Genomic DNA, 288,358 nt, shown 5'->3' with positions numbered 1-288,358 from the left:
TTCCTTGCATTTCCTTCCTAGCTCCATGCTTATCCCGAGAGTAAATAATCTTTGTCTTGCAGTCAACTAACAGCCAGTGCTTTTCTAACCAGTCCATACCAATCAGAATGTCATATGGACCAAGAGGAAGCACATTTAGATCAGCCATCACTAGCTGTCCTGCTATTGTGAAGGAGCAGTCACTGATTTTTGCCATTACTCGCCTCTTGGCCCCTGTAGCTAGTTGTACTAGCCATGGATTTTTGAATTTAACATGCTGCAATTTACAATGTTCCAATATCCTTCGACTAATATAACTTAGCGTGGCCCCAGGGTCAATTAAAACAGCTATGGTAAGGTCTGAGATTTTACCTTCAAATTCGACCATGGTTGGCTGATATTCCGCCTGACGATTGTCCAGAGCTGCATTAATCCTTGGCACGCTACATCCTACCTCGTCGATTGTCGATGCTTCATGGATTTGGGATAACTTTTCAGTTCCCTTACGCTGTGGACAATTTTTGACATAGTGAGGCCCTCCACAGCCCCAGCATTGTACTGGGGGCCTTAATGCCCATTCGCTGTCCAATCTTGCAGGCTGCTCGCTGACCCTGGATTCACTAGCTGTCTTGAATTTGGATGAAGTTCTTGGAGCAGTTTTGTTGTTTTGTCCTTTTCCGTTCCCGTTGCCTCCGCGACTGCGATTTCCTTTTTTGCTTCTGACTGACTTATAACCTCTTTTTTCATTCAACTTTCTGCGAGAAGTTTCCCCTTTTTTATTGCTCTATTGATAACAGATTCTGGGTTTACGAATTGCCTCATCCATTGACTTTAGATTGTCGAACTCAATCCTCTCCCACATATACAGTGGCAAACTGCTAACAAATCTTTGCACCTTAGCCTTTTCCTCTCTAATATATGGCACATAACGAAGCAAGGAAGTAAAACAGGTGATAAATTCATCCATGGTCTGCTTTCCCAATCACAAGTCATGGAATTCTCTTGCCTTTTCATCATAGAAGCGCTCGGTCAGATATCTCTCCGTGAAGTACCTTTGGAAATTTTCCCATGTAATGGTCTGCTCGGTCACTCCTTTTACAATCTTAACTTCCTCCCACCACAGGGTAGCTTTTCCCTGCAGCTAAAAAATAGCCAGCCATGCTTTAAGGTTATGATCATACTCTTACAACTAAAAATATTTGTTCATATTAATTAACTACGCTTCAACTGCTTCTTCCTGTTCCCCGTCAAAGTGCGGTGGTTTAATCTTACGAAATTCTCCTTGCAACTCCACCCTTTGCCTTTTTGAGGTATGCTATTCAAATGCATTGTGAGAACGTTCCTCTCTTTCTTCCGATCTTTCAGGTGGTATATGATGGTTCTGTTCTTCCGACACGCTCTGCTGTTCCGTACTAGGATTAACTTGCGACTGGTTCTGCCTATTAGATAGAATTTTTAAAATTCTTTCTTGCTCCATTGTTAGTCGTGCATTGTCTTCACATAACCAAGCCATTTCATTTTTTAGCTCCTACACAATGTCCAGAATTGCCTGGTTTGTATTTCGGGCTTCCTCCCTGAGCTGTACCCATAGCTCAGGGTTATTTTCGGGGCCAGGTACTCCCTGTCCCATCGCATATCTACGGGATGTACTGTCCGTTCTCCTCATGCTGCCAATCTTTTGGTTCCTAGTCCTTTCCTTGAACATAAGATAAATGACAACAGAAGGAAGAGAATTAGCATACTAACTGGTAATTGCACTAGTAAAATGTAGTCTTATTATATATGTTATTTCTGTATGCCACTTCGAATTTTCCAAAGGCCTCAGTTTTGTAACTGGGCTCTGATACCATATGTCATACCTCCCCAAAACCAAGGTGAAAATAGTAAAAAAAATTAAGTTTATCTTACGAATTTCCCAAGGTAACTATTTATTGTTTTCGACCCATTCTCTATTAGCTATACAAATCACTCCAACTCATCCACATACGGGTCTGTTTACACTGTATTGATCTGGGCGTTGATGGGTACGGTGACAGAACTTCCCCATTCTGCATCTATTGGTAACTCACCGGAGAGCGTGACAGCTAAGGCCCACCTCGAATTCAACCACATACAATCTTAGTTGGTAACTCTCGGCAGTGCTGTGGAATTAAGGTTTGCAGCAGTGGTACCTCGTTCTCGAGATTCCTGATTGAATCGACAAAGGGAACCCTCTCCCTTCCATCAAACGACTAGAATTACTTCGGGTGACTTTTCAATCTGGCGCTTACGGGTTTTGGCTCTCATTTGATGCAATTTGGAACTCGCTTCCAAAGGGTTCCTTCTGTTCATGGGTTTGTAGGCCAGAGGTTCTTCATGTTCCATGTTATAGGGGTGAGCTTATTGCCTTCCATCTCATGGATCTCAGGAGCCTTTTCCTAGCAGGTCAGGTATTTTTCTATTTGGTTTACCAGCTACACATGGTTCTGCCCTTTTTTTTGTTTAATGACGAACTCTAATTCCATTTTCCTTGTGACAGGCTGAGGAGTACCTTGAATATCAAGCGTCAAAGGTTATGAGGGTGGAACATCTTCTGCTCTAGGCATGGTGCTTGATTTATCCAAGTAATTCCATCTTTCGAACCCTTTATTGATAGCAGGGTTGCGATAGTTAATGGTTTTGTCGATTTCAGCGACTTTATACACATTTTCCCTCTTGCGAGGTTAATTGTTTGCTCCCTTCTGGAAGGTATTTCGACTGAGTTCTTTTTCTGTTATGGAGGTGCTCCCCAGTTTGCTGCCCAGTGAGGGCTTTTGTCTGCATGTATTCTGTTATTGTATTTTCTTGTAGTCGGTTTTGTTTGAAGATTCGGCGGCTCCTCTGCCCAGATAGAGGTTTCTGTAATAGCAGCACTCCCGATTTAGCTTCGGCTTATGGTTATGTTTTATATACATTCTTTGGTTCCCTGTACTTGTGTATTAAGGATTTAACGACTCTTAAGTTGGGATAGCTCTGCTGCTCTTTCCTCTGGCTTGCTATGTTAAAGGATATAAGAATCTTCTTTTAAAACTCTATTACAAGTCTCTTGGCTCTCTGAGATTATGCTATGGCCAGCTACCCCTTGCTCTGGCCGGTCTATGTGTGTTAAATTTGCTAAGTAAAGTATACACTTGTATCTGTACTCATCTAATTTTCTTTGCGCTACATTTGGTTCCACCCCAGAATGAATGGTAGACTCTTATACTCGTTATACCTGTGTTCCGGTACGTTCACTATTTCTTCCTCTTGCTCCTTCATAGCTTTGAAAACACTGATTTTCTGCTTGTCTTCCTCCCGTCTGCGAGATTCGTCTGCAAGACCGAATCTCCCCCAAGCTTGTTTGTGAGACCACAACCTTCAGCAAACCTGTTGCACGTTCGTGCCCATGCTATCTGGTCATCACCAAACTTAGCATAATTTTTCCATCAGTCCTTTGTCTCTCCCTCAATAGCCCATTCTTTTCCTTTTTCCCCACCTTTTACCGCGAGGTAAGGCAGTTAGGGTTTTCCCCTTCCGCTCGCAACTATTTTTTTTTTTTAAATAAAGAAAAGAAAAAAACTTCCAAATGAGAAGTTACAATATTTGATATTACTCGATTAATGCTCAAATGTGTTATTAATTAAAATGGAAAATAACAATCCTTGTCCAATGTTTTCACCTATGGTGGTAATAAAATATTTGCAAATTTTTCGGGGCCATTACAAATTTATTATTCTTTGTTATAGAGATTTATTATCTTTAACAACTATAAACTTCTTATTTTATACTGTATTTTAATATGGAATTTATTATTTTTCACAACTATAATTTTTTAATATGAAATTTATTATTTACTATACTTTTTTATATATAATTTTTTATTTTTATTTATTTAAATATTACTTTTTATACTCACAAAAATCCTTACTAGATGATCATTATAATTTTTTAACATAGAAATTTATACTTTTTTAATATTTTAAATATTAAAAGGTTTTTTGTGTGATTTTTACAGAAAGATCTCTCAACATTCATAATATGGATGACAGAAGCCTGAATCCACATATTAAACTTTTTATTAATTAAAGATTTTACCAATTTTCATCATAATTGTTTTAATGTGCCCTTTACAATTCAGTTTTCCCTTTGACTGCAGTTTGCTTTTGACCAAAAAATTATGATGTATATTTATAGTTTAACATTAAGAATTCAATTTTTGTTATGTATTATCATTATTTACATTTTTTTATTTGTAAGGTGATTGGTTGAGGTCTTATTATACGTTATTTAGTAACTTTCCATTTTTTTATTTTTTTTCTAGGCAATTCTAACTACTTTGTATTAATATTTACAGTAAAACATTTACATCAAACAGACAAATAACTTTCCATTTTTTTATTTTTTTTCTAGGCAATTCTAACTACTTTGTATTAATATTTACAGTAAAACATTTACATCAAACAGACAAGCTGCCCAGGGCCACCTATGGCTCCTTGGGTGGTGATATCAAACTTGAATTTTTGCCTCGCAGGGCATCTGTTCCAGAGAGCTTGACAAAACATGACTATGTGATTTTCTACCATGACTACAAAACGGCCCGCGCAGGGGCAAACCAGAAGAGACGCGGAGTACAGACAAACTGAAAAAACTGGTGACATTACCGTAAACTGACACGATACAGGTAAAGACATATAGCTAAGACCCGACATTAGACTCCGGACCCAGTTCAACTGAGGTAGCCGCGAGCCGGACTTACAGATATAAAGAGAATAGACTAAGATGCACATTGAAAACTTGAAATTAGCCAGTATCCAAACCCCAACCTGAGAGAAGGAAGCAAAAACGAAGGGGAGCCGCTGAGGACTACTCTTCTGGTTCTTCTTCCACGATTCTGCTCCAACCCTGCCCATCTGGAACTCCTTCCCACATGGCCATGGGGTTCTGCGTAGTAGATGACATTTCGGGCTGTTGAAGTTGGGCGGGGGGATGAGGCAGCTCTCCTTCAGAATGGCTCGTTGCGTTGGAAGACTCCCCCATTGGGCGTTTACCTTTTTCCTTTGCTGAATTGTCCTCCACGAGAACCAGTGACGAGCTATCCTCATCTTCCTCAGGGATTTTTGTAAAAAGCACAGAGATGTGGGCATTAACACCTGCAGTGTCTCTGGAGCTGCCCAGCGTGAAGGTGACTGAGCCAAATGCTGGGAGAATTGGCTGCCCCTCGATGGAGCTTCCCACTTCCATGAATTGACCAGCTGGGATTTGGGTGACTCCCTCCCTCCAATAACAATAGCAACAGCAGCAATGATGATGAACATCAGCTGCAGGAGGACGAGAGGATTCCCCCCTTCCTGGGCCTCTTCGGCTAAGCATCCTCTCTCTCGGCCGCACCATGGAATCCTCCAATTCCGCTTCCTGAGCCCGAGCAGCGAAGGGCCGACAGTGGCTATGCCCCCTTCCCTTATATTGCAGCACCCAAATTGGGTATGTACCAGCGTAGACTGAACGAATACAGAGCCCAAACAACACCAGAATGGCGCGGATCTTACCCGAACCTCCAAATACCAAGACGAGATATTGACTCTCAGGATTCTGAGAATTATGCCAATCACTCTGAGCTCCCTTACCCACCGAATCGGCATATTTAAGCTCCTGCACATTCCCTCTGAAAAGACCTCCATTAACTGCGTCTGGCTGGACTGCCATCACCTCCTGCAACGCCATTAAAACCTCCTTTATGCCTCTCGCTTGCTGAAGGATCGGTGGCTTGAGGCAATAAAGGCTCGCTTTCCTCATGTGTCGGCCCATGCCCGCCATGTGGCCTCCCATGGATTAGCTCGAAGACACCCGCATCCGGGGAGTAACTTTCCATTTTTGTTAGTTACTAATTTTTCATTTTTATTTTATTTGTTTTTTATTTAACTTTCTTATTTTTATTATTTTTCTTTCTATTATTTCAATTTTTATGATTTATAATTTTTTTTCTATATTTTCAATTTAAAGTGAATTATTATTATATTAAAACATATTTTAATAAGTTTAATTATAAAAAAATTATATGTATTGATAAAGATAAAACAGATATAATAAACATATATATGTAATGTACATAAGTTAATATAAATAATTTTAATTAATAATATTTCTTAATTTTTTATGATGGCATTCAACAATATAACAATTTTTTATTATTTTTGTATTTATTATTTGTTAATTTAATTAAATTATATGTGACTGAAACAACGGATACTAACTACTATGTAATACTTAATATAATTCACTTTTAATATAAAAAATTATATTTTTTATTTTTTAAATATTAAATTCTATATATACACAGCTCATAAAAAAATTCAAATCAACAAATTTTCGGAGAATTTTTTATGGCCAATATTGCCAAAATTAGTAACTATGGTTAAAAGGCTTCAGATATCCGTGTTATTCCCTCCTAATGAATTTTAGTTTAGTAGACGACAAAACAATGCGAGAGCGACGGCTGTAGAATGTGAATTGCTATGCAATGAGATGATCGCACATTATCGACATTATTATTATAACATGTATTGTTTACTAAATAAGTCACATTCAAAAGGATTCTTATAGACCCAAGCGATTCGTGCACAGACCTTCACGTGCAATTGGCAGAGATTTGGACACATCCCTTTCATACAAAGACGTTACTTAAAACCAGTGCACAGGCCAGGCACTGCCCTAAACGTATGTACTAGAAATTTCTTTACCAATTAAACAATGTCAAATTGATAGTGGAACATGGTTTTAAATATCGACATTATAGATGGGATTTGTTTTTATATTACTTATATTTTTTAATTTTTTACACTATGAGTATATGGTTGAAGTTTCTAGAGATTTGAACCCAATAAAATTATTTGCAAATTAATTTCAAACACAAAAATTTTATGTCAGAGTTGGTGATAGGACTTTCATATTTCTTGTATCTTCCTGCACGACATACCCATGAGTGAAGCCAGATATTTGACTATTAGCCAATCAATTCCAAACACCAAAATTCTAGAAACCAAAATTAACCATAAATCTTAATTTCATATTGAGTTTATCCTTCTACATTAAATCCTTCTCAGTCCTTTTCACATAGATTTTGAAATCTTCCGGATAATATACTGCAGTTGTTAACATCTTTTCTGCTTTTGGTGGAGATAGGGCGCATCTTAGGATAATAGTAGTAAGCACGTGAGGTTAACATTCAAATTTAATACCCTTGATGAGTAATGCACCCTGGTAAAGAGTTTGATTCTTAATGTCGCAAGTGGCTATTGATTCTTAACTGGTCTTCAATATCACAATATTCTACCTGAATTAAAGACATATGTCTAACAGTTTATGAAGATTTCGCTGTACTACAAAAGAGATGAACTTCTTGAGATTATATAGATTGCAGATTTGTTGAATCTAATGGTACAACTACAATGCCAAATTAAGAGTTTATAAAGAATTTTCTATATTCGAAAAGAGATATACCCAAGATTATCTCAATTATGAATTAGCCGAATTGGAGCTTCCATGAATTGGACTGTGTCCCAGCTATAATTCAAAAGACAGAGACATATGAAATTATTTTGCATGGTAGATTCTAAATATGAAGGCCCAACTACAAAATCGATATTAATATTATCTTTGTAGTTAGACTTTCAGGATAGAAGAATTTTCCATCCAGCTAAAGATGACCCACATAAACACCAGTAAATAAATCTATTCCACAAAAGTTAACGTTTTGCAACAAAATTATTCACGCAAGGATTAGACATTAACCTCAATGATATCATTAATAGTTAATATATATATATATATGAATCAATAAAGTTAATTACATATAAAAATATATCTACAAAATTACAGCTCAAAAAAATGTTACCACATATACAATCGATGTGTATATAAGACTTTAATATGTTTCACATCTATAGATAAATTGTATTTACTATTCCCATAGGTTAACTTTGAAAAAGGAGTAAATCTATAAGTTAAGCATATCAATAATTACATAGGTTAACTCTGAAAAAGGAGTAAATCTATGAGTTAAGCATATCAATAATTACAGAATTAAAAATAGGATGTCTGTGCAAGCATGAGCTCGAAATAATGTTATGAGAATCAGGCATTTCGTTGAGGCCGCTGAGATTGCTGCAAAATTTTTGAGCGACCACCCTAGCCCTTTAGACGTTGAAATTTCTATCCTTCCATGTCCTCATTATAGCGGTTCATTAAGTCGGACAATTTAATAGCTAAATGGTTGAGGCAAAAGGAATGGGAAGGTTTTAATAAAGGGTTGATTAATTTAATATATTTGTAATAAGAGGTTTTATTTATTTTTTTGTTAAAACCAAGGAAGATAGGGTTTTTATTTTCTAAATGTTGAACAAGTGTGTTGCTATTGATATCAAGGAAGTTGTAAGTTCAAGTTAAAAGAAAAAGTTTGAAACCAGAAAAAAGGAACACATGAAGCCAGGTCGAGGAAAAAAGCAATATGGTGGTATGAGCTCGAGTCTAGCCATATATTTTTTTAAGATAAAAAAAAAAGGTAGATGGAGCATATTTTAAATTTTTTACTACATGGAACAATTCAAAAATCTAATGTTTTATGGCTTACCATTAGTAAACAAACTAACAAACTCGTAAACTAATTCTTTTATTGTCCACCTGTAGTCAACAAATGAACAAACGACAGTCAAGTGTTAATCCATCTATGAATTGCTTGGCATATAATAATTTGTCAATGAAAAAGCTCGTAGGATTACTCAATATCTCGGTATACCTCAAAACTAGTAATAGGTCTTGCTCATAACATCTTACCATGAAACACTTGAATGTTCACGTCAACAAAAACATTTATGTATGAGTTGTTTTGGAAAGGAAAGTAGTCACATATTCTTCCAATATCTTATATTGTATGGGCCCGAGTTGGAGCAACTAGTCACAAGGAGTTTGAGTATTTACACGTAGTGGCTAAGCCCTCTCTGCATACTTGACATATTTCCATTTTTCCAAAGTCAAGAATCTTCAGAAAACCTTCAATACTCTCATATCGACATACAAAATATATATTAGCTATATAAATGAAAAAGGAGACATGATAGTGCGAGGTGGAGGAAATCCATGTGTATTTTGTGTTTTTGGCTTGTGAGCTATGTAAAGGTGATTGAAAAATGGCATATGTTAATGGTTCTATGTGTTAGAGGATATATGAACATTTGTAACATGTCAAACTATCATTAGGTAACAGAAGAATGAGGTGGCATGCTTGAGGTCCCTAGACTTGAGGTCCTCTTGAAGCCTCAAAAATCACTGCGACAACATGGGGAAAACCAGCGGCTCTAGACCTTGAAAGCAACTCCTTTTCCATTTGGTATAGTGGCTCTGACTCTCGATAATGGTACTAGTTTGCAAGAAAGGGTTGATTTAATAATGTTGATGGAATGATATAGGATGTAACAGGAAATGACTAAGCTAAGTGTAATCTAGTATAACTACTAAACACATGCATATCTCTTTAATCTAACATTATCTAACTATAATAAACCCCAGAATAAAATATGATATGTGATCTACAATGACGTCTTGCAAAAATTGGTAATAAAAATCACTCAACCTCCAAAAGAAATTAAATCATTTAACAATTATCGTTTTGGATAAATAGTTGGACAAAACAATTGAGAAAAATATATCGAATATAAAAGTTGTTCATGTATTAAAAATGGAATCAGAGCTAACATCATATAGAGGTGCAATAATGAAAAACTATAATTCTGACTTTTATACATAAAACAATTGAGAAAACAATTATTGCTTAATACATAAATAAAACATAATCGTACGATAAAAGTACCATATATGATAAGTCCTGTTCATGTGCTTCAACAATATTTACACAATATCATTCAATCTGACACATTCTAAGAGTACAAAAGTGCATTTCAGTAGAGCATGTTATATATTTAAAGAAAAATAAATCATGTTCCATTCATTTCATCAAACCCTTCTGAAAATTACGGAAGTGTAATGTCTTGAAAAGTGTTGTTGATAAAATTTATTGAACCCTCCCTAAATGTATGAGAGTGGTTTAAATACTAAAATATATGTCTCAAAGTATATTACTACAAGAATAGCTGAGGAGGTTCCAAACAACCTTCCTCGGAATGAGCAAAAATAAAACTAAAAATAAAAATAAATTGATGACTAGCTCCTTTGAACTTTATCTCTAAGGTCGCAAATATGAGTCATTGGCTTTATCTGAAGCGGCTGGCTGATTGTATATTTTAACTTCCGAGCAAATATGATATCTGTCAATGCTAGCACCATTTTTTGTGTAGAGGTTGTTAAACACTGTAGAGACATCTACTCGTTCTGTGGTTTTACTAAAAACTGCTAGTATGCGTCCCAATTCAGGCTAGGTAGATGTTTAATAGCCTCTTCCTTTTCATGTGCTGCATGTTTCCATTGCTTCTCTAGTTGTTTGACATTTGGAAGAAACCTTGGAAAACATTCTCTAACAATATTAGCACCATGAAGGTTTTCATTTACGGCCTCTATTATGCTACTTGCTACCCTTGCTGCTATCGATGTTTCCCTTTCTACTTGTTTCAATTGAGAATCTCAATTTGTAAAAAAAATATCTTTGTGAGACTCTTCAATCTTCGGTAGGTCAGAGTTCCTTCCATCCTATGATTCTTGCGAGGTGATAAATTCAAAAATTCTCTGTTAGACTCTTCCAACTTTGGTAGTTCAGCCTTTCTTCAATCCTTTGATTCTTGGCAGGTGATAAATTCTGAAGCCCTTTTGTAGATTTCGTCATACTTAAACCTCATATCAATAACTTGGTTTGTTAATTTATCACCAGTCTCGCAACAAAGATTTATTTGCAAGATTTTTTGGCAAAATACTTCCTTTTGCTACATTAGTATGGAATTGAGGCTGAGTGTTTCTTTCATGAATTCATCAATTCGTGCATTATCTTTAAATTTATCTATCATGGTTTGTATTTGTGAATCCTTTTATGTTAAATTGTCTTTGTGTTGTATCCTCATATGTTCAAATTCTCTTCAGAGCTAGGCTACTTGTAATTTTGCTTACTGATTGGATTTTTCTTGGGCTAATTGTTGTTCTAGGAACAACATTTTATGTTCTTTTTCCTTCAACAACATTTTATGTTCTTTTTCCTTCAACAACATTCATACTTTTGTTGCCTTGTCGATGGTGGCTGTGGCATACGCTCCTGTGAACTGTGACAACTTTGTGAGATTGTCTGATGGGTCAGTAGGTGTGTCCTCCCACACAATATCCATCGGTTCATTTTCTGGAGTCGTAACTAAAGTGGTGTCCAGTTTCATTTTCTTCCTTTGTGTTTTCACTAATCCTTGCTAGTAAGACTGTAGAATATATCTAATGGGGGTGTTTATTGAATTCTTAATACAATTTCAGAAGTAGAAGTAGCAGGAATAATGTCAACTTCTTCGGTACCTGTAGCTCTCTCCCCTGTTGTGTCTAGATTTTCTTTATGTTCGGTTTGCTTGCAAGTTTGTAGCTCACATGTTTGCTCAGTATTTGTTTATGTACAAAGAATTTTATTGAAATTCTCCCATTCTTGTTCCAGGTCAATGATTGGAGCTTTTCTTGACTCAGTTGAACTAGAAGAAACCTCTTCCCATTTCTTTGCCAAGGCCTGCTTAGCTATCTCCTCTACACTTTTAGCTCTCTTTTTCAGACTCTTTATTTGTGTTTCCTCCCCCATTTTTAGATTGTCACTTTGAGTGCCCTGACTCATGGGTCGAACTCTCTTGGGTTTATTCTTTAGAGTTTTCTTTGGAGCTTCTCTCCAATCTTACACTGGGAGTTGGCTCCCTTATTGATTCAATCTGTAGTAGGTCCAATGACACCTTTAATAATCTCCTTTTCCTATACACATGGAAAGCATTAATATCTTTTGGGGTCAAAAGTAGTGATGCCATATGCAAGACTTGTGAAAATTTTTCTTCCTATAGGAAGAGGTCATCAAAGGCGTCCTCTTCATGGGTGAACTCATTAACTTTTACCATAGTAGTAAATTCCTTAACAATGTTATTTGGGTCGTATTTCCTTCCCTGAACTGCAGCTAATTTCGGAGACATAATAATGTATGCTTATTTTAATGCATGTTTGTAATAATGTAGTGCAAAAGAACTACATTGTAATGGGACTGTAGTCCAAATGGCCTTCTTCCTCTCCTTCAATACTCTGGTCAACTAACCTTCCCCTTCAGTTTGGTAGGTTATTTCTCTAGCCATTAGTTTTTCAGGGACTTAATATGAGAGGACATGCTGTGAAACAATTCTCCCAAAAACTATAATGTAGGTGAATGTCTCTTCACCAAACCATCCGGCTACTCACAAGATATCTACTTCAGCCTCTTGAGAAAACCTAGTGGTTGTTTTATCAAAAATTGCTTTATGAATAGGCAACATAACACCTTGAGTACATATTTTATAATGGGGGTGGAATTTGGATTCCCACAAAATTTTATGGTATATATGGATGGGAAGTGGGCTATGTACAGTCCATTTCCATTGCATATTCAGAAAATGAGAACTAAAACAAATTGCATCCATAACAAAAACACTCATAAAGAAAAAGGGGAAAATCCTTAAAGAGTGACTTGTTTTCCTTCCATATTCTACAATGGTCTTTACCAAATTACCTGATAAAATTTAAGACGAGTTCATAATCATTCCATTAGTTTTTGCATCTATTAATAGGAGCCATTCCATGGAAAACTTGGTGCTATTGCATCTTCAGAATAACCTACATATCATTGTTGATGCTAAATTATGACGAAGATAAATGGATGCCATTGAGTACTTACTAGTTTTATCCCTATTGAGTTTGGCTCCGCTTGATCTCTAGGTCTGCGTGACATTTGATGAGTCCTCATTTTCTTTGGCAAAAAGCTCAAAGAACTATTTGTTGTAGAGATTTTGAGACTCTGGTATCTAGTACATTAGTGGGAGGGCGTTTGCTGAGAAAAACCCCATAGCCTCTTTCCTTTCATTCTTGAAGGTTCTGTCTGAGATGTCTACCTTGTCAACAACCCATTTGACCATATCCATGTATGGAATTATTTTTTGTCTCAAAGCTATTCGGTGCAGGAATGAACATGATGTTTCAAAATAGGAGGCATTAAATGACTCCTAAGAATCAATTGTGGCCTAGGTTTCTCTTCTTCTAACAAATTATACATGGCCTCACATGTCGTGGTTCCTACGTCCTTGCTACATGTGGTATTAGAGAAAAGCAGTGCCATGTCTGATTTCTCAGATGTCGTCACCTTTCCCTTCTTCGTCATTTTCTCTAACGATGCTTTCTGCGAAGATTTGCTGAAATAGAGAAAAATTGAAGTTATGAGATAAACACAGTTGAAAATCAAAGTGAGATGTAAATGCTATTGTTAACCTCAAAAATGTGACAAGAAAGGAGATTTTATTTAGAACGCAGATGAAAATATATCGTATCATGTTGAGCTGCTCTTTAACATAAATACCATTAAACTTATTAAATATCCACTAAGGTCTCTTATTGTTGTGTTTATTACTCATTAAACTACTGCATCACAAACTGGAAGGAAAGACTTTAAGGTGGAAAGCTTAAACTGTGAGAACTTTGATTTTGCAATTGCAATAAGATTATTGCAATATCACAAATCGCACTATCACATTTTCTAGTTCTGCATTTTCCTAGTATTTTTTAATATTCTGCAGGATGAGAGATGAGTGACATATTCTTTATCGTCTAGAGCGTAGATCTCTTAAATGAGTAATTATTTCATAAAGTTTTTTTCAATAAGTGCTCAAATTAACGTACAATTTATAAAATTTAGTTTTATCGGGTTTGGGTCCTATCGCACTTCACAAACTCTCATAGTTCATAAGATTTACTTTTAAGTAAGTGTCACAATAGGTATTGACTAGCTCTACCGCAATATCATGTCTCACATGTTACGACATGCTTTATGAGTTGCGTCCTTTGTGAAAGCCGATATGTGATTGCAATAAGCACTTCATTTTATAGGAAATGCGTTATGTCTTAGCTTTGAATGAAAAATTTAATGATATCTAAGTTAAATGCGGTGATCCCTTCGATTGTAATTTGCGTATTTTGTTCATTAATAATCATTTAATACACTTTTCATCCAGCGATATGCAAAAAGGCGAGGATTGTTAGTCTTAAAGGGTTTTGACTTAATATCTTTATTTATTTCTAAACAATTAAAAGAATGCACCTAAGTGCTAAGTTTTTCTTAGAGGGTTTTTTAATAAAGGGTCCCTATTTAATAATAGAACATTAACTATTAGATCAATAAATGTTGTGGGGGGGGGGTTGTTGAATAGCACAATAATTGGCTATTCGCTGGAAGAACACGTTATCTCTGATAGTTTTTGAAATTTCTAAAACTTATAAAATAAAAATAGTTCAGAAACTAGGAAATACATGAAATATAAGATAAGTAACATTTGTCTTAATAAGGAAAAAAAATCCGCCTAATTATCATCCATTTGGTTATCCTCTTCAAAATGAAAATTCATTTGTTTACATCAATCTTTACATGGGCTTTTAAAGTTAAAGCAGGGAGCTCTCGCAAATTAGCTTTTAGATGTACTCATTTGTCACAAGTAGAGGCTCTACTACTAGTAGGCATCCATAGCCTCGACATGGTTTCCTTTTAACCAACAATGATTCAGTATCCCATCTAGATAAGAGTGAAAATTTTAGAGATAAATTCAGATTCATATACTTACGCTTTTTCTTTTTTTTTTCTAAATAGTTCATTCTTTTAAAAAAAAATCATTTTTCTACTGAAAGGTCATTTTCTTGGTTTGGTGGCAAAAATTGACAATGCCATTCATCGGTTGTAACTCAACTAAACAAGCTGGCTTGTAACGAGACCCCTTGTCTCTTAATGATAATAATCTCAATCCATTACCCTATTTTGATATGTAGTATAGGTAATGTTAGTTTGTTACTTCCCTATGAACATGGTAAGCCGACTCTTGATGAGACCTCTTATCCTTTAAGTTTACGTATATTTTATAATGACACTCTAAAAAGAGAAAGGTTTACCAGATGGGGAGAACCATTGACTCCTTAAGACTTTCTGGATGACAAGTATAGAGTTGAAGATGCTTATCTGCAGAGAGTCTTTGATTTGTTAAAGATACTTTTCTTGATTGATGGTGGAACAAAGGTTTCTTTATAGAGTTCAGGTTTTGCAAAGGACAAATGATTTTGGTGGAAAACGAGTAGGTTTAAATGAAATAAAACTTAGCTTATATCTAAAATGTGAAAATTATCTCCTCAACAATCTCTACTTATACAAGGGAAAAGTCAAAATATAAAAGAGATTATCATTGAAAGGCCAAAAGTAAATGCTATCTAACCTTTTTTTTTCCTAGAAAGAGTAAAGGAAATAGTGTACAAGGGATAGACAAGGTTATCTTCTATGAAAAAATTTTCTTCAAAATTTGTCCATTAACAGGTAAATAATCTCTCTTACCTGATAAATCTTGCAATAAAAAGGTGGATGGGACAATTTGTTCCGTAATCTGAAATGGGCCAAGCTACATTATTTGGAATTTGGTATGCTTACCTTTCTCTTTGTGTGATTTATCCCACTTCAATACAAGGTTTCTGAGCTAAAAGCATTTGGGACTTATATAATTTTCATCAAATGAAGATTTGACTAAATGTTGATGATGTGCATGTATGATTTTGGCTTTTTCTCTTTCTTCTTCGATTTTGGGAACTTGCGAATTTCTTAACTGCATAAAAGAAGGAGTTTCTTCAATAAACTCAACCAGGGCTAGATAGGGAATTGCTCAATTTGTAGGGATAACAACCTCTTTCCCATAGACCAAATTAAAAGGAGAAGTGCCTATTGAGGCCTTTTGCATTATTCGATCTGTCGATAGAGAAAATGTTAAAGATTTGTGCCAATTTTTTTTACTTTCTTGAACAGTTTGCTTGATGACTCTTATGAAATTTTTCTTTGTAGATATGGCCAAACAATTTCCCTCAGGATAATAGTTAGCAGAATATTTAAGTTTAAAACCTCTTTTAAGAGAAAATTTTGTCATAGCGTTGTGTGTGAAATAAGTTGCATTGTCCAACATGAGGGCAGTTGGTAGATCAAATATGGTAATAATAAACTCGTTAATAAATTCAATGATGTTTTCATAATTCTAACTTTTATACATAAAACAACTAAAAGAAGAAATATTGCTTAGTACATAAACAAAACATAATCATATGATAAAAGTAGAATATATGATAAGTCCTGATCATGTTCTTGAGTAATATTGACCCAATCTCATTCAATCCAACAAATTCTAGGAGTAAAAAAGTGCATTTCAGTAGATCATGCTAGATATTTGAAGAAAAATAGATCCCGGCCCATTCATTTCATCAAAACCTCCCCAAAAGTACATAAGTGTAATTTCTTGAGAAGTGCTTTTCTAAAAAATTTTGGACCCCTCTCTAAATGCATGAGAGGGATTCAAATACTAAAGTATATATATCAAAATATATTATTACAAAAATATCTAAGGAGGTTTCAAACAAAATTCCTCGGAATGAGCAAAAATAAAACCAAAAGTAAAAATAAATTGATGAATATCTCCTTAGAACTTGATCTCTAAGGTCGCAAATATTAGTCATTGGCTTGAGCTAAGGCGAATGGCTAATTGTAGATTTTAAATGCTGAACAAATATGGAATTTGTCAATATTGGCACCCTTTTTTTTGTAGAGGTTGTTAAACACCTTAGAGTCATCCACTGGCTATGTGGGTTTACTAGAAACTGCCATTATGCCTCCCAATTGAGGCTGGTTAGTTGTTTAATAGCCTCTTCCTTTTCCTGCGCTACCTGTTTCCATTGCTACTCTAGTTGTTTGACATTCGAAAGAAACCCTGGTACACATTCTATGACAAGATTGGAGCCATGAAAGTTTTCATTTGCAGCCTCTATTATGCTGCATGCTCCCCTACTGCTATCATTGTTTCCCTTACCCCTTGTTTCAATCGAGAATCCCAATCCGTAAACATAATATCTTTGTGAGACTCTTCTAGGTTTGGTGGGTCAGTCTTTATTCCATCCCCTAATTCATTCTAGGTGATCAATTGAGAAAACCTTTTATGGGTTCTTTGTACTCAAACCTCATATAAATAACTTGGTTTGTTAATTTATCGTTGGTCTCGCACTAAGGATTTATTTGCAAGATATTCTGGTTAAATACCTCTTTTTGCTGCATTAGTGGGGAATTGAGGCTGAGTGCTTCTTTGATGAATTCGTTGATTTGTGGATTATCTTTAAATTTATCTATCATGGTTTGTATTTGCGAATCCTTTTCTGCTAAGCTTACTTGGTGTCGTATCCTCATCTGTCAGAATTCCCTTTGGAGATGGGCTACTTGTAATTCTACTTGCTGATTAGCTTTTTCCTAGGATAATTATTGTTCTAACAGCATAATTTTCTATTCCTTTACCTTCAACATCATTCGTAATTCCATTTCCTTGCCGATGTTGGCTGTGGCATAAGCTCTTGCAAATTGCGATAGCTTTTCAAGATTGTCTGATGGGTCAATATGCATGTCCTCCCACATAATATTGATCGGTTCATTTTCCGGAGTCGTAACAGAAGTGGTATCCAGTTTCCTTTTCTTCCTTTGTCTTTTTACTACAGCCTTGTGGGTAGAACTATAGAATATATATAAGGGGGGTATTTCTTCAATTCTTAATACAATTTTAGAAGTAGGAGCAGCAGGAATAATCTCAACATCTTGGGTACCTGTAGCTTCCTCCTCTGTTGTGTCTGGATTTTCTTTATGTTGGGTTGGCTTGGGAGTTTGTAGTTCAGATGTTTGCTCAGTATTTGTTTCTGTAAAGAGCTTTTTATTGAACTGCTCCCTTTCGTGTTCTAGATCAATGATTGGAGCTTTTCTTAACTGAGTTGAAGTAGAAGCAAACTTTACCCTTTTCTTTACAAATGCCTCCTCAGTCATCTCCTCTGTGCTTTCAACCGTGTCTTTTTCAGACTCATTATTTATTTTTCCTCCCCAATTTTGAGACTACCGCTCTGAGTGCCCTAACTTATGGGTGAACCTCTCTTGCGCTTCTTCTTCAAATGCTTCTTTGGAGCTTCCCTCCAAGCTTATGCTGGGATTTGGATCCTTTGTTGGTTCAATCTGTAGTAGGTTCAATGCAACCTTTAATAATCCCTTTTTCCTGTACACATGGAAAGAATTAATATCTTCCGGGATCACAAGTAGTGATGCCATATGCAGAACTTATGAAAATGTTTCTGCCTATAGGAAGAGGTCATCAAAGGCGCCATCTTCGTGGGTGAATTGTTTAACTTTTACCATAGTAGTAAATTCCTTATTAGTGCCATTTGGGTCATATTTCCTTCACATAAATGTATCTAATTCCAAGGACATAATAGTCTCTACTTCGTTTAATGCATGTCCATAATGATGTAGTGCAAAAGCACCACATTGTAATGGGAATGTATGCCAAATGGCCTTCTTGTGCTCTTTCAGTCCTTTGGTCATTCCACCTTCGCCTGGTGTTTGGTAGGCTATTTCTCTAGCAATTGGTTTGTCGGGGACATAATATGGGAGGACATGCAGTGAAAAAATGCTCCCAAAAACTCTAATGCAAGTGAATGTCTCTTCCCCAAACCTACTAGCTACTAGCAAGATATCTACTTCGGCCTCTTGAGAAAAACTAGGGGTTGTTTTATCAAAAACTACTTTATGAATATGTATCATAACACCATGACATATTTTATAAAAGAGGTGGTGGAATTGGGATTCCCACAAAATTTTATGGTATATGTGGATGTGAATAGGGTTCTATACCATTCCATCTCCATCCCATATTTGAAACTGAGAACTAAAATTGCATCCATAACAAAAGCACACATAAAGAAAGGGGGAAAAATCCTTAAAGCGTGACTTCTTTTCCTTCCATATTCCACAATTGTAGTTATAAAAGTGTCTCATAAAATTTCGGCCCAGTTAATAATTGTTTCATTAACTACTACATGTATTAACGGTAGCCATTCCAAGCAAAACTTGGTGCTATCGATTCTTCCGAATAACCTACATATCATTGTTGATGCGAAACTATGAGGGGGAGAAATTGATGCCATTGTACCAATTTTATCTCAGTTTAGTTTGCCTCCACTTGATCTCTAGGTCTGTGTGACGTCTAACAGGTCCTCATTTTCTTTCAATCTTCTGCGTGAGATCTCTACCTTGTCAACTACCCATTTTACCATATTCGTGTATGGCATTATCTCTTAGGTCCCTATAATACTAGTGATTACCTCATTACTATTGTATTTGTTTCCCTTATTAATATCGTTGTGCCCCTATTGTCCCCATATTGTTACTACTGTGCCCCATAGAATCCCTCTATTGTTATTTTTGTGCCTTTATGTTATTATTGTTAGGTCAGCTAGGTTATACTGTGACTCCTTAGACTCCTATATATTGAAAGGAGGTTTTTTCATTTGAATCATCCAAGAATTGTTCATTTATGTAATGTAAAGTAGGTTGCCCCCTCGAAGATGCTGAATTCTAAGGTGTTGATTTATCCATTCTATCTTTTTTCGAGTTGGTTTCATAACATTTGGTATCAGAGCTTTGGATTCTAGGGTTTCGCTGCTCCAAATAGGTGATCGTAGAATTTTCGCTAGAACTTTGGTTCTATGATGTTTCAGAAGCTAAACAAAAAACCCATTTGAGAAGAAATCGCATTGAACCTTGGATCCAAATTTCAGAGCTTTTCGCGCTATATTTGCGGAGATATGATCTGAGGAAGTTGTGATTTTTGCCGACTCTTGAATTACATTCCAAACAGGTGATCTGGGGAAAATCATCATAACTTTCTCTTTGAGCATCGGATTGAAATTTCGTAAGAAGGTAAAAAAAGAGGATATATTGTAGTTTCATGTATATATTTTCAATGAAAAATGTCTGAACAGTGACTCGTGGAATGTCGTACAAGTTTGCTCTACTGAAATAGTCTATAATCAGGTCACTGTGGGAGATTTGGCAGAACTCTTCCTTGCAGAATCCAATTTGGATCAGATTGGTGACATTTTAAAGAGGACACAAAGGACTACTACAAGTCGCAATTTTAGGACTGGATGATCCAAAATTACACAGATACGTCAGAGGCAATATCGAGCTCCTACAAAGTGAAAAACGGTGTGTAGATTTTAAATTTTTTCTTAAGCTTGGTTTGAAAAATTATTTTGAAGAATTCAAAGGGCATAGTAGAGCATTATTATCGGTAATTGATGCCCCAAGGAAAGAAAATGCAAACACCTAGTAAGAAACCTAAAAGGCCTAGCATGACTCATGAAGAAGAAGAAGAAATGCTACATGATATATCAAAATTACAAGACCAAGTGCAACAAATGTCACTCTCACAAAATCTAACATTAGCTAAGATAAATGGCGTGGAATCTAAGATAAATGGTTTTGAATATAAGATTAAGGGCGTGGAAGCTAAGATCAATGGCATGGGAGCTAAGATGGAGGATTTGAAGATAGATTTGAAGATAGGAATGTAAGATTTGAAGACATATTTTTAAGACAGATTTGACAAAGATTCTACAAGAAATACTTACTAATGGTGAAAGGGTAGTAAAGGGAACTCATGGTGAGAACAACAGAAATGTTAATCATGATTTCATGGAATCTGATGTTGGAGCAAAGACCCACCATATTCGAAAAATTGTTATGAGGAAGTTTGATGGCAGGGATCCCACAACATGGATATTACAAATGGAGCAATTTTTCAATCTTAATAATGTGCATAACACACAAAAGGTACGTATTGCAACTTTATATTTGGAACCAGATCAATTTGTATGGTATCAATGGATTTTCTCTCGTAAAAAAATTATCACTAGGGCAATTTTTACGGAGGAATTGACAACACATTATGATGATACAAAAACAAACACTTTTTTAGCCAATTGATAAGTCTCAAACAAAAGGGTTCAATAATGGAGCACATTGAGGAGTTCCAAAAATTGAACATAAGGGTAAAAAGTATTCCAGAGGATCATAGGATTGATGTGTTCATACGGACTTTAAAGGATAATATCCAACATGATTTTCTCCTTTGGAAACCTGATTCATTAGAGAAGGCATTCAGGTTAGCAAGAAAAATGGAAAGAAAAATTATGGCAACTAGGAAGTATACCACTCACAACTATCAAGATGGAAGTGTTGTTGCCCCTAGTCTTCCACAACCTATAAGGTTGACACCACAAATATTGGAAGAAAAAAGAGAAAAAGGGCTTTGTTATAGTTGCGATAGTAAATACACTAAAGGTCGTAAATGTGCTGAGAAGAAATTACTCTACATCGATTGTGAAGAGGAAGAAGAAAAGGAGCAAGAAAGGTCAAAGAAGAGGATATACTACAGGAACAAATCCTAGACAAAGAAGAAATGAATCTGACCATATCTTGTAATGCATTGGCTAGAATTACCACTCCTCAAACCATCAAGATAGAAGGACAAATCATGAAGGAAAAGGTAATGGTGTTGATTGATTCAGGAAGTACCCACAATTTTATTCATTGTAAGATAGAAAAAGAATTGAATTGCTTCCTATATCCAGCACCAGAGTGTCAAGTGATGGTTGCAAATGGAGGAACGATAAATTTCTCTAGAAAGTGCCATAATATCAAGTTATCCATGGGAGAATATGTATTGAATAGCTCAATGCTTTCCATTCCAATGGGACGTGTTGATGTTGTACTAGGAGTCCAATGGCTACAATCCTTGTGTACAATAGATTTTAGTTTTCAAGAACTTTTCATGAAATTTTTTGTGGAGTGAAAGAAAGTTGAATTAATGGGTATTGCAGGGAAACTGGGAAAGATAATCAGCTCTAACGCTATGACAAACCTTCTTAAAAAGGAACAAAGAGCTGTAATTGCACAATTATGTTCGCTAGATGCTTCCACATTGGAATCATCTATTTCTCCAGATCTCCAAAAAAATTTGGACAATCATTCCAAGGTATTTGAGACTTCCAAAGGTCTCCCACCTATTCATGATCATGATCATGCTATTCATCTTGTTCCAGGAAGCTTTCCTCCAAACATCAGGCCGTATAGATATCTCTATGCCCAAAAGAGTGAAATTGAACGTATGGTTGCAGAAATGCTATAGGTGGGTATAATTCAACCTAGTCAAAGTTCTTTCTCTACTCCAGTAGTATTGGTGCACAAGAAGGATGGATCATGGCACATGTGTCCAAATTATAGGGAACTCAACAAGCCTACTATTAAAGACAAGTTTCCCATTCCTACCAATGATGAATTACTAGATGAATTGCATGGATCAATTTACTTCACCAATTTGGATCTTCATTCAGGATATAATCAAATCAGAATGAACACTGAAGACATTCTGAAAACAACATTTAGACTTCATGAGGGTCATTATGAATTTTTGGTCATGCCTTTTGGCCTTACCAACGTACCTTCTACATTTCAAGGTTTGACGAATTCCATTTTTAAACACTTCCTTAGAAAATTTGTGTTAGTACTTTTGATGATATACTAATCTACAGTAAGTCTTGGAAGGATCATGTTGAACATGTTGACAGAGTGCTACAACTATTCGAGGAGAAACAATTATATGCAACAAGATACAAATTCTTCTTTGGAGAACAAGAGGTGGAATATCTGGGTCATATTGTATCTCATGAAGGAGTTAAGGTAGACCCTAAAAAAACTAAACCCATTAAGGAATGGAAAATCCCCACATCCATAAAGTATATGCAAGGATTTCTCGGGTTGATAGGGTATTATCAGAAGTTTGTTAAGAATTATGGGAGAATAGTAGCACCTCTAACAAAATTATTCAATAAAGATGTATTTTCATTGACTCTAGAAGCAACAAAGACCTTCGAACATATTAAAGAGGCAATATGCCGAGCACCGGTCTTAGATACACCAAACTTCACTAAAACCTTTATTGTGTAATGTGATGCTTCAGGAAATGGAATTGATGTTGTTTTAATGCGAGATGAAAGACCCATTGCTTTTGAAAGTCATCCAATCAAGGGAAAGTTTTTACACAAAGCTATTTATGAGAAGGAAATGTTGGCAACACTCCATGCACTTAAGAAATGGCGACCCTACCTAATTGGAAGATACTTCAAGGTACAAATAGATCATGATAGCCTTAAACACTTTTTAGAACAATGATTATCCTCTGAAGAGCAACAAAAGTGGGTCACAAAGATGTTGGGTTATGACTTTGAAATCATCTGCAAAAAAGGGAAGCAAAATGTGGTGGTAGATGCATTCTCAAGAAAGGATGAGGATGTGGAAGAATTGTTGTGCGCCATTTCTATTATCCAACCAAATTGGATAAATGAAGCAAGGGAGGAATGGAAGAATGATGAAGAAGTGTGGGCACTTACTCGAAAGTTACAACAAGATTCCAGTACATCCGATACATTTAGCTGGAAAAATGATTCGTTCTGGTACAAATATCACTTATACCTCTGTAAGAATTCCCAACTAAAACAAAAGATTCTTATGGAATTGCACACTTCTCCCTTAGGAGGGCACTCAAGATTTTTAAAAACTTACCACAGCGTTAAGAAGGAATTTTTTTGGGATGGCCTTAAATCAGATATTCAAAAGTTTGTGGTGGAATGTTTGGTTTTCCAGCAAAATAAAGTTGAAACAATTAAGACACCGAGTCTATTACAACCTTTATCCATTCCAAGCCAACGTTGGGACGAGGTTTCAATGGATTTTATCACAGGTTTACCCAAGTATGAGGGAAAGAGTGTCATCATGGTGGTAGTTGACAAAATTACCATGTATGCACACTTTTGTGCATTATCACATCCATTTAAATCCAATACAGTTTCTACTGCATTTATGGAAGCAATTCAAAAGCTACATGGAAACCCAAAGATTATTATAAGTGACAGAGATCCCATTTTCACTGGAAATTTTTGGATAGAATTATTTTCTTATCTTGGTACTCAGTTAGCTCATAGCTCATCTTATCATCCTCAATCTAATGGGAAAACTGATATAGTAAACAAATGTTTGGAAGGATATCTTCATTGCTTTGCATCTGATAAACAAACACAATGGGTCAAATGGTTGCCTCTAGCTAAATGGTCGTATAACACTTCCTTCCATACAACAAAAAAAATGATGCCATTTATGGCACTTTATTGATATCAACCACCATCCATCACATTATATTTAAGAGAAAAGTCTAAGGTTAAAGCAGTGGAACATCACATCAAACATCAACAACAAGTCCTCCAACTCTTAAAGGATAACCACGTGTTGGCATAGAATAGAATGAAACAATGGCAGATCAACATCACAGCGAAAGAAGTTTTGATGTAGGTGATTGGGTATTCCTACAGCTACAACCATATAAGAAAATGTCCCTTAAGCAAGCTAAGAAGGATAATAAATTATCACCAAAGTATTATGGTCTGTAAAAGGTGTTGCAAAAGATTGTTACTATGGCTTACAAAATGGAGCTTCCTGCAACTTCTCGACTGCACCCAGTTTTCCATGTTTCATGTTTAAAGAAGGTTATAGGCGACAAGCTCCCAATTCAAACAATATTGCCAGAACTTGATGAGGAAGAAAAAATTATATTGGAACCGGAAGCAGTCATAGAAACAAGAACTCGACAGCTACGAAATCGATCAAATTTTGAGTATCTTATCAAGTGGAAGAACTTATCCGCTGAAGATTCCACATGGGAGGATGAAAATCTTATACAAAAGCATCCTAAACTACTCAAGCATTGAGGACAACACTTTTTTGAAGGGGAGGGGTATGTTAGGTCCCTATAATACTAGTGATTACCCCATTACTATTGTATTTGTATTCCTTATTAATATTGTTGTGCCACTATTATCCCCATATTGTTATTATTGTGCCCCATAGAATCCCTCTATTGTTATTTTTGTGGCTTTATATTATTATTGTTAGGTCGACTGGGTTATATTGTAACTCCTTAGACTCCTATATATAGAAAGGAGGTTTTGTCATTTGAATCATCCAAGAATTGTTCATTTATTTAATCTAAAGGAGGTTTCCTCCTTGAAGATGTTGAATTCTAAGGCATTGGTCTATCCATTCTATCTTTTTTTTGCGCTGGTTTCATAACATTATCTTTAGTCTCGCAACTATTCGGTGAAGGAATGAACATATTGCTTTGAAATAGGAGGTGTGAGATAACTCCTGAGCATTAGCCATGGCCTTTGTTAGCAGTGGACTGGGTTGCTCTTCTCCTAACAAGTTATACATGGCCTCCCATGTCGTGGTTCCTCCATCATTGCTACATGTGGTATTAGATAAAAGTGGTGCCATGTCTAATTTGTCAGATGCACTCACCTTTCCCGTATTCACCATTTTCTCTAAGTATGTTTTTTGCAGAGGTTTCATGAAATAGAGAAAAATGGAATTTATCAGATAAACACAAGTGAGAATGAAAGTGAGAATTAAATGATACAGTTAATTTCAAAAAGGTGACAAGAAAGGAGTTTTTATTCAAAACACAAATGAAAACATATCATATCACATTGAGCCACTTTTTAACATAAATGCCATAACATATTAAAGAGCCACGAAGGTATATTATCATTGCCTTTATTATTCATTAAACTACCACATCAGAAAGATGAAGGAAAAAATTTAAGGTGGCAAGTTTAGACTGCGAGAATGCCGATTTTGCGGTTGCGATAAGATTATCACAAATCGCACTACCACATTTCTTTGTGAGTTTTCCTAGAGTTTTTTAATATTCCGCGGGATGCAAGATGAGCGACATATTCTTTATTGTTTAGAGCGTAGTTCTCCTAAATGAGTAATTATTTCATAAAGTCCTTTTCACTAAGTGCCGGACATAACTTAAAATTTATAGCATTTTCTTTTATCAGGTCCAGGTTCTATCTCACTTTGCGAACTCTCATAGTTCATAAGATTGGATTTTAAGTAAAGTGTCGTGATAAGTATTGGCTTGCTCTACTGTAATATTGCATTTATCATGTTACGACATGCTATGTGAGTTGTGTCCTTTGTAAAAGTCTATATGTAATTGCAATAAGTGCTTCATTTTATAGCAAATTCCTTAAGTCTTATCTTTGTACCAAAAGTCTAAATATATTTGAGTTAAATGCGGTGATCCCTTCCATTGAAATCCATGGATTTTGTTCATTAATTAATCCTTTAATATACTTATGGTCTAGTGGTATCCAAAAAGGTAAGTATTTGTAGTCTTAAGGGGTTTTAACAATATATTTTCATTTAATTCTAAAAGTTTAAAAGAAAGTGCCTAAGTGCTAAACTTTTCTTCGAGGGTATTTTAATAAAGGGTCCCCGTTTGCTGATAGAACATTAACTATTAAATCAGTAAATGGGGTGGTTTTTGAATAGCACAACAGGTCCTTAGACTTGTCACCATATTGCTGATTTCTAAAAGCATGTAGAAGTTAAATTGTTTTGATATGAGGTGAGATCTCATATTCCAATTTCAGTTAAGACCCTAGCCTTTCAGGTTGCCAACTGACGAGAATAAGCTCCATGGAGGAAAGTCCTATCAAGTGTTGTTTGTTCTATTACTATATTTCCATATTACGTAATGTGAAAATGTAACAAACTTATATTTTTCTCTTTTGGGCATTTCCTGTTGTTAGACTTTTAAACTACCGGTTGATTTAACAGCTATGTAAGTGAGAAATAGAAACTATATGATGATGTAATGATCCAGGTGGATATTAGTGGCCACCTGCCGAGTGCACTTGGACACCCACCATTGTTTCTCTCAAATTTTCAGTTTCCTTAATTGTAGCACAATTTACTATTTTTAGCAGTTTTTTAGGTCCTGAACTTTCGGAGCCGTTTTGACACCCTAAATGACGTTTTTTGAGAAAATTGGGAGCAGCACCCGTCCATTGACCAATGCTGCTCTTGCCAAAGTTTTAGTTCTCGGATAGATTTTTCTAACGAGATATTATGTGTGTCAAACGAAGATCTTATGCCAATGTTACGACCTCGGGAAGTTGATGTACCAATTTACCGAAACGGGGCCCACAATTTGACGTTTCATCTTCTACGGTTAGGTTTTTGGATGTTTAGGGTTTTCCATTACTTCTCAACAATAAATAGGCCTTCAAGCCTCATTGTAACATAGTTCAGAGGCATGTAGCTGCCACATCTCTTCTCATAGATAAGCTACCATTGTCCTACCTGGTTTATTTCCATTTCTATTTGTAAGAATATTTCAGTATTTGACATTAATGAAATGAAGTATTTTTTCTTCTACATCTGTGTGTTCATTGTTACCTCTGTAATTTGTTGCATTCCTATTTAAATCTGGATCAGTGGTATCAGAGCAGTCTACCTTCTTTCTCTATTTTTCTTTTCATGTGCCCAACGAGGTCGGGATATAAGGAGTTAGGGCTTGAACTGGTCAAACCTTTGCTAGACCAACCTCGAAAATCTGGACAGCTTCCCATGGCGGATGAAAGGAAAGATGAGGGGGAAGGAGATCCTATCAAAATCTTGCTCGAAGAAGCCCTAGAGTGACAAAGGAACGCGATGATGGAAAAATTTGCCTAGATCCTTCAATAGCTACCCAGAGGCGATGCTTCAACTTCCAGCAGCTACTCTGCAAACGCCACACCCTTTAAGGTACAAGTTAATTTGGAAATCCCCATCTTCAAGGGTCAAATAGATGCAGATGTTGTAGATAAATGGTTAATTCTACTAGAGGGTTATCTTTCTATTCATGATTTTTCTAGTTGGGAAAAGATTATTTTTTCTCTTCTCAAAGCATCCGCCCATGTCAAGGACTGGTGCGAAACCTACTTTGCACTGAATGATGAAAGTAGAGGCTCACTATTTTTAGCTGCATCCACTTGGGATTCATTCCAAGATGCCATCAAGGAGCAGTACTACCTTATCAGAAGCTATGAGGATCAATACATAAAGTGGACCATGCTGCGGTAGGGAAGGGACCAAGACATGTAGGAGTTTACCAATATTTTCCATACCCTTCGCACAAAGATGGGTGTCAAAGATTCGACGTAGCATTTGGTACTAAAATACCACGACTACCTGCACAAGTACATCTAGGAAGAAATAGAATTCTTGAACATCGCCTCGTTCGGCATGGCATACTGATATGTCGTCAAGGCCGAGCAAAAGTTTAAACAAAAGAAGCGAGAATTTGGATCTGCGAATTCGAAGCAAGGGAAAGGTGCCTCCAAGCCATAGAACAAAGGACAAAGCCAAGGTGGGATGGCCCAAGACAACCCGCCAAAGCTATAAGCAAAGAACAGTGCCGTGAAGTCGAAAAAGGACACTATAAAAGTGGTGTGAGTTCCATAAGAGCTCCACTCATAACACATGTGAGTGTTGGCCCAAGCAGTCACTAGTGGTTGAGCTAAAGGTTTCAGAATCAAATGTATGTTCCAACTCTAAGTCAAAACTCAACAAGGGGTTGGACAAAGGGAAGTAGATTATCGATACAGAGCCCAATGCCACCGTTGCCACCACAAAGCTACGGAAGGAGGAACCTGAAGATCCAGACGAGGAGGAGCGTCTCTTCCACTCCCAGATGTAGGTAAAGGGCTCCCCACTACAGTTCATTGTCAACCGTAGGAGCCAAAAGAACCTCATTTCAGCAGAGCTCAGGAAGTGGTTGGGCTTACTTACCACAGCACATCCACAACCGTACACCATCGGGTGGCTTCACCAAGGACGGGATATTTGCGTGAGCCAACAGTGTCACCTTCCATATAACATCAAGCCCTTTGCAGATGAGGTATTGTGTGACATTGCTCTCTTTGAAGTTTGTGGTGTATTATTAGGACAACCATACTTGTGGAAGCGACATGCTGTCTACGAATCAAGGCCCCGTGTTGTTATTGTTAGATTGGGAAATAGGTTGTACAGGATACTAGAGGTAGCGCTGCCTACCACCATCTCTTTGGTTACCGCAAAATAATGCAGTAAGCTCATTTCCAAAATTGGGAAATTTGTTTTCCTGATGATACGCCCTTAAGGAAAGAAGAAGACGGTGGCCATGACCTCTAGATAGGGCCCCTCCGCATGAGAACTACAGATGGACAAGGTCATGGAGGAGTATGAGGACATATTCACCTCCCCCAGAGGGGTTCCTCTACACTGTCAGGTCAAGCACTCCATCGATCTGAAACCAGGTGCGCCACTGCCCAATGGACCAATCCATCAACACTCTATTTTGGAGAATGATGAAATCAAGAGATAGATTTAGGAGCTATTGCAGAAAGGTCACATATGTTCGAATTCGTCGCCCTGTGGGAGCCTGATCGTGTTGTTATAGAAGAATGATGGGACTTGGAGACTGTATATTGATTGTCAGGCGCTGAACAAGATCACTGTCTATAATAGGTACCTGATCGCATGGATTGATGACCTCCTAGACCAACTAAAGGGGGAAAAATATTTCAACAAGATCAATCTAAAGTCAGGATATCACCAGGTACCAATCGAACCCTCTGATGTGTGGAAGACTACCTTCAAAGCCAAGAAGGGCCTTTTCGAATGGTTGGTTATGCCTTTCAGGTTTACAAATGATCTTGCAACCTTCATGAGGCTAATGGATGACATCTTGCAACCATTCACCAACTCATTTTTAGTCGTATACTTGGATGACATCTTGATCTTCAACTAAAGTCGGGAAGAACACCTCCGCCACATCCGACAGGTTCTCAAAAGACTGTGACAACACCAGCTATGTGCCAATTTGGAGAAATGCACTTTTGGCATGACACAGGTTCAGTATATAGGATACATTATTGATGAACAGGGGGTGTATGTGGATCTAGCCAATATCCAAGTCATTCAGGATTGGCCATCTCTAGCCACTCTGACGGAGCTTCGTAGCTTTCTAGGTCTTGCCAACTTCTACCACAGGATCATGTTGGGTTTTTCTCATATCACTTGGCCCTTGAGTTAAGTCACCAAGGGAGGAGTGAAAGCAAAATTTTTTTGGTCTGTATCTCAACAGAAGGCATTCATAGAGTTGAAAGATCGCCTTTTCACAGCACCAGGGCTTGCATTACCAGATTTGCAACAACCATTTGAAGTCGAGACAGATGCCTCTAACTATGCTATTGGGGTAGTCATTACTCAACACGGTCATCCAATGGCATATCCTAATGAGACACATTCAAACACAGTTTGGAAGTATCCCACTTATGACAAAGAGATGTATACCATTGTGCAGGCCTACCGACAATGGAAGCATTACATTTTGGGGGAGGAAATAGTCATCCACACGGACCACTGACCCCTGCAGTTCATACAGACCCAAGGGAAATTATGGACTGATCACCATCAGAAGTGGTCCACATACCTGCAACAGTTCCATTTGAATATCAAGTATAAGAAGGGAAGCACCAATAATGTTGCAGATTGCCTCAGTAGACCATTGATCATGGCGTTAACCACTGGGCTCATTTGTTGTTGGAATGAGACTTATGATTGACCACTTCTCTACAAAAGTGACCCAGAATTTGGCCACACATACCAGACACTCTTGGAGTGTGAACATGTTCCAGATTTTCACCTCGAGGATGCCCTATTATGCCACCTGGGGCACCTTTGTGTTCCTTCAAGCGAGCGTGCCAAGATGATTTGGGAATCACACTACAGTCGGGCTATTGGGAATTTCGCGGTCGAGAAAATGGTGGCAATACTGCAAAAGTATTTCTATTGGCAAAATCTTCGATAGAATGTTGGGAAGTACATCAGATCATTCACTACCTGCTCCAATGCCAAGCCAACCATCAAGAGCCAAGGCCTCTATACCCTGCTGCCTACCCCTAGTTGACCTTTGGAATCCATCTCCATGGATTACATGCGAGGCCTTACTTCCACTAACCATGGAAACAATTTATTTTTTATGGTCGTCGACAGGTTCTCGAAGATGGACATTATGGTGGCCTGCAAGAAGAATATCGCAGCAGAAGCCACTGCTAAACTCTTCTTTGAATGAGTGTGGGTGCACTTTGGGATCCCACAATCTATCATCTCAGTCAGGACAGTCAGTTCCTTAGTATATTTTGGTCTTGTCTCTGGTCGATGGTGGAGACCAAACTCACTAAGTCCACAACCTTCCATCCTCAAACTGATGGCCAGACAGAGGTTGTCAACAGGATGATTGTACACATTTTGCATATGTGCAACTCAAAGCATTCACGGACAAGGGACGAGAGCCTCCCCTATGTTTAGCACAGCTACAATCGAGCTATTCACAACTTGACTAGCCACAACCCTTTTCAGGTGGGATTGGGATTCTGGCCACTATGTCCCATTGATGTGGCCATGCCATTTGCAGCTACTCACCCAGATTTGGCTCATGTCTAGTCCAAAACAGATAAGGTAATCGGCTTCATTGAGCACATCCAACATATTTTCTAGCAGGTCCATGACATTCTAGAGAAATCGAATGCAATGTACAATCAACGACATGATCAACATTAGGTACCACACTAGTTTCAGGTGGGCGACAAAGTCTGGCTGCATTTGCAAAAGGAACACCTTATCGGACGCTATCAAAAACTGAGACCACTCCGATATGGTCCTTACACCATTGCCAAGGCTATGGGGGACAATGCATTTGAGCTCAGCATTCCCCCATTCCTTGGCTTACACCCAATGTTCAATGTGGACCGCTTTCGGCCATACTTTCCACCATTACTAGACACATCTGACATTGCAGAGTAGCTCACACCAACAAAATTAAATCCAGATTGCATGGAAAAAGCTGCAACTGATTGGATCATGGACACACAGATCAGGCACACTCGCCAATATAATATCCAACTGTATCGAGTTGTCAAAGTAGGCCAACTCCTTCACCAGGGCAAGTGGCTCACTAGCGACCAAGTTCAGTAAAAGTTTCCTCATCTCATGGAGGAACTCAATGCAATGGGGACCATTGCTTCCAGGGGAGGGGGGGAATGATCCGGGTGGATATTCGTGGACACCTGCCAATTCCACTTGGACCCCCACCATTGTTTTTCTCAGCTTTTCAATTTCCTTAATTGTAGCACAATTTACTATTTTTAGCAGTTTTTCGGGTCTTGAACTTCCGGAGACATTTTGAGGCCCTAAATGACATTTTTTGGGAAAACTGGGAGCGACATGGGCCCATGGGCCGATGTTTCTCTTCCAAAAGTTGTAGTTCTCGGATAGATCTTTCTAACGAGATATTGTGTATGTCAAACGAAGATCATATGCCAAATTTACGACCCTAGGAAGTTGATGTACCAATTTACCCAAACGGGGCCCACAGCTTGGTGTTTCATCTTCTAGGGTTAGGTTTTTTGATGTTTAGGGTTTTCCATTGTTTCTCAACAATAAATAGGCCTTCAAGCCTCATTGTAACATAGTTCAGAAGCATGTAGCCATCACATCCCTTCTAAGAGATAAGCTACCATCGCCCTAGATGGTTTATTTCCATTTCTGTTTGTAAGCATATTTCAGTATTTCACATTAATGAAATCAAGTATTATTTCAGCTACATCTCTATGTTTATGGTTACCTCTGTAATTTGTTGTATTCATGTTTAAATCGGGATCAGGTTATGATGTTTTATTTATTGAACAATAAACACATTGTTTATACATATTGAGGAAATAACACTAGAGTATAAGAGACTTCTTTTCAACTTATGAAAAGTTGTTAATGGTTAAAGTCAACATGGTGGAATTTTCTAAAAAACCTCCTAAAAATCCCTAGGATAAAGTTGTAATTTTTTTAACATGATGGGAGAGGAAGATTATGTTAATCACTTAGCTAGAGAAAAATGCTAAATTAGGTGAAAAGTGAAAAAAAAAACACCATAGGAGAGAAAGATGTGATTTAAATTAAATTAAAACAAAAGGCCTAGGAAAAAGACGAAAATACCTTAGCTAATTTTTTTTTGGGAAGAACATATAAGAAAATCTCATAGGAACGTAAGAAGGTTGTTGACGATTCCTGATGGAAAGAAGATCTTAACTCGGGAGAACTGTTGGAGAGGGTTCATGACTGGGTGGAACATGCTCTGTTCCTGAATATTATTGAATCATTATTTATATTTACATGAATTTTCAATTATTTTTTATATGTTGATAGTGAAATTGATTAAATATGTTACAGTTAGAATGCATAATGAGAATTGAAATCATAGAGTTTTATATATAAGTTTCTAGTTATGCATGTTTATATATCAAATTCGCTCTATGCAATTAAATTAAGGAGTTTATGATTGCACTAATGTTTATATATATATATATATATATATATATATATATATATATATGTTATGATATTTGTTTATAATTGAAATGAGTAAATGAACATGGAGGAAGGAGTTAGTTGTATAAGAAATAAAGTATGCATGCATAAATTGGATTTCTACAATTATATTGTGATTTATAGTCTAGAATGGATGATATATATATATATATATATATATATATATATATATATATATATATATATATATATATATATATATATATATATATATATATATATATATAGATAGATAGATATAGATATATGTATATATATATATATTACATGCATAGTTAAACTACCTTATTAGATAAATATGGATTAATAAGTAGAAGAATAAACCCAATACTATTGGAAGCATTAATTATATAGATATAGGAACAAAAGCATATGAAAAAATAGAAAAAGAATGGTTGAGTTATGTAATTGTTGAATTATATATATATATATATATATATATATATATATATATATATATATATATATATATATATATATATAATGTTTTGTTCGTTTTAAACTATTCTTGTGACTTATGTTGAATAGAATAAAATGACTTAGTTAACTAGTGGGTTATGTTCCCGAGTACATGCATGAGTAAATTACATTGAGAATCATCTCCAACCATATACGAAACTGGTTAAAACATTTATAATCCTTTGGAGGAACTATGAGTTCTGATGTTAGGAAGAAGATGTTCTACATAAAGAAAGTTTTATTCTTCATATAAGGAAACATGGGATATTTTTTTTTCTATAAACTATTAAATTACTCATTATGTTTCTGATTCTGGAAGAATAGATCAATTGGCTAAGAGAGGGACTGTACATTTATACTATGGCTTAAATAACGTTAGTTATTAAATTCTTTTATTGAACTAGAAATAGTTCAAATATTTCCTATGATCAGTAAACTAATAGAATAATTATAGACGAACGGTCAGAATTTTATTAATTAATTGAAAATTTATTTAATTTTTAAATACATGTTGGGAACAGGTTCCCTCAAGGACAATTTTGGGCCTAGAAGCCCATTTTTGGGACAAATTTTGTAATACAGTTGTAAAGTCTCCACATTATGTGTTCATGGAGCATGAAGGTGTTAAGAGTCATAAAGGGTTGTCCACCCTTATTTTGTAAAATGTAAAGTCAGTTGTAAAGATCCACGCATGATCCGCGGACCATGGGATTGTATAAAAATGAGCAAAGTAAGTAAGCTCTAATTTAGTCTAAAGACAAGTTCTGGAGTCTTGATAGAAGAAGTCTAAGTGTTTTAGGTCTTAGCGTAGGTAGAGGCTCTTCAGTTGAGTGTGTAGAGGCCTAGGATGGAAGTGCACAGCTGAGTTCACAAACCATTGCAACTGTGTGCGCAGGGCAGATAGAGTTTGTATTAATCTGACGTTACCAATAAAGAGAGTTATTCTGAAAATTATGTGTATTTATTTCTTGTAATACATCTGGTTATATTATGTTTTGTGTTTAATTTACAATGTTCATGTGATGCAGAAATGTATGTGACTATATGGGTTAATTGAACGCAAGTAAGAATATCAGTTTACGCGGCGCTAATTGTGGTTGATTAGTAAGATAAGTAAAACACTTAAGATAACTTGGAAACCTATAAAATACACTATCATAGCAGCGGGAAAGTACTTGGACTGCAGGTTGAGGCTGCATGAAGGTCAATCGTACACCTTCGCAGAGGTACCGAAGAGAAGAATAAAGGGTAGACTAATAGAGTTGTAATGCTTAGCGACCTATGCGAAAGTGGGAACAGAGGGTATAAATCAACATCACGACCATCTCAGGGTGTAGAAACTTGGTTCTAGCATCCCCCCATACTGCTTCAGGTGAGACTTTGGTCTACGCTCCATTCGCTGATGCCGAAAGGGCAAATAGTGTATGGATTTGTTTGGCTATCTAATGCTGAACCTGGGTTAGGCCCCACTAAGCAAAAAAATGGTTCCATTGCCGGGACCAAAATATGCATGAGAGATGTGTGATGTTGCATCACTGGAATCCAACTAAGGAAGAAGTAGAAGATTGGTTGGATAGAAAGATCCATGAATTTGCTGCGCGGGAGAATAGAAATCCACGGCTAACAAAGGATGAGTGGCTAGATAGGTACGTATATATAGAAATCCATGAGATATTTTTATGTTCCTTTCCAGTCGAGTTATATGAGTGGATTGTGAGGCTGGTGAATAGCCAAGGATGGTGGAAACTTGACGGTCCTATTGTCTGGACCCCAAATTTGGTACAAGACTGGAAGCCTCTGAGGATAAGATCACTTGTGTTGTCGATCATTGGCTCGATCACATCATAGGAGAATTTGTGATTGAATTCGTGGTCGATACCTCAGTTAGTTACATCAAGGTGGAGTGACACTTTTTCAAAGGTCCGCGAGGTAAGTACTTGAAGTCTTTAAGTACTTGGACTAAGATGTTATTGTGCGAAAAATGGGTTATGCAACTACCTTGATGTTTGGAGCTACGTGAAGTGGAAAGGCTTACAGAAATGAAGGAATAAAGGGTCATGAATATAGCCCACGAATTTCACCTCCATTGGGTGACAAAGAGGGAGTAGCACAGGCTTCTCCGTGAAGTGCAATCCAGTTCATAAAATAGGGATTCTCGTGATTTCCACCCCCACCTACACCACCTCCAACTTCACCACCATCACCCGTGACTTCGCCCATACCACCACCACGTCCACCATAGTTCAAAATGGCAAATTTAGTAAAGCTTTCTTTGTTTAAGGGCTTGGGAAATGAGAACCCGAACCAATTTTTGTTCGTCATGAAAGCTATATGGGAAGCTCAGGGTGTCACAGATGACCACATGAAGAAGGAAACATTGGTTAGCACTTTGCAATATCGCATGCTAACTTGGTACATCAAGTACTCTAATGATAACCCAAATGTTGGGTTGGCAAAGATCCACACTGTGTTGAATAAAAAGTTTAGTGGGCCTAAATTCGAGGCACAATCGATTGTGGGGTTCAAGGAAATTGCGATGAAACCAGGTGAGACACCTTGGGAATTGGATCAGAGGTTGGAATGTAAAATACACGAAGCTAATATGAACTTAAAAGATGGACAACATCGCGAATGGTTCATGGCTTCGGTCCTGCCTCACCTAAGGGTTGCATTGTCACAACAAAAGATTACAACTTAAGCAGAGGCCCTGGAGATTGCCATAAGGCTACATGAAACACCAATGCAAGACCCGAATCTGGGGGTTCAACAAATCGATGCACAGTTGCAAAATATTTGTCTTGAAATACAAAGTTTAAAGCAGGACAGAACAGTTCAACAGGAGGTGCGCGAAGAGATATGGTGCTTGAAATGTAAGGGTCAGGGGCATGACAAATACCAATGCCTGGCCTTTGTGAACTATATTGCAGGAGGAGGACCGATGCCTTTGAGACTAGAACCTCAAGAAGGGCCAAGTGTGGTGCCTACATTGTGGTGCGCTATATGTCAGGTAGCAGGAAAACATACGAAAGATAATCGTCATTTGCTGCAGAAGTTTGTACAAACATCGCAACAACTATTCTCCAACTTATGCAAGTCGGTAGGGAATAATGAGCACAACAACGAAAGTTATGAATTGATGATGGGTAGAACACCTAGCTATAGGGTTTATGCAGAAATGAGGCCCCTTGACCAAAGCATTGGGATGGTATGAACAGGCTTTCAGCGGCGCAGACAAGGCCGAGGTAGAGGAGAACCTGGAAGAGGTCAGGGATAGCTAATCTGCTACAACTTTGGAGGACCAGGACACCATGCCAATCAATGCACTAACCCAACATGTCCATTGTGTAAATATTGTATTTAGTTTGATTGTGAGGCAAAGGACCGTCCTATGATGATAGTGAGGATACATGACAAGGGGATTCTACCACCTTAGCTAACACAGAACCTGCAAATGATGAGATCTGAACCTTGTGAAGAGGATCTAAATATGAATGTAGTGCTCCAAAGTGGAATTGTGATGGGCGATGATAAGGGGAAATAGCCCAAAGACAATGCACGGGTTCGTAAAGCTCCAGTGAAGGAGGCTGATTTTGATTTGGAGTGCGCACATGAAATGTTCATGGAAGCAAAGAGGAGCCTCGTTGAGGCCTCTACCTCAAGGTGCAGGGATAAGCCTAATCAGGAAATGGACCCTTTTATGCTTACCACCTTTCTCGAGAGCTCCATGAAGCTGTTGCGCAATAGAAAAGTTGTGAAAGGGTTACATGAACTTATAAATAGATGCGCCAGAAACACTCCGGGTGAACCGCACGTGGTAGGGAAGATTGGTAAGCATAAATCAAGGACAAGACGTTAAATGTGACTAACTGCATAGATAGGAGAATATGAAATGGATTAGGTTATTTTCGATTTGGGGTGAGATGTGAACGTTCTACCAAAGAAGACTTAAGATTAGATGGGGAGACCCGTGCTATAATGGTATTCGATCCAATTAAGGATGGAAAATCAACAAAATATCATCCCCATGGGATGACTGCAAGGAGTAACTGTAGATATTCAACGTCCAAGCACATTGGATGATTTTGAAGTCATAGAAATTATGGATAACTACAACCCCTACCCTACTCTCCTTAGCATTGAATAAGCTACTAACATGAATGGGGTCATCAACCTAAAGAAGTGAAATATGATATTTGAAAAGAAATCGCTCCATGTAATAGTATCCCTAGATCTTGCTGAAGGATCACACTATACTGAAATAGTTTGCAATTACAAAACTGATGATGATTTGGAGTGCATATATTAGATAATAGTGTGAGACCAAGATTGGGTGAATCCGATAACGGATGGATGAATTACATGGGATGGTGATAGTTCCTGCACCTCAGACTCTACTGAAGAATTATAGCACTAGGAGAATCAACTACATGAAGTAACCACGTTGAGTTGTAACATGATGACCTGGTCGTTGTACTGTGCATCATCAGAGGTAAGAAATCTGCCCACTTACGATGGCCTGAATGGTGTAGATGTATTTTAGGATGCATTTGAGAGGGATGTACCAGAAAATTAGCTCTTCCAGGCTTTGGACTAGGCACTATGCACTACGCCTACAAGATGGTGGGGTATGCACAAGGATGGCTTTGACAATTAGCGCGAGAATACGAGGATGACAGGAACACGCTTTGGGAAGCCAAAGGTACCAATGACAGAAAAAAATGATGGGAAGGATGATATGCACACACACTTGGCCAAATGGACTAAGGCTTATGGATCGAAGGCCCAGCTTGAATGGGTGCACTTGTTCTGTCACACCTTGGATGTCATCCCGATGAACTGGTACTTAGAGATAGATCTTTGCCATGGAACAAGTGAATCGGATACTATGCGTGAAGGATTCATAATGATATCTAGCTTCGAATATGGGTTTGAATGTATTGGCAAAGCGCTACAAGAAGATAAAAAAACAATCTTGTGGATACCACAGGATCCTTTGGATTGGATTCAACCCGATTGGACTACTCAGCTAAGCCACAAACTGAAATGATATAACGTGACTACCGAAGAAGAATACGAGGATCCATGAAAGATTAATATCCCTGAAACCGAGGGTCACCACGAGGTTGAGGGACTTCATTTTGGGAATCTTGATATAACACCACCACTGAAAATGAAACAAGTAAATATTGGTATGGAGGCAAAGCCAAAATTCACGAAGATCAGAGATTACTCAGATGATGCGATGGTATGTATGATTGGAAAATTGCTCTACAAATACCAGGATTTGTTCCCTACCAAGTTTACAAAGCTAAAGTGGATAATAGAAGACTTGGGCATTATGAATATCACGTTAAAACCTGACACGAAGCGGGTTAAGAAAAGAGCTTACCATCTCAATCTGAAGTATAAGGAGAAGGTCCACTTAGATCTAGACAAGACGCTCATCGAAGGAATCATTAAACCTGTAGAAGAATATGATTGGGTAAGCCCAATGATGTTACAGGAAAAGAAGAAGAAGGATGAAATAAGGATATGCATAGATCTCAGGAAGTTGAATGATGCTTGCGTACATGATCCTTTCTCGAATCCATTCATTGATGAGGTATTGGATAATGTAGGTGGCCAGGAAGCATACTCCTTCACTGATGGGTTCTCTGGGTACCACCAAGTCAAAACCATGCCTGAGGATAGAAGCAAGACAACCTTCGGGACTGAGTTGGGATGTTTTTAGTACACTGTAATGCCTTTTATATTGAAGAATGACCCTGCGATTTTTTCACGCATAGTCATTGCTACATTCAACGAATTCATTCATAAGTTTCTGGAGGTGTACTTTGATGACTGGACTCTGTTTGGGTTGATAAAACGCCATGTGGCAAGTTTGTGCCTGATGTTAGATACTTGTCGAAGGTACCATATTGCACTCAGTTTGAAGAAATGTGTGTTTTGTGTGCCTTTTGGGAGTCTGCTGGGTCATGTGGTTTGTATATAAGGACTGATGGTACATCCCACGGAAGATTGCACTGATACTTAACTTGGAGGTGCTAAGGAGTATAAAACAGTTGCACACAACCTTACAACATACCGAGTATTATAGGAAGTTTATCAAGGGTTATGATCCGGATTTAAACAGGAACGCAAAAAATTACAGAGATACCCATATACACAAAGATGCAGCGGAAATAATACTTCATTTCATTAATGGAAAATATTGCAATATGCTTACAACTAGAAATAGAAATAAACCAGCTAGGGCGATGGTAGCTTATCTCTGAGAAGAGATGTGATGGCTACATGCCTCTGAACTATCTTACAATGAGGCTCGAAGGCCTATTTATTGTTGAGAAACAGTGGAAAAACCCTTAACATTCCAAAACCTAACCCTAGAAGATGAAACGCCAAACTATGGGCCCCGTTTGGGGTAAGTTGGTACATCAACTTCCCGGGGTCGTAACTTTGGCATACGATCTCCGTTTGACGCATACAATAGCTCGTTAGAAAGATCTATCCGAGCACTATCATTGTTGGAACGAGCAACATCGGTCCATTCCATGGACCCATGTTGCCCTCGGATTCCCCAAAAAACGTCGTTTAGGGCCTCAAAACGACTCTGGAAGTTCAGGACCCGAAAAACTGCTAAAAATAGTAAGTTGTGCTACAATTAAGGAAACTGAAAATGCTGAGAAGAACAATGGTGGGGGTCCAGGTGGACTTGGCAGGTGGCCACCAATATTCACCTAGATCAGGTTATGCCAAGATCACCGCGCCTATGGAGAATTTGTTGAAAAAGGATGTCATGTTTCATTGGAACGAGGACTGTAAGAAAATCTTGGATGTATTTGATTTGAAAATGGAATGTACTTGTCTAAGGGTGCAATGTATCCGTTTCCCATAATTTCAAATGTAATCGATACACTCCAAGTGACCTCTGAAAATGTTAAAACTTCTTATTTCTTATACAAAGATAGAGTCTAGGGGCATTCAACGGACATGTCACCTCTAAAGAGAGGATGAGTTCGAGAGGCTACCTGGCCCTCTACAGGCTCTAACTAAAGAAATAACGAAGTAAACACTTAGAAGTCTTTCACATACACATACTTGAAGTTTGATGTCTTACGGAATCAGACAAATAACTTTCTGCAGCTGAATAGGTGATTATGTGTGTATGCAAGTTATGTATATTTGGTGTTTAACACTTTATATCAGTTTTGTTTAGCATATCATCTTCAGCAAATAAAGACATCAAAATGATAAAGCAATTCACCTCCTCTGGGCTACATCTGCTGGACCAAACCTCTCAAACTAGGCTTGTCTTCTTATATTAAAAATGCTACAAAGGCTAATACAAGAATATGAGTGTCTCGAAAGACAGATCTGATTGGAAATACAAAATCAAAGGATAGGAATTAGTTAAACATGCTCTTTCCCAAACACTAAACAGTGAAATTGTACCTCATACAGTACTTTCCCCAACTGGCCCTTGTGGCCCTTTAAACTTGCATGGAGAATTTCGAGGTGAAGATGACATCAATTGGTTCTAAAACCTCTACCATTAGACTCAAAAGGTCGAAAATAGCAGACATAGGCTTTTTAATCACCAAAAATGGATGAACATATCCCCCAAACAGCATAAGAACTGAAATGGCCCTCGTGGCCCTGAAAACCTTCAGGGAAGCTTTCAGTAATGACCTTCGTTCCACATTCACAAGCTGCACAATTCCCAATGTAGCTCCCAAACTGATTTGGCCCTGGTGGCTCGTGGAACTTCCAGGAAGCAAAATCACCTGAAAATGACCTTTGATGGCTGTGAAACCTGTTCCAATGGCTTCAGAAGGTCGAAGAGACCCAAAATCAAAAACAAATTCGTCCAAAAAGGACTTCCCTAGCCAAAGTTATGGCCCATTAAAGTTTCTTCAGTCTGCCCTAGAAAAACTCCACAAAAAACTGGCTAACTGCCAGATAACCTCACTAAGTTTGGAAATTCCGCCATTTTTGGAGTGCTCCACAAGAAATCCACCAACTTGACTATCAGTTAACAGCCAGCAAATCCCACATGTGACTGAAAAAATCAGGCTGGTGGTTTGCATTGGATTTGGCGTCGGCGGTTAAGGGTTTAGGCCCATAATTTTGGGTGCGTAGCCATACGTATGGGGGCTCGCCGTTAGGGGCTGGTCCCCTTAGGGCCCCGCCCAATGGAACCTTAAAACTCAACTGAATTTTGTTCCACTTCCATCACAAGAGCTAGCTGTGTAGCGCGTTGGTAAGGCGTAGCATTAGTATGTGGGAGGTCATGTGTTCAATCCTCCATGCATCCACCTTTTAAACCGCACCCAAATATACACTGATGTCACCCTGGGCCACGTGGCAGCCTCTGGGACTACCATGTGGCAACCTGTGATTGGTTGGCCAGATGGAATATTCTAAAGAATATTCTACAAAATATTCTTTTTTAATATTTTTTTTTAAATATTCAAGAATTAAGGGTTATTGGGCGATCTTGTTTTTGGCATAACTTTCTAATACAGAGACTATTTTTCGAACCGTTCATGGGGCCGAAATCGAGATAATGAGCTCTATCCATTCGTTCAAGTTCACGCCAGTTCTGAGCATTTTCATTTCTGACCATTTTACGACACTTGGTCCTGAGCTCCTAATCACACCTCCCAAATGAGAAGGCTTTTGGTCCCCAAAATCTTACTGAATCTCTGAACTGAACTGTACAACACTTGACGAATAGAAATATCGTTTTTCGTTCAGCCAAGAGAGAATATTGATGCCCAAAATGTCCTGCCTTTCCAGCTGTTGTCATGGGGACTTTTTGCTGCATAAGCCAAGTACTTGTCGAATCCCGACCAAGTTCTTTCGCCAGACAAATTTGAAATTGCAGGAACCTGTAATGAAACTTGCTGATATATGAGCTGAAATATTCCTCTGAACATGTGGGCTTGCCAGCTGTCACGATGCCCATCCATGGAACCTCCGCTCTAGAAGGAGAGCTGCCTCCCAAATGAGAAGGCTTTTGCTGGCTGTAGCAGGCTGAAGGTACTGCAAATGCTCATCCCAAACTCTTGGGAAACTTGCTGCAAAAACTTCTCAAAAGAAGTAGAGACCCATGCTGAAATTTGAGCCCTCTTTGCTTCCATGCTTTTCTAGCTGATAGAATTGTGAACTACTTTGCACCAAATTCTTTCCCTGCACCAAATGACACCAAAGATACTTGTGCAACAAGACAATCATCAATAACAATTTGTCCTGAAATATGCTGAACAATGGACTCAACCATCAACATAACAAGTGTGTACAAAACTGACACAAGTCGACAAAACATGTGCACCATAATCATCACAAGTCCATAATCAATGTGTGACACAATTGACAATGTAAAAGTGTGCTCACAAGCGACACTAGTCAACTGTCAACAAGATACATTTACAAACACCTATGCATGTATCATGTACAATGAACTATATACAGTTTGACAAATACACCTACAACATCTATGTAAAGGTGTAACTTCAACTCTTCTTCTGCAAAGACCAGCAGGTACATCAACCCAATAAAACACATATGGGTGACAAGACTTGAAATGAGAAGCATTGCTGCAAAACTAGTGAGTATCATACTCATCTTTTCAATCCTGCAACTTGCATTCCCTTAACAAAGAAATGCATTCAATCAAAAGACATGCAACTTTAATTGGGTAAGAATTCTAACCATTTCTAACCAATCCATTTCAAAGGCGCTTCCTTTAACTGCACATCGATATCAACATGTGTATAATCCTGACACATATCAATGATGGAAACTTCCTTCCCATTCTTGCCATGCTCTTTCTCCAATTTCTTCAACTTTCATGGAAGCATTGTTGGATTCAGAGTCCAACACCTTTCAGTAGTATGTCCATGCTTATGGAAAAAAGTGCAACACATGTTCATCTTCTTGACAGCATGATTTTCATTACTCAATGGAACTTTGGCTTCTTCCCTCCTTTCCTTCAAAAGTTTCCTGTAGGTTGCCATTCTTTTCCAACATATAGAAACACTATGGTTAACCAAACCACAAAAAGAACATGCAATTCTTTTCCAATGCTTATGTGGAAAATTTCCATGCTTTACATGATCAAAGGAAGTGTGATGGAAATCAGACCTTTCTCTTTCACCATCAATACCTTCATAATGTGGCGAATCTAAAGAAGAAGAAGCTCCCTTTGTAACAATATCAGTCCCTTCAATGGTTTTATAACTTTCACCACTTTCTTGTTCAAGTGCATGCTTATGCACACCTTCTTCCTTCATAGCTGCTTTGGAACTTTCTTCATAAGATTGTCCATAGCCAAGACCCAAATTCTTTGGCCTTACCTCAACCATTATTGGCTCAACTATACCCTGTGCATGTTTGCCCAATCCTTTTCCTTCATATCCCATTTTGGACATCAACGTGGACCCTATGCCTCTAGTATGTTTCTCAAAAGAACAAACATAAACATTCTTATAAGAATTTGGAGACAAACTAGAATTGTTTACCTCTTCTTCAAGCTGATACTTGGCTAAGGCTTCTTTGGAAATAAGGAGTTCTCTCTCCAACTCATGCATCCTTTCCAGATTCATGTTTGCAATATGAAGTTGGCCTTCCATTTCCTGTAATTGGTCAGAAAGCAACTGCTTCTCTTCCCACATGGAATTCAACTGCTCTTGAAGTCTAGAGCTCTTTCTTTCATCCTCATATACATTTCTCGCACCATCTTCATTGTGATAAAAAATTCTTGCTTCAACCCTTCATAAAAAAATCTTGTGAAGGAGGATGATTTTGAGAACTCACTTATGGAAGTTTTCATTATAAAAATGAACAAAAGAGCTTCAACAAACTCAAGCAACAAGTAGTTTGCAGAATAATAAAGCAATCAATATTCAAAACTACTTAAGACACCTTTCAAGCTACACAATCAAGCTAGTGATGTCAGTCAAGCAAACCTAGTGCTTTGATACCATCTGCTCTAAAAATGGAATGTACTTGTTTAAGGGTGCAAGGTATCCATTTCCCATAATTTCAAATGTGAGCTTTACACTCCAAGTGACCTCTGAAAATGTGAAAACTTCTTATTTCTTATACAGAGATAGACTGTAGGGGCATTCACAAGACATGCCACCTCTAAAGAGAGGATGAGTTCCAGACGCTACCTGGCCCTCTACAGGCTCTGCCTAAAGAAATAATGAAGTAAACACTTAGAAGTCTTCGAAATACACATACTTGAAGTTTGATGTCTTACAGAATAAGACAAATAACTTTCTGTAGCTGAATAGGTGATTATGTGTGTATGCAAGTTATGTATATTTGGTGTTTAACACTTTATATCAGTTTTGTTTAGAATATCATCTTCAGCAAATAAAGACATCAAAATGATAAAGCAGTTCACCCCCTCTGGGCTACATCTGCTGGAACAAACCTCTCAAACTAGGCTTGTCCTCTTGTATTAAAAATGCTACAAAGGCTAATACAAGAATATGAGTGTCTTGAAAGGCAGATCTGATTGTAAATACAGAATCAGAAGATAGGAATTAGCTAAACATGCTCTTTCCCAAACACTAAACAGTGAAATTGTACCTCATACAGTACTTTCCCGAATTGGCCCTTGTGGCCCTTTAAACTTGCATGGAGAATTTCAAGGTGAAGATGACCTCAATTGGTTCTGAAACCTCTGAAATTAGACTCAGAAGGTCGAAAATAGTAGACATAGGCTTTTGAATCACAACAAATGGATGAACATAGCCCCCAAACAGCTCAAGCACTGAAATGGCCCTAGTGGCCCTGAAAGCTTCCCTGAAGCTAAACAGTGAGAAGAATGCTTCAACAGGAAAAATGAGCTGTAGAGATGGATTCAAAATGCTGAAAATTTTTAGGAATGACCTTCGTTCCTTATTCAATGGCTGCACAATTCCCAATGGAGCTCCCAAACTGACTTAGCCCTCGTGGCTCCTGGAACTTCCACGAAGAAAAATCACCTGCAAATGACATCAAATGGCTGTGAAACCTATGCCAATGGCTTCAAAAGGTGCGAGAGACCCAAAATAAATAAAAAGATCATCCAAAAAGGACTTTCCTAGCCAAAGTTATGGCTCATTAAAGTTTCTCCAGTTTGCCCTAGAAAAACTCCAGATAAAACTGGCTAACTCCCAGATAACCCCGCTAAGTTTGGAAATTGTACCATTTTTTGAGTGCTCCGCAAAAAATCCGCCAAATTGACTATTAGTTAACAGCCAGTAAATCCCGCATGTCATCAGAAAAATTGGGCTGGTGGTTTGCATTGGATTTGGCGTCGGCAGTTAAGGGTTTAGGCCCACGGTTTTGGGCGCGTAGTCATATGTATGGGGGCTGGCCATTAGGGGCTGGCCCCCTTAGGGCCCTGCCCAACAGAACCTTAAAACTCAACTGAATTTTGTTCCAATTCCACCACAAGAGCTAGTTGTGTAGTGCGTTAGTAAGGCGTAGCATTAGTATGTGGGAGGTCGTGTGTTCAATCCTCAATACACCCACCTTTTAAACCGCACCCAAATATACAATGATGTCACCCTGGGCCACGTGGCAGCCTCCGGGCCTGCAACGTGGAAACCTATGATTGGTCGCCCAGATGGAATATTCTAAAGAATGTTCTACAGAATATTCTTTTTTTAATATTTTTTTGAAAAATATTCAAAAATTGAGGGTTATTGGGCGATTTTGTTTTTGGCATAACTTTCTCATACGGAGACAGTTTTTTGAACCGTTCACAGTGCCGGAATTAGGAGGATGAGCTCTATTCGGTCGTTTAGGTTTAGACCAATTCTGATCACTTTCATTTTTCACCATTTTACGACACTTGGTCCTGAGCTCCTGATCAGTATTGAAACAAAAAAATGGTCACCGCTCCAACTTTAGTCTTCCAAAATTGGAAGAAACAGTTTCATGTACATGTAGATGTGTCATGTATAGCGCTAGGAGTAGTATTGACACAAGCTCATAGAGGAGAATTGGACCATCCTATAGCATTCACAAGTAGGAGGTTATCCAAGGTTGAGAACACCTATTCCACCATTGCGCGTGAAGGGTTAGCCATGGTATATGTGCTCCAGAAGTTTAGAAACTATTTGCTGGGTGGACATTTTATGATGTATACAGATCATTCCATGTTAAAATAACTGGTCAATAAGCCTGTGTTGGGGGCGAGAATTTGTAGGTGGTTGTTATTATTCCAGGAGTATGATTGCGAAGTTATTATGAAGCCCAGATGACTGAACGTGGGACTAGACCATCTGTCACACATTGAAACAGGGGAAGATCACACTAATTTGGAATAAGGATTTCCTGACATGTAACTATTTGCAATGCGCATTGTAGATGGTCACTTTGAAGACATCATATACTTCCTAATGACATGAACTGCCCTGGAAGGTTACAATGTCTAGCAGAAAAGGACTTAGTGGTGCATGCGATAGAATTTTCTATCATTGTCGAGCATCTATAAAAAATGGGGTCTAATGAAGTATTACGATGATATGTCTCGAAGTTTGGAAGGAGCAGTATCCTTGCAGATGCTCATGGGGGTGCCGCGGGAGGCCATTATGAGGGGAGAGCGACTCTGCAGAAGATTCTACCCGTAGGGTTGTGGTGGCTAAACCTTCATCAGGATTCAAAAGCTTACTGCAAGGCATGTGATGTTTTCCGAAGGACTACAAAGCCATTGCGGAGAGATGACCTACCTCTGAACCGACAAATGACGTTAAAATATTTTGAGAAATGGGCGATAGATTTTGTGGGACCCATTCTGCCCCAATTGAAGAACACAGGAGCGTGGTACATTTTCACCACGACTGAGTATTTGACTCAATGGGAGGAGGCATAGCATGTGCATGATTGCATAGGTGTGACTGCTATGAAGTTCCTATTTGAGTATGTATTGACGCGATTTCGGTGTCCAAATATTTTGATGTCTGATTGTGGTACGCACTTTATGAACGAAATGATCAGCACACTGACGGAGGAATTTCAAGTATATCACTGGAAAAGCACACCTTATCACCCACAGGCTAATGGGATGGTGGAAGCATCCAATAAGGTGTTAGAGAATGCATTGACTAAGGTTTTCAATGCTCAGTGAAGTGATTGGGACCTATGCATACCTGCAATTCTATGGGCCTATCTAATGACATGCAAAATGTTAACTAGACAGACACCCTATAGGCTGGTATATCATGCTGAAGCAGTGACTCCCATGGAATAAATTTTTCCTAGTCTACGCATAGTGACCCTCACGAGTATGATAGATCATGAAGCCCTTGAAGAGAGGTTCTTGGAGCTTACTGAGCTTGAGGAAGAGAGATTTCTAGCTGGATTTCACCAACATGTCCAAAAGCAATGGGAAAAATCATGGCATGATCGACACATTAGTTTGCGCACCTTTAAGGTAAATTATATGGTTTTGTTATATGACAACGAGTTTGATAAATATCGAGGGAAATTCAGAATGCACTGGTTAGGGTCCTATGTCATTAAGGAGGTTACTAATGGTGGAGTAGTTCAGTTGGTTAAATTGGATGCATATCTCTTCCCAAGAAAGGTGAATGGCGACCAATTGAAGCCATACACCGGTGATTCGGCCAGGTGACTATATAAGGTAGGATAGTCTTAGTACTATAGGCAACTAAAAGGAGGCGCAGGACTATAAACTACACTGCCAAGGTTGGGGATGCGTGATTAGAGGATTGTGCAAGATGAGGAAATGTCACAAGGTTCGCAACAATGCACAGGGAGCTGCACTACCAAGCGAGAAATCACGTAGGTCAATTAAAAAGTGACCACTAAAGTCACTGTTCATGATTTGACAGTAGAAATGTGGCCAAATGGAGTGGGAGGCTAGCATTTAAGGTGAACTTTATGGGTAATTTCCTCAGCAATCTGTTGCCATTTCGGCATTAATGAAACAAATGTTGGGAGAATAGTTGGATTTGAATTCAAGATTCCCTATAGATTATAGGCGGATGCCCATTGAAAAAAACTTAGCATTTTGAGAATTGAGTTGTTGAGCTATCACACGCACATGAACCGTCAATTCTTTGAAGCTTTGATAGCAAGTTCAGCATTTGAGCAATTACCAAACGAGACATAATAACTATTGAATGGAATCAGGTCAACACCGGTAGAAACCGTAGATATTGGGGAAGCAATGATAGCCAAGGGGGCTATGCCGAAAGTTGTTAGGGAGGCAGAGAGTGCTTCTCTAGAGGTTGCAGAGGTATTAGATGAAGTTCCCAAATCACCGCGAACATCTAGACTGAAGTCGACCCCAACCAAGGTGAGTGTGGAGGATAAAAAGGGCAAGCAAGCTGCAATACTGGTGTGCTCATCGTTGGGAAGAAACCCATGGAAGGACAAGACCACCACACAGCAAAAAGGGAAAATCCATTAAACTAGATCCAGAGGAGGAAGAAATTGAGGACATCCTGATGGATGATGAGGACTTGTGGGTAGAAGTGGAGGAAGTTGAAGTCCAGGGTGCTGACCCTATCACTAAGTTGTCAGAGTACATCCCTCTGTGCAAGGGAAAGATGAAGGTGCCAAGGGACATTGATGAAAGCAAGGTCCCCTTGCAAACCCCTCTGTTGCCAGATGAGACTCCCTTTGAAGGACCATGCTTGGGGCGGTTTCCCCTATTAAAACTGGAAGGTTGGGACTTAGTTGACCATGAGAAGTTCTCACACCTAGTGATAGAGCAGCTAATGTGCCACATTATTGACACAACCACTGGGATGATTGCATTAGAACCATGTAAGTGGCTTAGGGGAGTAGACAAGGTAAGTTTGCTCAACCTACTATAGGTGACACACTATTGCACCCCCATTACAATATTAGTCATCAAATCACTGCTATGCTTGGTGCATGATGGTGTCTATGGCCTCAGGAGATAATACCCATCACCGAAATATTGATCCATAAGATCTCACGGTTTCCCTACACAGGGGAAAATCCGGCCATGATGTTTGGAAAAAAAGGTGGCAAGCAAGCCCTTGCAGAGGCCATGAATGAGAGATTCAAGCTCGTGAAAAAGATTCAATGCTATGCCATCTTGTGTATCTATGACCCTGCGGTCAAGGTGGCCACCATGATTTTGGCAGGAAAGGTTATGTGGAAGTGTCGAGCAGATGAATTCCGACACCATTCGTCACTCTTGTAGCTCAATGCGCCGAAGGATTCCAGTTTAATTGGGCACACTATCTCTATGGTGAATTCCTTACAAAGTACCATGAGGCACATGAGCTCAGCAAGCCCTTCCACTATGCATGGCTATTATTGTCTATTGTGCTAGTAGCCTGGAAGCTACTAGAAGACAATCAATTCCCCTTAGTTGTGTAGAACCTGCTAGAAGCAACAAAGTATGCTTCACTGTGGGTGACCAAGGATGCTCAACACATCAACGATAGCAAAATCTTCTGGATATTGAGGGAAATGAACATCCACATGGATATTAATTGCAATTTGAGTTTGTCGCATACTGTGTTTGCCAACCTGTAGGGGTACGCGGAGTTCAAGGGAGACTTTCACCATGTGTCGATCAGGGCACGGAAGGACCCTGCGCAGACATCGTATGAATTACTTTACTTGGCAATGGATGATGCAATTGATACGCTACTTGATCATTGGCCGGCAAAGTGGCACACTACCTCAGACATGGCAATGGGGGCGAGCAAGTCTGCCGCGTAACGCAAAAGGAGGATGCCCAACTAAAGATGGTGCAACTAGCTGAGAAAAGGAAGAAGGAGGCCACTGACAAGACCTAGGTGAAGCACAATACTGCCTCGTAGACAGAAAAACAGACAGGTGGAACTGAGCGCGGCTTTGATAGAAGTCTGAGGTTGCATTCGCTTGAAACATAGGAATAAATGAATGAGAAAATAGAGGAGCATTGCGCGGACCTACAGGGAACATCAGACTACATCAAACGTCCAAGGGAATAATAGAAATTCAGGTCAGGGAAGAAATCCAAGGCCACTAAAGCGTCGTTGGACCTAATCACCCTCACAAAGGGCGATTTTCATGACATTGGAGACACAGTGCGAGATGCCACCGTGGAGGCACTACAGCAGTTCGAGCCGCATCAGCAGCTACCATTGGGGGCCATCCAAATGGGTCTATAGTAGCTACAGACCCATGCATCATACATTGGCACGGTGTCCACTCGTCTCGTTATCGGCACTTCCAGAGTTACTAAGATGATGTGAGCAACAATCCCCCGAGTGATAGTCTTGCCAGATGGAGCACTGACCATAGAGAATGAAGTTGATAGGCCCACTGTTAGCACCATTAAGGGAGTGGGGTTCAACTTGGTAGTGCTCTGTGGCAAGGTGATCCTCCTATTGCAAGATGGAGTGATCGTGGAGCTAAGGGCCCATGAACTTTGCGCTTTGTAGGTGATCAATGAACAAAGGATTAATAATGAACAGATGGCCCTACAACGAGACTCTTCCATCGCTGTTGTGACTGACGTAATTGACCAAAACAAGCATATAGTTCAGGTCATGGAGGAGGCATGCCAAATGGTCTCGGAGTTAGCCATTCCTAAGGAAGAACCAGTCGAGGTGTGCATCTGTAAGCTTGGTACAGGGGTGCACGGCGCTTGCACAGAGATGGCTAGGGTTTAGTTGGAGTTGAACCTACAGATCGTAGATCTACAGTTGAAGGCACAAAATTCAACTCCACCAGAAGTAAAGGAGAAGCATGCAATGGCTATCATAGAGGCGATAATGACAGTAGATAGTGCAGTAGGAGACTGCACACAAATTTTTGTATAATCGTTCGAGGTCTTGACGAGCCTGCGGGAGGACCCTAATGTATAATGGCTAGAGATAGAGGTGTAAGACCTACAAGAGCGCTATAATGAAGTAAAAGGTAAAACGTGAACCATCGCTCTCATGCACAAACTGGTGAAGTTGCAGGAAGCCAAGTAATTGAAAGAATAGGTAGATGTAGCGCAAAACAAAGAGGAAGTGCTAAAGGGAGACTTATAGCCCTGGCTGGATGAGGCTTATTTGGTTATGGCCTCTATTGAAGGCAAGCTCAGGAATATTTAAGAAAATCAGCAAAAGCTCGAGGTATATAGTTCAGGACGAGTGACCGAGGAGTTGGTTGAAGAAGCAAAGCAGGTGGCCGCACAGTGCACTGCTGAGATTGCCGTCATACAGGTCGAGATGGGAGGTCTTTATGACAGGATCTCTGCACCTACAGAGTGACTCAAGGACAAGTCACCATGTCTATATTGGTGGCCTGTTCGGAACGGGTTCCCCCAAGGATAGTTTCGGGGCTAAAAGCTCATGTTTTGAGAGAAATTTTGTAATAAAGTTGTAAAGTCTTTGCATTTTGTTGTTGCAGAGCGCAAATATGTCAAGAGTCGTAAAGGGTTGTCCACCCTTATTTTGTAAAATATAAAGTTGGCTATAAATACGCACCCATTTTCTTCGGGCCATGGGATTGTATAAAAAGGAGCTAAGTATGTAAGCTCTAAGTTAGTTCAGAGACAAGTTGTGGAGTCTTGGTAGAAGAAGTCTAAGTGATTCGGGTCTTAGCATACGTAGAGGCTCTGCAGCTGAGTGAGCAGAGGCCTAGGGTGGAGGTCCACAACTAATTGTGCAGACCCTACAACTATGTGCACAGGGCGGATAGAGTCTGTATTAATCTAAAGTTATCAATAAAGAGAAGTATTCTACAACTTTTTTGTATTTACTTCTTGTAATGCATCTGGTTATATTGAGTTTTGGGTTTAATTTACAGTGTTCATGTGATGCGTGAATGTATGTGACTATATGCGTTAATTGAACACGAGTTAGAATATCAGTTCACGTGTTGCTAACTATGGTTGATTAGTAATATAAGTAAATAACTTGGATAACTTGGAAACCTCTACAATACACTGTCATAGCAGCGCGAAAGTACTTGGACCACAAGTTAACGTTGCACAAAGCTCAATCGTACACCTTCGTGGAGGTACCGAAGGGTAGAATAAAGGGTAGATTGACAGAGCCGTAAGGCTTAGCAACCTAAACAAAAGTAAGAACATAGGGTATAAGCCAACATCATGACGATCTCAGGGTACAGAAACACGGTTCCAGCATCCCCCATACTACTTCAGGCGAAAATTTGGTCTACTCTCCATAGGGTGATGTTGAAAGTGCTAGTAGTGTAGCGATCTTTTTGGTTATCTAACGTTGAACCTGGGTCAGGCCCCAGTAAGCCAACAATACACTAATAAGGAGAGGACAGTAGAAATTCTAGCATAAGTCATCTATGTACACTTTATATAAGAATTATTAACCCAACAGTATCAAATACAATAGTGTAATAGTGTAATAGTTCTAGGATGAGCACAAAACTATCATGCATAGGGAAAAATATAACAATGGTGAAATAAGAGAAACAAATACTAAATGTCAATTTCTTTTGTAAATTGTTTTAGTATAGCATGGAATTGCTTAAAAATTTCTAATAAAATAAATAGTATGATATTATATAGCAATATTGTGTAGGTATGTGATGCATATAAGTAACGAGAGCAACTGGAAATTCCCATAAAAATATATAGTCCATTTGAATTACAAAAGATAAATCTTGTATTCAAATGAAAAGTGAAGCAATAATTATCACAAATGAAACTTATATATCCATGTAAGGGAAGGAACAAAGACTGAATAAGAATAAGTATATGTGTAATGTTATTGACCATGTTAGGGTTGAAAGAAATTAAGTAGAATCGATTTCCAACCAAAAATGCAAATTAGAAACCCTTTAGGGTTCGAAGGAAACAAAATATAAAAGGAAACCCTGAATTGGATTTAAATTTCACATCCAGGTATAGTTCTATGCTATAAGCCTTCAGGTTGAGGATGATTAAATCTAGAGAGCCAACCTATAGGTCAATGCAAACTTAAGCCAACCATTGGTATAAGAAATAACCCATGGACATAAGTGAACCATCTACAATTCATACCTAATAACCCCAACAAGAGCATACAAAAATTAGGATTATGAAGTATAGAACGAGAAATTCTAAATGCTTATTAATACATGAAAAACAAACATGGAATCCACACTATTAAAACCATACTTGTGAATAAATGAAGCACATCCTCTACAGAGATATTAGTTCCAACATTAATATATAAGTTAAAGACGGAAAGATGATAAATCTTAAAGAACAGAGAAACATTACGATGAATATTTATGAAAGAAATTTGTCTCGGTGCCATGGCCATAGAACATAATGATGATGAAAACAAAGTGGAAACCCTTAGGGTCATGGAGATTGGAAACCCTTATAACACTGAATTAACTCATATAGTCACACTGACATGTGTGTGAGAACCGAATAGGGTAACAAAAATTGAAATACATTATCTGAATCTAGAATGGAAGGGTCTCATCTCAAGAATATAACCTATGATAGAATATTGAATAAGGATCTTATGAAACTAATCATGATGCAGAAAATAAAATCTAATTACTTGGATATTTCTAGACAACATGGAAGGCACATAACAAACTTTATCATTGTCGCTCCTTCTCTGTAACCAAGGAAAAACGGTTAGTTAAGGTACGTTAAACAAATTAAAGTGATTGCAATGGAATTTTAGTGCAATAGGATAGTTAACTTAGAATTCATCGTCATTGAGGAAATACCTAAATTAAATAGGAGAAAAATGCATAAAATATTTTCTCCAGACTTTGTATAAGAACTTGTGTGCAGGACAAATGTAAACTGAATAAGAGGAATTATGAATGGGAAAGAAAATGCAATTTAAAGTAATATTCGTTTAACCCCAATATGAAAGTGAAAAAAAATTAGATACCTCTACTCAGGGAGCGATGTCTAAAACCTTTGTTGATAACCACGTTAATAGCAATATCACCAAGTGGATTCAAATGATATGGCTCGAAGGAGTTGAGACACATTACAGAGTTCTAGAGTATATCACCACGTGAACCAAGTGAATGAGTGAAAATGAGGTGATGAATTAGAGGATAGGCATTTCAAACAACCATAACAAACTTTCACCATTAGATTGAAAACTTTAAATATTAGTCATCAAAATTGTGCGTACCCTCAAGCCATGTGAAGATCACATGGAGTGAGTAACATGGCATTTGACCATAGTTCCAACTGTGGTCTAAGGATAAGACTTCATTCAGTTCATATCCCACATATCCCAGTGGATCCAAAGTCGGTGCGTTTATAAGCTATAAACCAAATTTAATGGGATATATGAGAATTATGGCATGGTAAGGTTCACGTTGGTAAAGGCTCAAACTTATGTGTATGGTTGTATTATTTGCAGTCGTTGTTAAAATTATATCACATAAGTAATATTTTAATCAAATGAATTAAAACGTACATGGAGTTCATAATGAATTGTATCATAGTCACGTGAGATTTAAAAAAAACTAATGTCCTCTGCAACAACCTCTTTTAGTTGGGAGTGATATTCCTTCAAACAATAATCGGGTGTAGTCAAACCTGAAGCAACCAGCCAAAAGTCTTCAACAATCCAATATTGATGCAATATTGACTTATTACAGAAAAATTAAAATCATTGGCCTATATTGATAGTATAGTATATAATAAGGATGCATATGAATAAGTAAACAAGATAGTATTTTTCTAAGTATGTACGCATACAGTAACGTTAAAGGAAAAAAAAAATTGGGGGTAAAATTGAGGTGTGTTACATATGGTACGAGAGCTATAAGCTCAAAAACTATGCCTAAGGGGCAAACCACAGTGAAACATTGAACTAAAAAAAATATTATGTTTTACTTAAAACTAGTGTGATTTTGTCTCCATGAAATAAGGTAGAATATAGAGTACAAAAGAAGTGAAACATGGTAGAAGCCTCTAACCAACCTCAGGGTGAAGGAAAAGAGGTTTGCGTTCAGACGAGAGGGCAAAATACACCCCCAATAGTTTTTGTTTGGATATTTTAAGATATTTAACGTTAGGGTCCCACCCTAACCCCATTATTTATGTAATGGGATTTAGTCATAGCCAAGAGTCAATAAAGCCCATATTAATAATTGTAAGTGGTTAACCCACAAGTAATGAAGGGACCACAATTACTTGCAAATGGGCCGTAGTATTAGATAGATGGTACTAATAAAACCCATGGTATTGATCCTTGGTATTGCATGTATGAGTCATATATAAAGGATAGAGACTCCCTGCGAGGAGTATTGTGTCTTATTTTTGTATTGAGCTCTGCTCTATTGGAGGTTGCCCCCTCGAAGAGGCCAGTGAAATTGCTTTCTGAATAATAAAATATTTGTTGTTGTCTCTCACTATTCTATGTTATGGGTATCTTTCTTCGCATATTCTGTATTTGGGTATCTTTTTCACATTAAGAGCATAACAAGTGGTATCAGAGCACTTTCTAGGGCTAGTGGGATCTCCATTTCTTAGAAATTTTTTTTTTGGATAGAGAGGTGTTCCGACGTCTTTAAACCATGGGATCTGTCGTTGAGCGCATAAACCTGCGGATTTGGGGAGGCATGCATGCAGGAAATACAAGAGGTGGTCATGCTTGTTGGACTCCCTTGTAACCCTTGTGGGTACCCCTTCGAGTAGAAGTGCATTAGACATAACCGCGTACGGACTATCTTCCAAGTACCTTCTGGGTATATCGGAAGCCCATTAGCTCCTCTACAACCTCGCCATAGATAAACCGTCGGTCGTCTTGCTGCTACAGTACACCGAGAACAAAACTCGGAGAGATTACTTGCCCATACGATAAGGTAGTCGGATCGTACGACTAAGGGTATGGTTGATCCTCCTTAGTTAGAGCCCTGAAACATTGGGTCGAGTACTACTGTTAGACCCTTATGTATATTGCAATCTATAGCACCTGACACTCCAAAAGACCATAGTTCCCTTTTCTATCTGGGGATCATGCATCATCTCTGCCAGATCAGCGTGCAAAGAGGTGCAACAGTAGCAGACATTAGTCCCACAGTTTTGAGTTAGCAGACCAGCCATTCCGATCTATTAGATCCATCAGATCCATAGCAGCAGTCTGTTCTACCACCTAGAGCTATCTGATCCGCCATTCAGATCTCTCAGATCCACCAGATCTGAGTAGTTGTGTGGGGTTCCTATACCGGGGTATAATTTTCACAGGACTTTTGGCCGCATTGACATTTTGAGGATTTGGCGACTGCAGTATTCATAAGGAAGGAGTAAAACTCCGTTAGGAGTTTCCAGAAGAAAAAAAAAAGTCTGAGATCTCCCGGGGCGCTTATTGGTGATCTAGCCCATCAGAATCAGGACAACGTGCCGAGCACGGTGGTACCATTCAATTCTTAGTGAATTTTTTTTTTTAGGTGGTCCCAATTTTCAAGAACATTGGGTTGGTGCATGGTAGAAACTAGAGCTCAAGCTATGGCCAATGAAAGGATGGAAAAACTTGAATAATCCTTCCAATCACTCCACATTCAGCTTGACCGACTAAATAGCATAATCCCGACAGGCAAGGAGGAAGCCCATGAGGAGGCGTATATTGGCAATAGACACAGTGAGGGTGAGTCTAGACACTCTCTTCACCTCGGGGGCCCCCACCAACAATCCCGTCTGCAACCTCCCAAGTTGGATATTCATAAATTTGATTGTTCTCATCCGGCAGCATGGATAGCACAAATGGAGTAGTATTTCAATCTGAATAACATCTTAAATAATGAGACTGAGCTTATGGTGGGGAGCATGTACTTGTACAATGAAAGGTGGAAATTGTGGGAATGGCATCAACGTTGCAATGGACCTTTTAGGACTTGGAACTCCTTCAAAAAAGCTCTTATAGAATGCTTTGACCAGGAATCTTCTCTTTTGGGTCGTCTTACTAAGCTCTGACACACTGGCATAGTGGATGAATATATTACAGCCTTTGAAGCCTTAGCCTTCTGCACTAGGGGTCTCTCACCTGTGTTCTACACGGAATGTTTTATCAGCAGTCTTAAAGAGGCCATAAAAGCCCACCACCCTCCCACATGGACGGATTCTTGTAAGGTAGCTCGTAACGTGGAACGTGTGTTAGAAGCCCAGTACAATCGCCCAAATTTCACCGCTAAGGGTCGCCCCCCACAGGCTCACAGCACGACCCAAACACTTAAGGTTCAAAAGGTGTCACCTGCAGAAATGGCCGAAAGAAGAAAGCAAGGATTATGTTACTACTGTGATGAAAAATACTCCCCAGGTCATAAATGCAACGAGCCCAAATTTTTTCAAATTGATGCCACTGATTACAGTTCATCGTAGGAAGATCCACCATTGGAGGAACATGACACGGTGGAAGAGGACAACTAAAAGGACAATGTCCGTGAAGAACCAGTTATTTTGTTGCATGCTTTGGCGGGGATTTCTTCACCTAAGACTCTCAAAATTAGAGGTTTTATTAAACATCACACAATATTAGTCTTGATTGATAGTGGAAGTACACATAATTTCATCCATCAAAAAGTCGCGGAAGCAGTGCATTGTTTGGTATGAGCAGTTTCTAACTTCCAAATCCAAATTGCGGATGGGGGCACAATGAAATGTGAAGGCCGCTGTTAAAATGTCAAACTTAAAATGGGGGATTATCACTTGAAGACCCACATGTTTTCCATACACATGGGAGGGTGTGACATTGTCCTCAGTGCTGAATGGCTTCGCACTCTTGGGCCAATTACAATGGATTTCCAAGAGTTATATATGAGTTTAAGCAAAACAAGTCCACACATACTCTCTGTGGTCTCCAAGCGGGATCTCCCTCTATCATGAGCTCGCATACGATAGAAAAATTGCTAAAAAAGGGCCATCATGGAGCTATAGCTCAATTTAATGCCATCCAGGCGATTCATCCTGAGATGCAACAGATTTTAAATAACCATCTTCCGGTCTTTGACAAGCCTCATGAGCTTCGACCCTCGAGAGGGGAAAAAGATCATAGCATCACCTTGGTTCCAGGTGCCCAACCCCCAAATGTGCGCCCATACAGATATCCGTTCACCCAAAAGAATGAAATAGAAAAAATAATCAAGGAACTTTTGGAAGCAGGTGTCATTCATCCCAGCATTAGTCCTTATTCAGATTCACCGGTGGTCACAGTGCTCAAGAATGATGGGGAGTGGCGGATGTGTCCAGACATCAAGGCCCTCAATAAGTTGACAGTCAAAAGATAAATTTACCATCCCAGTGGTTGAAGATTTTCTAGATGAACTCAATGGGGCTCAATTCTTCACTAAGCTGGATCTTCGATCGGGTTACCACCAAATTCGCATGAAGGAAGTCGACATTCCAAAGACCGCTTTCAGAACTCATGAAGGCCATTATGAGTTCCTGATCATGCCATTTGGTATTTGTAATGCCCCCTCTACATTTCAGAGCCTTATGAACCACATTCTCAAACCATATCTCAAGAAATTTGTCCTTGTCTTCTTCGATGACATCCTCATCTATAGTTGCACTTAGGCTGCACATCTTCAACATGTAGATCTACTCTTGGAACTACTCCACAAGCAAAAATTATTTGTCAAGATGTCCAAATGTTCATTTGGCATGGAAGAAGTTGAGTGTTTGGGCCACATTGTGGGGCATGAAGGTGTCAAGATGGACCCCAAAAAGATCCAGGCAATGCAGGATTGACCTCAACCTAATATCTTGATGAGCTTGAGAGGATTTTTGGTTATCACAGGCTATTATCGTAAATTTGTCCACAACTATTGTCGCATAATGAAGCCCCTCACACAACTCTTGAAGAAAAATTCATTGTTCTGGAATGAGGACACACAACAGGCATTTGCAGCTCTAAAAAATGCCATGTGTTTCATGCCAGTCTTAGCACTACCTAACTTCACCAAATATTTTGTCATTGAATGTGATGCTTCAGGTACATGTATTGCGGCAGTCTTAATGTAGGAAGGGCGACCTTTGGCCTTCGCAAGCCAACAACTAAGTGGGAAGAATCTGGGCCAATCTACCTACGAGAAGGAAATGATGGCCATCTTACATGCATTAGAGACCTGGCAACCTTACTTATTGGGGTGATGTTTCCAAATCCGCATAGACCATCACAGTATTAATATTTTTTGGAGCAACGCCTATCCTCCCCACAACAAAATAAATGGCGCACCAAAATGCTGGGATATGATTATGAGATCATTTACAAGAGAGGGCAAGACAATAGTGTAGCAGATGCATTATGTTGCCAATTTGAGGAGGAAAGTACTATGCTAGCAATTTCCCTGCCCATTCCAGAATGGATTGAAGAGGCTCGCAGGGAATGGTTTTCACATCCCGGGCTCTCCCAAATCATTTCTCAATTGCAGGTAGATCCAAATTCCACCAAGGGCTACTTGTGGTAGGATGAGATTCTTCGCTATAGGGACAGAGTCGTAATATCACCAACATCCACCCTCAAAAGTCGCATTTTGGCATAATTGCACTCATCCCCCACTGCAGGACATTTTGGCTTTCAGAAGATGTATGCTCACACCAGAAGATCATTTTTTTGGACAGGCATGAAAAAGTACATCCTTACTTTCATAGAAGAATGCGATGTCTATCAATGCCACAAAGGGGAGACCATCAACACAACAGGCACATTACAACTGTTGCCCATCCCAACATCAATTTGGATGGAGGTTTCTATGGATTTCATTATAGGTCTTCCAAAGTCAGGAAGCAAGTCAGTCATCATGGTGGTCGTGGATAGACTTTCGAAGTATCCTCATTTATGCAGCCTACACCACCCGTTTACACTGACTTTGGTCGCTCAATCCTTCATGGATCAGATATTCAAATTACATGGCATGCCCAGCTCTATTGTGTCTCATCGCGACCCGATCTTCACTAGTAATTTTTGGCAGGAACTCTTCAGGATACAAGGCCCTCAACTAAAACTTAGTACTTCCTATCATTCCCAAACGGATGGTCAAACTGAAGCCGTCAACAAATGTCTGGAAACCTATCGTAGGTGTTTCACTTTAGAAAAGCAACATCTTTGGGTACAATGGTTACCTTTGGCTGAATGGTGGTATAACACCAACTATCATGCCACCACCAAAATGAATCCCTATGAAGCAGTATATGGTCAACTCCCTCCTTCCCCTACTTCTTATATCAAGGGGTGCTCAAAGGTACAAGCAGTGGATCAACGCCTACAACACCGCACAACCATGCTTGCCCATCTTAGAGAGAATATTCATCAAGCTCAAAACCACATGAAGGAACAGGTAGACCAACATCGCTCAGAGCACCAATTTCAAGAAGGGGATCAGGTCTTTTTGAGGCTGCAACCATATAAGGAAACATCACTCAAAGACAAGGGTTGTCAGAAACTATCTCCAAAATTCTACGGACCATATCAAGTACTTCAGCGCATTGGAGAAGTGGCTTACAAGTTGGCTTTTCCACCTACTGCAAAAATCCATCCAGTTTTCCATGTCTCATTCCTCAAGAAAGTGATTGGGAACAATTGCAAAATTCAAACCAGTCTACCTGAATTGGATGAAGAAGGGTCAATCTGGCCAACCTGAGCAGGTCCTAGACACACGAGACAGGCACCTATCGGACTGCATGATTAGGGAAGTCCTCGTCAAGTGGAAAGACACCTCTCCGGAAGATGCAACTTGGGAACCAACCACTATTCTTTAGCAGTTTCCGCAGCTTCAGCCTTGAGGACAAGGCTAGTCTTGATGCGGGAGCATTCAGCCCAAAGGGAAATTATTGTAAATAATAGACATAGGGGTCATGAAATCGTGGAATTAGTTTCCTAAATTCCAAGTCACTTTAATATTTAGGCTTTTAATTAGACATTCTCAAAATAAATAAATAAAACTGGGAGAGCTTTTAGGCATAAAGGAATGGATGTGGATCATAAGGAAGCTTTTCTATTTTAGAACAGGGAAAAAGACGGAATAAAGCTGAAAAGATGATTTTGCCATATGTATGCATTTCATGTAGAGTCTTAGAGCTTTAGTTGAGTGATTTTAGGATTTTTAGATCATGCTAAGTTTAATAAATTATGGAGCTCAAAGGCATTGAGGAGGAAGTGTGTGTGAGGAGTGAGCAAGGGTTCTCCTTGGGAGCCTTCGGGCAGTTTGTAAAAGGGCCACAGATTTGCATATCTGGCCATGAATAGAAAGCTCTGTGTGAATACTTGTATTATGTGAATATGAATATGTTGAATTCGATTTGTATGGACATGGTTGCGTTTAACAATTTCTGAGATGTGATTCTGCACATGGTTGTAGAAATCAATGTTATATAATGTTGGAATTGCACGGTGCTGATGGTTCTAGTTTTGTTTCCATATGAATTGCTGTGTGTTAATCCGGTTGCTTGTCGTTTTTCCAAAGCGCAATTGAGTGTGTGTTAACTGTTGACCGCTTGGCTTCGTATGATATAGATCGCCTTGAATCTACTGTTATGCAGGTGGTTTCCTTTGAAGATATACCGCCGAGAGCGAATCCTGTCCGCTCTAAGTTCTTGAGTCCCTATCACAGTTATGCGTGAAGCTGTCCGTCGTTTGCCATATGGTCATCGATTTCGAAGTGACTGGTAAGAGTAAACAGCGATCACAGGTTGAATGCATGTAGGTTGAACGCATTGCATGTACAATGATAAATTCCTGTTAAATGTTAAATGATAACCAGTTTCAAGGGGGATATATACAGCAGTTAGTCCCTTCTTGAATCTCCCTCTCTGTTTATACTTGAATTATACCTGGAAGTTTATTATTCCTGTTGAAACTACAGCTGGCGTCGAAGACCTCTGGAGCTCTAACTTTGAGCGATAAGAGGTTTGAACAAATATATGTAAAGTGTGAATTTAACTGTTAATTGATAACAGGTTCAACAGTTAATTAATGCGAGTATATGTGGCAAGCAGTCCTTGAAAAGCTGCGCCATATCAAGGTAACCACGAGGACAGACTGCGGGTGCTTGAAAGGCGAGTTCTGGAAATTGGGAACGATTTGATTTAAATTGTAATATATATGGATCGTCGATCCGTCATTCGGAGGTGGAGCTATGGCTAGTTAAATCAATCGCCGAATAGCGGGACCACAGAAATATTAACCAGTGCATATGGGAGTATCAGTTCCGGAGGAGCGAAAGTCAAGGTTTCAGCATCGTCGAACAGCGGGACTGGCGACACATTAGAAGGCTACGTGTAATTGTATAGGGCCGTTGGTTGTTTGAGCAATTCCAATTATACATACATCGACCGGAAGCAACATAGAAGTAGAGATATATAGCTTTGCCATGATAAAACTCCGCCTATAGCCAGAGCCAGTGAAACATATATATAAACAAGCCTTGTCTATGGTAAGCCGTGCCATATATACATACGAGCCTTTGTTTAGAATAAAGGCTAGCCTATAACCAACGCCGATACCAAAGAAAGGGGAGGACTTGCTGCGGGGGTGTGTAAGTGAATACATATATATATTTTGTATGCGCATGACCATTCTTAGTATGTTTCTTTTAAGAATTAAGGAAGAGCACTGTGTGTTAACAAATATGGGTTTTATAGCATTGTGTGATAGACAAGCTCGGTTCTTTTTATAAATCATGAGATTCAACATCAGGAAATAAGCTTTTATATGCATGGTGGACGGAGGATCCTGGTAGGAGCGGCCTGGGCTGCATCAGGTGGTATCAGAGCGGGAATACCTTGTTGACGAAGTTTGTTTTATTGAATGAGTACAGTGGAGAACTGAAGTGTGTTTCTTTTAATGTGTGATGAATCATTTTTTTTGATATGCAAACTACATGAGTGAACAGGATTGCAGAAACAAAGGGAGGATGAGATCATGCAAGATCTTAAAGGTAAGATGATTTCCTGATTTGAAATTTTTGAATTGAAGTTTATGGTTGCAGAGAAGTGGCAATGAACCTGAAGATTCCAATAAGGAATTGGATAAAGAAGACAAGTGATGTGTTCTCAGGAGAGAGAAGGAGATTGCAGAAGCCTAGAGGGAGATAAGGTGTTGCTCAGGAGAAGGTTCCAGACAAAGGACCGTGCTTCCCAAAAGACTAAGTAAGGAGAGCTTAGTGAGGTAGGATTGCAGCCAGGAGGACTAGCTGTTGTAGAGGCTTCTTGCAAAGGAGAATCAACAGAGGTTGAAGAAAGTTGTAGATAAGAGAAGCCTAAAAGAGCAGTTGAGAACGCTTGAAAGGTTCCAACAGAGGACCAATGATTACCAAAAGACCAGATCTGGAGGGAAGGATTGGTGAGGTAAGTGGTAGCAAGAGAGTTTGTTGTGGTAGAGGCTTCATGCAACTCATAGGTGAGGAACTCATGGCGAAGGAGATGAATACTGAAGGTCATAAAGGAGAGAGCAGAGGTTCAGAAAAAGGCCACAGTAAAAAAGAGAAGAAATATGCCAAGGCGAATGGCATAAGATAGCAGTTGACTCAGGAAGAGTATGAGAAAGAGAAAGTTGAGATAGCAGTTCATCTTGAGCTGTTGATGGAGTTGTTACGGGAAAATGTGAAATACCAGATACATGGATTATTGATGAGGAAGAGAGTGAAGTGGCAGAGGCTACAACAGAAAAGAGATTTACAGATAAGCATGCAGTTAACAGAGGAGAAGATCATTGATGATTTCTTGAGTTATTGGGCAAATCCAGATTAAATGGATAATGTAAAACCATGTATTTTTGTAGCTGAAAATTGTGGTGTGATTACAGGTTTTACTAAGGAGGATGTGCAACCTTGTGCAACTGTTACAGCACAAGTGGAAGTTCGTATGGATGCAGAAGAAGTGGATCAGTCGGTAGCACGGATAAGTGAAGCAACAGTTGAGTCTGTTAAACTTGGTGATTTTCAAACTGGAAGTTTATGTATGAATGCAGGTGATGATGATATGCTTCAGCAATGCTACAAAGAAATTGCATTATTAGAATACTTGTTGAAGAATCCAGAGTATGACAGGGAGATTGCAACAGATGAAAGAGTTCAGTATAGTGGATGAGAGGAGAAAGACATCATGAGAGAAAGACTGGTTGATAGTCTTGAGAGTTCTTTAGAGAATTCTTTGGGCAGAGAGAATCAGCATGATGTGTTGATTGGGATGGAACAACATACTGAGATGCTGGCAGAGGGAAGTAAGGCACTGATGTCTTGTGATTTTAATTTTAACATGTGTTCTGTGAATGCAGGTATGGTCGTCGGTGCTGAGAAACATTTGACTCAGCTCAACAGTCAAATGAAGGAAAAAGAAGTTCTCTGTTGCAGAAGGCAAGAAGGGGTGGATGATTGGGTGGCAGTTAGAACAAAGACCAGCATAGAAGCAAGAAATCAGCAGCTTGAAGATTTATTGGACATGGAAATTGAATTAATCAGAAGAATCATGCTGAAAGTGTCTCAGAAAAAGATATCAGCAAAGAAGAGAAGTAGCAGAAGAAGCAAGAGGAAGACAACAGAAGATTGCAAGAGTACAACTAGTGGAGCAAAGCAGCATAAAGTGTGGAGACCTGGAGAAGAACAACAGACAAAAGCAATGGCAAATGCAAAGTTACAGTACAAGATAGGGGATCCAAGCAAACATAGATCTGAACACATGATGAGGAGATCATGAAATTTTTCTACCTTGGGAGTATGATGCAGGAGCATTCAGCCCAAAGGGAAATTATTGTAAATAATAGACATAGGGGTCATGAAATTGTGGAATTAGTTTCCTAAATTCCAAGTCACTTTAATATTTAGGCTTTTAATTAGACATTCTGAAAATAAATAAATAAAACTAGGAGAGCTTTTAGGCATAAAGGAATGGATGTGGATCATAAGGAAGCTTTTCTATTTTAGAACAGGGAAAAAGATGGAATAAAGTTGAAAAGATGCTTTTTCCATATGTATGCATTGCATGTAGAGTCTTAGAGCTTTAGTTGAGTGATTTTAGGATTTTTAGATCATGCTAAGTTTAATAAATTATGGAGCTCAAAGGCATTGAGGAGGGAGTGTGTGTGAGGAGTGAGTGTGAGGAGTGAGCAAGGGTTCTCCTTGGGAGCCTTCGGGCAGTTTGTAAAAGGGCCATAGATTTGCATATCTGGCCATGAATAGAAAGCTCTGTGTGAATACTTGTTTTATGTGAATATGAATATGTTGAATTCGATTTGTATGGACATGGTTGCGTTTAACAATTTTTGAGATGTGATTCTGCACATGGTTGCAGAAATCAATGTTATATAATGTTGGAATTGCACGGTGCTGATGGTTCTAGTTTTGTTTCCATACGAATTGCTGTGTGTTAATCTGGTTGCTTGTCGTTTTTACAATGCGCAATTGAGTGTGTGTTAACTGTTGACCGCTTGGCTTCGTATGATATAGATCGCCTTGAATCTACTGTTATGCAGGTGGTTTCCTTTGAATATATACCGCCGAGAGCGAATCCTGTCCACTCTAAGTTCTTGAGTCCCTATCGCAGTTATGCGTGAAGCTGTCCATCGTGTGCCATATGGTCATCGATTTCGAAGTGACTGGTAAGAGTAAACAGCGATCACAGGTTGAATGCATGTAGGTTGAACGCATTGCATGTACAATGATAAATTCCTATTAAATGTTAAATGATAACCAGTTTCAAGCGGGATATATACAGTAGTTAGTCCTTAAGGGCTGCGCCTTTGTATATGGTAGCGCCGGTTTATAACTGTCGGCCATATCAAATTAAAGAAGAGAACAACCTGGTGGGATGGCATAAGTGGATATCTCTATTGTCTATGTATTATATGTGTATGTTAATAACCATTGAAGATTCGTTAATTATATACCTGCTGTATGGTTAATTACCGAGGAGGCGGTATTGGGGAAAAAGGTTCTATAAACCTGTTATACATGTGCTTAACTTACAAAACGTAACTTTTATAGATATGCAACTACGGTTGCGTAAGAGGGTTTTCGAAGATCCTGGTATTTGCGGCCTGGGAGCAGGCTGAGCTGCATCAAGTCTTAAGGGGGAGGGCATGTTAGGGTCCCACCCTAACCCCCTTATTTATGTAATGGGATCGAGTCATAGTCAAGAGTCAATAAAGCCCATATTAATAATTGTAAGTGGTTAACCCACAACTAATGACGGGACCACATTTAGTTGCAAATGGGCAGTTGTATTAGATAGATGGTATTAATAAAACCCATGGTATTGATCCTTGGTATTGCATGTATAGTCATATATAAAGGATAGAGACTCCCTGCAAGGAGCATTGTGTCTTATTTTTGTATCGAGCTCTTCTCTATTGGAGGTTTCCCCCTCGAAGAGGCCAGTGAAATTGCTTTCTGAATAATAAAATATTTGTTGTTGTCTCTCACTATTCTATGTTCTTCGTATCTTTCTTTGCATATTCTATATTTGGGTATCTTTTTGCAGGTTAAGAGCATAACATTTAAGATGAGGGTTGACCAACATTAGAGCTGGCCATGAACACTTGTTGAAAGCAAGGGAGGAGCAACAAAAACTAATAGAAGGTCTAACTAAGAAGTTAAGCCACAAAACTCTTGATCTGGACGTAGAAGGGGACAAGGAAGACCCCTTAAAGAGGAAGAGTGTTGATCATGAAACTGATAAATCTAAAAGTGGAGAAGATTCTGACAAAACATCTAAAAAATCCAACATATTTAGAAAGAATGAGAAAATGGAACTCCAGGGAGAGTTAGAAAGGAAAATACCACCAACCTTTGATGGATAGAAAGAAAAAGATGCAGGAGGCTAACTATTAAATATTACTAAGTATATTCAAGTATATGAATATGATAGTAATTTAAATTCCATATTAGTAGTTTATCAACTATAGGGTAAGGATGCATTATTGTGGGAACAAGCAAGAACAATGCAAAATCTTGATGAAAACATAGTCTCTTGAGAAGAATTTCAGTAACAATTCAAAGAAAAATATTTAGATGAATGATGTTGAGATGATCATGCTAAGTAATTTCATGATTTAATACTGGGACAACTCAGTGTGGGAAAGTTTGTGGCACCACTAGTATAAAATGACTAATTAATTAGTAAAAGAATGACCAAAACTTTCATATAAACGACTATTTTTAGGTCAGTGACCAATAGTAGCTAATTTACGGTCTCTTATAACGCGACCAACTTTTAGTCATTTTTAGCTTATTCATTAATTGGTTATCTCAATTTAATTTTCTAGTAGTATATTTAGTCATTACTTTAGTTATTTATTTGGTCATTAATTTATTCATTGATTTGGTCATTAATTTCCACAATTAATGACCAAATATACAACAAAATATATTACTAAAATATCATTGAGAAAACTAATTAAGGACCAAAGAAATATGACCAAAATGTTGGTCGTGTTATAAGATACTGTAAATTAGCTACTAATAGTCATATATATGCAAATTTTAGTTACCGTTTGAAACCAATTAATGACCAAAGAAATATGACTAAATTTTAGTTGTGTTATAAGATACTGTAAATTAGCTACTAATAGTCCTATATATGCAAAATTTAGCCGTCATTTGTAACAAAAAATTTATCACTTGCACTAGTCATTTATATTTTTTGGTAGTATCATATTCATTTTATAAATTACTACTTTATTAGTTTATATTCATTTCATTTATTTTCATTAACAATCGTTATAAGCAACTAATTTAGTCATATATTCATTTTATGTGTTCATCATTGATAAACATAAACTACTAATTTAGTAGTTTTAGATTGATTTTATGTTTTCATTATTAAACAACATAAATTAATTAGTATGATTTTTCAACTAAATTAAAAAAAATGACATACAATGTACATGTTCATATAATATGAAAACAAAAAATTACATATGTTAATTACAATACTAAGTAATATCAAGTGAAAATATAAATAATTCCAACCACATAAATTATATTATATAAAATGTCAAGTATTACAATATGAGTTTCGAACTTAATATTGGTTGGAGTATAATTTTCACTCGAAATGGTGTTTCATCACTTCAAAAAATTATCATTGTGTTGCCAAGGCATTACAGGTGAATTCACAAACACTGAACACTTGACCATTAGGCTTTATGTGTGTGTCTTATGCGTGATATTGGCTCTATGTGTACCACTAGACCATGGCTCTTCTCTTTTTCTTTAATTTTCATTTTGTTGCTCTAGTGTTATTGCTCTCCTCTTTCTTCAATTCCTACTTCTTACCATCAGTATTGAGTTCCTTTCGTAAAAAAATAGATACAATGCAAAGTATAAGACTTGAAAGTCGATGAATACTCGAATAAACTAAAGTAAACTATAAAATATTTATATGATATATACCTCAACATCAACAATATTGTTAATGCCATTTTCCCCCATAAATACAAGAAACTTCTACAATTTTTCTTTAGCTGGGCAATGGTGGCCACTATGTGGCTAGGTAACCTATATAAAATAAGCAAATAAAGAATCATCATAGAATAAATTGTGTACCTACTATGTTCTCAGTGTACAACATTTGTTCATGAAATGTTATCTTCAACTAAAGTAATAAATGAGATGCACACATTTCTATCCCAATTTTTTGAATTGCCATGCTTATGATACATTGAAATTTTGATTTTATCCAACATAATAAAACACATCAGAGCTAGCAATTTATATTAAGAATGTATCATGCTCCAATTTTATAGTTGTATTGTTTCCTCTAGTTAGCTTTAAGAAGCAGTGACACTTGAACAATAAAATTGATCAGTAGAAACATAATGGATGGAGCAAAGTATTGATGATACAAGATTACAACAGGAAACTGAAAAAAAAGAAGAAGACTTTTTAAATTGTGATACTAACCGTGAATATAGCTTCAACATAGTAATCTTCAACTATCAACGTACTATTCTGGGGGAAAAGGAATCCGTTTCCCAGAAGCCAACAAATTATGTATGCCCCTTCTTTTTCCTGTAATTAATTGAGAAATATTAGCACATGAAATTTCCATTTAGAGTCTTTGAAACGATTCTATAAATATTCAACGAAAACTTAATGTTACTCATCGATTTTCCACTAATGCAAACAAAATTGCATATGTTAACTTGTTTTTGAGATGGAGAGTTATGTAATTCATTGTGTCCATTGATTGCCTATTGCCATGACTGTTTCTTTTAATGATCAGGAAATGGGGCTATATTTGATGAGAAAACATATTTTTCCTAGTATATTCCACTTTTCTAATTCAAATCTAAATTTCCTTCTAGTTTATGGTGTTCAGACAAACCGAAATATTTTTCCTTTAAGAAGTCAGTATTGTAATACATTACTAAATGAGAAGCTACATAATGAAGTTATTAGTGGTGGAATACTAATAAATCACAAATACGTGAAAGAAATAACACCACTATGTCCTAGTCATGCCAAGTCTTTATCCTTTTGGTTGGAAATATTACTTCATGAAAACAACATATTTGACAGAGAACTTTTCTGAAACTAACCAATGCTAATGAATCCAAAAACAATTCCATTTCTATTGGCATGCCCTCCAAATGTGTGGAAGTATCAAACACGCGTACTACACTTCCCTATACACACTCCTCCTTCTTCATGTGTCTTGATAGGAAGCCCTCAAGTTCGATAGTCTTGCAAGTACTGCTACAAGTTCTAGCTCTAAAGGCACTCAGATTTCAAAAATATGAATGTATTGTATCTTTGTTCTAAATGATAGACTCAGTGATAAAAACATCCACTAATCCTAAGCTCGATTATATGTCTCTATGAAATATATTAAGGAAATTTTTTCTATAAAGCCTTAGGTCCAACTGAACATGGACAAAGAATCAAGGTTTGACTTAAAATTGGGCAAGACTTAAGAGTTAATTTAAGAAATTTCGTCAAAACAAAATAACTTGGACAAAACATTTATTTTCGAACTGTCAACTTTTACCTGATTCTTGCCTAAGTCGAAGTAATATCATTAGATAGTTACGCTCGAGTCTAAGTTAGACCTTGAATTATGTCCAAGTTAAGCTTTGACTCCATCTGGTCTACTTAGATTATATCCCAGCTGAGTCAGAGTAGCTAGGTAAGGTTAGTTTAATCTGTTAACTACGGCTACAAGTATCTTTAGCATTTAACGCCCAAACGTGATATGAAAAATAAATACAATGTGATGAATCACTTCTTATGATTTAGGATTGATGTGTTCTAGATAATGGAAATGTTATGTTGTCACGTATGGATAGGGTTGATAAGGATATGGTGAAATTTTAAAACGTTGTAGGTTGTCACAAATAATGGTATGGTAATTCAAGACCAGTTGGTTTCCTATGATCATTTTGACTATACTTATAACACCATTTATTGCATAAGTGTTGGAAAAGGTATCAAAATGTTTGTGTTAGGTCATTTTTCCATTCAGATATCAACCGCAATGAACAATGTACTTTTAGGTATATAACAACATGAGTTTCGAAAATTACTATACAAAATTTAAGTGGCTTGATGCTCACTATGTTGAGATCTTATTGTCGACATAAAATGACAAAGTATAAATGTGTACTAGACAAAGTGATAATCTCATATGATGGTTCCTATAAGTGTTGTTAACTGTCATTTGAATTATCTTATGATTGATTTGATTTTTTCTTTGGATGTAATGGTTTTCCAGCTTGAATGAACTCCTTTTTTATCAAATTTTACATGTGCATTATAGCTGCGTAAAAGGTAGATTATTCTCAGGAGTAAATCACAACATAAAGTACTGAAATAGAATTAATAAATTTTTAGTTCAAATGATGCTACACCTTGAATTATTAAACTGACTCATATATTCAATCAATGTCTAGCTTATCTTGATTTTGTAATGAGGATTATAACCAGATTCTATAAACATATATATTATGATTTTTTTTGGTAACTTCCAGATCTATAGAACAAATGCAAGAGGAATTTAAGTATGTTTTCTGTATGACTTTAAGATGGTATCTTTCCCTTTTATGGTCCTTGCGAAAATGGAGTTTAATAAAGTCTTGAAAAGTTGTTGTATTCAATATATGAGGATTAATGAGGTTGCAAAATACAAGCCTAATTGTCCCTATCCTTATTCAAAATTTATAGAAATCTATCAAGTGGGCTTTCTATCATAGACAAAATCTAAGATTATGAAGTGTAGGTCTATCAAGAATTGATAATATTCGTGTACTACCATGCATAGAGAGACACATAAACAAATATGATGAATCCCAAATAAATACAATGTGGTCATATGTATCCACTTCAGAATTATACCTTGTAAAGTTGTGGTCACAAAGAAGAATGATAAGGAAAGAAATATGCTTGCTAGCAGAGATGAAAATGATTTCAAAATGACAAGAATATTTTCAGTTGAACTTGGAGGTAAAATAACAAGTTATTGGTCTCAATATTGAAATGACAAACCCAATTTTGTTCCATATTTGGCTATCCACAACAAAAATTCACTACTACGCTTTGAATCTCTAACCCAACAAACAAATAAAAATCTCCAAGTATAGATATTCAAGAAAGGACCCTCTAAAGCTGTTGGAGTTGTCCATACTTTTCGACATAGTTTAGGCATTGAATCGGTAAATGATTTAGTTTTTATGTAGTTGGCTTAAAATGACATCAAATCAATGTTGACACCTTAAAACAACCCATGGACAAGGAATATTTAGACATTCCTGCATAAGAAGTGACATCTGAGAGTGTTTCCTGTCTAAGAAGGGAATCTCCCAGATGTCCCCTAATTGGAAGAGATGCCTTAAGAGATGGAGGGCATCACGAACATCCTCCAGGGTGCCCAATCATATCTGACACCATAAAACATGGGTGATGAGTCCTTCAGGGGTGTTAGCATATCTACATACATCATATTTTGTAACTCATTTGTAATCGTGTACCCTCATCAATAAAATGTAACAAGAAAGAACAATTTTCAGCCCACTTCCCTTTAACTCATGCAATATAGACAAAAATCCATAAACAAGCATAAAAATTAAGAGATTGTGCAAAGTTGGCTGGTGTTATAATCTAAACTTGATATGAGAAAATGACAAGAGATTACCAATCAAATATCCATGCATCCACATGATCTCACAAATTCCAAGTATAATTACACATAGCTACTCTACAACACTTCTCTATGCATTCAAATTTTTTACAGTCATAGGATGAGCCATATGAATTCTAGGTGCTTTTCCATTGTCTCTCTTCAATGGTGTCCACTCTTGAATCGAATTTGGGCCTGCATAAATTGAAGGATATGCCATAAATCATATCAGGTATTCTTCCATTATTAAATCAATGATTTCCACTTTAAAAAGAACTCATAAAGAGAATTGTAAAATATAGAAAGATGCAAGATACTAGGTTTGATGATTTATATGACCTTCATTTAAAAGTACTTCATCATAATGGACAAAATCTTTCCCATCCTTCAATCTTAGTACATTGGCTGAAAACAAGACACCCTGAAGACCCTCTTCATCAGAGATAGCCTAGAAAGATTTTGATGATTCAACATGATCTTGAGAACCAAACAAGGCATTTACGTCGTTACTAAAAATTTAATTCCAAATGAGTGTTTTCTCTTAGAAATGGTAGAGGAAATGCTTAAGGATATTGCAATGCTAATGAAAAGCCCAGAGAAGTGAAAAAATCCTTGCTAGATCACCAACCTCCACAAGAAAACCATTCTTGTTGTTGTTAGCCTTTGAAGCAAATGGCTCCCTATCATTTTTAGAACATGCTTCAGTTTCAAGAGCTACTGTTTCCCCCTTTGCGACTATCTCTGTAACAGAAACATGTAGGAGAAGTTGGGTTGTACCAAGAGTTTGATTATCCTTACAAACTTCGACATCCTTTTCTATTGGGATATCATATTGTGAACAATCTAGTATCTATGTCACATCCTTCTCCACATGCTTAACAATTATGATGAAGGACCCTTCATGCAGTCTTTTGATTTCCTTGAGGTTTTATTCTTGAACACATCTCTCTTATCCGTTGACTTGTAATATTTAACAATATTTTCATTTTTAATAACAATTCGTTTAGTTGGTGTTTCAATATGAATGTTATCATAATTTTTAATATTTGCTTCTTGGTTCATTAGCTTCCAATAAGCCTCTGGACCAACTTGTAGTAAAACATTCAACGGTAATTGAACAAGATCACCCATGGCCACAACAAACTTTTGTTTGAGATACAGCTTGTGCAGATAGTTCAACTACCCTCATAACTGCATCCAAATTCTGTGCCCTCTTTGTAGAAGTAGAAGAAGCTTCAACCCTATTTTTGTCATCTTCCCTGGGAGTTAGAACGATTAAATGGGAATGACCCCAACTTCCTTCAAGAAATCCAACATCACGAGGGAAAATAACATCATGTTTACCATTAGAACTCAGAGCCTCCATTGCAATGTGCTTTGGTTGTAAGTTGTAAGGTAGCATCATATGCAATATTCATTACTGCTCCTATAGCCTTAGCAACCGATGTAGCAGCAGTTATTGCCACAACTGCAGGAGCAAGCCTATCCTCATAGTTCAAAACTAATTGAAAATTATTTTGAGATGGTAATTGACTCCAAATTCCCCTGTTGTTCCTAACCATGAAAGCAGTAATGGAAGCAACATGTTCAACATTTATTTTTGCCTATTCTATTCGATTTCTTATTTCATTTGAAAGTATAATTCTCTCTCCAGTTTCTCCTCTACTTATTACCAAAAAATGAGAAAAATAATGTGTACCTGGGATGTCAAAACCTTGTGTAATTACATCATTTGAAGTAGTTGAGACAATTATTAACGGCACAAGCTTAGATACAGGTGTGGTTATATTAGGATGTTTGGGAACAATGCATGTCACTTCCAAGCAATAAGTTTGAACAATTTCTTCTGAAGCACTTTTATTTTTCCTCTTTCTATGTTTTTTCTCCTAATTGGATTGCCTACCAACTACCAAACTTGTTTTTGGAACATCTGTACCACCATTGGTACCAGTTTGAACTAGAGTATCCCTGCCATATTTTGGAAATGATGAATGATGAGTGTAATTAGTGTATATTATACAAAAGGTGATACCAAATTTCTCTAGTTATTAAGTGTATCCTGAGCTCCTTTTCAAACTACAAAACTAGAAAACTGTAAGCCAGAGTTTGTTGGTGGTCCTTGAGGAGGAGCCACCCATGGCCTAGGGAAAGGTAAGGGAAGCATATAAGGAGCAGAACTTCCTTGTGTAGGGTAGTTTCCAAGTCGTACATATTCATAAGGTTACATTATTGCAGTCAATTGATGGGGCTCAAAATGCAGACTACTCTGAATGGTGGACCACTGGACCCCTTCATTCACTGGATTACTCCACACTCGTGGTGACAAGGTGAGTGGGCGAGTTGGAGTCATAATTTCTTGTGGGGTATTCTTGCTCCCACCCCTCCATAATTTATAAGCCCAAGTCATTCTGTTGAGCAATAAATGGCTCCTTTACATTACCAAGTCTGCTAACCTCATTCCTAAAACAATATTCCATCCATTAGTGGCATTAACAGATGCAAAAGGAGTTGTAATATTCATGACTTCAAAATTTTTTCTAGATATTATTATTTTTTTGCTTGAGAAAGGGGTGTGAACATGTATGTATGAGGTATTAGAGAACCCCTTCCCATGAATATGATCTGCAACAATATGCCAAGCATTCTCCCACATACTCTTGCCTCCATTTGTTGCAAAGCAACCATTTTGAGATGTTGATAAACAATCAGAATATTCATCTTAGAGATATTGGACAGACAAAAAATAAATAGAAATGATATATTATATAAACAATGATCATCCCACATAAATAATGAACTCAAAATAGAATGTGTGTGTGATCATTCCACGTAACTCTTGCACTCTCTTTGTAACACAAACTCTCACGAAAGAGGATAACTCCTAACTTTAGTGGCAGAGCTAAGAGGTAACTCTTACACAAGTCACCCACTGTTACCTTGTTGGTTTTGCCTCTAACTATAAGGCTACGAAAAAAGTTCCTAGACAAAGGGTGTTCCTAGTAGTCGAAGTTGTATGACTTGGTTTGACAAAGGCAACTTGATACTACCTACTTGCAGGCGTAAATAAGAGATTAAATAGCCAATTATGCACAAGCGTTAAGATATTCAATTAAGACAAGAATTCATCTTCAAATAATGTCCTTTTAATATTAAAAATAAATCTTGTTCAAACTCTCATAGATTTGAATAAATACAATCTGTTCATCTCCCTCAACTTCGAAATTATACCCTGCAAAGGTGTGATCACAAAGTAGAATGTTAAGGAAAGAAAAATGCTTGCTACTATAAATGAAAATTATTTCAAAGATGACAAAAATATTTTCAATTCAAACTGGAGGAAAAGCAATAAGTTATTGGTCTGAATATTGAAACTAAAAACCCAATTTTGTTCAATATTTTGGTTGCCCACCACAAAAATTCATTCATACCCTTTGAATCTCTAACCTGATAGACAAATAACAATCCCCAATCATATAACATCAATAAAGGACCTCCTATATCTATCTCAGTTGTCCACATTTTTGGACATAGGCTAGGCTTTAAATTGGTGAATGACTTAGTTTTTATGTAGTTGGCTTAAAATGGCATGAAATCAATGTTGACACCATAAAATATCCCATGGAGAAGGAATTCTTAGACATTACTGTGTAAGAAGAGAAATCCCATAGTTTTTCCTCTCTAAGGACATCTCCTAGATGTACCCTATTTGGAAGAGATTCCCTAAGATATGGAGGGAATCATCAACATCCTCCATGTTGTCCGCTCATCTCCAACACTAAAAAACACTAGTGATGAGTCCTTCAGGGGTGGTAGCATATCTACATACTTCATATTTTGTAACTCATTCCTAATCATGTACCCTGATATATAAAATGTAATAAGGAAGAGTAATTTTCAAGCCACATCCCTTTAACTCATACAATATAGGAAAAACGCCATAGACAAGCATAAAAATTAAGAGATTGTGCAAAAGTTGTCTGGTGTTCTAAACTATGTTTGATTTGATAAAATGAAAAGAGATTACCTATCAAATATCCATACATCCATATGAACTCACACATTCCAAATATAATTGCCCATAGTTTGTCTACAGAACTTTTGTGTGCCTTCAAATTTTATTACAGTCATAGGATGATCCATTTGAATTCTAGGTGATTTTCAATTATCTCTCTGCAGCGGTATCCACTCTTGAAGCTAACCTAGACGTGCATAAATTGAAGGACATGCCATAAATCATATCATGTATGCTTCCATTATTAAATCAATGATTTCCACATTAAAATAACTCATAAAGAGAACTATAAAATAAAGAAAGATGCCAGATACTAAGTTTTATGACTTAGATGACCTTCATTTAAAAATAGCTCATCATAATAGACAAAAGATTTCTCATCCTTCAATCTCAGTACTTTGGGTGAAAACCAACCACCCCGAAGACCCTCCTCATTAGAGACAAGCTAGAATGATTCAACATGATTTTGAGAACCAAACAAGGCATTTTGGTTATTAATAAAACTTTAATTCCCAATTAGTGTTTTCCCTTATCAATGACAGAGGAAATGATTAAGGATATTACAATGCTAAAGAAAAGATCAGATAAGTGAAAAGATCCTTGCTAGATCACTAACCTCCACAAAGAAAGCCCTCCTTGATGACATTACTTTTTGAAGCAAATGGCTCCTTGTGATTTTTAAAACTAGGTTCAGTTTCAAGAGCTACATTTTCCCATTTGCAACTATCTCTATAACATAAACATGTACAACAAGTTGGGTTGTACCAAGAGTTTGATTCTCCTTATGAAATTCGACATCCTTTTCCATTGAGATATCATATTGTGAATGATCTAACATCTTTGTGACATCCTTCTCCACATTCTTAACAATTCTATTGTAGGACCCTTCCATGCCTTCTTTTGTATTCCTTGAGATTTCATTCTTGAACACATCTCTCTTATCCTTTGGCTTGTAATATTTAACAATATTTTCATTTTAAATAACAATTTGTTAAGTTGGTGTTTGACTGTGAATAGTATCATATTTTTGAATATTTTCTTCTTGCTTCATTAGCTTCCAATAAGCCTCTAGATCACCTTCTAGTAAAAAATTCAATGGTAATTGAACAGGATAACCCATGGCCACAACTTCATATTCTTACGATATAGCTTGTACATATAGTTCAACTACCCTCACAACTACATCCAAACCCTCTGCCTTATTTGTAGAAGCAGAATAACTGTCAACCTTCTTTTTGGCATCTTCCTTGGTAGTTGCAATAATTGAATGGGAATGGCCTTGGCTTCCTTCAATAAATCCACTTCACTAGAGAAAATAACATCATGTTTAAAATTAGAACTCAGAGCCTCCATTGCCATGTGGTTTGTTTGTAAGTTGTAAAGCAGCATCAGATGCAATCGTCATTGCTACTGCTACAGCCTTAGCAACTGATGTAGCAGCAGTTGTTGACACACCTATAGAAGAAAGCTTACATTCAAAGTTTTAAGCTAACTGAGAGTTATTTTGAGATGCTAACTGACTCCAAATGCCTAGACTATGCCTAACCATAGTACCACAACACCCCTTCATTAACTAGAGTATTCCACACTTGTGGTGACAATGTGAGTGGGCAAGGTGGACTCATAATTTCCTGGGGGGGTATTCTTGCTCCCACCCCTCCCTAAGTTAGAATCCCAATTCACTCCAGTCGGCAATAAATGTCCCCTTGACATTTCCAAGTCTAATGAGATCATTCTTGAAACAAGATTCCTTTCATTGGTGGAATTAACTGATGGAAAAGGAGTTGTAATATTCATCACATCAACAATTTTTCTAGATATTGTTGTCATAGTGCTTGAGAAAGGGGTATGAACAAGTATGTATGAGATATTCATGAACCCCTTCCCATGAACATGATCTGCAACAATATTCCAAGCATTCTCTCACATACTCCTACGTCCATCTGATGCAGAGGAACCATTTTGATATGATGACAAACAATATTAGCACACAATAAGACTATTCATCTTAGAGATATTAGAGAGAGAAAATAAATAAAAATCAAATATTAAATAAAAAATCATCATTTCACATAAATAACAAGCTTAACATAGAAATTTGCGTGTGATCATCACACGTAACTCTTGAACTCTTTCTGTAATTCAGGCTCTAATCAAAGAGGATAAGTCATAACTTTAGGGGAGAGCTAAGACAAAACTCTTAGGCAAGCCACCCATTGTTACCCTATTGGAATTGCCTCTCACTATCAGGTTAAGAACAAAAGGTTCCTAAACTAGGCGTGTTCCTAGGGGTTGAAGTTGTATCACTTGGTTTGACTGAGGAAATTTAATACTACCCACTCGCAGGTGTAAATAGGAGATGCAATTTCCAATTATGCACAAGCGTTAAGATATTCAATTTAGACAACAATGCTTATTCACGTAATGTTCTTGGAATATTAAAAGCAAATCTTGTTCAAATTCTCATACATTTCGATAAATACAATGTGGTTATCTCCCTCCACTTCAAAATTATACCTTGCAAAGTTGTGTTCGCAAAGAAGAATGTTACGAAAATAAAAATTCTTGCTACGAGAAACGAAAATGATTTCCAAATGAAAAAAATATTTTTATTTGAACCTGGAGGTAAAATAATAACTTATTGGTCTGAATATTGAAACTACAAACCCAATTTTGTTCAATATTTTTCTCCCCACAACAAAAGGTCATTTCTAGCCTTTGAATCTCTAACCTGACAGACAAATAACAATCTGCAAGCATATAACTTCAAAAAAGGACACTCTAAAGATATCCCAGTTGCCCAAATTTTCGAACAGAGGTTCGGCTTCAAATTGTTGAATGATTTATTTTTTATGTAGTTGGCTTAAAATGGCATCAAATAAATTTTGAAACCATAAAATAGCCCATGGACAACGAATGTTTAGACATTCTTACATAAGAAGAGACATTGCAGAGTGTTTCCTCTTTAAGGAGATCTCCCAGTTGTCCCCTATTTGGAAGAGATGCCCCAAGAGATGGAGGGCATCACCAACATACTTTCTAAACTACAACCTTCACACTACCACCATCAATCTCTCATTCATAAGCTTTCCCAAAACCACCAACACCAAGAATCGTGACTCATCATAGTTTATGATAGACTCTTGTATCTTTGTAAAGGTAAAATGTTTGCAAAAACTAGAAGGTGTAGCTGACACATAGCTCCCATATTGTAATATTGTACTCTTCATATTCCCGTGTAGTCCCTACTATTGAAAATGATTTTTTATCGAGTGGTAAGAAATTGTCATCTTCAGTTACGAGTAAGAGTAAATACGATTAAATTACACACATAGTGTAAGATTCTGTACTCAGAATCATAATTTCGACGCAAAAAGGAAGCCAAAAAATATGTGATTCATGTTTTCCATTCAAATAGAGGAAAAGTGGGATGTTCTTAAAATAATTTCTATAGAAATATTTCTAATTTCCAATTAGTGATTTGAGAGCTAATTCTATCCTAAAGAAGAGTTGGTGCACTGTGAAGAACTTTTCTATTACTGACAAACTTCATTCTATTTGTTGAATTTTCCAGCAAGAAATATTTTAAACTTTGGAACAAATACTTAAATCTAGATATTTAAGAAAAGGGCAGATATGAAGGGGCCTATTGTACCTCAAAAAATGACTTGGTGAAATTTTTGTCGATCAATTACTTGGCAGTTTCTAGCCAGGAAAACTGACCATATGATCATGTCTCAATATAGATATGTGATTCAAGGGTTAAAGAAAGATACATGTAGAGATAAGGAAATGGTGAGTGTTAGAAGTAACAAAGACATGTTTGAAACATTGGAATGTTTTAATATGAGGAGTAAAAGCCACCTATGAGTTCTCTTATCATTTTAAATTGGAAAAATGTTTAAATCGGCCCCACTGGAATTACATAAAAGTGTCTTGTTAACAAGAATGGAATATTACATCAAAGTCCATCAACATTATTTAAGCATGAAAGTGCTTCTATTTAGCTAAGGAAAACCAACAACTAGGCCACATGCATATATAATCTATCATAAGCATGTGCAACTCTTAGAATGATGTTTATCCAAGGAGTTTGTACCTTCTAGAGAAAAGCTTCGAGAAAATTTGTATTCCTCCAAATAAATCAGCTAAGATAATTTTATTGAATCCTAAAAGTAACCCCAAAGTTAGGTCCATGGGACTAAAATAGGACATATAGTATAGCTACAAAGTGGGAGTGTGAAATCAGCTTTTGGAGCAAAGATCATGTTGACATTTCAGCCTATAGGCCAATTCATCCACATCCCTCTAGGTTGAATGGTCATCCTACAAAGATGTCAGCTGACATGACAACTTAGAGGCCTGTACATTGAGATGTGATCCTACAACCATGTAGAATGACATTTAGCCTACAAGTTTGTAGGTTGAGGCTATCATCCTACTGGTCTTTCCTTTAAAGAATTAAAAAAAAACCTGATTTACCAAACTAAAATTTGAATGTGTAACTTACTAATTACAGAAATAAGTCCTAATGAGTCAAATAGTGCATAACTGTGTATATCTTCTATCGCTATGTTTAGGTTGTTAAGAGGCCCTAGATTCAAGTCAAATAAGTGTGTTGAGTGGCGAGTCTACTAGAATAACATGAAAACACTACTTCAAACTTCCCGTTTTGGGAAAAATCTTGAGATTACTAATGCATAACTTCAAGTGGCCATAACATTTTTATCTATCATTTAAAATTTTCCTTTTGACATGATTTTGGGGTCTTGCAAAAATTATCTACTCACTTGTACAAAGAAAAATGGGTTTAGTATCTCTATAAAAGATACAACAATTTAGCACTTTTAACCTTTTGGAGGAAATTTTATCAAAGCCACACTACAAGAGAGAGAAGGTGTGCCAATACTAAGAAATTGCACTGATGCAATCCTTCCTATTATACTTATAATATACATACAACATCTTTTGTACAAATTCATCAACTATTCCCCTTTAAGAAAATATATTTTTCATAAATGCATTATTACAAGACTTAGTTGAAGCCTTAGATTGAAAACAAATATACAAGTTGATATGAATTGGATCCATGAAAATTATCAAAGTTTTATGATTGTATCAAATCAGGACAGACTTCAAAAACTTGTGAAAAAGAGCTATCAGGAAGACCTTTAGGCAGTGGCAGTTTGTAGCCAGCAAGGAATGATGAGGACCTCAGTCAAAGCACATTGACTGAGGCCCATGGAGACCGCACAGGATGCAAACTAGCATATTGGAAGTTTGTATCAGAAAACAGAGGTCGTTTCTGATCGCTGGGAAAAACCCCTTGAGAAGGAAAAGCCCCGAGCGCTTGGTCACATGGGAAGCTAGGAAACTGTAGGGAAAAGAACTAAAGCGAAAGGCTGGTCCCGCACTCTAAAGCTGGCCAAATATTAGAGGCATTTTGGGTGGTAAGTGGATTTGGCAGGAGAACGAGCGATTGCACACATTGCATGACATGTGTCAGGTGGATGAGAGAGAAAACTGCCTCTCATCACGGGCTAACATTTGAGCAAGTCAACCACACGATAAGAGTGAACACTGTAGGATTTTGGAGCTCCAGATCTAATGGTGGAGATTGCGCTTGATCAATGATCAGATCTGGAGGGAGAAATAAGCTACAAAATATAAAAGTCTGAAGTCTGATTTGACCATTGAGTTGGCGAATGAATCATTACATAGTGTAGCTGAAATACCGAACTATTTGAGGAAGAGCTGACGCATTTCGTGAGAGGAAAAGTGGCCACTTCCATGTGAGACGTTACAGAGTGGCGATGACACAGAGGCAGGGAATTCCAAGCGAACAACAGTAGGTAATCCGAAGGGGCGGAAGAGGAAGTGAACAGTCATGAGACAGATTGGCTTTAGGCCATGAACAAAGATATAATAGATACAGATAGAGACAAAGAGAAGAAGCAAGAGTGAAGCAAAGACAGTGAGAAAGGAAGAAGGAGACAGAGAAGCAAGAAGCAGAAAAAGGAGAGCCAAGCTGACCTGCAGAATTAAGACAACATCGAGGAGATAGAACTAGGCTTGAGAGGTCCAAGCGGTCCCTATGAGGATATCTGTTGGGAACTGAGTACTAGATTGGACTCATCCCATTAAGACCTGTGAGGTCGAGACTTGTTAAGGAAGAGTCTATGCACTAAGCATTATCTATTTCAGGAGACTCAAATTGAGCTCCTCACTGTAAAAAATCTACTTTAAAGGCACAATAAAAGAAGGCCACCACTGAAAGCTGGACTGGAAACATAAACCTGGAGGATTGGGTGAACTCCTTATTAATTTGTTGTGTTCTTGTCTTTTCTTACTGTGTTTTTCTTACTATTTTACATTGTCTAGTGTCTGTGTATTTCGTAATCTGATCTATCCGTTGCCTAAGATAACATAGACACACACCCACACAAGAGTCTGTAATACCTTCATTCATTAATTATTTAACTGAGACCACTCATGAGTGATTTTCAGATCAAGTGGTATCAGAGCTCAAGGCTGTTAAGGTTAGACAAGCTTGTGTTGGATTTAGTTGTTGAATTCTAACTAGATCAAAGCTCAAATTAGGAGAAGGAGAGTTGGTCGAAACTAATCCTTAAATTGGGAGAGTCTATCCTCGGAAGACAATGTCAGAGGAAGGTTCTATGTGGCTAGACCATCAATTCATAGATGGTTTCCTAGCCATAAAGTCCATGGTAGAGGAAATGTATAGGGACTTTAGAAAACACAAGGATGAAGATTCATCAGGCTCCAAACAAGACAAAGGAAAAGATGAGGCTCACTTCCATGACCACTCAAAAGGCAAAGGGAAATAAGAAAGCTTTCTCACACCTCCTAATAGTCCTAAACATAAAAAGAAGGCATCCTTGATTAAACTAGATGTTATGCTCGATTTACCTATATATGATGGAGAGTTGAATGCAGAAAAGATAGACAATTGGATTAGACAAATTGATGTTTATTGAAAAGTGCAGAGTATCAATTCAGTCAAGAGCAAGATTTCGCTGGTAAGCCTACGCCTTGGAGGCACTACCTTGGTTTGGTGGGAAGGCAGGACCCAAGCTGACATGAAAAGACATGGTAAGACTATCTTTGTTTGGAGTGAATTTGTTTCTGCAATCAGAAAGAAGTTCTATCCATTGGCCTACATGCAGCAAGCCATGATGAGCTAGCAAACTCTTCGATAGTTGAAAGGGAAAAGTGTACAAGGATACACTCAAGAATTTAGAAAGAGAGCATTGATTCTAGGAATCTCATTAGACTCACCTGAGACTCTATTGAAGTACATCGGTGGTCTACACAGCTACATGAGGCACACTATCCTCATGTTTAATCCCACTAGTATAGATGAGGTATTTATACAAGCTACTCATCTAGAAGATAGAGGAAAGAATGGAAGTCTAGAAGTTGGGGGATCATCCCAACCCACTGCAAGCAAGAATAAGGAGAAAAGAAAGTAGAAATGGAAAGCAAGGAAGGATAACACTGCACAAAAGAGCAAGTCTTCATGCACTCACTGTAAGAAGGATGGGCATGATGATGAAAATTATTTGATTCTACATCTAGAGCTGAGACCTAATGAGTTTGAGGGCAAGAAGAAGAAGACTGTTGCAACTATTCAGAAAGATTTGGGGTTAGACTCAGGAGATGAAACAACTATTACAGCCATAGGTATAAGAGGTTGTCCACTTTAGAGAATGTAGAAATCGAGAAGCAGGTGCAGGAGTTGTGTAAGAAGGGGTTCATCAGATCTAGCACATCACCATGTGGGTTACCAATCGTTTTGGTGAGAAAGAAAGATGGCTTGTGGAGAATGTGCATTGATTACTGAGCACTGAACAAGATAAAAATAAAAAATCATTATCCCCTTCCTCGTATAGATGATTTTTTAGATCAATCAAAAGAACATGTTTTTCCAAGTTAGACATGCATAGTGGATACTGTCAGGTCAAAGTTGCAGAACAAGATGCATGGAAGACTGCTTTCAAAACAAAGCAGGGATTGTATGAGTGGCTAGTTATGCGTTTTGGCTTAACTAATGCTCCTACTACTTTCATTAGATTAATGAATGATGTACTTCGACATTTTCTTGATGATTTTTTTATTGTATATCTGGATGACATTCTTTTATTTAGAAAAATGTGGGAAGAACACTTAAAGCATGTTAAGCAGACACTAGATGTTTTGAAAAGAGAAAAACTTTATGTTAAACTCTCAAAATGTGAATTTGGAAAAAAATCTTTGAATTATTTGGGTCATACAGTAGGGGGTGGTGAATTGAAGATATATCCCTCTAAGGTGGCAGTCACTGTAAACTGGACTAAACCCAAATCTGCTACAGAAGTTAGAAGCTTCTTAGGAGCAGCACAATATTGGAGAAAGTTCATTTCTAACTTTTCCTTAATTGTAACTCCCTTACGTGCTTTGACGGGATTGAACAAGGTGTTTCAGTGAGGAGGCAAACAACAGAAAGCCTTAGACACCTTGAAAGAAAAGATTAGTACAACACCTGAACTAGCACTACCTGATCTTCAAAGACCATTCGAGATCCAAACAGATGCCAGTGACTATGCCATGGGAGCAGTGTTGACACAGCACGGTAAACCCATATGTTTTCATTCTAAGACATTTAATTATGTAGTAGTTAACTATCCTACATATGATAAAGAATTGTATGCATTAGTACAATGTGAAAAAGTGGAAACATTACTTAATGGGCAAAGAGACAGTAATACATACTGATCATCAACCACTTCAATATCTACACTCCCAAACTAAGTTCCAGCAATCAAGACACTATAGATGGATGGGTTTTCTACAAAAATTTCATTTGGTCATCAAATATAAAAAGGGAACACACAATAAAGTTGAAGATATGTTATCTAGACCCATTATAAATGCATCTACTATACTTAAGAATAATTCTGTGTTACATGAGAGTTACATTGAACAATATGCTCAAGATATAGACCTTAAAGATATATATGCAACTTTAAGTGAAGGGAAATGAGTAGAAGAATTGGATTACCATGTAAAGGACTGAATCTTATACCATTGTGGGAAGTTATGCATTCCACAAACTAAAAGAGTAAAGATAATTCAAGAAGCACACACTTCCCTAATATCAGTTCACTTTGGGGTAAGTAAAATAGTTGCACAACTGCAAAGATTTTCTTATTGGCCAAAAATGAATGAGATAGTTTCTAAATATGTAAGAGTGTGTACTATGTGTGCAAAAAGCAAGCCCAACAATAGAAAACTAGGTTTGTACACTCCATTACCAGTACCTTCTCACCCTTCGGAAAGTGTTTCCATGGATTTTGTTGGAGGACTGCCTAAATCTAGGAAAGGTCATGACTGTCTGTATGTTGTTGTGGATAGATTCAACAAAATGTGCATTTTGATACCTTGTAATAAGCATATTACAGCTGAACAAACTGCAAGACTGTTCTTTCAACATGTATGGGTTCATTTTGGATTACCCACTTCCATTGTATCTGATCAAGACACCCGATTTGTGGGGATGTATTGGTCAAGTCTATGGGAACTCATGGACACTAAACTGAAGAAAAACACAACTTTTCATCCACAAACTGCTGGCCAGATAGAAGTAGTTAACAGGATAGTGATCCAGTTACTCAGGGGATATTGCAGCAAGCATCCTAAGCTTTGGGATGAACATTTATGTTATGTACAACATGCTTACAACATAACAAAACATTCTTCTACATAGAGATCCCCTTTTGAGACCTGTTTTGGTTTCACACCAAGGTCTCCTTTGGATTTTGTCTTTGGTAAAGACACCACAGTTGAGGGACATAGTGATGTGGAAAGGGAAACTAGGTTCATTGAACAAATCCAAGAGATCCGCCAGGCAATATAGGAGCAACTCGAAAAGAGCCAAGCGAAATACAAGGTAAGGCATGATAAGCATCGGATGGAGCATAGTTTCCAAGTTGGTGACCAAGTCTAGTTGTATATCAGCAACCACAGGATGCAAGGTGAAGGTAAAATGCTAAATCCTATCAGGTATAGACCCTTCAAGATACTTGAGAAGATTGGTGAGAATGCTTTTCACCTTGATCTACCAGCTTACATGCACATCTACTCAGTCGTAAATGCAGATTGCTTGAGATTGTTTGAACCTTCACTAATTGATGATCTCGAAGAGCAGAGTCAATTGCCTTCTATTGATGATCTCCTGCCTGAATATCTTAATGAGTTGTAGGAAGAAACAGTTCTGGACAGGAAGGTGAGGATGACGTGCAAGGGAGATGTTGAGTACCTAATAGTTAGGCTCAAGTGTTCAAAGCCAAGTAGTGTAAAGTGGATAGAGATTGGAAAAATGAGACAATTGTACCCTCACTTAGTCGATGCTTGAAAACAAACTTTTGGTGGTCCAAAATCTTTTGAGTGGGAAGGCCATGATCTGAATTAGATCCATGAAAATTATTAAATTTTTGTGAATGTATCAAATCAGGACAGACTTCAAAAACTTGTGAATAAGAGCTATCAGGAAGACATCTGGATAGTGGTAGTTGGTAGCCAGCAAGGAAAAACAGGGACCTCTATCAAATCATGCTGACCGAGGCCTATGGAGACCATGCAGGATGCAAACTAGCAATTAGGAAGTCCGAATCGGAAAATGGAGGTTGTTTCTGAAGTGCGATTAGTGCTAAGCACTAATCATGCATCACTGGGAAAAACCCCTCGGGAAGGAAAATCCCTGAGCGCTCGGTCGCATGGGAAGCTAGGAAACCATAGGGAAAAGTGCTAAAGAAAAAGGTGGGTCCTGCACTCCAAAACTGGTGGAATATAATAGGCATTTTGGGAGGTAAGTGGATTTGGCAGGAGAATGAGTGATTCCACACATTGGACGACGTTGTTAACACCCAGGTTGTTCCCTATGACTCCCAAGGGAATACGGCCGGGGTAACCACTAACCAAGCTTTGGGTTACAGTTTCTAGCCAAAATGTAATCAGAGAGGGCTCTCTCTTTATGATTTGTCTCTGTTCTGATAGTATTTTAGGCTAGCTATGATGTTCAAGGTTTTGTTTTTTGGAATGTGTTTGGTGATGATTCCAGTCAATATATATAGGTGCTTACTAGCATGTCTTAGTCCATTGGGCATGGAGTCAGTGGTCCTTTAGTTTGTTTGATGTGCTGTGTGGTAATGAAGTGATGCTGCAGAGCCAGATTAGTGTCTGAGAAACAATTTTTTGAAATGGTGATTGAATTTGGTGTATCCGGTTTATGCAAGGCAATTAAGAATCTTACAATAAACTGCTAAAGAAAAACAGTGAGAATATTATTCTGGAAGCAATGGAGAATTTCTAGATAACATTCATACTTATAGAATTAATAGAAACATGAGCAATTAAGAATTCATGACCATGGTTAATTCTGAGGACAAACATTTACAGCAGTAAAAATTCGGCGCAAGGTGTAATAAAACAAATCCTGCACTATTCTTTTTCTTTACTGCTAGTTTAGTGTAACATGAGTATGATTTAATAAACATAAGAAGACAAGAACAGAGATTGAGGAAAACTTGTTATTTCACCAGGCAGCACAGGAATTCTACATCAACACACATAGCATCATCCAGACATCAAATATTTCAGGAAATCACTGAGTTGGTCCAGCCCTTTGTATTAGATAAACTGAAAGTATACAATAAATTTGCCTTAGAGTCAAAATCACCAACCCCTAATGCGTTGCCAAGGGGGGTATTTATACAAAATTTACATAAGAAAAATATCAGAGAATGAGTTAATGGCTCATTTATGTTATACCAACTCCTGGAGCATTGTAGCTGAGAGAGTTAATGCTGAAATAACTCTTTAGTGCCTTAGCTGTCAAAAACAGTCAGAAGCGGTTGGTTTGGCAGCTGTTGGAGTCGGCTGAGGATATGCTGTAACAATTTTCGTATTGTCTTATCCCTTAGGCCAGCTGTCATTGTCCATGTGCTGAGTCACCTTTCAGCTGCCTTTAATGCTGACTTTGTCATGCTGTTTGTTTTGTAGTGACCTGGAGCTGGCAGTGGCCGAACAACTGAGGCTACCGTGGCAAAATCTGAAGCATTGCTTGCCACCAATCCTCCTTAGGCATTTGATGTCTCCGAATCTTTATCAAGGTCTCATCGGCTTCTGTATATCTATAAAAGTTAGGAGGAGTTTCAAAAAGATGATTTACCTCATTTTCAATAAAGAACAGGCCTTCAAGTTTGTCATATAAGCTCTGTCCTGTAGGAGGCCCTGTTTGCTCAGATGTACTGCCAGATGCAGTGATCTGATTTTCAAAGAAAGTTGCCATTCTGTTGGCAAATTGATCTCGGGAGATCAATCTTCCTGCACCGCTTAGGAGGCTGGGCAGGCCCTTTGCTTGCAGTACTGCCATCTTGAGTTTATATTCCTCCACATCACCCTGTATCTCATAGCACTTCCTCTCCACTGTTTGTACATAATTCCTGAGAGTTAGTACCTTCTTGGCAGTGAGGACAGCCTCTGTTCTGTTGGCAATGCCTATGGATGCCAGTTCCTCCTTTTCTTGCCTGTTTAGGAAGTCTATCATTCTGTTGGCATGTTCAGGTCTGTCTCCCAGTAATGTTTTGGCCTTATGGATTTCTGCTTGTGCTTGGCCCATTAAGTCCATCTGCTCGTGTATTGTTTTGATTGACCTCCATTGTTGACTGATGGATTGGCCAATTTTGGCCCATAGAATCCTTTTTATGTCGGCCATGGCAGTCTCTAGATTCAGCTCCTTCTCTAAGGCCTTTATCTTGTCTTTTAGGGCCTTTATTTCTCTACCCTGCTCTGCTACAGTTACTTTTGATTTGTCATACTTGGCATCCAGTTCTGCCAATTTTTCCTTGGCCTTCTTTATCTCATTTTCCTGGAGCTCCATTTCCTTCATGGCCTTAGTCAATTCTTCTACACTTGTGCTGGCATCTGGAGCTATTTTTGTTGCTGCTGCTTCTGTTGTGGGGGCCACTTCTGCCTCTGTAGTTGTTGCTGTTGTTGAAGTAGTTGGAGGAGCTTGGGATGTGGACTCTCCCTGTTTATCTTGTAATGCTCCTTCCAGCTCTTTCTCCAAATCCAGGACCCTCTGGTTTAGCTGCATTATGAGGTCCAGTTGGTCATCAACCTGTTTTTCCTTTTGTAGCTCTGCTGTTTGAGGGTGCTCTGTGGGCAGCAGCTTTAACCTCTTCTTTAATGCATTTAGGTCATCTTCTTTCTTCTTCAGAAGGGCCTTTACACCCTTTGGATCACTAGGATCATGTCCTAGATCAATAATGATGTCCTCAAGTGACTTTATTCTATTGTCTTTGGCCAGGGAGGACATTCTCTCAAAATCCAACTGTGTGTTGGTATTTTTCAGGGACTCCTTTAGCTCATGGGCCATGGTTGCCCTCTCCACTAAGGTTTCATAAACCATCTCTCCAGCTTTCTTGTGGAGTTCAATTTGTTCCATGGGATGGATGTCTTTGGCCATGACCTCCACCCTTGTCTTCACAAAATCTGCAGCTGACTTAGGCTGCGGTATTGTAGGCTTAAAGTGACTGAGGATGATTTTTTCCTCTTTAATGTCATACATAGACATTAGCCTTTCTTGCTGCGCTGGTCTTGCATCTAAAAATTGTTTGTAGACCTCTGCCCTCAGGAGATCATTCTGAGCCTTTATTTGTTTGAAGGAAGCCTTAGTGCTCTTGGGCTTCTTGCTCTACTGGGAGGAGGAAGAGACCTCCAAACCAAGTTGTAATCCTTGCTCCTACTGAAAGGAGCTTGTACCTGTCTGTTGGCTGCCCTCCCTGTCTTTCCTTGCACTGTCCAGGACATCTTCAGTGATGTCTTCTACCTCTGGGGAGTCTACCCTTTGCCTTTTGGCTCCTGGTTGTTGGGAGGATCCACTAATAGGAGTGGACTCTTCTCTATCTCTTTTCATACCCCTCTCGTCATGTGCTGGGGTCTGCAAAATTGGAGTAGTCAATGGCTCAGTTTGTGGAGGTGGAGTTTGCATTGTTGGAGCTACCGGTAGCTCCATTTGTGGAGGGGCAGTCTGCTCCTGTTGCTGTTCTGTTTGCTGCCCTTGTTGGGGCTCTTGCTCCTGCTCCTTTGAAGGGGCAGAATTTTCTTTCACTGTTTCTTCTTCTGCACCCATTATCCATTTGCCTTTGTCTGTAGCTGGTGCTGCTGTGGAAGGTGCCTGTGTGACTGGTGCAGTCCTTGAGGCCGAGGTCCCTTCTCCTGCTGAATAAGGCCGTTTGAAAGGTACCTGCTGCACAGAGTCTAGGTCAATAGTTTTTTCAAGCTCCTTAACATTCTTTAGCATTGTCTCTTCTTCAATTAGTTTTTCAACTAGAGTACCCTGCTGCCATTCTTGCTGGTTGGCATATCTTTCAATGTGTGGGTATTGACAATGCCTATAACCTAGAAGCATGTACTTGGTTCTTCTAGCAGTAATGAAGCCTTGAGGGTCATAAGGGACCCACCGAAAACTATATGACAGCTTGTATTTATCTTTGAGGATTAGGTCGGTATCTTCCCATCCTTTTTTCTTGTTCATGATGAAGGGGCCCAACTGGTGTTTGAACTTGAGGTGGGCCTTCTTTTTGGAGCTGTGGAAGTGGGTGAGGTCGGACTGAATCAACTGCCTGTAATACTCCAAGGCAAATAACCTCATAGGGACATATTTTGGGAGCCTGTATGGACAGAGCTCACAGCCATAGACTCTGATGACTGTATGATTCTCATATAGGTACCAATCACCTATTTTGTATTTTTTGGAAAGCTGCAGAGCTTTCTGTATCTCAGTTGATATTCTGGGAGGAGGGGACCTCATCAATAGGCAAGAGACTGGGTATACAAATTGGTCAACAAATTCACAATAGGAATAGGGTGAATTTGAGACTTTGTGATAGACAGAGGTCCAGAAGATAACAGATCTTCTTTCCCCTCTATAATCCAGCTTTTTGATGTAGCATGGAAAAGCCTCAGACTGATAGTACATGAAAAGGTGATAGATATAGGCCGAGTACTTGAAGACACCCTGTCTGTTCACTTTGCTCAACTGATCATGGATCTTGTTAGCTATGAACTTAGCAAAGTTGTACTTGCGGGCAGGGGGCTGGCCTGGGCTGTAAGCAGCTAACAATACCAGCATTGTTGCATCCACATGCTCACTGGTTCTGTACCCCAACACATAGGCAATCATGTCCAACAAAAGCTTGCCTATATCAGTGAAAAAGACATCCAGGTAGGGAGGTGGCCCTGTGGGCTGGCACTCAGGCCTCATAAATGTCTTGGTGATTCTTTGGATCTCTTCACTGGTCATGTTGGCACCATTGTCTAGCAGATAATTCACGGAAAATGGGAACAGCAACTCTGTCTGATCAAAGTGGAGCATCTTATTGATGGTTTCAGGATTGATGTGAAAGAGGATGCTCCCAGATGGAGACTTAATAGCTCTTTGCTGCACATCATAGTTCTCGGAACATAGGCGAATAATCTCCGGAAAAATATTGATAGAGGGGAGACAGTAGTATGGAAGATTTGATTCCCATATCCCATATGTGTCCTTGCCATTCAGATAGTCATCTCTTAACTGCCTGAAGGTCTGCAAGAAGTCCCTGTTACCCACAAAGTCTTCAATGAGGTAGTCCTTGTCAGCAAGAGGTAAGGACTCCAGGTCTTTATTTGGTGGATTTAATGGAGCAACACTGAGGGCTGATGGTGCAGGAGCAGCCATTATGCAGTTTGAATTTAACAGAGGTGATTACAATGGTTTGCAAGGTTGCTCAAAGATTTGAGTGACATGCTTATTGCAGACAATGTTTGAAATGTTTTTCTCAGTAGAAAAGGTAGGCTTGTTTCTGCAGTTTTTGGTAAATTCACAGGGATTGTGAATTGCTAGGGGTAAATTGCAGAGGGTATGTGAGATTTACTCTGGTAAGAAGCTGCAGCTGGTCTACAACCGGAAAAAGAGAACAATGCTGGGCACCTGGAGGACAAATTTACAATTTTGGTCCGCGAATTGACTGTTTCAATGTCGAATTATAGTGCTGGTTCCATGCAGGTTCCTTTAGCTCTCATTTAAGTAGCACATAATGCTTAATTGTGGAACTTGACAGGTGTTATAATGGTGAATTTGCAGAGAAATGGTATGCATGGGCGAAATGGGAGAATTCTGGTGAATACCTGTATAAAATCGCTTAGAAAGCTTGCGGGCTGAACTGTGAAGGCTGAATGCAGCTAAGTTGATGATTTGGCACGGTCGCAAGTTTGAATTTGGAGGTCCGGAGGCGATTTGGCAGTGAACCAGCGGCAACGGCTATGTCTTTTTCACTCGAAAATGACATAAAACGGCCCAAACCGTGACTTTTAACGACGAATTCGGAAAAAATTTGTAATTGGCGCCTTTCCGCCGATGACATCAGCATGACGTCATGGCGGGCCCGGGTATGGAGGGCGACGTGGCTGCTGAGGTGTAGGCCAGCGTGGTCGGACACGGTGGCGGGTGGATAAGGTGACAGGGCTACGTGGAGGGCCACGCGGCGCGGGGGCGGGAGATGGTGCTACGTCATGATGATGCATGGATGACATAAGGGGGAGGTGGTAACGGGGATGGTGGTAAGCGGTTTCCCCGCACCACCTTTGGGCAAAGGCGGTATCGGGGAGGGGGGCTCCGAACAACCCCGCCACCTGCCACGCGTCCCATGTACGAGGCGGAAAACCACCGTTCCCCGGACGCTAAAGATCGGCAGATAAAAATCTGAAAATACCCGCCCACCGTTGGATCGGGGGTGGCAGATGATGGACGGCTGGCGGGCCTCCCGACGAATCGTGCATGTTGGGGGGGTCCTACCGGCATATTAAAATATTCAAATTAATATTTTGGGCGGAGAAATTTAGGTTTAAGGGTTTTTTGTGGGTTTTTCGGGGCAAGGGTTAATTTGAGGGGGGAAGAAGGGTTAAAAAGTGGATTTTAAGCAGAGGGAAGGGGTTTTTGTGGAATTCTTGAGCAGAGGTGAGGTGAGTGCTTAGGGGGAGGTTATTACTCCAACCAGAGGCTAGAGCAATGCCATGACAGGGTTGACCCTGGTCCCTGGTGGACCAATGTCTCCCTCAACAAACTTATTTAGCTATAGTGCTAAGAGGGAGAATATTTATACAATGCTGGGGATTTATACACCATGGTGTTATAGTAGTAGGGGGAAGGGAAACATAAGGGATTTAGATAATAAGAAGTTAGGGGTTAATATGAGTGAGAAAAGTGAATGAGGAGTGGTATCACTAAGTTTATATGAAAAAACTTAGATTAGGGAGTAGATCAAAATGAAAAGAATTTTAGACAAGAAATGTGGCTTTTACAGGGGCAAGAACCAACATAAAACCTTAAATTCTTCCATGAATCTGTACTGATGAAGGGATGTTAGTAAATGAATGTGAAAGGGGAAAATGGGAAGTTAGACATGCTCCTTTGTTTTGCTGCAACATGATGGAGAAGAGAACCTTCTCAATCCACTGATATTCCTTTGCAAACATGTTATCAAACACTCACTTGAAAGGAATGAGATTTCTGCAACCCCATTTACTTACCCATCTATTTCCTAGCATTTTTTGTTACTTCCTGGAGGGTGCACTTAGACTTGCAGACCCTTATGTGCCTTTTCTTTTCTTTGGCTTTTTCTTTTGATTTTCTATCTAGAACTACCCTTATTGCTTCCAAGGTCCGAGATTAAGAAGTTGGGAACCTTACTTCTCTACCTAAGCTACTTGTCTGCCAAGGTTAAACAGTTTGGACAGACTTCTTTCTCGATTTTACAACAGAAAATTGGAATATGGTATGATCCAGATTAGGCTGTTGGACCACCCATCAAAATTTAGTCAACCTCAAGCTATGTATACACATTGTTTTCTCTTGGAAATATGGGATCTTTGTATCACCAAAGCAGAGCATATTTGGACCTTTCTTTGCAAATCATGAAATATGAAACCTATTGGTATAGGTAGCTAACAGACGTGTCTCCAGCGGATGAGAGAGAAAACCACTTCTCATCATGGGCTAATATTCGAGCAAGTCAACCGTATGATAAGAGTGATGTTGTAGGATCTGGGGGCTCGAGATCTAATGGTGGAGATTGCGCCCAATGAATGACTAGATCTGGAGGGAGAAATAAGCTGCGGCATATAAAAGTCTAAAGTTCGATTTGACCGTTGAGTTGGTGGATGAATCATTACATAGAATAACTGAAATACTGAACCGTTTGAGGATGAGCTAGTCTAGTTCGTGAGAGGAAAAGTGGCCACTTCCCTGTGAGATGTTACACAGTGGCGATGATGCAAATGCAGGGAATTCCAAGTGAACAATAGTATGCCATCCGAAGGGGCAGAAGAGGAAGTGAACAGCCATGAGATGGATTGGCTTTAAGCCATGAACAAACAGAGAACAGACGAAGGCAGAGACACGGAGAAGAAGTGAGAGCGAAGCGAAGATCGTGAGAAAGGGAGAAAGAGACAGTGAAGCAAGAAGCAGAAAACCGAGAGTCGAGCTGACCTGTAGAGTTAAGGCATCATCGAGCAGACAGAACTAGGCTTGAGAGGTTCAAGTTGTCCCTATGAGGATATCTGTCGGGCACTGAGTACCAGATTGGATTCATCCCATTAAGACCAGTGAGGTCGAGGCTCGGTAAGGAAGAGTCTGTGCACTCTAATGGCTTGGGGAATCCAAGAACCACCCTACTAAGAATTATCTATTTTAGGAGACTCAAATTGAGCTCCTCACTGTAAAAAATCTGCTTTAAAGACATAATAAAATAAGGCCACCATTGAAAGCTGGACCAGAGACGTAGCCCAGGAGGATTAGGTGAACTCCTTATTAATTTTTTGTGTTATTGTATTTGCTTACTGTGTTTTTCATACTTTTTTCCATTTTCCAGTGTCTATGTATTCTATAATCTGATCAATATGTTGCCTAAGATAACATAGACACACACCAACACATGAGTCTATAATACCTTCATTCATTAATTACTTAACTGAGATCACTCATCAGTGATTTTCAGATCACAAGTGCAACTTGGTTTTGTTGCACCACATGGCCAAAGTAGAGCATCATTTTCAGCACTAGGCTTCTCCATAGAGGAGAAAGTGTCAACTGCAACATTTGCATTCACAAGAAAATTAAGAACTTCCTCTGCCATAAGAACAACACGTCATTGGACAACATCAAGTTTAGTTATTTCCATATTGGGAACTCCATACATCATCAAACCTCCAATTTGATCAACACATTCATAAACAGTGATAGAGTGCCCAGATTTATTAAGTTGATCAGCAACAGCCAAACCAGCTAGCCCACTGCCCACTATAGCAACTTTCTTCCTGCACCCAATGACCAATCCATATCAAGATCTAGTTCACAATATCCTAGACAACAAACAATTTATTTTCAAAATGATAATTGTGATAAGAATGGAATTAAGAATTATAAATGAGAGACACATACCCTATCCTCTTCTCAGGTGGATGTGGAACCATCCAACCTTCTTCAAAAGCTTTAACAATGATGGCACATTCAATATGGCTTTAACAATGATGGCCATGAATATGATATTAAATTAGATATTTGATAAAGCACTGAAATTTTCAATTACCTGACTATTGATGCCATGTTTTGTGCAATTCGCCAACTGCATGTACTACAACCAATCTAGAAACATGAAAGTACTACATGCCAATTCAATTACCTCCCTTGTGGATTCACCAGTTGGGAAAAAGCAGCACTTGTGGTTACATCATCCAAATCCTCACTTGCCAAACTATGGCCTTCAGTGCTTGTCACAGTGTTGGGCCCATCAACAACATAAGTTTCTATGTGGTTTGAGTTGTAGTCAGAGAAGATTTCCACAAATTTATTTGTGCTGTCATCAACCAGTTTATTCTCTATTGTAGTTTCTTGGAGTTGCAAAGAAATTTCTAGGTTCCAAATCACATTCCCATAACCAACCATTCAACCCCTTGCTCCGTAAAACACTTTTCCATACTTCTCAAGGGACTCGAGATTTATTTTACCTTTCAAATAAGGATCTATAATTTGTTCCAGAATTCCCTTTCTCTGGTAATGCAGTGCCCATTCAGCAATGCTTACTTGTTCTCTAGGAAGAGAAGGATTAATAGCAGGTCGAGCACACAACACCTCAAACAACACAACACCAAATGAATAAACATTTGACTTTTCAGTGAGATGCTACCTATGATAATATTCTCGGTCCAGGTATCCAAAGCTACCTTTGATGAAAGTGATAACATGAGTATGGTTAAGAGTTGGGCCCATTTTTGATAATCGAAAATCTAAAAATTTTACAACTAAGTTTTCAACAAGAAGTATATTTGTGCTCTTGACATCAAAACGTATGATGGTTTGAGCAACCCCTGTGTGAATATAATGAAGACCTAGGGAAGCCCCAATACATATTTCTAATCTTTTCTTCCATGAAAATTTTCTCTTACCATACAAGTGCCCTCGCAGTGGTCCCTTAGCCATGTAATCATAAAATAAAATCAATATGCAATTTTATTCATAGTAACCAATAAGAGACACCAAATGGTGATGCCTCAGCTTAAAAGGAATCTCTATTTCTGATTGGATTTCATTGATACGATGTTCTTCTAGTGGGATTCCTCTTTTAACTGCAACCTTCACACCACCATTGTCAATCTCTCCTTCATAAGCTTTCCCAAAACCACCAACACCAAGAATCTGTGACTCATCATAGTTTTTGGTAGCCTCTTGTATCTCTGCAAAGGTAAAATGTTTGCAAAAAATGGAAGGTGCAGATGACACATAGCTCATGGTACCACTACTTCCATAAGTAGTTGAAATGTTTCTCCCAATGGTGTGTGATTTAACACCATAAAGTGGTAGGGGAAACCATCCAAGGTGCTTGTCACAAGCTTACCCACTACGATGTTGACAAACAAAGCAGCAGAGAACGTGAATAACTTCTAGTGGATGAATCCCTCCAAGTACCAAGTCAATTAAGGTATTTGTAGTCAAAAGTATCTAATTTGAAAATTATTAAATTTAACAATTCCAAAGTGCATGTCAAAACAACATGGCCTTTAATTGAAATCAAATATAGAAGTGTACCTTAGTTTTGTTGCACCACATGCCCAAAGCAGAGCATCATTTTTGGCGCCAATCTTCTACACAGAGAAAAGAGAGTCAACCGCAACATTTTCATTCAGAACAAAATTAACACCATCTACCATGAAAACAACATGTCATTAGGCAGCATCATCATACCTGCAATTTGATCAGCACATTCAAAAACAATGATAGAGTGCCCAAATTTTTCAAGTTGATCAACAACAACCAAACAAGCTGGCCCATTACCCACTACAACAACTTTCTTCCTGTGCCCAATGACCAATCCATATCAATATCTAGTTCACCACATAATAGACAACCGACAATTTATTTTCAAAATGAAAAGAATCATAATAATGGAATTAAGAACTGTAAATGGGAGAAACATACCCCGTCCTCTTCTCAGGTGGATGTGGAACCATCCAACCTTCTTCAAAATCTTTAACAATGATGGCACATTCGATACTTTCTACTACATTTTCAATGATTCCTAGCACACATGCACCTTCACAAGGGGTAGGGCATACATGTCCAGTGAATGGAAGAAAATTATTTCTTTCCAATAGGTGGTCAAATGCTTCTTGCCAATGCCCTTGGTGCACCAATTCATTCGACTCAGGTATTTTGTTCCCAAGAGGACATCTATTGATCTTGCATGGAGGAAAAGTCCCAAGGAACACAAATTCCTACATTTCCCATCTCACAATGATTGACATCCCCATCAAACATAAGATAGTCAATACCAATCAAAAGGGATAGTGTTATTGAAATTTAAAAATAATATCATGCATAACATGGAGAAACCATGTTCTAAATTATTTTCATTATGTACCTATATGGATTCTGCATTGCCTTTCTACACAACCACTTCCTAAACTGCACTGTTTGCATATGGGCTTCGATTCTTACCCCATAATCCAGCATGAGCTGAACACTTTTCATAATAATTTTCTCTATATCAAATCACCACCACCTTCCAATTGAACTGAATGTATTCAGGCAATCGAAAATGTTTTTCATAGATGTGGAAGTAGTCTAATACCTCAGAGTGAGAGGGTAATTGAATAGTTACATGTCTTTGAAATTCAAAATCAGTGAATTCAAAGGAAATGTAAGGGGTCTGTAGCTTTGTTGAAGAAAATATTTCTCTCAAGGCACCTCATATTCCTGGTTTTGCTTCATATACTATGTTATTCATATTTAGACTTCTCATCCCTACTCCTATGATACAAACCCTTCTCTTCCCAAATCCGTTCTCATTCTCAGTCTCACCTTCACTAAACAAAGTATCATTCCAGGTAGCCATGACCAATGGCTGACTAATGTTAGCACTTCACAAAGCTACAATTCCATAATGCCAGATAGCCTGTGGCATATCTAATTACAATTACCCAACCTGCCCTTGGCATACATCTCACAGTGACATTGTTTTATATGTAGATATGTTTTTGTATCTAGATGAGCTCACAACAACCACATTTTTCATATTCTCTTATATCTCATTAAATTATACAATCAAAGAAATAACTTATTTACTTGAGTACTTTAAAACTAATTTTTCTTGGAGCAACATAGTCTGTCATTGTTTGGGAAACAAAATCTTCTAAGTATTTTTTTTCATTACAGAGAAAAATTCTTGTAGTTTAAACCAAGTACTAGATAATATATTCACACTTCAAAAGAAAACTATGAATATTTACGTCATCAAAAGGACATGCGAGGATTGAAAACGTATTGTCTTAGCATCCATTTTGAACATATCTTTTAAAGAAATGATAAAATATCAAGAATGACAACTTGTTTAAAGGAAAAGTACAACCATAGGTAGCTCAATCATGTTAATTTTCAATGATTTTTTTTACTAAAAGCATAAATAAAATGTCTATGTTATAAAGGAAAATTACATCAAGTTAATATATATCAAGCACTACAATATATAAAAAGGCAGGTACTAAAATATATAATTCTATTTGCAACTGATTATTCACAAATTCATAAAAACGATCATTGATCTAGTACTATTTCATGACAACAATCCGACACTAACCAATACTCTTAAAAACAACAATAGCAACATCTAAAAAAGGTTTATGAAAAGAACAAGAAGACCATATAGATCAATGACTTTTCCATATACTTCCTCAGCCACTAAGTGAAACTCTTTTCTTGCTCCTTCAAACGAACACATCCATCTATTTTATCTTCATATAGAAGGGGGATGTTACTTGTGACATTAATGGCATTTACATTTTCATCTTCAAGACCAACTGGCACTCCATGGGTGATAGAAAGTGACTGAATTTGTCCAACGCAAACAATAGCACCGTCATATGTATTTAATATGCTCACTGTATCACCTAGCTAAAGTAGGTCATTCCCTACTGGAGTTAATGGGCACAATAAAAACAAAAAATTATACATAGATATTAGGACAAAAATAACTACAAATAAATTGCAAAAACCCACATACTAATTGAAGTAATATAATAGTGTACATCACTTTGTTAATATCTGAAATACCAACAATATTTGGAACATATTGGGAATGTTCAAGTGCATCAATTTTGTCATATTTTAGAAGTTTCGAGGTAACAATTGTTCCTTTAACATCCTATATATGATTTCATTATGCACAAATCAAATATTACATTAGAACACAATAACAAAGTAGAAAACATTAAATATAATATTAAAACATTAAAATATGAATAACAGTAAAATAGAAGCATATAGGTTTTGTAGATATCTACACAAAATTTTATTGAATTAGTAGATACCTTCAAATGTTCATGGCCCTTGTTTGAGTCATTTAGCATTCTTGCACCGCCGAGATTTACATTTTATTTCTGTGATTGATAGACATTGCCAATAAAAGAAGGCTTCATGAGAGAAGGGAAGTGTAACCAACACATAAACATATTACAAATTCAAGTGAACCACTAGTTTTAAGGGAATTATAATTAGTTTACCTCATCTAAATAAATGTTAAATTCCTTTTTTTTCCATGCAAAAACAAGAGGTTTAGTGGAGGAGGCTATGGTTGACATTGTCTTTGCCAAATCATTTATACATTTCGTTGTATGAATATAATCGTCACTATGGTTTTCAACAGTAGATGAAGCTCCTCTATGTCTACTCTTACATGGAAAAGAACATTCTATTGATTTTTTTGACATAGAATTATGTTTTGAATTTTCTAAGTCTGCCATATACTGAGCCATTTTACTCACCACTAGTTCTCTATTAGTTCCTCCAACCTACAAATCATTTTCAACGCACAATTAGTTGGATATTGATAAAAATCAAAATACATAACACAATGTACAATATTTAACAAAAAAATTGTATACTTACAAGTAGGTGTTGTTTTTCTTGCAACACACCTCGACCCAAAAAATATCATTCACATGCTCTCTTGCTTTATTCACTCTTATAATCTTTGCGAAATACTCTTCAGCACACATACTTTCCTTCAAATCTTCCCATTTCTTGGGAGTCCAACTACTCTCCCTATCATTTCCATCCAAGATTAATTTTCTGCATTTATGCCTAAAGTAATTCATCAAGATTCTCATTATGTGCTTGTAATATTTAAAGGAAATCCTTCCCGAAATAATCTCAAAAACATTTTCTATTTGTTGGATCACTTGATCAACATTTCTTGGATCTTGATCTAGAAAGTTAGATTTGGTAACATCCAAATGAAACATTATTCTTGTGCCCAACTCTGTGGCCCACCTAGACGCATTTGGTCCAATAAGATCACCATTTTTTGCCTCAATTAAGTACATCTAATTCCCTTCTAAATTTATTTCTTTGGCTTCCCTTTCTATGGACTTATACAGACTTTGACCAATTCTTTTCCTTTTGACAAAAGTTGATACATCTTAAAAACCAAGAGTATGTGATGAAAACCCACTCATGTTGGTGGATAAAGAATTTGCAATTGTTCCTAGCACCTTGATTGGAGGATATGTAATTGGTGTGCTTTTTGTGGTAGAAGGATGAACTAGTTGGTCCTTTTCCATAATAGGTGTGGCACTAGGTAGCACACAAATCTCCTTAAATGCGCCTTCAAATCTTTTCTTTAAGTTTATATAATGTTCTTGCAACTTTGCTTCTCTAGAATATGCCATTTTTTCACAAACAGCTTGGACATGATAATTTAATATATCAAGAAGTTGATCATTAGTTTCGTCAGATTCATATCCATGTATTGAACTACCAAGGTGTTTGCTTCTATGAGTTTGCAGTGATATTTCTTTGGTTTCTTTTTGTTTCTTCTCATTTTCTGTGGAATCCAAGTTTCCCCTATAAAAAAAAAATCTTATCAACTTATAATTTAAAAAATATATGGTCTACATCATAAAATATATTATATACAACTTTCATTAAATATGCATAGAAGTGAAAAGCGGTAAGGAGTAACTACTTACTTATTCGCGAAACCAAGAGATAAAAAATATTTTTCATTTTTTGTTTTGCATTATTTAAGAACACACTCATATTCTATTAGATTTTCATCATTGCTGAGATAATTTTTATGTTTCAACCCCTTCTTCATAGTATTAATGTCCTACATTTCACATTTAAAGAAAAAATATTAGTGCATGGACAAACAACAACTATAAAATATATTTATTCTACAATCATGTATTATGATCAATTAAAATGAATTAACCTTATATTGATAATGAGAATGAATCAACATCATGGTAACTTCAAAAAATAACCAAAATGAGAGTTGTTCCTATTATATGATCATAAAATTAGTGCAGACCTGTTATAATGAATTCGAGTAATTCTAGCACCTCATATCTATGGTGAACCCTCTGAAACTGTGGAAGTTAGTATTTCCACTTAAATAACCTTGAATTTGAATATTTATAAATTAAATGTTAATCCCAAATTGGATTGTAATCCCTCATAAAAAACTATTAATCTATGGTAGTTGAAATAGAAATAAAAATGAGACATGAACTAGAGGATATTCTGCTAATTCTTATTCTGGTTATTTCCTTTGAACTATGTTGCTAATATGTTGGTAGAAGGGACACTCTATCAATATCAACACCCTATCTAGAAGTAATGGATATTCAATTAAAATATAGGAAAATTTTAAAATCATGCATAGTTTTTATTTTTTTAAATGTCATTTTTTTGCAACATTTGCATAAATTTATCACATAATAGAAACATAGCATATTGCAATTCGGAATGCAGATTGGTTGTCCTAACCATTGTAACATTATTGAATCTATTATATGTGTACTAGTTCCAGTACCATATAGCTTAGGTGAAGAGCTCCCGAACCATATTAAGACTTTGATCCCTTAGTAAACAGAGTCTTACATTGAGCTTTGAGGCTTGCAAGCTAAAAATAAAATATCCCTCAATAAATAGATACGCATTCCCCAATTTGACAAATAAAATAACATTACAAGCTTCTAGGTTTACAAGTTGACCTTCATAATCCAACCCTTAAAATAAAAAATTATAAGATTTTCCTAAGGAAAAAAAACAACAATAAAAGTTAGAATAAATATTGAAGTTAGCATAACTTCATGTAAGAAATTTCATTCATGGATCTAGTAACCCTCTTTAAGATAAATTTAATCACTTCATGTGACAATAGAATTACTATAAGGAGTCAAAATTCACACAAAGAGAAAAGTGACTAATAAAATTCACACAGAGTTTAGTACAACAATTTGGCTATCCCATGGCTAAAACAATAAAATGCATTTGCATAGTGAAAAATTATGTCATAGAGTCAAGGTGATAAATCATCATTGTGATCATTTGCATGGTCATCAAGATCACAATCCTGATCACTTGTGTATACATCTGCTTGATTTTCTTCATTGTCGTCATACATTATATTTTCTTAACCATGCATTATGTTTTCTATCTCAGTATCTTCATTGGGAATCAAAGTTTCATCTTCAAATACTTTATCGCCATGTTCAGTTTATTCGTCCAATGTTTCTTGTAAACTATTACATTGTCCATCAACCATTATATCAACATATTCCATGAATTTCCTTTTTGAATGAGGCTCTATTTGAACGACATATGACCATCACGAGCTTGTTACATTGTTAATTAAAAATGACTGGTTAATTTGAATTGGGGAAACATATGGTTCATTGGTGTTCAGTAAAATTTGGTGTGTATTTGAACATTCAAATCCATACTCATCACATTGTATTGCATATGGCTTGATCCATTTACATTTTAATAATATACAACTAGTTTCACCATAATCAACTTGAATAATTTCTTGTATTAATCCAACATACAAGTTATTTTCAGTGTTGTGATGAAGTTTAACACTAATAATACAATCACAACTTTCCTTTCCTGTGTCCCTTCCTTCCACTTTTATCTGAGTACCATAGGCCCACATCCCACTGAAAGAAGAATCCCATATACTTGGAGGTAGTGAAAGGTCAATTTCCTCCTTCATCATATCCTGGCCCTCTTGTTGTGCATCATTAATTGCATCAACAATCCCATCATCAAATTTTGGGAAAGAATGATCTCCAATATTTAAATCTTGAAGTTTACACTTTTGAGATGGATGCATCCATGTTTGAATCTCTTCTTTGTCTTTTCTTAATAGAATATGAACAATAATACTAATAATAATTTAACTATTAAATTATATTAAATAAATAAATTATCAAGTAAATAATATCTTACCTATGCCACTTATCGAATGATGATGTGTTTTTAAGAACATAGGCATGTATGGAAATTCTTCCCTCATTTGATATCTAGAAGCGACATCCATTTCCTTCTAATACTTCACCTTGAATTCTCTAGTCGTTGTCATCATCTCATACATGCCGATTGACATTGATAAAATCCTTCATATATTGTGTGCAAAATCCTATGGCCTCTTGCATTAAATATCCCTCACAAATGCTACCTTATGGTTTTTCCTCATTACGAACAAACTTTTTTCAGAACTTTCATTTATCGTTCTATAGGATACATCCATCGTGTTCTTATTGGGTCACAATGCTCTAGTTCATGTTATATATGTATAAGAAGATGCATAGAAATATTAAATATTGCTGGTGGAAATTCTAGTTCCAATAAGAAGAGGACTTCAACAACCTCTCCTCTCAAATTATCAAAGTTTGAAGGATCTAGCACATGCAAACTCATTCTTTTTAATATTAGGCCCAACCATATAATTGCCAATAATGGTCCCTTTTCCAAACTTGATTTCACTACAATAGGTAAACTATCCTTAGTTATGACATGATAGTCATGGGTCTTTAGGCTTATTAAGCTATTATTGTTGATTTGTTTTCTAATATTACCACTTACATATCAAGTAGGAAATCGAGTCTGAGACATCAACTTTAAGAATTGTGCATGTTTATCCTTTGTCCACACATAATCATCAATAAGTTTTATGTACTTTCCATTACCATATTTTTCAACCAAAAGATTTTGACGAATCTTTAGTTCTTGGAGGTGTAGGTGTGATGACACTATATGATATGCACCAAAAAGAGTTTCTATAATAGAAAAAGCTATGTTTTCCTTAGTATGCATTTAGTCAACAGTATGCCTAATGGTTATATGCTTAAAGTATGGCAATTTATAGAATATGCACACTCTTTTTACACCACTATCACTAAGTGGATCATTTTTAATACCAAAAATGCCACCATTTTAAATAAATTTCATTCCTTTTTCTCCATTCTAAATAATGTAATCACTTGTTATTTCTAGTGGTTCTTCACGATTCTCTTCCTTACCATTGAAACGTGACTTTTGTCGATGATATAGAGGCTCCATTTTGAGGTAAGCATGATGTAAACAGTAAATACACTAGTGAAAACTACTCGAGTGCCTCACAAAACCCTTAAAGATGCAAGACAGACATCCATGGTATCCATGAACATTGAGATCAGTCAAAGTGCCATATGCAGGAAGATCTTGGACTGTAAACAATAAAGAAGCTCTTAAAGTGAATTGAATTGAATTGCCATCCCCTAAAATTTGAATTGCTTCAATTCCGTTCAACAATTCCACTAGCTTGTCAAATAATGGCCCTAAATAAATATTAATTGTATCTGAAGTCACACTTTTTTCCCCTGTTATAATCAATGACAATATCAAGAAAAATGTCATGGTTGATAACCATGGAGGAAAGTTATAATTTACTAAGAATAGAGGCCAAATTTACCATTTGCTTCTTTGATCTGAGAAAGGGTTCACCCCATCTAGAGCTAAACCTAAGCTTATATTGCGAGGATCCTGGGAAAAATCAGGCGATTTGTTGTCAAATTCCTTTCAAATGTTAGATGATAAACAGATCATTGTTTTCCACCAGTACTCTTATTTTGGGCATGCCATTGCATTAGATAGGTAATGTATCGACATTTGTACATTCGAAGTAACCATGGATTAATGGAAAGCGGTGAACAACCCTTATTGGAGGTGAATTTGATTTCAACGCTAGTCTATACCTCCCTTCTTTACATTTTAGAAATTCAATCTCACTTCCAAGATTTTTGCGAAATAATACACAACCATTCACACATGTGTCGATGTTTTCATACCCTAAGCCTATCTTAGTGATTTTCACTTTACATGTTCTTCGTCTTGTTGGAAATGTGGAGTCAGGTGGTAAGACCCGTTGTAAAAATGCCAATAACTCTTCAACACTCTCATTTGTCCAACCATGAACCACTGGCAAGTTAATAATTAAAAGGACTATTGTTAAATGAATTAAATTACAGGTACCTGTTGAAGCCCCGAAAATCAGGTCTACAATGATGGGGATACCCGTCCGGTCCGGACCTTGGTTGTCAGCTCCTTTTCCATTTGGTATAGTGGATTCGACTGGGGATATGGGACCAGTTTCCCAATTTGTGTGTGTGTGTGAGAAAGATCTAATATTTCTATTTCTAACAATTTCTAAATGGAATACTTCTACTCTAATTCTAATCTAATAATAAAGAAACTATATTCTAATGATAGAAATATGTAAATCTACAATAACCCGGGGTGTGAATTTTCTTCTATGCGATCTAAAATGATTTCAAATAACAACTGGTAATAAACATCATTCAACTATTATGAGAAAAAAATTCAATGAAGATGAACCACTTCGTATAAGATGTTAGACGAAACAGTCGTGAAAAACATATCGCATAATGAGCTACTCATACACTAAGCATAAATAAATATCTATCGCCGTACAAAAGTGCCAAATGATATCTCACGAATTCATACATTAATATATAAATAATTGAACTGGACATCACTTTAACACAAGGCAGAAATAGTTAAGAGATAGAAATACCGTTTATAACTAGTCCTACTCATTAGCTTCAAGTGATCGCGATTTATTTCTCCTTGATCAAATATCCATTAAGAGTACAAAAGTGCAACATCAGTAGCAGATATCAAATGCAAACATTAATAAATCTTGTTCCATTCATTCATCAAAACCTCCTCAGAGGGTACAGAAGTGCATGTTTTGGGGATAAGTTTTTGATAAATTTCAGGACCCTTCTCTAAATGCATGAGAAGGGTTTAAATACTACTAAACTAATTCTAAAAATAAATTATTACAAAAATGTACGATGCAGTGTAAATGATCGTCCTCTTTTCAGGAAAATAAAACAAAATTGAAGCTAAAATTAAATATAACATTAAACTACTTCTGTATTTTGTCCTTGAAATCGCACGCATGTAGCATCTGTTTAAGTAGAGTCAGCTGGCTGACTTCTGCTTTTAGCTGAGCTAAGTAAATAGAGTCCACAAGCGCTGGCACCATCTTTCCGACCGAATTGATGATACACTTAACAGTCATCCATTGGCTATGTGTCTTAACCAAGTAAGCCCTGTAATAATCCCAGTTCAACCTGGTTAACCCTTGGATTGATTGTGCCTTTTCTTGAGCTCTCTGTTTCCAATCTGCCTGTAGTTTTACATTCTTGCTATTTTTGGGACTTGCATGTGGTTGGGCAACTAGCAGATTTCCTTTTATAGAAATTTTTCTCAGCTAGGTGCTAATCGCGCATCGGAAACTGCCTCTGTTTCTCGATCCGGGTTTCCTTGATGCGTTTTTCGCCTTTTGCGCTTTTTGCGCTTTTTCCTTCAAATAGATATCAAGTTTAATATTTGTAAACATAATACTTCTGTAAACTCTTGACATTGAGTCTTAAACTATTTGTTTCTAATTTCTGCACTGTCCAGTATCCACTTCACCATGTCTGTATATGGGAGGATTTTTGGCCTTGCTGCTATCCGATGTAAGAATGAGTAGGCTAGCTCTGAAAGGGACGCTTCTGAAGAACCATTTGAGCCCGCGCTAACAAATACTTCCATTACCCTGGGATTTTCCTCTTCGAGCAGATTATACATGCCTTCCCACGTAGCTATTCACGCGTCTCTATTATAGGCCATCTCTGTATATAAGGGCGCCATTTCCTTTTCTTCTGAGCTCGGGGCTTTGCCTTTCTTTCCCATTTCAACCTGCGTAATGCTTTGTATTGGGCTCTATCCTTCGTTCCTGCAATTCATGAGTGAAGCGAAAATGAATGACAAGAAGGGTGATGGGAAAAGTTTTAAATACTACAGATGTATCAAGCATACCACCTTACGTGAAATGATTCTTTCAATAAGCATGCACCCATAATCCATTATAACTGGAAACTACATCATTTATTAGCATTAAAGCGCATAACTATGTGTCAGCTTTAGGGAAAATACTTTTCTTGAATAACGCAGCCGAAAGATCTATGATGAAGCTATTTTGCAACTTGTTTCGGAACATCGCAGATCGCGACATCGCAAAATCGCAATATCGTAACATCACAATATCGTAATATCGCAAAATCAAAATATCATAACATCGCAAAATTGATTACTCGTGACATCGCATCATCGCTATATCATTGTATCACGAAATCACAATATCGCAATATCGCAAATCGCAGAAATGTTGTGCATGACAATCTTCGTTAACCTGTTTCCTGCGAGATGTGACCTTGCGATCAGCGTTATCGCATATTGGCAAAAATAAGTGTTTTTAATGTAATTTATGCTGAATGCGATGCGATATTTGTTCATTATCGCATATCGTGATCTCGCAAATGTTGGAATTGTGCTTGTAAGGTGGTATCCCGCTATCTTATGCGATGATATATTTCCTTAGGAAAGATTTTATTTTACCTTATCATAAAACTTAGCTTTTTTGGATTTTCCAAGGGGGTTTCCTCAGTTTATGATGGTAAATTTTATTCAAAAAGGAAATTTAAACAATACTTTGATTTTTTAGATTTTTAACAAAGGGTCCCCATTTATTTAGTATTAGGGATAACACTAAATAAGAAGGGGGGTTGTTGCTGGCCACAATAGTATCATATACTGGTTTTAAAGCATCCTCCATCAACTTCTGCCATTCGTCATTGAAACCCTCATTCAACATTCTATCAACTTCAATCCCTTCGTCAAAGGTTCCTACCTTTTCATTTGTCTTTGTTGCCTCCTCATCTATGTAAATTTCCTCTATATCTCTCATGTTATTCCATTATATCCTATCTGGATAAAAATGTTAAGGGAAAGGGCTTATAGAAGTATGCCCATATTTTAGCATATGTTGAAAAATCACACTTCTCTTTCTCATCCTCTGACCACGACAATCATTACATGGACATGCATATTTTAAGCAAGGTCTTCTCATCAGCTATTCTCTCATAGTGTGCATGGCATTCATCCATTGTCAAAATTGGGCATTGACTCATCTTCAATTTTCTGCATTCAAAGATGAAACTGATATGTCAACTCTTTACTTTCAACTGTTTTCATGACTTTGATTGTAAAAGAGAAGTTTCTGCTCCCGTTTGAGCACAAATTTCAATTGTGCAAACATTTTAGAAACAACATATAGGAAGAGAACACTACACATTTTTTACCAATGTAAATAGAGCCATACACAAAAATCACATAGTCAAACAACAAAAGAAATTCACAGTTGAGAGAAAGCCTATGTATCAACACTTGTCTGAGGATATATATATATATACATATATATATATATATATATATATATATATATATATATATATATATATATATATATATATATATATATATATATATTTTTTTATTTACACCTTTTGAATGAATATCTATCAACATGATAACGAAAATTTGTGGTTAATGTATTAGCATTCTTAAGGGAACACCACTTGCGGCCATATTTAAACACTCATTACAACATGAATGAGGGTAAGAACACACCAATGGGGTTTTCCTTAGTAGTAAATAGGATGCATCACTCAGGTACAAGGGAAGCACTGATGTAGTGGAAGTTACTAGTTGTGCACTCTCTCCCTTAAAACCTATTCCTGACATGTTCCAAGTGTTCATTCCTAGAAAATGAGGACACTCCACTTGAGGGAGTCATTTAGTTATTGATGGCAGCATGACGAGTTACAAATTATCAGCTTTTTGGCACATGAAGCGAATACATTATTGTTACACAAAAATATAGTAATCATGATTATTTGCAGTCAGTATGGGTCTATCATTACTTGTACTATCCTCCTAAGCAAGTCTCAGACCTCAGCGCTTCAAATCAAGCTTTAGAAATTAGAGAATGACATTAAAAATCAATGTAACTCTAGTTCCACACTTTCTCTCATGGTAACCTACGGTCCTGCACCTTCTCTGTACAAAAACTGTGGACCTGACTGCTCTATCCCTAATGGTGTAGGTGCGGACCCCTGTGAAAGTCAAAAGGCGCAAGTTTTATCTTAAAAAACTCACTTTGGGTTAATTCTAGAGGTTTCTAGAAGGAATTTTGACATGGATTGTTCGCTCTGAGGTGGTTCATGCATCCCAAAAGAGAAGGAGCTAATCCCTCGATGAGAGGAGCTATCCCTTTGAAGGAGGGATTTATCCCTTTGAAGGAGGACCTAGTAACTTCCCTCCATTGCACTATAAATACAGGCATTCGACTGGTTGCTAGGGAGGTTATAAGCTGAACATTTTTGAGGGTAAATGCTGGTGAAATCAAGACTTCCTAGTTAAACCTAAAGAGGAGAGATCACATACCTTTTTGGTTTCATTGGGGAGTGAGTGAAACTTGTCAAAGTAGAGGAGACTTCTTGCTGGACCCTGGGAGGAGGTTGTATAGCGTCAAGGAAAAGGTTGTAAGGTTCTTCTTCTTTTGAATTAATACAATCAAACTCATTTTTCTCAACAAGTATCTTATGTTATTTGTTTCATGGACTCCTTGACATTCATGTTAAATATGTTTTATGCAATTGGCTTTTCAGGTGCTATTTAATTTGTTTGCCTTGTTTGTGTTTGCAGATACGCGAAAAGGAGCTCATTTGGATCGAAGGAGCGAGGGCATCCACAAGCTAGCGTTGGACTTAAGGTAGGCCCTAAAAACACTTGTTTGCTATTGTTTACTAAAACATTTTTAGAGAAAGATAGTGTCTGGTTGGTTTGCTTGTAATTAGGTCTTCTTTAGATTCTAGGAAGGTCTATCTTGTCCGCAAGATCGACTTATTCCATGTGACAAAATGACGACTCCATTGGGGACAAAATTGCGGACGAATCCTTGTTTCTATTCAGCACTTTAGGTCTGTGGTATGGGAATATCATCGTTTATCTCCAGACCCAATCCTTTCGGTCGGAAATTTTAAGTTCAGAACGTCGGAAAATTCGATTCCAGTCCCAACAATTCATAATTATTGGAGATACTCTTTATCGCCATGGGGCGGACTCTGTTTTTCGACGTTTCTTAACTCACAAGGAAGATGAAAGGGTTCTAAATGACTTTCACTCTGGAGCGTGTGGCGGTCATATGTCTGGCTATGCCACAGCCCAAAAGATATTGCGCACTGGCTACTTCTGGTTGTCCTTATTTAAAGATTGTATTACGGCGGTCCGAAAATGCCACAACTACCAGATTTTTTATCGTAAGATGCACGCTCTACCTACTCCTCTCCAGCCTATAATTCCCATTGGTCCTTTTGCCAAATGGGGTATCGATTTTATTACATGTAACCCTCACTCGGCCGGGGGGCATGCGTATATCATCCTTGTGATAGATTATTTTACTAAGTGGGCCAAGGTGATGCCTACATTCAAGGCAGACGGCAAAACAACTGCAATTTTCGTGTTGAATCATATAATTGCTAGGTTTGGTGTCCTGCAAGTGATAATCACTGATCATGGGCGTCATTTTCGAAACGTTATGATGACCAAACTTACAAGCCATCTTGGTTTACGTCACGATAGTTCAACCCCTTATTATCCACAAGCGAATGGCCTGGTTGAGTCCATCAACAAAGTTTTAGTGATCATGATCTGACGAATCATTGGGATTCATCGGTCGAATTGGCACAACATGCTATTTTCAGCGCTTTGGGCGTACCGAACTTCAGTAAAAACATCAACAGGGTTCACTCCTTTCCAACTAGTCTATGGTTTGGAAGCTTTGTTACCCATTGAATGCGAAATCCCATCACTACAAATGGCCATCGAGTTACTTCCAGCCACTTCCGAAGAGGAAAAGTGTTTGTTATACTTGGCTCAATTAGATGAGAATCGATGTGATGCTGCATTGGCGATCGAGACTCACGGAAAACGGATAAAAGCTCAGTATGGTCGAAATGTGACCCCTCGAAATTTTTCAGAAGGAGATCTAGTCTTAGTTTATGATCAAGCTAATGATAAATTAGGCGCTGGAAAATTCGTTCCTATGTGGCATGGTCCCTATGTTGTCAAGCGAAAGTTAGCCAAAGGGGCTTATGAATTGGTAGACTTTGATGGGGACTCTTTTGGTAAACCCGGAAATGGCCTTTACTTGAAGAGGTATTATTCTTAAAAGAATGGGCATGGAGATTTTTTTAGTTAGGATATTTTTTTCTTTCTAGCTGGTGTGTTTTAGTTTAAATAGTGTGCTTATCTTGGTTTTACTCTTGATATTGCAGATGTCGATGCCTCTCCAAACATACATTGGTTTCGCTGATGGCGCTTGTCGTAATACATGGAACATCTCTTCCACAGCTTGGGTTATCTATTCGCCCTCTGACGAGTTAGTATCTATTCATGGGGTAAGCCTCGGTCAAACAACAAACAACATTGCCGAGTACAGTGCAGTTATTGAGTTATTGTCTCAATCTATTTCATTTGGGATTCAGAGTTTGATAGTGAGGTTAGATTCTGAACTCCTTGTATTACAGCTTAATAGAGTGTATGCCATTAGAAATCCAGTGTTATTAAGATTATTTTTGAGAGTGTGTCTCTTGGAATGTGAGTTTGATTACATTGAATATCAGCATATTCCAAGGTCTTTAAATACATTAGCAGATGCAATTGCTTCTCGAATGTTAAATAGACATTTGAAATAATCATACATGTGAATTTAAAATCATTCCATAACATGATTTACAAGATAAGCCGGTAATAGTGATATATATATAGGAGTGTGTCAAAAAATACATCGTCCTCGATCATAGGTTGAAAAACACCTTATGATCAACAAAAATGATAAGTACAAAAAACAAAAATGTCAAATGTGCCCACAATAGGCGATCATCCTATCACTAGTGATGATCTCTATAAGAAACTACTGTACGGACCACCTTGCAAAGGAACCTCCTAAAAAGTCCCGGGACTCCAATCACATAGCACTGAAGTCGACGAGGAATGTCTTCTATAGTGGTCTCAGGAATATCTCCTGTCAAGTGCTCGAGATGACCCTCCAACTCGGCCAAAACCTCTGCTGATTCGTCCTGTGGGTCTTGCGCGGGTGCAACTGGTTGCCTCCTCTCGAAAGGCCAGAGAGCGGCTGGTCGTTGTGGACCCACATCTGCATTTTAAAATTTTTAATATCAGTTTTGAGACGATGGAAAAATAAAAAAAAATTAAAATAGGAAAAATGTTGGAAAGGATTTTACCTGACTCGTCCCATTGCTCTCCTGGGGGAAGGACCATGTCTGGGTCACCACGAAAATCTATCCCAGCGTAAGGGCGGTCCTGAATGGAAAAGACATGGTTTTCCAGCCATTGGAAATACTCAGGTTTGAATCAAGCAACCTTTGTCCTCTCGTCCGGGTGACGGGCCATGACTGCGACCCATCGCATCAGTTTGGGCTCTCGAGGAAGCCCAGCTCCAACAGTAAGGTGTTGTGGGATCAGCATAGGAACCCTCTCCAGGAAAAAACTCATGACCAAAGCCCCATAACCAATGGTCTTTAGTCGTCTTTTCTTGGCCCTAGTCAGTTGGCCTTTGACATTGGCCAACACGGCATCGCACCAATTGAAGATGGTGCCTCGAAAGCAATCAAATGCCATACACATCTGGGGTCCAGTGGCAATATGTAATTCTGCAGCTCCGCAAAGTCTGGTGACAGTAAACGCAATCACCATGAGTTCAAGACGAGATATGGTCTTTATGTCTATCCCTTTGTCTCTAGCCTGGCTATTGCAGTACTCTAGCTAGAGGCTATTGACAGACTGGGGACCTGACCTAGTCCCGTGTAGAGTCAAGTCTTCGCCTCTCTTAGGCAAACCAGTCAAGAAATATATGTCCGCCGGCTCGATTTCAAGCTGGTGGCCGCCGATGAAGAAGCACTGGTCCTGTATGCTCCATCTGTCAACTAGCCACTATAAGAAATCCACCTGAGCCCTCATGCCAGGAATGGCCTAGAATTCGTACAGTTCGCATGCCCTCAAAGCATCAAGTGAAGGTTGATGATTCTATGCGACATCATCCACGTCCTCATGCCCTCATTCACGCCAATCTAGCATGATGTACTCTCTGCATCAAGTATAAAGATTAATTAAATTGCTAGAAAATATTTTGATTGGTCCTTTTTTGAGAATTTTTTGGTTCAAAACCCTTGCGGCGGGGTACGCACCCTCCGGGTTAGACACAGTGCATGGGACTGCACTTTGTCTATACGGAAGGTGCGGACCCCGATCTTTTTAATAATTGAGAAAAAGTCGGGGTCCGCGGGTCCGCAATGGTAAACCTGCGGGCCCCCGCGCGCGAGTTTTGCCCCTAAAAACCCTCCCAAAAATGAATTAAAGGACTAAAACAAAAAATTAAACAGTTAAAAATGAAGAGTAGGATGATGTGGATTACCTGGAGAAGACGACGCTCGATTCCGACAGTTGGATTTTCCGCAATCTTCACGGGAAGTTTTCTAAGCAAAAGCACTATTTTCTCACCCAAACTCAAACGGTAAAAATGATTTGACAAAGGCCCTTTTTATAAGTTTTTTGAGTAAATAAATCACAAATTTGTTTATGTTTCACTTTGAAAAGGTATTTTGCGACGTTTTTATTCATTTCAAACAGGTATGAGTAATGTTTGTGTTTTTGTGCAGAATAAAGGATTATTCAGGCAAAATCTACCATTTTCGACAGAAAAACATGTAGAGTCATCTTTAAGCTCTTTTCTGACTCCTAAAACATGAAAAGATTGCCGAGTGTTTCTTTTAAACTCGTTAAAACAAAATTAAAAGACGGTCCGCTTACAACTCTTTTCCAACCGTAAAAACATGAAAAGATTGTCAGATTTTTGTCGTTTCAAATTTGATACTGGTTATAAAATGATGTGTCATTGATCGTTTTTTTTTACTTTTTCGGGTCAAGGGCACTAATGACGAAAAGTACTCCTTGGTTGTAAAAGATCAAGCGGTTCTCTCAAGCATTATTTTATACTTTTTCGGGCTTGAGAGACACAAATTTACGAAAAAGGTCAACCCTGGAGTCTTCTTAAGTTTCTTCAGACTCTCTAAAATTGAAAAACATCGAGTTTCTCCTATACTGAACTCGTTAAAATTTCACAGTAAAGGACCTGTTCAATTACAAACAAGAGCGAACCGCTCCTTCTTAGGGTTCGAATTTAAACTAAGTTGGACTCATTCGAAGGATGAGCTTATAATCAAGCAAATGTTATCCTCCTCAAGCTTGTCAAAAATAAAGAGGTATTTGCTAGAAATGGTGGGGGAAAAGAGAGAAAAATGAGCCTGTTTGTCATACTTTGTAACCACTCTTGAACATGACGCTTTTATTCACCTTGGTTGGGAAATCCTTTGCCTAACAGTTGATCAAACCACATTGAAAGTCTTCAGCCGGTTTCTGGGTATTAACTTTGGGTCAATTGTCACCAAACCATCTGTCGTGTCGTTATGTGTTCAAGAGGTCACTGCCAATAAGCCATTCATCTGCAAAATATCTGTCATCCATCTTGACCATCCCTCAGTTAGTTCTTGCAACTAAATTTCTTCAACTTGATCTATGATTTCATGTTCGACATCAACTCATTATCTAGAAAGTTGATCTAGGAATCGTCAGTACCCTGAGATTTGCATGCATCAATGGCAGGTTTCTCACCTTTGATGACAATTTATATCATTGAATTTTGATCAAAATATTCTGTGACATGGTCGACATTATCACATTTATTCGCATCTCATGGATTGTACTGGGTACTTTGAGAGCCATTGACATCACTGGTGGTTTCTCTCACACTTGTTAAAAATTTACATCATTGACTGGTAATCAAGTGGTTTCTACCATGTTCGACATCAACACATTCATTCGCATGGATATAATCGTACTATTTCGCGAAGTAGAAATGAAGAACCTGGATCTAGTTTCCACAATCCAGGCTGCGAGGAATTTTGTATTCATTATATAATGGACTATTCATAAACAGATGGCTGTGTCCATACTATATCCACATGAGTCTATACTTGTGATGTTTTACAAGATCATTCCTGTATCAGAGCAGTAGTTAGTTTTTCTAGTTAGTTTTGATCTGAGCATGGGAATGCCTACCTCATCGATGATATGATCTCATATATATATATATATATATATATATTGCATTGAATGTTTTTACAGGTTCCAACCGGGTTCTCCACAAGATGATACTCGAAATGATGAAGTACTTTACTCTTCCGAAATGATAAGAAATCCTCATCTACTACAGACTTCGCACTTTAGGGGGAAATCTGTTACACAAAAATATCATCATCATGATTATTTGCAGTCAGTATGGGTCTATCATTACTTGTACTGTCCTCCTAAGCAAGTCTCAGACCTCAGCTCTTCAAATCAAGCTTTGGAAATGAGAGAAAGACATTAAAAATCAATGTAACTCTGGTTTCGCACTTTCTCTCATGGTAACCTACGGTCCTGCACCTTCTATGTACAAGAACTGCGGACCTGACCGCTCTGTCCCTAACGGTGTAGGTACGGACCCCTGTGAAAGTCAAAAGGCGCAAGTTTTATCTTAAAAAACTCACTTCGGGTTAATTCTAGAGGTTTCTAGAAGGAATTTTGACATGGATTGTTCGCTCTGAGGTGGTTCATGCATCCCAAAAGAGAAGGAGCTAATCCCTTGATGAGAGGAGCTATCCCTTTGAAGGAGGGCTTTATCCCTTTGAAGGAGGACCTAGTAACTTCCCTCCATTGCACTATAAATACAGGCAATGGGCTGGTTGCTGGGGAGGTTAGAAGCTGAACATTTTTTAGGGTAAATGCTGGTGAAATCAAGACTTCCTAGTTAAGCCTAAAGAGGAGAGATCACATACCTTTTTGGTTTCATTGGGGAGTGAGTTAAACTTGTCAAAGTAGAGGAGACGTCTTGCTTGACCCTGGGAGGAGCTTGTACAGTGTCAAGGTAAAGGTTGTAAGGTTCTTCCTCTTTTGAATTAATACAATCAAACTCATTTTTCTCAAAAAGTATCTTATGTTATTTGTTTCATGGACTCCTTGACTTTCATGTTAAATATGTTTTATGCAATTGGCTTTTCAGGTGCTATTTAATTTGTTTTCCTTGTTTGTGTTTGTAGATCCGCGAAAAGGAGGTCATTTGGATCGAAGGAGCGAGGGCATCCACAAGCTAGCGTTGGACTTAAGGTAGGCCCTAAAAATACTTGTTTGTTATTGTTTATTAAAGCATATTTAGAGAAAGATAATGTCTGGTTGGTTTGCTTGTCATTAGGTCTTCTTTAGATTCTAGGAAGGTCTATCTTGTCCGCAAGATTGACTTATTCCGTGTGACAATTATGTTTTTAGCCATTTGCATGGAGGGAACATTAATGAAGGATTTACACCACATTCTCTCCTTATTCCTAGCATGCAAGAGGGTACATCATTTTGAGATTTACATTATTTTTCTAAGATTTAAGAATTTCACCCTAGTAGAAAATATGCATTTGGAGTCATATTTTCTCTTGCTATCTCCATCTATAATTATGAGACTGGTCTTTGATACTCATTCAAGACCTTGAAAAGTTGCAATAATATTACCTAGGATAAAATGCCTCTTAATAAACTCCAGATGATCAAGTAAAATGGTTGAGGCTGCCATATTCTTGATTATAAGACACATTAAAAAGTGTGGTAGGTTGACAATTGCTCAATCTGATTATCTTGTTCTGTATATTGAAACTTTTGTATTTTATCTTCTTGTTGAAGTGAGACACGTTGTATGTGTCTCAAAAAATTGATTTTTCTACAATATAATCAAAATTATCCCACATTTCCTTCAATGGATGTGTGGATATTCAGCAATTTTTTTTTTCTCCTATTACCATTATGGCAGAATCATATAGGAACAAACAAACATATGATGTAAATGCACAAACAATCCCAAACCTTCATCTCAAATAAGAAACTTGGTTTTGTGGATACAAGATAGATGAGATTGGAAAGCATCCAATATTTTCAAATCCCATGCTTTTCATAAAATAATTTGATAAGCAAGAAGCCACAAAAAAATAATGTTGATGCTAGTTGGCCCCCAATAGCTTGGACTATACTTGTAACATCTATAGATGAGTCACATATACATTTAGCAAAATCCAGGCATAACTCAAGTCAATGTAACATGATACAAATATTTATTTTTATAGACAACACTCATTTATCTCATCCAAAATATTTGAAGTGGATTGTTGAACATGTAACAAGGATAGATTTGATGTTTCACTTGTTTTAGTCATTTTTGTCTACTAATAATTTTTCTCAAGTCAACGAGCTGGCTGGAAAAGGGTCCTCATATTATGGCAACAGAAGAGAAAATATTGTTCCTAGTTCAAATACAAATATGGAACTTATTTTGAACTCTTCCCACACACCTCTTTCTTCACATGAACTCATATCGAAACCCTCTAAATTTATTGAAGACAAAACACATTGCACTCTCGTAACTTGGAAGATGAAAATAGAATTAAGATTTAAGTTAATTCAAATCTGTATTATCTTTTCAATTTTGAGGAGGCTATTATTTATGACTCCAGTGGTTCTAACAAAGAGAGATACAATTCCCCATGCAGATTTTTCCATCACCCATTGTAGCAAGAATGATGAATGTATGAGCATCTTAAGACAGAAACTACTCAAGGCACGGATGGTCATATGTGAAGAATATCTTGAACAATTGGAAGAATATTTTTCTTTAGTAGTCCTACAAACATAGGATTTGTTGAAACTACTTAAAATTGATAAAGCGGGTGCTAGGAATGCTCAAATTTCAGACCTACAACAACAATCACCATTCAATAACAAGGAAATACACAAATTATTGAGTTTGAAATTAAACCTCATAAGCCTTATTTTGTGGATTTTGAAGTTGATCATATTTATAATTCAGATGATTCAAATGAAGAGCAAGCTACAATCACATACCTTAGACAACTATAAGAAGAGAATATACATCTAGAAAATAAAGGTAAGAAGATTTCTAGAATTTGACCATATACATTTCCTTTCATAGAGAAATCAATATTCTTCCAAAAAACCCAAAGCTAAAGAATCAAGAAGTAGTGATGGATGCCTTGTAGAAAATGATATTTTAAGCTAGCACAAGGAATTCTATATTAAAATTTTCCATGATAGATATCACCATGTCATTACAATAGTCAAAGAATATGTTGAAGCTTCAAATGAAGATTATATTTTCTCTCATGCATGCTTTTTGTGATCCTATACCAAAGTATATGTACTATCTGAGTAGCATGGAGATACAACCAATTTATTTTTCTAGTTATGTATCGAATCCTGTTAATCAATTTCATTTTTCAATTTTTAAAAAAACCTCCAACTAGAAAACCATGGGGAGGAGAAAAAGGAAAATATTTTTTGGAAGTAGAGGAAGAACTTGGACATGGCCTTCAAGCTTGTTAGCACATGATAGGGAAGCTCTATCTAGATTGTCATTTATATTCTTAGGCTCTGGCTGATATTTTGACACTAGCTTCATCTCCAACATCGTCACACGAGAAATAAATGTCCAATGTACTAACAGTTTCTATTCCTACAAAGATATAGTCTTATGATTAAACAATTATCATTTCGAAGATGGAAGTCAAGATTTTTATAGATAGGTTGTGCTAGAAGTTTCTATTCTTGAATCCGTGGGCACCCTACAGAGTCAAATTTTCCTCATGCATTTACCTACAACTGAAACATCTTTTGTTGGTTACAGAATTTTAAACTACTACCATCTCTCGCTTTCATTTTTTGCTGCAACCTTCCTGCTTACTTGATCTTTCCAGTTTTTAACAATAATGTTTTGATTCTTTTACTAAATGGGTTTAGGTTTCTCATGAGGCTTGGTTTCCAGTGTTAACCTTGTCTTACAATTTGAGTCCCTTGAACATGTATCATGAAAATATTTATCAATAAAATCATAGCCTGAAATAAATAAAATCTCAGTGGTACTCTGATGTGGTAGTTCAACTTCAACTACTTATAGTGCATTTTCATTTTCTTCCAAACTCTTCTTGTATGTATGTATATAAAGAAGATGATAAACTTGAAGCATCAGATATGAAATGACATAATGCCATATCCGGGCTACATTACAATTCCAGATACTGAACTGAGGGTTTTTCATTATGGAATTTCATTTGGTGTTGGCAATTGGAACTTTGACAAAACCGATTAGAGAGACATAGATATGAAAAATGTGTGTTGGAATTTGTTTCCAGAACCACCTAGTATTTCCACACTGGCATCAATAGAGGGTAGATCCAAGAAAGGTGCAGATGTGGGATTCATAGATTAGGGACCTATTCATAAGGTTGTACAAAAAGCACCAAATTGAAATGTAATCTATGACAATGGATATTTCTGTGTTGTGGTTGAATTGATATGGGAAGTGGTATGCGCCCATGATGTAGTTACTATTGATGCATGAGATATTCTATCAGTTATAGCCTCACGGACAAGGCAATATTTGATCTTGCCTATATGGCTAGCGGAATGTGAAGTCCAAGAATTGTTGAAAATGTTCCTACATATACTACATAGTGAGAGATATGTAGTTAACCTAAGGTAGTTACTTGTGTGGTTACTATGATAATTTGAAAATACATTATATAGACCCTTACACCATGTCTACTTGAGGGACAAAATAAGCATCAAGTGTGTTAGGACATTAAATGAGGCTCTGCATTGACATGATCTTTTAGGACATCAACAGAGGGTGGAGCCAAGACTGGTGCAGATGTGGGATTCATAGCTTAGGGACCTATTCATAGGGCTCTACAAAAAGCACCAAATTGAAATGTAGTCTAGGACAATGGATATTTGTGTGTTGTGGTTGAATTGACATGGGAAGTGGTATGCACCAATGATTCAATTATTATGGATGCATCAGATACTCTATCAATTATAGCTTGACCAACAAGGAAGTGTTTGATCATGCCTATATGGCTAGTGGAAGATGAGGTCTAGGAATTGTTGAGAGTGTTCTTGGAGATACTAGATAGTGAGAGATATGAAGTTAACCTAAGGGGTTTACTTGTGTGGTTACTAGGATGACTTGAAAATACATTATATAGACCCTTACACCATGTCTACTTAAGGGACAAAATAAGCATCAAGTGTGTTAGGACATTAAATGAGGCTCTATGTTTACATCACGTAAGAAGGTATTTCCCCGATTTGAATTCTGAATAGATATTTGACAAAAATATTGTACATGTCCAAACTCCACCATCTTTGTTTGATCAAGACCAAATTCAAAAACTTTTTTTTGAAGATTTGAAATAAATCCCGTAGGAGAAAACAAAGTCTTATGACAATGTAAGTCATGATAAAAGTGATGAAATTATTAAGATAAGAAAGGAAAAGCATCAGAACTTTATTGTTAAAAACTCGAAAGAATGGCCAAAAAAAAATATTTGGAAAGATAAAATAAGTAGGAATGTTGCAGCAAAAAATGAAAGCATGAGATGGCAGCAATTTAAAATTTTGCATCCAGCAAAAGATGTTTCAGTTGTAGGTATGTGCATGAGGAAAATTTGACTCTCTATGGTGCCCATGGATTCAAAGCTATTTTTGTTTAGGATATTGAGTTTTGAAGGTCCAATGTTCAAACATATTAGGTCCCTATACTACTAGTGTAACCCCTTATTGTTATTAGTACAACCCCCTTATTATTGTTGTACCCATGTAATCCCCATATCGTTACTATTGTGCCCCATAGAAGCCCACTATTGTTATTATTATGCCCTTATATTATTATTGTTATGTCGGCTCTGATTATATTATGACCCCTTAAACTCCTATATATAGAAAGGAGGTATTTTCATTTGTATCATCCAAGAATTGTTCATTTGTGTAATGTAAAGGAGGTTTCCCCCTTGAAGAGGCTGAATTCTAAGGCGTTCAACTATATTTTCTATATTTTTGTGAGCTGGTTTCATAACATTTGGTATCAGAGCTATGGATTCTAGGGTTCTGATGCTCCAAATAGGTCATTGTGGAATTTTCACTATAATGTTTCTTATACGACATTGTAGAAGTGAAAAAAAGAACCCATTTGAGACAAAATCATGTTGAACATCGGGTCCAAATTTGAGAGCTTTTTGCGCAATATTCATGGAGATATGATCTAAGGAAGTTATACTTTCTGCAGACTCCTGAATTACATTCCAACCAGGTGACCTTGGTAAAATAGTCATAACTTTTGTTTTGAGAATCAGATTGAGATTTCGTCAGAATTTACAGAATGAGGACAGACTGTAGTTTTTTGTGTACGGTTTCAGAGCCAAAGGTCGAAACAGTGACTTGTGGCACGTCGTACAAGTTCACTCTACTGAACTAGTCTATAATCAGGTCACCATGGGAGATTTGGCAGAACACTTCCTTGGAGAATCCAATTTGGATCAGACTGGTGGAATTAGAAAGAGGACACAGAGGTCTACTTTAGATCATTATTTTAGAACTTAAAGATTCAAAAGTACAGAGTTACAGTGATTTCAATATCGAGCTCTTAAAATCAAGAAAAGGAGATATGAAGAAGTTTGATGGCAAGGATCCGGTAAATTGGATACTACAGATGGAGAAATATTTGGATCTACATGGTGTACCACTATTACAAAATGTATGTATTGCATCTAATTATTTAGAATCGAATCAATTTTTATGGTATAAGGGGATTTGTTCTGGTAAACCACTTGCCACTTGGTCAATTTTCGTGGAGGAAATGATAGCACATTATGAGGATACAAAGAGAAACTCCGTCTTTAGCCAAGTGATAAATCTCAAACAAAAGGGTTCAAAGGATGAGCACATTGAAGACTTTCAAAAATTGAATAGAAGGGTATATTATATTCCAGAGAAGCAAAGGATCAATGTCTTCATAGAGACTTTAAAGAATCACTTTCAACATGAGGTTTGTTTTGGGGAACTTGATTCATTGGAGGAGGCATTCGAGTTGGGAAGAATAATTGAATGTGAAATTATGAAAACAAGGAATCCAAACACTCATGAATATAATTATGGAAGTGTTTCTTCTCCTACCCTTCCACAACCTACAAGGCTTACACCACAAAAATTGGAAGAGAAAAGAGAAAAAGGGTTTTGTTACAATTCTGATAGAAAATGCACTAAAGGTCACAAGTGTTCTGCGAAGAAATTATTTTACATAGAGTATGAAGAGGAGGAAGAAAAGGATCGATAAACATAAAAAAGAGAGGATATATGCCAGGATGCAACCCCAGATAAAGAAGAAATGAATATGACCATATCTTATAAAGCATTGGCAAGAATTACCACTCAAACTCTCAAGATAGAAGGACATATCAAGAAGAAAACGTTTCAAGAAGTGAAAGATCACATCGAGAAAGAAGAAATGAATCCAACCATATCTTGTAATGCATTGGCCAGAGTTACTACTCCTCAAACTATCAAGATAGAAGGACATATCAAGAAGAAAAATGTTCAAGAAGTGAAAGATCACATCGAGCATCAAGAAATGAATCTGACAATATCTTGTAAGGCATTGGAAGAAATTACCACTCCTCAAACTCTCAAGATAGAAGGAAATATTTAGAAGAGAAAGGTTCAAGTAGTGAAAGATCACATCGAGCATCAACAACAAGCTCTCCAACTTTTAAAGGATAATGCAACTTTGGTGTAGAATCGAATGAAAAAATAGGTAGATGAACATCGTAGTGAAAAAATGTTTTGATGTAATTGGGTATTTTTACAGTTACATCTGAAGCGAGCTATTTATCAGAAGGAAATGTTGCCAATACTACATGCACTTAAGAATGGCGACCTTACCCAATGGGAAGACACTTCAAGGTAAAAATGGATCATGATAGTCTTAAATACATTTTAGAACAAATATTATCACTAGAAGAACATAAAAAATGGGTCACAAATATGTTGGGTTATGACTTTGACATCATCTATAGAAAAGGGAAGAAATTTTTTGTTGCTGATGCACTCTCGAGAAAGGATGAGGATGTGGAAGCATTGTTTTTTGCTATTTCTATCATCCAACCAAATTGGATAAATGAAGCAAGGGATGAATGGAAGAAGGACAAAGAAGTGTGGCCACGCATTCAAAAGTTGCAGAATATCCCAATTCAAACAATATTGCCAAAACTTGAAGAGGAAGGAAAAGTCATATTGGAACCTGGAGTAGTCACATGAACAAGAACCTGACAGCTAGGAAATCGATCAATGTCAGAGTATCTCATCAAGTGGAAGAACTTACCCACTGAAGATTTCACATGGGAGGAGAAAAGTTTTATACAGAAGCATCAAAAACTACTCAAGTGTTGAGGACAACACTTTTTGAAGGAGAGGGGCATGTTAGGCCTTATACTACTAGTGTAACCCCTTATTGTTATTAGTACAACCCACTTATTATATTGTTGTACCCATGTAGTCCCCATATTGTTACTATTGTGCCCCATAGAAGCCCACTATTATTATTATTATGCCCTTACATTATTATTGTTATGTCGGCTCTGATTATATTATGACCCGTTAGACTCCTATATATAGAAAGGAGGTATTTTCGTTTGTATCATCCAAGAATCTTTCATTTGTGTAATGTAAAGGAGGTTGCCCCTTCGAAGAGGCTTAATTCAGGTGTTTAACTATCTCTTCTATATTTTTGTGAATTGGTTTCATCAGAAAACAACACCTATGTGCAAAAATATGAATTTAGTTGATATCTGATATAGCATTAATGAATAGACATTTTGTTAGGATATTTGAACACTTAATTGTTGGTTAAGATCAACCTGATCTAATATGTTTTTAGATAAAGTGTGCTTCTCAAAAAATTATCACATAAGCCTGGTGAGAAAAGTAACACATCATGAGTAAGCCTAACAGTTGAGAACAATGCTTCCATCCTGGAAATCAAAGGGCATACATCATAAAAAGGGATAAGCCCTTCTGCTTAATCACTGAAAAAACACTCTCAGGTGTCTCTAAAACAAGTTTAAATTTACTTCTGCATAAATTCAATTATAATTCTAACTTTAAATTTTAGATATAGGATTAGGAACATATAATTGTTTACAGGTAACATTTTCATAAATTTTTGTTATTAAAAAACTTACTCAAAACATTTAGAATTAGTTCTTCAGGGCTGGTAATAACGCAGTTAAAACCCTAAATAGTGTGGGACTTCTAAAACGATCTATATGTTTATGGTCGCATCATTGGATCAATTCACGTCGATTCTAATACAATCATGAATGCTTTTCTTGTGAAGAGATCCACTCTCGAGGGAATTCATGAAGTCCCCATAATCCAAAGCTGGACTTCACACTGGTCATTTTAATCCCAGTCATGTGCTAATGCATGTTAGTCACCAGTTATGATGGTGGGTCTTATGAACTGCGCTAGTGGTTGTTAGGTGTGGAGCCTAATTATATTATTTATTGAGAGGTATCATCGCATTGGACCCTAGTTCGTAAATGTGCATTGCCAAGGGGGTCAAGGGGGGGCGAAGGCAACCCCTCACTATATATGAGGGAATTGTATTGTTTCTATGTAGATGTGTAACCTGAGCAAGAAAGAGACAGGAGATTGTGTGCGAGCGAAGAGGGAATTAGAGAAGATATGTTGTAGGTTGTGTCTCTTCATTTTGCTGGATAATATAAAAGGAAGTATTGGCTATTTCTTCGTGGATGTAGCCCAAATTGGGTGAACCATGTATATCTGTGTCTCTCTTATTTTATGTGTTTTCTATGTTTACGTTTCTGCAATATATTTTATGTGTTCCATTTCTCTGTAATATATAATTTTCTAGCAATGTTGTGATGGTGAAACCAAATATACCTGATGTCGGTTGAGTGCTCGATTTGGAAATCGAGCATAAATAACTTGTCTTGATCAGTCAAACATAAATGTCATTGACCCATTAAAAATGGATGGATTTCTCTCTCGTTGACCTGGGATTCATGCGGGTCATTCTTATTACTGAAATTAGAGAATTTCTATTAAATGGTATAGATATGGACTACTAGTTGGACCACTGGGTACAAAATGCATGGTGGTACTTCCCTACCCCACTGGTAACCCAATGCCTATGAGAATAGGAATGGACTACTAGGCAGTCCAATTGAGAAACAAATCACCATAGATTGAGCAGAAAAAAATCACTCCATGGACTGAGCAAAAAAAAATCAAAAAGTCTGTCCCTTAGCAAAAGAAAATCAGAAGTCATACATCGAACACAATCTTTCCATTTGCAATAACAAATTTAGTAAAAATACATGTAAATCCTTAAATCAAACTAACCTGTGATTCCAAGGACTTAAATTGTGAATTAGCTCGCCTCTCCAAAAGCCTCCAAGTCCTTTCCAATTTTCTTCTATCTATGATAGAAGCTTTAATTATATAGAAAATTTCACAAGCCCTAAAAATCTCTAATGATATCATGGATTTCTCTCAAAGTATATCAAAAACCTCCCACCAATGGCAAAAATTTGTCGCCAAATAAGCCATCTTCATGCACATATTATCCTATTTTAATGGAGTTTAGAACTAGGGTAAACCTAAATTAAACGTCTTCATCATAAGAATAACCAGTTTTCATGGAACATGGTTCTTAGCAATTTTTCACGGGTAATAATAACAAGATTTTGAACCGTAAGAATGGTTGGTTTTCATTCCTGGGGTTTCATACCATGCTTTTGGCTTTCATACAATTTTTTTGCAAAAGCCGGGGTTTCATAGCTAATTTTCCACTAGGATTAGTACCTAATCTTCTCCATTATTGTAGTCAAAGTTTCTTTTTAGTTGTAAACTTTCCTTTTAGTTGGGAGTGAAATTTTGGTTATTTTGTTTTTATTTTATTTCGAGATTATTATAGTTTTTGATATTTTTATTTTAAATTTAATTAATATTAATTATCATTTTTAAAGGCTTTTGTGAATCTATTCTATCACTTATTTTATTTATCAATTGTTCACTATTAAAAATAATTAAATTATTACGGAAGGTTCATATACCACTAAAACGATTAACAAAAATAAATCATTAACAAAGGTTTGTATACTAATAAATAACAAAGGTTCATATACGATTAAAAAAATAACAATTTGATTTTCTTGAAATGAGCTTCATTTCATCACTTATTTTACCTATCAACTATTAAAAAATATTAGATCATTTTTTTCTGTCAAAAACATTCATTATTATCATAGCAGAAGTGTCAACAAAATACATTACTACTACAACAAAATATAGTGTCGTGGGCTAAAGGGTTGGCAGAAGCCTCACTCTAAACAGTAAGAAGCCTGAAGAGAATCCAGGACAGTCAGTGTATTTGGTTATTTTTGGCATAAAAAGAGAAAAACTACATGTCCCATATTTACATATTAAGGAGGGGGATTGGGATGAAACGTGGGAGGTGAAAACAATAAGGCAGCACGTTCATGCATATGATAATCAATATGTTCCATCTGAGTCTCTAGGGCATAGATATGGTCGTTTCTGCATCGGTGCCCACGTCAAAGACCTTCCACTAAATCCAAGGTCTTATTCTGCATATGCAAGAGATCATTGATATAAGCAACCAATTTATTCTGGTCATCATACATATGTCCCCTTAGTGTATCGATGTTGAGTTGTAGGTTATTCAACTTGGTCGCAATGGACACGAAGGTGACTTGAGCTTCCATGTACGTGGCCAAAGGAGCAGGGTGGGGACAAGGCCATGTCGACAGTGAAGTGGAATCTCTTAGTTGAATCAGATTCTGAGCTAGGCTCCCATGCTGCTAACATTCATCCATAGGTGGGTTGAGACCCACCCCCTTCTAGCAAGCCCTTGAAGGAATACAACTGGTACCACCATCATCAGTCACACTGCCACAAGAAGCATACTAGCTAACTAGAGAAACACACCATGAAATTCTGAATTGACAATACTAAAAAAAAAATCAACTTACTATACCTGATTCATTGAACATTAATAATATTATCCTGCTAGTAAAGTGCTCGATGCCGAGAACACCAACACCATAACCGCAACCAATAACGAAGAAGGAAGGCATGCCATAGGTCTCGGGGTCAATAGAACTCAAACAACCCCGTAGGTGACACCTGAAGTCCCTCTCCACAAGAAAACTATTATCCAATGGAGCTTCCTTGAACGAGAGATAGCGCCAAACTAAGGAAAACCCTATGTCTACTTCGGAGCCATGCATTCTAGTCTCGGAACTAGATAATTTGTTTTGCCAGATACAAAAATCTTCTCCCATATCCCATGGCCATGCTTTATGCATGTGCCAATTCCCCTCCCAACTAAATTTGATTGTCTTGCCTTGTTTGGCTACCCCACAACATTGCCCGAGCCAGGATGCAAAAAAACCACATGCCTCATCCTCTACTGGCACTCGCCCATCATTGGCCAACATCGCCTAGGAATGACCTCCTCTGTGCATGAAATCCCTGCGTAGTATTAAACACTGCTTTCGAGGAGCGGGGTACATGTTCTGAAGACTCTTAATTTCATTGGTGTGGCACATGGAGGCCCCTTTGGCTCCTCGATCAAATAATATTGCACCGCCAAATGGCCTCCAAAAAGATCATCCCCATCAGGGAACAATTAAGTAATCATTAACAAAAGTTCATATACCATTAAATAATAACTAAGGATGAGATATTTTTGTAATCAAATATATATATATATATATATATATATATATATATATATATATATATATATATATATATATATATATTTTCATTGTAGATGGATTCAAAGGCCCTTGTAGAGAAATGTAACACTTTGGTATCAAAATTGCAATTTTCCATCTCTGGAGTGACACAATTAAAATTACTAACATAAATGTATAATTCATATAGTTTTTGTACTTTTTATTTGGTTATAATTATATTCTTTGACTGTAATAGCCACTTATGTTAATAATTATTAATTTTGTCACTTATTATCTAGTTATATATTTTAATCATAAACTAAAATAGTCATTTAAGTTAGTCATTTTTAGTTTAGTCATTTATGATCTAGTCGTATATTTTATCCCTAAACTAAATTAGTCATTTAAGTTAGTCAGTTTTAGTTTTTTCACTTAAAATTTCTCACTTTTAGTAGTAATTCACTTGAAATAATTACGATGAATAACATTTTTAGTCACCTATTCATTAATTTCATCATTTTCTACTAGTGCAAAGTTTACAAATTTATTATGATGTGTTCCCTACGTCAAGGAGGAAAAAGAAAAAGTATAAAAAAAAATTAATTCTCTTCCACTCTATTATAGAGAAAGTATTGAATTTTTCAATCCTAAGACCATGGATGAAGTTGTAAGAAAAGATGGGCTCTATTATCAGTAGTTTAAAAACAAGAATGAAGGTTCAAAATCATAGTCTAATAAAGAAAAAAATAAATTTTGAAGTGGAGTGAAGAAAACAAAATCCTAGATCATGAAGAACATTGGGAGAGATCACTAGAGGAAAAGATTCAATCAGAGTAACTAGCCACAACCTACACTATCTCAAACTTGTTGTAAACAAATTGACATAAACAATAAGGGGATGAATGGTGGAAGAGAAAGAGAACTATGTTCAAAATTTACAAGTTGTACATGAGGCAACTAGACTTAATGACATTGCCAAAAACATATCGAAGATAAATGTTGCACTAGACGATACATAAGTGAAGCATCAATCAAGCGTGATAGAAATTGAAGGCACTATACTAGACCAACCTATATCTAGATAATCGTGGATCTAGGAGCTAGAATTTGCTATGTTATTCCACAAGTGGTGGAAAAATGCAAGTTAAATGTTGATTTTAAAATTCCATGGTTAGTCCAGTTAAATACACGCACAAAGAGAAAAGTAACTAGTTGGATAAAATAGTATCATGTAGAATTAAATGGTTGTAAAACTGAATTGAGTTTAAATACACTCACTCCAGGTTCTTATGATCTATTGATAGGCATGAATTGTTTGGAGAAAAATAGAGCTATGATAAAAAATGTTTAGAAAATATTGTCACTTATGTAGATGATAAAGAAAAGGTAGAATTAATTAAAGGAATATGTAAGTCTATCTCCACCAGAAAGAAATTATCCTCATAGCTAAAAAGAACAACCTAATAAGGGCGTAAATTATTTTTTTTCGAGATTGAAGAAAACCCTTAGCTATTATAAAATCAAGATATGAATGAGCTAGTTGTAATTAGCGAACTGAAAGATGCTTTTCTTAGAAAAAAATTTAGTAGTACCACCAAAACGATATATAGAATTTTCAATTGATTTGGTACCAGGAACTACAGTACTATCAAAGGCACCATATGCAATGAGTACTCCTGAGCTAATGGATCTAAAAATATAACTACATGTCTTATTAGATAAAGGTTATATCAGACCTGGTGTTTCCCCCATTAGAACCCGAGTGTTGTTTGTTAAAAAGAAGGATGGAACTTTTAGATGTACAATGATTACTAAGAGTTGAAAATTCTAACTATTAAGAACAAATATCCTTCACTCCACACAGATGAACTATTTGATCAAGTTAGAGCGGAGAAAATGTTTTCAAATATTAACCTTAGATCAGGTTATCATCAACTAAAGGTGGACAAGGTAAATCAAGAACAAGGCATGGGAAATACAAATTTGTAGTATTAACTTTTGGTCTTACTAATGCACTTGCTACCTTTATGATTTTAATGAACAACGTGTTTAGTAAGTAACTAGAGAATTTTATCTTGTTACTCATAAATTATATTTTGATATATTTGAAAAATCAAGAGGATTGTGAAGAACACTTAACAATCAAATACTTCTAGAGAATACTAGCTGGATTCAAATTTCAACAAGTGTGGTTTTTATAAGGACACAATTTAGTATTTGGGGCATGTTTTCTCAAAATAAGTCATATCTATTGATCCTAAAATGTTAAGGCCATTATAAATTAGACACTACGTAAGGATGTATCAGATATCAAGTCCTTCATGGGCATTATTGGGTATTATACAATTTTCATTTTAGGATTTTCCAAATTAGCCTACTCCATCACATCATTATAAAAGAAAGGAGTCAAATTTAACTGGACAACCAAGTCTCAAGCTAGTTTTGATAAGTTATAACATTTATTAATAGTAGCACCAATTCAAGAAATTCCAGATGTAGAAAATGACTTTGTGCTCTGTACTAATGCATGTCTTAAGGGTTTGGTTGTTGTGTTAACGCAAAAATATTATGTACTTGCTTATGAATCAAGAAAATTGAAAACTCATCAAAATAAATATTTTTTTTTATGAGATGGGATTAAGTGCTATTATACATGATTTGAAGATGTGGAGGCACTATATATTCAGGACAAATTTTACACTTGTCATTGACCATAAAGGCTTAGAATATTTGTTGACTTATTTTGATTTCAATGCTAGATATACTAGCTGGATGGAATTTTAAGTGACTTTAAATTGGAAATCAAGCGCATCAAAGGTAAATAGAATAAACTTGTAGATTTCCAAAGTAGAACTGCATATCAACTAACTGAAATTTATATTAGTATTTCCAAGATAGATTTTTTAGAATAAAGAAGGATTTTAATGCAAAAAGATGAAGTCTATGATGAGCACTAGTATTGCAACAAGAATGTTGTAACTCCTGGGCTACTAGCTTTGCTTTGCTAACCCAGGGTTAGTACAAACTTCGAGGTGTCAGTGTTGTATACACAAGTAAAAGTGATGGTTCTGCCTTTTGTCACATATCGGCTGGCGAGAGGCCACTAGGGTTTTCAAGCCAAACTTATATGGAGTCAGAAGAAGCTTGGTTTCTTGATGGAAGAAAGGGAAATATGCTCTAAGGGAGATCTACTCTACTGCAATAATGGAAAAGACCAAAATACAATGCTAAATCACACCATTTCCTAATTAGCTGCCAAAAAACTATGCTTTGCAATAATGCTAAATTAACACAAACAAAATGCTACTATCTAAGAATGGAAGTAATAAGAATCAAACATCACTAATGTGCAAGTAAAGGGACTGAAATAAATCTATTTTTGTCATTTTGTCTTTTCATGCAAAATCAAGTACGAAAACTAATTTCGTTTGGTGATGTGGCAGGTGAATTAAGGATGTTGGAGAATGGCTGGAAGCGTTAGGAGATGGTTAGATTGTTTGGGAGATGCTTGGAAGGATTTTGGTGAGTTCCTAGAGGTTTTCCCTCAATCTAGCCTCAAACATGTCATTTCAAGAAAACCTACAGGATGTAGTAGAAACCTACAGGATTACCTGTAAACCTACAGGATACAGCCGAGAGAAAAATGGAAGGTGTTGGAGGTGATTGAAGGCTTAGGGAAGGTGGTAGATGGGTGGAATGAAGTGAGGAAGGGTCTAGGATCACTTAGAAGTCAACAACAAAGATAGAGGATGGTTGGATGCGCTCAATGTGCTTAGAAGAATTTCTATGAAAAATGATGAAAACTAGAAAAGGCAATGGTGAAAACAAGGAATGACTATGCTGGATGGATTGGAAGGTGGTTGCTAGATATGAAGTCATTGTCTCATCCTAAAGCACCTACTTTGCATAAAACATGCATAATTCCCAAATATCTATGTAAATAAGAAGCATTCTCATAAGCTTGAAAAGAATAATTAATGAACTAACTTCTAGGATCACTTAGAAGTCAACAACAAAGATAGAGGATGGTTGGATGCGCTCAATGTGCTTAGAAGAATTTCTATGAAAAATGATGAAAACTAGAAAAAGGCAATGGTGAAAACAAGGAATGACTATGCTGGATGGATTGGAAGGTGGTTGCTAGATATGAAGTCATTGTCTCATCCTAAAGCACCTACATTGCATAAAACATGCATAATTCAAAAATATCTATGTAAATAAGAAGCATTCTCATAAGCTTGAAAAGAAGAATTAATGAACTAACTTCCTACATGATGCATGAGGAAAGTTGCTGAAAGGAATGAAAACATGGATAAAATATACTGAAAGAGTGAATATAGAAGAGATGGCAATGAAATCCTACTTTGCAAAACTAATCAAATGCTAAATTAAATACAGTAAACTCTAAAGCTTATGCAAGAAAATAGAAATTTGTGTTTTTGGGGCTGCATAATTGTCCCTTCCTCAAACCATGATCTTGAAGGGAGGAAATGAGGCCAAGGCACACTCTGAAAACCTTGTGGTATTCCTTTTATCCCTGCTAACAAGCCACAAAAATAAGGCACAAATGGAAGCAAACTGATAAACAACCAATCCAATCTACATTACTTGCAATGAAAACACATCTAAAAGAAAATTAACAATGAAGCTATGTGACTAATATAAACATACAGATACAAGAAATAGGAGCCTTGGATACTAGGGATGGGCCCTAACCCAAGAGCTTTAGCCCTCTGAGTTAACTTAGTGCTGGCTCAAAACAAAACTCATTCTTATTACCAAAACAGAAAATAACATCAATAAAACTTTCACAAGTCTGAAGCTCGCAAATAGCTTAGAGTTTTACAACAAAAATTCAAATCTTAATGAGGCTCTAGGGCTCTCTATTTGTACAAATGAAGTCCCCAATGACTTCCTTAAAATTACAGAGGCTTGGCTCCCAAACTCGAGATAAGATAGCTCTTTGTCTCTCACTTGCTCGGTAACCTTCTAATCAACATGGCTTGGCTGCTTGCACTCTGATCTGGTGTGACGAATGGAGGAATATTTGAATGGGGGAGAAGTCAATGAGGAGGATTTACCTCCTACAATCTCTCTCCCTTGTACCATTAAAATTTTAACCTTAGTATTTTCCAAAATTCCTTGATTTTCTCCTTCAATCCTGCATTCAATGCGTATTAGTCCACTAGGCATAATATCCAATTCTAACTCATCTCATAAACAAAATATAATAAAAAACATGTAAAAAGTTGTGATAAAAGTTGGTTTGAATAAGCTAGGAGGTGAATTAAGGCCCATATAATTTCCCAATTATGAGGCTCATCATCATCCCCTACTCAAGGTGTCGCTCATCCTCTAAGCAAGTCAATCAATATCCATATCCTTCATAGCTCTAGTGGCCTCCCTCACATCCTATGCCTCTCCTGTGGTTTCCTCTTCTTGTTGATAGAAGCCTTCTTTCCTTTCTACCTCCTCCCATTACCTCTTTTCTTCTTCTTCCTTCCTTCCTTCTAGCATTCCTAAGAGTAGTGGCGGATAGGCTTTCAGGCCAATCCAATTGACTTTCAGCCTTTGCATAGATTGCTTGTACATGGGTGTCTTGTTTAGTGCTTCTCTCAATATTTGAGGAGAGTGGTACTCTCATTTGTTTAAGTTGTATGGCAATGTATTCCATCTCCTCAGGCAAGCATGTATGGTATAATCCCCAAATAGCCTGAACATGTCCTCAAAATGTGAAATTACTTGCTCTTGGGTAGCAAGATAGCTAGGTGAAAGCTGAGTATCATTTCCAATCAAATTACGGGTAGTATTGAGGGACATGGGGTCTTACTATTCAGCTCCGATCATAAGAAATTCAGTTTTCTCTCTTGTCAATATCTTCTTCATCTTCTCAGCCCTTGATTCCTCATGGTTCATCCATGACACCAAAGACATCAACTGTAAATCTCCTAGCTTGACATTAGGGTCCCATACATTCATGTATGTTAAGGCTATGTTGTGAAAATAAAACTCAGACATCTTGGCCCTATGTTCTAGTGTGCTCTGATCACAAAGATCAATGAACTGCATGTAGGCATGAAATGGCATGGTGCCCCTCTTTGCTAGGGTCTGGATCTAGAACTACAGCCACTATTCCTTTAGGTATAGGGAATAAGATTTAGCTAGAATCCTACACTGGATTTCTTCCAAAGAGAGACTAGCCATAGATGCCAATTGATTCTCTCTTTCTTGTAGTTGTCCTCTCAACAATGCATTTTCCATTTCTAGTTCATTTTTATTATGGCCTCTCTATCTCTCAAGCTAATAAGCTCTCTACCCATCTCCTTGAGCTTCTCATCCATGAGCGCAATGTCTTCCAGCCCCTTGGATTTGTCGATCTGCATCCATTTGTGAGTTCTGTCTCTCTCCTTCTCAAGCTCGAAGAACTGTGGGATAACAAATTTTTGCGGAATGACCCTTCCTCCTTCAATAAACCTGTAGTAGGAGTCAAGGTTAGGCTTGGGGATAGGTTATTTTGACTCTGGGTCCTCTTCATTACTTTCTTGCTATTGGCCTACATCGTTTTCCAATTTCGGTGTCTCCTGTAGGTTCAACAGAGTATCATGTAGGTCTGCTTCCGCTTCCTATAGATTTTGATGTGTATGTTGTAGGATTGATTTTCCCTTGGAGGAGGTGGATCTAGTCGTAGGCCTTCTCACATAGGTGATATGAAGCTTACGGGAAGGCATCTTATCCTTCTATTTAGGTGAGCCTTCAATCACAATGGGAATTTTGGTTGGTGTTTGGGGTTTCCCCTGCCTTACTCTTGTGCTTTTCCTTGTCCTACAATATAACAGGTTCTTCCTCTATCTTTTGCCTCTTCTCATGATGGGGGTGCTAAGAGAAGTGAGGGCATCTACTGCCTCTCTCTCAGTGGGTTATGGAGACACCCTAGGTGACTCCTGCTTGTCTTCTTCCAACTCTTTCCCATTGCTTTCTTCACCTATGTCTTTCCTTTATTCTTCCTCTAGTAGATCCTCATCATCTTTATCAGTTTCCTCCTTCACATCTTCCTCTGTTTCTTCATCATCCTCCTTCTCTTTATCCTCTTCTTATTCATATTCCTTATTTTCTTGTATTTCATATTCTTCTTCATCCATCTCACCTTCATATCCTTCTGTTTCTTCTTCTTCCTTCTCTACTTCTTCTTCCTCTACTTCAATCTCTTCCTCTTCCTCTTCACTGATAGTAGGACTAACATCATATGTGAGGGCTTCGATGTCTTCCTCTGCCTGCATGTCTTTGAAAACTAACCATTGTATAGGAATTCTAAGGTTTCAGAGGGCATATTCTATAAGTATTCTAATTAACCCATGGTGAGCTATCACTTGGGAATTTCCCTCTTGCACCTCAATGCTTGGGTCTATCAATGATTGCAACAGGAAGTATGGTATGTTGAGCTTGTGGTGAGGGGGTGTTTCTGCTCCAAATCTCAATTCTTGAAGAATCCTAGAATGATAGCCATAGACCACACTATAACTACCCTCACATGAAATGTATTTGATAAGTTGGTAGCTCACCTCATTCCATGTAGATGGTAGACTTGCTCTCCTTACTCCACCTTTGTCCTGAATGGGTTCCTCACCTTCTAAAATGAATTTCCTTTTAGCAACCTGGCTATCTCCTTTGTCTTCCTTCCTCCATGGTACTCCTAGGGGAAGTGTGGTAACTCTGCTAATGAGTTCAGGGGTGATTTCTACAGAGAGGCCTCTTACCACAATAGTGGCATTGACTCTAGTAAGTGGAATGAGGGAGAGAGAAAAATATCGGGCCACCTCATCATCATACCCCCTTAATTTTTCGAAAGACCCCATCCAATTATGCCTTGTGAAAATTTCTACTATGTGAGGGTCTTGTTGGATACTCATAGTGTTAGTCGGCTCCCTCTTATTAAACCCTCCTATCATCTTGGTTTGCGAGGTTTTGAGGAGATGAGATGGTCGATACAATTTTCAAATGTAGAAGTAAAAAACTGAGATGATTGTGTGGACAATTCTCTTGCAAAACTGCCAAATTCACTCAAACTAGAGTATTTTTGTTCAATTTACTTCGAAAGAGGGATGTAATTATCGGTCCTACCTTTGTAGGTTTTAACCCTGTATAGAAATTACCTACATACGAATTCTAACAACAGAAAATAAACAATGCGAGAGAATAACACATAAAACACATACACAGAGATTTTCTCGTGGATCTCAAAACTGGGACTACCAGCTTGACTTTTCATTATGTTCCTTTCAGTGTTATAATACATATTTATACATGCCGAAGCATCCAATACCATGGACGGAAAGCCATTGTGTCCAAAAACATGGACCGAAAACCATCTCATCCAAAACCCAACATATAACATAATATATGTTATAACACAACCCAACATTCTCCCACTTGTTGTTTTCTTTCCACAGGGGGCCAAAGGAGAGCTTTGTAGTTTATCCAACCCTGTAACACCCATTGTTTCTTTATACCAAGAGAACTTCTCAAAGCTCACAAATTTTGTCAATGCATCTATATTATTCTTCAAAGTGTCTACCTTTACCAGCAACACCTTTTTGTCTTCTATCATATCCCTCACAAAGTGATACTAAACATCAATGTGCTTTGCCTCTCAATGATAAGCAGGGTTCTTTGCCAAGAAAATTTCACTTTGGCTATCACAATCTATCGTTATAGCTCCCTGTACTAACCCCACACTTGAACATAGTCTCTGCAACCAAATTTCTTCCTTGCTTGCATGAGTGGCTACCATGTATTCTACCTTTGTAGTTAATAGTGCCACTACATATTGTTTCTTACTCATCCAACTGCGTTCACCTGCAAATAGGTTAAACACATACCCACTTGTATATCTTCTTTGATCCATATCTCCAGCCTAGTTTGCATCAACAAGGCCATGAATATTCAACACTCTGTTCAATCCTGGTCTTCCTTTGTAACAAAAGCCATAATCACTAGTGCCACGCAAATACTTGAAAACCCACTTAACTGTTGTCTAGCACTCCTTCCTCGGTTTTGACATAAACCTACTCAATACTCCCACTGCATGTGCAATTTCTAGTCTAGTACAGACCATCACATACATCAGGCTACCAACTGCACTTTCATATAGAACACCGCACATGTCCTCTTCCTATTCTTGTGCCTTGGGACACTGTTCAGCATATAACTTTACACCTACATGAATAGGAACCTTCAACGGTTTAATATGCTTCATATTAAACCTATACAATATTGTCTTGACATACATCCTCTAGTTTAACCAAAGCTTCCTCTTTTCCCTATCTCTTTTAATTTCCATGCCCAAAATATAGCTTGCAGCACCAATATCTTTCATGTCGAATTTGGAGGACAATTGGGTCTTCAAATATTGGATAATTTCTTGTTCATTTCCAACCAACAACATATCATCCACATTCAAGACCAGATAAATAACACAGTCGCCAATTAATTTAAAAAACACACAGTGATCTTCTTTTCTTCTCGTGAAGCTAATTCCATGTATAAATGTATCAAATTTCTAATACCACATCCTTGGTGACTGTTTTAACCCATACAAAGACTTCTTTAACTTGCATACCAGTTCTTTCTTAACCTTCACCATAAAGCCTTCAGGTTGCTTCATGTAGATCACCTCTTCCACATCCCTGTGAAGAAATGTTGTCTTCACATCCATATATTATACCTCAAAATCAAAATCAGCAGCAATAGATGAAAGTAATCTAAAAGAAGCTATCTTGGCAACAAGAGAAAACATATCACCAAAATCAATTCCCGACACATGGGAATAACCTTTTTCTACCAATTGAGCTTTGTATTTCTCCACCTTTCCTTCTGCATTTGTCTTCCTCTTGAACACCATTTTTTGCAATGGGTTTCCTTCTAGTTGGCAACTCCACTAGATCCCATGCCTCATTTTTCTGCCAAGATGGAATTTCATAAACCGTGGCCTCTTTCCAGAGTTTTTCATCCTCCTAATCTACTACTTCCTTCACAATTCTGGGATCATCATCAGTAATAGCTAAAGCAAAATTTGAACAGAAAGTAGAAGGACTATACCTTTCTAGTTGCCTTCTTTCTCGAATTGATCTTCTCACAACTAGACTTTGTGGCTCTTCATCTTTTGATTCCTCTTCTCTTGTAGAGTTTGGTTCTTCCTCCTTTAGATCAAACTTTATCTTCTCAGGATCCTTCAATGTGACTCCATGTTTAATAACATCTTTCACCTCTCTTCCAGAAATAAGGTTTCTAGTCAATGTAGGAATATGTAGAACAGCTGAAAGTATTCTAACCCTTACACCTTGCAACTTTAACTTTACTTTTCCATGACTAATGATTCTAGCCTTCCTATCATCCCCTAAGAAGACGTCACCATCATTTTATTTCTCATACTCGAAAAGGAACTATCTATGGGAGTGAAGTCAAAGGATGCACCAAAGTCAATCAACCGTGCCTCATGATCTATATGTGTACTTGAAGAAGCCAAGTACACATCCCCACATTCATATGAGGTGGTCTTTTCTTCTGCAGAAGGAGCATCATCAGATCCCTTTCCTTTTCTAGGAACTTTAGATTTATAATCCCTTTTGTAGTGCCCTTCCTTTTCGCATTTCTAGCACAACACCTTTACAAGTTTTCCTGGAGATTTTAATCTCCCTCTAGATTTAGATCTCCCACTCGATGACTTATTTTAGTTTTTGCTCTAGGATCATCCTGTACAGACAAGGCATCACCATTTTGGCTGTCCATATTTTTCCATCTCATCTCCTCCACTAGCAAGGATGAGACTATTTCATCAAACTGTAAGGCAATTTCATTGCTGCCTATTGCACTAACCAAACTATCCCACGAATCTAGTAGAGAACAAACAAAATGATGCACTTATCTTCATCTGAAATTATAATATCAACATATAATAACTGACTTACCACAATATTAAATGCGTCAAGATGCTCTATCACTGAGTCTCCATATTTCATCCTCAATCTATACATCTTTTTCCATAGGAACAGTTTATTCACCAAAGACTTAGATTGGTACAGGGTCCCTAACTTGTCCCACAAAGCCTTAGCTGTAGCTTCCCCTGATACATTCAACAATACTAAATCTGAGACACACAATCATATTGTTCTATTTTCCTTTCTATCCAACTTCTTCCATTATTCATCGGACACTCCTATTGGTTTAGTAACCGGATCTACCACTATCCACTGAGCTTTATCCAAAAATAGATCCTCCACCTTGAGTTTCCACAACTCAAAACTTTGACCATTAAATTTCTCAATCTCTATATTTCCACTGCTTGCCATCTTCTTTCACCACCAGAATCGATCCTGCAGTTCTCCCATTGAACAGGGTCTACCACAAGCCCGAGCGAAATCCCTTAGCAACAAAGGCATCCCGTTGAAGCCAAAAAAACTCTGATACCAAATGTAGGTTTTAACCCCATACAAAAATTATATGCATATGAATTCTAAAAAAAAAAATGCGAGACAGAACATATAAAACACATATACACAGAGATTTTCCCCTGGATCCCAAAAACACGACTACTAGATTGATTTTTGATTATGTTCCTTTCAATGTTACAATACATATTTATACATGTCGAAGCATCCAATACCATGGACCAAAATCCATTGTGTCCAAAACCATGGACTAAAAACCATTGCATCCAAAACCATGTGGGAAAACCATGTAGAAAACCATAGGTAGGTCCGTCCAACCTAATATAGGGTCAAAAATTTTCTTCCCGAGGGTGCGGCCTCAAACCCCATAGAATTGGGGCCTAACTGCCCCCCTCAAACCCCCCATACAAGTAGGGCTACCGCCCCCCTTGTGACCCCCCACTACGCAATTGGTGCAACAAAGGGGGGGGGCTCCAACCTCCCTCTAACCCCCTGATTAACTACATAGGCTAGTCACAGAAAGAATATAACAAAACCCAACAACCTATTCATAATGTTTGCTATGGTCAACTTCCATGTTTTCGCCTCTAAAACTCATCTTGGCCTATCATGTATACTGTCTTTGTGTATCTTGTAGGAATCCTATGTGAAATCATGTAGGATTTCATGTTCAATCCTGTAGGTATTCTTGTGTAGGAAAACCATGGTGTCTTCCTTGCTATAGGTTTCCTGGGTATGAGAGTCACTTGTGAGAGCGAGCCTCAAGGAAGTGAATGCATGAATGCATGGGGACAACGATTATTTCCTCTTATGGTCATTTGGGGTGAGGTGGTGTGCTGGCAACTAAGGTACGGTTTCCATTTCTGGACCATTAGTCTCCACTACCACCTCATAATTCCCCAATTCCTTGTAATAAACTTCCACTTCATGCTTTCATAGCCTTAACTTCTTTTGTCCTTATCCTTGATGTTTTTGAGTTGACTTTTGCCACGTGTCAGAGGACAAATTGTTGTCTTTGTTGACTGATTGAAGGTGGCCAAGTTAACTTGCCACCTTTGGATTATAAACAAACTTACTCATAGCCTTTACATATTTTGGGTACATTATGCACATGAGAGAGTGAGTGGGATACTTACCTATGGTGCTTAATACCTTGCTACAGTGGTTGAAGACCAAAGGCTCTTGTTGTGTGTATCGGTTACATGTTATTCTTCTTCCCTTTTCTGTTATTCTCTGATGATGTTTTTGTGGTTGAGTTGCTCGGTGTTGAAGATGATGGTGATGTTGTTGCTTTGGAATCCCTTCTGCTCTTGGATCATCATGCTGGAAACTTGATTTTTTTATGATTTGTATTTTGTGGGATAGGTTGCTACAGGATTTCCTACAAGATGTCCTCTAACTTCTCCCCCCTTAGAACTCTTAGTCATACCTTCTGTTGGGAGTTTGAGGATGGTTACATAGATGGAGAGGAAGACCAAGAGTGTGGAGAATGAGGAATACTTAGGTGATGCTCTCTATTGCTCTCCATTTCCTTCTTTTTCGAATACTGTCAAAATATTTTTGAAACTGATATATTTTTTTTTAATGGTGAATGCAAGGGTGATGAAGGTGGACATAGGTACGGTCATGGAATGATGATGTAGGGGTCATATTTCATTGAAATAGCAGGTCATGTTTTCCTTTAGTGTTGATTACTATAGGATTTTTGGGTCACTGTGACTCCTATAGGATCATCCTGTAGGTTTTTAGGGGATCCTGTAGGTTTACAGGGGATCTTGTAGAAAACACAGTTCCCTTGTAAACTGAAGGAAAGCAATGGAGAAAATGAAAGAAATAGTAGAGTGATGAATGAAAACGAGTGGAAAAATAAAATGTGAGTGAAAAAGGTATCTTTTTGTGATCCTCCTTTGCTCTCTAGTCATCCTTCTTTTTAACCTGTAAAAATATAAATTTTCATGATCTTTCACTTTTCTCTTTTTTTTTTGAAAACAGCTAAGCTGCCTTTGAGAGGTTTTCATCCTAGCTATTTGCCCTAGGTGCCTCAAGAGAGGTTTTGACCCAAAGATATTTTTATTCTCATTTTTTTTTATTGAGACCATTGGGCCACCCCAAAAGGTTTTCAACCCGATAGTGGGACTCAAGTGCCTCATGGAGGTTTTCACCTTAGTCCTTATTCGTTTTTATTTTTTATTTTTCCCTCAGTGATTTGATGAGGTAGGAGCCGAAACTTGCTCCACTACCATCACTGTTTTATTGATATCATCAATGAAGTCTTGTTTTGACAACAGTCTCATGTAAATTTTCATTCAGTGTCCATTAACAAGCAAAGGAATGGCCTCTTCATCTATGGTTCTAATCTATATTGAACCATTATCTTGGCATCTTTATACAACATAAGGCCTAGCCATATTGTCCTTAACTTGCTCTTGAAGTATTTATACCTAGAATCATATAACAAAGCCCAATCACCTTCTTGAAATTGCTTTTCCTTGATGTTCCTATCATGTCAGGTCTTCCTCTAAAGTTGAATTACCTCTGTATGTAGGAGGGTCTGCATTCTGAACTCATCCAACCCATTCAACTAGAGAAATCTCCCTTTTTGTGCACTGCTGAGATCTAGATCTAGTTGGGTTGCCATCCCTAATGTGTTATACTCAAACTCAATGGATAGCAAGGCCTTTTTCCCATAGACCAGCTCATAGGGTGTGTATCTAGTGGTGGTCTTCCGGGTAGTATTATAGGCCAGGGTGGCCTCAACTAGTCTCTCTGCCATATCCTTCCTATTGCTTCTTACCACTTTAGTCAAGATGCCCTCCAACACTCTAATGATCACCTCTACTTGTCTATTAGCTTGTTGATGATAGGGAATGTAATTTATATGGTTGATCTTGTGCTAGCTATGAAAATCTTCAATGATATTGGAGGTAAACTGGGTGCCTTGGTTTGTGACTAGCTCTTTAAGGCACCCAAATTTGTAAAATACATTCTCCCTTAGGAACTCAACCACCTTCTATTTTGTTGTTGCCTTAATTTCCTTGCTTTCAGCCCACTTAGCCATATATTTAGTGCACACAATGATGTATTTCTTTTGTTTGGAAGGACAGTCAATAAGTCCAGTGAATTCCATGCCCCACTTGTCAAATGGCTCGAAAGTCACCTGAGGCTATAGAGTCATTTCGTCTCTTGGAGTAGGCTTTCCCATCCATTGGCACCGATCACAATAACTAGTATATATTTTCACATTCTGATGAAGGGTGGGCCAATAATAGCCTACTTCTAACACATTGAATGTTTTCCTCTTCGCTGCAAAGTGACATTCACAAGGCCCATCATGACAGGTGAGAAGGATGTCAAAGACTTCCTCCTCCCTGACACACCTTCTCAAGATTTGATCTAGGCCAAGTTTGAAGATATTGCCCCCAATCCAAGTGAAGCGTGCAGTCTCCCTTACTATCTTTCTTTTCTCTTTGGAGGACAAGTTCGGTGGGAACTGTATAGATACAAAATAGTTTGCTATATCAGCAAACCATGGAGAGAAATGAAATGTAAAATAAGAGCTCATCCAGTAACTGGTCATCAACCATTCCTTCTTCACCTGCACACAAATTTAATCTAGACAAAAAGTCTGCAACAATAGTTTCCTTACCAAGCTTATCAACAACTAGATCAAACTGTCGTAATAAATGTAACCATTTTATCATCCGAGCATTCACATCTATTTTATTCATTAAATATTTGATTGCAGCATGGTCAGTATGCATGTAAATGTTTGATATCCTGTAATATAATGCCTAAATTTGTTCAATGAATGCACAATAGCTAGTAGTTCCTTTTTAGCCAATGTGTAATTTAGTTTAACCTTTGACATATTCTTATTAATAATGTAGATAGCATAAGGAAATTTTTCATCTATCTGACCTAAGGCTACTCCTATTGCTTTGAGTGAGGCATCAACATGAATATGAAAAGGAAGGGCCCAATTTGGGCCTCGAAGAATTGGTGCAATGGTTAGCTTGTTCTTTAGGGTGTCTAAGGCCTCTTGACAGCTTTTTGACCACATAAGCTCAAAGTCGTTGGCCAACAACCCAAATAAAGGAAAGGCCAACTTGTTGAAGTCCTTTATGAACCTTCGGTAGTGTCCAGCTAAACCTAGGAAACTTATGACATCTCTTTGCCTTTGAGGAGGTGGGACCCTTCGGATGATAGCTATTTTGTTTTGGTCCACCTACCGTCCTTGTTGAGATATTGAATGACCTAACACGGTCCAATTCGCACTTTTCAGGACTGAGAGATAGGTTCATTTCAATTCATTTATGCAATACTTTGCCTGGGTTGGATAGAGCCTCTTGAAAATCACAACCATAAGGTGTAAAATCATCCATACATGTTTCTATCGCATCATGGACTAACTCGGAAAAAATACTCAAGATTTCTCTCTGGAAAGTGGTAGGAGCATTGCATAGGCTGAAAAGAAGAACATTATAGGCAAAAGTACCCCAAGGACAAGTGAAGGTGGGTTTATCCTGGTCTTCCAGGCTGATCTGGATTTGCTTATACCCATTGGATCCATCTAGGAAAGAGAAAAACGTTTTCCCTATCAGGCCATCTAGCACTTGGTCAATGAAAGGTAGTGGAAAATGGTCCTTCTTTGTGGCTTTGTTCAACTCCCTATAATCAGCACAAATCCTCCACTTACGATTTTTATTTGGAACTAACAACAAAGGAGATACCCCCTCACTATTGGAGATAGGGTAAATGAATCCTGCATCTAGCAGTTTTTGCAGTTCTTCTTTGACTATATTCTTAAGAGGTGGATTCATCCTCCTTTGGGGTTATTAGAATGGATTGTAACCTTATTTTATGTATATGTGGCCAGTACACACTAAGTGGTGTACTTCCTTCATTTCTTTCTAACTCCAAGCAAAGGAATCTAGATGTTCCTTTAGCATGTTGCATAACTTCTCTTCTTGGGGAGAAGAAAGAGATGGATAGATTTTCAAGGTTATCTCAAGGTCAAGTTCTATGGTTTTGACATGGAGGGGGTTGGAATCGGCCAAGCATAGGCCAATTGGATGATTTTTTTGGGTTTCCTTTACTACATCTTCTAAGGGCAATGTATTGGGAGTTGCACTTTGGAGTAGGTGTTCAATCGAATCATCTTCACCCTACTGTCCTCCTCCCATTGTTGTTTCTAAAGTATAAAGTTGGGCAGAATAAACTTTATCTTCTTCCTCCTCCTCCAAGGATAAAGAAATCATGTTGTAGAGATGGCTCAGCAGGAGGGTATAGGACCAACTGCATGGACATATGCGCATTCTTGATGATCCAAAATGGATCTTGTATCAAACCTCTAAGTCTAAGTCTTCATATTATTAAATATCAGAAAACACTATCATAGAAGAAAAACACTAAGAATGGCAGAAAACAGAGCTAAGCAGAATGTAAAATCTCGTTGCATAGGATCCATTGGATCGGATAGATCAATGGCCGAGATTAAATCGGGATATCACATTGGGAGAGGCCAGTGGAGTTATCGAAAGCTGCCCTAAGGGAAATGCAAATGTAATCAGTGACTTAACGTGGATTGTTGATGAAGCACATAGATCAACGGCAGAGATTATAGATATCGCATCATAGATTTGTAAAGCGAGGACTTAACACAGGTGGACCCGAAGGAATTATGAATTAAACAACGAAGGATTTGAGTTCCATGGTAGATGCTATTTCAGGCGGGCTTCAGGCAGTAAGTGGTATTGGAAAGGCGTCACCTGATTCCATACACTGGCCAACAAGTAGCACGTTGCAAGCAAGAGAAAATCACTTTTTTCGGGCAGGTAATCTCCATGCAAGTAGGCCACCCAAAATGGCTGTCAACCGTTGGATTAGAGATCATGGATCAATGGTGGAGATTGAGAAGACTACTTGATGTTTCGGGTTGGATGCGAGTTGTAGAATTGAAGGCAGATCAACAGTGTGGAACACAAAGGGCTTGTGACATCAATAAAGGGTGGACCCGAGAGGATTACAATGTAGACTTTATATCATTTGGAGTCGAGCTTTAATGTTGTGGTTAGGTTTTTCATTGGTTTTCTGTGTATTCTGTGCATTCCTCTGTGTAAACAAAAAGTGTATTTTCGGGGATTTTAACCCGCACCCAAAGAACCTTTCATTTGTAAACAACTGCCATGTCCCTTAAGCGTTTTTCAATGACTATTTAAACACTCAATAGGGAGATGAAGGGACAGTGGTTGGGAGCCAGAGAGCCCAAAAGGGAGGCGAACAGACAGTGCCGAAAGGCTTAAAAGTCACACAATGGTAGAAGAGAAAGGAGGAGAAATCAGTTGAAGACAATCACAGAAAGAAAGTCAGTTAGTTAGATTGAGGTAGATTGAATAGAGGAATAGGATAGAGGGAGAGTCTGTGCACTCTTTTAGACTCAAGGTTTTCGAGAAGATCCCTCTTTAATGTCACTATTGGTTGAGACTCTATTTTTGAGCTCACTCTTCCAATAATCTGTTCTAAAAGGCTTAATATAGAGGTTGACACTGAAAGCTGGACCAAGGGACGTAGCCAAGAAGTCTGGTGAACTCCTTGATTATTTTCTATGTTGATATGTGTGTCTATTATGTTTTCTGACTATTAACTATCTATATTATTTGCAATCTTTTCGATCTGTTGCACTAATTAATATAGGCATTTTCCTGCACATGAGTCGGTAATACCTTTTCTTCTTGATTTACTATCCATTGGGATCAAGTGGTATCAGAGAATTTGGTTTTATTAAGGTTAGACAAGATTGTGCTAGATTTTGAATGCTAACTAGGTTAAAGCTCAGACTAGGAGAAGGAGAACATGTTGAGGCTAATATAGAAACTAGAAGAGCCTATTCTCAGAGGAGAATGATAGGAGAAGCTCCATTGGGATCAGAATCCCAATTTATAGAAAGTCTTAAGACACCCTGAGCCATGGTGGAAGAGATGTATCTAGAATTTAAGAAGGGTCAGACGTGAAAGCACTTCAACACCTAAACCAGACAAAGGAGCAGAGGAGCCCTTTCTAGTTTCCCCTACAGAAGGCAAAGGGAAAGGGGAAATGCCTCCTCCACTATCTCCTCCATCATCACCTTCGTCATCCTCATCATCTTCTTCGCATAACACTAGCTCTTCTAAGAAGAAGAAGAAAAATTCCTTAATCAAATTAGATGTGAAGTTTGATTTGCCAATTTATGATGGAGAACTCAATGCAGAAAAGCTAGATAATTGGATAAGACAAGTTGATGTATATTTTAGGGTACAAAATGTTGATTTAGAAAGGAAGAAGATTTAGATGGCTCGCCTTCGACTTGGAGGAACTGCACTAGTATGGTGGGAAGGCAAGACACAAGCTAATCTGCAAAAACATGGTAAAATGATTTCTACCTGCAATGAATTTGTTTTTGCTATCAAAAGGAAATTCTATACTTTATCTTACATGCAGCAGGCAATGATGATTTGGAAAACTCTTCGTCAATTGAAGGGTCAAAGTGTACAGAGTTATACTCACGAATTCAGAAAGAGAGCTTTAACTCTAGGTATGTCATTAGACTCACCTGGAACTTCATTGAAGTATATAGGTGGTCTTCATAGCTATTTAAAGCATACTCTTCTCATGTTTAATCCCACAAGCTTAGATGATATATCAGTTCAAGCCACACATCTAGAATCTAGAGGTAAGAATGTAAACCCAGAGGTTGGGGGATCATATAAATATTCTCTAAGCAAGAGCAAGGAAAAGAAGAAACTGAAATGGAAGGAGAGGAAAGCAAACACTATAAAGAAGGATAAACCTTCATGCGCTCATTGTAAGAAATAAGGGCATGATGAGGCACACTACTGGTTTTTGCATCTAGAACGAAAACTTATGAAGTTCGGGGGTAAGAAGAAAAAGAATGTTGTTGTTATTCAGTAGGACTTGGGATCAGATTCATGTGATGAAACAATACTTACAAGCATAGGTATTAAAGGTAAATATTCTGAAGCATCCACAAGTAATTCTACACAATATGTTGATAATGAAAATAATGAGAGGGAAAGAAATGAGATTTTTCGTATTAGGGTAATTTCCAAGCATAATAAGACTGATACTTTATTTGATAGTGGATCACAAGTAAATTTGATTCCTGAAACAATTGTAAACAAGTTCAGATTACAAACAAAACCACATGAGAAGCCATATCCATTAGGTTGGGTGTGTGATAAAACAAAGCTACAAGGAACGAGCCAATGTAAACATAGCCTTGCTATTGGCTCAACATTTGTATATGAGGTTGAGTTAGATATAATTCCATTGGATATATGTGGTATTTTTTTGGGAAGTCCAAGCTTGTATGATAGGAAAGCTATTTTCTATAGAGCTGAGAATAAGTATCAACTCACTAAAAATGGAATAGAATACATTGTAAGAGCTCATAAACTGAAACGTAACTATTCTCTTATAAACTTAGGGTAGATGAAAAGAATTGTGAATTCAAGTAAGCAATTTTTACTAATGGTTGTAAAGGCAAAGGATCCTTAAAAATCCAATGCATTTGAAGGCTGTGATTCTAAACAGAGAGCTAAATTTTTTAAAATGGTTTCAGAGTATGATGTTCTATTTCAAGAATCAAAAGGTCTACCACCCAAGTGAGAAATGATACATGATATTTTTTTACAGCAACATGCTCCATTACCTAAGATTGGAATGTACATGTTGTCATCTTTAGAGAATGCAGATATAAAGAAGTAGGTATAGGAGTTGTTGAATAAAGTGTTTATATGACCAAGCACATCACCATGTGGATCTCCAATTGTGTTGGTGAGAAAGAAAGATGGTTTGTGGAGAATGTGAATTGATTATAGAGCACTAAATAAAATAACGATCAAGAATTTTTATCCTCTTCCTCATGTTTATGATTTATTAGATCAATTGAAAGAAGCAATTTAATTTTCTAAGTTAGACTTGAGAAGTGGTTATAATCAAGTGACAGTTGCAAAATAGGATGCATGGAAGACTACTTTCAAGACAAAGCAATGACTATATGAATGGTTTGTTATGCCTTTTGGCTTAACTAATGCTCCTGCTACATTTATGATAGTCATGAATGATGTACTCAGACCATTTATTGATCATTTTGTAATTGTTTATTTAGATGACATTCTTGTTTTTAGTAAGACATGGGAAGACCATGTAAAGGATGTAAGAAAAACTTTAGATGTTTTAAAAAGAGAAAATCTCTATGTAAAACTGTCAAAATGTGAATTTGGTAGAACATATTTAAATTATTTGGGTTATATTGTAGGGGGTGGTGAATTGAAGATAGATCCCTCTAAGGTTAAAGTCATTGTGAACTGGCCTAAACCCAAATCTGCTACAGAGGTTAGGAGTTTCCTAGGGGCAACACAATACTAGAGAAAGTTTATTGCTAACCTTTCTTTGATTGCAGCTCCATTATATGCTTTAACATGACTGAAACAGGTGTTTAAGTGGGGATGCAAACAACAAAAAGCCTCGGACACCTTAAAAGAGAAAATCAGTACAGCACCAGTACTAGCACTGCCAGATCTGCAACATCCATTTGAGATTGAGATAGATGCCAGTGACTATGCCATGGGAGTAGTGTTGATGCAACACGAAAAACCCATATGCTATCATTCTGAGGCATTTTCTTCTGTAGTAGTTAATTATCCCACATATGATAAAGAATTCTATGCATTAGTACAAAGTCTTAAAAAGTGGAAACATTACCTAATGGGTAAAGAAACAATCATACATACAGATCATCAACCACTTCAATATTTCCACTCACAAACTAAATTGCAGCAATCAAGATATTATAAGTGGATGGGTTTTCTAAAGCAATTTCATCTTGTCATCGGATATAATAACGACATACACAATAAGGATGCAGACATGTTATCAACACCAATCATAAATGCATCTACTCTAATTAAGCATAACTCAGTAATACATGAAAGTTACATTGAAAAATATGCTCAATATGTAGATTTTAAATATGTATATACAACTTTAAGTCATGGCAAGCAAGTAGACGAATTGGATTATTATGTAAAGGACCAACTCTTATATCATGTGGGAAATTTATTCATTCCACAAACTGAAAGAGTTAACATAATTCGAGAAGAACATAATTCTCCCATATTAGGTCATTTTGGTTTAAGTAAAACAGTTGCACAATTGCAAAGGTTTTGTTATTGGCTAAGAATGCATGAGACAGTTTCTAGACATATCAAAGGGTGTACCATGTGTGCTAGAAGCAAGCCCAATAATCAGAAATTAGGCTTGTACACTCCACTTCCAATTCCTTCTCATCCTTGGGAAAGTGTTTCCATGGATTTTGTTGGGGAATTGCCAAAATATAGGAAAGGTCATTATTATTTGTATGTTTTTGTGGATAGGTTCAGTAAAATGTGTTTTTGATACCATGTAACAAGTAGGTTATACCTGCACAGACAACAAAGTTGTTCTTTCAGAATGTATGGTTTCATTTTGGGTTATGCACTTCTATTATATCTGATCGAGATTCTTGATTTGTTGGGAAGTTTTGGTCAAGTTTATGGGAGTTGATGGACACCAGGTTGAAGAAGAGAACATAATTTCATCCACAAATAGATGGTTAGACAAAGGTGGTCAACAAGACAGTGATCCAGTTGCTCAGAGGCTATTGCAGCAAGCATCCCACGCATTGGGATGAGCATTTTTTTTTATGTGAAACATGCTTACAATTGTGCCAAGAACACTTCTACTAAGAGATCTCCTTTTGAGACTTGTTTTGGTTTTATATCAAAGTATCCCTTGGATTTTGTCTTTGGTAAAGACATAACAGTTGATGGACATAGTGATGTGAACAAAGAAACCAAGTTCATTGAACAAATCTAGGAGATTCACTAGGTGGTACAGGAACAACTGGAAAGAAATCAATCCAAGTACAAGGAAAGACATGACAAACATTAAGCTAAACACAATTTTCAAGTTGGTGATCAAGTCTGGCTATACATTAGCAAAGACAGAATGCAAGGTGAAGGTAAGAAGCTAAAACCAATAAGGTATGGACCTTTCAAGATACTTGATCAAATTGGTGAAAATGCCTTTCCACTTGATTTTCCTGCTTATATGCAGATCTATTCAGTCGTTAGTGCAGAATACTTCAGATTGTATGGACCTTCATTGATTGAAGATCCTGAAGAGCAAAGTTAGTTGCCTTTTATTGAGGATTTGTTGCCTAAGTGTCTCAATGAGTTATAGGAGGACATGGTTCTAGAAAGGAAGGTAAGAACTATGCGCCAAGGGGATGTTGAGTACCTGATACTGGGAATCAAAGGTTCAAATCAAAGCAAGGCACGATGGATAGAAATTGGACAACCGAGGGAACTATATTCGCACTTGATTGATGCCTAAAACAAACTTTTGGTTGTCCAAAAGATTTTCAATCGGAAGGCATGATCCAAAATGGATCTCGTATCAAACTTCTATGTCTAAGTCTTCATATATATTAACTATCAAAAAACACTACCGCGGAAGAAAAATGCTAAGAATGGCGGAAAACAGAGCTAAGTGGAACATAAAGTCTCATTGCAGAGGAGCTGTCGGATCAGACAGATCAACGACCCAGATTATATTGGGATATTGCATCAAGAGAAGCCAAAAGATTATATCAGAGGCAACCCTAAGGGAAAGTTGACTGCGATCAGTGACTTAATGTCGACTGTTGATCGAGAATGTAGATCAACTATAGAGATTACCGTATTGCATCATTGATTCTCAAAGGGAGGACTTAACATAGGCAGACCTGAAGGAGTTATGAATTAAATAGCAAAGGATTTGAGTTCCATGGTAGATGGTATTTCGAGCGTACTTCGTGTGGTAAGTGGTATTTGAAGTGCTTCACCCGATTCCATACACTGGCCGACACGTAGCACGCCGCAGGAGAGAGAAAATTGCTTTTTTTGGGAGGGTAATCTCCATGGAAGTAGGCCACCCAAAATGGCTATCAGCCATTACATTGGATATCATGGACCAATGGTGGATATTGAGTGGACTACTTGATGTTTCGGGTTGGATGTGAACCTTCGGATTGAAGGCAAAGCAGCAGTCTAGAATATAAAGGTCTTGTGACAGCAATAAAAGGCGAACTGAGAGGATTATAGGGCGGACTTCATATCATTTGAATTTTGTCTTTAATGTTGTAGTCATGTTTTTCATTGGTTTTCAGTGTATTCCATGTATCCTTCTATGTAAACAAAAAGTGTATTTTCGGGGATTTTCACCCACGCCCAAAGAACCTTCCATTTATAAACAGCTATCCTGTGCCTTAAGCATTTTGACATGATTGTTTAAATGCTCAGCGCGGAGATGAAGGGATAGTGGCCAGGAGGCTGAGACGATGAAAGCGAGGTGAACAAACAACATCGAAAGGCTTAAAATCCATCCAATGGTAGAACAAAAAAGACGAGAAATCAGTTGAAGGCAGTCACAGAAAGACAGCCAGTCAGTCAGATTAAGGTAGATTGAATAGAGGAACAGGACAGAGGGAGAGTTTGTGCACTCTTTTAGACTCGAGGTTTTCGAGTAGATCCCTCTATCACTATTGGTTGAGACTCTATTTTTGTGAACTCCTTGATTATTTGTTGTGTTGATGTGAGTATCTGTTATGTTTTCTGACTGTTAATTGTCGATATTATTTGAAATATTTTCGATCCATTGCACTAAGTAATATATGCATTTTCCTACACATGAGTATGTAATACCTTTTCTACTTGATTTAATATCCATTTTGCATCGCTTAATGGTCATATTCCTAGCTCTACGGCTAATGTAAGCATTGTTTTTGGCCAACTAGGGTCTCCCAAGGATGAGAGAGTAACCAGTAAGCTTAGCATTAGGCTAGAGAACTAGGAAATCTACAGGCTACCTCGAAGAGTCAATGGATACCATCAAATCAATCCCCTCAGGGGTCACTATGGAGTGGTCTGAAAGTTACAAAATTGTTGTGGTCTTCCTAAATAAACCTTGGAGTTTTAGATTGAGCATGGTGTCCTTGGTTATCACATTAATGGTAGCGCCAAGATCGATCAAAGTGTGCGGGACAATGGAGAAGTGGAATCTTTACACATAGATTTTTCAATTTTATGATAAGTTCAATTTCTTCTGAGGTAGGCTAGAGTGGCTGGGTTAATCTCCGAGGAAAGCGTGGATTCACTTTAAGAATGGTTTCCTCTCTTTCTTCCTCCACCTCCCTAGGTCGAGGTGGAGGTTGGTTATCTGGGAGAAATCTCCCAGATCTTATGTTAATCTCATGGATTTCCACAGCATAAGCTAGATATGATGTCCCCCTAGTATATACTTATTGAGCCTGTCAATTGTTCGGTTTTGGATTTGGCTCAGAAAACATCTGGGGTTGCTTGGGTGGAGTAGAGTGTAATAGCTATGGTTGGGCAAGTGGTGGAGGTGATAAATCTAGATCATTATTCCATTGGTGCCTCCACCCCTGTGGCGGTGCATTAAACTTAGGTTGTGGCAAGCATATGGTTGAAATGATTGACTAGATGGTTGGGAGTGATACTAACAGGCAAAGGACCAAGGAGGGGGTTTAGACCAGGAAGAATGAGTAGGGAGTCCCCAAGAAGGTATGGTTGAGGTTTGGTTGGGGTTGTAATGTGCATGGGATGACCCTTGCATGCCCTACTAGTATGGTCTAGGCCCATGAGGTCTCCTTTGGTTTATATAGCAGAGATGTTCATTAACCCCTTCAACTCCTTGATATATAGCCTTGAGTCCAGGTAAAGAAGGGAACTTGTTTGTGGAATGGTTTTCTTCACAGGCTCAGCAAATTTCAATAGAAGTCAACGGACATTCATTTCTAGGATGCCTCCTGGTGCAACTAGGATAAAAAAAAGGCCACAGCTTTCTTTTCTTCCTCCTGCTTTCTCTTAATGTTCATAATGTCCATTTTCAAGGAAATGGTTTGCAGCATCTCACTTTTGAAATCTTCCAGCATGTTTCCAATTTCACCCTTGATGGATGAGTTGGAAGAGGATGTACTCACCATAGGTTAACTACCCCTATCCTTTTTCCTAGCTACCCTAGAATGGTTTCTAAAGACAATCTTGATATCCCCATAGGGTAATTGGTAGATATCTCCTCCTTCTAACAAGTGTAGGTATCCAGAAGATCTTCCCTTACTCCCTGAGAACGAGTAGATTTAGTGACTCAGGGTCAAGTGTGCACCTGGCCCTTTTGCAACTAAGTTGGAATATTTATTCATAATCCTCTAGGGATTTATCATTTTGTATGGTAACCCTAAAAATTTCCTCTTTAGTATCCTTTGACCGACAGTAGTCTCGATACTGGTTGTTACAGTCTTGCTGCATCTGAGCCCAAGCTGTGATGTTATCCCCAGGTAAGCCCATGAACCAGTGCAATGCTGCATCCCTGAGGGTAGATGGAAATAGTTTTAACTTCTTCTCATCGTTTGTATAGTCATAGTTTAGGCATATAACAACAAACTCAAATAGGTAATTGTTGGGGTCTTCTGTGGTCAAGCCATGGAAATGAGGTAGGGCAGAGGGGCTTATATTTTTCATCTTAATGTCCCCATTAGTTTCCTTGATGGGGAAGGAACCCTTAAATCTCTCTCTATTCCCTCTATCATTTTTGTTGTCAGCCATTGGTTTAGTAGGAATGGGTTCTTCTTCTTCTTCTTTCCCTGTGGGTTCTTCAAATATTTCAGGTTTCTCACCTAAGGGTTTCTCCAGTTCATAGCCACCGAAGAAGAGGAAAGGTTGTTTGTTTGATGCAATGGGGGTATTTGGAAAAAAATTCCCTAAGTTATCCCTATTCCTACGAGGCATGAAAATAAATGTTTTTGTGTTGGTTTTGTGTTTCTTTTCAAACTTGTAAAGTAATTGGCAGAATTGAAATTACTGATTAAATGAAAACTACTGTGTTATGAAACCAGCTCAAGAAAAGATAGAAAAGATAGATCAACGCCTTAGAATTCAGCCTCTTCGAGGGGGCAACCTCCTTTACATTACATAAATGAACAATTCTTGGATGATTCAAATGAAAAAACCTCCTTTCTATATATAAGAGTCTAAGGACTCACAATATAATCCAGCTGACCTAACAATAATAATATAAATCCACAAAAATAACAATAGAGGGATTCTAAGGGGCACAGAAATAACAATATGGGGGTAATAGGGGCACAACAATATAAATAAGGGGTATAAATATAATAGTAATGGGCTAATCACTAGTATTATAGGGACCCAACATGCCCCTCTCCTTAAAAAAGGTGTTGTCCTCAACGCTTGAGTAGTTCTGGATACTTTTGCATAAAATTCTCATCCTCCCATGTGGAATCTTCAGTGGATAAGTTCTTCCACTTGATAAGATACTCTGAAATTGATCGATTTCGTAGCTGTCGAGTTCTTGTTTCTGTGAATGCTTCCGGTTCCAATATAATTTTTCCTTCCTCGTCAAGTTCTGGCAATTTTGTTTGAATTGGGAGCTTGTCGCCTATAACCTTCTTTAAACATGAAACATGGAAAACTGGGTGCAATCGAGAAGCTGCAGGAAGCTCCAATTTGTATGCCATAGTACCAATCTTTTGCAACACCTTGTACGGACCATAATACTTTGGTGATAATTTATTATCCTTCTTAGCTTACTTTAGGGACATTTTTTTATATGGTTGTAGCCGTAGGAATACCCAATCACCTACATCAAAACTTCTTTCACTGCGATGTTGATCTGCTTGTTGTTTCATTCTATTTTGTGCCAACACGAGGTTATCCTTTAAGAGTTGGAGGACTTGTTGTTGATGTTCGATGTGATGTTCCACTGCCTGAACCTTAGAATTTTCTCTTAAATATGATGTGATGGATGGTGGTTGATACCCATAAAGTGCCGTAAATGGGGACATTTTTGTTGCTGTATGGAAGGAAGTGTTATACCACCATTCAGCCAGAGGCAACCATTTGACCCATTGTGTCTATTTATCAGATACAAAGAAACGAAGATATCCTTCCAAACATTTGTTTACTATCTCAGTTTGCCCATTAGATTGAGGATGATAAGATGAGCTATGAGCTAACTAAGTAGCAAGACAAGAAAATAATTCTGTCCAAAAATTTCCAGTGAAACTGGGATCTCTGTCACTTACAATAATCATTGGGTTTCCATGTAGTTTTTGAATTATTTCCATAAATGCAGTAGAAACTGTAATGGCTTTAATTGGATGTGATAATGCACAAAAGTGTGCATACTTGGTAAGTCTGTCAACTACCACCATGATTACACTCTTTCCCTCAGACTTGGGTAAACCTGTGATAAAATCCATTGAAACCTCCTCCCAACGTTGGCTTGGAATGGATAAAGCTTGTAATAGACCTGGTGTCTTAATTGATTCAGCTTTATTTTGTTGGAAAACCAAACATTCTGCCACAAGCTTTTGAATATCTGATTTAAGGCCATCCCAAAAAAATTCTTTCTCAACCGTGTGGTAAGTTTTTAAAAATCCTGAGTGCCCTCTTAAGGGAGAAGTGTGCAATTCCCTAAGAATATTTTGTTTTAGCTGGGAATTCTTACAGAGATATAAGCGTTCTTTGTACCATAAGGGATCATTTTGCCTGCTAAATGTATCAGAAGTACTGGAGTCTTGTTGTAGCTTTTGAATAAGTGCCCACACTTCTTCGTCATTCTTCCATTCCTCCCTTGCTTCGTTTATCCAATCTGGTTGGATAATAGAAATGGCACACAAAAATGCTTCCACATCCTCATCCTTTCTTGAGAGTGCATCTGCCACCACATTTTGCTTCCCTTTTTTGTAGATGATTTCAAAGTCATAACCCAAAATCTTTGTGACCCACTTTTTTTGCTCTTCAGAGGATAATATTCTTTTGTTCTAAAAAGTATTTAAGGCTATCATGATCCGTTTTTACCTTGAAGTGCCTTCCCATTAGGCAGGGTCGCCATTTCTTAAGTGCATGGAGTATTGCCAACATTTCCTTCTCATAAATAGCTTTTCTTAAAAACTTTCCCTTGATTGGACGACTTTCAAAAGCAATGGGTCTTTCATCTTGCATTAGAACACCACCAATTCCATTTCCTGAAGCATCACATTCCACAATAAAGGTTTTTGTGAAGTCTGGTGTAGCTAAGACCGGTGCTTGGCACATTGCCTCTTTATGATGTTGAAAGGCCTTTGTTGCTTCTGGAGTCCATGAAAATGAATCTTTCTTCAATAATGTTGTTAGAGGTGCTGCTATTCTCCCATAATTCTTAACAAACTTGCAATAATACCCTGTCAACCAAAGAATTCCTCGCAGATGCTTTATGGATGTGGGGATTTTCCATTCCTTAATGGATTTAATTTTGCTAGGGTCTACCTTAACTCCTTCATGAGATACAATATGACCCAAATATTCCACCTCCTGGACTCCAAAGAAACATTTGTATATTTTTGCATATAATTGTTTCTCCTCCAATAGTTGTAGCACGCTGTCAACATGTTCAACATGATCCTTCCAAGACTTGTTGTAGATTAGTATATCGTCAAAAAATACTAACACAAATTTTCTAAGGAATGTTTTGAAAATTGAATTCATCAAACCTTGAAATGTTGAAGGTGCATTGGTAAGGCCAAAAGGCATGACCAAAAATTTATAATGACCCTCATGAGTTCTAAATGCCGTTTTCGGAATGTCTTCAATCTTCATTCTGATTTGATGATATCCCGAACGAAGATCCAACTTGGTGAAGTAAATTGATCCATGAAATTCATCCAGTAATTCATCAATGACAGGAATGGGGAACTTATCTTTAATAGTGAGCTTGTTGAGCTCCCTATAATCCAGACACATGCGCCATGATCCATCCTTCTTGTGCACCAAAACTACTGGAGATGAGAAATAACTTTGACTTGGTTGAATTATACCAGCCTCTAGCATTTCTGCAACCATACGTTCAATTTCACTTTTTTGGACATAGGGATATCTGTACAGCCTGATGTTTGGAGGCACACTTCCTTGAATCAGATGAATAGCATGATCATGATCACGCATAGGTGTGAGACCTTTGGGAGTCTCAAATACCTTGGAATGATTGTCCAGTACCTTTTGGAGATCTGGAGAAATAGATGATTCCAATGTGGAAACATCTAGCGAACATAATTGTGCAATTACACCTCTTTGCTCCTTTTTTAGAAGCTTAGTCATGCCATTAGAGCTTATTATCTTTCCTGGTTTCCCCACAATACCCCTTAATTCAACTTCCTTTCCTTCCATAGAAAATCTGATGAAAAGTTCTTGAAAATTAAAAGCTATTGTACCCAAGGATTGTAGCCATTGGACTCCTAGTACAACATCAGCAGCTCCCATTGGAATGGAAAGCATTGGGCTAGTCAATACATATTCTCCCATGCAGAGCTTGATATTATGGCACTTTCCAGAGCAATTTATTGTTCCTCCATTTGCAATCATCACTTCACACTCTGGTGCTGGATATAGGAAGCAATTCAATTCTTTTGCTACCCTATAATGAATAAAATTGTGGGTGCTTCCTGAATCAATCAACACTATTACCTTTTTCTTCTTGATTTGTCCTTCTATCTTGATGGTTTGAGGAGTGGTAATTCCTGCCAATGCATTACAAGATATGGTCAGATTTATTTGTTCTTCTTCTAGGCTTTGTTCTTGGAGTATATCCTCTTCTTTTGACCTTTCTTTCTCCTTTTCTTCTTCCTCTTCACAATCTATGTAGAATAATTTCTTCTCAGCACACTTATGACCTTTTGTGTATTTGCTATCACAACTGTAACAAAGCCCTTTTGCTCTTTTCTCTTCCAGTTGTTGTGGTGTAAACCTTGTAGGTTGTGGAAGACTAGGGCCAACAACACTTCCGTCTTTATAGTTGTGAGTGGTATGCTTCCTAGTTGCCATAATTTTGCTTTCCATTTTTCTTGCTAACCTAAATGTCTTCTCTAATGAATCAGGTTCCCAAAGGCGAACATCATGTTGGATATTATCCTTTAGAGACCCTATGAACACATCAATCCTATGCTCCTCTGGAATATCTTTTACCCTTATATTAAATTTTTGGAACTCGTCAATGTGCTCCATTATTGAACCCTTTTGTTTGATACTTATCAATTGGCTAAAAAAAGTGTTTCTTTTTGTATCCTCATAATGTGCTATCAATTCTTCCGTAAAAATTGCCCAAGTGATAAATTGTTTACAAGAACAAAGCCATTGATACCATACAAACTGACTTGGTTCCAAATATACACTTGCCATACGTACCTTTTGTGTGTTTTGCACATTATTGAGTTCGAAGAATTTCTCCATCTGTAATATCCATGTGGCGGGATCCTTGCCATCAAACTTTCGCATATCGTTTTTTGGAACATGGTGAGCCTTCGATCCAAAATTAGAGTCTATGGAATCATGACTAACATTTATTTTGTTCTCATCATGAGTTTCCTTTAGCACCCTTTCACCCTTAGTGACCATTTCTTGTAGCAACTTATTCATATTTATCTTCAATTCTTCCATCTTATCATCCATGCCATCAATTTTAGTGTCCATGCCATTCACCTTAACTTCCATGCCATCCATCTTAGCTTCTACACCTTTCTTTAAAACATCCATCTTAGATTCTACATCTTTCCTTAAACCATCCATTTTAGATTCTGTTGCTTTTTGTGCAAGTGACACTCGTTGCACTTGTTCTTGTAATTTTGATATATCATATAGCATTTATTCTTCTTCTTCATGAGTCATGCTAGAGATTTCAGGTTCCTTACTAGGTGTTTGCATTTTATTTCCTCGGGGCATCAGTTACCGATAATAATTCTCTATTATTCCCTTTAAATTCCTTCAAAATAAATTTTCAAACCAAGCTTAAGCAAAAATTTAAGAAAATCTACTCACCTTTTTTCACCTTGTAGGAGCTCGATATTTCCTCTGATGTATCTCTGTTATTTTCGATCATCTAGTTCTGAATTTCTGACCTGCAGTAGCCCTCTGTGTCCTCTTTCCAATGCCACAAGTCTGACCCAAATTGGATTCTCCAAGGAAGAGTTATGCGAAATCTCCCACAGTGACTTGATTATAGACTAGTTCAGTAGAGCCAACTTGTACGACGTGCCACGAGTCATTGTTTCGATCTTTGGATCTAAAATATTCATACAAGAAACTACAGTTAGTCCTATTTCTGTAACTTCTTACAAAATTTCAATCCGATCCTCAGAGAGAAAGTTATGATGATTTTCCCCAGGTCACCTGTTTTGAAGGTAATTTAGGAGTCTGCAAAAAGACCAACTTCCTCAGATCATATCTCCGCAAATATCGCGCAAAACGTTCTGAAATTCAGACCCAAGGTTCAGCGCGATTTATTCTCAAATGGGTTTTTTTTGCAGCTTCTGAAACGCCACAGAAAAGAATTATAGTGAAAATGCCACGATGACCTGTTTGGAGCAGCGAAACCTTAGAATCCAAAGCTCTGATACCAAATGTTATGAAACCAGCTCAAGAAAAGATAGAAAAGATAGATCAACGCCTTAGAATTCAGCCTCTTCGAGGGGGCAACCTCCTTTACATTACATAAATGAACAATTCTTGGATGATTCAAATGACAAAACCTCCTTTCTATATATAGGAGTCTAAGGAGTCACAATATAATCCAGCTGACCTAACAATAATAATATAAAGCCACAAAAATAACAATAGAGGGATTCTAAGGGGCACAGAAATAACAGTATGGGGGTAATAGGGGCACAACAATATAAATAAGGGGTATAACTACAATAGTAATGGGTTAATCACTAGTATTATAGGGACCCAACATACTGACTAAGTGAAAAGCTACTTGCTGAATTGAAATCTTTCTTGAAAAATGGAAATGAAAGCAGAAAATGTAGAACGAAAAAAAGGAAGAAAATAAATTACTTTTGCAGAAATAAACTAATGGAAGAATATTTGAGACAAGAAAATAGAGGAAAGATGTAGTATTCACATATTACTCAGACACCTCCCCTGCGACCATGCCAAAAAGTGATGAGTGCCAATATTGCAGCAAGAATGCTACAACTCTTAGGCTAGCAGCTTTACTTTGTCAATCCAGGGTTCCTACAAACTTGGAGATGTGAGTGGTATATACATAGGTAAAAGTGATGGTTATTCGTTTTGTCACAGATCAGCTGGCGCGGGACCACTGGAGTTTTCAAGCTAGACCACTATGGAGTCAGAAGAAGCTTAGTTTCTCGATGGAAGAGAGGGAAATCTGCTCCAAGGTAGAGCTACTCTACTGAAATAATGGAAAAGACCGAAATTCAATGCTAAATCACACCATTTCCTAATTAACTGCCAAAAAACTATGCTTTGCAATAATGCTAAATTAACATGAACCAAATGCTACTATCTAAGAATGGAAGTAAGAAGCATCAAACATTACTAATGTGCAAGTAAAGGGAATGAAATAATTTTGTTTTTGTCTTTTTGTCTTTTCATGCAGAATCAAGTATGAAAACTAATTTCTTTTGCTGATGTGGGAGGTGAATTAGGGATGTTGGATGATGGATGGAAGGGTTAGGATATGGTTAGATGATGTGGGAGACCCTTGGGAGGATTTTGGTGACTTCCTATAGGTTTTCCCTCAATTCGGCCTCAAAACAGGCCCTTTCAGGAAAACCTGCAGGAGGTACTAGAAACCTACAGGAGTCCATGTAAACCTAGAGGATACAACCGAGAGAAAATGGAAGGTGTTGGAGGTGATGGAAGGCTTATGGAAGGTGGTATATGGGTGGAATGAAGTGAGGGAAGGTCTAGGATCACTCAGAAGTCAACAAAAAAGATAGAGGATGGTTGGATTCACTCAATGTGCATGGAAGAATTTCTATGAAAAATGATGTAAACTAGTGAAGGAAATGGTGAAAAAAAGGAATGACTATGGTGGATGGAGTGGAAGGTGGTTGTTCGCTATGAAGTCTTTGTCTCCTCTTGAAGCACCTGCTCTGCATAGAACATGTATAATTCCCCAAAAACTATGTAATCAAGAAGCACTCTCATAATCTAGAAAAGCAGAATTAATGAACTAATTGTCTAGATGATGCGTAAGGAAAGTTGTTGAAATGAATGAAAGAATGGATGAGATTTACTGCAAGAGTGAAGATAGAAGAGATGGAAATGAAATCCTACTTTGTAAAATTTATCAAATGCTAACTTAAATACAGTAAACTCTAAAGCTAATGGAAAAAATAGAAATTTGTGTTTTTCACACTGCATAAGGGTCCCTTTCTCAAATCATGATCCCAAAGGGAAGATATGAGGCCAATAAACCCACTAACAAACTTGTGGTATTCCTTTTATCCCTGCTAACCTACTACTGAAATAAGGCACAAATGGAAGCAAACTAATAAACAACCAATCCAATCTACACTACTTGCAATTAAAACACATCTAAAAGAAAATTAACAATGAAGCTATGGGACTAATATAAACATACATATACAAGAAAGAGGAGCCTTGGCTGCTAGGGTTGGGCCCTAACCCAATATCTTTAGCCCTATGAGTTAACTTAGTGCTGGCCCAAAACAAAACTCATTCTTATGACCAAAACAAAAAATAACATCAATAAAACTTTCACAAGTCTGGAGCTCGAAAATAGCTTAGAGTTTTACAACAAAAAATTGAATCCTAATGAGGCTTTACGCCTCTCTACTTATACAACTGAATTCCACAATGACTTCATTAAAATTAGGGAGGCTCGGCTCCCAAACTCGACATAAACTACCTCTTTGTCTTTCACTTGCTCGATTGCCTTCTAATCAACATGGCTTGGTTGCTTGCACTCCGAGCTAGTGTGATGGATGACGAATCTTCAAACGGGGGAGAAGGAAATGAGGAGGATTTACCTCCTACAATCCCTCTCCCTTGTCCCATTTGAGTTTTAACCTTAGTATTTGCCAAAACTCCTTAATTTTCTCCTCCAATCCTACATTCAATGCATATTAGTCCACTGGGAATAAAATCCAACTCTAACTCATCTCATAAACAAAATATAATAAAAAACATGTAATAAGTTGTGATAAAAGTCGGTTTGACTAAGCTAAGAGGTGAATTAAGGTCCATATAATTACCCAATCATGAGGCACATCAATCTAGTTGTAATTACAACAAAAATTATAACATGCAAAATTACCTGTATATGTAGAACTTTAAGAAAAATGGTTAACTTTATGAGAGATTCTTCGGCGAAAATCACATGATATTTCTTTACATATCCCAATTAGAAATTGAAGAAAATTTTATTTTTTTGTTAGTGTTCTTTTTTTTGTAGACTACAGACGGAGCCTGAAGTTAGCTAGGTAGCCTTCGAAATGGTCTTGCTTTGCATTAGCAAAAGTAGATACAAGCTGCTTCAGTCAATCTCCGGTTTAGTCTTATGAACTGAACATCTGACTTGCACATTGCCCCAATACAATTTTATAATCAAGTTTATATCTGATTGCTGATGGTAGCCGAGAATTCTCAATAGGGAGGATGGCTGCAAGATAAGTAGTTGTTGGGTCCTAGCACTCTCCTCCTAGTCGTTGTCTTCCTGTCTTCCCCTCCTCTTGTTTAGCTGTTTGTAGATTTCCCATGGTTTATTATTTCTTGCGGCCTTTGGTGACATTTTTTATGTTAATAAAGATAATAGTCTGGTAATGAATCTATGATAATCTTAACCCTTAAATTAACTTTTATGTTAAATATTAAAATATCTTTTCTTCCCTTAAATTACTTTAATATTTATATATTAACTTTTGTAAATATTAATTTGGAAATTTATTTATTTTAAATATGTTTATAAGTGTTTAAAACGGTCCCTTTTCAATATAAATATAACTAATTATTCTTATTTATAACTTTTATAACTAATGACTCTAATATTCAGATTTAATAACTTGGATCACTTACCACTAATTTGAATTATTTTATTTTGTATATATTTATAATATCATTATTATAATACCCTTAAATTACTCTATATTTATTTAACTTTATAAATTAATTATTATTCTAAAATTAAATTGGTTTATAATTGATTTATTTTAATGTTTATTTATAAATAAGTGTATGAAACAACCCTTTGACTTATATTTTTTAATATGTTTAATTACTTTTATAACTAATACTCTATTTTTAGATATAAAATCTTTCTTAACTAAGTATCAAATTGAGTTAATTTATTTTATTTTTAATACATATTTATAAGGGGTCCATTTTATAACTAACTGGGGTAACATGGATCACTGACCATTAATTTGAATTATTTTATTTTTTATATATTTTATAATATCATTATTATAATACCCTTAAATTACTCTATAAATTAATTATTATTCTAGAATTAAACTAGTTTATAATTGATTTATTTTAATATTTATTTATAAACAAGGGTTTGAAACGACCCTTTGGCTTATATTTTTTATATATTTAATCACTTTTATAACTAATACTATAATTTTTAGATATAAAATCTTTATTAACTAGCTATTAAATTAAGTTAATTTATTTTAATACATATTTAAAATGGTAAAAATAAAAAATAAAGAAAAACTGCATAGAAATGGTCAAAACTGGACCATCTCACCTGCTCCATGGTCAAAGTGCGCTGCATCCCACCTCAATACACACAGGAGGTGTGATGCATCTTGAAAAGCCCTTTGATGGGGAGCGATGGGCGAGAGTGGACAAATGGTAGGGTGATCCAGGTGGATATTGGTGGCCACCTGCCAAGTCCACCTAGACCCCCACCATTGTTTCTCTCAACATTTTTAGTTTCCTTAATTGTAACACAACTTACTATTCTTAGCAGTTTTTCGGATCCTAAACTTCTGGAGCCGTTTTGAGGCCCTAAACAACGTTTTTTTGGGAAATCTAGGGGCAACATGGGTCCATGGACCGATGTTGCGCTTCCCAAAATGGTAGTGCTTGGATAGATCTTTCTAACGAGCTATTGTACGCGTCAAACGGAGATCGTATGCCAAAGTTACGACCCCGGGAAGTTGATGTGCTAATTTACCCAAACGGGGCCCACACTTTGGCGTTTCATCTCCTAGGGTTAGGTTTTGGAATGTTAAGGGTTTTCCATTGCTTCTCAAAAATAAATAGGCCTTCGAGCCTCATTGTAACAGAGTTCAGAGGCATGTAGCCACCACATCTCTTCTCAGAGATAAGCTACCATCGCCCTAATTGGTTTATTTCCATTTCTGGTTGTAAGCATATTTCAGTATTTTCCATTAATGAAATGAAGTATTATTTCTGCTGCATCTTTGTGTATATGGTTACCTCTATAATTTGTTGCATTCCTGTTTAAATCTGGATCAGTGGTATCAGAGCGGTCTTCTTTTTCTCTGTTTTTCTTTGCATGTCCCCAACAAGGTCGCGATATAAGGAATTAGGGCTTGAACTGGTTGAACCTTTGCAAGACCAGCCTCGCAAATCCCGACGGCCTCCCATAGCTGATGAGAAGAAAGACGAGGGGGCACGAGATCCCATCAAAATCTTGCTCGAAGAAGCCCTCGAGCGACAACGAAACGCGGTGTTGGATAGCTTTGCCCAGATCCTTCAGCGGCTACCCAGAAGTGACGCATCGGCTTCCAGCAGCTACTCTGGAAACGCCACGCCCTTTAAGGTACAAGTTAATTTTCAAATCCCCATATTCGAGGGTCAGATAGACGTAGATGCTATAGATAAATGGTTAAATCTTCTAGAGGGTTATTTTTCTATTCATGAATTTTCGAGTCGGGAAAATATTGATTTCGCTCTTCTCAAAGCAGCCCCCCACGTCAAGGACTGGTGGGAAACCTACTGCGAGCAGAAGGATGAAAGTACTGGCTCACTATTTTCAGCCACACCCACCTGGAATTCATTTCGGGATGCCATAAAGGAGCAATAATACCCTATCGGAAGCTATGAGGATGAATACATAAAGAGGACCACGGTGCGGCAGGGAAGGGACCAAGATGTGCCGGAGTTCACCAATCTTTTCCATACCCCTCGCACAAAGTTGGGTATCAAGGATTCAAAGCAGCATTTGATACTCAAATACTGTGGCTGCCTTCACAAGTACATCCAGGAAGAAATACAATTCCTGAACATCTCCTCGCTCGGCGCAGCATACCGATATGAAGTCAAGATCGAGCAGATGTTTAAACGAAAGAAGCGAGACTTTGGATCTGCGAATCCAAAGTAGGGGTAAGGTGCCCCTAAACCACAGGAAAAAGGAAAAAGCCAAGGCGGGATAGCCCAAGGAAACTCGCCAAATCTGCAAGCAAACAACAACACCGCGAAGCCAAAAAAGGACATTGGAAAATGGTGTGAGTTCCATAAGAGCTCCACTCACAACACAAGTGAGTGTCGGGCCAAGCAGTCACTGGTGGCTGAGCTAAAGGTTTCAGAGTCAGATGCATGTTCCGACTCTGAGTCAGAACCCGATAAGGGGAATGAAAAATGGAAGTAGATCATTGATGCAGATCCCAATGCAACTGTTGCTATCACCAAGATCCAGAAAGATGAACCCGAAGATCCAGAGGAGGAGGAGTGTCTCTTCCACTCCTAGATGTGGGTAAAGGGCTCCCCGATCCACTTCATTGTTGATAGCGGGAGTCAAAAGAACCTCATTTCGGCAGAGGTCGTGAAGCTGTTGGGATTACCGACCACAGCACATCCACAACCATACACCATTGGGTCGCTTCACCAAGGACGAGATCTTCGCGTGAGCCAGCAGTGTCGCCTTTCATACAACATCAAGCCCTTCACAGATGAGGTATTGTGTGACATTGCTCCCCTTGAAGTTTGTGATGTATTATTAGGACAGCCATACTTGTGGAAGCGACATGCTGTGTATGAATCAAGGCCCCGTGCTGTTATTATTACATTGGGAAATAATTTGTACAGGATACCAGAGGTAGCACCACCTACCACCATCTCCTTGATTACTGCAAAACAATGCAGTAAGATCATTTCCAAAACTAGGATATTTGTTTTCCTAACGATACGCCCTCAAGGAAAGAAGAATAAGGTGGTCGCGGCCTCTAGACGGGGTCCCTCTGCACAATAACTACAGATGGACAAGGTTCTGGAGGAGTACGAGGACATCTTCACCTCCCCTGCAGGGGTTCCTTTGCACTGTCAGGTCAAGCACTCCATCGATCTGACCCCAGGTGCACCACTATCCAATGGACCAATTTATAGGCGCTCCGTTCTGGAGAACAATGAAATCAAGAGGCAGATTCAGGAGCTCCTACAGAAAGGTCACATCCATCCGAGTTCATCGCCTTGTGGGAGCCCAATCGTGTTGGTACAGAAGAAGGATGGGACGTGGAGACTCTGTATTGACTATCGGGCGCTGGACAAGATCACTGTCCGTAATAGGTACCCGATCCCACGGATTGATGACCTCCTAGACCAACTAAAGGGGGCGAAATATTTCAGCAAGATCGATCTGAAGTCAGGATATCTCCAGGTACCCATCAAACCCTCTGATGTGTGGAATACTGCCTTCAAATCTAAGGAGGGTCTTTTCGAATGGTTGGTTATGCCTTTCGGATTGACGAATGCTCCTGCAACCTTCATGAGGGTAATGGATGACATCTTGCGACCATTCACCAACTCCTTTGTAGTAGTATACTTGGATGACATTCTAATCTTCAGCCAGAGTTGGGAAGAGCACCTCCACCACATCCGACAGGTTCTCCAAACACTGCGGCAACACAAGCTATGTGCCAATTTGGAAAAAATGCACTTTTGGCATGACCCAGGTTCAGTATCTGGGATACATCATTGATGAACAGGGGGTGCATGTCGATCCAGCCAAGATCCAAGTCATTCGGGATTGGCCATCTCCAACCACTCTAACAGAGCTGCGCAGCTTTCTAGGTCTTGCCAACTTCTACTGTAAGTTTGTGTTGGGGTTTTCTCATATTACTTGGCCCTTGAGTCAAGTCACCAAGGGAGGGGCGAAAGAAAAATTCTTTTGGTCTGAATCTCAACAGAAGGCATTCATGGAGTTGAAGGATCACCTCTGCACAACACTAGTGCTCGCGTTACCAGATTTACATCAACCATTTGAGGTTGAGACAGATGCCTCTGACTATGTTATTGGGGCAGTCCTTACTCAACATGGACATCCAGTGGCATATGACAGTGAAACACTTTCAGACACAGTCTGGAAGTACCCCACTTATGATAAAGAGATGTATTCCATTGTACAGGCCTGCCGACAATGGAAGCATTACATTTTGGGGAAGGAAACGGTCATCCACATAGACCACCGACCCCTGTAGTTCATACAGACCCAAGGGAAATTGCAGAATGATCGCCATCAGAAGTGTTCTACATACCTGCAACAGTTCCACTTGAATATCAAGTATAAGAAGGGCAGCACCAATAATGTTGCAGATTGCCTTAGTCGACCACCGATCATGGCGTTAACCACCGTGCTCAACTCTTGTGGTCACGAGACTTCTGATTGGCCACTTCTCTACAAAAGCAACCCATAATTCGGCCACAGATACCAGACACTCTTGGAGGGTCGGCATGTTCTAGATTTCCACCTCCAAGATGCCCTGTTATGCCACCTGGGTCGCCTTTGTGTTCCTTCAAGCGAGAGTGCCAAGATGATTTGCGAAGCACACTACAGTTGGGCTACTGGGCCTTTCGGGGTCAAGAAAACAGTGGCAATACTGCAAAATTATTTCTATTGGCCGAATCTTCGACATGATGTTGGGAAGTACATCAGATCATGTACGGCCTGTGCCATTGCTAAACCGACCATTAAGAAGCACGGCCTATATACCCCGTTGCCTACCCCTAGTCGACCTTGGGAATCCATCTCCATGGATTACATGTTAGGCCTTCCTTCCACTAAGCATGGAAATGACTGTTTTTTTGTGGTCGTCGACAGGTTCTCGAAGATGCCCATTGTGGCGGCCTACAAGAAGAATATCAGAGCAGAAGCCACTGCTAAAATCTTCTTTGAATGAGTGTGGGTGCACCTTGGGATCCCATAGTCTATCATCTTAGATCGGGACAGTCAGTTTCTCAGCACATTTTGGTCCAGTCACTGGTAAATGTTGGACACCAAACTTAGGAAATCCAAAGCCTTCCATCCTCAAACTGATGGCCAAATAGAGGTTGTCAATAGGATGATTGTTCACATTCTGCGCATGTATAACTCAAAGCATCCACGCACATGGGACGAGAGCCTCCCCTATGTTCAACACAGCTACAACTGAGCTCTTCACAGCTCCACTAGCCATAGCACATTTCAGGTGGGTTTGGGATTCTAGCCACTGTGCCCCATTGATGTGGCAATGCCACTTGCAGCTACTCACATAAATTCAGCTCATGACTAGTCCGAAACAGATAATGCCACCAACTTCATTGAGCGCATCCAACATATCTGTCAGCAGGTCCATGACATTCTTGAGAAATCAAATGCCAAGTACAAGCAACGACATGATCAACATCGGGTGCCACACAAGTTTTAGGTGGGCGACAAAGTCTGGTTGCATTTGCAAAAGGAACGCCTTACTCGAGCCTATCGGAAAGTGAGACCACTTCGATATGGTCCTTACACCATTACTAAGGCTATGGGAGACAATGCATTTGAGCTCAGCATTCCCCCATTCCTTTTCCTGCACCTAGTGTTCAATGTTGACCACCTTCGTCCTTACTTTCCACCATTGCTAGACACATCCGACATTGCAGAACAGCTCAAACCCACAAAATTAAATCCATATTGCATGGAACAAGCTTCAAATGACCAGATCATGGACACACAGATCAAGAACACTCACCAACAGAATATCCAACTGTATCGAGTTGTCAAAGCAGGCCAACTCCTTCAGTAGGGCAAGTGGCTCACCAGGGAACAAATTCAGCAAAAGTTTCCTCATCTCATGGAGGAACTCAACGCAATGGGGACCATTGCTTCCTAAGGGGGGAGGAATGATCCAAGTGGATATTGGTGGCCACCTGCCAATTCCACCTGGACCCCCGCCATTGTTTCTCTCAGTATTTTCAGTTTCCTTAATTGTAGCACAACTTACTATTTTTAGCAATTTTTCAGGTCCTGAACTTATGGAGCCGTTTTGAGGCCCTAAACGACGATTTTTGGGAAATCAAGGGGCAACATGGGTCCATGGTCCCATGTTGCCCTTCCGAAAGTGGTAGTGCTCGGATAGATCTTTCTAACGAGCTATTGTACACGTTAAACCGAGATCGTATGCCAAAGTTACGACCCCGGGAAGTTGAAGTACCAATTTACCCAAACGGGGCCCACACTTTGGCGTTTCATCTCCTAGGGTTAGGTTTTGGAATGTTAAGGGTTTTCCATTGTTTCTCAACAATAAATAGGCCTTCGAGCCTCATTGTAACAGAGTTCAGAGGCATGTAGCCACCACATCTCTTCTCAGAGATAAGCTACCATCGCCCTAGCTGGTTTATCTCCATTTCTGGTTGTAAGCATATTTCAGTATTTTCCATTAATGAAATGAAGTATTATTTCCGCTAAATCTTTGTGTATATGGTTATCTCTGTAATTTGTTGCGTTCCTGTTTAAATCCGGATCATAGGGTCAATCTGCAAGGTGGAGGAACATGGAATCTTCTAGAAACTTCTCCTGTGACACTTGCATCTCTGCATTCACCCAGGGATGAGTAAGAGATCATCAATCTCCAAGTGGAATCAAGAACTATCAGAGAGAGGACACTAATCAAATCTCAAAAGCTGACTCACCCCCCTTGCAAACATCTATATATGGATTGCTCATCCCAAAGATCCAGAGGCTGGAATTTTGTATCTTGGAAGGAAGTGTTGCTGGTTTCTTGGTGCAATATCATAGTGTCATGTGATCTAAGCTTTTCATGAGGTGAAGAAGGGCTTTCTTGGTGAGAGGATGATGTTGGGTCAGAACAATTGGTTGTAATCCTCTTTGCTCTTTCTTGATTATCAATAAAGCTATTCAAGTTTTCCTCCACATTCTTGTATGATTGATGTTATATGCATTTGTGTGGTCAATATATATCTCGTCATATATTTTTTATGATAATAGATCTATGTTCTTGGATAGTGTTATGTTGCTTTGATTCTACAGGTGCTCTTTGAAGCTGGGTAGACGACAAAGCGAGTGGCAAAGATCTATCAGAAGGGAGAGGAATCGAGCGAGGACCGAAGCGCAAGACAGAGGTTGCTCTCCTTATTCCTCTCTTATCTATTTCTCATAAAGGAAAACGAAAGTAGTTTTAGTTTGTTTGTTTCTAAGGTAGCTACCAGCCTTAGTGGGAATAGCAGCTCTGCATAGACACTAGTTTTCCCGATAACAGACCCCCACAACTGTCTCTTTTAGTTTCTCAGTTTCTATAATTGTAGCATAATTTACTATTTTTAGCAGTTTTTCGGGCCATGAACTTTCAGAGCCGTTTTGAGGCCCTAAACGACTTTTTTTGGAAAATATGGGAGCAACATGGGTTCATGGACCCATGTTGCTCTTCCCAAAGTTATAGTGTTCAAATAGATCTTTCTAACAAGCTATTGTAAGCGTCAAACGATGATTAGGTGCCAAAGTTATGACCCAAGGAAGTTGATGTACAAACTTACCCAAAACTAGGCCCACAATTTGGTGTTTCATCCTCTAGGGTTAGGTTTCGGGACGTTACGAGTTTTCCATTATTTCTCAACAATAAATAGGCATTCGAGCCTCATTGTAACACAGTTTAGAGGCATGTAGCCGCTACATCTCTTCGCGGAGATAAGCTACCATCGCCCTAGCTCGTTTATTTGCATTTCTGTTTGTAAGCACATTTTAGTATCTTACATTAATGAAATAGAGTATTATTTCCCTTGCATATTTGTATTTATGGTTATCTCTGTAATTTTTTGCGTTCTTGTTTAAATCTGGATCAAGAATTTAATGTCAACCCTCAATGAATAATGAATTATAATCATATGCTTAATTTCATCTACCATTCACAAGTGTTTTGCATCTAATTGGGTAGAGCACTAACAATATAATGGGGATGAATAGAGTCCATAGAACCTTGTGGTATAGATAGTTATGTCAATATGCAAGACGTCTGCAAGGTGAACCTTCTTTAATGGTGAGTTATAATTCAGGAAGCAAAAATTCTACCTATTTAGGAACACAAACGTTTTAGATAGATATTTTTATAAATTTAAAGTGTATATAAATTTCTTTTAATTTTAGCTCACTTGCAGTAGAGTGCTAGAGTAGATTGCTACATGGTGTTCTATTAAGGCGCTCTATGGTGTAAAGGTTATGGGTTCTAATGGGAAAAAAACTCTCCATAATAAGGATTGATGTGCCCCATGTCAAGTGTGATCTCTAAGTGATTTTAATGGCTTAGATGCCCCTAAGTCACTGATACTCAAGTCACATGTTAATCTTGTGAGTGATTTTAGGACTGCCATAAACTAGCATGACTAACCAGTCGATTGGTGTATTGAGATAGAGAGAAGGCATCGGGTAGTTGGTATGTTTAAGGAATGATGACCCATACATGGAATGGGGTGGAAAAGGACGATGTGGTTTATGATATAGATCCCAATATATATATATATATATATATATATATATATATATATATATATATATATATATATATATATATATATATTGGATTTGATTTATTTCTCTTGGGTATATTGTTTGGTAAATTTTATTTGTTAAAATCGTAGATAGATTTGAATTGTGTAATTTACATAATTTTAATTTTAGAAAATATAACTTAAGTGACATCCTTATATTTGTATCTTATAGATTGTGAAATGATAGGCAAGGAGACTAACTTGGCAAAGACGTCTCCAAAAATATCAGAGAGAAATTTGTTCTCATATTCAAAATGAAAGATGGACATAATTTTAATTTCTTTGAAAACATTTTCAAATTTTTAGTCATTTCTATATGAAATCAATGCAATTCCACACTTTTTGATATTAATGTTTACATATTTTAGTTGAATTTCCCTAGAATGTTTGTCATTTTGACATTGATGTTCTTATTTTTTTTAGAAGTCATTTTCTGGGATTTCAATGGTCGCATATCATGAATGGGCTATCAGTTGCAATCTTTTTTTGATGCAAGAGCATCTAGCTGAAGGGGATCATCATGACAGAGGGTCATTTGGTCTCTATGAGGACCGAGGAGAAAATGTCAAGTGAACATTTTAATTTCGTTTTTATTTTAATTTCTTAGTGATGTAGCATTTAGGAAGGTAAAGGTCGAGTTAGAAGAACTGTTGTAGTTAACTGTTTTTTTATTATTATGTTATATTTTACAAATTACAGTGTAGGAAAAACAAACAGTTTTAGAAACTAAAAAAACCATCAAATGTAAGAAACAACAGTTAAGAGGAAAATGTTTTTCAAAATCATTCAAAGGACAATAGAATGTATTGTAACGGGTTCGAGTAATAGAAATATCTGAACACACAGAAGTTTACGTTTGAATTCCCTTAGCAGTCCATTCATAGTCCTTCAATTTGAGTTACCTAATACAGTGAAAGAAATTCCATTTTTTTAATTCTACAGAGCATGTATATTTTTGAATCTGCATATATTTAATAGGTCTAATAGACATCCAAACCAAAGTAGGAGAACCTACAGAAGTCGGGCAAACATTGGAGCTCCAAATAAAACAAAAAAAATTGAGCGAAAGGAAGCATTTACAACACAGAGTTCCAGATAGCGAAATAGAACGAAACAACACAGGTAATTCCTGAGCAACGAAACCCTTTTCTTTTATTCATAAAAAGAAACAAATACAGTCTCTGTCAATATAAATTACAGTCCATACAGAATTTGAACGTTGTCCAAGCTCAAACTAGAGGCCTACAGTAACACTACGCAGAAGTAAAGGCATAGATCTCTAAGCCTACAACCTAACCGACCAATATTAAGCCAACGACCATAGAAACAACTAAATAGACAAAGTTATCAAGGAGCAACCCTATGAGGCCTTGCAAGCACACATAAGATTGGAAGCCATGGTCTCCAAAGTCGTGTTTACCTGCAAGCATTCACCAAAAACTAGGTGTGAGAGACATAATAAAGCAAGTTGTAGGAATGAAAAGACAGAGAGTGCCAAGGTTCGAAACTTACCAGAGAGGAGACAGAGTTTCGAGGTCGCGGCCACTGGAGGGTTCTCTGCTCACAAGGAGTAGTTGTGTCAGTTAACGGAGGGAAAAGCAGAAGTTAATGATAGCTTAGAGCAACGACTTACCTTGTTGACGTGGACAGAGCCGAAGCCGCAAACCCCTGAGACCACAATTCGAAAACACAATAGAGCAACATAAACTGATAAATTTCGAGAGAAACTGAGTGGAAGAAACAAAGAAAAGGCAACCATTAACAGTTAGGAAAAACAACCAGTAGAGAATGTATATAGAGGAGTTGAAAGCCTCCACGACAAGCACACTTTCCACAGAGTGACAGAGCTCATCAAGCACGGGGACAGAGGAACAAAATAAGCACAGAAAGGTTAACATACTTATGAACTAGCCGAGCAGAGAGCATAACCAGACCAAGGCTAAACAATAACATCGGTAGCAGCACATTCATACAAAGAAACTAGCACCAGAGAACAAATAATAAAAACCCTCAAGCCACCACAAAATGATGAACAAATGACAAAGTGAATAGGGTTTGAGAACATTAACGAAGGCGGGAGGGTGTTTTACGAGGTAGGGACACATGTCCATCTTCCAGTGGTGCAGGTACAAACAATAAAGGCCAAAACCAAAATATCTATGTGAAACATTGTAATCACCAGTTGATTAAACTAATCACACAATTAATCACCATCAAAATCATTACATTAATCATCATCCATTTTATATAGTTTGTTAAGGGTAAAGAGGGGGCTGGACCTATCAAGTTGTATAAGAGTAGGAAATTCAAATTTCCAGGATAGACATGGATGTTGGAAGACGAGTTTGTGGGAGAGGTGTGCGCAGAGCAGCAAATGAAGGACTGAGGAAGGAAATAAGGATCCTTACTGCCCGTTTGGATGCAGTTGAAGCAAGAAGGAGAAGGGATCCAGAGGTAGGAAACGACAGTGAAGAAGAAGCCATAGTTACAATAGATGGATGAAATGAATAAGGGATGGAGATGAGATTGGTGAGGTTGGTCCTATTGGCTAGCAGCAAGCCTAAGCCAGTGATTCCAAATTACGATGGTAGCTTGTCCACAAAAGTTATGTTGCACTGGATCAAAGAATTGGACAAATATTTCTAATGTTTAGAGGTCAGTGAGGATCGAGGAGTTAAGTTAATTGCAACAAAGCTGAAAGGGCACGCAAACCTATAGCGGGACATTGTCCAAGCAGAAAGAAGAAGGAAGAACAAGTTTCCAATAAAGAAATGGCCAAGAATGTTGGCTAAGCTGAAGGGCAGATTTTTTCCCAAATATTACCAGATTGCACTACATCAACAAGTGCAAAATCTGAGGCAAAAAGGGATGACAATGAGAGAGTGTACTGAAAAATTCTACCAAGTAAATTTAAGAGCTGGTTACATAGAGGACACCCAGAAAAAACATCAAGGTATGTAAATGGTATGAGATTGGAAGTATTGCATGAAATCAACATTCTTTCGCTGAAAAATATAGAGGGAGCCTACCAGACTGTCATGAAGGCAGAGGAGAAGATCACCAAAAAACAAAATGCTAGGAGAGGATGGGGAACCAACATATTAAGAGGATACTCCTATGGCAGAGGACGAACTGCCAATAATAGTGAAGAGGGCAGTAGTTCCAAGACTCTAGGAAAAACGGAAAAAGGAGACAACACTAGAGGTGGCAGGCCATATCAACGAGGAAGAGGGAATGGCCGTGGCAGAGGAGCTAACTATCCATGCTACAAGTGCCACAAATGGGGCCATAGATCTTTTGAATATCCTGAAGTAGAACAAGCTGGCTAGAGAGGAATGTTTGTTGCACATCTAGAGGAAGTAGAGGCACTGCCCCAGGAAGAAGAAAATGTGCTGGAAGTAGGGGAAGCCTTAGTTCTGAATAAAGTGTTGTTGAAACTAGCCAAAGAAACAACTGAACAAACTCAAAGGAAAGCATTACTCCAGATAGTTTTTAAGTCACACGAAAAATGTTGCAAGTTGATTATCAATAGTGGGAGCAGAGATAATCTGGTTTCAACCGAGAGGGTAGAGAAGTTGGTTTTGAAGTGGCTAAAGCATCCCACTCGTTACAAGTTTTCGTGGCTATAAAAAGGCCATTAGTTGTTGGTTGACGAACAATGTGAAGTTGAGTTCCACATTGGCAGGTACAAAGACAAGGTTATTTGTGATATTATGCAAGTGGACGTATATCATATACTGCTAGGAAGGCCATGGCAGTATGACTAGAAGGTAGTCCATGATGGGAAGAAAAATTGTTATGAGTTTGTCAAAGATGGGATTAAGCACACACTTGTGCCCATCAAGGAGTAGGAAATAGCAGAAACAAGCGGGACGAAAGTGTTACTAATGGGTGGAAAGCAGTTTTTGAACCAGATTGAAGATAGTGAAGTGAACTATGCTGTTGTGAGGAGGGAAAAAACAATGTTGTTGCACACATAAATGTTTGATTTACTTACAGAAATTTAGAAACTGCTATAGGAATTCAGCAATATTGTAGTGGATGATTTACCAGACAAGTTTCCTCCTAAGAGAAGTATCAGTCATCATATTGAATTAATACCTGGAGAAAGTCTACCGAACAAGGCAGCATAACGGATGAGCCCCAAAGATAACGGGGAAATCAGAAAATAGGTGCAGGAATTGCTAGATAAAGGGTTGATAAGGGAGAGTTTGAGCCCCTACGCAGTACCAACAGTTCTCGCTCCCAAGAAAGGAGGAGAATGGTGAATGTGCACGGATTCGAGGGCCATCAATAAGATCAAGATCAGGTACAAATTTCCACTACCACAGATGGACAATATGATGGACTGCCTAAGTGGGGCAACATACTTCTCAAAGATTGATCTATAGAGTGGCTATCATTAGATTCGAATCAGGGAAGGAGATGAGTGGAAGACGGCCTGCAAGAACAACGAAGAGTTGTACGAGCGGATAGTAATGTCATTTGATTTAAGTAGCACTGCTAGTAACTTTATGCGACTGATGAATGAAATTGTTGTAGATCTAATACCACTTGTTATAGCTCTGATATCAATTGTTGTAGCTCTAACCCAAGAATATAAGAGAATACAAATAAACCCAAAAATAAGATAGAAATATATAGAAATGCTTCTTTATTATCAAAACCCATAACTTAGGCCAACACCATACATTCACTCCTTAAGGAAGGAGAACACTCCACAAGCCATATGCATGTTCATACAATAATCCTTCACTCTCTTCCACGTGGAGTCTCTAGCCTCTATATAGGCCTCATACATACAATACCATGGGTCATTACCATGGTTTCCTCATACCATCAACTAATACCATGGGCCCATTACATTATTACTAACTGCTTGTGGTCCCTTACATGATGTGGGCTAACCACCTTATTTATTACTATGGCCCATCCCATTATTACATTATTACCATGGGTACCTCCCTTGGTACCCCATATTATCCCCCCTAGGTATATAACATTCCACCCCCCTAAGCATGTTTCGTCCCCGAAACATGGGAAGAACACAAATAATAAGATCTACTCAAAAGAGTAGTCCACTGGTACCATGCACGTGCATCTAGCCATCCAAGAGAAAGGTGAACCCTCGATCTCGCTGGTTCCTCGCTCGCTTGAGATGAAAGTTGACCGTGGTAGCTCTTCTATGTGGATGTGTAGTAGGTGGATCTTCGCCTCTCGCGATCTGTCATGCGGGGGTTGTTGTCCATGTGCCTAATTGGTTGCCATCTTGATGGTTGTCTTGCGGGGTGATTGGGTGATGATATGTTGAAGTTTTAACCCACGATGGCTTTTTCTTTACTTCACCCTGCTGTGGTGGCTGTTGTGGTGTCTTATTTTTCAAAATGGCTTCAACCACTGAGCCCTCCTCCGATGTATCATCACCTGTAACCTTTTCTGCTTCAGCCTCTGTTTGTGTTTGATTGTTGATCATCAAAGGATCATCATCTGATATGTCAGCCCCTGGAACATCTTCTGCTTCAACCTCCATGTGCTAAACCTATTTATGGATGGAAATATCCTGTAATGTAATTTTCTTCTTTTTATACCACAGCTTCAGGAATTTCTTCTGCACATTAATATTGATAGTACCCGCAGATTCCATCCAAGGATATCCCAAAACAACATCCATATCATCCATCTCTGACGTATCAAAATCACCATGCAACACATACTTATCCATATAAATCTTCAAATCCTTGTACAATAAAACATCCTCATCATCCACCTGTGTGTTTGCAATGTGTGTTCCTGGAACTTGCAATTTTTTTACCAAATTAACATTGATAAAATTATGCTTGCAACTAGGATTTATAGAAACAATGATCTTCTCTTTCTGAATCAATCCATGAACCTGCAATACATATATACCAGTAGGAAATAACCCCACATGTTTCCCCTTATCTTGTTTTCTAGTTTGAGACCATTTGTCCATAAGGAGTTTTTCCATTTCTTCATTCGAGAATTTGGACAGGGCTATAATGCCCAGTGAGTTCCACCATATGGCGGCCTCTTCTTTCAAAAAAAGTGGTACCATAAACTTCCATCCCTCCTCAAATATTTTCTTTCTGTTTTTTATGAATTCTTCAATAGTAGGGCTATCATTTTTTCCAGTAAAATATTCCATGAAGAGGGTTTGAAAAAATTTCACTTACTTGGCAAAAATTTGAAATTGTCACAGTTTCGTCAATATTGCTCAGAATCTCTATTATAACCTGTTTTTAGAAATGGAACAATCATTCTGCATCTGTCCATGTGGTAGAAATCTTGATCCAGACGCTTGAAATTTCAGATATGTGCTACTACTCTCCCGCCGTCACCAAAATTTCTGCAAAAAGAGCTGACTTTAAATCAGCGATATCTCCTTCATCCGGACTCCGATACGACTGATTTGTTTTTTAAAATTGGGTAATTTTTCTCAAACAATTCAGATCTAAAATTATATTTTGTAGATCTTGCACCAGGACGTCTAGATCTACGCCGCAAACTCGCTGCCCTGAAAATTGTCTGCAACCCCACTGATTTTTAAATCAGTGATATCTCCTTCATCTGGACTCCGATTCAACTGATTTTTTTTTTGAAATCAGCTATTTTTTCGCAAAGAATACAGATCTACAATTATATTTTTCAGATCTTGCACCAAGACTTTCAGATCTGTGCCGCAAACTGGCTGGCCTGAAAATTGTCTGCAACCCCACTGATTTTTAAATCAGCGATATCTCCTTCATCCGGACTCCGATTCAACTGATTTTTTTTTTTTGAATTTGACTACTTTTGAACAAATAATATAGATCTATAACTATATTTTATAGAACTTGCACCAAAATGTACAGATCATATCTGCAAAGTCACAGCCCCCGAAACCCTGCAAAAATAAAAAAAAATTCTCCACTTTTGTGCCCAAGAAAGAGCTCTGATACCAATTGTTGTATTTCTAACCCAAGAATATAAGAGAATACAAATAAACCTAGAAATAAGATAGAAAAATATAGAAATTCTTCTTTATTATCAAAACCCTTAAGGTAGGGCAACACCATACATTCACTCCTTAAGGAAGGAGAACACTCCACAAGCCATATGCCTATTCATACAATAATCCTTCACTCCCTTCCAAGTGGAGTCTCTAGCCTCTATATAGGCCTCATACATACAATACCATGGGTCATTACCATGGTTCGCTCATACCATCAACTAATACCATGGGCCCATTACATTATTACTAACTACTTGTGGTCCCTTACATGATGTGGGTTAACCACCTTATTTATTACTATGGCCCATCCCATTATTACATTATTACCTTGGGTACCTCCCTTGGTACCCCATATTATCCCCCCTAGGTATATAACAGAAATGCTGAAAGAGTTGATCAGAAAGTTTGTAATAGTGTATCTTGATGACATATTAATTTTCAGCAAGACTAAGGAGGAACAATTTTGACATGTTCGAAGTGTGCTGGAAAAATTGCAGTAAAATAAGTTATTGATAAATCTGAAAAAATGTGCTTTTCTTCAAAGAGAACTGGTTTATTTGGGCTTGATGATTGCAAAAAATGAGTTGAATATGGACCCAGAGAAGATTCCAGCGATCATTAACTAGCCATTCCCAAAAATCCTGTTTGAGGTACATAATTTTCATGCGATGGCAAGTTTTTATCGTACATTTATAAGAAATTTCAGTGAAATCTGTACACCTATGTTGGACACTATAAAAAAGGGAAGTCAGCCCTTTCATTGGACCAAGGCAACAGAGAAAAGCTTTCAGCTACTGAAGAAGAAGATTACAGAAAGACCAATTATGAGATTCCCAAATTTTAATAAGCTTTTCTAGGTTCGTTTTGATGCAAGCGGTACAGCCATTGGAGCTGTACTTAGCCAAGAAGATAACCCTGTTTCATTTTTCAGCGAGAAGTTGAATGAGAGCAAGAAGAAGTATTCATATTATGACAAAGAATTCTATGTTGTCGTCCAAGCACTAAAGCATTGGAAGCACTATTTTTTGGGGAGTGAATTTCTTTTATTTTCTGATAATTCTACGCTGCAATACGTAATGCAACAACATAAGCTAAATCACAAGCATGCTAAGTGGGTCGAATATTTGCAGAGTTTCTCCTTTGTGTTGAAACACATTAGCGGGTAGGCCAACAAGGTGGCATATGCGTTGAGAAGAAGAGCCTTACTCTTGGAGGAAATTACGATACAAGTACTGGGCTTTGAGCATTTGAAATACTTGTATCAGACCGATGCCGATTTCAAAGAGGCTTATGAAGCCTGTCAGAATCCCTTGCTGAGAAACAATAGTCCATGGTTGGACTATAATTTACAGGAGAGGCTATTGTTGAAAGGGGGATAGTTATGCATTCCTGATTGTTCAATGAGAGAGAGTATCATTTGGGAGAAGCACAGTGGAGGTCTAGCCAAACATTTCGGCATAGAAAAAATTTTAGATCAGCTCAGACACTTTTAATACTGGCCAAGAATGCTAAGGGATTTGTAGTGATATGTGAGTAGGTGTAAAATCTACCAATTGGCGAAAGGACACAGTCAAAACACAGGACTTTACACACCACTACTCGTTCGAAGTAGACCATGGAACTCCGTCAGCATTGACTTTGTCTTGGGTTTGCCAAGAACACAATGAGGTTTTGACTCGGTGATGGTGGTTGTAGACTGTGTTAGAGTCGGTCTTTACATCCCTCCATCAAGATCATTTTTCTTATTACATTTCATTTTTAGATGTCTCGCTTGATTCACTCCGTTGCATTCCGCTAGGGGCATGCCACTATCTGACGGAAGGGCCTTGTTACTCATTCCCCTCATGCCTTATACCTGCTAGCTCAGTTCTTTTAATCAAGCTTTTAAAGTCACTTACAGTCCTGTTTTAGTCTTTTGATCAATAGAGTCATTTCAGTCACTGGGTCTAGGGTTTCACAAATTGTGTCTTCAAAGCGTCCAATAATTCCAGCAGGCTAGAGGGAGGTTTTATTTCACAAAATTTTATCGTCATACGGATGGATTATGACTTTTCATCAAAACTCCGTTTTGAAGAAAATTCGTCATTCCGTTTTGTAATAAATTGCCATGTAATTTTCAAAAAAAATTCAGTTGTTGAAATCTCGAGGCGCAGCCTTGGTCTTCCTTTGTCAAGACATGCCACTATCCCTGCAAAAATAGCCAAAAGATTCATTTTTCAAGTCAGATAATCAAAGAAGAAACAACAGAACAGGGTTTGTATTGAAGTGAAAAAGTAAGAAAAGCTAAAACATTACGAAGATGGGTTTTTGAGAACCAAAAATTAAAACCATGTCTTTATAAAGATATTTCTGTGTGTATAATGTCATTTTCATCCAAGAAGATCAAGGAAAGTCGAATTTAGTGGTGAGAAGGAAATTTTCAAAGCCAAGACTATGTTTATTGGTTGCGCGATGCGTTGGGTTAGAGCGTGAAGCACATAGGCTACGCGCCGCATTGGGCACAAATTCTCAGTGTAAAATTCCACTGTCATGGCACATCTAGGAGGCATGGCGCACTGGGTTTCTGTGCAGCATACAGAGCCTACAGGCCAGTTTTATGTCGCTTCTGTCATCAAAACTCACAAAAACGCCATTTTTTCTGCTCCAAGTAAGTTCAAGAATGCTTCTATTGAAATTAGCTTGTGCTGGGTGTTGTTTGGAGGGAGAATTCAAAGGTTTTAAAGTTTGAAAATATAAACCCTATGTGTATATCAAAAGCTGATCCTTTGGGGTTTTAAATTTGGTGTTTTGAAATTATGATGGTGGTGCCAACTCTCCTTTCCCACCTGTGATCTTTTCCCATGCCCTAACTGCCCAAACCACTCATATCAGTCCCTATCATCATTCTTCCTCTCCTATATCATTTATCACTATATCATTCCCACATCATTCCCCAAATCCCTACATCCCTAAAAGTGATTGTTTGTACATTTATTCACTTGACAAACTCCATCATTTGCTTTTCCCACTATCCCATATTCTTCACAGTCCCATTTCCATTTGGCACATTCAGAATTGAAAACACATCACCTATTTCTCTTTGTCAAACCAATCAAACATACACATTGCAGCACCATGACAGAGCCAAATTGATCATATGAATAAGACAATTATTCTGCCACTGAACTGCATGCACCAGGAGAACACTGAAACATCGCAAAATGCATGATCGACTCCAAATCTTGGCCAAAGCTTCTTTGGCTGAGCATGATACTCAATGATAGACCTTCAGTCCAAATTTCAGCATATTTGGAGAAAATTTTGTCAATTTTGAATTTTTTTGGCTTCAAAATAGGTTTTTCTGCCCAACATGTAGCGCCACTTGGTGCGCGCTTATAATTGGGAGATCTCCAGGAGGAAAACTTTAAAGTTTTGGATTTTTCATCAAAATTTATGTATTCTCATGGATAACCTAAGGATTTCATCAAGTTCTGGGTTTCCTAAAGGGTCAAACACACCCTAAAAATGACCTTTCTGCCACCTTTTTGCACCCACATGGAGCAGTCTTGGGAGATTGAAGATTTGGATGGGAACATGACATCCAAATTCCAAAATTCTACTTGGGTTGGAAATTGGACAGGCAGGGCTTTCCAACGAACTATCTTGGGCTTAATTTGGACTTTGGGAAGTGCCTCAAACTCAGCTCCAAAATTGTGCTATGCATACAGGTTTTAGGCGCGGCGCATAGAGGATTTTTGTCTGTTTTTCACTCAGCAGCTCAGAAATTCACCCAGTTTTGACTAGTTATACTTTTTGATGTAATTATTGATCTATCTTGATGTAATTTGATGACTATGATGTAATTTTGGCACATATTTACTTTTTCTAGAAGATTCATTCACGAAAAAGTGAAAATTTAATGAATGAATCAGTTTCCTATCATATAGAGGCAAGTTGCTTGATTCCCTAGGTTTGAGTGCTTTGTTTAGAATTGGTTGAAACAACTCCTAAAATGATGAGCTTGACCCCAAGAGGCAAGGGAATGGGTTGGGCTAGTCTATATCATGTATTTTCTAAGTCATTTTCAAGGTTGGACACTTCGGATTACTTGCCACATCATTGTACATTCTATCTCTGCACTTTTGGCTAAGGAAATACTAGGGTTTTGTAGCACATGTTGGGATCCATGTGGCTCTGTGTTTTGATGGTGTTTTTCCCTATGTACTTGTAAGTTCATTGATTTTTGTGTGTATCATTCTCCCTTCTCTTTGCTTCTTAAATTAAACAAATGAGTGATTAAGGTAGAATTCATTGGACTGTTGTGCTCTGCCTTGAAATTTTGTTTAATTTTCAATGTTTTCATCTATTTAAGGAGGACTATTGAGACGCTCTTACCCTCCTTGGCTCCTCACAGGTCTTATCCTTTCATACATTCAATATAAAGCATCAAAACGATTGCCTTCCTTGCCCCAATTAGAACTGTGCAAAAATCTGGCCTCATCGCGGACCCAAAATTGCCTATCCCTTTTTCCAACAAAAAATCTCCCAAAAACTCAAATGAATCCTTGCAATTCATACCTAGCCTAAGATTAGTTCTTAAATTGGTCATCTCAAGCCCCATATGATTATCCTTTGTTGAGATTGGCCCAGAGAGAGCCCTCTCCTGTCCTCGTAGGGCCAACTACGAGGCTGAGCATGGTTTTATGTGGACCTAGAATGTTACCTTTTTCAGCCTGAGGTAAATCTAGGCTCTAACAGACTAGTTTTCGAAAATCGCACATTTCATCCCTCGTAGGAAAATGAGTGATGCCACTCACGTAGTTCACCTGCTTTTCACTGAGATTTTTAGATTGCACGGCCTACCGAGATCTATTGTTCCTGACAGGGACGTGAAATTCACAGGACACTTTTGGCGTACCCTATGGAAGAAGTTGGATACACAGTTGAATTTCATCTCCACATATCACCCAAAGACTGACAAGAAAATAGAAGTGGTGAACAGGAGTTTGGGGAACCTGCTACAAAGACTGACTGGAGAAAATTCACGGTTGTGGGATCATGTGTTTCCTCATGCGGAATTCGCTTATAACGATTCACCAAACCGCAGCACAAGGCACAATCCATTATAGATCTTGTATGGCATGCACCCTTGCAGAGTACATGAGTTACGAGATCTGGGAAAGTTGGAAAAAAGAAGTGCTGATGGGGAAGATTTCGTCAAAGCAATGAATGATCTACACGAGTAGGTGAAATGAAAGTTGCAGGACAATAGACAGAGATATAAATAGTAGGTAGCTTTAAAGCAGCGGGAAGTGTAGTTTAATGTGGGGGATGAAGTCCTTACACACTTATGCAAAGAACGGTTTCCTAAGGGCACATATAATAAGCTGAAATTTAAGAAGATTGGACCCTATAAAATTCTGGTTAAATTCTCAGCCAATTCTTATGAAATACAGCTACCACCGGATATAGGCATATCGCCTATTTTCAACATGGTAGATCTGTTCCCATATACTACCAACCGTGAAGATGACAGTGTGGTATGGCCAGAACGGGACACCCAAGTTGAAGGCGGTTCTTGGATGAGGCTTGCCTTCGGCTCAACCCCATGAGATTGAGAAGATTCTCAACACATAGGTGGCCAAGCGAACTTGCAAAAAGGAGTATCTACAGTAACTTGTCAAGTGGAAAAACTGTCCCATTGAGGAAAGTTCATGGCTTGATGTGGCACAGATACAACAAGCAGGTTATTCTGTGGAGGAGCTCATGGAACGAAGCCATGACTTTTTATTACCCTAGGAGCCTGATGCAGGAGCATCTAGTTGAAGGGGATCATCATGACAGAGGGTCATTTGGTCTCTGTGAGGACTGAGGAGAAAATGAAGTGAACTTTTTAATTTCATTTTTATTTTAATTTCTTAATGATGTAGCATTTAGGAAGGTAAAGGTTGAGTTAAAAGAACTATTGTAGTTAACTGGTTTTTTATTATCATGTTATCTTTTAGAAATTACAATGTAGGGAAAACAAACAATTTTAGAAATTGAGAAAACCATCAAATGTAACTAACACCAATTAAGAGGAAACTGTTTTTCAAAATCATTCAAAAGACAACATAATGTATTGTAACGAGTTCGATTTTGAAAGAGGAAAGTAATAGAAATATTTGAACACACAGAAGTTTACATTTGAATTCCCATAGCAGTCCATTCACAGTCCTTCAATCTGAGTTACCTAATACAGTGAAAGAAAGTCGTTTTTTTTATTCTACAGAGCATGTATATTTTTCTATCTACATAAATTTAATAGGTCTATAGATAGCCAAACCAAAGCAGGAGAACCCATAGAAGCTGGGCAAACATTGGAGCTCCAAATAAAATAAAGCAAATAGAGTGAAAGGAAACCTTAACAACACACAATTCCAGACAATGAAATAGAACGAAAAAACACAGGTAATTCTTGAGCAACAGAACCCTTTTCTTTTATTCATTAAAAAAAAAAAATACAGTCTATCTCAATATGAATTAAAGTCCACACAGAATTTGAACGTTGTCTAAGTTCAACAAGTTCATAATGGGAAAATGGGTTGAAAAACCCTAACATGTAAATCCTACAGTCATAACCAGAAACTGTGACAATGCAAGCCCAGAGGCCTACAGTAACACTACGCAGAAGTGAAGGCAAAGATCTCTAAGCCTACAACCTAACCGACCAATATTATGCCAACGACCATAGAAACAACTAAATAGACAGAGTTATCAAGGAGCGACCCTACCGGGTCTTGCCAGCACGCATAAGATTGGAAGCCAGGGTCTCCAAAGCCGTATCCACCTGCAAGCATTCACTAAAAACTGGGTGTGAGAGACATAATAGAGCAAGCTGTAGGAACGAAAAGACAAAGAGTACCAGTGTTCAAAACTTACCAGAGAGGAGACAAAGTTTCAAGGTCGTTACCATTGGAGGGTTCTATACTCACAAGGAATAGTTGTGTCAGTTAATGGAGGGAAAAGCAAAAGTTAATGATAGATTGAAGCAATGACTTACCTTGTTGTTGTGGACAGAGCCGAAGCCACAAACCCCCGAGACCACAACTTGCAAACGCAACAGAGCAACATAAACTGATAAATTTCGAGAGTAACTGAGTGGAAGAAACTGAGAAAAGTCAACCATTAACAGTTAGGAAAAACAACCAACAGAGAATGTATACAGAGGAGTTGAAAGCCTCCACAACAAGCACACTTTCCACAGAGTGACAGAGCTCATCAAGCGCGGAGATAGAGGAACAAAATAAGCACAAAACGGTGAGCATACTTATAAACTGGTCAAGCAGGGAGCATAACGAGACCAAGGCTGAATAATAACATCGGTAGCAGCACATTCATACAGAGAAACTAATACCAGAGAATAAATAGTAGAAACCCTGGAGCCACCACAGAATCATGAACAAATGACTGAGTGAATAGGGTTTGAGAACATTAACCAAGGCGGGAGGGTGTTTTACAAGGTAGGGACACATGTCCATCTTCCAACGGTGCAGGTACAAACAATAAAGGTCAGAACCAAAATATCTATGCGAAACACTGTAATCACCAGTTGAACTAATCACACAATTAATCACCATCAAAATCATTACATTAATCATCATCCATTTTATGTAGTTTGTTAAGGGTAAAGAGGGGGCTAGACCCATCATTTTTCCTTATGGGTTTTGCTGGCCATTTTTTTCTGCTTGTTGTGAGAGGGATGTATTATTGTTTGATGTTATTCATTGTGCCTCTTGAATATATTGTAGACTACAAAACTCATTGATGAATGATTTTCATCAAAAAAAGAATTGGGAACACCCAAAAAGGATACAATGGCTAGATTGGTCCTTTTTTGCAAATGGATTCTTGAGTCTCCTAGGAACAACTCACAGTAACAAAGTTTCAGTGACTTGGAGGCTTTTGGGGTGTTTTTGAGTTTGTATATTAGTTTATGAAAATCAAACATCTTATATTTAATTGCTTTTTCGAAAGGTATTTAGTGCCCCTAAATATGTATCACAAAAGATCGAGCAGCCACAAGGAAATACTAACGATTAAGCAATGCCAATTGCATTTTTGCATCAAGTATGTTTATCGAGATCCCCTCTAATTTGTCATTTCTACCTTATAAAAATTCAACTCTTCTCGAATTATTCTTACAAAGTTGATCATGTCATGATTACAAAGGATGTTTAAAAGCTTTGAGGCATTTTAACCCATTCATTTTTTGTAGATGTTTTTTTTCTTTTTGGTTGTGAGAGAAGTCTCATTTTCTATTTGTTTAGGATCATTTCCTAAGGTGGTTTTTTCTTTCTAATACGAAGGTGTATGTTATAGGCTTAATGAAGTCGGAAATGACATCAACAAACTATTATTTTCAGTTATTGATTAATGGAAGGAGTTATTCCTGCTCCTTCTTGTTTTCTATATTTTTTTCAAGTAGATTATTTTCAATAGAGATGGCCAATGGAAAGTGAAACAACCTAGTCTTTTTCATTTTGTAGAAAACCTTTTAAATATTCCTTAATCTTGAAAAACAGGTCTTCCAAACCCCATACATAGTGTTTTACCTAGCATGTATTTTAGTGTACATAGAAAACCACCATAAAAATTCTATAATATGATCACAAAAACAAAATTGTGACAACATGTTGGAATTGCCATAAAAATTGACTCAAAATGTACATACATTATCTTCAATCTTTTCTAACAAAAACTATTATCAATTGCATTGTGAATTAAAGTTGATATGAGATTATTTGTGTTATGAAATATTTTATTTAAATCATTTACTTATAACAGTTAGAAATGTGTTTTCATAAATCTTTTGGAACTAAAACTTTGTACACTGCCTTCATTTTGAACATATTCTAAACTCATCTATATTATTGTTTCCTATTCTACAACAATTAGTAATATTATACATTTGTTCAACAATACATATTTAAGTTTTCAAATATATATATAAATTAATTTTCTTCTACACTGTGCATGACCGCAACCGACTATGACCGAACCTTACTATGTTACAGCCCGTGGAAAATGACGCAAAATCTTTATTTCTATGTATATTAACTTCGTATCTTACACGATGCTTTGAATTGTTAACAGCACGTTATTAGCAGCATAATACTTCGCACACCATTGGAGACAATAAAAGTTCGCCCTGGCATTCATGTTGGGCAAGCAAGACAACGGTTTATGACAAAAGTTAATTAGCCGTGAGGTCTTCCTTTGGGAATACTGGCATGCGTAGCAACGTCTTCGCCCGCTTTTGTTTTTTCCAACCGGTAAAAAAAACATAACAGCTTTATTAATAAAAATGTTTGATACAACATATGGAAAATATTAATCTGGTAGACAACTATGCATTTTACAATAAATATCTGGTAAAATTTTACATATTTTCAATCAAAATGTTCAGATTTCATCATAAAACCAAAAAAAAATCTGAACATCTACTCAGACAGGTAAAAAAGCCAAAATATACTTCAGATCGAAACTCAAAAGATTCTTCAACATATATAGATCCACCCATCAGCAGTTCAAACGCCATCTTGCCAAAAGAGAGCAGCAGACCAAGTTTAGACTAGGCATCAGCCATCCCATTTTGTTTCCTCTATATACATGAACAAAATAGCGGTCATGGAAAGAAGGAATGATCTGCATGATGTGTGCCATCCAATGGTGTAGGGGATTTCCACTGTATTTTGTCCCAACACTCACTCAATGATAGATTTAGAATCCCAACATTCTTGACAGTTGGAAGATCCAGCCATTTCACACATTTCAAGATCCCAAAAAAAAACACAATTTCAGCCCTGAAGTTTGTACCCACAGCTCCCACCTTTCTCTGCTCCATGAATATTTTTCATGGGAAAGAGGGACCAGAATCTTCCTGGGATAAAACTCACCTAGGGAGTCAAGACATCTATGTACCAATCGCCTAAAAATACCCAATAATGCCAGGCCAGTCAAGCCATTCACCAATCTCCAAAAAGAAATGCCCAATAATGTTGAGACATTTCTTCGCCACCTTATGCCGTGATTTCAGAAGGAAAGAAAAACACATTATTGAGTTGTTAAAGATTAAATTTCGCTGAAAGTAAAAGTGAACAAATTCATAACTAGACTTGTGACACAGCTGCGGTTAAGCATAAATATGTTTTGAAAGTAATACAAGGAAAATAGATATATTTTATTCTTATTTAAGCATAATCTTTAAAATATCGTAGATTAGGATAAGTTCTACCGATATGTTTATCTCATGATTTTGAATGGCTTTCCTATGACCTCAGACTATCTTTTGTATCTTTTAAGAGATAAGTGAATGCGATATACCATGAAAAAGAAATATTCACATTTCCAAGCGATAGATATCTTGATTCCAAAGATCTGTCATTTTTTTACAGTTGGCATGACCCTATCGAAAGTGGACCACTTCTACTGGTACAAGAAGGAAATAGCGAAAAAGTCTTATGCCATATATGCAACTTTTATACTTACACCATTTGCTGATTTAAACTACTAAATGCACAGTACTTCGAACAATATCCGAGACAATATAGGCTAGCAATGCATGTTTGACAAGCAATGCAACGTCTTATTAAAAACGTTTAACTGTGAGATCTTCCTTTCCGAACATTGACATGCGTTTTATTTCTTCGCCAGCCTATGTCATTCAGTGCCTCCACCCAGGCGGACCGTCGTGACCAATCCCAGGGCTGTGGCCTAACGGTTCAAAGGGTGGAACAGCTTCCAGCACTTGATGTTGAAGTGCTTTAAAGTTTAGAGAAGGAAGGATTGCCTGAAGTAGTTCATCAGAACGCTGATGGGAAGCCTTCGACTTTGCAGATACATTCGGCTTCAAGTTACCCTCTGAACCAGGATGGTTTTCGAGATATGCTCTTCTGCTAAACCATTCCTTATCAGGAGTCCTTTCCTCGACTGATGGATAACTAGTTGCAGGAGTAGCTTTAACCTGAGAATCGCTATTTACAGAGAATGGCTTGAATCCCATAATCCGAGTAGCCTCACATAACGGGGCTGCAAACAACAACATGATAATCATAGCACAGCTCTGCATTTTTCGAGTAATTAACTAAGGCAACTTCTCTAACTGGAGCGAAAGTGATTATCTCACAACCAAAAAAAAAAAAAAAACAAACACTGTAACGTATTATGCAGAGAGAATATGATATTCTGACGAGCAGACGAGAATGCAAGAGACTACACTGAGATGCGTCTCTGCAACAGAACTCCACGGCAATAGACAAGAATTCCACTGGTGAAATGTGTATACCTCGCCATCCTATTTATGCTGTAAGTTCGAAGGTACAGTCCACGAAAAATTGATTCCAGGGATGCAATGGAGGAATTGTTAAATAAATTTCAACAATAGCCCTACTTACAGAATATTATTGATTCTTGTAACAACGGAATGGCCACACGAACACCATAAAATAATAGAACCAACGGTTCGACAAGGCCTGATAGGTTTCTTATGGGCCAGATTCCTGACATTCACTTACAATCCTGAATGATTACCTTTCGTTCGATGATTCTTGTTTTGTGATTTTCATCGTGACAGACTTGAGAAGTGGTTACCTCGTGACTTCCTTCCTTGACCTAGACTAAAAAAAGATGTTTAGCAAAGCCATTTAATAAATTACTAGATATTTCTAGTACTTCAACAGGAATTGCCATTTCCTTCTCTTGCGAGTGACTTCTTTTTTAAAAAGGGAAAATATCAGTGTGGCATGGCCGGATTTACATTATACTCGATTGAAAATACTTTAATCAAAACAATTGTTGTTGTCGAACTGTACTTTCACTTGTCTGTGTCATATAAGTTTAGATTCTCTTGTACGTTGCGTAGATCCGTCCAATTCTTTAATATCAACTCTTCTGATTAGGTGATGTTCCGTGCACAGAACTTCCATTCGATTGCTTTGACAGCATCTAAAAAATTTCTCCTCCCACTGGCTAATCTTTTTCCTTTAAAAGTGTTCTTCAATCCATGGGCTCACCAGTTCATGGCAGACAAGAATGGTACCCACCCACATGGTATGCGTTTCTTATTTGTACTTACTCCTCGGTTCATACAAAGAAAAGAGAACCTCCAATTTCAAGTTTGACGATTCCGGCGATGTGTTTAGCTGATGCTAGGGGTTTTTTTATGTTGTTGAGTATTATTGAAATAAGTGACAACGGGATAACCATTACTTCAAAGAGTTAATTTTTTAGTTAAGAGATAACCATTGAGTTACAGGCATTTTTTCTGTGTGTCCTTCGTACTTTGATGGATCTGAGAACCTATTTATTGATAAGACGGCAGAAAGCTAATTGCGCAGGCATCCTTTTATAGTAGTGAATTCTGTCATCATCAGCAAACGTAGAGGCATCTGAGCAGAAAGGGACTTTAATTCATTTTCGGCCACTAAGTGTTACATGTTTATGATCCAGTACGGAGAGAAATACTCGTGGACAAATATCACTTGTTTTGGGAAAGACTTATCTCTGTAAATATCAATGTCTTAACCAAAAGTAATGTTATCTATTGCAAAATTTGTCAAAATTCTGGTTGAATTTTTTTAATTAGCTTATAATGACAACCTATTGGAAAATATCTTTTATCACACTAATCGTACAAAATGATTATTATTTAAATATATCTATTAATAATATTAAAAACCTATAAATAATTATTTTAAAAGAAGTCCCCAGAACATTGCCCTCTATGATATTTTGGTAATTTAGTTTTATAATTCCATAATATATATGAGCCTGTGGCTTTTTTTGTCATTTAATATATATAATTAAGCCTGCAAACAGTTGGAGAGCTTGCATTAGAAGAGAAGATTGAACTCATTTTCAACATTTAGTATGTCCTTGGGTAAACTGAATTATGGATTTTATTATATTCTTTTAATCATATGCAACTAACCAATTATATGAGGGAATAAAATATAATGCTTTGGCATTGCCATTTGTGTAATCTCTATGTCATATAACTTTCTCTTCTTGTAGCTAAATAAAGCAATGGCGGATTCAGATTGATAAGAGATAAATAAGCTTTATATTTGATGTTCTTATGATTTATTTTGGTATAATGGTCATTATTAATGTCCTGTCGAAGTTTGCAAATGAAATAGTTAAATATTATTTATAATAACTATGAAATAGTTGATAACATCACTAGGATACTACTTCTTATTTCCAGGAAATGAAGATATAATGATAAATTATAATCATATAAACATAGATGTTTGCTACTAGAATTAATAAGATAGGAATAAGGTTGCTACTTGATCATCATACCATTTTTATGGTGTGAAAATGAGGCAGGTACTAACTGAGGTCACTGTTTCTGTTATTACCATTTTGATAATGAAATAATTGTGATTATTTGCAATTTAGATAAACATGAAATGTTTGAACTAACAATAAATTACGCATACTAATATCATTAGAATGCTACTGCTATTCCCAAAAAAAAAAATTGCACAATCTACTGGCCCATATATGGTTAAAATAACGTAATGCCATACGTCAACGCAAGAGCTTTATATATGCTACAATTATCACACTATGTGGGTTATAATGCATCTATAATGATAAGTTGATGAAGGTGTTAACCAAAATTAATTCCAAAAGCGATGAGTGTGTTTCGATTTACTTGAATATATGTTTTCTTTTTGCAGGTGTGCTTGCCAAATTTGGAAGGACCATATGAAGAAAAATTGGTTGGGATATCATGCTTCATTATATAGGATAATAACTAAAACGAAAAATGCAGGAGATAGAACGAAAAATGCATGCGATTAGTATACATATTTCATAAGGATGTGAGTTCATTTTTGTTAAAATTACTACATTAAAGTTGCCACTCCCTATCCCAAGAAAAATAGAACATGCACATGCAGTGGGTTACTAATTTCTTCGTTAAAATTACTTGATTAAACTTGCCACTTCATTTTTTTTCACTGGAAAAATTAGTAATTTTTCATTAATTGATACAAAAATTACATATTGTAGATATTGTTGCATATGCTATAACTGTGTCAGGAGGGACTGGCACAAAAAATAAACTAAGAGCTGTTTAGAGCTGTTTAGGGTGATCTGCCATAATATCAATTGTGAATCTTTTATATGCCTGTATAAGCCTATACATAAGCCACACACGGCCCTTTTAGAATAGAAAACTATTATATATGTCTATGCACATTAACAAAAATTTTCTTGTTTTTTACAGTGTTTAACAAAAAAAAGATAGTGATCAGGGGCTCATGTCCCTCTCCTAATGTTGATCTATATATGGCCGATGAAAATAGCGGTGTTCATTTGTCCCCCTGTGCTCTTGTATCAACCACTCTCCTCTCGGTAATGCCGAGGCCTCCTTGGATAGTTGGTTAGCACTACAGTTATGCTCCCTCTAGATATGATTGCAACAGATATTGTTAAACTTAGCCTTGAATATATTAACTTCATTCAATATATTACTGAGTGTGTGTATGTGACATGCAGTAATGCCATTGAACCAGTTTATGATGATCTTTGAGTCCCCAAAAATATTTAAATTGATGCAATGGTGCCCCAAGGAGAAATGAAGTAAGTGGCGGAGGGTAATGAGTTCCGCGAAATTATTTGTTCCAACTCCTAAACCCATCTTGACCTTGAAGAAATGTTGGTCACCGATATAAAGGATGAAACCCCCCCTCCCCCCACAGCCCCGTTGATTAGAAGCGCCATCAAAGAAAGCCCAAGGAGTGCTTTTGTCAATGATAGGATGGGCATGTGGTCTACGCTTGCTGGGAGGCGGAGGGTCAGGTAGTTCATTATAAGATAAGATTATACCAGCCACAATGTGAGGCCAACACACTCGTCTCTTATAAAATATGAAACGATTACGGGCGAGCCAGATATACCAACTGACAATCAAGGGAAGGCACTGTAGTTTGGATCCCTTATGTCTATTAGACGAGTCATCCCAAGCACTGCCAAGATCGTTGCTAGCCCATTGCCCAGTAAATCGAATAGAGGAGGATAAGACTTGCCAAAGAGAGTGCAGGGAGATACAGTGCAGAAAGAGGTGATCGGTCGATTCGGATGAACATTTGCATAGAATACAGCAAGTTGGCCGATAAAATGATCTCCGAAGGTGGTGTTCCCCCGTGGGTACTTTATCTCTGAGAATACACCAGAAGAATAATCTGATGCGCGGTGGTTTTGTGAGTTTCCAAACGATTCTCCACCAATTTGAAATATGTTCTGGCCTTTTTTGTTGAATCAAGGAGATATATCCTGACTTTGGAGAGTATATGCCATTCTCCACCTGACACCATATTAGTTCGTCCGGGCCCTCTTTTATCCTGATGTGAGATTCAGTTAGCGCAGATATATAATCCTGCCATTCCTGGTGCCATCGAGGGGGTAGATCAAGAAGACGAGCAGATTTCCATGCTTGTGTAAAAATACCTATGTTTTGTAGATGTGGAATGCGTAAAATCATCGTGATCTCATGAGAGTGGAGATACTGTATGAGATCTCTAGAAAGCAGATGTCTTCCTCCACCTCCAATCCAAGGATCCAGGCCAATCCGAGCCAGGGAACCATCGTTAATTCTCCACACCAGATTGTCTCTAATATGTGGAAGGGAATGTAGCAGTGCCTTCCACACGGATGAGATGCGTGTCATCGGCCAACTAGGCAGTCAAACCCAATCCATGATATTCTATGGCCAAATGTATTTATGGTATGAGATATAGGTCCATAGATTTTGACCAGTCAGTAGGGTCTAGCCCATTTTTGCAGCAAGGGCTTGCGCAAATAGAGGGAGATCTTTTAAACCCCATCCTCCCCACTTCTTTGGCAATGCAATCTTTTTCCAACTAATCCAGGCAAATATTTTTTTGTCTTGATTCCCGTTCCAAAGATATCGGTTGCACAGTTGCTGCAGACGAGATAGGATATTCTTGGGGATCCATGGAAGTGCTATCCAGAAAAATGGGGTAGCCTCTAGGATCAATTTGATAAGGACAAGCCCGCCCACGCTCGATAAATATCTATGACTCCAGAAGGACAGTCTCTTCTCCAGTTTTGAAACAAGCCAGACCCAATCTGCAATCTTTTGACAGGCAGTTTTAAACTAAAATCCCAGATATTTGAGACCTCTATCCAAAGGGTGGATACAATAAGGAAAGAGCTAATGTGAAAATTGGGATTCATGGACAGAAGTTTGAGCAAAGGTGATGGTAGATTTTGATTGATTAGCAATAATCCTAGTGGCGGACAAGAAAGGGAGTAGAATCATGGAGAAAGTACGAGAATCCCAAATGCTACCATCCAGCAGAATAAGCACGTCATCCACAAATAGGAGATGAGTAAGAAAACAATCATCAGAAACCTTAAGGCCATAAAGGCCTCCCTCCCTCTTAGCCGATGCAATTAGGCGACTGAGACCTTCCATGACAATTAGAAAGAGGAGAGGAGATAGAGGGCAGCCTTGTCTTAGCCCCCTTTCACAATGGAAGAAATGAGAAGCCGAACCATTTATGAGTACATTGAAAGTGGATGTGGTAATGCTAGCCATGATCCATGTAATGTAATTATGAGGAAATCCCAAATGGGAGAGAAGCATCTTAATGTAAACTGAGTTGACCCAATCAAAAGCTTTGGATACGTGAATTTTGAGCATGATGCCCTTTAGATGTCGGGTCCAAATTGAATGGATGGCTTCCTGAGCTGATCCAGTGGCTTCATGAATCTATCTAGAGTCAAGGAAGGCAGATTGTAGTGGTGCAATATGTCGGGAGAGAATAGGCCTGAGTCTGTTAGCAATGATATTAGATATAATCTTGTATAGGTAGTTGCACAAGGATATAGGCCTATAATCATCGAAAGAGGATGGAGAATCAGACTTTGGAATGAGAGCAATGAAATTCGAGTTGATGGCATGGTATAGAGATCCTGTAGTTCTACTCTCCTCCGCAACTTTCAATAGGTCCTACCCCAAGATCTCATAGAAAGCAAGATAGAATTCAATGGTCCAGCCATCTAGGCCTAGACTCTTGTCCTTCTTGAACCATTTTAACGTTCCTTCAGGTTCCCTAGAAGTGACCAAAGCATAAAGCTCTTTTTCTTCGTCTTCATTGACAAATCTAGGAGAATGACGAGCCACATTGATAATATCAACAACATTTTCTCCAGCAGGGCTCTTATAAAGGTTCCAGAAGTGAGTAGTGCCAAGGTGAGAGAGATTGTTGAAAGAGTTGGCAAAGCCTACCTCAGGTAGAGGAGGATTAGAAATGGTATTAGGGACCTTTCTCCCCTTTGCATAGCTTTGAAAGAGCCTAGTATTGTCATCGCTAGCTTTCAACCAAATGGCTCTACTCCTTAATCTCAGGGATTCCTCATGCTCTTTTAGAATGTGTGCCTTCTGATTTTCTAATTCAATCAAATGTGACTTTTCTTCGACATAGATGAAACCATGACTTCTTTCATCGAACAAAGAGCTCAGCTCAGATTCCATTTGGGTCAGTTGTGAGTTCTCCCGAATATACTTCTCCCTAGCCCAATTAATAGAGAGGTGTTTAAGCTTGGAAAGGTTATTACAAAAACATTTTGCCAATGATTCAACTTTATTGATGGGGTTGGTAGTCCAGAAATCCAAAACCAAACTAATGTACGCAGGGTCCTGCAACCAGACATGGTTGAATTTAAATGGGGTTTTTGGTTTATGGTAAGGTCCAAGGATCTCCAGATAGATGGGGGAGTGATCTGATACACCCCCTGAGCCCACCCATTGTTTGTAGTGGTGTAGATGATGTAAGAGCGGGCTCTTCATTAAAAATCTTTCTACCCTACGAGCCAGTGCAACTTCACCTACCCTTCTATTTCTCCATGTGGGAAGAGGTTTTTGCATGGGAACATCTACAAAATTTGTTTGTTCCAAAAGATTTGTCATGTGTCCTGAGATAGCATCCACCTGTGCCGAAGACCCCCAAGATTCTCTGAACCCCAAGGAAAATTTTAAATCCCCTCTGATGATAATGCGATTAGAATCAAGGATCGAGAGGGTTAAAAAATGTTGCCAGAAATGTTCCCTCTTATGACAAGGTCCATATACATTCATGATCCGAAGGGTTTTACCAAGCTCAGCCAAGAAAATATCAATGCCCATGAATCCAGAACCCCCCAAGATGCATCAACCCTAATGGACTGAGGGTTGTATCCAATGGCCAGTCCCCCAGATCTCCCTACATCATCCATAGCCACGAAATTACAACTCGGGGCCAGAGATTGTAGGGAGCATGGGATGTGATCAGCCAGACCTAGAGTTTCTTGTAGAAAAATAATATCAATCGATTCTACCATGAATAGTCTCTGTAAGGCTAGTTTCTTGGAGGCACTAGCCATGCCCCTGCACTTAAAAGACAGACACTTCATGGGGGAACTCCTCTGGGGGTATTCACATCTCTAAGGACCCCATCAAGAGTGGATTGGCGGCCAAAGCCTACCTCCACCCCAGCTTGCTTTATGGCTTTGGAGAGATCAAATTTCCTCCCCCGGGATGACAATGGAACTGAACCTGGAAGGGTGAGGCCTAAACCAATCTTTCAAACCATGGTACCATTTGTGAAGATTCTGGGGCAGAGGAAATAATGGTGAGAAGGTCAGATCGTGGAGGATGATGACGAGATGGAGGAAGCAGATGGTGATAGCAGAGAGGGGGCAGTAGTGGCAATAAGAGGAGGAGTCGACATGATGTAGTGAGCCATGGAGGTATGGACCGAAGATACAACAATAGATGCGCTATAATCAAAAGATGACGTAGAAGAGGTCAAAGTATTACCCAAAACTGTCACGACTTCAGCAGCAGCTCGAGCCCTGGTCAACGGCGGTAATGTTGGTCTATGCCCAGCCTTCAACGACTTTTGAATAGGAGAATTCGCCGATGGGGCAGGACCCATGGTAGGGGGATGTGAACTAGCCAACGACTTGACACTGGATGGAACAGGTGTTGTCTTTGGGGTATCCTCTGATTTCCTGTTGAGCGGGAAATCCTTGAAGAGATGTCCCACCTTGTGGCAACATTTGCAATGAAACAGAACCCCTTCGTAATCCAAGATCTGGACCCTGATTTACTTTCCCCATTGAAGCATAATCTTCTCCTCCAAGCCCTCGCGAGTGTCCAAATGGACCAGAATGTGAGCAAGGGTTCAATTTTTTGATTCTACAAAGGTACGATCGTGGTCCAAATATGTGCCGAGAGCATTTCCAATCCTGATAAAGACTTCCTCACACCAGTACTATAATGGGAGCCCTGGAAAGCAAACCCAAAGAGGTCCTTCCCCGATTTATTCTCGCTCAGGGTCAAATAACGAACTCCACCGCTTGAGGATGACCAGAGCCATCTTGATGTGCCAGTACCTAAGAAGTACCAAATCAGTGTAGTTTTCCTTTGCAAAGTGTAAAGAGAACCACCCCCTAGGCAGGACATGAACCTCAGGTAGTTCCTTTAGCAAGACACCCCTGATCTCCCTGACCCATTGCATCAGTCTATTGGCCGAGTATGCTCTACTCGCATATGTCCAACTAGCACCATAATAGTCATGATAGAAGCCTCCCCTATAGCATAGATCTCACCAAATTTGATGGTGATATCCTTTGTGGTAGCCTTTACGCACTTAGTCTTCCTCTTTCACGAGTGAGGAGTAGAAGAGTGGTCTACCAAAGGGTTTGGGATGCCTTCCTGGGGGGTAAGTTTTGCAGATTTTACCCTCACCACGGGGGTCTCAAAGCAACCCGACAGCAAGTGAGCCAAGGAAGGAGGGTTTGCCACTACAAAAACCAGGATATCCATAGGGGGCACAGAGAAAAAAGTTGAAAAGGACGGATGAGGGTCAAATGAGGGCGATGGGGGGTTGTTCATAGTTAATATGTGCAGGGTACCCGGTGAAAGAGGAGGGACATCTAGAGAAGGTGATTCCAAAGAGAGGAACCTGGAGAGAGGAGGCACAGAGCAATGCCTATAGAAAGAGACCACAGGCGATGATAAGGGTTCCGTCGATTCAGGAAACAGAAGTGAGGCAGATACCGGCGTGGAGAAACAGGGGTTCCCAAAAATGACACAGTCCAGAAAGGGCTCCTCGAAATAATCGACCTCTTCAACCTCCATAGTGTCCCCGATGTTCCCAGATAGAAATCAACAACCAAAAGCGATGGGTAAGGAAAAATGGAAACGGCGGGCAGCAGTAGGCGATGACGGTACAGGGTTCTAACAACCTGTAGTAAATTGTAGTAAAACCCTAGCATTTTACCCTAAACCCACACGGACGACCATCGCAGCCCCCAAATCTTCCCTCTATCCAACTTGCCACTTCCTATTGCAAGAGAAATAGAAAATGCATTTGGAAAAGTAGCGCATGGTTTACTAATTCCATTAGGGGTTAATGATATTAATGTTTAAATGGTTATTGATGGATTAGTTGTATCTTGTTGTTGAGGTCTAGGATATAACAAAAAAGAATATTAGCTCAAATAAAACACATAAAGAATCTCATAGTGTTACTTTATTTCATTTATGATTTACAATTCTAATAAAATTAAAAAAATGTTGTTACAAAGTAAGAAAGAAGATGCTAAAGTAAACCTTAAATTTTTTTGTATGAAAGAGTCACACCACAAAATTTGCATTGAACATAAATACCATTTTTTAATATGATCGATAAAGCAAAAAAAAAGTTTGAGAAAGAAAGATACAAAGAAGAGAAAAAATAATACCAATACCACTCACCAACCCAACCTAACCCAACCCAACCCCAAAAAGGCACACACAAAGTGGAAGTAGGAATGTATATGATGACCATGTTCCCTTTATAAACCTAATTATCATATCCTAAAAGCTAATGTGTAAGAGTTCACTTGAGATGATTGGACATCAAGAGCGTGTATTGAAGTGTAAAGAGAGTGGTGATGGAATCCACATTGAGACACAATTTCGAAGCCTCAGAATAATGAGGTAAGGTCCAATACAAGAAGTAAAGCATATGAATAGTAGCTTTAATGTCCGATTTTTAACCCATAATAAGTATTAGGTCGTATTATTTATAGCTCATAAATGCATGTTTATTGTGATAGGTGGTGAGAAATGTGAGAATATCCAAATGACTATATCACATAGAAATTGTTTTATATGGTTTCTATTATTTTGGAGAGATACAACACGACTTTTATAATGTACTCTACGTTATGTCAAATAAGATATATAATAGAATAATATGATTGCATGAAAGCAAAGGGATTATAAGTTCAAAGGTGGGCAAATATGAAATATTGAACCATCCAAAATGAGTCTTCCATGTGTAAGCCAAGAAATCACTTCATTTTCATCATGAAACAATTATCACTGTAAGAAGAAAAACCGAGTTATTAATTCAGGAAGATGTGAGAAAATAAACATGCACCCATATCATCCAGGGACAATAGGAAAGGTCCTTGTAGGAAAAGTAAAATCTTCTTTCAAATTTTTTAAAATTTTCTCATTACCATGATGCCATACAATTTTACTCATTCATTTAAGTACCATCATCCTTTTTGTTTTTATTTTATAGTGTCTATCGTATCTACATATTTCAAATATAAAAATTACCATAGTAAATATTATCTAGAGAGAATATAGAGATCTTAGAAGGCAATGTTGGATGACGTAGGTGATGGAATATGTTGCAAAAATTGGAAACCCATTAGCATTAATATTGTGTTTATGGAAATTTTACCAAACAAAGAATTATCCCACATATCTTTTATAACCATTTTTACCACTTCACTTCAGTAAGAGGAATCACAGCTTAAATTCCTTTAGTAGCGAGCCAAAATGCATCCCCTTCAACCCTTTCTTTTTCTCATGTGAGTCTTACAGATAAGTAATTGGATGCTATAGAGATGTAATTACATAATTGACTAATTTTCCATAAGTTTTTGAATCATAATTTCATAATTACGAAATAATAATTATCTCAAAATTGTGAATATACTTATAATTGAGAAGAAGACTCTCAATGAGTTTGGAAAATATTATAGTTTAGCACGAAACTTGTGCGTGACTTGAAATTGTTTGGTTCAGATGCCATCAATCCTATTTATGACTTCTATGCGCCTAATCCATATGCGAGGATGCCTAACTTCTCTTGGACCTAATTTTATAGATAAATCCTCTCAGATTGAGGAATGGCCTATATAATGGGAAACTCTCAAGGGAGGAAAGGAGAAGGAGAGCATAGTGGAAAACCTTTTTATGCTACAAAAGTTCAACTAGAATACACCTGCCATTTAATTCATGAATGAGCCTAGTTTGTGATTTAGTTAAGGAAAGCTAAGGAGCAAGAGTTCATAGGCGGATTGATCCGAATGGAAAATGGCATCTAGCCATGGTATTCAACCACTCATAGAATTTACCCATGGTATTCATCCACCCATGAAATTTACCCATGATATTGTAAGTAGCATCCACCCATGGTATTCATTCACCCATGTTATTTTCCCATGGTATTGTATGTGACATCAGTCGATGGTATTCATTCACCCATGGTATTTTCTCATGGTATTATATGTGACAATGATCGATGGTATTCATTGACCCATGGAATCTACTTACCCATGGAATTTACCTGTGGTATTGTAACCTAAAAAGGCTATAAGTAAAAAGTCACATTTTATAAAAGGACAGATTGTCCACCACATTGCAGCCTTTACAATTATTATTTGTTTTAATAAAAAAAAACTTTGCAGTTTTTTATTGTATATTCTCCTCTTTTCTTCTAGCATTTCAGTTTTTCAGATCTTGGGGGTCTCTCCCCCCTAAGGTCCATTTCATTTTTTTCAATCTCGAGGGCCTCCCCACAAGATCCGAATCAATGGTAGGAGATTCATGTTATGACTCCATGAGAATGAGGATTTGATGGATATCAATTTCAAATTTTTTTAGAAATCTTCAACAATCTTCATGCACGTGCTACGACATGCATAGAGCACTTTCTTGGGCAAACCGGGAAGAATTTTTTTTTCATTTTTTTTCTAGTAATGTTTTTGGCCGACAAGTTTGCAGATCAGATCTAAAATTTTTGGTGAAACATTTAGAAAATAAAATAACGAATACATATTCCTTGAAGAAAATAACTACATTGAAAAAAAAAATTGGCCGAATCGGATTCTAGATGAGGGAGATATTGCTGATTTATAATCAGCAGTGTTGTAGAAATTTTTTTGACAACAATTCATAGACGATGACTCACCTATGATTTTTTTGCAGTTTTTGTCCATAATTTTAGAAAAAATATTGCATATTTCTACTCCAATTGAAAAGTCACCAAATAAAAAAAAAATTGGTTGAATCGATGTTTAGACGAGGGCAATATAGCTGATCTAACATCATCTATTTTTTGAGAACTATTGTGATGGAAAAAATGTTGCAACGCAAATTTGAGTTTCCAGCGTGTCCAAATAGGAATTTCAAACACATGGGTAGATGCAGAATGGTAATTGTATTACCAAAAATAGGTTATAATAAATATTATTAGTTATTTTGACTCATTTATGTCTAATTTAAACCTAGAGAAACATTCAGAGTGGGTTCCCTATGTAGATGTGCCCTCCTCCACTACTTTAGTAGGGACCTTCTTAACATTCATCAGTTTGTGCATAACAGCATCTGGATTGGGTTCTTTAGAGATCTTCCCTTCCACCCTAGGCTATGTAGGCACTTGCTACTTCATCAATAGTCAACATCACAGTTATTGCTCAACCACACAAAATTCTGCCATCGAAGTCCATTTGCTAGGCCACACATTGTTAGTATCATAGTTTATCCCACGAATTACAGGGTATATCTATCCTTGCATATTTGTTTTTCATGGTTATGGGTCATTCACAAACCAACACTTCATTGAAGTCCATTTTCTAGGCCGCACACTATTATTATCACAGTTGGTCACAAGCATTTCAAGGTATCTCTATCCACAAATCTCCATTCATCATGGTTATGGGTTAACCACAAAAAAATCTTCTCTTTAGTGGATCTTCATATTCAACACATGCTTCTAAGGAGGGAAATTCACGCAATGAGGACCATTGCTTCATATTTACCCATGGTATTCATCCACCCATGGTATTGTAAGTGCCATCCACCCATTGTATTCATTCACCCATGATATTTTCCCATGGTATTGTATGTGACATCACCCAATGGTATTCATTCACCCACGGTATTTACCCAGCCATGGAATTTACCCGTGGTAAGTAACCAAAAAATGATATATGTAACAAGTCGCATTTTGCGAAAGGCCAGATTGTCCACCACAATGTAGCCTTTATAGTTATTATCTGTTTTAATAAAAAAAATCGTTGTAGCTTCTCTATTGTGTATTCTCCTCTTTACTTCTGCCATTTCAATTTTTTAGATCTTGGGAGCCTCTCCCCATAAAATCCATTTTAATTTTTTATATCTTGGGGGTCCCCCCCAAGATCCAGATGAAGGATTCAACACTAGAATGTATACTTCTTGTTGGTCCTCTATTTTCATAAATTTTTCTTATTAAAAATCCACTTAAATTCCATCATTTTCCACCTTATATCATCCATATATGCCTTATTTTGACCTTGTTATGCATATTCAGGTAAATAAATTATGTTTTTCAATTTTTAGATATTTTTGTAAAAATTTGGTTTCAAGAGCATTTTTTGAGAGAACTGGAAAGTATCCTAATAGCTTTGTTCAAGTGATATATGTAGGAAAACTGGGCTCAAGATGGATAGATATTTGGAAATATTAGGAACCAAGGATGGATGAACAACTATTGGCTCGGTCAAAATCAGAAAATACAAGTCTGTTCAAATCTGGTCAAACATGACCTATCACCAAGATATCCCTATTAAAAAGAGGCAGTTTTAGGATTTTTTGTAATTTTTCTAGCTTTCTTGTAACTAATGGATGGCTTGGACCTAATGAAGTGGGATAACATTAATGATGGTTTTTTTAGATTTTTTAACTTATCTCATTATCATTTTTCCTATTTAATAGAGGCATTCATACTTAGAATTATGTAGACAAACTTATTATTTTTGAGATAATTGAAGACAAAAAAATTGCTTCATGATTTGTTTGTGTTTGATGGAGTGAATGAGTTGTTGTATCTGAATATTCTAGAAAGTGTACCAAAAAGGATGCAGGGCCCCCATCCAAGCTAAGTACACTTTTTGTATCATGTTTATATTTGTGCATATGCTACTTTGATTTTCCATGTTTATAATATTCAATTTCTGTAAATAATTGTAGATATCTTTAATATGAATTTATTTTATAAAATGTGTTAAGTGAGTATTTCTTATTTTAGTGATTAGCTTGAATGTTGAAGGTCAACTAGCTCTGCTTGAGGGAGTCTCTTCTCCGTGAGCTAAAACAAAGACTGGACAAGATTCACTTATTTCAAGTTTTACTAGATTAAGTTTTTATGCTTTCATTGCATGATTTCTTGCTTACTTAGATATTGGCACTTTTATTATAGAATTTCTGTGGGAGGACAACCAGGTCTCCTTGAGAGATCCTCCTCCTTGTTTTTCTAAAATAGCCTAATTTCATTTACCAATAATGTGTGTTTTTTGGAATAGACGTGGATAGTTTTTTCTTTAGTTGTGAGAAGTAATTTATAATATGTATTTCCATTCTTAGAATGATTTATATTTGCAATATGCACTTCTGTTTTCATAACTACTTCCTACATTAGCTTTTACCTGAAAGTCCATCAATTTTCATTTGCTTCTAAGATTACCAACAAGAATTGATAGTAGAATACATGTCTTAATTTATACAGTAAATTGAGATGACATTTTTGGCATTGTTGTTGCGTAAGCATATTTTGGATATAACTAATTAGGAAGATTATTTGGAAGAAAACATAAAAGAAACAAAAACATAGATAGAATTTTTCATTATGGTCATTTATGCCTAGGTATAGAGATGAAAAGGGTAGATACGTAAAACAAGACCCCCCAATTACTAAACCATTGGTAGAAGCAGGTCTGCCTCCATTTGAATTAACTACACCAATTGTTGGAAAATCAAGTTTGGGAGAATTAGAGGAAAAACAACATTCAGGATAAAGGTTAACTCTTATAGAAAGAAAAACTTTGCTAGCCTATGAGGTGAAAAGAAGACAAAAATAAACAGAAATACCTTCCATAGGAAAACAAAAAGCAACAAGAAAACGAATTGATCAGCCCATTCTTGAACAAATAAATCAACCTATTTTTGAAAACAAAGAACAAGTTGAATCTCAAATTGCTATTGAAATAGTTGAAACTACTTAAAAAAGATATGGGAGAAGAAGGACAAGGATCTACTATCCTCACTCCTGAACAAAGGATACAATATGAGAAACAACAAAAAGAATTGCAAAGGAGAAGACAAGAAGAAGCCAAAAGAGAAGCAGAAAGGAAAAGAGAGGAAGACCTCAAAAGAGAATACGATCATATAAGAAGACGAGATGAAGAAAATGATCATGATGCTACTTTTGGATTTCTAATTCTGGATACTAAAGAAATTCTAGGAGAAGAAATAAAGATGAAGAATATTCCACCTTCAATTTTACCAAACATGTACCAAATGTCTACTAAATATCTTGATTATTTCATGTTCGAATTTGACATCTTATGTAGAGCTTATGGTTACACTGATGATACACATAAGATTCATCTTTTTCCTACTACTCTTAAAGAATTTTCATTAAAACGGTTTTTCGGATTACGAGAACACTCGTTCACTTCTTGGGACAAAATGAAGAAAAAAATTCTTAAGAATTATAAAGCCCATTGCAAGCCCAAAGATTCAAAGGAAGACATTTTTAGAATGTCCCAAAAAGAATGGAGGAATATTTGGAATGATTCCTCTACAATGTGTAAAAATCCAAACAACGTTCCCTAGATCCTGATACCATTAGAGCAATTTTTCTTAAAGGAATAAGAGATGAGTATCTTGATATTCTAAATGTAATGGGTAAAGGAGATATTTCATACATACGATTTTATGAAATAACCGAACTATGTCAAAAGCACTCTATAGGAAGATCTAAAAGAGGGAAAAGAGATGTAACTTCTAGAGCTTCCAAATATGCAGTAGGAGTAGTGACAAGAGCAGAAATGGGCAGTTTGTTAGTAAAATTTAAAACAAATGTTTTAAGTACCTTAGGAACATAAGGTGATGTATTAAAAGGAAAGAAGAAACAACAAGAAGAAGTCAATCTTTTATCCTAAGTGTAGTAGGAGGCATCTTTTATGAGAATGTACTTTGGATAATATAGATGTTTTTGGGCTATGTAAAAAAATTAATGTTACATAACATTGTCCAACATTAAAAGAGTTGCAAGAAATTAAAATAGAAGAAACTCAACGATTTTATGATATTGCACGAAGAATAGTTTGGCAACCATGCTTTTCAAGAACATCTCAACAGTTTCGTCAACAAATTCTGCAAAATTTTCAATATTAAGGAATACTTCTATTCCATGCCAGGTTTGGCCTCCTCAGCAAAAACAAAACCAACCTTCACAAAGTTGGCAAGGATACGCTTATGGAGCCCAACCTCCTCAATAATTTTACCCTTAACAATATCAATCTTATTCATCATATCAGTAGCCACATCCTCAAAAATCATTTCCATATCAACAATTCCAGCAATCGACTCAATCAAATCCATTTATGCAACAATTAATCCTTGCACTAACTCAACCTCAGTAGCTTCAACTACCTTCTAATTGAGCACCACCCAAACAAAGTCAATTACCACCCCAGGTAGTAGAAAATTTGAGTCATAAAGTGGAAAGGGTAGCATATAATATGGAAGAAACAACATTATTTCCTACATATTCTATTCTTCCTATACAAGATGCCCAGTTAAGGTCTACAAAAGTATTATACAAAGACTCTCCACCAATAATTGAAGAAAAAATTGAACAAGGAGAACAATCTGAAAAATATCATCCAGAAAATCAAATTCAGGAAGGAAATTCTATTAAGACTCAAAAACCACCTTATCCAGAGAGGTTAGTAGAACATAAAATCAAAAATCCAATTTCTTTTCGTGAACTTGATATTGTAGAAGAATTACATAATGCTTCTGTTAAAATTCCTTTGTTGCAATCTATTAAGCAAATACCAATTTAAAGAAAAAAAATAAAATAAAGTAATTATGCATTAAGCAAATTGGTAGAAAGAAAAGAGATCCACCCAAAATTCAAGTCAATTGGAAAATTAGCTAGTCTCATGTCTACAAAATCAAAAATTGAAAAATATATTGATCCAGGGATACCCATGGTTACCATTTCAATCAATAATTTTTCAGTTCCTAAATATTTAATTGATCTAGGGGCTACTATAAATGTCATGACGACAGAAACAATGAAGTATTTAATATTCGCAAGCATTACAACCAAAAACAAATTTAGGAGGCCATGCTTTAATTCTTGGCAGACCATGCTGAGCCACAGTAGATGCCTTCATTGGATGGGGATTAGGAAGCATGATCATAGCACATGGAGATGAAAGGAAACATATTATACTCTATCCTCCCACTAAATATCCTCCTTTACTATCATGGCTTGGCGATGAACAAGAAAACACTTAGCCCATTTTAACCTGTAGTCAAGCCTTAAATTTTAGAGAATAGGAAGAAGATGAGGATTTAATAGATCTTTTTATCACAACACCTGATATTTTTGAGAAACTAAGAATAACACAATATGAAGCTACAAATTATCGTTTAAATCAATGTTTTCAGGAAAACTGTACTATTCAATCATTCTAGAATTCATTTAAAATCATTTTTCTTGTTAATTCAATTACCAATTCTCAAAGAAAAATTGTTGAAATCAATCCACAAAAGAATTTATATATTGGTAATAATATACAAACATCACAAAACAACAGGTAACTGTAATATTACATAAATATTCAAAATATTTTTCCTGGGACTATATAGGCATGTAAGGAATTCATGCAAGGATATTCACCATATATATACTGATGATCATATCAAACCAGTGAGACAACCACAAAGAAGAATGAATACTATGATGAAAGAAATAGTGAAAGAGGAACTACAAAAACTGTTACAAGTAGGATTCATCTATCCTATTTCAGATAGTCAATGGGTTTCACCCTTAGTTGTCGTGCCAAAGAAAAATGGAAAATGGATAATATGTGTAGACTATAGGGAACTAAACAAAGCAACATTAAAAGATCACTTCCCATTACCATTCATTGACCAAGTACTAGATTCATTAGCTAGAAAGAAATTATTTTCTTTTCTTGATGGGTTTAGCGGATACAATCAGATTAAGATAGCATTAGAGGACCAAGATAAAACCACATTTACTTGTCCATGGGGAACATATGCATACAATTTTTCACCCTTTGGGTTATGTAATGCACCTGCTACTTTTCAAAGAGTAGTCCTTGCAATCTTTGTTGACCTAATTCATAAATGTGTAGAGGTTTATATGGATGATTTTACTGTATACAGAAACACATTTGATGATTGTTTGAAGAATCTTAAAAAAGTTTTAAAGATATGCATATAGACAAACCTATCCCTCAACAATGAGAAATGTTTTATGATGTTAACTGAAGGGATAGTATTGGGATACCACATTTCTTCTTCAGGAATCAAGGTAGATCCAACAAAAATACAAGTTATTATAAACTTAATGCCACCAAAAACACAAAAGGAAGTAAGAAGTTTTTTGGGTTATGCAGGCTACTACAGAAGATTAATTGAAAACTCCAGTAAGATAGCTTTACAATTGTTTAAACTTCTTGCAAAATACATTGAGTTTAAATGGACTACCAATTATCAAAAAGCATTCGAAAAATTAAAAGAAAAATTGTCTATAGCACCCATTCTCAGAGGCCAAAATTGGTCATGATCGTTCCAGATATCTACTGATGCATTAGACATAGGAATAGGAGCATATCTAGGACAAAAAAAATCAATTTAACTATGCCATATATTTCATAAGAAAAATTTAACTTCGAGAGAATTAAACTACACAGTAACAGAAAAATAAATGCTAGCTATTATCCATGCAGTTAATAAATTTTAAAATAATGTCATGAAGAACCATGTGGTGGTCATTTTGTCGGGAAGAGGATAGCATATAACATCTTAAATCAAGGATACTATTTGTCGTCGCTATTCAAGGATTGAAAGACTTATGCTAAGAGATGTAATTTCTTCCAAAGAATAGGTAGACCTGTACTTTCAAATGAAATTCCATTGAAGATGCAAGTACTGATAGATCCATTTAAACAACGGCCTTTTGGCTTTTTGGCACCTATCAACCCACCATCAAATCGTAAGAAGTACATCCTAATATGTATTGATTATGTAAAAAAATGGGTAGAATTGGGATTAGACCTCACAGAAGCACATCAAAAGAGGATCATGCAACTCAATGAACTAGATGAGATTAGAAAACAAGCTATGGAGCATACATCTCTAGTTCAACAACAAAGAAAAAATGGCATGATAAATTCATTAAAAATAAAATCTTTCATATAGGAGACTCGACACTACTGTTTGACTCTAAGTTCAAAGATTTCAAGGCAAAATTTACTACTCATTGGCTAGGGCCATATGAGATAAAAGAAATCTTTGACAACGAAGCAGTAAGGATAAAGGAAATAGATTGAGCAATGAATCATTTTTCTGGTTAATGGTCATAGATTAAAATTTTATCATAAGCCTATAAATAGACAAGACTTTTTGAAAACAGTTTCAAAGGACTATTGGCTTCTTGGGGCCTGACCCAGGTTCGAAGGTGATTTAGCCAAACAAATCTCGGTACTACTACCCCTTTAGGCAACAGTCCATGCAGCACAAACTGAGGTCTCACCCCACGTACTATGGGAGGGTGCTAGAAGTAGGTTTCCGCACCCTGGGGATGTCTAATGGGTTCCAAGTGGTCCATGTTTCGATGATGCCCGCACGTCGCTATGTGCACCTATCAGTACCTCGCAACCTGAGATACTGCCTTAGCACAGCCCTACTCGGGGTCCAAATAGTGTTATTACCGAAGTCCTTATAAGTAACCCGATATTAGTTGATTAACTTAGTTTATATGTATGCTTTCATTTATACTTAACAATTTTCACCATTCATACAAATGTAAGCAGTAACTAAACAATATAGTTGAAAATGATATCAAACATGTAATAACACAGGAACAGATACATAGAATTCATATAAAACTTCTCTTTATTATTCTTCCTCCTCGGTTACAGACTCAACTCCACCTTGCGCATTCAGCTGTAGTGGTCTGCGCACTCAGTTGCAGAGGCTCTTCCTACTACTACGACCCAAGATACTTAGACTCTTACCCTATGCTCCCTTTCTTATTCTATTTATCAGATTCCATCATTTTCTTCACAAATTAGAGCCTCACTCTAGTTATACAATCCCATGGTCCTCAGAGCATGGATAGGCTGACACTACATTCAGAACTTATGGTGGATAGCCCTATGACTCTAACATACAATTCATGCTATGCACCTGCAATTCGTAGGGCATTACAATAATATTACTCAAGACATGGGCCTTAAGCCCCAAAACATGTTGTGGGTGGATTCCATGCCCAACAGACCCCCAAAGAAAACATCGTGGCTTGCCCTCAAGTCACTCTGTCATGCGGCGATCTTGTAGCGGAGTCGCTCCAACTGTTTCCGTATGGTGCTGATGTCTGCAGTGCACTGAGATGCTGCTTTCTGGACCTGTTGCATCCGTTCTTCTGAGACCTCTGTGTCTGAATTGTGTCCTTACATCTGTACTAGTATCTGTTGCATATGTTTATAGTCTTGCGCCCTTGTCCATCTCCTCGGGTTGCGAAGATTGTGCTTTGGCTGGTTAGTCAGATAAACGACCGACCCTTGTAGGGCTTGAAGTGGCCATCATTTATGTTGCCTAGGAAGGGTTCTCCATTGAATTTGACTAGCTAGATTGTGCCTCCGTCAGTGACCTCCTTAACCATGTATGGTCCCAGCTAGTGCATTCTCAATTTTCTCGGAAATTTTTCAAACTTACTGTCATACATCAGCACTAAGTCGTTTACCTTGAAGGTGCGCATCTTGATATGGCAGTCATGCCAAGATTTTTCACACTAGTTTTGTACCTGCTGATGGAATCTAGCCAAAAAATTGTTCCTCCTCGAGTTCTTCCAATTGCGCGAGAATTTCCTCCAGAGATTCGCGGTCCATCATCCCGTTGAGCACTACTATTCATAGACTAGGTACAATATATTCCATTGGCATGACAACTTCCACTCCATAAACTAAGTGAAAAGGTGTTTGTCCCATCAGTTTCTTGCATGTTGTCTTGTAATCCCATAGCACAACAGGTACATGTAGGTCCCAGTTGTTTCATTGTGTGTTGAACACTTTGGTCAGTGCAGTCTCCAGTATTTTTTTGAATGCCTCTACTATCCCATTAGCTTGTCGATGGTATGGTGTACTTTTTTGATGATACACCTGGAAATTTTTTGTGAGCACACTGATGGTTTTCTTAAGGAAATGTCTTCCATGATCACTCATTAAGATTTTCGGACAACCAAATTGGGTCAACATGTTTTCAAACAAAAACTTCGCAGCCGTAATAGTCGTGCAGTCTTTGATCGACTGTGCTTCCACCCATCATGTCAGGTACTCCGTCGTGGTAATGATGTAGTGCACACCCATCTTTCCCTGAGGTTTGATGAGTCCCACAAAGATGATTTCCCATTTTTCAAACAGTTGTTGTGTCATTTCTGGATTTAGCAGCATCTCATCCCTCCATGATGGTTTTCCAGTCCTTTGACATATATTGAAGGCCTTATAGTGCACTTCTGAATTCTCGTGCACAGTTGGCCACCATAACCTTACATGAAGAATCTTCTCTGTGGTTGTTCGTCCTATATAGTGTCCTCATGCAACTCCCCCATGTGCTTCTGTGAGGATTTGACCTCGTTCAAATTCAGGTATGTACCTTTAGAGTATCTCATCATTTCCATCATGTATAGGTGCTCCGTGGTGACAGAAAATTCCACCGTGTGCACCACCAATTCCTTCTTCTGTTGGACAAAGTATTCCATCAGTGCAGTCCTATTGTCAGAAAATAGATTATATCTTCAAAGTTCCCATCCACGACGCGCACCACAAAGGGTTGTGCATCAGGTAGTCCCCCCTCTAAATTAGTGGGTTCCTCGCCCATCTCAATTCGTGACAAGTGATCTGGTATTGTGTTCATGCATCCTAGATTTACTATGACCTCAAAATCATATTCCTCGAACAATAAGAGTCACCTGCATATGAACGCCCCCAAGAGAGGCTTATTAACCAGTTATTTCAGTGCAGAATGGTCGGTATTCATCTTGAAATGTCCTCCAAGTAAATAGTGTCGGTATTTTTCGATCATCTACACCACCTCCGACCCCTCATGCTCAGTGGTGGAATAGTTCTTCTTTGCTTTAGATAACCTCTGACTTGCAAACGCGATAGTGTGATCCAAGCCTTCCCCACCCTCCTATGTGAGCACTTCTCCCAGCGTAATACATGATGCATCAACATGGACATGAAACTCCACATCCCATTCTGGGAAGACCATGATTGGAGCAGAGGCCAATTTCCCCTTCAGAACGTCCAAACGTTTCATACGATTGTCATTCCAGCAAAATGGCACATCCTTTTTCAATAAATTTTCCATTGGTGCGGTGATTTGGGCATAGGTTTTGATAAACTTTTTGTAGTATCTTGTGTCTCTCGAGGTAGCGCGCAACTGTTTAACACTTCGTGGTGATTCCAAATTTAGAATAACAAAAATCTTCATAGGGTTCACCATCAGTACTTGTTTGCAGACCACATGTCCCAGCGGGTTTCCAAAGGGAATGAGGAATGTGCACTTCTTAAGGTTCAACGTAATTTGGTAGCGTCAGCACATATCCAGCATCAAGTGTAAGCTTGTTACATGGTGCTGAACTAATTTGAGGACAGTCTAATCACCAGATAGACCTCCAAGAACCTGTCAATGTATTCTTCGAATGCAGCAACAACGATGCGTGAAAAGATCGTCTGGCATGTTCTTTAATCCAAACGACATAATAGTGGATTTAAAGCAACCCCATTCCATTATGAAGGTCATTTTGCTCCAGTCTTCCGGTGCGATCTTGATTTGATGGTACCCTGAGAACCCATACATGAATGGGTATTCTTCTTGGTTGCCAACATTTCCTAGTACCTCATCTGTGGTCAATGTCGGGAATGGGTCGTGTACACATGCGTTGTTCAGCTTCCTAAGGTCAATGCATATTCTTATTTTTCCCTTCTGCTTTTTCTCCTACACTACCATAGGACTCAACCAATTGGATTCTTCCACTGGTTCAATAATTCTGGCTGTGAGAATTTTGTATAATTCTTCATGAACCTTTTCCTTATATTTCAGATTCAAGTAGTAAGGCATCTTCTTAACCAGATTCACATCGGATTTTAGGGTGATTTTAATCATCCTTAAGTTGCCAATGATCCCTTTTAAATCTGTAATTTTGGTTGGGAACAAGTCTTGGTATTCGTAGTGTAACTCAGCAACCTTATCCACTGGTATCATACAAATAGTCTCCAAGCGTTGCATACTTTGGCTCCACCTCCGTTCCAATGTTTACCTGCTTCGTTTTTAGTGGAGCGGTGATGTTGGGATCCTCAATCAATGGTCCTTGAACCTTGAGATAGCCTTCTATTTCTGGAATGTTAATATTTCATGGGTCGTCATCATCCTCCTCAGCATTTACATTGTAACACTACAGTGCACAGCTCAGCTCTTTCACCCATTCTGGATGAACCACTTCCATTGGCTCCTAGGGTATTTTGAAGATAGCTTCTTTTACTGCTTGTAGAACATCATTAAGAGTATCCCACCAATGATCCTCAAACGTGAAGGTTAGCAGGAATCCTTGTGCAAGATATCCCATTCGCTCGTACCATGGCGGAGCTCCGTCTTCGTATACCAATTCATGGGTATGACATCCAGTGTGTGATAGAACAAATGCACCCATTCAGGCTGTGTCTCTTCCCCATAGAGCTTGGTCCATTTGGCGAGGTGTGTATGTGGATCATCCTGTCCATCATACTTGTCTGCTAGCCGCATCTGCAGTTTCCCAAATTGTAAGTGCATCATCCTTCTAGATATGCACTAGTACTCAAAGCTCCTCTAATGCGTACCCCACCACCTTGCGGGTATAGCATGCAGTGCCCATTTCAAAGCATCAAACAGCTGCTATTCTGGTACTGGGCTTCAAAATTTGTTCAAGAATTCATTCACCACTATCAACCTATCATACACATGCAGATCCCTTACCTCTGTTGTCATGCAGTGAAGTGATCTTACCATCATGTTGCAATTGAGCGTGGCTACCTCGTGTAACTAGTTCTTCCATTGTTTTGTTTCCTCATCTGAATCTGATCTGCAAGAGCTTTCACACTCCCATGAAATTCAGCCATCCGCTGTAGGATTCACCCAATCCTGTTCTTGAGTGGTTATCTTGTAGATACATTCTATCTCGTTGTTGATCTCGTCACCGTGCACTGGCTCTGTGTAGATTTCTCCTTCCATAGGGTCTAAATGCACCACTACATGTAGTGACCTTTTCTCAAAAATCATTTTGCACTTCTTTAGTTTTATTACTCCATTCTTATTAGTGACCCAATCTATTCCTAGTAGGGCAGGATAGGGATTGTTGTCATCGACAATCTCTATCAACCTGAAATCTGAAGGTGTGCTCGCACCTTCGATGCCTACTGTTATCCCCTGCAATATTCCCAACAGTAGGATCTTCTACTGGTTCATCTCCCGTAATTGAATAGGGGACCATTGCAAAGCGGGCCTACCCATGTGCTCCTATGTCTATTTTGGTAGCACATTCACTTCCGATCCTAGATCCAGAATTACTTGATCCATTTCATACTCCCCGATTTGTGAAGCCAATCATTTCACTTCATGTTCGCGATGTGTGTTTTTCGATCTTCTAGACTACTCGCAGTTCTCCTCACTGAGCGCACCTAGTGATAAGTTCCTGTGGCCCTTTCATAGCCTTGTTATCGTGTAGTAGTTTCATACATGTCTCTGGAAAGGTAGTGATCATTGAAGGATCCATCTCCGGCTCTAGGTGATCCTTACTACCCGAAGTGGAGGCCTCTATGAAGCTCTTCTTAGTTTCCATGAATGTCTCCATGATGTGCTCCAAATCAAATTCAGGTTCCTTTGTAAGAGCCTTCCGAACCCACACACTTTCTTCAGGCTACTTACCTTTGTCCTCTCTTGTCGTTATATCGCTTTGAAGCACTATGTTTACATTCAAGTCTTCTTCACGTGGTTGAGACCTCATCATTTGAAAATTTTGAGTTGGGGGAGGCTGGAGTATCCCTTTATCGCATAGCCTTGCTATCAATGTAGGGTAGTCCTATGTCTCATGATCAAACTGAGTACACTATAAACGTGATGCTCTAGTCGCATTCATACAATCGCGGTCATAGTGCCCTGGCCCTCCAAAATTGTAACAAATTAGTTGTTCACTCTGTAGGCAGGAGTCTGATCCATCATCAGCTCATAACTTCTACATGTGCACTCATCATGGCCTACCGACCTGGAAAAATTACATAACAATTGCTGGGACATCTGCGTATACTTCTGCAATAGATGACAATTATCTGTAGCATGTTTTCCTCTTATCTGACAGATCGCGCACCATAATGTAGGTGCTATGTTGAGTCCTACTTGTGCCTCTGGTCTTAATGACATCAACCCTCCTCTCACCAAGTAGTTCATGAAGACTGGGCAATAGTCCTTGTCATGCCCCTAGCCTTTTCATTTCATGCACCATACCTCGTCGCACATTTCTGGGTGAGTTGTCTGATACTGTTTCAAACTCTACATTTCCAAACACAAATTTTTTAGTTGCACTTGGATTTGTTGGACTCCCAGGCTAGGATCATGTATTGGGGTCTCGTGTAGTCTCATTTCAATCTCCAAAGCTTCAGCGTGGGTGGATAACTTCTGTTGCAATAATTTGGTTCTTAGATGCGGTGTTAGTGATGCTACAAACCACGCGCAATGTTGCCCATCTGTCAAGGTCATGTTGGCTTCATGAATCATACTCTTTAGTCTCTAATCTAGATCCCATGGGGTCACGCCTAGAAGCATCACGATATGCTTAATCCTGATAATTGGTTGTGTCTACGGCTTTGGCCTACTAAATTCCTTATTCAGTGCGTCCTGGATATCTGCGATCTGTGCATTTGGATGGTCACTAGAATGCTTAATGTACCATGTCAGTGCACGATACTGCAATGTTCTCACCAGCGTCGCCTTCTTTATATTGTCATCCACGACTCCTTGTGCTTCCCATACGGCCCTTACCACAAACCAAATTGGTATGGATCTTCATTCCCCACTCCCCTGAATATCGGAAATTTTATCACGCTCGCCATATTGAACTGTGGTGGTTGCAGAGGTGGGGTGGGCAGAGATGGATGTGAAGATGGTGATATTAGTGGTGGGGTAGGTGGAGGTGGTAGGCACATAATTCGCTGCCTTATCAGACTAACCACACTTGTCGGGGAAACATTCGCGAGCACTTCCTTGCTTTCCCACCAAGGCGAAATCAAGGGGCTATTTTCTATCTCTGCACTACCTTCGTTTCTATAGATCCTCGAACTTCGCGTAGCCGCAAACATTAATTTATTCACATAAGCCACTTTTCGCACAATAACATCTTAATCCAAGTGTTGTAAGATTTAATGTACTTACCTCACAGTCCTTTGAGGAAGCATCGTTCTGCCTCGCTGTAGCTGACTGTCATGTCTACCGCAAGCACTATGATAAAGCCCCCTATGATTCGATCGATCCAATGGTCCACAGCATGCGTGATCTTATCTTCCAATGCTTCTAGTCTGCGCACTAATTCTGGAGTCCACACAATCGGTTTGTCGGGCCTACACCTTTCCTAACTATCTACTAGCTTCGTGATCCACTCATACAACTCAGAGGGAAAGGATGCAAAGAAAATTTTGTGTATTTTCGTATATAAGTAGCACTCTGACCACTGTTCCTTTGATACTCATGGATTCATGTTTTCCTATGTCGTGAACTCCTCAATATTTTCGTCTGGCCACCCTTCAATTTCTTTCTTCATTGGATTCTAGTGACACGACATGAGACATCCCTTATGAAGATACTAGTCTCGATAACGTAACCATTTTTTGGATTTTTGGGCCGTCACCGAGGTTCGGAGGTGATTTAGCCTAACAAATCCCAGTACTACTGGCCGTTTTGGCAACAGTCCACATAGCGCGGATTGAGGTCTCACCCAAAGTAGTACGGGAGGGTGCGAGAACCAAGTTTCTGCACCCTTGGGATGTCTAATGGGTTCCAAGTGGTCCGCGGCTTGATCATGTGCACACCGCTACATGCACTTATCAGTACCTCGTAGCCTGAGATACTACCTTCGCGCAGCCCTACTCTGGGGTCGAACAGTGTTATTACCCAAGTCATTATCAGTAACCCAATATTAGTTGATTAACTTAGTTTATCTGTATGCTTTTACCATTCATACAAATGCACGTAGTAACTAAACATTATAATTGCAAATGATATCACACATTTAATAACACAAGAACAGATACACAGAATTCAAATAAAAGTTCTCTTTATTATTATTCCTCCTCGGTTACAGACTCGACTTCAACCTGTGCACTCAGCTGCGGACTCTACTAGGCCTCTACGCACTTAGCTATAGAGCCTCTTCCTAATACTACGATCAAAGATACTTAGACTCTTGCTCTACACTCCCTATCTTATTCTATCTATCAGATTCCATATTTTTCTTTACAACTTAGAGCCTTGCTCTATTTATACAAACCCATGGTTCGCAGACCATGGGTAGGCGGACACTACATTCAAAACTTACGGTGGACAGCCCTATGACTCTAACATACAATTCGCGCATCGCACCTACAATTCATGGCGCCTTACAATAATATTACTCAAAACTTGGTCTTTGAGCCCCAAAACATGTTGTGGGGGCATTACATGCCCAACAAGTACAATGATGTGGAAGTATGTTAAAAGCATAGTAATATTCCATTCTTACCTCCAGAGAAATAAAAAAAAATAAGAGTTTAAAAATAATAAAAGAGTTTAGCTGTGAAAGCCTAGGAAACTGGCACAATACAAACTCAAATTCATATCATAAACCCAACATGTTTGGCCAATATGAATTATTTTTCATGTTTTTATTTTCATTTGTGTTTTTACAGGATCACTCTCCAAAACTTAACAGACGTGAGGACAATTTTGAAGATAAGCAAGGGGGGAAGATTCAGAATTAATCAAGAAACCATGATATGGTTCAATATCATCATTAAAATATATAGAAGGAATCTGCATCAAACTAATGTCAAATGCACATGAAACAACATTTCATAATACACCTGAAACATTATTCAAAATATCATTAGAAGGGATTTGAATCAATATTAGATGCAAAAACATGCAATAGCATTAAACGGATTACAAAATCATATACAAGTGTCTACATTTGATCCACATCTATCCTTGAAGAATTATCATCATCAACGAACATTGAGCTATTATACGAAAGAAGAAGTACTATAAGTAAAACAAGTGTATTCTTAAGACCTTTGATTTTTCAAAAATATTCTAGAATTGTTAGAACTAATTTAACTTGGATATGCATCCATTACATTTATCCTACCTACATTTATCATCTTATGTTTATACTATCTATAATCCACTAACTAAATCCTACCCTCATCATAATCCTATTTATATCCATTACCCTACCATAAATCCTACATTAAAAAAAATGCATAATCCTACATTAACCGATATAAGTTTCCTACAATAATTCCATATACATCATCCTATAAGAATTTTGATCAAATATTAAGGACTTAATATTTTTTCCATAGGAGTTTTTGTTTGCCTACAAAACCACAAAGAGTTAGTTTCATTATAAGAAATTTGATTTTAAAATGACCTATCCTATGATCGTTCCAAAAACAAATTAATAAGTGAGCATATAAAAAAATGACAAAGACTAATGTACAAAAATCGAAATGCAAAAATATATATGAAATATATGAAAGCGGAGAGGATGAAAATACATATGTATAATTTCATATATAAACAAAAGTGGGCATGCAACAAAATGAGTGAAGTAATAAATAAAGAACAAAGACATACGTATCATTGTATATACAAACAAAGGTGGGCATGAAACAAAATGAATGGAGTCATAAACAAACGATGAACTTCACAAAACATGGGTAGTGCAGCTATGAAAATATTATGGTGATAGGAATAGAATGTAAACCCGTGAATGAAGAGCATATGAGAAGGCAGAGGAACACAGTCAAAATAGATTCTCATGGGCAGCCACGGGTAAGTAGGTTGAGGTATGAGTTGGAGTGGTAAAATAGTCAAAACACATTCAAAGAAACATTGTGTAATGTTATTGCCTTCATTCACCATTCCAACACTGACCAAGCTCAATGTTAAACCTTTCTTCCACCATCATAGCTATGTTTAAGCTTAAAAATAAGAGGAGAACCTTATGCACTTATATGCATGTGTTAGGATATTCCGACACATAGGAAATAGTTAAGTACAACTTGGTCTAGTTTAGAGTTAGGTATAGAGTTAGGTAAAGTGTGTTTCTTTACCGTTGTACATATTGTAACTTACAATCTGACGGTCACGATATGTAGTGATCCAACGGTTCATTCTCTCCTCGGTATTACCGACACTTGATCCGTGGCTTGACACCCGATTGGTCCATGAGTTCTATTTAAAGCGCATGGAGGGTCATTGTTTGGGTAATCCGTGCATGAGAGAAGCTTATGTAAATTTTCATTCTTTGATTAATAAATTGCCTGTAGTACCCACGTTGGGACAGACCGTGGACTGTTTCCCTCTTTGAGGGTTTTAACCACGTCAAAAATACTGATGTATTGATCTGTGATCTGGTTGTGAGCGGTGTCCTTTTGGTATTCTTTCTGAGGAACTTACCCTGTAAATTCCTACATGGTATCAGAGCTATTTGAGGGCCGCGTCCGTTGGTGATCCAAATCTGAAGCCGGTAGAACTGCATGCGGCTGTCGTTTCCTAGATCTGCTGTTTCTGACTGCTTTCGGGCCGAGAGGACTGCTCTGTTGCATTCGGAGCATCTGTTCCAGTGAAGAACCCCTTTCGTTTCACGCGAAAAGGTTTCCGGTAGCCCTAGCTCCGTCATTTTTCAGATCGGGAGGTATACAGTGTTTTTGCAGTTTACTGTTATTTTCTCTCTGCTTATTTCGGTTTCAGTTTATTTACCCTTTTTTTAACCGGATCTATACCTTTCATTTCTGCGTATGCTCTTTGCCCTGCGACTTTGTGCGATCTGGGCAAATCAGAAACAGAAAGGAAGGATTTTTCTCATGCATATGCTCTTTTCCCTGCACCTTAGTGTGATCTCGGAAAATCAGAAACATTGAGAAAAATATTTAGTTTTTCGGCTAAAGCTAACTTTGAGATTTTGTTTAAAATTTCTAGTTTTTTGGCTAAATCTAACTTTGAGCCGCAAGGTTCGTTTTTCTTTGCATATTCGTGTTGGGTTTTGTGTTTTGTGTTTTGTAGGGAAAAAGAGCTTTCTCAAGGCAAGCACGCAAACCAAGGCCCCCCCCCCCTCTCTCTCTCTCTCTCTCTCAAATTTTTTGTATAGATCAATTGGTTCAAAGCTATTTTAAGAGAGTAGAGGTCTTGGGTTCAAGTCTCCATTTTGTGGGGCCGGATTTTTTCATTCCCGCACATTCGCGCACTTTGCCGGCAACTTCAACAAATTTTTTTCAAAAAGCCATAACTTCTTCATCCGGAAGCCTTTTTCAGAGCCATTTTTTTTAAAACAGCCTAATTTTTTGGGATCTATCCATTGGAACACTTACTTTCAGCATCTTCAGCTTCAGTTTTTTAAAAAAAAATGGAAAGTACATGCCAAGTCATTCTTGACAGCACTAACTACTTCCAATGGGTAGCCTACATGGAAGATTTACTTAGAAGTAAAGGTCTCTTCAGAATAGCCACAGACCAAGAGAAGAAACCAAAAGATGAAGACAAGGCTGCAAAATGGGAAAATAGACAAGATCAAGCACGTGGTTTGATAGGGATGTCTATTTCTCCTGATCTTAGATTCCATATTGCAGAACTTGAGACTCCTCATGAAGCATTGGAAAAACTCGCTAAAGTTTTTGGGATTAAAAATGAAATTAAATCCCATCAACTTGAAACTGAGTTGCTTACTTTGGATCCTAATAATTTTTCTTGCATTGAAGATTTCTTGTCCAAATTCAAGACCCTTAGATATCTCTTGGAAGGTGTTAAAGTTAAGAAAGAAGATGGTAACCTTATTTATTCCATCCTTACTAAGTTGGGACCAGCCTACTCTGTATTTGTTTCCACTTTCCATTCTACAAGGGAAGCTTTCATTTGTCAAGGAAAAGACTACAAGGCCCCTTCCTTTGACTCCTTTTGTGATTCCTTAATAAGAGAACAAGAAAAACTCTTACACCTTGGTCTTCTTAATCTTGGAAACTCTTCCACGAAAGCGTTAGCCGCCCAGCAGCAACCAAATTCAAAGAATCCTAAGAAGTCATATCCTCAAAAGAATGGTCCTAAACCAACTCAGCCCAAAATGAAAGATCATTTCAGCAAAATGATAAGACCAATAAAAACAAATGGAAGAAGACTGATAGACATTGTAACTTTTGTAATCGAGATGGCCACTTAGAATCTAAATGCTTTAAGAAGATGGAAGCCTTGGAAGCCGCAATGAAGAAACATAACATCCATGTGGAGCCTACTTCAACTTCAACTTCCGGAATGGCACTTTCTGCATGTCGTTGTCAATCATCTCAGTCTGGTTATGCATTAAATGTATCTTCTTCCTCTCCTTCTCATGAGTGGCTCATTGATTCTGGAGCCTCTTATCACATGGCCAAAAACCAAGCCATGTTTTCTTCTTTAAATGATTTTAACACCAAAAATATATATGTCGGTGATGATAGATCTCTTAATGTTGTAGGGACTGGAACTGTTCATCTAGACAATGGTCAGTTTAATGATGTATTATGTGTTCCAACCTTATCCTGCAACCTTCTATCTGTATATCAGATAACTCATTCAGGTGAAGGTAAAATTGTTGAATTTTCACCTCATGATGTTGTAATCAAGGATCTAAGAGATCCTAAACAGATTCTAGCTACTGGTATTGCTGATGATTCCACAAGGTTGTATAAGTTTCACAACTTTGGGTCATCAAATCTTCCCTCAGTATTTGTTGCTCATAATGATGAAGTGAGCAAACTTTGGCATGAGCGATTTGGTCACTTAAACTATCGCTCCCTTCAGCATCTATGTAAAGAAAATATGGTGACAGGTCTTCCTATGGTATCTTGCAGAGATGGTGTTTGTTCCGAATGTGTACTCGGAAAACATCATCGGGACAGTTTTGACAAACGTGCCTCTTGGCACGCCTCAGCCCCTTTACAGCTTGTGCACAGTGATTTATGTGGTCCTCTTCCTATTGCTTCATTCTCTGGCTGCAAGTATTTCTTAACTTTCATTGATGATTTCTCCACACGCACTTGGGTATACTTCTTAAAACTCAAGAGCGAAGTATTTAACACATTCTTGGCCTTCAAAGCCTTTGTTGAAAAACAATTTGGACATCAAATTCTTAAGCTAAGAACTGATAATGGTGGAGAATATGTTAAAAACACATTCATCAACTTTTCCACCGAAAATGGAATTCAAATGCAACATACTGTTCCATTCACTCCACAACAAAATGGTGTAGCTGAAAGAAAAAATCGCACCTTAAAGGAAATGGCTAATTGTATGCTGCAATCTAAAGGACTCAGTCTTAGTTTTTGGGCCGAAGCAATTAATTGTGCAAGTTATATAATCAATCGCACTCCTACTAATGTTCTAGAGAATATCACTCCAGAAGAAGCTTGGAGTTCCATTAAACCAGATGTACGTCACTTTTGTGTTTTTGGAAGTGAAGCATGGGCCCATATTCCAGATGAAAACCATAAAGCTTTAGAACCTAAGAGTGAGAAATGTACTTTTGTTGGATATTCTGAAGATGTAAAAGGTTATAGACTTATTCCATTTAAGTCCAAAAATGCTATCATTAGAAGAGATGTAAAATTTGATGAAAATAAATCGGCCTGCGAGCCTAGTCCGGCGGATGTGCCACCTCTTCCTATCTCTTCTACTTTTGAAAACATTTCTTCTTCAGATGATGAAAGTGAGGATGATAATCCTCCACCACCTTCTCCGGATCCTCAACTTCCAATATGGGTCCGTGCTACTCGGGATGCAGCAGGTGATCTTGCCGGTGATCCTACAGATCAGCCACGTACACGTTCTCAATTTGAAAGAGCCTCTTCTTTACTGGCTCAAGCTCCAGTAAATCATGATCCTGACACTTTTGCAGAAGATTCAGGCCATCCACATTGGGAAGCAGCTATGAATGAAGAATATCATTCATTGTTGGCAAATGATACATGGGATCTTGTTCCTCTACCAAAGGGACGCAAACTTGTTAGATGTAAATGGGTTTACAGAACCAAGTATGGACCAGATGGGAAAGTTGATAAACATAAAGCTTGTCTTGTTGCTAAGGGCTTTTCACAGGTTGAAGGCATTGACTACACTGAAACCTTCTCCCCTGTTGCCAAAATGAACTCTATCCGCCTTGTTCTTTCCCTTGCTGCCTCTTTAAAATGGGAAGTCCATCAGATGGATGTTAAATCTGCCTTCTTGCATGGGGACTTGCAGGAAGAAATCTATATGGAACAACCCATTGGCTTCATACAAACAGACTCCAGCCTTGTTTGTCGACTTAAGAAATCCCTTTATGGTCTCAAGCAAGCTCCTCGGGCTTGGTATGCCAAAATGGATAGCTTTCTTTTAGAATCTGGCTTTTCTAGGTGTTATTCTGAAAATACTGTCTACACCAAGAAAGTGGGCAACTCTCTTATCATCCTTGTTCTTTATGTTGATGATCTTATTCTTACTGGTAGTGATCCCAACCTTATAAACCATGTGAAGTCCAACCTTAAAAAGAAATTTGAAATGACAGACTTAGGACACTTACACTATTTTCTCGGTCTTCAAGTCTTGCAATCCAAGGAGGGTATTTTCCTTTCCCAGTCCAAGTATGCTTGTGATATTCTTCGTCATTTTCACATGGAAGACTGTAAGCCAGCCCCTTCTCCCTTTCAGTCTGGAGTCAAACTTTCAGTCTCTTGTACTTCTCCTGAAGTTGATGCTACCTTATACCGTCAACTTGTAGGAAAACGCTTGTATTTAACCCATACTCGTCTTGACCTTTCCTTTGCTGTTGGCCTTGTTGCTCGTTTTATGCAAAACCCCCGTGAAAGTCATTGGAAAGCAGCTAAAAGAATACTTCGTTATGTTCGAGGTACAATACAGTTTGGGATTCATTACAGTGCCAAAGCAGCTCCTCTATTAGCCGGTTTCACTGATTCTGATTGGGCTGGTGACCCTGATGATCGAAAGTCTACTGCCGGTTATGTCTTCACTCTTGGTTCAGGACCTATTACATGGGCTTGTAAGAAACAGGCTGCCATTTCTCTTTCGTCGGCATAAGCAGAGTATCGTGGTGTCGTGGAAGCTAGTAAGGAAGCCTTGTGGCTTCGTCAGATCCTATCAGAGTTTGGCTTTGAGCAGCAGCATCCAACCACACTTTGGTGCGATAATCAAAGTGCCATTCAGCTATGCAAAGATCCAGTCCAGCATCAGCGCAGCAAACACATTGAACTACACATGCACTTCATCAGAAAGCTCATTCATGACCATGTTCTTGAAGTGTAATATTGTTCAACAGATGATCAGGTTGCAGACATCTTCACAAAGGCTCTCACAGAGGCGACGTTCACTAAACTTCGATATATGCTTGGAGTTCAGGAAGTTGTCACTAAGGGGGGATAGGCTCTAGTGCCTCCTTCCTTCTCCTATTGTGTCATATTTGTAAATCCTTCAATCCTATCCCAAGTTGTTCTTAAGGGGGGATGTTAGGATATTCCGACACATAGGAAATAGTTAAGTACAACTTGGTCTAGTTTAGAGTTAGGTATAGAGTTAGGTAAAGTGTGTTTCTTTACCGTTGTACATATTGTAACTTACAATCCGACGGTCACGATATGTAGTGATCCGACGGTTCATTCTCTCCTCGGTATTACCGACACTTGATCCGTGGCTTGACACCCGATTGGTCCATGAGTTCTATTTAAAGCGCATGGAGGGTCATTGTTCAGGTAATCGGTGCATGAGAGAAGCTTATGTAAATTTTCATTCTTTGATTAATAAATTGCCTGTAGTACCCACGTTGGGACAGGCTGTGGACTGTTTCCCTCTTTGAGGGTTTTAACCACGTCAAAAATACTCGTGTATTGATCTGTGATCTGGTTGTGAGCGGTGTCCTTTTGGTATTCTTTCTGACGAACTTACCCTGTAAATTCCTACACGTAGAAGGAGAAAAGAAGCAAGAAAAATGTAAATATTGGAGAGAGTGTTGCGTAGAAAAGAGAAGCCTGAACAAAGAAGAAGATGCATAAGAAATAGGCAAGGAGATCAAAGAAGCTTGTGGAGAAATAAGGGAGGAATGCATCCGTTTTAACCATAGAATTAAATCTGAGATATCCTATTTTCGAAGTCGACCAAGTTTACCAATAATCTCCTATAAATCTACAGAGAAACAAGGTAAGAAATCATTTCCAGATTTTTTTATGAGTAGTTGAACATATTTTAGGAATATATAAGCTCGAGTTAGTGATCGAAATGTGTCATGTTATAATGGGTCAAACCTCAGTTATGAAATCAAAATCTTGCAACCATTAACACCAATGTTTCCAACTATGTAATGTGAAAATCCTCAGAGATTTTGGATAATATTTCTAATCAAAATGTCATTGTTAAACACAGGAACACAAGTCAATGACTCAGAGATATCTACAAGTTTTCTTCCAGATCAGGTAATGAAGCTCAAGTTATGAATTTCTTTATTTATGGTTACATATGAAAAATAGAGTCTCATTTTTATATACAGAGTGAAAATTTTCCTAGACACAGTGAGAAAAATTTTCATATATACAGTGAAATTTTCATATATACAGTGAGTGAGATTTCATATATATAGTGAGAAAAAGTTTCCTACACATAGTGAGAATTATTTTTCTCTCTTTTTCATATATAAAATGAGAAAATTTGTTCCATTTTCATATGCACACTGAATTTTTTTAAAAACAAAGGGTATTTTCATAACAAAACTTTGGAAAATAAAGATTGGAGCATGGAGTTTAGAAGCAGTGAGACATTGTTACGATATTTTTGACATATCTTTACACAGTGAGCCATTTTTAAAGAACAATGGACTTATTTTTTGTAGTAGAACAGGGAATTGAAAAAGATTCAAGCAAGGGAATCATTTTGTTTTTTTCTCAAGGAACTTCAGAGAGCAGGTAAGCCTATTTTCCATGATCCATAAATCAAAATTGCATGAATAAGAAAGCATATATATATCTATATATGTAATTTTGTTTATGATGAAGATGTTAACTATACAAGGATACATTAATTGGTACACAGAACATATGGCAACCAGAACTGAACCAAATGAATTCAAGATAGATAATTGGGGGAAAGAAAGCATAGAAAGACTGTATTAGGTAGGATTGATATGATTTCTTTAAAAGCTTAATGGGCATAATAATAATATTACTCAGGAGTTCATAGATCATTATAGATAGGGAAAAGCAAAAGTGGGTGACCTCTCTATACCACTAAACCCAAAATTCCTTTCCCAAGCTCTAGATCTTCCCTTAACAGGAGAAGAATACCATAAACGTTTACACTTCAAAGGGAAATGATGGACATTATTTTTAGAAAAGTAGAGGAAAGGATCTTTTGATAGCTCAAAAGACATTCAAAGGGACTAGTTTAGCAAACCTTGGCCTGAATTAGTTTTAATCCTTCAAAGATACTTTACTTGTGATAATAGGCACAACCTAGTTTATCTATACCACATTAGGCTATTGCAACACATAAAGGGAGAATCCAAGATTAATCTACCCTATTTCTTCTCAAAAATCTTGATTAAAATGATAGAGAGTGTTAAAAATAAAACTCAAGTGAAAGAAGCATATGTTTATCATCAGGGGTTTACTAAAATACTTCTAGAACAATAGGTGAGAAGCAAGGAATTGATTTGGAGAGAATTCTTGGTTCAACATCATATTGAAGAGAAAGAAACATAAGAGAAATTTGAACAAATGCATGTTACTAGAAGCATAATGAAATCTCCTACGTGTCCTTAGACCTGATCCAAAAAGAAACAGGATAGTGGCAAGGTTGAAAAAGGAATACATTTTATATCTATTCTTAGAAGGACTAGGAAGAAAACCCAAGAAGAGTGAGGTGAGAAAGAAACATACAAAGAGGTAGAAATTGTTGAACCTCCAATAGTATTAAAGGAAGTTAATGAGATATTGCAAAGGATGGAAAAGGAAATCCAAGAAGAGGCATGGATAGGAGATACATCATCAGATTCATTTACCAAGGAAAATGTAAGAGAAGACAAAGAGATAGAGCAAGAAGAACACCTGAAGAAGATAGAAGAGTTGACAAGGGAATTGGAAGTCAATAAGATTTTGGAAAGGCATTTGAAGAAAGAAAAGAAGATGTATAAACAAAACAACAAAAATCTCATCATAGAAAATGAAAACTAAACAAGAAAATTAATAAGCTTGAAACAAAGAACATTTTGATTTCTAAACAAGCTTACAGTTGGCTGAATGAAAAGAACACATGGAAATACAAGTATGAGAGACAAAAGGTGATGGCTACTATCCACAAAGAAGGGATATGCGAAGGTATTTATTGTCTTCTACAGGAAGCATGACAAAAGGCTTCAGGATCAGGGACAATAGGTACATCAGCAATCAGAAGATCAAAGAGAAGAAAGCAAGAATGAGGACATGCTTGGAGATCAGCAAGGGGGAGATGTTGGTCTTGGATTTTGATCAATTTTGCTTATTAAAAATCTATTTAACTTCCATAATATTCCTTCTTATATCATTCGTATATGCCTCATTTTGAATTTGTTATGCATATTCAAGTAAATAAATTATGTTTTTGCATTATCAATATATTTTTGTAAAAATTTGGATTTTAGAGCATTTTTGGACAGAACTGGAAATTCTCGTAATAGCTCCGTTAAAGTGATCTATTCAAGACACTAGGAATCGAGCTAGATACACATTTGGAAAGTTAGGAACCAAGGATGTATAACAACTATTCACATAGCCGAAATGAGAAAATATAGGCTCAGTCAAACATGACCTCTCACCAAGAGATCCCTATTAGAGAGGGGCAGTTTTAGGATTTTTGGAATTTTTCTAGATTTCTTGTAACTAACGGATGGCTTCGACCTGATGAAGTGGGATAAAATTAGTGATGGTTGTTTGAGACTGTTTATCTTATTTGGTTATCATTTTTCTCATTTAAGAGAGGAATCCATAGCTAGCATTATGTAGACAAACTTATTATTTTTTAGATAATTGAAGACAAAACCTTCATGATTTCATTGTGTTTGCTAGAGTGAATGAGTTGTTGTAGCTGATATTTTAGCAAGTGTATCAGCAAGGTTGGAGGGCCCCCATCTGAGGTAAGTAAACATTGTTGTATCATGTTTATATTTGTGCATATGCTAGTTTGATTTTCCATGTTTATAATATTCATTTAGATACCTTTAATATGAATTTATTTTATGAAATTTGTTAAGTGAATATTTCTTCCTTTAGTGATTAGCTTGAATGTGGAAGGACAAGCAGATCTCCTTGAGGGAGCCTCTTCTCTGCGAGCTAAAACTTAGGCTGAACATGATCCACTTCTTTCAAGTTTTCTTAGATTAGCTTTTTATGCTTTCATTACATTATTTCTTTATTACATAGATATTGAAAATCTTATTATATAGAATTTTTTAGGGAGGACAACCAGGCCTCTTTGAGAGGGCATCTTCCTTGTTTTTCTAAAATAGCCTAATTTCATTGAGCAATAATGTATGTTTTTATGGAATAGACTTAGATAGTTTTCGTTTAATTTGTGAGAAGTAATTTATAATATGTATTTCCATTCTTAGAATTATTTATATTTATAATATTCACTTTTGTTTTCATAACTACTTCCTACATTAGTTTTTACCCAAAAGTCCATAAATTGTGGTTTGCTTCTAAGATTACCAACCTGGATTGATAGTAAAATACATGTCTTAATTTACACAATAAATTGAGATGACACTTCTCTTGTATTTATATTCTATATGAATCTCAATTTGGTTTCCCTCTCTACATTATGACTTTCATGACCTCAAGCTGCTTTCTCTATGATTAGATCTCGTTTGTAGTATAACTTTCCTTCTTGGAAGGGTAAAACTTATAAAATTAATTTGGTTGTGCACATGTGTATGTGTTGAAATGGAGAATTTGTAGTAGGATGTTTGGTTAGGAGCAAGGCTTCTATCTATTAAAGGAGGTTACATATATTCCTTAGAATCCATGTATCTTAAGGTACAGATCTACCCCGACCATTTCTATTCCATGAGAAGAATGGATTTCTAAAAGATATAAGAACCATTTTCATTGATTTTGTTCATTGTATGGTTGATTCTAAGGAAGGATGTATGCAACAATAATCCCTTTTTTCTTGGCATAAATAAAAAAAAAAACAAAACTTGTGACCCCACTCGAGAGAAATCCTTACTATTTTTATTCTCATTAGTTTTTCTATATCCATTGCTTTCGATTACTTTAGAGTGATTATTTATTGATTTAAATCTCTTTTGAATTGTTTTGTAGTTATATATTCCCCTTACCTTTTATATATAAGTTTATTTTAAAACTTATTTAGAAAGAAAAAAAAAAAGAGAAAAAATATGTTTCAGTTTTTAGATCAAATTACATAAATTTCTATATGTAATTTCAATCAATTGCAAATCCATGTTCTCCTCAAAATTTTAGCACAATTCAAAAAAAGTAAATAAATAAATCTAAGATGGCATTTTCATGAGGGAGATATGGTTGATTAGAAACCAAATTTTTTTTTTCATGGCATTCATACATATTTGGTTTTGTAATACCTTTTCATAGGAACATACAGTTTAGATGAGGTAAAAACCATTGGGTCAAAAAAATTCTAAACTTTCTTTTGATAAATAATATGATAAATTCTGAGCAATATTTAGTAACCTATTTCGTTTGGAAATTTATGTTCTCATTTTTTCTATTGATTTTTGGTTTTTTATTGAGATTTGATTTGCATTTTTATTTCTAAGACTTAGATGTAAAATTTTCTTTCTATCAAGGGCCATTTGAATAGATGTGATCTACATTTTGTCTACTTGAAGAGGTAATTTGATTGCATCCTATACCTTGTGCTAATTTGTGTGAGGTGTTTTTGATTGGTTTATGAGTTTTGTGATAGATATCTTGATCATTCTTATGTTATTTTGAGCTTGATTTGATCTGCGTAGGTAGTATGTTAGGCCGCTATAATACTAGTGATTCCCCCATTACTATTGTCATTATATCTCTTATTGTTATTATTTTTCCCCTATTGTCCCCATATTGTTATTAGTATGCCCCACATAAATGCACTATTGTTATTTTTGTGCCCTTATGTTATTACTGTTATGTCGACTTCGTTATATTGTGACCACTTAGACTCCTATATATAGAAGGGAGGTTTAGTCATATGTATCATCAAAGAATTGTTCATTTGTGTATTATAAAAGAGGCTACCCCCTCAAAGAGGCTGAATTCTAAGGTGTTGATCTATCCTTTCTGTTATCACTTAGGTTGTTCCGTTTGACTACATAGGGAATACGGCCGAGGTAACCACTAACCAATCTTTTATCCACAGGTCCTAGCCTACCTGCAACCAGAGAGGGCTCTCTCTTTCTGATTTAGCTTTGTTTTGGTGTAGTTTTAGGCTAGTTATGGTTCACAGGATTTTGTTTTGAATTTGTTGGGATGATGATTTCAGTCAGAACAGGTATGTTTTTGCATAATGATATAGGCCATTGGGCATGGAGTTGATGATGGTGAACTACTGGAAGTGTGTTTTTGAGGAAAAGGTTATGCTACAGAGCCAGACAAGCATCTATGGGACAATTTTTTAAATCTGTAATATGATGGGATGAGATCAGGGAGTGAAAGGAAACTAAGGATCTTTCACTAAACTGATAGAGGGAATAGTGGGAACATTATTTAGGAGCTTTCAAGAATTCCTGAACAACATTCATAATGATAGAACAAATACAAACATGAGCAGTTAAGAATTCATGTTTACGATTAGTTCTAAAGAAAACATTTTTAACAACAGAGATTGAGCATAGGGTGTATTCAAACAAATCCTGTACTATTCTTTTTCTCTATTTCTAAGCTAATGAAACATATATCTGACTTGAACAAACATAGAAAGACAAAACATAGTTTAGGATAACTTATTGTTCCATCAAACAACACAGGAATTCTGTAGCAGAACGCAGATCATCACTTTGACATCAAACAGTGCAGGGATCATGAACGTTTCTAGCCATTTGTATTAGATAGTCTTAAAATATACAAAACAGTGTCTCAGAGAGAAAATCACCAACCCCAAATACGTTGTGTGGGGAGGTATATATACAAAGATTAGATACAAAATACCTAGCTGAGGAGTTAATGGCTCAAAAATTCTATGCCAACCCCTGAGGAATTACAGTTGATAGAGTAAACGTTGTAATAACTATTTAGTGCATTAGTTGTCCATCTTGTCAGAAAGTTTTGACTTTTGTGACCCATTGAGTAGGCTGGAGTTGCGCTGTCCAAAATCTGCGTGTTTCCCTTCTTTGGCTTGCTGTCCCAATATTTTGCTTAGTCATTCTCTCATCCGCTCTACCTGCTGTATTCATGCTGCATTAACTTTTGTTGACCTGAGGCTAATTAGAAGAGACCGAACTAAGATCATTGGGGAAAAATTTGCAGCATTGCTTGCCACCAATCTTCTTTAGGCAGCTGGTGTCCTCGTATTTTTATTAGAGTTTCATCTGCCTTTATGTACCTGTAAAAATTTGGTGGGACCTCAAACAGGTGATTAATTTCATGCTCAATATAAAATAAATTTTCCAGCTTGTCATAGAGGCTCTGCCCTGATGGAGGTCCTGCCTCTTCTGAAGTTCTGGTGGATGCTGTGATCTGATTTGCAATGAAATTGGTCATTCTAGTGGCATATTGCTCACAGGTGAGTAGTCTTCTTGCACCGGTCAATAGGCTTGGTAATCCTTTGCCTTGTAATGCACCCATTCTAAGCTTGTTGTCATCAACCTCAGCTTGCATTTCTTGACATTTTCTCTCCAAATTCTGCACAAAATTTCTGAGGGTCAGCACCTTTTTGGCTGTTAGAACAGTATCTATTCTGCTCCTGATGTCTAGGGCTGCCAACTCTTCCTTGGTGTGATTGTTGAGGAAATTTATCATTCTGCTGGCCTAGTCAGACATATTTCCTAGTGCTTCTCTGGCTTTTTGGCTTTCAATTTGAGCTTGGCCTATTAACTCAATCTTCTCATGCACTGTTTTGATTGATTTCCATTGTTTGGTGATAGAGTGGTCAATCCGGGTCCACAAAATTTTCTTTATCTCAGCCAGAGTCTTCTATAAATTCAATTCCTTTTCCAGAACCTTTATTCTGTCCTTCAGGGCCTTAATCTCTCTGGTCTGCTCTGCTACTGTCATTTTGGATTTGTCCTATTTTATTTCTAGCTTAGCCAATTTTTCTTTGGCTTGTTTAATCTCTGTTGCCTGCAGCTCCAGCTCTTTGACAACTTTTGTCAATTCATCCATGCTTATGCTAGACTCAGGAACTGTGGTTATTACCGCTGCCGCATCTGAAGTTGTTGTAGCCATTGGAGGGGTTACTGCTGCTTCTGTAGTTGCTGCAGTGGTTGGAGCAGTTTGAGGATGTTGGGAGGTTGACTCTCCCTGTTTGTCTTTGAGTGCTCTCTCCAACTCCCCTTCCAAATCAATCACTCTTTGGTTCAGTTTCATCATCAAATCCAATTGATCCTCAACTTCTTTCTCTTTCTGCAATTCTCCTATTTGAGGGTGCTCAGTAGGAATCAATCTCAACCTCTTTCTCAATGCAACAATATCATCATCCTTCTTCTTCATAAGGGCCCTCACACCCTTAGGCTCCTTAGGATCATGTCCTAAGTCCATGATAATGTCCTCCAATGTTTTGATTCTGTTGTCTTTGGCTGTGGAGGACATTCTTTCCAAATCAAGCTGAGCATTAGTGTTCCTCAGCGATTCCTTTAACTCATGGGCCATTGTGGCCTTGTCTACCAATGTGGCATAGACCATTTCCCCTATTTGCATATGTAGTTCTATTTGATCCATGGGGTGAATGTCTTTTTCCATAACCTCCAACTTTGTTCTAAAATAATCTGCAGTTGAGTGAGGCTACTGTACTTTGGGTTTAAAATGGCTGAGGATCATCTTTTCCTCTTTGATGTCATATGGATCCATCAGCCTTTCTTGTTTGGCTATTGTTTCCTTGAGAAATTGGTCATATAACTCCACTCTTAGCAGCTCATTCTGCGCCTCAATTTCTTTAAAGGTGGCCTTGGTGCTAGATGGCTTCTTGCTTTGCTGAGTGGAGGAGGACACCTCCATGCCATGTTGTCTGTCCTGCTCTTGTTGAAAAGAGCTTGTGGCTGTTTGTTGACTATCCTCTTTATCTTTCCTTGGGCTTCCAAGGATTTCTTCACTCATTTCTTCCACAACTGGAGAATCAACCTTTTGCCTCTTGGCTTCGGGTTGTTGAGTGGACCCACTAGCAGGTGTGGACTCATCTCAGTGTCATTTTCTGCCTCTTTCCTCATGTGAAGGAGTCTGCAAGGCAGGCACTGTTGGTGCTTCTGTTTGTTGTGGAGAGTCTGTTCTTGATGTTGCCCTATTGAAGAGGCAGGTCGGTCTGTGACCACTTCTTCTTCTGCACCCATTATCCCCATGCCCTTTGTTGTACCTGTTGCTGATGTAGATGGTCCCTGGGCGGCTAGTGTGGCTGCAGCAGTGGATGTGGCTTCTCCAATTTGATGTGGCAGCTTGAATGTTACCTACTGCACAGAATCCAAGTCAAGAGTTTTTTCTAAATCATTGACATTTTTCTCGCTTACTTCCTCTTGAGTTAATTCCTCAACTAATGTACCTTGCAACCACTCATCTTGCTTGGCATACTACTCAATTTGTGGATATTTACAGTGGTCATAACCTAGCATCCTGTACTTAACCCTTTTGGCACTGATAAAACCTTCCGGGTCATAAGGGATGCACCAGAAGCTCCTCTTTAGCTTATATTTGTCCCTGAGAATTTGATCAGCATCTTGCCAACCTTCTTTCTTATTCATGATGAAGGGGCCTAGATTGTCTTTGAATTTGAGGTGGGATTTCGTTTTGGCACTATGAAAGTGGGTGAGGTCAGAACTAATGAGTTGCCTATAATATTCCAAGGCAAACAATCTCATTGGTACATACCTTGGAAGCCTGTAAGGACAAAGCTCACAGCCATAAATTCTGATGACAGTATGGTTTTGATATAGGTACCAATCACCTATTTTATAGCTCTTGGACAGCTGCAAGGTCTTCTGAATCTCAAATGACAATCTGGGAGGAGGGTATCTCATTAAGAGGCAAGAGACTGGGTAAACAAATTGGTCGAAAAACTCACAGTAAGAATATGGAGAGTTTTGGACTTCATGGAAAACTGATGACCAGAAGATGATAGAGCTATTTTCACCCCTAGAATCCAATTTCTTGATGGGGCAATGGAAGCTTTCAAACTAGTAATACATGAATAAGTGGTAGATATATGATGAATATTTGAGTACTCCCTCCCTATCCACTTTCAATAGCTGGTCATGTATTTTATTGGCTATAAACTTGGCAAAGTTATACTTGTAAGCAGGGGCTGGCCTGGACTATATGCAGCTAATAATACCAACATTGTTTCATCAATGTGCTCATTGGTTTTGAAGCCCAGCACATAAGAGATCATATCAACTAGGAGCTTGCCTACCTCATTGAAATGGACATATAAGAAAGGAGGTGGGCTTGTAGGCTGGCGGTCTGCCCTCATGAGTGCCTTGGTGATCATTTCAATGTCAGCACTGGAGAGTTTGGAGCCTGCATCCAGCAAATAGTTCATGGAGAAGGGAGACAATAGCTGAGTCTGCTTTAAATTGAGCGTTTGGTTGATGGAGTCAGGATTAATGTGGAAAAGTATGCTCCCAGATGGAGACTTAACAGTTCTCTGAGTTGGATCATAGTTCTCAGCACATAAGCGGATGATCTCTGGAAAAATATTAACAGATGGTAGGAAATAATAAGGCAGATTGGACTCCCATATACCATATGTGTCATTGTTGCTTAGAGAGCTGTTTCTCAACTGGCAGAAGGTCTGCAAGTGGTTTCTATCACCAACAAGATCTTGGATAATGTAATCTCTATCAGCAAGAGTCATGGCTTCAATCTCCTTGTTTGGTGGATTCATAGGAGTGACACTAAGAGCTGATGGTGTAGCCATTATAGAACTTTCAGGTGTTATCTTTAGAATGAAGTTTTTGAGTATAACAGGCTGAAGATAATAGCTTATGATGATTTGAAGAGGAGTGGCAGAATGAGTCTAGTTGAAGCCAATGTTGCTATATTGAAAAGAATAATTTGCAGAGTTTGATTTGAGCTTTGGTTTCTTCTGGTGAACTCTCAGAATTTAGAGACAGTGAGGGCAACTGCAGAGGAGAAAAGGATTGCAGCTTAATGCACTGAGAGCTTGAATCGAAACACGGCAAAAGGGAACAATGCCGGGCAAGTGTGAGACTATATCGAAAATTCAAGCCCGAAAATGATTCTGTGACAGTGAAATTATGAATAGTGCATGGCTCTCTTAAATAGGGGGTGCCTTAGATTATTTAGGCCAACATTTACAGGGCAGCTCCATTAAATTTAGGAGTTTTGTAGGCAATTTAGTGGAAAAAATTGCAGAGAACGGGAAGAACACGGGAAAACAGGTTGAATTTGGCAAATACCTGGATTAGCTAACGCCGAAGGTGGTCGAGTTGATTGAAGGGCGAGGATTGACGTTGACTTTGTAGGTGGCGACATCCAAAGTGATGAAATTTGAAATCTGGAGGTAGTTGGGAGTGAACAGCAGAACAGCGCAGCTGCAATTGTACAATGAAAATGACCGAAAACGGTGACTTTCGGCGTTTTTAACAAAAAATTTGGCTCATACACGCTTGTGGCGCTTTCCCATGATGACGTTAGCATGACGTCATCAGTGGGCCCCGAGGACGGACGGGTGACCTGGATGCTGACTCGGATGATGACATGGTGGGAAACGGTGGCACCGCGTGGGCGCGGAAGGATAGCGTGGCAGGCGACGTGGGGCATTGGCGGCGTACCTGGTATAACGTCACGATGACAGGAATGCTGACGTTATGGGCGGAGGGCGGTTTCTGGATGGCGGTTTCCGGTTTCCCTGCACCGCCTTTTAGAAAAAGCGGTTTTGGGGGGGAGGCCTCCGAAAACCCCGGGCTGTCGACACATGGCGGGGGTACGGAGACAAAATCGCCCATCCCGCGAACGTTAAAGCCAGACATATTGGCGGCTCAGAACACCCGCCCACCATTATATCTAGCGCGGTGGGAGATCAACGGCTGGCAAGGCCTCCGACGCGGCGTGCAAGTCTCAGAGCGGGACCCGCCCATTATTTTAAATAATATTTTGTGGCGCGGGTTTGCAAATTTAGTTCAGGTGGGTTTTTGGGGGTCGGATTAATGTGGGTCATTGCGCCACAACGCTTATTAAAAATGTTTAAACATTTAAGATTGGGTTTAGACTGTGGGGTAACTTTCAAGGGTTTAGGGGAGTGGGGATTTAGTTATAGGCTATTAATCTTAACCAGGGGTTAGACTAATTCCGGTGTAACGACGCAGAAGGGTTGACTATAGCCCCAGATGGACTAATGTCTCCCATAACCATGTTACTTAGCTATAATGCTGGGGGGGGATAGTTAACATGTTTTTTGGGAATTTTATATAGTTTTTTGTATTAATAGGGGTGGGGATGTAACTAGGGAGATATATAATAGGGTTAATAGTTAATATGGGTATGTGAGGTGGAGTGTGTGGGGGAAATTGAGCTTGAGAATTGAAACTTAGAAACCAGCAATGGATGAAGTATGAAGTGAGGGCTTTACACAAGAAATGTGGCTTCTTTTCGAAGAAGAAGGTCACAACTTGACATGACTTTCTCAAGGGAGAAATGTAAGAAGGATTGTTTAGGCAGATCCTAAAGTCCTCAAGGGGATATTAGTAAGAAACCTTTTGAAGGGAATGAGGGAAGTTAGACATGGTTTGATAGTTTGCCATATGGACCATTGTTCTTGCCCTTTTCTTATTGATGAGATAAGATATGATTCTCAATATATCATGTGGTCAGACCTTGCTTCTACAACCTCCAACTGCCTACCCTGCCTAACAGGCCTAACATTTTTTCTTCTTTTGGATGGGTGCACTTAGCCTTGCAAACCCTGATAATCCTCTTTTCTTTTGGCTGCCCTCCTATCTAAATCTACCATTATATCTTTCAAGGGCCCAGATTAAGCAGTTGGGCTCCTTCCTTTCTCTATGTAGCTACTCATCTGCCAAGCTTGAACTGTTTGGACAGGTATTCATTCTCTAGTCTAGAACAAGCAATTTAAAACATGGCATGGTCTAGTTTGAACTGTTGGGCCATCCATCAAGATAGCAGTGGCATTTTGGTTAGCCACTTTCTTGGTCTTTCTTTGGGGTTCATTTCAATTATTCTTTTTGACCAATTCATTTTCTTGCCTTTTGATTATTCTTTTAAGGCATACCCTCTTTTCGTTTTTTAACTGTCTGTTTCTTTCACAAAATATGGAACCTTTGTAACATCAAAGATGAACATTTTTGGCACTTCCATTGTCAATCATGAAAAATGAAACCCTATTTGTATAGGAGACTAATAGTGGCTCCACATGGGGATGGATTTTCCAGATGAAAAGCCAAGAACAACAGGTCAGATCGCCTTATTTTTCCATTCTTGCTACAGTCTGAATTTTCCTTTTGTTAGAAACCATCGATCTGAATCCTAGAAACTTGTATGAAATACCCTTTAAGCTGATTTGCTGTGAAATTACAGCTCTGTTTTGGCTTGTTTCTATCAGTGTCCCTCATCACCTTGATATTTCCCAAGTGTTTTCTCTTGCTTCCCAATGATAGGATCAAAACATATATCAAAAATGGTGCAGTACCTTGGTCCTCCTCAAAATCTTCTTCACTTGGACCTTTATCTATCCGTTGTGAATCAAAATACTGGAAATACAAATATTTATGTACAATATGTGGCTGTGTAGTGTTTCATCAAAGAGGGTCAAAATAATGTTTGAGCATCCTCCCATTGACTGGGCCTTCCTCAGTGTTTGAGCCATCCAAACTTTTTAGAAAATATGTGTTATTACCTTGTACAGCATAAATAACATAAGGTCCCTTCCACAAGAAATCAAACTTGCCATGTTTCCCTTTGTCCTCTTTCCTAGAATCCCATCTGAATACTTTGCTTCCTATGAAGAAGTCTTCAGCTTTGGCTATTTTTTCAAATATTCTTTTGAGCTTGTCTTGCATTATTTGGGTTCACTGAAAGACTTCCTCTCTTGTTTGTTTTAGGTGAATTGTCTGATTGACCCTTCTTTGAGTGTCATTTGGCTCATCTTGTATCTCTTGCAGCAACTTGATTACAGGGATTCCTAAAGATGAATTAAATCTTGCTTCCATTCCATAAACTAGTTCATATGGGCTTGTGCCAATGGATCTCTGGTGGTCAACCTGTCTGCCCATAGTGCATTTACCAGTTTCTTATGCCAATTTTTTTTGTTCTCCTCCAAGACTTTCTTGATGATGTTGATGAGGCTTTTGTTGGAAGATTCAGCTAGGCCATTGCCTTGAGGATAATATGCAATGGAATGGCCCAAGGTCATGTGATATTTATGGCAAAAGTTGATCAATTTTTTGGACATGAAAGCAGAAACATTGTTTGTAATGATTTTATCCGGACAGTCAAACCTGGACAAGATGTTGGTTTCTAGAAATTGTATAATGGAGTCATTGGCTTGCCTACAAGGGATGGCTTCTATCCATTTGGTAAAATAGTTTGTAGCAGTCAAAATCCACCTATGCTGGCCAGAGGATGAAGGGTGGATTTCACCAATGAAGTCTAAACCCCATTGCTAGAATGGTCTCTTAGTTGAAATGGGTTTGAGTGGTAAAGGAAACAGCTTTCTCTTGCCTTCAAAAATTTGACATTTGTGAAAAGAAATTACAAATTTTCTCACATCAGTAAACAAGGAGGACCAATAAAATCCAGCCCTTAGGATTTTGTCAGCTGTGGATTTCCAGTATAGGTGTCCTCCACAGTCACCTGCATGAAATTCCTTGAGAATATTGTTAGTTTCATCCAAAGTTAGGCAATTAAGTAAAATTCCTTCATGATTCCTCCAAAATAAAACATTGTCGATGATACAAAACCTTGATGATTTCATTTTCAAGAACCTTTTCTTAGTTCTGGACAACCATGGAGGAGCTTGTAGGTTTGACAATACAAAACATATATCAGCATACTAGGGAGATTGCAAAAGGGCTTGGTTGATCTGTGGAATCACCATCTCTTGTTCGTTGTCCAGTTCATTAATGTGAAGGGCTTGGAAATTGGTTTCAGTCATTAGCTTGGCTAGACCTTGTCCTTTTATCAGTTTGGTAGGCTTGATTTCAATGTTGTATTCTAAGATATTGGCAATCCATTTGCCCCTTTTGCCTTCAATTCCTTCTTGGGTTAAAATGTCCTTAACCACTGCATTAGGGAAATAGACAATTATATGAGAGTACAAAATATAGATTCTAAAGTCTTTGATGGCCTTTACCAATGCATACGCTTTCTTTTCCATAATCTGATATTTTAAGGGAGCATCTCTAAGGGCTCTGCTAAAAAATGCAATGGGTTTTTCATAGCCTTGGTCATATTTTTGCAATAGGACTACAACAATTGTATGCTCAGATGCAAAGGAAAAAATGATGAAATCTCTATCAAACCTAGGACTTGTTAAGACTGGTGTGTTTGTCAAAGCTCTTTTGATGTCCTGAAAGGCCTGTTTAGCTTCCATGGTCCATTTGACCTTAGAATCCTTCTTCAAAATATTGTTTAACAGTCTTATGAGCTCGACCAAATTAGGAATGAATCTTCTCAAGAAGTTGATCTTTCCTAAAAAGCGTTGTAGTTCTTTGATGTTTCTCAGATGAGGTACTTGAAGGATAGCTTGAATTCGGTCCAGATTGATCCTAATACCATCTTTTGAGATTATATGACTTAGGAGCTTGCCTTCCTCTAGGCCAAACAATGATTTCTTTGGATTCAAAGATATGCCATATTTTCTAGATATTAAGAAAACCTGCCTCAAATTCTCTAAGTGTTCTTGGTCTGATTTTGAAAAGGCAGTGAGATCATCAAGATAGACAACTAGGAAATCATGGATTTCTTTGGAAAAGGCTATATCCATTGCTCTTTGGAATGTGGCCCCTGCATTCTTAAGCCCAAAAGACATTTTGACATATTTGAAAGTTCCCCAAGGTGTTGTAAAGGAAGTTTTGTCTTGATCATCCGGGTGTACTAAAATCTGATTGAATCTAGAGAATCCATCTAATAATGAGATCCTAGAGGCTCCCACTACCCTTTGTAGGACGTGATCCATTTTTGGTAAGGGGTAATGGTCTTTGAGAGAGACTTTGTTCAAATTCCTTAGGTCAACACACAGTCTAATCTCTCCCGTCTTTTTCCTAGTAGGCACTAGGTTTGAAATCCACTCTGAGAACCTGATTGGAGCAATGATTCCTGCTCCATACATACGTTTAACTTCTTTTTCAATGAGGGGAAGGAGGACAGGATTCACTCTCCTGAGCTTTTGTTTAAAAGGTTTTTGGTTTTCCTTTAAATGTATGGTGTGTTGGATGACTGAGGTATCATAGGACTTTAGGTCCTCATAACTCAGGGCAAAGATATCCTAAAACTCTATGAACAATTCAATGTATTTCAACTTCTGATCAGCTGGTAATGCCTTAGATAATTTTACCATTTTGGGATTTTCTGCGGTTCCAATGTTATACTCTTCAATTTCAACATTCAGTGGTTGCATTTTTCGTTTCCTTGAGATATCATTTGAATCAAACAAATCCTCCAAAGGGGTTAAACCTATGGGCAGGAAATTTTCTTTTAGATCAATTACTTCGGCTTCAGTTTCAGCTATTTCATCCAAGTATGTTTGCTTCAGCTCCTCTATATTTTCGTTACTAAAGGCAGTAGGGTGAAAAACCAAAGTAGCTGTTTCAGCTGATATATTCTGCTTGATTGTGTATGTCTGTGGTTGATCATCCATAGTGCTAGTGTCAATGTTAATGCCGGAAAATTCTTCTTTTAGAGTAAGGAAGTTATTTATCTGTGTGTCACTCTCATAGACTTGCCAATTCTCGATGTTATCAGGGACTGTAGGCCTATGTTTGATTTCAGTAGTGAAACTGTGATTGGGTCTAAAAGGTAGCTTGCAAGTGCTGGCAAAGGTTGCCAAGCTATGAGCATGTAAATTGAGCTTTCTTGAAATTTTGGTTAATTGAGATTCTGATAAGGTTTCAAGTACTTGGATAGCTGCTCCCTTATAAGCTATCAACCTTAGATCATTTGTGATAAATTTTCCTTTCATCTGTTGTACGATCAGATCTGAATCTCCTAAGATTGAAACTTTGGTTGCACCTAAATTTTTTATGAGTTTGAGACCTAACAAAAGGGCTTCATACTCAGCCATATTGTTTGTGCATCGAAAGTTTAACCTATATGCATGACCTTCAGCCTGGTCACTGTGCATATTGTGAATCCAGACTCCTGCCCCAGCTCCTAACTTGTTTACAGAGCCATCAAATTCTAAATACCATAAGGTTTCGTGGTCAAGTTTTGCATTGAGACTCTTAGAAAGTTAGATCATGCACAGATTGGTTTCTTGCTAGTCATTTGATGTATCATTCTCCTTTGTTGTATAGACTATATGAAATTTTTTTTGATCTTGAGAAGAAAATTGTTCATTCAATCCCTCTATCGGTGCTGCCACTAATAGTTTAGGATAAGCTTTGCTGCACATGTCAGCGTTATACAGAATAAATGAATCCGTGTCAGAATGTATTAAATAGATAGGGAAGTTTTGGGGCTTCTCTTGACTACTCAGCACATATTTCATTAATGTTTCATGGTATAATCTCTTTGGTTGTCCAAAGACTGAAATGGTGGCGTAGGACATGTCTAGTTGCAAAGATCCTTGGAGTTTGGCTCCCCAAGATCTGAACAAGAGCATACCGTACTTAGGTGGAATGTCAGCTACCACCACATCCATAAAAATCATTTTGGTAGGGTATTGGACCAGGGAGACACAGAGATCCTTAATTAAGCCTAAGCACCTAGCTTGGCTTGAATCAAATGGGAATAGATCTTTGTAAGGTCTTGTGATATCTAGGTCTATTTTTTCCATTACAGATTTGGCCATTAAGTTGTGTGAGGCCCCGGAATCAAACATTGCGTTGTGTAATACCTTATCATGAATGTTTAAACTGACATAGAAGGGTGGAACCCATCCATTGGTTGTCTTTCCGTTAACCTCAGGACCAAAAAGTAACTCGGGTTGATCATCTAGAACATTCACAGCATCCTTATTATATGATATTTGGAGTGACCTATTAATCTGCTATCTATACACTTGATGTTTGGCCAATTCAGAGAGATGGACAACTATCTTTAGCTTACTTATTTCTGTTTCTAAGTTAAAGGGCTTTTCCATTTGAGTCGTGGCATTAGTTGCAGCAGATTTTTCCTTTTCAGCTGGATTTTCAGTAATCCTTTCTTCATGATTGGTATGATTTTGAATGAAATCAGACCTAGATTTATTTTCAGGGATGCTATTTGAACTTGCTTTTGAGGTGTGGGATGGAGATGGCTGGTTTCCAGAGGGATGTGCATCTGATATATCCTCTACAGTGACTTCTCTTGGATGCGGGTATGTTTTATCATGGAATTCTGGAAGAACAGTTTTATCCTTAGTCTTTTTTGGTTGTTTATTGTCCTTTGGTTTGAAAGGTTCAGGCACATCTATGGTTCTACTCCTTAGTTTATAATGTTTATGTACCTCATAAACCGCTGCATCATAGCCTTCCCTAAATTCAAAAGACTCTCCCGATTTGCTTTGAAATTGATTGCAATTATAGGCCTCTTGATCTTCCTGTGTTAGAAAGACCTGATGTTCGCTGTCCAGACCCATTAGGTTGATGTGAGGATCCTCGGTAGGTTCACTAGATGTTGAGGCCTCAGCATAATTTTCTTGAAAAGGGGGTCTAATGTGCTGGTCGGGATCAGCCCTTCCAACATTTGGATTTTGATTCTTTCTAAAATTTGGGTTTCTAGCAGTACTTGGTTGACCTTCCCATGATGATTTTCTTTCTATGGTTTCTACCTTGTCCCCAAGTCTGTCCATGCCTTTGATGATTGCATCTAGATTTTGCTCAAATGCTGAGGGTTCTTCCTTAAAAGTGGTTCTTCTTTCAGCTCTTGCCCGATTTCTTTTAGCAATAAGGTTTGCCTCTACACTGACAGCTATGTTTTGCATGTCTGCCAAGGTTGCAAGGGTTCTTTCCCTTAGTTGATATGCCATATCAGAATCAAATCCATCAGGGAATTTGATTAAGGCTAAATCAGGTGGAGGTCTAAGGTTTTGAGGGATGGCATTGTACACATTGTTGAATCTGGCACAATAATCTAGGACAGTTTCTTGTGGGCCTCTCCTTATGGTGTCATACTCAAATAAAATATGTAGTGGGTCTTTCTTCTTCTCCCATCTATTTAGGAAGGATTGGTAAAGAGCACCCGGATCGACTATGGAATTTGAAGCAAGTGCTTTGAACCAAGTTCTTACTTCACCTGTTAAAATTTGGACAAAAATTTTCATTCTCACATCATCATCGTCTATTTCATAGTTTTCAAAGTAGTCTTGCATTTTCTTCGTATGTTGTAAGGCTGTATATGTGTCGGTACCATCAAAATAAGTGATCTTACTTTGGTAGTCCTGAGGTATATCCCCAGGATTGCCAGGTAGTTGTAGAGGGGCATACCGATTCGCCATATTTACAGGGATCAATGGGACTACAGGAAGGAAGGGAACAACTGGAACAACATGTAAAACAATGGCAGTTTGTACCATGGATGAAGGTGTGAAGAATGTGTTTTGAGAGGTGGATGATGAATAAGGAGAAGAAGGGGTTATGTGAAGACGAAATGATGGTTTAGCAGGGGTTGGGATATAACTTTGTTGAATTGCCTTAGGGCTGGAATCAGCAATATCTTCTTGTTCCTCTTGCTTCCTAAGAACCTTAGGAATTAAATTAGGATTGTCAAAAACAACTGGAGGATTTGGTTCAAGATTTGACCTGGTATACCTAGTTTTCTTTTTAGGAGCCAGCTTTCGAATTTGTTTTTGGTATTTTTGGGAATGTTTTTAGATCTAACAAGGGACTGCTCAAATTTTGGAACAACTATGTAGAGTATAAAACTAGCCTGAAGTTTGACTGAAGCAACATTTATTTACTCCTGTAAATGCAAAGCAAGAACAGTTCCAAAGGCTTCCTGGCTGACATTCAGGCTTCATCTGTAGTTTTAAAAAGTAGACAGCAGTTGAAAAATTCGTTATTTCCCCAGTGGAGTCGCCAATAATTTTATCACTCAGGTTGTTCCCTTTGACTCCAAAGGGAATACGACCGAGGTAACCACTAAACAATCTTTTAGCCACAGGTCCTAGCCTACGTGCAACCAGAGAGGGCTCTCTCTTTCTGATTTACCTTTGTTTTGGTGTAGTTTTAGGCTAGTTATGGTGCACAGGATTTTGTTTTGAATTTGTTGGGATGATGATTTCAGTCAGAACAGGTATGTTTTTGCAGAATGATATAGGCCATTGGGCATGGAGTTGATGATGGTGAACTGCTAGAAGTGTCTTTTTGAGGAAAAGGTTATGCTACAGAGCCAGACAAGCATCTATGGAACAATTTTTTAAATCTGTAATATGATGGGATGAGATCAGGGAGTGAAAGACAACTAAGGATCTTTCACTAAACTGATAGAGGGAATAGTGGGAACATTATTTAGGAGCTTTTAAGAATTCCTGAACAACATTCATAATGATAGAACAAATACAAACATGAGCAGTTAAGAATTCATGTTTACGATTAGTTCTAAAGAAAACATTTTTAACAATAGAGATTGAGCATAGGGTGTATTCAAACAATTCCTGTACTATTCTTTTTCTCTATTGCTAAGCTAATGAAACATATATCTGAGTTGAACAAACATAGAAAGACAAAACATAGTTTACGATAACTTATTGTTCCATCAAACAACACAGGAATTCTGTAGTAGAACGCAGATCATCACATTGACATCAAACAGTGCAGAGATCATGAACTTTTCTAGCCATTTGTATTAGATAGTCTGAAAATATACAAAACAGTGTCTCAGAGAGAAAATCACAAACCCCAAATACGTTGTGTGGGGAGGTATATATACAAAAATTAGATACAAAATATCTAGCTGAGGAGTTAATGGCTCATAAATTCTATGCCAACCCGTGAGGAATTACAGTTGATAGAGTAAATGTTGTAATAACTATTTAGTGCATTAGTTTTCCATCTTGTCAGAAAGTTTTGACTTTTGTGACCCATTGAGTCGGCTGGAGCTGCGCTGTCCAAAATCTGCGTGTTTCCCTTCTTTGGCTTATTGTCCCAATATTTTTCTTAGTCATTACTCTCACCCGCTCTGCCTACTATCTTCATGCTGCATTAACTTTTGTTGATCTGAGGCTGATTAGAAGAGACCGAACTGAGATCATTCGGGCAAAATTTGCAGCATTGCTTGCCACCAATCCTCTTTAGGCAGCTGGCGTCTTTGTATTTTTATTATAGTTTCATTTGCCTCTATGTACCTGTAAAAATTTGGTGGGACCTCAAACAGGCGATTAATTTCATGCTCAATGTAAAATAAATTTTCCAGCTTGTCATAGAGGCTCTGCCCTGATGGAGGTCCTACTTCTTCTGAAGTGCTGGTGGATGCTGTGATCTGATTTGCAATGAAATTGGTCATTCTAGTGGAATAATAGTCATGGGTGAGCAGTCTTCCTACACCGGTCAATAGGCTTGGTAATCCTTTGCCTTGTAATGCACCCATTCTAAGCTTGTAGTCATCAACCTCAGCATGCATTTCTTGACATTTTCTCTCCAAATTCTGCACAAAATTTCTGAGGGTTAGCACCTTTTTGGCTATTAGAACAATATCTGTTCTGTTGCTGATGTCTAAGGCTGCCAACTCTTCCTTGGTGTGAGTGTTGAGGAAATGTATCATTCTGCTGGCCTGCTCAGGCATATTTCCTAGTGCTGCTCTGGATTTTTGGATTTCAATTTGAGCTTGGCCTATTAACTCAATCTTCTCATGCACTGTTTTGATTGATTTCCACTATTTGGTGATAGAGTGGTCAATCCGGGTCCACAAAATTTTCTTTATCTCAGCCAGAGTCTTCTCTAAATTCAATTCCTTTTCGAAAGCCTTTATTCTGTCCTTCAGGGCATTAATCTCTCTGGTCTGCTCTGCTACTGTCATTTTGGATTTGTCATATTTTGTTTCTAGCTCAACCAATTTTTCTTTGGCTTGTTTAATCTCTGTTGCCTGTAGCTCCAGCTCTTTGAAAGCTTTTTTCAATTCATCCATGCTTATGGTAGACTCAAGGACTTTGGTTGTTGCCGCTACCACATCTGAAGTTGTTGTAGCCGTTGGAGGGGTTACTGCTGCTTCTGTAGTTGTTGCAGTGGTTGGTGTAGTTTGAGGAGGCTGGCAGGTTGACTCTCCCTGTTTGTCTTGGAGTGCTCTCTCCAACTCCCCTTCCAAATCAATTACTCTTTGGTTCAGTTTCATCATCAAATCCAATTGATCCTCACCTTCTTTCTCTATCTCCAATTCTCTTGTTTGAGGGTGCTCAGTAGGAAGCAATCTCAACCTCTTTTTCAATGCAGCAATATCATCATCCTTCTTCTTCATAAGGGCCCTCACACCCTTAGGATCCTTAGGATCATGTCCTAAGTCCATGGTAATGTCCTCCAATGTTTTGATTCTGTTGTCTTTGGCTGTGGAGGACTTTCCTTCCAAATCAAGCTTATTATTAGTGTTCCTCAGCGATTCCTTTGACTCATGGGCCATTGTGGCCTTGTCTACCAATGTGGCATAGACCATTTCCCATGTTTTCTTATGCAATTCTATTTGATCCATGGGGTGAATGTCTTTTGCCATAACCTCCAACTTTGTTCTGACATAATCTATAGCTGAGGGAGGCTGCTGTACTTTGGGTTTAAAATGGCTGAGGATCATCTTTTCCTGTTTGATGTTGTATGCTACCATAAGCCTTTCTTGTTTGGCCGGTGTTGCCTTGAGAAATTAGTCAGATAACTCCACTCTTAGCAGCTCATTATGCGCCTTAATTTCTTTAAGGGTGGCCTTGGTGCTAGATGTCTTCTTGCTTTGCTGATTGGAGGAGGACACCTCCATGCCATGATGTCTTTCCTGCTCTTGTTGAAAAGATCTTGTGGCTGTTTGTTAACTGTCTTCTTTATCTTTCCTTGGGCTTCCAAGGATTTCTTCACTGATTTCTTCCACAACTGGAAAATCAACCTTTTTCCTCTTGGCTTCGGGTTGCTGAGTGGACCCACTAGAAGGTGTGGACTCATCTTGGTCTCGTTTTCTGCCTCTTTCCTTATGTGCAGGAGTCTACAAGGCAAGCATTGTTGGTGCTTCTGTTTGTCGTGGAGGACTTTGTTCTTGATGTTTCCCTATTGAAGAGGCAGGCTGCTCTGTGACCACTTCTTCTTCTGCACCCATTATCCCCTTGCCATTTGCTGTACCTGTTGCTGATTTAGATGGCCCCTGGGTAGTTGGTGTGTCTACAACAGTGGATGCGCCTTCTCCAATTTGATGTGGCAGCTTGAATGTTACCTGCTGCACAGAATCCAAGTCAAGATTTTTTTATAAATCCTTGACATTTTTCTCCATTATTTCCTCTTGAGTTAATTCCTAAAGTAATGTACCTTGCAACCACTGATCTTGGTTGGCATACTGCTCAATTTGTGGATATTTACAGTGGTCATAACCTAGCAGCCTGTACTTAACTCTTCTGGCACTGATAAAACCTTCCGGGTCATAAGGGACCCACCAGAAGCTCCTCTTTAGTTTATATTTGTCCCTGCGAATTTGATCAGTATCTTGCCAACCTTCTTTCTTGTTCATGATGAAGGGGCCTAGATGGTCTTTGAATTTGAGGTGGGCTTTCTTTTTGGTACTATGAAAGTGGGTGAGGTCAGAACTAATGAGTTACCTATAGTGTTCCAAGGAAAACAGTCTCATTGGTACATACCTTGGAAGCCTGTAAGGACAAAGCACACAGCCATAAATTCTGATGATAGTATGGTTTTGATATAGGTACCAATCACTTATTTTATAGCTCTTGGATAGCTACAAGGTCTTTTGAATCTCAAATGACAGTCTGGGAGGAGGGGATCTCATTAAGAGGCAAGAGACTGGGTAAACAAATTGGTTGACAAACTCATAGTAAGAATATGGAGAGTTTTGGACTTTGTGGAAAACTGATGACCAGAAGATGATAGACCTCTTTTCACCCCTAGAATCCAATTTCTTGATGGGGCATTGGAAGCTTTCAGATTGGTAATACATGAATAAGTGGTAGATATATGATGAATATTTGAATACTCCCTCCCTATCCACCTTCAATAGGGGCTGGCCTGGACTATATGCAGCTAATAATACCAACACTGTTTCATCAATGTGCTCATTGGTTTTGAAGCCCAACACATAAGAGATCATATCAACTAGGAGCTTGCCTACCTCATGGAAATGGACATATAAGAAAGGAGGTGGGCCTGTAGGCTAGTAGTCTGCCCTCATGAATGCCTTGGTGATCTTTTCAATGTCAGCAGTGGAGAGTTTGGAGCCTGCATCCAACAAATAGTTCATGGAGAAGAGAAACAACAGCTGAGTCTGCTTGAAATTGAGCATTTGGTTGATGGATTCAGGATTAATGTGGAAAAGTATGCTCCCAGATGGAGACTTAACAGTTCTCTGATTTGGATCATAGTTCTCAGCACATAAGCGGATGATCTCTGGAAAAATATTAACAAATGGTAGGAAATAATAAGGCAGATTGGACTCCCATATACCATATGTGTCATTGTTGCTTAGAAAGTTGTTTCTCAACTGGCAGAAGGTCTGCAAGTGGTTTTTGTCACCAACAAGATCTTAGATAAGGTAATCTCTATCAGCAAGAGGCATGGCTTCAAGCTCCTTGTTTGGTGGATTCATAGGAGTGACACTAAGATCTAATGGTGTAGCCATTATAGAACTTTCAGGTGTTATCTTTAGAATGAAATTTTTGAGTATAACAGGCTGAAGATCATAGCTTATGAGGATTTGAAGAGGAGTAGTAGAATGAGTCTAGCTGAAGCCAAAGTTGGTATATTGAAAAGAACAATTTGCAGAGTTTGATTTGAGCTTTAGTTTCTTCTGGTGACCTCTCAGAATTTAGAGACAGTTAGGGCAACTGCAGAGGAGAAAAGGATTGCAGCTTAATGCACTGAGAGCTTGAATTGAAACACGACAAAAGGGAACAATGTCGAGTAGGTGTGAGACTATATCGAAAATTCAAGCCCGAAAACGATTCTGTGACAGTGAAATTATGAACAGTGCGTGGCTCTCTTAAACAGGGGGTGCCTTAGATTATTTAGGCCAACATTTACAGGGCAACGCCATTAAATTTAGGAGTTTTGTAGGCAATTTAGCGGAACAAATTGCAGAGAACGGGAAGAACACAGGAAAATAGGTTGAATTTGGAAAATACCTGGATTAGCTAACGCCGAGGGTGGTCGAGTTGATTGAAGGGCAAAGATTGACGTTGACTTTGCAGGTGGCGGTGTCCAAAGTGATGAAATTTGAAATCTGGAGGCAGTTGGGAGTGAACAGCAGAACAGTGCAACCGCAATTTTACAACGAAAATGACCGAAAATGGTCACTTTCGGCGTTTTTAACAAAACAATTGGCTCGTACGCGCTTTTGGCACATTCCCGTGATGACGTCAGCATCGTCAGTAGGCCCCGGGTACGAACGGGTGACCTGGATGATGACTGGGATGATGACGTGGCAGGACACGGTGGCACCGCGTGGGCGCGGAAGGATAGTGTGGCAGGCGACATGGGGTAGCTGCGGGGGACCTGGTATGACATCACGGTGACGGGAATGCTGACATTATGGGCGGAGGGCGGTTTCTGGATGGCGGTTTCTAGTTTCCCCGCACCGTCTTTGAGCAGAAGCGGTTTCGGGGGGGAGGCCTCCGAACACCCCGGGCTGTCGACACATGGCGTCGGTACGGCGGCAAAACCGCCCATCCCCCGGGCGTTAAAACCCGGCATGTTGGCAGCTCAGAACACTCGCCCACCGTTGGATCAGGCGCGGTGGGAGATCGATGGCTGGCGGGGCCTCCGACGCGGCGTGCAGGTTTCAGAGTGGGACCCGCCCGTTATTTCAAATAATATTTTGTGGCGCGGGTTTGCAACTTTAGTTCAGGTGGGTTTTTGGGGGTTAGATTAATGTGGGTCATTGCGCCACAATGCTTAATAAGAATGTTTAAACATTTAAGATAGGGTTTAGACTACGGGGTAACTTTCAAGGGTTTAGGGGAGTGGGGGTTTAGGTATAGGCTATTAATCTTAACCAGGGGTTAGATTAATTCCGGGGTAAGGACGCAGAAGGGTTGACTATAGCCCCAGATGGACTAATGTCTCCCATAACCGTGTTACTTAGCTATAATGCTAGGGGGGGGGATAGTTAACATGTTTTTTTGGAATTTTATATAGTTTTTTTTGTAGAAATAGGGGTGGGGATGTAACTAGGGAGCTATATAATAGGGTTAATAGTTAATATGGGTATGCGAGGTGGAGTGTGTGGGGGAAATTGAGCTTGAGAATTGAAACTTAGAAACCAGCAATGGATGAAGTATGAAGTGAGGGCTTTACACAAGAAATGTGGCTTCTTTTCGAAGAAGAAGGTCGCGACTGACATGACTTTCTCAAGGGAGAAATGTAAGAAGGACTATTTAGGCAGATCCTAAAGTCCTCAAGGGGATATTAGTAAGAAACCTTTTGAAGGGAATGAGGGAAGTTAGACATGGTTTGATGGTTTTCCATATGGACCATTGTTCTTGCCCTTCTCTTATTGATGAGAGAAGATATGATTGTCAATATAGCATGTGGTTACACCTTGCTTCTACAACCTCCAACTGCCTACCCTGCCTAACAAACCTAACATTTTTTATTCTTTTGGATGGGTGCACTTAGTCTTGCAAACCCTGATAATCCTCTTTTCTTTTGGCTGCCCTCCTATCTAAATCTACCCTTATATCTTTGAAGGGCCCAGATTAAGGAGTTGGGCTCCTTCCTTTCTCTATGTAGCTACTCATCTGCCAAGCTTGAATTGTTCGGACAGGTATTCATTCTCTAGTCTAGGACAAGCAATTTAAAACATGGCATGGTCTAGTTTGAACTATTGGGCTATCCATCAAGATAGCAATGGCATTTTGGTTAGCCACTTTCCTGGTCTTTCTTTGGGGTTCATTTCAATTATTCTTTCCGACCAATTCATTTTCTTGCCTTTTGATTATTCTTTTAAGGCATACCCTCTTTTAATTTTTTAACTATCTATTTCTTTCACAAAATATGAAACCTTTGTAACATCAAAGATGAACATTTTTGGCACTTCCACTGTCAATCATGAAAAATGAAACCCTATTGGTATAAGAGACTAACACTTTTTATCTTTTTGTGAGTTGGTTTCCTAAGATTTGGTATCAGAGCTTTGGATTCTAGGGTTTTGCTACTCCAAATAGTTCATTGTGGCATTTTTTATATAAATTTTTCTGTGAAATTTTAGAAGCTCCAAAAAATCCCCCATTTGAGCTGAAATTGTTCTGAACATAGGATCCTAATTTCAGAGCTTGTGTCGCTATATTTGCGGAGATACAATCTCACGAAGTTAGGGTTTTTTACAGACTCCTGAATTACATTCCAAACAAGTGACCTGGGGAAATCTGTCATAACTTTTGTTTTGAGCATCAAATTGAAATTCATCAAGAATTTTGAAAGAGGACGACTTGTAGTTTTCTATGTATTAGTTTCAAGTACTAAGGTTGAAACAATAACACGTGGCACATCGTACCAGTTTGCTCTACTGAGCAAGTTTATAATTAGGTCACCGTGGGAGATTTGGCATAACTCTTCCTTGGAGAATCCAATATTGATCAGACTTGCGAGGTTAGAAAGAGGACTCAAAGGGACATCGCAAGACGAGATCTTAGATATTTGAGATTTGCAGTTACAGAGATACAACAGATTCAATATTGAGCTCTTACAAAAAAAAAAGGTCTGTAGTTTTTTTAGATGTTGCATAAGATTGGTTTGAAAAATTAGTTTGAAGGAATTCAAAGGGAATAGTGAATAATTATTAGCATTAATTAATTCAATGAATAAAGAAAATGGAAACACCTAGTAAGCAACCTGAAATATCTAGCATGAATCGTGAAGAAGAGGAAGAAATGCAACATGATATGTCAAAATTACAAGACAAAGTACAACAAATTTCACTCTCACTAAGGGTAAATAAAGCCAAGATGAATGGTGTGGAAGCTAATATGAATGGCATGCAAGTCAATATGGATGGCGTAGAAGCTAAGATGGATGGCATGGAAGTTAAGATGGATGGAATGGAAGCTAAGATGAATGGCATGGATGTTAAGATGAATGGCATTGAGGATAAGATGGAAGAATTGAAGATAAATTTGAATAAGTTTCTACAAGAAATGGTCACTAATGGTTAAAGGGTAGTAAATGAAACTCATGATGAGAATAAAAGAAATGTTAGTCATGATTTCGTAGACTCTAATGTTGGATTGAAGACCCACCATGTTAAAAAATCAATATGAGGAAGTTTGATGGAAAGGATCTCAAAACATGGATTCTACAGATGGAGCAATTTTTTGATCTCCATAATGTGCAAAACACACAAAAGGTACTTACTCCGACTTTGTATTTGGATCGAAATTAGCTTGTATAGTATCGATGGCTTATCTTTCGTACCCAAATTGGCACTTGGGAAATTTTTATAGAAGAAATGATAGGACATTATGAGGATACAAAAAGCAACACCTTTTTCAGCCAATTGATCAATCTCAAACAAAAGGGTTCAATGATGGAGCACATTGAGGACTTCCAAAAATTGAACATAAGAGTAAAATATATTCCAGTGGGGCATAGGATTGATGTGTTCATAGGGACTTTAAATGATAATATCCAACATTAGGTTCGCCTTTGGGAACCTGATTCATTGGAGAAGGCATTTAGGTTAGCAAGAAAAATGGAAAGCAAAATTATGGCAACCAGGAAGCCTGCCACTCACAACTATAAAGACGGAAGTCTTGTTGCCCCTAGCCTTCCACAACCTACAAGGTTGACACCACAACAATTGGAAGAAAAAGAGTAAAGGGGCTTGGTTACCGTTGTGATAGAATATATACTAAAGGTCATAAGTGTGCTAAGAAGAAATTATTCTACATACCTTGTGAAGAGGAGAAAGAAAAGGAACAAGAAATGTCAAAGAGAAGAGGATATACTCAAGGAACAAACCCTAGATAAAGAAGCAATGATTCCGACCATATCTTGTAATGCACTGGCTGGAATTATCACTCCTGAAACTATCAAGATAGAAGGACATGTCAAGAAGAAAAAGGTAATAGTGTTGATTGATTCGAGAAGTACCCATAATTTTATTCATTGTAAGATATCAAAGGAATTACATTGCTTCCTATATCCAGCACGAGAGTGTCAAGTGATGGTTGCAAGTGGAGGAACCATAAATTTCTCTAGAACATGGCGTTATATCAAGGTATCCATGGGAGAATATGTATTGAATAGACCAATGCTTTCTATTCCAATGGGTGGTGTTGATGTTGTACTAGGAGTCCAATGGCTACAATCATTGGGTATAATAGCTTTTAATTTTCAAGAACTTTCATGAAATTTTGTATGGAATGAAGGGAAGTTGAATTAAGGGGTATTGCAGGGAAATCAAGAAAGAAAATCAACTCTAATTGTATGACAAAGCTTCTAAAGATGAAAAAATGAGGTGTAACTACAAAATTATGTTTTCTAGAGGTCCCCACATCAACATCATCTATTTCTCCATATCTCCAAAAGGTCTTTGACAATCATTCCAAGGTATTTAAGACTCCAAAATGTCTCCCACCTATTCATGATCATGATCATGCTATTCATTTGATTCTAGGAAGAGCTCCTCCAAACATCAGGCTGTACATATATCCCTATGCCCAAAAGGGTGAAATTGAACGTATGGTTGCAGAAATGATAGAGGTTAGTATAATTGAACCTAGTCAAAGTTCTTTCTCTGCTCCAGTAGAATTGGTGCACAAGAAGGATGGATCATGGCACATGTTTCTAGATTATAGGGAGCTCAACAAGCTCACTATTAAAGATAAATCTCCCATTCCTATCATTGATGAATTATTGGATGAATTGCATGGATCAATTTACTTCACCAAGGTGGATCTTTGTTCAGGATATCATCAAATCAGAATGAAGACTGAAGACATTCTGAAAACAACATTTAGAACTCATGAGGGTCATTATGAATTTTTGGTCATTCCTTTTGGCCTTACTAATGCACCTTCTACATTTGAAGGTTTGATGAATTCCATTTTCAAACCCTTCCTTAGAAAATTTATGTTAGTGTTTTTTGATGATATACTAATCTACAACAAATCTTGGAAGGATCATGTTGAACATGTTGACAGTTTGCTCAAACTATTGGAGGAGAAATAATTATATGAAAAAATATACAAATGTTTCTTTGGAGTACAAGAGGTGGAATGTCTGGGTCATATGTATCTCATGAAGGTGTTAAGGTAGACCCTAGCAAAATTAAATCCATTAAGGAATGGAAAATCCCCACATCCATAAAGCATCTATGAGGATTTCTCAGGTTGACAGGGTATTATTGAATGTTTGTTAAGAATTATGGTAGAATAGCAGCACCTCTAAAAACATTATTGAAGAAACATGCATTTTCATGGGCTCCAGAAGCAACAAAGGCCTTCGAACATCTTAAAGAGGCAATGTGCCAAGCACCGGTCTTAGCTACGATGGACTTCAAAGAAACCTTTATTGTGGAATGTGATACTCCAGGAAATGGAATTGGTGCTTTTTTAATGCAAGATGAAAGGCCCATTACTTTCGAAAGTCATCCAATCAAGGGAAATTATTTACATAAATCTATTTATGAGAAGGAAATGTTGGAAATACTACATGCACTTAAGAAATGGTGACCCTAGTTAATGGGAAGACACTTCAAGGTAAAAATGAATCATGATGGTCTAAAATACTTTTTAGAACAAAGATTATCCTCTGAAGAGCAACAAAAATGGGTCACAAAGATGTTGGGTTATGAATTTGAAATCATCTACAAAAAAGGGAAGGAAAATGTTGTGGCATATGCATTGTCAAGAAAGGATGAGGATGTGGAAGCATTGTTTTGGGCCATTTCTATTATCCAACCAGATTGGATAAATGAAGCAAGGGAGAAATGGAACAATGACAAAGAAGTGTGGGCACTCATTCAAAAGTTACAACAAGATCCTAGTATGTGTGATACATTTAGCTGGAGAAATGATTTGTTATGGTACAAAGTTCACTTATACCTATGCAAGAATTCCAAACTCAAACAAAATATTCTTATGGAATTGCACACTTCTCCCTTAGGAGGGCACTCACGATTTTTAAAAACATACCATATGGTTAAGAAGGAATTTTTTTGCGATGGCCTTAAATCAGAAATTCAGAAGTTTGTTGGCAGAATGTTTGGTTTGCCAACAAAATAAAGTTGAAACAATTAAGATCCAAGGTCTATTACAACCTTTATCCATTCCAAGCCAACATTGGGAGGAGGTTTGAATATATTTTATCATAGGTTTACCCAAGTCCTGAGGAAAGAGTGTCATCATGGTGGTAGTTGACAAAATTACCAAGTATGCACATTTTTTTGCATTATCACATCCATTTATATCCAGTACAGTTTCTACTACATTTGGAAAAAATTCAAAAGCTACATGGAAACCCAAAGATTATTGGAAGTGATGGAGATCCCATTTTCACTGGAAATTTTTCGACAAAATTATTTTCTTGTCTCGGTACTCAGTTACCTCATAGCTCATCTTATCATCCTCAATATGATGGGAAAACTAAGATAGTAAACAAATGTTTGGAAGGATATATCCATTGCTTTGTATCTGATAGGCAAACAAAATGGGTCAAATGGTTGCGTCTAGCTGAATGGTGGTATAACACTTCCTTCGATACTGCAGCAAAAATTACCCCATTTATGGAACTTTATGGATATCATCAACCATCCATCACATCATATCTAAGAGGAAATTCTAAGGTTCAAGCAGTGGAACATCACATCGAGAATAAATAGCAAGTTCTCTAACTCTTAAAGGATAACCTCACGTTGGTGCAGAATAGAATGAAACAATAGGTAGATCAACATCGCAATGAAAGGAGTTTTGATGTATGTGACTAGGTATTCCTACAGATACAACCATATATAAAAATGTCCCTCAAGTAAGCTAAGAAGGATAATAAATTATCACCAAAGTATTATGGTCCATACAAGGTGTTGCAAAAGATTCGTACTGTGGCATACAAATTGGAGGTTCCTGTTGCTTCCCGAGTGCACCCAGATTTCCATGTTTCATGTTTAAAGAAGGTTATAGGTGACAAGCTCCCAGTTCAAACAATATTGCAAAAAATTTTCGAGGAAGGGAAAATCATATTGGAACCGGAAGAAGTCACAGAAACAAGAACTCGACAACTACAAAATCGATCAATTTTAGAGTATCTCATCATGTCGAAGAACTTACTCGATGAAGATTTAACATGGGAGGATGAGAATTTTATATAGAAGCATCAAGAACTACTTAAGCATCGAGGACGATGCTTTTTTGAAGGAGAGGGGCATGTTAGTCCCCTATAATACTAGTGATTCCCCCATTACTATTGTCATTGCATCCATTATTGTTATTATTGTGCCCTTATTGTCCCCATATTCATATTAGTATGCCCCATAGAAACCCACTATTGTTATTTTTGTGCCCTTATGTTATTACTGTTATGTCGGCTTGATTATATTGTGACCACTTAGACTCCTATATATAGAAGGGAGGTTTAGTCATTTGTATCATCGAAGAATTTTTCACTTGTGTAATTTAAAGGAGGTTTCCCCTTCGAGGAGGCTAAATTCTAAGGCGTTAATCTATTTTCGCTATCTTTTTGGGAGCTAGTTTCCTGACATAGTATGCAACTCTTTGCTGATTTGGTATTTTTCAAAGAAAACAAACTCTTGTGGAATTTTAGGCCTTGCTTCCTTCTTGAGGGTCTAGGATTGTTTTTTTTTGTAGATAAGTGTAGGCTTAGTTTGATGGCCAATGCGATTGAGTTAAAAATTAAAAATTTCTTTATCTTACATGTGATCTTTATTTTTCTAATTTGATAAGCCATTGATCACATTTTCTTATTTCAAAGCCATAGTTTGGTACTGTTAAGTTTTGGGCATTTCCATCTTAGAGTGACTGATTTGATTTGTAAGTTATTTTTTGAATTGGTTTCTTATGAGAATATTATGAATATTGTGAGCTTATTTAGAGAGGTTTTGATGTTTTAATTATCACTTGGTAAAGAAAAATAACTCCCTACCCTTCCTCTAGCTAGTTTTCATCGAATTGAAAACAAAATTGTTTTCTTGATAAAATTGTTCATATTGGATTGGTTTTGAGTCTCTTACACCTCATCTCTATTTTACTATATAATATTCATTAAAGAAAATAATAAAAGAAATAACTAATAACCTCATTCTATATTTTTTGGTTATAACACACCAAAAATAGCTTGCGATATATATAGTTGAAATACATTTGCAAAGGACACTCTTTAAAGCTGTAAAATTGAAACTAGTTTCACTAGAGGATGTAAATCCATTATCAAATTAGAGGCTTATTGGAAGGATACTATCACATACAAGTCAAGAATGCAGTCACATTAGTATCTTGTGGAGAGACATCCCTACTCCCTTGCTAATAGTGTTCACTAGATTATGCACATTAACAAGGACCTCTTTGAGACACATACCACTTTCTTGTAGCAATCCCTTAGGAAGTTCTATACTTAGTTAACATGACTACACACATGTTCCCAATCAGACATGTCATTATAGAAATTTGGTTGTCATATGCTAACCTCAATGCCCTATATTTTATGGTTCTTAAGTAGGTGACTATTGGTGGGAAGTTCCCATAGTACGTAAGCCAAATGTCAACCACCATGTCAGTGCTCAAAGGGGTGACACTCAACATCATTGAGGTCACCTTTTTTGGTTAAGGCCAGTATAGGAAGGTTGCATTAACTACTTCTTAGTCCATTCTTAGTCCAATGTGCATAGGGATGTCATCACCTTAAGTGTCTTGGCTTTGGGGAGGTACCTTTATAGTTGATTTTATTAAAGCATCTCTAAAGGATTTTTATAGTTTGTAGTTTTTTCTTATTATTATTGTTGGCCATATATATGTATTAATTATCTCGATAATGTAACTTATATATTCATCATGGCTAACCAACCTATTAATATATCATAGAGAATGAGAAACCTTTCTCCCAAGGAGGATGGTCAACCAGCATAAAGACATAGAATGACTCTATGATTAAAGGGCTTAGATCAAACAATACATTTTGAAGGTTATTTTTTATCTTGATAGTTTCACAAAGATATTACTCAAGGTGAGTTGTATGCCTCTCAAAGAGATCCCATTATAGAGCACAAATGTTAGAATACATTAATAGCCTGACTGTGGATATGTCACTCTGTAGGCTCCTAATGTGATTATGTTCTTAAATCATACCTAAGAGGAGATTTCCTTAAATCATACGATGTGAAAATCAATTTTTGTTTAAGAGAAAATCGCACCTATAGTTAGTAGGATGACTTAATCCAAACTCACTTTCTCATGGTCTTGCTAGAAGGAAGCTATGTGTGACGAGTGATACAATGAAAACAAACAATCTCCAATCATGCAACCAACATATCACAAAGGAAAGAAGGTGTTGTTACCTATTGTACTACGAGAACCTTGTCTTTGTTGATGCAACCATCTTGAAAGGATATCTCTTAGAGGCCTTAGCTCTTTCTCCTCACTTAGGTCTTGCACACAAAGAGACAACAACTTGTTATCTTCTTATAATACCAATATTAATATGTGAAAATATTATCATGTATGAAATACACAAGTAGAGACACATAAATGAACAAAATATGGGGAAGGATTTTTATTACTTGACGTCAATTTAAGACTGGAGTACATAGGACAGTCCTCATAAAAAAAATTCCTCAACCAATCTCTTAACCTATAATAACTAGTATCTCTGACATACGCATACATGTTTATCACAGAGAAAATTCAACAATATTTTGGTATGACACACTTGTTCCTCCTCTGTGACTTGTAGAGGACTTTGTTTATATACATTTTTATTGTGATTATCCACATTGAATATATACACGTTATTTACCATATCTTAGGTTATGATTAAACATGACCAAATAAATCTTATTCATTTAGAAGATTCACATTGTTTCTCAAATACTATGACAAAATGGCATTGTTACCCTTTGTTGTTGTTGGATCCACTTATAAGGGGAATTTCTAGGCCTATTATTTCTCTTCCAAAATAGGATGACAACATTGAAGGAACTAAAAACTTTATTTTGGAGCCTTCCATGAAGCACACTTTCTCCTCTGACCTGGAAAGGCTTCGTAGCATCTAGTGGACTATAGGGGTTATATTTTTTAGCTATATCAAATTTCCTATAATGTATGATGTTAGAAGAGAGATGATGGTCGAAATAAATTATAATAACTAGACTAGTGGCCAAGGTAGAGAGGGAGAGACAACCTAAACAAGATCTATAGTGGATGAAAATTATAGATAGATACATAAACAAGTATATTCCTGAGGTAGGCATACCCATACTTGGTACCAATATAATAAAGCATGGTTTCCTGCACAACATATTTCTCACTCATGTCACCAAGGAATAATCATGATACAAAATAGATCTCTGACACAATAGCTATTACTAGGGATGGACACTGATGTGGCTTCCCTTAATGATGGCCCTGAAAGTACATAATAAATTTTACAATCAAAACTTAGGGGAGGAGACTGTCATGAGTGAGGTACTTCCACTCTGAAACACCTGCAACTCTTCCTATTGGTATGACTACTACATGTGAATGAATGAGTTGATGTCAAGCTAGCAAGGTGTCTATCAGACTATTAAGAATTGAGGTATACCATTAACAGACATGAGGGAGACAAAAAAAATGAAAATGGTAACCATGGTACCTAACACCGTCTATAGAGTGTGAATATATAAGACAACAACTAAAACTCAATAGAATTAGTTAATATGGATGAAAGATTAAAATCCACTATCAAAACTGAGGAAATGTGCCACTAGTGATGACTTAAAGCTCCAAGATACTAGATTAGTTCTAGATATACATCCTAGATAAGGTTTTGAATTCAATGGTAAGAGATCCATTGAAGGAAGGCCTTTATTTATACCCCCGTCATTGACATGAAATTCACACCATGGTAAGGTCGCTAATGATGAAAATTGAGGAAACGATGCACAATTGACATAGGGATGACTAATGAAAGAGGTACATTGATACTTGTAGATGGTCGACTATTGGTGAACATATTGCAACAACCCCTCATTGATTTTCCATGTAAATAAAAATAATACCAAGGTCATAGGACACATTTTCCAAGATCAATGTTGGGAGAAACATAGATATGGGTATCACCTATGATTAATTAGCGATGAAGGAAATTGTAAAATACATTTCAAAAGTCAAAGTGGTGTTAATTGCCATTTTTTAATGAAAATAAAGGAAAATAGGATAAAATCAAGGTGAAGAGACACAAGTTTCCATGCTAAGGAAATTAGAGTAATGGTGCAGGAAAAAGAATTAAATAGAGTCCTTAATAACAAGAATGATTATGAGGACCAGTTCATGGCTTTTGTCAATTTAGTTTTTGAACTCCCAGTTCATTCTCTCATTCTCTCACACTCTTACACACTTAAATAATTATTGAGGCATGCTTGGGGCACTCTATTATTCACATGGATTTAGAGAAAGAAGGAAAAGAAAAGTAGGTGAGTGCAAGGGAACAATTAGATCAACAACGATAACTAAATTTATTTGTAGGTAAGAAGTTACATGTGCCATTTCTTTGATAATTTCTTGATGCATGATATATGCATGTGATTTTCTAGTTATGTGTGGTCACTGGATAGATTCACAATGGTTTTAGCCTTTTCTTTCCATTTCCTAGATAGTGATGGTGCTATCGGTTTTTCCACTTATGTTTTCTCTAGTTGGTGTCATGTTCCTTATGGTTGTGAGTTGGAACAAATTCTCTAGAAACGAAGCAATAACTTTGGTTGAGTTACTACTACTACAACCTAGGTTGAAACAAACTCTGTTAATCACTTGGTGGGTTGAGTTACTAGTCCCTAGAGCCAGGTTGGAGAAATGTTGTGGAGCCGTAGAAGGTTGTGGGTTGAGTTACTAGTCCCTAAAGCCCTTGACAACTTGGGTAGATACCAATCTGGTTGATGCTAGTGATTTCCAAACCACAAAGGTGGAATCCCTATTGTTGATGGTTGAGGTGGTATAGCCCCTAGAATCCCTAGCTGGTTTTGTCTTCTTTTATTCCATGAGATCCCCCATTGATGCTTGGAATATGGTGCAACGTTAATTCGATGAAAGAGAATTTGGTTCAAGAAATCTATGGTCAGGTGGTATATGGAAGTCCTTGAGCTAGTCGTTATCTTCACATATTAATAAGTGTTATTCTTTTGCTATGATTCATATATACCTATAGTGGCTATGTTGTTGATATTATGGCTGAGTTCCCATGGTTTCTATGTTGGAAATTTGTTGTTTATTTGTTGGTTACATAATGTATGTTATCTATGGATCTTTTCATGATCTGTAGTTATTTAATGGTTGATCAATATGTGGATTAATAAGTTTTGTTGCAGCCATGTGGAGAGGGCATAGAGACTTCTTGGTGATTTCAAAATGAATCTCAAACTCTTATGATCATATTTGGATTCATGGCATATATATTACATGTTTGCCATGTGTTTAAAAAAATGTCTAATGTTGTCTAGGTAGTCTAGGTGAAGTTCTACCTTGAAGTTTGAATGATAAGCATTGTTTTTATGAGCAATATGATTATAGAAAATTACAAGAAGTTTTGGGGAGTGGTTTGGAGAGTTACCTAGAAAAGTGGTTGAGATCTCGGAATTAGAGGCAGATAACTAGAGTTCTAGGGTCATAAAGACATGGAGCAAGGATTTTTAGTGTAGTTGGAGGGTCAAAACCACATGAAGGTAGTGTTAATGGTGTGGTTATAGGTTTAGGTTAGTGAAATAATTTTCTAGCTTACGGATTGATCACCTGGGTTGTTTCTTGAGAGCTTGGGTGATATGTAGTCCCTGTAGGATGTTAGTTGTGGTCAGTTTGTAGGCCCCACTTCCTTAACTTGAACTGGGAGGTTGGGTCAGGATATAGTGGCACTCATGTCATGTTTACCCTAAAGAGCTTCTGAATTTGGGTAAATTTTAAATTGGGTGGTCAAATATTGGTATCAAAGTGAAGTTGCAGCACTAGACCTCACGGTAGATGTGATGGTTATGTCTGCACGCATGTTGGTTATTTCTAATTATGGTCATTGATGCAGTTACGTCATCATGTAGAGGTTGATGATGTTGGTATGATATGATGATTGATATGTTGATGAGATATATATCTATCTATCTATATATATATATATATATCTATATATATATATATATATATATATATATATATATATATATATATATATATATATATATATATATATATCTATATATATAGTGTTAATCTATATTTGTTTGTGTAGACGAGATAGCCTCCCATGAACCTCACTAAGGTATGTTTGATTATGTTTATATTTGGTAATCTAACATGGTATCTTTGCCGAAAGTGGAAGATAAAATATGGCAAGCAAGATGATGGTAGATTACAGCTCACATGACTCCCCTTATAGGTTAAGTGACCAACAAGGAGATGAGTACTCTCCTAACATAATAGATACCTTTAGAAGTTTAAAGGAAGATAACATAATTTGAAAAGAAGATAATCACAAGATCATCCAGTCATGGAAAAGGCTTACCAGAGCTCAGGAAAAACAAGTGGACTTCAATGTAGTGATCCTTTAGAGTTTATCAAATTCATAGGGACAAGGAAAACCACATATTAGTTATGGATAAGAGGAAAGGAAAAATGGGGCATATGGTAGCAAGTCTCATTGGGGACACATGTTGTATGAGGATGGCATAGTCACTAGTGGTAGATGGATGGATACACCTAGCAAAAGAGGTAGTGGTTATGGGTTCCATTCTAGTTGTGGATCAAGAAGAAAACATGGTCATCATCCCTATCATCCTTATAGAAGGGGTGAGAATAAGTACTTTCCAGATGAGTCCAAGGAAGCCAAGCCTCCTACCTTTGATGAAGACCTAAAGAAATTAGAAGATGCAGAAGCATGGCCAATTGGGATGAAGAATTTTTTGAAGTTGCATGAATATAAAGATAATATGAAAGCTAGGATAGCCATACTCAATCTCAAAGGGAAAGTAGACATCTGGTGGGAATATGTGAAGCACATCAGAGCCAACAATACCAAGGATTTGAGTTGGCATGAATTTAAAAGACACATCAGGAAGAAGTACCTATCAGAGAGATACTATGATAGTGCGGCTTAGGAGTTCTTTGAATCAAATATGGAGTCTATGAAAAATGAAGAGTATACAACTAAGTGTTTTGAGTTATTGAGGTATGTAACATATCTTAAGAATGAGAAGATGAAGGTTGAAAAATTTGTTAATGGATTTCCACTATCATTCAAGTATCGAATTGAGTATGATGATCCTTGGACAAGGGAGGAAGTAATTGGGAAGCTGAAGCAATCTTATGAGCAATCTAAGTGTAAGTCGGATCCTAAGCATGGTTGGAAACGTAATGACAAAACTAAAGGAAACTAGGGTAAGAAGCGAGGAAAACCTCAGGATGCAGGTAACAAAGAGAATGAAAAATCATACAAGAAATTCAATATAGTTAACATATTATAGGGATTTCAATCTTACAAAAAGAACAAGGGTGATGGAAGGAAGCCTTTAAAGTGTCGGAGTTGTGGGAAGGATCATCGCATGAGAGATTGTTCATAGCACTATGGTGGCATACCTGAGATTTATAATCCTAAAGCGGCATAGACAGTTGGAAATTTTATACAAAGAATTCCTTGGATTTATGCAACATTAGATAATAGGAAGGTTGATCATCAAACATCTATTATCAAGATGGAAGGTAAGCTTTTTGATCAGGTTGCTTCTATTTTTATTGATCCAGGATCTAACTATAGTTATATCAGTATTAACTTGGTGGATAATTGCTGCTTGAATAAACAAGTGCATGAAAGGTCTTCATTGGTGTAGTTGGCTATAGGTACCAAGAATAGAGTTAATGATTGGATAATATATTATTCACTTGAGTTGAACAATGCTTCTACATTAAAACATTTAAATGTGATTCCTTTGGGATCATACAATATGATATTGGGTGTGTATTGGTTATACATTCACAGGACTAAAGTATATTTCTATTACAAGCCTATTGCGTGTCTGGACAATGATGGAGAGAGAAGAGTCTTGTAGGGTAGTGTTATAGACATTTTTGTGCCTTACAGCATAGACCATGAAATGTCAATAATCTAAGGGATCCAAAGTCCCTAAACAAGTTGTTCTTACCCTTAGAGGAACAAGGTCAGCAAACCACAGCACTGCAAATCAGTTCTCCACTGAAAAACACTCGAAAACAGGTCAGTTTTGGATCATTGCAGCTGCTCCACTAGGCATTTGCGCTGCATAGCAGGTACAACAAAGGCTATCTGCGTTGCATAGCAAGTAGAACAAAGGTTACCTGCGTTGGTCGTACTTGGACATGTGGAGGAATCTTTTTCTCAAAGTGCCAGTGCCTAGGAAGCTTCTAAAAAGACACTTGATGATAAGATTCGCCTAATGATGAGTTAAGAGCTTCTAAAACTCCAAGTGGAAGACAGAAACTCCGAGTGAAGAACTGAAGAACAACTGGAGTTGAAGAGGACAACAAGTCACACATCAAGCTGACTTATCTTCACTCCAAAACTCTATATAAGGATCTCATCCCATGGGATCTGGGGAGCCGGAATTTAGTGCAAAGAATTGCTGTTGGTTTACAGTTGTGAGAATTGGGTGATTGCTTGAGGGAGGTGAAGAAGAGATTTCTCTCCGTCGGGAAGGTGATGCTGGATTGGACCTCTCATGGTTGTATCACCGCCTGAACCTTACTTCCATATATTAATAAAGCATTTGAGGTTCTTCTATTCGCATGTGTTTCAATGGTGTATTGTCTTACTTGCGTCTTTGATTTATGCTAATCCTTGAATCGATTATGAATGCATGCCTCTTGTAGTTTCCTTTTCTTGTCTTATTTGCAGGATCTCGTGTAGCTGGGCCCGTGAAAAGACTTGGAGCTGGGAACAAGCGGCAATCAAAGGAGATTGGATCGACCATTTGCGCAAGACATCGGTAAGTGGATCTCTTCCTTTTATCTCTTGCATGTCATAAAGAAGAAACTTTAGATAGCTTTGCTTTCAGCTGTTGCTAAGGAACTGTCACCCTTAGAGTGGGTTAGGGTCATTCCGAGTTGGATACTTTCCCCCACAACAGACTGGCGACTCCGCTGGGGAGCGTGTCTTGGTGGTAGCTTGTGTTTCTTGCTATTCATTTCTTAAACAAAAGAGTACCGAATCGAACTGCATGCGAGTCCATCGAATGCAAAGTAGAGGGAAGCTACTCTAGCCCAGTGCTGGGCCTGTTTATGATTTGAAGAGAAAATCCACAAGGACTCTTTTTAGCTCTTTGTGATAGTGTTCATCTTCCCTTAAGAATCCTCTAGTGTATACTTGACTGACAGCCTCTGATTTGGCCAAAAACCGCTCATTTTTTAGCAAACTGTGACCCGGAATCTGAGAGAGACGTGACTTGTCTCATCAGTGCAGCTGCCACAAAGGCTACCTGCACTGCAACGCAGGTCCCGAAGGGGCTACCTGCGCTGCATCTCAGATCCACAGTGCAGCACCTGCGCTGATCCAGTTTTGCCTTGTGCAACTTGGATTCTCCACTGTCTGTTTCCCAGTTTTCAGTATTGTTTTTGCAGCCAGTTGTCAACCTGTATACCCAGCTGAAACCACTTCTCTTTGCCTTCATTCCGCCTCAGTTGTATGAAGAAACCGTGATTGTTCTTATTGTTTTTCTTGCTGTCATTCACAGTCTCCCATAGCGAAAGTGAACTAGTCTTGCTATGACCTCTTGAATCTAGACCTGTGAGAAAGTGTCGTTGTGATTCTAAGAGTTAGTTTATTGCTGTTCATAGCTGCTTGAGCATTTTCTTTCGTTATATGGTTCGAATTTCAGTATTTCTTGTGTTGAAACGAGTGAATCTTAAGGTGTTCTTTTGATTATTGGACAAAAACTTGTTTTCTTTCGCTTGAAATTGAATTCGAAATTATACAACAGCTTTCTTTTTGTAATACATCAACATTAAGGAAGAAGAAAAGAAATACTTGCATTGTGCATGTGCATTTTGACAGTTTGCATGTCGATTTAGGAAAAGTGCATCAGTGTGTGCTCTATGATCTGTTTGAAAAGATGATGTCTTTCTTTTCCTTCAGTAGTTAAGGTTTTCATAAGTTGAAAGAATTGAAAAAGCTTGCTTATCATTCTTAGACTGCATTTAGGAGTTGTCTCATAAATCACGTGGTGATCCATAAAGGCAAACTGCTAAGCAAGATCAACCTAAAAAGAACTGAATTTATCTAACAACGCTTTGAAACATAACGAAACACAGTAGAGGTCTAGGTAGAGACGTGAACCGGCGTCATTAAACATAGTGACTGTTGATCTCTACGAAGGTGGGTGATTCCTCCTGAGGGACGACAGCACTAATACGGACTTGTGCCCCCGCGTACCGTCGCGTATATTGGGGGACCCCTATAGGAACAAAGCCTTTATCCATAGGAAGCCGTGTCAGCCGCCCTACTGATCGCGATGCAGTGAACACAGCATTCACGAAGATCGACCACTCGTACCGTAAAACGTATTCTGTGGTTTCGCGAAAGGTTTGGCACACCCTTGCCTAGAACTCTAGAGTAGTTTCTTTTGGCCTTTTTCAAACTCTATAACTGAAAAAGTCCATCCGAGCATTTGTCACTTCGGGATCGTTAATACATCGAAGGAGACTAGAGTCATCTTTAGCTTTTTCTCGACTCTTAAAACATGAAAAAGCAAGTTGTGTCTTAAAAGCGTCTAAAATTAATTCAATTCGAAAACACATTTTACCCTGTGCATTGTTGGTTGATCAAGTAATCCGCAATTGTGGAAGAAAGTCAATCGATGAACCGTCGTTCGCAGAGGAATACGAGACAAACGTCTTTGTCCCTGGAATCGAAAACAACCCGGGCAAAGCAACCTCGTTCAACTGGTTCCAAATCTCCTGTCAAAGTTAGAACAAGTGTTCGGACGACATCTGAGGTTCCGGTTACTCCAAACATTTCTGGAAACCCTGCCCCTATTGAAGAAGTTCAGCAGCCCCAGAAGGACAGTAACGTTGATCCTAGTCTGAGAGCAAATACTTGTGTTACTGAATCAGTTCCATCAGTGGTTGGTTCAAAGAGTCTTGCTACTCGAACAACTGTCGCTGTCGAAACAACCCCTTCTTCGGCACTAGAGACATTCTACGGACCTGACGGTCTTCCTCTTCCACCCGGTCTGATCGCAATAGAAGAGATTGTAGAAGATCCGCAAGCAACTACTCCAACACATTTTGGAGCAGGGATCATTCTACTTCCTACTGCATCAGAAGCTAGCCTATCACCCAGAGAAGTTCCTGAAGAATCACTAGGCAATCTACTGGATAGACTCAAAATGTCTGAACAACCGTCGACATCCAGGACTGTGCCAAATGACACAGCGACCGCAGAACTCCCTGGGGTCATTCCGACAATGTTCGCCGGCACACCATCTGTCCCTAACTCTCAACAGCTTGCGGGGGTCCCTTCGGGGGCCATGACGACAGTATGGTCTGTTCCTGTTTGTTCTCCCGGGATAATACCCGGTAACTCCTATGTTGGAACTCAACAAATCGATCCTTTCAGGAATCCATTTGGGCAATCCGGTCCTCGAGGTGTAATAAATCCTCTCGGTTCCGGACCACCGCCGTATGGGGGGCAATATGCTTTTTCATTACCCCCTCCGGGAGGTTACCCATACGGGAGTTCACAACCATACCCAAGTTATACTGGAATAACTACCAGTGGTTGGATACCTATGATACCCCAGCAACCAAGAGTTGTGTATTCTATGCAACAACAAATGCCTGTGACGAACATCCCGACGACACCAGCTATTGTGACTGTGTCGCAAGTTCAAACAATACCTGTTGCATGTCAACCTCAGTTTTCTCAGGTTGTAATGCAACAACCCTTTGACCCTGCAACTCAACCACAATCGCCAACTGGCCGGGGAACACAAGCACAAGCGGGTACCCTTACCCCTAATCTTGGCCCAGTGGTAAGCATAGCACAACAACCAATGGCGTCACAACCATGGTTAGTGCAGTATCAACAACCGCAGTTCCAGCAAGTGTACCAAGGTACCGAGCAGCAGATTTTTGCGAACAATGGACAACCATACTTACAGTACGGTCAAAACCAACCACTATATAGTGGAGTAGTCCATCAACCGTATCAATCATATCAGCATCAATTACATTATGCTGGTATGCAAAGGCCAACTGCTCAGGCAATTCCGTCATACCCTGGGTACGCTTCACCTAACTTGAGTCAGCAGCTGCCATTCGTGGCAACTCTGGAGTTACCCGATCTACATCGGTTGACAAACGATCCTATCGCCTATGCCCCTTGGTGGCCCATGATTCCTCACAAACTTCCATCAGACATTCCTAAATTCAATGGAAATCCAGGTGAAGACCCGTCGAATCACGTCATGACCTTTCATCTGTGGTGTTCATCGAACACCCTGAACGATGATTCGATAAGACTTCGCCTCTTCCAAAGGACATTGACAGGTCCGGCGGCTAAATGGTATATAGAATTGCCAAGAGCCTCTTTCGACAATTTCAGCTCCTTAGCCATGACTTTCTTAACCCATTTTCAATTACCAAGCAGGTATGAAACAGGAACCGAGATACTGACCAACTTCAAACAGACGACAGCTACTCACATATCTGATCATATACATGAGTGGCGTCGTCGTCGTAGGATGGTAAAAACATACGTTCCTGATCAGCTACTAGCTGAATGGTTTATAAAGTCACTGCTTCCAGCTATAACGGAGGATGTGGCCAAAGGAGGAGTCGTAACAGAGGAGCAAGTCATTGCTCGTGCTCAATATTTAGACTTGGTATATACTCAGTCTGGCACGCTCTATGACAAAATACCTGATGCCCCCAGACCTGAATTTTCAATTCCTCCCCCTCCTAAATCGAATATTGACTCTCATGCCGGAGATGGCATGATTGGCACTGCAAGCGCGAAGTCGAAAAAGGCTTCACCTCAGAAAGCCCGTAAGACTTCAGATCGAAATTCCCATGAAGAGATTCTTTCTTCGGAAGTAAATGCCATATCAGCAGATAAAGGCAAAGAAACCCATCAACCAGGAAGCAAGAAGAAACAAAACAAAGGGAAGAAGAAGCAGCAGGATGATCCGTCACCTGAAAAAGCTTCTTCAAGCTCTCCTAGGAAAGGGAAACAGAAAGGGAAGCCACCTCATCCATGTTTTGTATGTGACGAGGATCATTGGACACAAGATTGTCTATACAAAGCTGAGCTCAAGAGATTCTTTAAAAGTCCAAAGAACCCGGCTGTGCTGACTGATCCATTTCCCAATCCAGGTCAAAATATGGTTGATAGTGGAAATGCTTCCCCGTCGCAAGTGCTGATGTTGTCAATCTCTAAGCAGCAAAATGATGCTTTGATTTCGACAAGGAGCAAAGATTATGGGAATCCGCAACTGTCAAACGAAAAGGGTAAAGATCAACCTAGTAGTTCGACAACAACTTCGACAGAAGTTATCCTGCCCATAATGCCAGAATTAACGATAAAACCACCTAAGGGTGTAGTACACAAGTCGACGTTTAATCCTCATGCCAGAGCGGCACAGCATTATAACATAGTAGAAGATTTGGCTCAATCGCCATCCGCTATGTCGACTCTAGAAGTACTACAAAATTGTCCATCCCAAAGGCAGGCATTGTTATCGGCAATAGGGGGGGTTGATCCTAAGGATTCCAATCTTGTGTCCTTTGATCACAAAGGGTATGACCCTCAGTTACCAGCTCAGCTAGCTTTCCTGATTCAAGTGAAGGCCCTCAACAAAACTATTCACAGAACAATTATTGACGAGGGAGCATCGACATGTATTATGTCGATGAGCTGCTGGAAAACGCTAGGGTCACCGACCTTGTCGAGATCTTCGACAACACTAAAGGCTTTCGACGGTAGGACATATACCCCTTACAGTATCCTAAGTAACTTGAAAGTTGAACTAGGTGGAAAAACAGTAGAGATTGATGTTGAAGTCATAGATGGAAATCTAGATTACAACATCCTACTGGGAAGACCATGGATTTATGCCATGGCAGCTGTCGTGTTGACTTATTTTAGGAAGATCGCTTTCCCGTTTGAAGGAGGGATTACGGTCGTCAACCAACAAAACTTCCTCCTTAATGGTTCACAAGTTACGGGAAGCATTCCCATGATCCATGAAAGTGACCATTCAATTCAAGATATAGGAGTAGGACTGTTGAAAGACCCCACGATGATGGGGACCTTCTCGCTACCAAATCATATGTACATAGGAAATGTACCATTGGTGGCCACCTGCAACATGATATCTTCCACGAAGGTCGCAAAAGACAAAGTCATCATGGATCGGGCAATGGTGTTACACCCGAGCCCAATCGAAATATTGTAGCAATCAATGTTTCAGGCATGGGAGGCGAGCCCAAATCAATGCTCGTCAAGCGTTTGGGTAGATATGTTAGGAGAATGTGGTACCCCTTTGGATCCTTGGTCACAAGTGCATGCAAGTGACGAAGGAATCCTGCAGTCAATGTTGATTGAGGGGGCACCATGGGATGATAACCACCATCGTTCCCTTCCTCAGGAAGATACTCAAGGCGACCTATATCACCCTTCAGTATTTGAATTCCTAACAAATACTGTAAAGACGGTGGATTCCGAGAGAAACCTATCCAATATAGAAGAGACTATAGCCATAAATATCTCGACCAAAACAGACATTGTAGAGAATATTTATGTTGGCAAAGGTTGTTCCCCTTCAGAACAAGAAATATATAAAGCTCTTTTCCGTGAATTTAGAGATGTCTTTGCTTGGTCATATGATGAAATGCCAGGCATTGACTCGAGTATCGTTGAACATGAAATTAAGATGTATCCTGATGTCAAACCAGTAAGACAACGGCTTTGGCAGGTACACCCCGAGAAAGCCGCTGCCATTAAAGCGGAAGTTGAGAAGCTTCTCCATGCTGGTTTCATCTACCCGGTTCCTCTCACCGATTGGGTATCGAATATTGTCCCTGTTATGAAAAAACAAGGAACAATACGAGTGTGCGTCGATTATAGGGATGTAAATCAAGCCTGTCCAAAGGACAACTACCCTACACCCTTCATCGACCAGATAATTGATGAATGCGCCAGATGTGAAATCTTTTCGTTCATGGACGGATTTTCCGGGTATAATAAAATTAATATCCGCCCACAGGACCAGTCAAAGACTGCATTTATTTGTCCGTGGGGCACATTCGCTTATCGAAAATTACCCTTTGGTTTAAAGAACGTGTTAACACCCAGGTTTTTCCCTATGACTCCCAAGGGAATACGGCCGGGGTAACCACTAACCAATCTTTTGATCACTGTTTCTAGCCAAACTGTGATCAGAGAGGGCTCTCTCTTTATGATTTGTATCTGTTATGATAGGGTTTTAGGCTAGGTATTATGCACAGGTTTTGTTTAGGTTTTGGTTGAAGATTTTCTTTCAGATTTTGTGATATAATTTTCAAAGAGTCAAATATCATTGGGCAATGGAGTCTATGGCTGTAGGTGTCTAGAAACCTTGAGGTGAATTGGTGAAACTTACAGGGCCATTTGGATATTTCATACAACAAAATTTTTGATTTGTAACACAAACAGGTGAAAAAACCAGTGAAAGCAATTAAGAATTTTCACTAAAGTATTCAAGTATTTCCACCAAACTAGGTATGTGAAACGGATAGATGTCTCAGGAGCAAACTTGAATCCCTGGGAATGTCTATCATTGTAAAAGATATAGTTTTAAAGTGCAGCAATTAAGAATTACACTTCATTCACTGTATCTGAAGAAAACATGGATAATAGCTCAGATTGAGTTCAGGGTAATCAGTGATTAAATCCTGGAACTATTCTTCTACTTTGCTATTAAGTGTAAAACATTTAAACAATAAAAGAGAACAAAAGACTCGAAAACATGTAACACAAAGATTTAAGAAAGACTTATTGTTTTATGAAACACTCTGGAATCCTGCAACATTCACCATTCATCACAATGCATCAAGGTACGCCAAGCTTTGGAAGTTCCATTCACCCTTTGTATTATTTCTCTGAGAATTTTTACAGCAAATGAGATGCCCAAAATGAAAATAACAACAACCCCTTAAGCTTCAGTGAGGGGCGAATATATACATACGATTTTACAAAAATATCTGAGTTCTAAGTTATCTCAGACTTAATGTTCTCACCAACTTTTGAGATATTATTATCAGAAATTTATTACAGCATTGAATACAAAATAAAGGCGTCTTGATGTTCTGTCAGAAGATATTTTGGCCTTTGGGAGCTGCTAAGTCGGTTGGGATACTTTGATCAAATGCTGGAGACTCCGACTTTATGGCTCGTGCGCTGTATTTTGGGTCTGCCACCTGTGATTGTGGTTGCTGCTGTGGTGAGTAAATAGCCCTGCCGAGTTGGCTCAGCATCTGTCTTTTCCTTGTGGAGTTATCCACCAAAATTCTGCTTGTGCATGACTGTTCGTAAACTGGAGAAAATTAACGCTACAGGTTCTAGCCTGATAAGATTATCTGTGTCAAATTCCTCCATACCTCTTGTGTGGGCAATTGGTGATTTATGATTGCCCCCATAGTCTCATCTGCTTCTGTATACTTAAAGAAATTTGGTGGTGCATCAAACAGGTGATCAATTTCATTCATAATAAAAAACAGGTTATCCACCCTATCATACAAATTCTGCCCTGATGCTGGCCCTGTTTCTGCTGAGGTACTGGGCTGTTTTGCAATTTGTGCTGCAGCATGGGCATCAACCCTTTTGATGTAATTTTCCAGGGTAAGCAGTCTTCCTACACTGCTTAATATGCTGGGGAGGCCTCTGTTTTGTAATGCCAGGAATCTGTCCAGGAATTTGTTGATTTCGGTCTGCATGTCCTGTGTTCTCCTCTCCAGTGTTCCGACTAGGCTTCTTAGTGTCAGGACTCTTTTAACTACTGAGATTGTTTCAGTCCTGTTAGTAATTCCCATGGTAGCTAGTTGAGAGCTAGTTTTGTTATTTAAAATATTGATCATTCTGCTGGCAGCATCTGGCATGTGGCCAAGGCTTGCTCTTGCTCTGTGTATTTCCTTGTTTGCCTTTGTGATGAGTACTATTTGCTCATCCATAGTCTCAATATACTGCCACTGATTGGTGATGGATCGACCAATGTTGCCCCAGAGGACTGCTTTTAATTCTGCTGTTACTTTTTCTAGTGCAAGCTCCTTTTCTAGTTCAGCTATTCTCTTTTTTAGAACTTTTATTTCTCTTTCCTTTGCTGCCTCATTCTGCTTGCTTTTGTCAAACCTTTCATTCACCTTAGTCAAAGACCTTTTGACTTCATCAAGCTCTTTCATTTGGGATTCAAGAACTTGGATCTCAGCTTGCAGCTTCTGCATATCCAGACTAGGAGTCTGCTCTGTTGTTGGCGTAGTTGTTGCTGTAGATGGTGCTGTAGTTCCTGTCTGCTGAGGAGGAAGAGTAGTTGTTGGAGGAGCTTCTTCAAGATTGATTACTTCCGGAGGGGGCTGGGAAGTTTGGCCCTCTTCTCTCTGTTTCAATGCTGTCTGTAATGCTGCCTTTGCAGCTTCTGATTGTCCTAGCTGGTCTTGAGTCCGAACCAGCTCCTTGTATAAGGATATCATCAAATCCGTAGCATCCTTTTCTAGCCTTTGCTGAGCAACTTCATTTGTTTGAGGATGGATGGTGGCTGGGAGCTTGATTTTCCTTCTTAAGGCAGCCATGTCTTGATCCCTTATCTTCAACAGTTCTTGGATACCTTTAACATCTTTAGGATCATGTCCTATTTCTATAATTACATCCTCCAAGGACTTGATTCTGTTGTCCTTGGCTTGTGATGATGCTCTCTCCAATTCCAGCTGAGAGGCTGTATTATCAAGGCTGCTCTTCAATTTGTAGTTTTCCAATGTTTCATCTGCCAAGGAGGCATACACCATTTCACCAGTTTGTTTATGCAGTTCGATTTTATCCATAGGGTGTATATCTTTGGCCAGAACCTCCATGTTGGTCCTTAGGTAATCCGAGGTAGATTGGGGATGCAGAGTTGTGGGCATGAAGTGACTCATGATCATTTTGCCTTCACTTACATCAAAGGCAGACATGAGTCTTTGCTGATTGGTGGGAGCCAGGTTCAGCAAATGATTGTACAGCTGTACTTTAATAGGGTCACTCCTCCTTTTAATGTCGATAAACTGCTGTTTGATGCTTACCTGTCCTTCTTTGTGCTGGCTGGAGGAGCTGACCTCCCCTCCCATAGCTCTATCATGTTCATGCTGTAATGAACTGGCTGATACTTCTCGGCTGGGTGGGCCCATGCCCGATGCTTGTCTTATTGCCTCATCATCTTCTGGGAAGTCATTCAACCTTTGCCTTTTCTCTCCCTGATTGATGGATGAAGTCAGGGGAGTCTCTCTATCTCTTTTCCTGGTTAAGTCCTCCTTTTGTGGGGTTTGGAGGACCGATGTATCAAAAGTAGTTTCTGCCCTAGGAGGCACTATATTCTGAGCCTGTTGCTCAGTGGAACTAGGAGTGTCAATCACCCTTTCTTGCTGCAAGGGTTGCTGTTCCTTAAGTGGCACTTCTTCTTGCTGTTGCCCTTGTTCCTGCTGTTCCATCTCTTCTTGCTGTTGTAGCAATGTCTCCACTTGTTCTTCTGTCAATGGAGGTGGCTGTTCCACCTGCTTCCCTTTATCTTTGCTTGCTGTCTGCGGTGCCTTCTCGGCAGTTTGCTGCTGTGTTGTTGATGATGTAGTAGCTGCTCCAAGCTGTCTTCTGTATGAATGAGGAACCTGTCCACAATTTTCCAAGTCAGCTTGCTTTTGTATATTTCTAGCTTCTCTTTCTAGAAGCTCTTCAGCAGTTATTTCTTCTTCTAAGGTACCCTCTTCCCAGCTTAATGCATTGGCATACTGTTCAATCTCAGGTTGTCTCTTGTGTGCATAACTACCCAATTTGTATTTTATCCTCCTAAGGGAGACAAAATGATTGGGGTCATAGGGTATCCATTCAAAACTAGTTTGCAGTCTGAGGCCTTCCAGGATAGTGTTTGCCTCTTTCCATCCCTCCTCTTTTCTGTTATATAGGAAAGGACCCAGCTGGCTCCTCACCTTTAGCTGTGACTTCTTGTTCTTGCTCTGAAAATGCAGGTAGTCTGAGTTGCCAAACTGTCTGAAATATTCCAAGGCAAAAAGCCTCATGGGGACATACCTTGGCAATCTAAAAGGTGTCAACTCACAGCCATATATTCTGATGACTGTGTGGTTTTGGTAGAAGTACCAATTACCAATGCTGTAGGACTTATTCAAATGGAGAATTCTCCTCATGTCATCAGTTAGTCTAGGAGGAGGAGTACCCTGCAGTACTGTCATGTCTGGATAAATGAATAAGTCAATGAACTCATTGTATGTGTAAGGTGACACAGATGTATAGTGAAAAACAGAGGTCCAGAACACCATTGATCTTGGATTTCCTTGGGCATTGAGTTGCTTCAAAGGAAAAGAGAAGGTAGCTGGTTGATAAAACAAGAAGAGGTGGTATATGTATGAGATATACCTGAATAGTCTTTCTCTCTTTAAGTTCATAAACTGATCATGGATTTTATCTGCAATGTATGTAGCATAATCATAATGCACAGCTGGGGGCTTACCAGGAGAGAATAGAGACAGCATTGCTATTATGGTTTCATCCACATCCTCCATTCCCTTCAATCCTAGGGCATAGCTGATCAAATCCACTAACATCCTGCCCAATTCATTCAAGTACTGATATCCAATAGGAGGGGTTCTGACAGATTCAGAGCCTGGTTTTACAAACAGCTGATTGATTTTAATGAGTTGGTCGCTTGACAGCTTGCTCCCTTTCTTTATCAAATTCTGCATATTGAGGGGGGTCAATTGCTTGGCAGTATGGAAGTGCAGCATCTCATTAATACTCTCTGAGGTGATCTGGAACAAAACTAAGCCTGAGGGGCTAATGACAGCTCTTCGGCTTGGGTCATAGCATTCCTGGCAGCTGTATATCAACTCTGGCATAGGATTTACCTGGGAGAGGTTATAGATTGGCAGGTTTGAGTCCCAAATCCCCAAGATGTCTGCTCCACTCAGGTGCTGGGCTTTCAACTCATTCAGCATCTGGATATTATACTTGGAGCCCATAAGAAACCAGTCCAGCATTTGATAATCCATATCTCCCAGGGCTTTCCACTCCTGTTCCTGGTGAGGGGCATTGTGGGGCTTGATGTTGAGAGCAATGGGAGTCTCCATGATCTTCTTCAAAGTTCAACAATTGTAGGTGGATGGTTTAATGGAAGCAACACAGAATAGAAGTGATTTTCTGTAAAAACAGTTTGTATCTCAGATACCAGAGGAGGAATTTACACAACAGCAGTTGAAATACTGTTTGTTTCAGGAGCAGGGCTTCTCTATGGTCTCACTAGGTCCTCTTTTAGCGGGTGAATTGAGTTTAACAAGAAATTTGCCGGGAACACGCAGTGAATGTTGTTTTTGAGCGAAATTATAGGTATTAAGGCTCGGCTGATGTTTTTGGACTTCACAGTTGCAAATGTGGATGTGCAGAGGGAAATGGCCGGTGAAAATATAATTTTTAAGGTCTCCTTAGCCCTCTGAGTAACTTTAATTTCAATAACAGGCGTATGGAGGGCAGCAAGCGGTAAATACCTGTTAATTGACGAACAGAGGTCGCATGGGCGTGCACGGTTGGAGCTCTGGAGGTCGCCTTGGTTAACTGAGCAGGTTGGCGAAAATTTGGACGTAAACAGCCATGCAGAGCCGAAGTAGCGACAGGAGTAAAAAGTGAGAAAAACACGGTTTTTTGGGTTAATATGGACCTTTTTACCATTTTGGCGCTTTTTAGTGATGACGTCAGCATGACGTCATTGGCGGGTCAAGGTCAAGTGACGTCAGCTGACGTCATCGGGTGACGTGGCGGTAAGCTATTGGTCCATGGGGGCGATGAGGTGGCAGCCATGTCATCAGCGAGGTGGACCAATCAACGGCAAAAGTATAAGCAGAAATGACATGGCGATATGACATAGGAGGGCAGCTGGCGGTCAGGACCGTAGTGGTTACGGTTAAGGCTAGCCGCTACGGTCTCTCGGGGCGGTCTGGGTACGGCGCTGAAATTGTCAGGCCTGGCTCCAAGAGCCCTTATTGTTTGACGCGTGGCCTGCCCGTGACGTGACGCAACGTCACTTTCTCGGGCGGTAAAGGACCACCATGGGGGCCGCTCCGATATTGCTGTGGATCGTCGGATCCTCGGGACCTGATCCGACGGTGGGCGGAGCAACAACGTGCTCGGAGTATATGCGCGGGCGGAAAACTTTGGGTTGTGGGTTTTTTGATGGTTTTTCAATGTTTTCCATTAAAACAAACTGCGCGCTAACCTTTTGGAAATGTGCCAGAGGCGGGTTTTTTAGACTTTGGGTAATTTTTGCAAAGGATTTTAAGGGTAAAAGAGGGTTTATAAGGGTTTTTTCAATGCAAATGGTTGTTTGAGGAGCAAGTTGGCTTGTAGCAAGGGGGAATGGGACGTGATAGGTTCACCAAGGTGACCAGAGGTCACTTTGGTTCCTTTTGAAGAACATATGGCTATAATGCCAAGGGGAGGAGTATTTATAGAATTTGGGGCTTTATACACCATAGTGTTAATATTATTAGGGGAAGGGTAAGATAGGGGAGCTATATAGTAGAATTAGAGGTTAATATGAATGAAAGGGGCAAATGAGGGGATCTTACTGAGTTTATCTGAAATTGATTTAGTTTTGAGAGTAGATCAAAATGAAAAGTTTTTAGACAAGAAATGTGGCTTCTGAATGAACAAGAACCACCATAAAACCATGATCTGTCCATGAATCTCAGCTGAAAAGGGAATGTTAGTAATGAGATGAAAGGGAAAGGGAGGTTAGTCATGCTCCTTGCTGCAATTTGATGGAATTAACCACTTTGTCCATTGATAGATTTTGCCTTGGCAATACATCTTTTGACATATGTGCAATGGTGAAAATGCCCTTTCTGCAACCACAACTACTTACCCAGCTATTTTCCTAGCATTTTTTGTTTCTCCATTGGAGGGTGCACTTGGACTTGCAAACCCTTACTTGCCTTTTCTTTTCTTTGGCTTTTTCTTTATTCTTTTCTATCTACTTCTACCCTTATCTCTTCCAAGGTCCCAGATTAGGCTGTTGGGATCCTTTTCTTCTCTACCTAAACTAGTTGTCTGCCAAGATTAAGCAGTTTGGACAGACTCCTTTCTCTATTCTACAACAGAAAATTTAAACATGGCATGATCCAGATTAGACTTTTGGACCATCCATCAAAATTTGAAATAAGGTCATCAATATTTGAAACACTTTACACACCTCTTGTTCTCTAGGAAATATGGGATCTTTGTGATATCAAAGCAGAGCATATTTGGACTTTCCTTGGCCAATCATAAAATATGAAACCTATTGGTATAGGTATCCAACAGTGGCTCCACATGGGGATGGTTTTTCTTTTGAAAGACCAAGAACAACAGGTCAGATTGCCTTGCTCTTTAGCTGCCCATACCAGTCTTTGAAATTTGCTGCATTAATGTGTCAAAATTGTGTGCTTCTTTCTTGGAAAACCTCTGGTTCTATTTGTCTCTTGCTGGTTGGTGAATCACTTAGAAAACTGTATTTTACAATCAAAAACATAAAACAATATGTACATCTGCATATATACAATGAATCCTTAGTTTCTACTCATGGGAATAGTCAAAGTAGTGCTTCAGCATCCTGCCATTGACAGGACCTTCGTCCAAGTCAGTTTCAGTCAGACTTTTAAGGAAGTAAGTGTTGTTACCTTGTACTGCTTGGACAGCAAATGGTCCTCTCCATAAAGAATCAAATTTTCCATGTTTTCCTTTCTCTTCTCTTCTTGCATCCCACTTTAAGACTTTGTCCCCCACATTGAAATCTTCTGCTTTGGTTCTCCTATCAAAGGCCTTTTTCAATTTTTCTTGTAATATCTGCACTCTGCTGAGAACTTGTTCTCTAGTTTGTTGTAAACAGATTATCTGATTGATCCTCCTTTGCATATCATTTGGCTCTGCTTGACTTTCTTGCAGAAGCTTCATAACCGGTACTCCTAGTGATGAAGGAAATCTGGCTTCTAATCCATAGACTAACTCATATGGGCTGGTCCCAATTGATCTTTTTGTTGTTAGTCTATCTGCCCATAAAGCGTTTACTAGTTTCTTATGCCAGTTCTTTTTGTTCTCTTCCAGCACTTTCTTTATGATATTTATTAAACTTTTGTTTGATGATTCAGCAAGACCATTTCCTTGAGGATAGTAAGCAGTAGAATGGCCCAAAGTTATGTGAAACTTATGGCAGAAGTTCACCATTTTCTTGGATCTGAAGGCAGCAGCGTTGTCTGTTATTATCTTGTCCGGACAGCCAAATCTAGCCAGTATATTGTTTTCCAAAAACTGAATAATTACTGAATCATTTGCTTGTCTGCATGGGGCAGCTTCAATCCACTTGGTGAAGTAGTCTGTTGCTGTTAAAATCCATCTGTGTTGCCCTGAAGATGAGGGATGAATTTCCCCAATGAAATCCAAGCCCCATTGTTGGAAGGGTCTTTCTGTTGCAATGGGCTTCAAAGGAAGTGGCAGCAACTGTCTTTTGCCTTCAAACAGTTGGCATTTGTGGCATGAGGTTGTAAATTTCTTAACATCAGAGAACATGGTGGGCCAGTAATAACTAGCCCTCAATATCTTGTCCACAGTGGACTTCCAGTACAAATGTCCACCACAGTCTCCAGCATGGAAATCTTGCATGATATTGTTAGTTTCATTCTCTATTAGACAGTGCAGCAATATACCTTCATGGTTTTTCCAAAGTAAATTTCCATCTATCACACAAAATCTAGATGTTTTCATTTTTAGGAACCTACACTTAGTTCTGGACAGTCCTGGGGGAGCACACAGGTTTTGTAACACATAGCAGATATCAGAGTACCAAGGAGATTGTTCAAAGGCTACATTGATCTTTGGAGTCGCCAGCTCTGTTTCACTGTCCAGTTGGTTGATATCTAAGGCTTGGAAATTTGCTTCTGTCATTAATTTGGCCAAACCTTGCCCTTTTATTAGCTTTGTAGGTTTTATTTCCATGTCAAATTCTAGTATGTTTGCAATCCATTTTCCTCTCCTGCCCTCTAAGTTTTCTTGGGTGAGAATGTCTTTGACAATAGGACTTGGTACATAAGCCACAACATGGGAGTAAAGGATGTAAATCCTAAAGTCTTTAATAGCTTTGATCAAAGCGTAAGCTTGTTTCTCCATAATTTGGTACTTTAGAGGGGCATCTCTAAGAGCTCTGCTGAAGAAGGCAATAGGCTTCTCATTCCCCTGATCATCTTTCTGTAATAAAACAGCAGCAATAGTATGTTGGGAGGCAAAGGAGAAAATGATAAAGTCTCTGTCAAACTGAGGATTGGTTAACACTGGGGTTCGAGTCAAGGCCAATTTTATACTTTCAAAGGCTTGTTTTGCTTCAACAGTCCATTTGACCTTTGAATCTTTCTTTAGCATATTGTTTAGTAATCTGATTAATTCTGCTAAATTCGGGATAAACCTTCTTAAAAAGTTAATCTTCCCTAAGAATCCTTGCAACTCCTTGACATTCCTTGGGTGAGGCATTTGTAGGATAGCTTGTATCCTATCTGGATCAATTCTTATGCCATCTTTTGAAATAATGTGTCCTAAGAGTTTCCCTTCTTCCAAGCCAAATAATGACTTCTTGGGGTTTAAGGAAATACCATATTTCCTGCATGTTATGAAAATCTGTCTCAAATGTTTCAAGTGTTCTTGGTCAGATTTTGAAAAGGGTGTAAGATCATCTAAGTAAATGACCAAGAAGTCATGAATCTCTTTTGCAAAAGCAATGTCCATTGCTCTTTGAAACGTTGCCCCTGCGTTTTTCAATCCAAAGGGCATTTTTACATACTTGAAAGTTCCCCATGGGGTTGTAAATGCAGTTTTGTCTTGGTCATCAGGGTGTACTAGGATCTGATTGAAGCCTGAGAATCCATCAAGCAATGATATCCTTGAAGCCCCTACTACTCTTTGAAGAATGTGATCCATTTTGGGTAAAGGGTAGTTATCTTTGAGTGATACTTGATTCAAATTCCTTAAGTCTACACAAAGTCTAATCTCACCATTTTTCTTTCTTGTAGGGACCAAATTTGAAATCCACTCAGAGAACCTGATTGGTGCTATGATACCAGCTTTGAACATTTTATGTAATTCTTTTTCAATGGAAGGAAGGAGCATAGGATTGATCCTTCTCAATTTCTGTTTGAATGGTTTTTGATTAGGCTTGAGGGGAATGGTATGCTGGATGACAGAAGTATCATAAGACTTTAAATCCTCATAACCCCAAGCAAAAACATCTTGAAATTCTTTAAAGAGATCAATGTATTTGGGCTTTTGATCAGGGGGCAAAGAGGCAGATAGCTTTATTATTTTAGGCTTGTCAATAGTACCAATGTTGCATTCTTCAACTGTTGCATCTAATGGCTGCATCTTTGGCTTCCTAGGGATGTCATTTGAGTCAAAAATATCCTCTAGTGGGGTAAGGCCTACTGGAAGGAAATTGTCTTTGAGTTGTATGATTTCAGCTTCAGCGTTGCTCATCTCTTCACAGTCAATTTGGTGAATTTGCTAAATGTTTTCATTGCTGAAAATGGTTGGAGTCAGTAATTGTTTTGCTGTTCTAGGTGACATTGGGTGAGCAGACTGTTGAAACTGTATTTGTGATGGACTTGCTCCATCGAGTATTTGTGATTGACTTGCTGACTCAAGTATTTGTGATTGACTTGCTCCATCAATATCAATATTTAATCCTGTGAACTCTTGTTGCAAGGTTAAAAAATTGTTTATTTGCATGTCATCCTCAAATACTTGCCATTCTTTGACATTGTTTGGAATAGAGGGTCTGTATTTGACCTCGGCTGTGAAACAGTTATTGGGTTCTAATGGGAATTTGAAGGTGCTGGCAAATGTAGCTAAGCTGTGTGCATGGAGATTGTGGCCCCTTGAAATTTTTGTGATAACACACTCAGAGAAGGTGTCTAATATTTCAATTACAGCAGATCTGTAGGACCTCAATCTTTTGTCATTGGTGACAAAGTTTCCTTTCACTTGTTGAATTACTAGATCAGAGTCTCCCATGATGGAGAGTTTAGGAGCTTGTAGTGATTTTGCTAGCTTTAGGCCCAGCAACAGAGCTTCATATTCTGCCATGTTGTTAGTGCATCTAAAATTCAATCTATAAGCCCTGCCTTCTGCATAATCTTTCTCTTTGTTATGTATCCACACTCCAGCTCCTGCTCCTAGCTTGTTAACTGAGCCATCAAATTCTAGGACCCACAGGATGTCTTGCTGAACAGGAGATTTAAAATTCTGTTCATGGGATGGCAATGTGAGCATGAGTTGGGGTTTCTTTTCCCATTTGTTTTCTAGGACAATTTCATCACTTTTTTGACAATCTTTGACAACTAGAGGAGGGATACTGTGTATTGTTGGGCTGATTAATGTTTGGCAGGTGATACTTGTTTGATCAATGTTTTGTTCTTGTATGAGTGTTTCGGTCCTAATGTCATTGTTTGAGAGGCTTGTGCTGTCATTGAAGAGGATGAAGGAGTCTATGTCCGAATGGACAACATATATTTGAAAGTTTTGAGGCTTTTCTTCGCTGCTGACCATATACTTCATGAGTGTTTCCCTGTACAGTCTTTTTGGTTGCCCAAAGACAGAGATAGTGGCATATGACATATCTAATTGCAGGGAGCCTTGGAGCTTGGCTCCCCATGATCTTGATAACAGCATCCCATATTTGGGTGGGATATCAGCGACTACAACATCCATTAGAATGGTCTTGTTGGGGTATTGAACCAGGGACACACATAAATCTTTTATTAGGCCTAAACATTTGACTTGGCTAGAATCAAAAGAAAACAGGTCTTTGTATGGTCTTGTTATATCCAAGTTCAATCTTTCCATGACTGCTTTTGGCATAAGGTTGTGAGAGGCGCCTGAGTCGAACATTGCATTATGCAGTATTTTATCATGAACATGCAGGCTGACATAAAAAGGTAAGACCCCTGTGACTATTGTTTTTCCATCTACCTCTGGGCCAAACAGTAATTCTGGAGTGTCATCTAGCACATTTACATCATCTTTGCTAGTAGTGAGTTGAAGGGATTTTTTGATCTGTTGTTTGTATATGTCATGCTTGGCTAGCTCTGAGAGAGGAATTGCTATTTTTAGCTTGCCAATCTCTGTGCCTAGGTCAAAAGGTTTGTCAACTTGGGTTTTAGAGTCACGGATACCAGTCTTTTCTTTGTTCATTACATCTTCTTGTTGGATTTCATCTTGATTTTGAGACCTGCCCCTTTTACTCATGTCTTGAGGGGTAAAATTTGAATCAGGGTGAGAGGACGAAGTTGCCATGGGCTGTTGTAGTGGGGACAGCAGTTCAGTAACCTCCTCAACTACAATTTCTTCTGCAGGAAAGTTTATTTTGTCATTGGGTTCTGTGATCATGGTTTCTTTAGACCTCTGTTTATCCTTTATCTTGTCGGGCTGGTTTACATTCACAGTCCTACTCCTCAGTTTATACTGTTTATGGACTTCATAGACAGCAGTATCATATCCTTGTTTAAAGTCAAAGGATTCTCCTGATTTAGTTTGGAATGTTTTGCTTTCATCCTCCTCATGGTCTTCTTGTGTTAGGAAAACATGGCTTTTACCATCCAGACCCATTAAGTTAATTTCAGGATCTTCATTGAGCTGATTGGCTGTGGAAGTTTCTGCATAGTTTTCTTGAAAAGGGGGTCTAATGTCTTGGTCAGCACTTGTCTTTCCTATGTTTGGGTTCTGAGTTCTCCTAAAATTCGGGTTTCTAGGAGGGTTGCTTTGTGATGCCTCCCATGATGATTTTCTTTCAACTGATTCCACTCTTTCACCCAATCTCTTCATGCTGTTTAGTATTGCATCCAGCTTTTGATCAAAACCCGAGGGCTCTTCTCTGAAGCCAGTCTTCTTTTCCAACTTTGCCCTGTTTCTTTTGGCAATTAGGTTAGCCTCTACAGTGACTGCAACCCTTTGAGCTTCTGCAAGGGTTGGAGGATCTCTTTCTTTCAATTGATAGGCCATATCAGAATCAAAACCGTCAGGGAAGTTATACAGGGCCAAATCAGGAGGGGGCCTTAAGTTCTGTGGGATAGCATTATATACATTGTTAAACCTAGAACAATATTCCAAAACTGTTTCTTGGGGACCTCTTTTAATAGTGTTATATTCACCAAGTATGTGGAGAGGATCTTTCTTCTTCTCCCATCTCTCAGTAAAAGCTTCGTAAAGCTGATCAGGTGTTGCAATGGAGTTTGCATTGAGGGATCTGAACCAAGTTCTAACATCCCCAGTTAAGCTTTGAACAAAAATTCTCATCCTGACGCTGTTATCATCTATTTCATAGGTCTCAAAGTGGTCTTGCATCTTCTTAGCATGCTGGACAGCTGTCAAAGGGCCATGGGAGTCAAAAAATGAGATTTTGGTTTGGTAGTCTTGGGGTAGAGCTGGAGCATTAGCTGGTATCTGCAGAGGTGCATACCTGTTAGCCATGTTTATGAGGTTTAGAGGGTTAACAGGAACAAATGGAACAACAGGGATTACAGGTGTGACAGGGTTAATGGTATGGGTAACAAGCGGGGAACTGGTTGAAAGAGTATGTGCAGATGGTGAAGATGGGAGAGGAGGGCTTTGAGGTGTTGATGATGAACTAGGGGAACTAGGGGTGGACCGGAAAAGAACTTTGCAAGGAGTAGGAATAAGGATAGGTCGATCTGAACTTATATCTGAATCAGCAGGCTTCTCCTGCTTTTGCTGTCTCCTTATGTTCTTTGGAATGATATTTGGATTATCAACAATGATAGGTTGATTAGGGTCAGGGTTTGCCCTAGTGTGCCTTGGGTTTCTTTTGGGAGCCAGCTTCTAATTTCTCTCTGGAACTTGTACAGGAAGCTGCTATATATGCAAGGACTGGATGTGAATTTTGGAATGGCTATATATGTTCCAAAGCTAGGATGAAGATTCCCTAATTAGCCCTTCCCTAAAGCTGTCCCTGTATTACAGAGACAG

General features: G+C 38.1%; 1 pseudogene; it reads right to left on the bottom strand.

The window, feature by feature from the left end:
- Positions 1-96,970: 96,970 nt before the first annotated feature.
- Positions 96,971-187,848, bottom strand: LOC149210020 (receptor-like protein kinase FERONIA; annotated as a pseudogene).
- Between the last annotated feature and the right edge of the window lie 100,510 nt (positions 187,849-288,358).

The sequence above is a fragment of the Pinus tabuliformis genome, chromosome 1_2 (genome assembly GCF_031772625.1).
Source record: "Pinus tabuliformis cultivar Carrire ecotype Pingquan chromosome 1_2, CPIR1, whole genome shotgun sequence".
Lineage (NCBI taxonomy): Eukaryota > Viridiplantae > Streptophyta > Pinopsida > Pinales > Pinaceae > Pinus > Pinus tabuliformis.
This window is presented reverse-complemented; position numbering and strand designations above follow the sequence as displayed.